Genomic DNA, 288,358 nt, shown 5'->3' with positions numbered 1-288,358 from the left:
TAATGCCATCAAACATGTTACCACCACATCTTACTATCCGCAGCCAGAACCTAAAGGCAGCCTTAATTATTTATCATGCCAATGTGCAGAACAAGTGGAATTTGTCACTGCCATGGTTCAATCTTGCTTTTACCACTGCTCAGCATGAGTCTTCCGGCGCGACCCCCGACCTCCCTCTTGCTTGCTTACCCAATTAATACTCCCCTAGCCAGTCTGTGGAATATCAAGGACCTCTTACCACCAAATTTGGATCCGCATCAAATTAAGTGCAATTGGGAGAACGCTAGGCGCAGTATTGAGCGAGCACACCTCTGGCAAGCTCAGCGCTATAGCCGTGGTAGGGTGCCGGTCCAAATAAAGGTAGGGGATCAGGTTTTTGTATGTAACTTTAACGCCCATGTGACCAGGGGAGCACCTAGTGTCGGTAAGTTAGCCCCCCATTTTATTGGCCCATGCCAGGTCCGTCAGCCACTGGGTCCAGTCAACTTCCTGGTTTAAAACCTTGCTAACCATAGGTTCATTCGGGTGCGTGTTAGTCAAACTAAAGCCTAAGTTGCCATGCTGCCATCTTTTGCTATTCACTCCCCCCACCCCTCTATCTCGAAACGAAGAGGTTGAGCTGCGCTCTCTTTCCTCTGGCGCATCGCCAGAGGGGTCACGGTGCTTAGCGTGCGATTGCTGGCAGCTTTCGGAGAGAGAGGACATACTAGCGTATGGGCAGTTGGTGGTAGGTGGCCCACGTGGACGGCCGCCTTTCGCGAGTGGGACTCTATCGTACAATAAGCTGTTTGTAGGTGGGAAACCAGTCGTCATCGCGGTTTGTGTTGCGACTCATCCAGAATGGTGTTGAGGTGATGTGCCTGGAGGCATGATGTTCTGCCGTTTGTATTATCGAGTTCCTGGCTTCTTGTGGTAAGATTCCTCTCTCCTTATGTATTGTGCCCCCTCCCCCCACCCCACATCCCAAAGAGAACGTTGTGGTTTAAACTGCTGCCGTTCATCTGTGGAACTGTGGCCATTGGTATTCGAAGCTGCCTCACGCAGACTACACTCATGGTTGCTGTAATGTGCCGGTTGTTCGCTATTTATTTTGCTGCTAGCAAGGCTATGCCGGCGAGATTACCTCCTTGACGGTTTGAATCTGCCTGTGGTCACGTATGTGTGTTCACCGTTAAATGGTATATTGTAAACTTGATCTGCAAGTTCGCATCTTGCGCATTCATGTCGTGGCTTGCTGGTAGTGTTCCCCGAATTTTCCTGATGTTGTTAACGTCCACTGTTGAATGACAATTTGTTTAACTACAATCAAATAAACACCCTTAGCTGCTTACAGGCGTTGACATACGTCAACGGGGATAGATGAAAATGTGTGCCCCGACCGGGACCCGAACCCGGGATCTCCTGCTTACATGACAGACGCTCTATCCATCTGAGCCACCGAGAACACAGAGGATAGCTCGACTGCAGGGATTTATCTCTGGCACGCCTCCCGCGAAACCCACATTCTCAACTGTTTGGGCATTCGCACAGAAGAAGAAGATGGTCAAGTGGCCAGACATGTCCGAAAGAACAGATACCATCTTAGTAAATATATAGTTAAGGCTCACCGGCCACTTGACCATCTTCTTCTTCTGTGCGAATGCCCATACAGTGCCCGAACTCTTACGGGAATCGGCAACGCGTAGTGCGGGACAATAGATTGAGAATGTGAGTTTCGCGGGAGGCGCGCCAGAGATAAATCCTTGCAGTCGATCTATCCTCTGTGTTCTCGGTGGCTCAGATGGATAGAGCGTCTGTCATGTAAGCAGGAGATCCCGGGTTCGAGACCCGGTCGGGGCACACATTTTCATCTGTCCCCGTTGACGTATGTCAACGCCTGTAAGCAGCTAAGGGTGTTCATTTGATTGTAATTTCATTCTGAGCTGCTTAGTCACCGATGGTATCTGTTCTTTCGGACATGTGCGAAAGAACAGATACCATCTTAGTAAATAAATTTGTTTAACGGCAAGCAGCAAGGAGAGCCTTTTGACAGAACGCTGTTGAGTGTTCAGTGAGTGCACAGTTGAAATTACTGTTGTAAGCAAATACGTCGTTGCTCTGTGATTTTTAATAACTCGGCAAGATTACTACCTTTCGACAGAGCGCCATTGATATTTCCTGTTGTTATTGACGTGCACCGTCGAATGACAATTTTTTTTTAACGGCAAGCTACAAGAAGAGCCTTTCGAAGGAATGCCGTTTAGTGTTCAATCAGTGTACAGTTGAAAATACTGTTACTACCAAATGTTTTACAGCCACTAGCAGCTGTACTCTGCGCATGTGACTTGGTTGATTACATAGTTTTAGTTTTTTTAATACGTTGCTGTTTAAGCCCTTTTTATGTATGTGTATGCTGGGTCGTAGCAGGTCTGGCGTCTAAGTATTACTGATGTCAGTAACACCTGCTAATTGTTGCTTCAACGATTATCTTGTTGTAGTCCTTTATTTATGTCTGTTAATATTTAAAAGGTAAAATAATTCTGGACATTTAATAGTCTTACCCGCAACAAGTTTACCTGGTAACTTACGGCTATCATATGTAGTATTCTGGGCTTGTTGCTTGGTTGATTACATTTTCCTAGTTTTATGTTCATAAGTTCTGTTTAAATACTGTGTGTGTGTGTGTGTTTGCTCGTAACAGGTCTGAGAACTAACCTATCATTATTGAGCATTGTGCCCTGGTTGTTGGTTTGATTGCCTAGTGACCATAATTTTGGTATATCCAATTATACAGGGTGTTACAAAAAGGTACGGCCAAACTTTCAGGAAACATTCCTCACACACGAAGAAAGAAAATATGTTATGTGGACATGTGTCCGGAAACGCTTACTTTCCATGTTAGAGCTCATTTTATTACTTCTCTTCAAATCACATTAATCGTGGAATGGAAACACACAGCAACAGAACGTACCAGCGTGACTTCAAACACTTTGTTACAGGAAATGTTCAAAATGTCCTCCGTTAGCGAGGATACATGCATCCACCCTCCGTCGCATGGAATCCCTGATGCACTGATGCAGCCCTGGAGAATGGAGTATTGTATCACAGCCGTCCACAATACGAGCACCCAGTTGCGTAGACAAGAGCTTTCAAATGCCCCCATAAATGAAAGTGAAGAGGGTTGAGGTCAGGAGAGCGTGGAGGCCATGGAATTGGCCCGCCTCTACCAATCCATCGGTCACCGAATCTGTTGTTGAGAAGTGTACGAACATTTCGACTGAAATATGCAGGAGCTCCATCGTGCATGAACCACATGTTGTATCGTACTTGTAAAGGCACATGTTCTAGCAGCACAGGTAGAGTATCCCGTATGAAATCATGATAACGTGCTCCATTGAGCGTAGGTGGAAGAACATGGGGCCCAATCGAGACATCACCAACAATGCCTGCCCAAACGTTAACAGAAAATCTGTGTTGATGACGTGATTGCACAATTGCGTGCGGATTCTCGTCAGCCCACACATGTTGATTGTGAAAATTTACAATTTGATCACGTTGGAATGAAGCCTCATCCGTAAAGAGAACATTTGCACTGAAATGAGGATTGAGACATTGTTGGATGAACCATTCGCAGAAGTGTACCCGTGGAGGCCAATCAGCTGCTGATAGTGCCTGCACACGCTGTACATGGTACGGAAACAACTGGTTCTCCCGTAGTACTCTCCATACAGTGACGTGGTCAACGTTACCATGTACAGCAGCAACGTCTCTGACGCTGACATTAGGGTTATCGTCAACTGCACGAAGAATTGCCTCATCCATTGCAGGTGTCCTCGTCGTTCTAGGTCTTCCCCAGTCGCGAGTCATAGGCTGGAATGTTCCGTGCTCCCTAAGACGCCGATCAATTGCTTCGAATGTCTTCCTGTCGGGACACCTTCGTTCTGGAAATCTGTCTCGATACAAACGTACCGCGCCACGGCTATTGCCCCGTGCTAATCCATACGTCAAATGGGCATCTGCCAACTCCGCATTTGTAAACATTGCACTGACTGCAAAACCACGTTCGTGATGAACACTAACCTGTTGATGCTACGTACTGATGTGCTCTAGTACTGTAGAGCAATGAGTCGCATGTCAACACAAGCACCGAAGTCAACATTACCTTCCTTCAATTGGGCCAACTGGCGGTGAATCGAGGAAGTACAGTACATACTGACGAAACTAAAATGAGCTCTAACATGGAAATTAAGCGTTTCCGGACACATGTCCACATACCATCTTTTCTTTATTTGTGTGTGAGGAATGTTTCCTGAAAGTTTGGCCGTACCTTTTTGTAACACCCTGTATACATTCTTCTGACTTAAGTTTTGGAAAGACAAGAATCGTCTGTATTTATGATCATTGCAGGGCCGACATTGGTTTCCGATGTTCCGCACCCAACCGTGATCTTGTATCCTGTATCTTGGAGTTGTCTATTCTGAGGCGCGCCACTCGCTCGCTATCTCTCTCGGAGCCTGTATTGCTCGAGTCCCCGGAACTTGGCCTAGCCCTCCCTCTCTCACTCCTACTTAACGATAAATCCAGAATTGAGTAGAACCATATCACCTTGTACCTCTGAAAAGTTCCGATTTTAATGCCTATTGATGAAATGGGGATTTGCATAATTTTTCCCGCCATTTTATAGTCAGTGCTTCTTGTGCCCCCATAACTACTTTGATTTAAATACACTGAAGTATACTAACAAATGTTCAGGGTAAACTATTGTACCGCAGGTGGCTGTGATTTTATTGACATTTATTCTGTTGGGATGGAGACTTGCAAAATATTCCCGCCACATGATAGTGAATGTTCTTGCACTCCCAGCTCAGTAACATGGTATTGTTTCGGAATGCAGGATTAAACCAAAACTGCCAGTCAGGGCCAAGTGCACCACTTGCTGCCCCCTCTACGACGCACGTTTTAATAAAGTTTGAAATAATTGGGCAGATACGCTTCCACCCTGATCGAGTCCACTTGTAGCGTCTTTTGCTGATCTTGTTTCTCCGTGGCCTATAGTAATTAAATTTAATAGCAATAGAAGGCACGGCTTTAGGTACAAGCGTGTGCCTGCATAAAATTCCACTGAAGCCAGGTCTTCGCTACCCTCTCCCTTTCCATAATTACGTGGTGAAAGTTAAGTCGTGTTTATTAGAGGGACCATTTGTCATGATGTATAACATGTTGCTATTGCTGAGGATGGGCAGTAACTAGTTCCAATAGATACATGGCTAATTGTTCAAATGCTACAGGTAGTCAATAAATATCAATTAATCGAGATCCTCTACTGATTATTTCCTCCGTTTATCAATAACAGCTTAAAGAATACGTAAAACCTCCCTAGAAAATGGAAAGTAGTAAGTGATAAACTATCCCTTAGAGATGACAGGCAAATTCCAACAAATTAGTCCCTACCTTAGTCACATGCTGAGTCAACAAATAAATATAACTAAAGCTCTATACTTCCTATTAAGCCCTGCATAGCTGCCTTCTGTAGTGGTTATAAAGATTGCGTTATCCGTTGCTGTCAAATTTTTACAGGTACGTTAAATCCACACACTAAAGATTACTAATACCCCAGCAGTACTTGCAGGGGCCTGTAATTTAGTGGAGCACACGACGTTTGTAAACCAATATTACAGACGATACCCTGCAGAAGCATTAGGACATGATAATCGGCTGTAAACATCCTACCCAGTTGAATTTTATCAGTACAGTCGGTAGGCAGGTTACGTTGCACTTTTAGTTGAAACTGCTAATTCAACCCAAATATCTAAGCTCCTTGGATGTAAGGCCATAGGTGACTACCCAATCCGGTCTGAGTTGCATAAATCCCGTAACTTAAGTAACGTTGGCGTTACCTGCTCTAATATAATGAAGACGGACCCTGCAGAGTTACGTGAAGAATGGAAAAAATATGGACGTCACTGAAGTGTAGAGCTAAATGAGGAGAGTCAATGGCAAACTGGAACAATCGGCGACACTTACTCTAACGTTTAGTACTCCGGAATTACCTGAACATATCCTTGCAGGCAGTATCCATAGTAAGGATCGCACATTTTTTCCTATCCTAATGCAGTGCTACAGTTGTCAAAGATTTGGCCATACCGCTATTGGATGTAATGGCAGGGCTACGTGTGGCCATTGTGGAGGCTCACCTCACGAATGAGGCAATTCTAGAGCACTTCCTTCGAAATGTGTAAACTGCTCTGGGCATCACCCAATGTAGAGCAGAGTGTTTGAGGCTTACAACGAGAAAAGGAAAATTCAGGAGTTGAAAGTAAAGAAACACATACCCTATGGTGAAGCTATAAAAGCTTTCAAAGGTACGTAACCTCTAGTTTTCCCTATTTCTTTTGCGCCAGCCCTTAATACGCTGTCGCTAAGTGTGATGGCTCCACACACTCAGACCACAGCTTCAAGTATGAGCACTTGCACTTGTCGGTGTACCTGTGAGGGAAACGCTCCACTCGAAGCTGAAGTCGTTTGGAAACTGTCAGCAATGGGATTACCACCTAAGCCACATACCATTAACCACCATAAGAAAAACGTCCTTCGAAAAGTAGTTCCTAGTCCAAGAAAGCGGTAGTTAAACCTTCAGATAGGCGATCTCTCTCCCTCTCTGATTGGTACTATGCTCTGGATGGTATGGACTTCCAATTGCAGGAACAGGAGAGCCGGGAACCGGCTAACATTCCTCCTGACCTCCCTGGTAAATGACTGCTTTGGAGTGAGAAAGAAAAGACCAACCTTTGTAAAAAATGGCCCCCACATGTATTGCAGTAGAATTTAAATGTATATCACTCACATTTGGAAGAATTACAGTTCCTACTCCAGGAGAAACCGTTCTGCATCTACTTACAAAAAACCCATCTTAAAGTCACCAACACACACACACATTACAGGGTTACCACCAGTACAGCAAGGATGATACTACAGGAGATAGGCCATGCAAGCAATTGCCGTGGAAGTTCTTGCACACTTTAATATCACAGTGTGTTCTTTACACCTTCTGCCTAATGATGCGTTGGATGCAGATGCACCAGCAGAACTCTTCCGGGCACTCCCATGCCCATACCTCCTTGTGGAGGACTTCAGTGCACACAATGTGCTGTGGGGCTTGGCTACCACTTGCTGCAGGGGTCGGATGATCAGGCGAATCGTCAATTCTGAGAATATCTGCCTTCTGAACATGGGTCATATGACACATGTTTCCACAGCTATAGGGACGTTTTCAGCTATTGACCTTTGCCTTTGTACCGGAGCTCTTCCAGATTCAGTTCTGTGGGAAGTGGCTCCAGATTTCCTTTCTAGTAACCACTTCCCAATGCGGATCCGTCTGCCAACTAGGACGCTGGCTGACAGGAGACCATGTAGATGGATGATACAAAGGGAGAAATGGTTGCAGTATAGTCGAAAGACTATTTTTGAACAAAAGGATTGTGCACAAGAGACAATGGTCCATATCACTCGTGAGATCCAAGGAGCTGCTGCAGAGTCCATCCCCCAGTAGTAACCACCCCAGACAGTGGCCTGTACTTTGGCCGATTGACAACTGTTGACTGTCAATCAGGGCCAGATGAACAGCTCTGCAGAACTTCAAGCACCGTCCAGCTACAGAAAACCTGCATGTATTCAGATATGCGAGAGCACATCCGAGGCGAGTATTAAAAGAATGGAAGAAGGCTTCCTGGAGAGAATTTATGACTACCATTAATCGGTCCACCTCCACTGCACAAGTTTGGGATTCAATAAGATGGATTTCAGGTGGGCCAGTACACGTCCCCTTACAGCCTTGTTAAGTAATGGGGTCTTTGTGAACACGCCAGAAGACATGGCTCAGGTTTTAGCTGAACACTTCTTTTAATATCACTTTGTCATCCAGACAAGCTCCTGTTTTTCATTTGTTTGATAGGACTGCAGAGATGAGGACACTCAATTTCTTATCGCATAATGAGGAAGTCTACAACCGTCCATTCTCCAAGTGGGAACTGGAATCCGCTTTGTCTGTAGTCAGAGACACTGCTCCAGACCTGATGAGATCCATTATGCCATGCTTCGTCATCTGGGCCCTGAATTGAAAGGACAGCTCCTTTCTTGTTTTAATCAGATCTAGTTTGATGGACAGTACCCCACGACTTGGAAGAAAGCTATATTAATTCAATTCTGGAAGCCAGGCAAGGAGAGTAGTGCCCCTAACAGTTACCAGAGTGCAGCCTTTATCAGTTGTATGAGTAAGACTCTTGAACGCATTGTCAACTACTGCCTTGTCTGACTGCTCGATTCCCAACTCACCTGAGGCACTCCGAGTGCGGTTTCAGGCGATACCGTCCCACACTTTACAACTTAATTCTACTGGAGACGGCGACACAGGAGTCCTCATGCCGGAACCATTTGGTTTTTGTGTGTTTTTTTTTAACACGAAAAGCACATGACACTACTTGGAGGTACAACATCCTTCACCAACTTCATGAATGGGGAGTATGTGGACACACGCCACTTCTTCTCCAATCTTTTCTTGAGAACGGGCGTTTTCAATATCCCATTAATTATGCCTTGTCTGACTGCTATGTTCAAGAGAATGGGGTCTCCCAAGGCAGTGTCCTCAGTGTCACATTGTTTGCCATCGCTATCAATGACATTATCTCTACAGTCAGAAGCCCTGTCAAATGATCTTTGTTTGCTACTGTTCCTTGGATCTTAAAATGTCGGCGAGGCAGCTACAGCTGACCATTAGGAGTCTGGAAACCTGAGTCAGGACAACTGGTCTTGATTCTCACCTGAGAAGACTGCATCTGTCAATTTTAACAGTGCTCATCGAAAATTTAACCAACCAGTGCTCGCAATGGGGGACAATATTTTACGTTTTCAAGGAACTATGCGCTTTTTGGGTTTATTATTTGACTCCAAATTGTCTAGGCTCCCACACCTGAAGGACCCATGAACAAAGCAGCGTGGTCTACAGATCAGACTGTCCTTTCTACCTCAAGATGTTAGATTGTGTCCACCATAAGGCCATTCGGTTATCGACTGAAGCGTTTTGGACCAGCCCAGTCCCGAGTCTGTGTGCAGAGGCTAGTGAACCACCACTCTGGATTTGGCGACGTATCCTTTTGGCTCGACAGGCGCTGAAAATCTCTGCATCACCTCAGTCATTGACTATTAGTTTAGTGGCCCAGCCCACCTTTGAATGGCTATTCAGGAATTGGCCCCATGCGACCAAGTCATTTGCGATATGTGCTACATACTGTCTCATGGATCTGAATCTATCAGGCATCAAAATACAGAGCCAGGGATCGAACACATTGCTGCCTTAGTGTCCCCAGAGGCCTAATGTGATTTTAAGCTTGACACAGTACAAGAAAACTTGTACACCAAATTATGTTTCACAACTGTGTTCTCGTCCATTTTAAGTTCATACCACGTTTGATTGTTGTTTACACAAACGGATCCCAGCAAGAGAATATCCTCAGTTGTTCTGTTTTCCCTGATATGGTTTATAAGTACATCTTCCAGAACAATTTACAAATTACGATACAGAATTATATGGCATTCTGATGTCATTGGAAAGAGTTCACAGATATCATCGTACAAGGTTTCTTGTCTGTTCAAACTCGCGTAGAGCACTTCAAGCACTTCACCAAATGTATCCAGTAGACCAGCTGAGTCAGCTCATCCACGAGTCCTTACAGCAGCTCCAACACCGTGCCAAGGAGGTGACCTTTCGCTGGGTACCTGGTCACAATGGATACAGAACAACGACATGGTCGACAAAGCGGCCAACGAAGCATGTCAGGATGATGCTGTCCACCAATGTCCCATCCCGTTGCACATCATCATCTCATTTTCTGACAGACGCATCATGTGTCAGTGGGAGAGTGCACGGTTGTAGGTGACAGAAAACAAACTGAGGTCGCTAAAACTGAACACAAAAGCACAGCGGACTATGTCAGCCTCACCACTGGAAGGAGGTTCTGAGTAGCAGACTGTGCATCAGACATAGTTCTTTAACACATGGCTTCCTCCTACAGCAGGAGGATCCACCACTCTGTGAACTATGTGGCATGCTGCTTTCAGTTCAGCATATTGTGGCTATGTGTGTCCTATATACTGATATTAGGGCAGCCCTCAGTCTCGATGGAGATTTGCCCACCGTCCTTGCAGGTACTGATTCCAGTGTTACAAAGGCGGTGAAATTTTGTCAACTGTCAGGCCTCGCTCCTCAGTTAGTGGGGATGGGAGACAAACTTTAATAAATTATTAACTGCTCCACATGTGAGGCAGCCTTCGTCCCCACCCATGAGATTCCCATGCTGACTTTTCGTCAGGGTGCTGATGACCATGATGTCGTGCGCCCCTCACCTCAAATAATCATCATCATCTTTATGGTGTCCATATACACCGACTGGTCAAGGTAACGTAATATATGTGACCTGATGGCGTGTGTGAAGGAAGTGCTGACCATAATGTGTCGAACACTTATGTGCTGTCATTCTGTCTTGACCAGAACCTAAAGTAATTTCATTAGATACCAAAACTGAGTAATGTTAAAGCCACTAAATATTGTCTCCAGAACAGTACATGTAAAAGCTAGAAAGCTTTTATCGTAGCTGGATGTTTCAGTTTTTATATCGAAGCACCTATCTGGACGAAACAAAAGAGTCGTTCCATAGAACTCGCCTTCAGATATGATCGAAGTACCAGATAAGAGCCGTGCAGGATTAGCCGAGCAGTCTAAGGCCCTGCAGTCATGGACTGTACGGCTAGTCCCAGCGGAGGTTCGAGTCCTCCCTCGGGCATGGGTGTGTGTGTTTGTCCTTAGGATAATTTAGGTTAAGTAGTGTGTAAGCTTAGGGACTGATGACCTTAGCAGTTAAGTCCCATAAGATTTCACAGACATTTGAACATTTTTGAACCAGATATGATTCCTTACAAAAATGTAGTGTATTAATGAGAAAGTACGCAGTAATTCTACCGTAACAGATGTATTCGCCCTGGATGGGCGAATGTAAGATAAAATACATATACCGTTCGCGCCAATTCCTAGTACAGTCTGCTAGTATAGTCTACAGGATGTCTCAAAAGCTACGGCACATCAAAGTGATATAACTAGACTTGTAATTAACCTGAAAAAAAAAACCTAAAGTTAGTCTGACACAATTCTACGTGAGGTAATGAATAAATGTTCTGCCTCTTCAGATGACAAGAGCAACGTGCCTGGAAAAAAGTCTTTCTTTTTTGTTGCAGGGTTGTGTAGGACCACCACAAACGAATCGCAGAATGGTTGGCGCCTCGGTTTATTGCAACACAGTCAGACACCAAAAACGAGAGATACTTCGGGACTCGACACGGGAAACCACCAGCTTCTCATTTGTCCATAAGAGAATGGCGCGGTAACTCCAAGTAATGAGCGAGAGTGCATTTCAACCACCATGTAAGCAATCCAAGGAGAAGTGACGAAAATACAGAGAGAATTCGGCAGGGTTTTCCATCCTTCCCAACATAACTCTGTTCTTAAGGCATCAAAAGAACCGCGAATCGCTGATGCGGCAGTGCACCGATATTTCAAATATTTTAAATATTAGGTTCCACGCCAAAAACGGATTCACTCTTATTTCGCTGACGAACTCTTGCATGTACATTTGTTTTACCGTTTTCATTTACTTCATGCAACCGCCATTACTCGCGGGAGAGTTAAAACTGCCAACTTTCCGCGGCGCTAGCAGCGACAATAAGACGCTGAGACAGCGACAAAGCTCTGTTGGGCTGGAGGAGGCGCAGAATGAAGCGAAAAATCAACTCGGCTTGTGCATTACTACCATCTGAATTTGATTAATGTCTAAAATGTGCTCACTATCAGTACCTGCCATTATGAAAATATGATGCTGATTTCGTCATTTTGTACATCGCGTGCTGGCTTCCCAGTGACGTGGTGGAATATAAGTGTACGAGCGGGTTTGGAGTCATTCAGTGATATCTGTGTATCGTACGTAAAAATTGAATAATTTAGGCAATGCTGTTTGAGCGAGGTTTGCCGTCCACCGAGGTTACACAGAGTGCGGGAGAGAGTTTGGCACTGAAGCGTAGGATGGAGAGACAGTACGAAACATGGCAGTATAGCAACAAAGGTTCGCAACTGCGCATTTTCGGCGCTAAAGGAACGTAATCGAAATCTGACATGTGGACGTTTTTACTCAAAATAAAAGGTAATTCACAGGAAATGTATATGCACACACAGTCTTTGCATCAACCAGTCTTCACAATGAGGAAAAGATTGACTTAAAACATCACATCCCCATGTATTTTCTTAGCTGACGTACCACATCGCACTTCTTTAGAAATGAAAAGAATCACATGATCGTGTTCCACGTCTTAGAAGGGTCAAAGTAAATAACTAGTGAGCCACCACTTAATTAACGGGAGTATCTCGTAGAAAAAGTTGAAACTTACCACGGTTTTCATGCTGCCATAGCGCCGTAAACACTCAACTGCGAGCACTATTTCCTGTACTCTATTCCCTTCGACTGGCGCTGTATTTCTGTCCTAACCTTTTGGTCAAATTGTTTTCTCGCACTGTGTTTACGACAGACGTGACGCGACCAACCGATGGCCGAATACACTCAATCTTTGGAAGAAAGTGCTAAGAAACGGGACTTTGCGATGTCGGATATTTAAACGCGCCGGAAAGCACACTTTACAAGAGGATATAAAAATGACAACTTTTCGTTTTACATTGTCATTAAAAACTTGCGGTATTATTTTAATATGTGGCAGGAATGTGAAGCAGACTACGGCAGAATTCCCAGATGGAAGACGCTACAGAAGTATTAGCGTGTCACCAACAGAGCACACGCGATCCGCTGGTCGAGTCGGAAACAGTGCCAAAAAATAAAATGATAATTAATACAAACCCTCAGCTGCCGACAGGTACTGTTGATATACAGCGATGGTGGCAGCTGAAAACGTGTGCCCCGACCGGGACTCGAACCCAGGATCTCCTGCGTATATGGCAGATGCTCTATCCATCTGAGCCACCGAGGACTGACGACAGCGCCACTGGCTTGGTTCAAATGGTTCTCAGCTCTATGGGACTCAACATCTGTGGTCATAAGTCCCCTAGAACTTAGAACTACTTAAACCTAACTAACCTAAGGACATCACGCACATCCATGCCCGAGGCAGGATTCGAACCTGCGACCGTAGCAGTCGCGCGGTTCCTGACTGAGCGCCTAGAGACAGCGCCACTGTCCACAGCTTATATTCCTAATGTTCCAAATAGATATTTGCCCATTCACTCATTACGCGCGCCAGACTAAGCTGACGAGTCCCGTAAGAGTTCGGGCAAACTGTGCACATTCGCACAGAAGAAGGTAAAGGGCCGGGTAGCCATTAACTATATGAAGATAGTGGCTGTTCTCGAAAGAACAGATACCACTGATGACCGTGCAGCTTCTCTAGAAGCTTCTCACGGGAAGCGTGTTCTTTCGAGAACAGATACTATCTTCATATAGCCAAAAAATAAGTTCTGCACTGTCAGTTTTGTGCTTGTAAGCCATAGAGTAAAAGACAATCGGACAGATAAAAATGGAAAAAACAGTTCGCTTGGCAAGAAAATGTCTCAGAGCACTCAGTGTATTATTGCAGTAAGAAGAATATGAGGTCGGGCTCACTCGATTACAAAAAAAAATGGCTCTGAGCACTATGGGACTCAACATCTGAGATCATCAGCCCCCTGGAACTTAGAACTACTTAAACCTAACTAACCTAAGGACATCACACACATCCATGCCCGAGGCAGGATTCGAACCTGCGACATTAGCGGTCACGCAGTTCCAAACTAAAGCGCCTAGAACCGCAAGGCCACACCGGCCGGCTCACTCGATTACAGAGGGAGCATATGTGTCACTGCAGAATCGTGTATGAGTGGCGAGTGGTCGGTATTATGACGTCACCACTGTGCATCGGCAACAGACGACAGCTGTGATGATTCGTTGATGAACTACGGTCGGAAAGATGCATCTGTGACACTCACTAAGCTCCTGATTAGATTCCAAAGTGGTGTCAAGTGGAAACGCTGTCTAACTGTATAGGAACGTGAAATCACGCACATCCCAAATGTCATATGACTACGTATAAATTATTTACACTTGCAATGAGTCAGCTGTAGCAATTTGCAGGGATACGGGACGCAGTGACCACACAGGCTGAGTCGTGGGTGAGGCAGGTGGGGGACTGGCAGGGTGGGGGGAGTCTGCTCCCCACTCACTCCTGCGTTCGATGCCAGAGTATTGCTGACGTGTGTGTGGGACCCGTACCAGACGGGAGCGTACTGCACTTGTACAGAGAAGGGCAGCACTAACTGTCGCAGGCCTGTTTAGTTTACGGAATAGGGTGAAGCAGACCGAGGAACATCTGGACTGGCAAGTTCTGGTACAGCTGTGGAGAGCAGACGGCGCACCTGACAATGCGACATAAAACAGTAACAACTTGCCCTCTTCCATTGTCGCCACGACAGTTGCAACTCTCTTCTAATATGTGGCGAGAATCTGTAAAGAACCACAGCGCCATTTTGCAATGGAAGATGCCATAATAAAGAAAACGTGACAAGCATCAGCTTGAAGAAACATGAATAAGGCTATAGAAAAAGAATACATACACCACAGTGTTCTAAAAGAAGGGCTACATGTCCACCTTTGAGTGTTTTTCAAGTGTATTAAAGCTAGAGCCAGACGAAAAGTACACTCTTTAAGTTCATTAACTTCCTAAAACGACGGATCTTTTCGAGTGCTAAATGTATTTTCTTAGTAAGGCCAATAACAGAGCGAGCTCTGTCGTTTAGAACACAAGTAAACTTTCATGAGTAACTCGATGCTAGTTTAACAGCGATGAGCTTTCAATGCCGTTAATGATACATTTGCTTACCGACGCCCAGAAGCACATGTGACAACAGTGGAGGTATCGCAATATTTAAATATGCTTAGATCGAGTAACGCTAAAAACCAGTAATAAATTTAAATATTCGCTGTAGCGTTTTAGGCAAAATTAGTTACTTTACATGTATTCACGTAAAACTAAAAGACGTCAGTTTTGTCTAAAGACAGGCTGTAGAGATAAGAATGTACAGCAGTAACTTACGTTTTGTTTTTGCCTTAGCGTTGAGAGAAAACAGAGGATTTCCAAGACATGGAAGGTAGGAGACGAGATACTGGCAGAAGTAAACCTGTGAGACCGGGTGTGAGTCGTGGTTCGGTAGCTCAGATGGTAGAGCATTTGCCCGCGAAAGGCAAAGGTCCCGAGTTCGAGTCTCGGTCGGGCACACGGTTTTAATCTGCCAGGAAGTTTCTTTCCAAGACTTGTTTACATTTGAAGCACGAGGGAAGCAGCGTCGCAGACATGGACACCTTCTTTCGCAGCACGGCTGTAGTCAGCTGGTCCAGAAAGAGCCGGTGGAGGAATTCGTTTGAATCTTAATTTGTTACTCGAATTCAGCGCGATAAGAATGTCGAGAGCATGTGTGACAAAAATGTCGCTGCGAGACACGCCGTCCCGAGTTGTAACGGAATGTTCGGCCCACACCTGTTTTCGCGGCATTTTGTAAATTGTTAGTTTACGTTTTTCTGAATAACTGAAAACCTGTGAACTGAGGAGAAATTTAATTACCATGAGTCGACGCAACATTTAGCTTCGGAGAGTGATCGACTATGGGAAATACTGTCGCTTATATCATTTTTCAGTGACGAATACGGTACCTACTTTCTGTCGGGATGTACGACGACTTTTGCGATTCGCTTTATCACGTCTGCGTACGAGTTTTAGCCGATGTCGCACGACAGTAAGTCGTTATCACTGCACGTGAAGAAACCGATGGTCGACCGTCACATGACGTGTGTGAATGCACACGTGATAACTATGTAGCCAGAAGGTGACATTTTTTATGTCTCTGCCGTCGTTATAGCGACAGTTATTGAACTGTTTTTATACGTGGAGAGACTGCATACATAATGAATGTAGGAAAGTGCAAGTGTTATGCAAACACGACGCCACAAGCGGTTAGCGGAAGCTAGTATCGTTTTCCAGTAAAGAATACGATACGTAATTTCATTTGGAAAAAAGATGACTTTTGCGAGTTTGCCTGTGAAGAGACAACTCCAAATCTGGCTTTATACAAAGCTTAATCACAGTTAACGTGTGGCCCACCGACGTAATTTATTATTCACAAGTTTACTCGCTTATTACCGTGCTAAATGTAAAGTCTGACTGCTGTCTGCACATTTATTATCATTTTCTCCCGTTTTCACTTACATCAGAAAAGAGCCATTACCCTAGAGAGAATTAAACTGCCGACATTCCGGAGCGCTAGCAGGGACAACGACAAAGCTCTGTAGGCTGCAAGAGACGGAGAAATAACGGAAAGATAAATTCTACGTTACTGCGACCTGAAGGTGCGATTACATGTGCTCCGACTGCATACAGTGCCATTATGCGAAAGCGAACATGATTTTACGATCCCGTGTAATCCGTGCTTTCGTTCGAGAAGTATCGGAAGATAGGTCGCGACCTGTTTGGAAGTCACAAAACTATGTAAGTGTAACATATGTGAAAAACTGGAAGAATTTAAACAGTGCTGCTTGAGCGAGGTTTGCCATCGAGTACCGGTAAAGACGCCTGACATGACGTGACAAGTGTGCTAACCGCATTCGAGTTCAGTGCTTATTCATCGATAAAATCAAATGTGCTTCAAAACAGCAAAACGATGGACTGCTATGGTATCGATTCTTACTTTTAAAATACAGAAGGAAATCCGGCATCTGAAACAGCACTTGGAGAATCGATATGAAAGTTTGATTAACTTGTACTCATGGTATTCTATATTTATAAATGTGTACAAAAAGCTATTGAATTCCTATTTCCATTACTTTATACAATGTCGTTCATGGCTGTGTGACAGAATGGTGTCCAGTACATGTACTATTCCGTTTTTGAACTATTTATTCCTTTCTTGCATCTTGCTGCTTTATAATTGTTGAGCACTGCAAGTCGCACACTGCCATCTGCCGGCCAACGGCTACACTGCGTCCTCCGTAACTCCTTTCGCAGTTCACGTCTTCCGAACACTATGCGCCAATCGAATATGTCTTTTCACATCGCTAGTTCGGCGCGAATCACGTATTTTCATGAAACAAAACAGAACACTCGTACATTGATATCTGTTCTTGTGGGCGAGGACGGAAAGCCATAGCCTATTGGCATGAAACATAGTAAAATAAAATATCTGCGAACGGTCAAGACTGCCACGTCAGAGAGACAGGTAGCTGCGATTTCAAATCCGCCTCCACACAGCACCAGAGGGTATCGTATAACGCAGTCAGGCGGCGTGTAGTAAACATTAGATTGCATTCGTTATCGAGCGAAATACGTACCACAAACATAAGTATATCTTTGATTTACTTGTGAAAAGAATGGAAATAAATAAATCCTTTTTTTCGTCTGTGTTTCCAACACTAAACGCAATATTTTGGTCTCAGAAGAAAAATAAATGATCTGAATCTTCTTGTTCGACCCCACTCCCAACGAGGTGTAACTTTCAGCAACTTAAAATAATACATTGTACTATTTTTGTATTTAGTACTTCTGAAAACAAAGCACCAATCATGGCATGGGGTAACAAACGTGTGCAGGGAGGAGACCCCCCCCCTCCCTCCCAAGAGGGATCATTGCCGATAAAATTTTATTAAATAAATGTTTCCATTCATAATGTACGGCCGTACTGTGGTGAAAGGTGCTGGTCGGAAGACCGTGGTCGGCACATTCCTGCCACGTGCTCCTCGGTCAGGCTCTAGTCCCTCGGTTTGGTTGCGCTGACGAGGGTACGCTACTAGCAAGGCGCGTTGGCGGAATCAACCCTCCAATCAGAGACTAGTCGTGTGATCACGTGGGGACGCGGCCGGGAGCGGCGAGGGCGGCTCGGAAACAGCTCCGCGCCCTCCTAGCTTCAGACCTCGGCCCCGAGTAGTCGCCCCTCTAGCCTCTGCCTCTCTGATGAGCAGACCGCAACCCCCCTCTTGCGGCTGCTCAGCCCTACGTAGGCACCAATGTATCATCGTTACTGGAATAAACTGGGTCCATTCCACTTCATTACTTTTCATTTTACAACGCCCTCCGCTCCTGACCTCTATCTTGACGAACAGTAATATTTAATTGTAGTTACACTGGTAAATATGTTCCTGGCTTTCAATTTTATTGTGAGTCTTGTATGAATTGATGATCTGAAGTCAACTTTTGAGGTGTTTAACTGTCAGTGCAATTTAGCAATCTGTGCAAAATAATTTTCCCTCTGAAATCCACATCTGCAGAAAACAATGGCGAAAGGATCGCTGGGAACAACGCACCCTGTGCTATTCTGGGAATCATTGGAACATCTCTCTCGGTGCTGAACCACACCACAGCTCTGCATCATCGTGTATGGGACCAGCATGAGTGCGCCTTGGAGTTCTGGGACGTCAGTATACCACTCAAAGAACTGTAACTGTATACACTAAAATACACCAATCTTTCACCTGGAGCGGTGTGAGAGGGATGGCTGATGTTGAATTGCCTCTGCTAGTGGCTCACGGCGGCAGCTGTGGCTTTAGCAGCTTCGGCGTCAGGTGTCAAGTGATGGGATGTGTTTTTCTTTGTCTGAACTATATTCCATCGATTTCACCATCCAATAGGGTGCTGGGAAACAAACAAAAACTGCCCCATACATGTGAAAAATAACGATGTAATTAATTTGCATAATTTTTTTTATATCGATGTTGTGTTAGCGGTACAGTAGTTAATGGGAGTGAGTGCGTGTGTGGGTGACAAGGAGCAGAACAGCAGGTTATGTGCAGTACACTAAGTTAATCTGAATAACTTTTATGTAAAATTCAGTACAATAGTTTTAGGGGGTGGATGACAAAGGAGAATGCTTCAGAAATGACGTTGAAAAGCATGTGAAATTCGAAATGTGAACCAGAAAATAGTGAGGGGACATAAGTGATTACTTACTTTGGTATCAAAGGCGGTACAATAGTTTAAGGAAATAGGGGTGACATGAACAACCAATTAACTGAACAATAGATTAAGTGCCGACAAGGGTCCCAACATTAGGTTAAGACACCCAGTGTACAGTGCCAAACATTAGGTTATGCAGCATGTTTGGCCCATGTAATTGCTTCATGCAAGACCTACATGTTTCCAAACAGCAGAGAATGATGAGCAAGAGAAATGCAGCCCCCCCAAAACTGATTTTTTTTTATAAATAAACAATGTACCCTTGAATTTCCTGTTATGAGATCCTTCCTCTCCACAAATTTCCATATATTCCATACAATGCTTTGAATCCCCTAAATTGTTTCAATAAACATTATTCCACACAATATCTAAATTGTTTGAACAATATTCCATACACTGCAATCGAATACCCTTCAAATGATCGCTCACCTGAGTCTTTTTCCCGCCAGTTCTTAGAAATATGTAGCGGTCAGATGACTTTGGTTAGTGGAGGTGCCATTTTTCCCGCCATTTTCTTAGGTTAGTAGGAGGATGCATTGTCCTGATGGAATTTGAACTTACCTCAAGGTTGGCATTGCACGGGGGTGTGGCACTTTCCCACCAGCGAGGTTAATTAATTGAAAAATTTATTTAAGTAGTCAACCTGACCTATCTTCCTGTCATTTTCTTAGGTTAGTAGAGGTTCCATTGTCCTGATGGAATTTGAACTTCCTGCCAGGGGGCATGGCAGGGGATTGTGGTCCTTTCAAACAAGAGAGGTTAATTAATTGAACAATTTAATTAAGTAGTCAATGTGACCTATCTTCCCATCATTTTCTTAGGTTACTAGAGGTGTGATTGTTCTGATGAAATTTGAACTTCCTGTCAGGGGGTTGTGGCAGGGGGGTTTGGCACTTTCCCACCAGAGATAGCAATTGTTGATCAATTTAATTAAGTAGTCAATCAAATTGATAGGAGTGAGAGGGGGATCTATTCCAATAACTAACACCAGAAAGTGTACCTGTAGCAGCGATGGGGGTGTGGGTTGAGAGAGGGGGGGGGGGCAATAGATTAAGTGCCTGTCAAGCAAAAGGAAATGGGGGTGACATGGAAAAGCACTTAACAGAACAATAGGTTAAGTAACTGTCAATCAAAGGAGAACAATAGGTTTGCCCCTGAGTGCATACCTACCCCTGTTGTTGGCAATCCACTCTAACAAAATGCACCAGCATCTCATTCCTGAGGGGGTCTCGAGTTGGAGGGAGTGTGGGGGGGGGGGGACAATGGGTTATGTGTAGCAACATGGAGTACCACTTAACAAAACAATAGGCTAAGGACCTGTCAGTCAAAGGAGAATAATAGGTTTGCCCCTGAGTGCATACCTGCCCCTGATGTAGGCAATCTGCACTAACAAAATGCGCCAGAATGCACCTTGTCCCCTATACTGTCTCCCTAAATAAAGAGACTTATTTCCGACAGTATACAGTAGGGGGCTTCAGTTACTGTAATTATTGTACTATTTGAAATAACAACTCACACGACCTTTCTGTTAATAAAACAATACTGTATTTTTCTAAACGGTGCACATATGAAATACACACTCCTCACTTATTCATAGCGACCCCAAAATGGCGATCTACAATTACTCGCTAAAAAATTGGCGTGCTTCTCACTCTTTCACTAGCTGAGCGCGAATCCCTCCTTCCTCCTACTGGTACCAGAAAAAATCCTCTGTTTATTAACAACTGAAAGTCAAAAAATACATGACGGTAGGCATAGGCTCTATGATGGGCTACCGCTTCATCTTGTCTCTTTGCCTTTAAAGAAGACGAAAACATAAAGGAAATGCAAAAGGTTTAACACACCCCCTATTCACCTGAACTCCGACAATAATCACAGATTTCAGCCTTCAGTCTAGATATTTCAGCATAATTGTGAAGGAGAACCATCACGCCATCCGCATATGCACAAACAGTTATATTTCCGCCAGAAAGCGTCCAACCTGTAGCCTGGGATGCTAGCATCTGAAGTAGGGGCTCCAGAGACAACACAAACAAAGTTATTGACAGCAGGCTTCCTTGAGGCACTCCCCTACAGATATTTATCGGGGGCATCAGTTGGCCATTAACAACCACCGGAGCCGAAATACCTATAAAGAGATTTGAGAGCACTCGCCATGTGTCAACAGTAAAACCAAATGCCTCCAGAATCCGAAGGAAAAAGTCGTGGTTAACATGATCAAAAGCCTTATCGCAGTCTAGAAAAGCAAGGGCATCAGGTATGGACGTTACAGCAGCAACCGAAACCACGTCATGACACTCGACTACAGGGGTAAGAACAGTACGACGAGGTACTCAGCTTTGATGTTTTGCAACAATCGTCTCCATCAGCGCCGACATCCTACTATTAACTGCCCTCCTCACTGTCTTATAATCAAAGTTTAATGAAGTAATTGTGTAAAAGCTATCAAGGGCAGCCGATCCAGGGCGTTTCGGGATTAAAACAATTTTTCCCACTTTGAACAAAGTCGGCACTACTCTACACTTTAACACTTCATTCAAAAGGGACGTAAAGGCAGGGCCCGACAACGGCCAAAATCACAGGTAAAATTCCTTGGGAAGTCCATCTACACCCAGTATGAAACGTCTTCTTTGGAAAATAATGTACACTCCTGGAAATTGAAATAAGAACACCGTGAATTCATTGTCCCAGGAAGGGGAAACTTTATTGACACATTCCGGGGGTCAGATACATCACATGATCACACTGACAGAACCACAGGCACATAGACACAGGCAACAGAGCATGCACAATGTCGGCACTAGTACAGTGTATATCCACCTTTCGCAGCAATGCAGGCTGCTATTCTCCCATGGAGACGATCGTAGAGATGCTGGATGTAGTCCTGTGGAACGGCTTGCCATGCCATTTCCACCTGGCGCCTCAGTTGGACCAGCGTTCGTGCTGGACGTTCAGACCGCGTGAGACGACGCTTCATCCAGTCCCAAACATGCTCAATGGGGGACAGATCCGGAGATCTTGCTGGCCAGGGTAGTTGACTTACACCTTCTAGAGCACGTTGGGTGGCACGGGATACATGCGGACGTGCATTGTCCTGTTGGAACAGCAAGTTCCCTTGCCGGTCTAGGAATGGTAGAACGATGGGTTCGATGACGGTTTGGATGTACCGTGCACTATTCAGTGTCCCCTCGACGATCACCAGTGGTGTACGGCCAGTGTAGGAGATCGCTCCCCACACCATGATGCCGGTGTTGGCCCTGTGTGCCTCGGTCGTATGCAGTCCTGATTGTGGCGCTCACCTGCACGGCGCCAAACACGCATACGACCATCATTGGCACCAAGGCAGAAGCGACTCTCATCGCTGAAGACGACACGTCTCCATTCGCCCCTCCATTCACGCCTGTCGCGACACCACTGGAGGCGGGCTGCACGATGTTGGGGCGTGAGCGGAAGACGGCCTAACGGTGTGCGGGACCGTAGCCCAGCTTCATGGAGACGGTTGCGAATGGTCCTCGCCGATACCCCAGGAGCAACAGTGTCCCTAATTTGCTGGGAAGTGGCGGTGCGGTCCCCTACAGCACTGCGTAGGATCCTACGGTCTTGGCGTGCATCCGTGCGTCGCTGCGGTCCGGTCCCAGGTCGACGGGCACGTGCACCTTCCGCCGACCACTGGCGACAACATCGATGTACTGTGGAGACCTCAAGCCCCACGTGTTGAGCAATTCGGCGGTACGTCCACCCGGCCTCCCGCATGCCCACTATACGCCCTCGCTCAAAGTCCGTCAACTGCACATACGGTTCACGTCCACGCTGTCGCGGCATGCTACCAGTGTTAAAGACTGCGATGGAGCTCCGTATGCCACGACAAACTGGCTGACACTGACGGCGGCGGTGCACAAATGCTGCGCAGCTAGCGCCATTCGACGGCCAACACCGCGGTTCCTAGTGTGTCCGCTGTGCCGTGCGTGTGATCATTGCTTGTACAGCCCTCTCGCATGTCCGGAGCAAGTATGGTGGGTCTGACACACCGGTGTCAATGTGTTCTTTTTTCCATTTCCAGGAGTGTATTACTGTGCTGGTAAACCTCTACGTTATTTGATTTTCAAACAGCTGAGCAAAACTGTACGTACTCAGACTTTTCTCTCTTTACTTATTCTGATCAATACTAAACTGCCACACAATTTTTTTTTTTTTTTTTGGCGCAACGCATTCTGACTTTCAATAATCCCTACAAAAGAATGGCCCTGACTAACAATAACCTATACCTTTCATGAATCACTTACCTCAAAAAAATCTTCGGTACCCAAACTACTGCAATAGAGCGTGCGCCAATACTGCCAGATAAATTAAAGATTCTAACTACTGAAGGCACTAACTACTGATAGGCATAGTTAGCAAGTGAAAGATTTTGATGGAGAACAAACAATGTATTCACCTTCATAGTGTTCAAAAGTCATACTATATATATCAGTTCATGACATCCAGTCTTACAAATTTCCTTTTTCTGACGGACACACATCCAGATCGTCCGCTCTCAAAACTCTGCCATCTCTCTCCCCACATTCACCACTGCTGGCGGCTCACCTCAAACTGTGCAACGCTATGCGCTGTCCACATCCAACTGCCCAACACTACACTAGCGAATATTCCAACAATGCCAACCAGCCACAGACTGCACACAGCACAGTCAGTGATTTTCATACAGAGCGCTACGTGGCGTTACCGACATAAAAACCTAAACAGCCTAGTTACACCAGGGACTTTTGAGAAGGCGATCCCGCAACAAGTTTGTAAAAGTCCTCAAGCTGAAAGGCAGCTAAGGGCATTGCGTTATGTTCAGGTGTAATTGTCGTATCCAAGATGGTAACTAGTGGGTCGTAAAGACTTCACTGGACTCATCAATGTCGTAGATGTGTACATGGTACTTGTCTAAGATACGCACTATATCGGCTTGCGCCTTTACCATCATGAGAGAATGAATACAAGAGCGTCGGCGACGGGTGTGATGCCGAAGCAAATGATATAAGGAAGGCAGTTCCTCCGTCACCAATGAACGCGTCTTCGATCGGATTTTCAAACCTTCCATTTGTATTCTCTTCAAGGTCAACAATTTTGCCATTACTCGCCTAATATCCGCAATTCGCAGAGGTTAGTGATCCGAAGCAGCATAAAGCTCACACGGCATGGAATAGTAATATTCGTAAATTCTCCGAAAGTCTCTCGCTTTGGCAACACAGAAAAGTATCACAGTTTGCCTGAGTCTCGGTTTTGCCAGCTGTGTCCACCAGTCAACAGTGGAAGAGTACTTCCCAGTGGACCACAGAGTACGCTCCCACACGGCTCACATCACGTCATCGAGAGAGGGGTCAGCTAGGCGAGTGACGTTTAACATCCACGAAGGGCAAAACAATTTGACTGGTTGCCGTTCAAGACTGAGAGTCCTTGGCAGAGCACAGTGCACCGGAAAAGGAAGGTGGGATGGCTACAACATTAATAATTCTATATCTCAGGCACTCCGATAAGTAAAATCTATCTAAGCTGCTACTAGAGGTCGCAGTAAAGTGGATAAATTTAACTAACGTCTGGTATTTACATATCCAGACTTCTTTCAGGTGCAAGGAGCGGACCAATTCATGTAATTCACGAGAGAAATTAAAATTTGAAGATTGATCGGTAGGGCGCAACACGCAGTTAAAATCACCACCCGACAGAATACCAGCACGACTCTTACGCAACAAATAAAGAATTTCCTCTTTGTAGAAACGCGGACGATCTACTATGAGACCAGTGCCAGAAGAGGCATATAAAAGAACCAAGGTAAGAGAACCTATGCCCCTGCCATAATCTATAACATTTCCATTTCAGCAATAGAAATGCCTTCGCGAAAGAATAAGGCAGTTCAGGTAGAAAATTTGGGTGCTACATTTAAGATTACGCGAAAACCGGATAAGGAGAAATGTCTAAATATCACATCCGACTATGTCCGTACATGTATCATAAATGAACTGACGCAGCGAAGCCAATCGCAGTTATGATTCCACACAATTAACATTTAAGGAAATGAACGTGTAGGCTTGGGTTATTGATCACAACTATACGGGGATATCGAGCAGAATTAGGCAGCGTGAGGGTCCATTGCGGAGTCTGTAGATGAATCGGACATCGCCGGGGACTAGAATCCCCGTCACTGCAATCTTTTTTCTTAGATTTCTTAAGTGCCACCGCACGGTCTGGTTGTGTACGCTGTTTCTGTCAGCTATGTGGCATGGCAGCCTCTGCAGACGGAGGTGTGGGAGGGGTCATAGGCACAGCTTCCTGACCTTCAGAGCAAGGGACACGTAATGCAGATCCAGTCACGAAGGCGCAAGCATTCTGTGGAACTGCCAATGCAACAGGTGATACTTGGCCGCAAATCTTATTCTCCTCGGGAGTTGGTGTAGGCGGCAAATTCGTGAAACCGTCGGCGGCTGGAGACGAAGGAGCAGGAGGACACTGCACCCTCTCAGACTGTAACGGAGGACACAAAGACAAAGGGGGGGGGGGAGGAGGGTGCGCTCTTTCTCAGCAACTCAGAAGGAGGGCAGTTGGAGATAACTTCTTCGCCACTCAACGTACCACGGGTGGGAGGTATCTTAATACCGAGAGACCAGGGGAGATAATCGATGCGGAGGAGGTTGGGGCAGATGAAGGCGCAGCCAAATTCTCACCATCTTGAATCTGACGTCTTGTTGCAACATGCAGAAAATATTAAAAATTTCTAAAAGCATACATGTCCAATACTACTAGACTTTGTATTGAAACTTCCCAGCAGATAAAACTGTGTGCCGGACCGAGACTCGAACTCGGGCCCTTTGCCTTTCGCGGGAAAATGCTCTACCGTCTGAGCTTACCCAAGAACTACTCAACACCCCCCCCCCCCCTCCCCACAGCTTTACTTCCGTCAGTAGCTCATGTCCTAACTTCCAAACTTCACAGGAGCTCTCCCGCGCACCTTGCAAGACTACCGCTTCTGGAAGAAATAACATCGCAGAGACATGGCAGCCGCAGCTTGGGGGATGTTTTCAGAATGAAAGTTTCACTCTGCAGCGGAGTGTGCGCTGATACGAAACTTCCTGGCAGATGAAAACTGTGTGCCGAGCCGAAATTCTTCGAAGTACTTGGGTCCAATTAGTATATTGCTCCTCAAAGGCTATTGGTAGAGATTTTTCTGAAATTTAGTCACGAGCGTTCTCGAAACATGTCACAGGCAAAGTGGTGATTCGTATTCACTTCTCCGTCCTCTAACAACGTGCTCTACTCGCAAACGGTCTGTTGTTCCGTACCCTATCTTGATGTCAGCCTGTTGCACTGCCCAATTTAAATGTGATGTGTTTTCTGTGCGATTATTGATAATTTCAGTGAATGTTATACATTATAGAAAACAGACAGGCATATGCAAAGCGTATTGTGTCTTCTCCGTCTGTTTTCTCGTGGAGTAGGATAACGATAGCGTTGTAGCGAATACTTCGCGACGGTTGAGAATCTGTTCCAGACCTCGGCGCGAACCCGCCTTTTGCATCCAGGCGCCTTAGTCGTTTATTCTCTTTACTCTTTTCTTGTTGTTTTAAATTACAGAAGAGTTTATTGTATGTTACTGTCCCCCAACAGCTGCTTACAGGAAGACGGTCCCGTCTGGCACATCAAAGGAGCTGAAGACCGTGCGTGGTGGTTGAGAAGACTGACGTTGCAGGCAGAGAATAGCGCCGTGTCCTGCTGGAACATGGCGTGGGACCGACATAGGGTACTCTTCATTTATACTGCACACTGCAATATTGCCATAGAAAACACGAGAGGTTATTACAGTTTATCGTCCCTACAGCATAGCACTCAAATTTGGTCTTGTATATCTAGCGAAAGATGCTTAGGATCCCACATGAAGGTTGAGAACAGTAACATTGTAAGCAACCACTGGTGCATTGTGCAGCTTGAAAATCAAGGGCTTCTTGACGTTGCGGGAACTGAAGCAGTATGGTCTTTATGTGTGCTCAACAGTTGAATGTTCACCCCACAAATGGGAAATGATATTTCAGTTTCCTGTCGCTCACAGTATATTATCACTTACTTATTTATAAGTATTGACTTATTTATATATCAGATTCTCTGTGACTATGTCAGCCAGAGATACATTTTCTTGGAACCAATCAGTCCGTAGTTTACCGAATTCTGATTACATAGTATAAACAAAGAATTGAGCACCGGTAATCACAACAACATGAAAAAGAGCATAAATATATAACGCATTAGAGAGAATAGTTATCACCTACTGTCAGGAAAATCTGCACAGAGTAGGTGAAGAGTGCCACAAGGAAACCCTCCCAGTTGCGTTTGACTTCCAGGATTTTATCACTCATTTATCTCAGTTGTGCTGGAAGCCTGTAGAGTATCAACAATGCTGAATATTGCATATCATCTACACTTTCCTTAAGGCCAGCATCACTGCATGCAAGCTACTACCTGTACAGTCATGCTCAAAAGTATCCCAACGACCTGAATTGCATTTCACCTGATTTGCATGCAACCCGCATAACGCAGCTGTCTAGCAGGTCCTCTAATCGCTGCTCAGTACAGTCGTTTGACTATTGAAAATGGTTCCAACAAGTCACCACTAGAAACCACTGCTCTGTATCGCAATCTCTCAAGATGTAAAGTAATACCAAGGTACTGCAAATATCAGGGAACACCTTATCACAGATAATACTGTCCTTGAGGCTTGTAAGCTCACATTTATTACAATAAATGACGTACCTGAAATGTTACCACTCTCATTATTACGTCAGATAGGTAATGCACGTAGTAAGTTCGTTGTATTCATGATTTCCTCTTCAAAGTAAAATACCGTACTTATTATTTAACACAAAAAGGCATTAAAAATGTAAGCTATTCACGAGCAGCTAGTTGAGAATATGTATGAACATTAAATGACACGACGAACCGTCTCGTTCTGCATATGGATTCAAACTCAGGTCATGCAGACTAAGCAAAGATTTCGTGACTGACAGAAACTAACCGTCATTCCTGACTAGGCATATAGAGAGTAATATACCTCGATTTTAGACAGTATCAGTTACCAAATATCAACTTTAAATTACATAACGTAAACATTTTTAACGGACGCTAATTCCTATCGAACATCTATTGTCCATGTTAACGAACTACGAGAGATGTTACATATTACTTCTTCACACGTAACTTACTTACTTGAAATGCTGTGAGGTAAAGATTTGTGTTGGACAGGGATTCGAACCCAGAACCTAATCGGATTGGTATTGAAGCTTAATCAATTGTGACATATCGGATTTTCTCGGCAGTAGCTAGATGTTTTAACTGAAATGACGAGACGAAACATTAATTTCTTCCTACCCAGGTCTCCAACTTGGCACCTATCGCTGTTATATTCTAGAGAAAACGAACGTTAAATATGGGTTTGTTACACCAGTGCTGACTGGGAATCGAACCCCACACATATCGTTGTTGACTACAACAAAGAGACGCAAGCAACCGAATTTTTCTCCACCAACAGCTCGGAATAACATCCTTGAAATTACAGTGATCTCGAAAATAGTTCTGTGTCTCACTGGGAGTCAAAACCGTCAGATATCGTTAGTGTTGACAACGAATGAAAATACATTAAAAATCAAAATTATTATACGCCAGCAGATAGGTATTCTCATGCTAGAGCTTGATAATACATAATGAAAACTTCAGTGCCGGACCAGGATTCGAACCGATTAACGCACAATATGTGGAGATGTTGAGGAATCTGCTGTTTTGAACAAACAACAAATTGTAGTCGAGCTGTGTTGCCACAAAGGGATCAAATTCAGCATTAAGGGCTGTCTGAGTTGCATTCCCAGTTGAGAACCAATTTTATCGACATACAGAAGCTCAAATAAAAAATGGAATAAGTGTCCTGTGACCCTACATGGCGTTTGTTTCGTCACTAGAAATAAATAACTAGTATAAGAAAAGATACTGGTGATAGAGTTTCTACATGTCGCCACTGCTGACTTTATTGTGGTTCAACCTAACTTCTACTTGATAGAGAAGGAATAACGTGTTTAATGTGAATTTCAGACCACAAAGGCATTATACCTTCTTCTGGCGTTGCCAGAAGAGAATAAATTCTGTCTCTCCCTATCAAAAACCATCAGCAGAAATTGGAATCGAACCCAGACCATAACTGTATGAAACTGTCATCAATCCAAGATACCACCAAATCCTCTTCTCTGTGACTCATTTTTATATTGTGACGCCGTTGCGCCACACTGGATGAGAATTCTACAGGCTCCCTGTAGTGGTTTGCAACATGTTCAGTACATTCCTTTACTCTACTGCGCTATCTGTTTGTTGAAAACATCGTGCAGTGCATAAGAAAAGCTGTAACTATTTGTCTCTCAGAAGTCTAGATCTGGCCGTATGCATTATCTCACAGCACTGTAGAATGCAGAAGTTCTGGAGGAATTGTTGTTGACTCCTGGAGTTGGTGTAGGTACGTGTCAGCTAGTAGTGTAACAGTAGGCGTGATGCACTGTAGATAGGATGTCCCGAGTTCGAGTACATTCACTTTCACATTTTTGTTAAACGCAATTCTCCTGTCTGCTGAAGTTATCAATCTAACAGAACTTTGAACATAATTCCATTCACTTCTCAACCGATAATAGTCGCATGTGGAAAAAAGATTAACTTCTGCTATATTATGTTCTTTTCAGGTTTAATAGACGGCCCGTCAGCAGATGCATCTCGAAACTTTTGTATTATGTATGGAGAGAGCGCATCGTGCCAAAATACGTCAGAAAAGTATTTTCTACATTAACTGTCGTGTGGTAGTGGCATTTTATTCTCCTTCAAACCTTTTTTGACAGCTTTAACTCGGAACAAGATTTCTACATGCATGTAATCAATAAACTACATGCAAATTGTCAGACTGCTAAAGATAACATCAGAGAATTCACATATACCGTTGATGACTAATTTCTCTCTCATGTTTACTATTGTTTTAACAACACTAAAAGAAACCTTACGAAAATTGTGCACTGTATTATAAGAAATGAAATAAAACTACCCACGATAACCTTACAACGAAAGTCTGCTTTAATAAAACTGAATCTGTTCACAAATGTGCCTCTGTCGGCATGTATTAGTAAAATACTACTCACTTAGATTTCGATTGGGTCTGTGTTTAATTGGTATGCTGCGTCATACTCGAGAGGTATGCAAATGTGGCATTTCGTAAATAAAGTGATGTGTTCCCAGAAACCCAAAATTTGCATGTCAGCAGCGGAAAGAGGCGTTACCTGTTGTGCACCATTGTAAGTTTTTCACTATTGCACTATGAGCCGAAAGTATTTTCTTGCAATTTCCTTATCAAAGTTTGATCTGAATGCTTGTAGCTCTTTCACAGAAGGGAATAAAACGTTACATTCATTGACACTGAATCTGCGACCCTAACAGACGCTTTTTACAGGTCAGCATGTTACCACAGAGCTACCAAAGAGGAATGTGTCTTGCTTTCCTCTTAGGAGGACAATGGTGGCTAGAACTCGTAAACCGCTATTTAAATGACGAGATTAGTTGCGATATCCACGTTCAACGACTTTCTTGGGCTGTAAACCGTAAATTTACAATCTTTTGTTACACCAGAAGCGACAATAACTCAGATTATTCAATGGAAATGACAGGAAAAATCAAGTGAGATTTGAGGCTTAATTCCGTGCATACCAGAAAGTAGCTCGTGTATCACAGAGTTGCCAAACATACCTTGCCTTGTTGCCAAATCTCAGTTACAGTACCAGCAGGAAGAAGACGAACCAATGTGATCCTACAGTGGGCTGGGAAGTGACCATAGCTGGCGTCTCAAAGACGCGTCTGCTGTGGCCTGGAATACGTAATGCGTCTGATTCGCATTTCTGTAACTAGGTATAGGGACTGGAGCGCAGTTACTAATAATACTCAGAACTAACTGCAAACTAAGCATCATGAATCAGTAACCTCTTTCGTAACTGTACTCAAAACTAAGAAACTCATTCACGGACGTCTTCGCGCCTTGCCGATAGTCGAGCACACCAAATAAATAAAAATAAAAAAGGAATGTATGTGTGTGTGAGAGAGAGAGAGAGAGACAGATAGAGAGAGAGAGACAGATAGAGAGAGAGAGAGAGAGAGAGAGAGAGGGAGAGAGAGAGAGAAATAAAACGGAATGCGAGAGAAGGTAAAAAACTGTTGTAAAGAAATTGAATACTGGTGTGTAAAGAAGTCTTTCATTAAAATGACACGTTCCACATCATTGCGAAATGTCGTATTCATGATCTATGGAACAAGTATTGGCTAAATGGTTCAAATGGCTCTGAGCACTATGAGACTTAACTTCTGAGGTCATCAGTCCCCTAGAACTTAGAACTACTTAAACCTAACTAACCTACGGACATCACACACATCCATGCCCGAGGCAGGATTCGAACCTGCGACCGTAGCAGTAGCGCAGTTCCGGACTGAAGCGCCTAGAACCGCACGGCCACGCGGCCGGCGAACAAGTATTAATCTAATCTAATTATATCATATCATATTGCTGACTAGCCGTGAAGAGTCATGAATTACCGAAATTTTCGCGAGTATCAGTAACCAAATCCAAACTTGGAAGTAAAAGACGGCAGTTTTTGTAATAAACCGGTACTCCTATCAAGACCCTATAATCCCTGATAACTAACCACGAAAGATGTCTGATATACCTCCATTCAGAAGTAACAAAGTGTGTATGCATTTAAAAAGAAGCGCATGATGGGAAATTCTGTGACGGAGATATGAACCCAACACGTAATCGGACTGTTAACTATTTAAAATAAAATGTTTACATATCGGTTTTTCTTACCAGCTGCTAAGTGTTTGTATCTAAAATGAGGATACAAATTTTTGTGCCTGAGCGACAATCGAACCACACTCCTATCGTTCTTTTTTATCGTCCACGAATATAGCTTAAGTATCAATTTCTTACTCACCATTAGTAAGATGTTTGCGTGTTGGGGCAGAAATTGTTGGCAACACATGAACAGACATTAAAAACGCACGGTAATTTTCACTAGCAGGCCGGTGTGCACGTGATAGGCCTTGAAATGAAATTTTGAATATTTTTGTACTGGATCAGGATTTGGACCCACATACTTACCTTTGGGAGAGACCTAGTGAAGATTGCAGTCTTGGGAAAAGGAACGAAATGATTGAACTTCACTGTTTCGAGAGGTTCATATCCTCGAAAGAGAAGTTACGAATTCGAATCACAGTCCAGCACCAAATTTTTCTACGTCTCTAATTCAATCAAGTGCAAGTAAAATAAGAGCCCTGTTCCCTTAAACGCCTATCGGTTCACCAAATAAAATAAAATTTCCTAGTGTAAGTAAGTTTACTGACGACAGTATTTCTGTTTACCATGACATCCGTCTAAGTCATTTCCCAACGTAAACCAGCTCTGCCCAGTTGGTAATGAAGGAACGTGATGTTTAATGCGGATTCTGGATTATAACGTCTTTCTCTTGAGGTTACCAGAGGTTAAGTAAATCTGTTTGTGCCTCTTAGAAGTAAATGCCTGAACCCACGCATTGAATCTGTGATAGTTCGTTCCACCAGACCATTGAGGCCACATTTCTCAGCCCAAGGAGTGTGCTGTAACGAATGATGTGCTTAGCTTACAAAATTAGTCACGGTGGAAAAAATGCGAGTCTATTAAATGTATAAGTAGAAGTAAGCTTCTGACACGGAGATTATGCTATTCTCATGTCAGCAGGATGTAAAGACTCTTCTAGGCCTCATAACCACGATATGAAGCCATTTTGAAATTTTCACTGATTCAGCAAATTTCTTAGTTCGAGAAAATCCACTGTGAAGTGTGAGGTTACCGGATAATTCGATTATTACCGTCATTATTAATATTATTTTCTTTATAACGCTGCTGGAACACATGTGCTTGAAGATAATTTAATAGCGTTTGGTCATTATAGAAGTAGTTGCCCAAGAACAGGTTCGTTCCCTGTCTACGGAATCCTTTTCATGTTATTATCAAACATCAGCAATTACTCGTAGATTACATTAAAACTAAACTAATTGTTGAAGACGTTATTTGTTAACAAAAACGTGCTGCCTTTCTTCATTTACTTGACCCTAGAAATGGCTTTCGAATACTGCCAAACGAAAAGCCGAGGGATCTTACTGCCTTCTAATATACGTCGATCTCAGTTCCTCCATATGATTTGGTCGACGTGACCTGTTTCAAGTTGTGTATGACAGAGAATGCTTTAGAAAATCAATTGTTTTCCTTTGCAATGAACAGAAAGATTTTCATTCTAAGCTATCCAAGTTCAAAATTTTCGCAATATTAGTTGAAATTTAATATTCACTTCTATAATGTAGGAAAGTATTTCTCAGTTGAAAAACCCGCGTCCGACTCATTGACCTTACACTTAGTCGCTGACCATAAATTCTAGCTCATAGTGACACCAGTTTAAGTAACCTAATGTAGCGAAGACTGTTTGCCAGTGGTATTTCTCACCGGGAAATACGCAGTTAACCCATTGGGTTCCATACGTACACTGTAACAGTAATTTCTATGTGTATGCAATGCATACGGATTGTAGAATTTAGTGGTGCTGTCTCTCCCACGTATGTACACAATATGCCTGACCTAAACGGGCCCTTCATCATTACAGGCCCTGGGTAGTGCAACATCATACTGACAACAGTAATGTGCTTATACTGACAATCTCACTGTTCGTTTTACCTGATTTTGTAATCATTTAAATAAAACAACATGACATTCCAGTGGGAGACATTTTGTCCCCATTTTCTTTCTGTGAAATTTGTCAGTAAGCTTTTTGCCTTCCAACCAGCGAAATGCGGCAGAGTACGGCCGGTAAACGATTCACAAACCACAATTTAGTGCTGTTAAGACGATTTCTTTAAACATTGTCATAGCTGAAGAAATTTAGTTTTTTCTTAAAATCGTTTTATGCAGCAGCAACGTTCAAAGATATCTCAAATAGGAAAAGCTCTTTATCGGGGTACGAAGCTTGTAAAACAAACTTCCCACTGTTTTGTCAGGTTGATCTTTTCGTCTGACAGCACTGCGTAAGTATTTTGTCCAAGAGGTATCACAAGTAGTGCTCCTGTAGCTGTGGGAATCATTGGTTGAAAACGAGTTTAACACCAATGGGTACAGTACTGCAAAATATTCAAAATGATTATCAACCTAAGGTTGATTTCATTCACAAACTGAGGTGTATTTATAATAATGAAGCTAGACTGTGTATCCTTGTGTTCCTTGAGTGGGCATTGGAAGGCATTTACACACACGTATACAATACTATGAATACTTCAAACGCTATAGTTAACGTTGCTCTCAAAAACTAATTTTGTTTTTTTAATTCTTCTGGGTCTTCAGAGTTGAATATGTGTTGTATATACAGTCTTAGACAAAAACAATGGATCGCCGAGTAGTTCACGTAAGGTGGACAATACAGTCGTGCTCCCATCAGAATTCTATGTCCGGGAATATGCTCGATCTGGAAACATTGTAGACTGTGCCACTTCCTGGAGGAAGTCTTGACTGCAGTCTGAGTACATCATTCTTGACTGTGACTTTAGTCTTGAGGTAAAACGTGAGATTAGCTAATATGACGTCCTACAACCGAAAGTACACGTCGACAAAATTTTTACCGCCCCTTTCCCCTTGGTGCTGAAGCTATGAGTGTAATTTAAGCGAATCTACAATGTATTTCGGTTTCTGTCACATTGGTAATAACAGTTTGGTTCAACAATATTTTAGCGAGAGATTTCTTGGCCGACGATCAGCCTCTGAACGCCGCATGCGACTGAGTTCTCTGGGACCCGTTTGCTGCCTACAGGCGAGGGCTGAGGCACTGCGCTGCCTCTCCTTTTGCCCACAACGTCTGCTCCACTCTTCACTCTCGACAGTGTAAAATGCTTTAATATGGTTGAGTGGTGACGCATAAAATCTGTCTACGATTTGTGTTTCACGCTCGATAGCAACGAAGGCACAAAACCATTTTTATTTAATGATTATTTTATTACACTAATATGAATACATCAATGTGGCACAGAATTAATTTCATTGTTTGTGATCCAGTGTGCTATAATTAAAGCATCACTTCCTGTTCTTTTTCCTTTCACAGGAGATTCTTCAAATAATTTATTTTTGTCATGGATTCATATGTGTTAGTCAAGTCACAGAGAGTAAATGCAATGTAACATGTTTGGATTCTCTCTTTGATTCCCCTATGGTAAATGGATGCGAAACATTGTGTCAGTAACTTTCAGAACCTGTTCTATAGCTACTCAGGCAAATCACTTGTTTTGAGGTCCATACATTAATTAATGGAGAAGTGAACGCTGTTCAAAAGTGATATTTAAAATATTCGATGGGATTTAAGGCGACAAAATTGCCCATATTTGAAGCTACCCAGAGGAAAAAGTAAGTTGCTAGAGCCGCTGTTAACAAATGTCTGCAGAGAGTTCCTAATTACTACTGTGGAAATTTAACATAGAGGCCCTATAGGAATCAAGAGGTTTATTTACTTCATACTTATCAGGAAATTTGACATAGAGGCCCTATAGTAATCAAGAGGTTTATTTACTTCATACTTATCATCCTGGCATGTGAGTCTTAAGTGAAGAACAATATTGAAATTCGTATTGTTGACGGTCGATTCGAATTTCTTCAGAGACGCTTGTATTGTGAAGCAGCTTGGCAGTCAAAAAGCCGAGGTCTATGACCATTAACACAGCTTACTGAGTCGAGCTACCCAGAGGACTTGTTGTGTAAAGGTTTTCTTCCGATTTCGTTACATAATTTTTTCTGGAAATTCGCAGCTGTATAAAATAAATCAGAAAAAAAAAGCTCACACACGGTGGCCCCTACCACGGTTAGAACTGACGACTCATTGAGAAGTTGCGACACGAGACACGGGCGGTACCATGGGTCTACGAACACACTGCTGCCAGAATGCCATTCTCATCATGGTATTGGGCGCTCAGCCTCATAATGCATCGTGAAAGATAATAAAAGTTGTCACTTATGTGAAGAATAGCATTTCTTTAGCCAAAAAATTGAATTTTTTGTCTCAGTGTCTTAATTTACGTGAGGATTACGTAGCACTAGTCATTCAAATGGAAAGGGAATATGAAGTGAATTTAGTGTGTCAATTCAGTACCATACACTGAAGTGATTTCAGTGTCACAGTGTTGCCAAATGTTTCTGACGATGTTGCCAATTCTCAGCTGTGCTAGAAACAGCTCTGTAGCGGTAATCCTGTGTTCGTGTCATAGGAGGATACGGAGAGGAGGCACGGGTTTTGGTTAATATGCAGTGTTTTCTCCTACCAATTGTGTCAAACATTCAGGTGTATAATCTTCCATCACGATTACAGATTCCTAGCAAATATATACGAATAAAACACTTACCTTGTTACTTTGTGACAAAAGTTTATTTCAGTACAATAAAAAGTCATTGGGAATCAACTTTGCCCACCTGTCATGAAAAGTAAGATAACAAACACTTAGCACCTCGAAATCGATTGCATCTATGTGCAGTCTTGTGATCATACAAGTAGAATTTCATGAATTGCACTGGAATGTAGAAAGATGTCGGTGCAAATGGAAGCTATAAGAAACACAGTTAACTAACTATTCTGTGCCACGTAATAATCAATTCATTTGAAAATTCAGAAGAGAAGAAATTAAAAATTATGCCAATTAAAAGAGAAACTAAAGTGCAGATGAGAGCACTGTGCAGATCTGCGCTTTTTCATCTTCAGATCTACACAAATAATGTATACTAACCAGAGTACTCATTCCTTTCGTAATATTTCCCTCTTGTTTAGTCTTCTAATGATGAACTGGATGCACACCCATGAGTCTCATTGTTTCTTTGTATCCTATCTTTGCGTGTTATTGCTCAGTGTTCAAAAAGCAAAATATTATGCCTCCTCTCACGAGGTATTAGAATGAGGTCGCAAGAACGCTAACGAATTATAATCTAAATACACTGAGACGCCAATTTGTCTGCTGTCATGGTGTTAAGTCGACAGAAATAGTTGGGTATTATTGCCTGCATCACCGGCATCCCATTGTCGTCTTCCCTTACTAAGATTTTCATATTACCCTGAAGACAAGATACCGAGATAAATGTGTATATTCTCCGTGACGAAACATCCCACATTCCATTCATCCTGATCCATTCGTTACGTGCATCGGCAGCAATGAGTGATTGGGAAGCTGTTGTGAGGTGACAAATAACAATAACAATGGTAGTAATAACAAATCAGTAATCGAAGATGTTTACTGCATTACAGACAATTGTTAACGATTAACAAAATAACCAAGAAAGGCTGGGTGTTTAATTGGCGCACTGCATAGGTGTACTTACCACTTTGTTACTGAATTCTGTTCTGGTTGTTTGCAGAGAGAAAAGAAAGAACCCTGTAGCCATACATATCGCTAGTGCAACGAGATAATGCCTATCAACTATCCTTGCTTTACATCACGAGACGAACATGGCGTCACCGAGCTGATATTTGAAATACATTTCTGTTTTCTCTGTGTCTCCCTCTCTCTTTTTACTTTTATTTTTATTTTTTAAGGAAAGCATCGAGAAGCGCGAGTAATAAGCAAGTAGGTATATAATCTATTTACAGTTATTTTCATTGGGATACGTAATGCAAAAATACACCTTCTAAGTGTATTATTGCGTAATTCCAATTATTGACAGTCTGTTCGTGAGCTTTCTCGCATTCAGTGGGGTGAAACCTATCACAGAACCAAGCAAAGCAAAAATTTTTATTGTCCCATGTGCAACACACAAACGAAATCTCGCTGCACTGACATGTTGCCCGATATATTGCCCGGAAAACATATCTGATTCATGTTGCTAAAAGCAGCTCTATCAGATATCAATTTGGATGCGTGCCAAGTGTATAAAAGTACATCTTGAAATACACAAAAGGCACATACAGGTATTCGACTGAAACATAGCCAAGACTGTAAATGGGGTCGACAGCATCGTCGTCTACCACCTTGACAACTCGAACGGTGACAGTGCTCGGCCGGTTACTTACATTTACTGGAATCAAAGCTACATCATGAAAACATAAAAACGTTAATAACCTGAAGACCATTAACTTTGGAACCCATAGTGAAGTAAAGCCGTCATCAGTCGGAAGATTGGTTTGAACACCACAGTGCTTTAATAGGCTTGTTGGAGGTGGTATGCCGTTGCTTTCCTCCAACCATTGAGTTGACTTACCTAGCAAGTTAATAGGGGAACCTACAGTTTAACGTGGCTATCGTACCACAGCGCAACTCGGCATTTTTCATATCAACAAACACTGCCCGAGGGGAAATAAGTGTAAAATGACATAAAGATGGTGGGACTGACCAGAGATCGAACCCAAGATCTTTATATTCATAGTCTTGCTCTTTACCACTTTGCCACCTTGTATCCACTACTGTGGCTTCTTCCTGGCATTAAAATTAAAAATCTCTCGCTTGTGCCTGCGTTAGCGGTTGCGTTTCCCTGCACCAAAGTAAAGAGAACTTAATTGAATGTAGTGCCAATGTTTAAAGAAATCGTCTTAACGGCACTAAATCTTGGTTTGTGAATCGTTTACCGGCCGAATTCTGCCGCATATCTCTGGTTGGAAGGCAAAAAGCTTACTGACAAATTTCACAGAAGGAAGAGAAGGACGAAATGTCTCCCGCTGGAAGGTCATGTTGCTTTATTTAAATGATTACAAAATCAGGTAAAACGAACAGTGAGGTTGTCAGTATAAGCACATTACTATTGTCAGTATGATGTTGCACTGCCCACGGCCAGTAATGATAAAGGGCCCGTTTAGGGGCACAATGGTCTGGTGGAACGAACTGTCACCGGTGCAATGCGTGGGTTCAGGTATTTACTTTTAAGAGGCACAAACAGATTTACTTTACCTCTGTGAACCTCAAGAGAAAGACGTTGTAATCCAGAATCCGCATTAAACATCGCGTTCCTTCATTACCAAATGGGCAGAGCCAGTTTACGTTGGGAAATGACATAGGTGGAAGTCATGGTAAACAGAAGTACTGTCGCCAGTAAACTAACTTAGAAAATTTCATTTTATTTGATGAACCGCTAGCCGTTTAAAGGAACACGGCTCTTATTTTACTTGTACTTGATTGAGCTACAGACGTTGAAAAATTTGGTGCTGGAGTGCGATTCGAATTCGTATCTCCTCTTTCGAGGATCTGAATCTCTCGGAATAGTACAATCATTTCGTTCCTTTTCCCAAGACTGCAGTCTTCTCTAGGTCTCCTCCGAAGATAATTATGTGGGTCCGAATCCTGATCCAGTAAAAAAATATTCATAATTTCATTTCAAGCCCTATCACGTGCACACCAGCCTGCTAGTGAAAATTAATGTGCGTTTTTAATGTCTGTTCATGTGTTGCCAACAATCGCAATAGGTGTCGTTATTTCTGGTCAAACACGCAACCATCTTACTGTTGGTGAGTAAGCAATTGATACTTAAGCTATTTTCGTGGATGATAAGGAAGGACGGTAGTTACTTCCTGGTGTGCATGGAATTAAACCTCAGAGTTCGCTTGATTTTTCCTGTCATTTCCATTGAATAATCTGAGTTATTATCGCTTGAGGTGTAACAAAAGATTGTAAATTTACAGTGTTCAGCCCAGGAAAGTCGTTTCACGTGGAAATCACAACTAATCTCGTCCTTTAAATAGCAGTTTACGAGTTCTATGCACTATTGGTCTCGTAAGAGGAAGCCATGACTTATACCTTTTCGGTAGGGAAATGTCCTGAGATGCGAAAAAGCGTCTGCATGGGCTTGTGGTTCCAGTCTCGCTATCCCTTGTGTGAAAGAGCTACAAGCAGTCAGATCAAACATCAATAAGGAAATTGCAAGAAAATACTTTCGGCTCATAGTGCAATGGTAAAACACTTACAATGTTACACAACAAGTAACGCCTCTTTCCGCTGCTGACATGCAAATTTTGGGTTTCTGGGAACACATCACTTTATTTACGAAATGCCACATTTGCATAACTCTCGAGTATGACGCAGCATACCAATTAAACACAGACCCAATCGAAATCTAAGTGAGTAGTATTTTACTAGTACGTGCCGACAGAGGCACATTTGTGAACAGATTCTGTTTTATTAAAGCAGACTTTCGTTGTAAGGTTATCATGGGTAGTTTTATTTCATTTCTTATAATACAGTGCACACTTTTCGTAAGGTTTCTTATAGTGTTGTTAAAACAATAGTAAACATGAGAGAGAAATTAGTCATCAACGGTATATGTGAATTCTCTGATGTTATCTTTAGCAGTCTGACAATTTGCATGTAGTTTATTGATTACATGCATGTAGAAAACTTGTTCTGAGTTAAAGCTGTCAAACAAGGTTTGAAGAAGAATAAAATGCCACTACCACACGACAGTTAATGTAGAAAATACTTTTCTGACGTATTTTGGCACGACACGCTCTCTCCATACATAATACAAAAGTTTCGATATGCATCTGCTGACTGGCCGTCTTTTAAACCTGAAAAGAACACAATATCGCAGAAGTTAGCCTTCATTCTCCATGGATTATTTTGGGTTGAGAAGTGAAGGGAATTATGTTCAAAGTTCCATTAGATTGATAACTTCATCTGACAGCAGAAATGCATCTTGAAAAATGTAGCAGTGAATGTACTCAAACTCGCGACATCTTATCTACAGGGCATGACGCTTACTGTTACGCCAGTAGCTGACGCTTAGCTACAGCAGCTCAAGAAGTCAACAACAATTCCTCTAGAACTTCCACATTCCACAGTGCTGTGAGATAATGTACATGGCCGGATCTAGACTTCTGAAAGACAGCATTTCTTTTGCACTTCACGACGTTTTCAACAAACAACTAGCGCAATAGAGTAGCTCAAGTGGAAAGGAACACTTCCTGTTTAAATTTCTGCATCCTACACTGTTGGCAGTTCTGTGTAGGTGGCAGTTACGTGATTTTATTTTGGGTGACTACAAAAGAGAGTCGAATGTATGCACTGGGTAGCCAAGGCAGTTAGTTCATGGCGATTCAGTCAACCAAGTAAATGAATGTACTGAACATGCTGCAAACCACTACAGGGAACCTGTGTGTCAGAACTCTCATCCAGTGTGCCGAAACGGCATTATGAGAGAAAAATGAAGCACAGAGAATGGGCTTTGGAGGTCTGTTGGATTGATGATGGGTTCATATACTTTTGGTCTGGGCTCGATTCCAATTTCTGCCGATGATTTTTGATAGGGAGAGACAGATTCTATTCGCTTTTGGCTACGCCAAGTGAAGAAGGTATAATGGCATTGTGGTCTGAAATTCACATTAAACACGATATTCCTTCTCTATCAAGTAGACGTTAAGTTGAACCACAATAAAGTCAGCAGTGGCGACATGTAGAAACTCTGTCGCCAGTAACCTTTCTTATACTAGTTATTTATTTCTAATGACGAAACAAACGCTATGTAGGGTCACAAGACACTTATTCCATCTTTTATTTGAGCTTCCGTATGTCGATAAAATTGGTTCCGGACTGGGAATGCAACTCAGACCGCCCTTAACGCGGAGTTTGAACCCTTCGTGCCAATGCAGCTCGACTACAATTTGTTGTTTGTTCAAAACAGCAGATTCCTCAACATCTCTACATATTGTGTGTTAATCGGTATGAATCCTGGTCCGGTACTGAAGTTTTCATTATGTATTATCAAGCTCTAGCATGAGAGTGCCTATCTGCTGGTGGATAATAATTTTCATTTTTAATGTATTTTCATTCGTTGTCAACACTAACGATATCTGACGGTTTTGACACCCAGTGAGACACAGAACTATTTTCGAGGTCACTGTAAGTTCAAGGATGTTATTCGAGTTGTTGGTGGAGAAAAATTCGGTAGCTTGCGTCTCTTTGTTGTAGTCAACAACGATATATGTGGGGTTCGATTCCCAGTCAGCCCTGAACTCTTCGTCATTTAAGCTCTACTTCAAACATGCTCACATGTCGCTGCTCGAGTAACAAACCCATATTTAACGTTCGTTTTCTCTAGAAAATAACAGCGATAGGTACCGGGCTGGAGACCTGGGTAGGAAAAAATTAATGTTTCGTCTCGTCATTTCATTTGAAACATTTAGCTACTGCCGAGAAAATCCGATATGTCACAGGGATTAAGCTTCAATCCCAATCGGATTAGGTTCTGAGTTCGAATCCCTGTGCAACACAAAGCTTTACCTCACGGCATTTCAAGGAAGTTACGTGTGAAGAAGCAATATGTAACATCTCTCGTAGTTCGTTAACATGGACAATAGATGCTCGATGGGAATTAGCGTCCGTTAAAAATGTTTACGTTATGTAATTTAAAGTTGATATTTGCTAACTCATACTGTCTAAAATCGAGGTATATTACTCTCTATATGCCTAGTCAGGAATGACGGTTAGTTTCTGTCAGTAACGAAATCTTTGCTTAGTCTGCATGACCTGAGTTTGAATCCATATGCAGAACGAGACGGTTCGTCGTGTCATTTAATGTTCATACATATTCTCAACTAGCTGCTCGTGAATAGCTTACATTTTTAATGCCTTTTTGTGTTAAATAATAAGTACGGTATTTTACTTTGAAGAGGAAATCATGAATACAACGAACTTACTACGTGCATTACCTACCTGACGTAATAATGAGAGTGGTAACATTTCAGGTATGTCATTTATTGTAATAAATGTGAGCTTACAACCCTTAAGGACAGTCTTATCTGTGATAAGGTGTTCCCTGATATTTGCAGTATCTTGTTATTACTTTACATCTTGAGTTATTGCGATACAGAGCAGTGTTTTCTATTTGTGACATGCTGGAACCATTTTCAATAGTCAAACGACTGTACCGAGGAGCGATTAGAGGACCTGCTAGACAGCTGCGTTATGCGGGTTGCATGAGAATAAGGCGCAATGCAATTCAGGTCGTTCGGATACTTTTGATCATGACTGTACATAACATTTGTACCCTGTTCTTGAGTTTATCTATGTAGTTAAATGACATCAATGTAACATATGTCGCTTTTTTCGTCTATCTAGCACCTGTATCCCGTACTTCAGTTGACCTATGTACGTATGTCGGTCTTTTCGCCTTCAGTAGTCCCTGTATAGAGCTGAAAATATCGTTGTGATACTAGTACTAGGTAAGGGAACAAGAGCAACGACCACAAAATATGAATCCATACTTAACGCAGAGCAATGTAATACAACAAATAAATACATCAAAATAGACAAATTCAGTACAAAATTAAAATAAAAAACTAAACATACAATACGTAAACTCCTCAGCGAAAAACCGAAGCTCGCCTTGAAAGATGTCAAGAAAAATCATATACCCAAATACAAAAGAATCATAATATCACCAAAAAACAGACATACACACATGCATACACACATACATTCAAATATATAAACCCAAAAATTCACATCACACATGCAGACACACATACATTCAAATATATAAACCCAAAAATTCACATCAACGAAATGAAGCAAAATAATAAAAAAAATCTACAGAAGAAAAAGACCTAAGAAAATGAAGAACGATGGATCAATCCCAAAGAATCCAAATCAATATTTTAACCATCCCCATCACACCAAACCTTTTCCCTAATTATCAGTTACATTCCCTAACCGCCATCCCAACCTGAAATTAGCGAACGAATATTGGACGATACATTTGCCCAACACGTTCAAGGAAACACTTAAATGTGCAAATTGTATCGGGTACACTACACTTCCATGAAAATTCATCTAAATGGCTCTGTAGTGTCGAAATGAGTCGTGTCCCCCTCCCTACAACAGATTTTATGGCTGACCAGTAACCTTCTATACCATTGGTACAACCATCAATTGATGTCTGGCCGCTGTGGCCGAGCTGTTCTAGGCGCTTCAGTCCGCAACCGTGCTGCTGCTATGGTCACAGGTTCGAATCCTGCCTCGGGCATGGATGAGTGTGATGTCCTTAGCTTAGTTACGTTTAAGTAGTTCTACGTTCTAGGGGACTGAGGACCTCAGATGTTAAGTCCCATAGTGCTTAGAGCCATTTGAACCATTTTCAACTAATTGATGAAGATCTGAATTCAATATTATGATTCACGACAGGATGCTGAAACACCCTATTCCCCATATCCCTACATGAAAAAAAGAAAAACATCGGAAATAACTACAGAACCCTTTGCAACATGATCCTCAATTAATTTCACCAACACTTTCTTCGTTAGATTAGGAACTACTTTAACAACTACATGTTCACATTGTGGACCTGAAATTAGAGCCCCCCAAACCCATAACCCCACCGCCGGTCGTCCCCTGCTGTACTTGGTTTTGCCAAAATGAGACTCATCGATTTCGACTGTATCATCCCCACGTCTCCGCCCCCCAAAGGCCACCTATACATTATATATTCCCAAAAACTTCGCTACGAAACGAATACCAGTCTGAAAATGTACGCTCACTCACACGACTCACACGACAGTCACACAGGATACCTCAAACACCAGCAGTATGTAGGTTTTATTATATCCCTGAAGGCCAGCTTCGATTTCTCAAGTCCGCCGCTCGTGGTCTCGCGGTAGCGTTCTCGCTTCCCGAGCACGGGGTCCCGGGTTCGATTCCCGGCGGGGTCAGGGATTTTCACCTGCCTCGAGATGACTGGGTGTTTGTGTTGTCCTCATCATTTCATCATCATCCAAGAAAGTGGCGAAATTGGACTGAGCAAAGGTTGGGACATTGTACGGACGCTGATAACCACGCAGTTGAGCGCCCCACAAACCAAACATCATCATCATCATCATCATCGATTTCTCAAACCACGCTCATCGTTTAACTGAGCGCCATAGTCGGTCCTTGCTAAACCTCCGCATGAATAAATCGTGAGTCCGACGAGCAGACGCATATGTTCGCCGCACTCACGACATCGAACGTAATCAGCAAGAAGACCAGACATTTGCAAAATTCGAATGGTTGCCATCATATCTACGCCCAAAGCCTGCTTTAAGTCTTCCATATTCGTGGGAATAGATAAATCCACAATTACAAACGAAAATGAAGAACTAAACATTCTTCTAAATGAAAAGCTATTCTTCCAAATTGTCTCAAACTTACTAAGAACGAAATTGAATACCGAAAGAGTAGGAAAGAACCAATTATTTAAACAAATGCAAAGGAAAAAAACTCTTACCCAATATCTAGCGCTGTCTTTTAAAAACACATTGATTCATTTCAGTTTACAATGACGGCGCTTGTACACAGTAGACAACCGATTTATTATCCATGGCTCGAAAGTAAAGACATTAATATCTATGGGCAAGCTATGATGTCAGTTGCCGAAGTCGACGGGTTGTGTCCCGTTCGTCAGTGGAACCCCTACTGTTTAATTAAACAGTTTACTGACTCACCGATTCGCGGAAAACCCCGCCAGACAGCTCGCCTCGTGCGGAACGTCGCCGGAACTGGGACGCTTCGTTCCCTGCAGCCGTTTCCGTAGTAACGGCTCCTCCCCTCAACAATGTGCCTCGGCGCGTTCTCTCCAGAGCTGGTGAGCTGGAGGACGCTTCACAGACTCCAGGCCCGCCGCTGGCGTCGGAACGCGTCCCGGCTGCGTCTGCACATTGCGTGTCACAATGAGGTGCGTGACGGAGGATGCTTTCTACTGAACCCTGCATTACGGCTACTTTCCTTTACTGTTTTAAGAGGGAGAGCGCTATAAAATATAAAGGATACACTTTACGTCTGACATCAGCGATCCTCTGCACATACGAAACGCAGCAGTAGTATTGAGTCTAGCTGGGAAGCTGACACACCCAGTCCCCATAAAAGCACGTTGAAGCGGAAGTGTACCCCACCTCGCACCGTATTTAATGTCCACACAGGTTGCTAATCGCAGATGGAGTTTTAAAGTGAATGTTGGCCTACTGCTGATTTATCTGCCACCATTAGAAGCACTTCTCTGTGCTGACAACCTTACAGCGAAAATGGCCTATCAGCTGGACAGGGATCCAATAAAATGGGTTGCACTAGTATACTATGGGGCCTGCAGCCCACTTTGGTTACATTGTACATTCAGGCCCGCTCTTTTTGTTTCTGGGCGGGTGGTGGGAAACAATTTCACGAGCACACGGTACAACACAACACCCGCGTCGGCAATGAAAAAGGCAAGCCGCTGTGTACCTGGTATGTTGTAAGCTGCGAAGTGTGGCTTGAGCTGAGCGATGTATTTTGGCCAGCGTTCCACGTCAGGATTGAAGGCACGAAATGGCGGCGCCGTCGATAGAGGCGGCGGCGTCGGAGGCACCGAAGTAGCTGCAGTTTGTAGCGAGACCAGTCCACTTACGGCAGCAAGCAGCTGCGTCATTTGCTGAGCCTGAAAACGTACAAGATCGGACAGCGAAGCCCGTTCCTGTGGCGAAACCACGGTTTACACAAATGAAAGGCTTATCCTGAGGCTAGCACGAAAAGAAAGCAGTACCGAGCAAAGAAAGTAAATGTTAGGCGAAACCTCGTCGCCAGCTTTTGTATCCTGCCTGGAAGGCGGCGCGTGGGTAGGAGCAGTAAAAGGCAAAACACGTCGGTACTGCTTGTCAAATATAAATCACCTTTACTCTAGCAAGACGAATACATAACTTTGCAATGTGGTGCGAAGTGTCCCGGCCGTCTGCTTTCCATCAAATGGGCAGAATGTGGAGCGGAGCTCGTAGATCTGCACAGCTCCGACTAGAGGGCGCTGTCGTCGGTGTCAGTCGTAGTGCCAACCTAATAACTCTAATACGCGCTGGCATCGTTGCTATCGATACCACAAAAAGATCGGGCCTGAATGTACAATGTAACCAAAGTGGGCTGCAGGCCCCACAGCTATACTAGTGCAACCCATTTTATTGGATCCCTATACAGCTGATAGGCCATTTTCGCTGTAAGGTTGTCAGCACAGAGAGGTGCTTCTAATGGTGGCAGATAAATCAGCAGTAGGCCAACATTCACTTTAAAACTCCATCTGCGATTAGCAACCTGTGTGTGGACATTAAATACGGTGCGAGGTGGGGTACACTTCCGCTTCAACGTGCTTTTATGGGGACTGGGTGTGTCAGCTTCCCAGCTAGACTCAATACTACTGCTGCGTTTCGTATGTGCAGAGGATCGCTGATGTCAGACGTAAAGTGTATCCTGTATATTTTATAGCGCTCTCCCTCTTAAAACAGTAAAGGAAAGTAGCCGTAATGCAGGGTTCAGTAGAAAGCATCCTCCGTCACGCACCTCATTGTGACACGCAGTGTGCAGACGCAGACGGGACGCGTTCCGACGCCAGCGGCGGGCCTGGAGTCTGTGAAGCGTCCAGCTCACCAGCTCAAGAGAGAACGCGCCGAGGCACATTGTTGAGGGGAGGAGCCGTTACTACGGAAACGGCTGCGGGGAACGAAGCGTCCCAGTTCCGGCGACGTTCCGCACGAGGCGAGCTGTCTGGCGGGGTTTTCCGCGAATCGGTGAGTCAGTAAACTGTTTAATTAAACAGTAGGGGGTCCACTGACGAACGGGACACAACCCGTCGACTTCGACAACTGACATCATAGCTTGCTCATAGATATTAATGTCTTTACTTTCGAGCCGTGGGTAATAAATCGGTTGTCTACTGTGTACAAGCGCCGTCATTGTAAACTGAATCAATGTGTTTTGAAAAGACAGCGCTAGACATTGGGTAAGAGTTTTTTTCCTTTGCATTTGTTTAAATAATTGGTTCTTTCCTACTCTTTCGGTATTCAATTTCGTTCTTAGTAAGTTTGAGACAATTTGGAAGAATAGATTTTCATTTAGAAGTATGATGAGGCGACCGATGCTTTGAGCTCCCACTTCCGTGACAGTGTCAATGAGGTGGCTGCACGCTACAAATTCTTTCGCCTCCGGCGTGGCCCTACTCAGTCGAATAAATCTTGATTAGCCGACCTTCAGGGACTAACTTCTGATTGCGACTTTAATTGCTCATGTGGACGCTCATATACGGATGTAATGATTACAGACGCTATAGCGCAGAATGTGCCGGATCACCGCATCCGCGAACAAATCCTCAGATTTTACCCTCTAACGGTAAGGTTGGGGTTGGATCTGACCCTAGTGAGTCTGTTTTGTTTGTAACTCCCCACTCCCTTTCCTGAGAGCGCTGTGGTTCCAGCTACCCTACCAGCCAGTCGTCCCGAGAACGCCGAGGCGGCCACGTCAATCTGGTGAGTGACGTGCAGCTACCCTCTCTGTCCGAAACCTACATTACCCGCGCTCGCGTTGGATCCGACCCCACCTTACTGTTTACGTCACGAAACTTCACCTTACCGTTAGAGGGTTAAAAACCCGTCTTTGCAGGAAGTAGAGGACTTCCTAGACAGACAAGATACTTTAGACATGGCTACTTCCGCGTTCGACGTGACCCCGGGTCTGTGTACTGTTAGCGTGCCACAACACGAGCCGTCCAAGCCAGCCACGCCGCGTAGCTCGCGCGCTCGTAAACACGTTTCAAACCAGGCACCCTCTAAGAAACTTAAATCATGTGCGAACTGCTTTCGTGCCCACCCACGGGACAATTGCCCATCCCGTCAAGCACAGTGTTATTTTTGTAGTAAGAAAGGACATGTGCAAGCTGTGTGTAGTAAGAGAAATTCTTAGCCACAACTTGTCTCGCGTTCGCGGAACTCGCGTGGGTGTCACCGCAACGGCAACCACCATGATCATGATTCACATCAGCCTATGGACGTTAATGCCATTTATTCAAAGCCTTCTCCTTCATGTGCTTCGAAAGTTCGTCGTGTGAATCAAGTTTTGTCAGACACTTCCTCTCTCATTCAGCTCGATGTGAGGAAACTTTTTGTTACTTTGACCATTTGTGGACGTTCTGTTCGCTTGTAGCTGGACACTGGTGCGTAAGTTTCCTTACTGAACAAATCTACGTATGACTTGCTTGGTTCGCCCCCGCTTCGTCGTTTGCATTCGACGCTGACTGCATTTACTGGACAGGAATTCTCAGTGCTCGGCGTGTGTAGTTTGCAAACCACGTATGGTACAACGACACGTACAGTGTCTTTCCATGTGCTCCGCTCTAGTGATGCTAAGAACATTTTTGGCGCCGGCCGCGGTGGTCTAGCGGTTGTAGGCGCTCAGTCCGGAACCGCGCGACTGCTACGGTCGCAGGTTCGAATCCTGCCTCGGGCATGGATGTGTGTGATGTCCTTAGGTTAGTAAGGTTTAAGTAGTTCTAAGTTCTAGGGGACTAATGACCTCAGAAGTTGAGTCCCATAGTGCTCAGAGCCATTTGAACCATTTGAACATTTTTGGCATGGACGCATTTGAACTTTTTGGTCTCACAATTCAGGACAATGTACTATGCAACCACGCTAGTGACCATGCAGACAGTGTTGCCGCACTATGCGATGATTTTGCTGAACTCTTTTTTTGATGGCCTTGGTTGTGCCACAGACATTGCAGCGCATGTTGCAGTTAAAGACAGTGCCACGCCTATTTTCCGGCGCGCACGCGCGGTACCGCACGCCCTGCGCGACGCCGTAGCTGCTAAACTTACGCATTTGCAAGACAGCGGTGTCATTGAACCTGTTTCTGTTTCGCCATAGGCCTCGCCTATAGTGTGTGTGAAGACACCAAACGGTCGACTCCGTATTTGTGCTGACTTTAGGTCTACAGCAAATCCCCAGACAGTGGTAGTAGCTACATTTCCCTTACCGCGTCCTGAAGACATTTTTGATAAGCTTGGTGCGGGAAAATTCTTTTCCACGATTGACTTGCGGGACGCATACTTTCAGATTCCGCTCGACGAACAGTCGCAGCGCTATTTTGTGATCAACACCCACCTTGGACTGTTCAAGTTTCGCCGCCTTCCGCTCGGTTGTGCTTCGGCTCCTGATATTGTTCAGTCTTACTTGCAGCAGTTGTGTGCCACCGTCCCTGGTTGTTGCAATTATCTGGACGATGTAGTTGTATCAGGTCGCACCCCTGACGAACATTTGCAGAATTTGCGTTCCTTATTTACTGTACTTTTGCAGGCAGGACTCAAGTGTAACAGAGACAAGTACAAATTTTTTCATACTGAGATTCAGTATACAGGACATATGATTAACGGCCAGGGTATCCACCCCTCGCCGTCATATGTCAGCGCGATTAGAGACTTGCCAGCGCCCAAGAACTTGTTGGGCAAAATTACATATTATGTTCGGTTTATACCAAATGCAGCGCAGATTGTAGAGCCTTTGCATCGCCTTCAGCGTAAGAACGTTCCTTTCGTTTGGTCTTCGGATTGTGACGCTGTTATCCACAAGCTCAAATCTGCTTCGTCGAGTGATCGCTGTTTGATTCCTTTCGATCCCTCCAAACCACTTGTTTTGGCTGTCGATGCATCTTCTCACGGCATCGGCGCGGTTCTCTCGCACCGCATTGATTCTGTCGATCGCCCCATCGCTTTTGCGTCTAACTTCCTCAGTTCTGCTCAGCAAAACTATTCTCAAATCGAGACAGACTTTAGCTATTGTATATGGAGTAACAAAGTTTCATTATTTTTTGTAGGGTTGCAAGTTCTATTTGGTCACCGAGCGTAAGACTTTGACGTCGTTGTTTCACCAGTCAAATCCAGTTCTAGCCCGTGCTGCAGAAAAGTTGCAACATTGGTCTTTGGTTTTGTCTAATTACAATTACGAAATTTTGTTTCTGCCTACGGCCCAGCATGGCAATGCTGATGCTTTGTCTCATCTACCTATCAGTCCTGACGAAGTGTTTGATTCTTCCAAATTGTCATGCATGTTTATTGATTCGCAAGATAAGGTTAGCTGGTGGTTTTCCAGTGGATTTTCGTCGCATTGCTTCCGCGACGGCCGCCGATGCTTGTTTGCAGATTGTTTTACGGTTCCTTCGTACTCAATGGCCTCCGTCTGCTATGCAGATTAGTGATCCCCTTGTTCGACGTTACTTTGTGCAGTGGTGTTATTTTGTTATGAACTGACAATTATCAGTCTCGTGTGGTTGTACCTCGCTCTTTGCAGTCGTAAATCCTCCTCTTACTGCATGCTGGTCATTGGGGGTATAGTGCGGACGAAGCAATTAGCGCGTCGTCACTGCACTTGGGTCGTTATTGATAAACAAATTGAGAATTTGCTTGCTAACTGTCGCTCTTGCACGGAGCATCATATTGCTCCCCGCCAGCGCTTCTTTGCGTGGCCGACTCCTACTTCGCCTTGGCAGCGCGTTCATATTCATTTTGCGGGACCATTCTGGGACACCCGCTGGTTGATAGTTATTGATGCGTGCAGCAACTTCCCTTTTGTTGTACCTATGTCTTCTACTACATCTACCAGTACTATTCGGGCTTTAACGTCTAGTTTTTGCATTGAGGGCGTTCCGGAAGTTGTTGTCTCTGACAATGGCCACCAATTCGTGTCCTCAGAGTTTGAAGCGTTCTGTGTTGCTAGTGGCATTCGCCATCTGACCTCAGCCCCGTTCCACCCCCCAGTTGAACGGTGAGGCTGAACACTTAGTGCGTACGTTTAAGTCGCAGATGATCAAGTTGCGCGCCAAACACTCTTGCGAGCACGCACTCTGGACGTTCCTTGCTTTCCATCACTCTCAGCCGCACGGCGCCCATTCCCCAGCAGAATTGCTACACAACCGCGCACATCGGTCGTTCCTGCAGCTATTGCACCCCCCGCTGCTCGCTCCCGCTGCTTCGCCTCGTTCTGGCTTGGCGCTGCATGATTTGGTGTCCTATCGAGTTTTCTCTGGCAGGCAGCGCCAGGAGCAGGGGCGCATTCTTCGCCGGCTCGGCCGCGCCTTATTTGTCATTTCTGGTCCCTCCAGCACTGTCAAGCCACACCAGAACCAGATCCGTTTGTGTCGTCCTCGGTTTTCTGCCGCTGGTTGTTTTCCGGCAGAATTGGAGGAGGTATAGGAAGATGCAAGTATCATTTTTCCCGCACGATGTTAGAGAGTGGAACTGTACAGAAATAGGCTGGAGATGGTTCGATGCACCCTCTGCCAGGCACTTTAAAGTCAGTTACGGAGTAGTCATGTGTTGTCTCCCTACACCCTTTATCGTGGTTAGCACCTGTTGGTGGTGCAAGGACTGGTCTGATGGAACTTTCCTCGCTGGTATGTCCTCTTCATCGCTGTACATCCATTGCCACGATATGCATTGCAAACTTCCTACGGTAATCGAGCGTTGGTCCCCGTCTACAGTTCTATCTTCCAGTAATTTACTCATTAGAAGGTCTACGATTCCTGGATGTCACCTCTCAAAGCCGGCCGGAGTGGCCGTGCGGTTCTAGGCACTGCAGTCTGGAGCAGAGCGACCGCTACGGTCGCAGGTTCGAATCCTGCCTCGGGCATGGATGTGTGTGGTGTCCTTAGGTTAGTTAGGTTTAATTAGTTCTAAGTTCTAGGCGACTGATGACCTTAGAAGTTAAGTCGCATAGTGCGCAGAGCCATTAGCCACCTCTCAAACCAACCCTTCTGCTGGACAAGATACCGCGTAATTTTCTATTTTTCCCATGTCGATGCAGTACCTCCACATTAGTCACTGGATCTACGGTTTAAGTGTTCAACAGTATTCTGTAGCGCCACTTCTTAAAAGCTTCTGTTCCCTTCTTGCCTGAACTGATGTTCATTCAACATAAGGCAAATAGCTTCAGAAAAAATTTCAAAATTTCTATTTACATTCAATGTTAGTGCATCTCTCTTTCTCAGAAACACTTCTTTTTCAGAATCTCATTTCTAGCTATTGCTTTTTTATTTTATAGCCCTTTGTTCCGTTCATCGTCAGTTATTCTCTTGCCCATAGAGCAAAACTCATCCCTGACATATCTGAAATGTTACCACTCTCATTATTACGTCAGATAGGCTCTGAGCACTATGGGACTTAACTTCTGAGGTCATCAGTCCCCTAAACATAGAACTACTTAAACCTAACTAACCTAAGGACATCACACACATCCATGCCCGAGGCATATGTAGGGTAACAGGACACTTATTCCACCTTTTATTTCAGCTTCTGTACGTCGATAAAATTGGTTCTGAACTAACAATGCAACTCAGACCGCCCTTAACGCGTAATTTGAGCCCTTCGTGACAATACAGCTCGACTACAATTTGTTGTTTGTTCAAAACAGCAGATTCCTCAACATCTCCACATATTACGCGTGAATGGGTTTGAATCCTGGTCCGGTACTGAAGTTTTCATTATCAAGCACTAGCATGAGAACACCTATCTGCGGGTGGATAATAATTCTGATTTTTAATGTATTTTCTTTCGTTGTTAATACTAACGATATTTGACGTTTTTGACGCCCAGTGAGACACAGAACTATTTGTGAGATCACTGTAAGTTCAAGGGTGTTATTCCGAGCTGCTGGTGGAGAAAAATTCGGTAGCTGACGTCTCTTTGTGTGCAGTCAACAACGATATGTGTGGGGTTCGATTCCCAGTCAGCACTGAACTCTTCGTAATATTATTTCTAGTTCAAAGATGCTCACATGTCACTGCTGGTGTAACAAACCCATATTTAACGTTCGTTTTCTCTAGACTATAACAGCGATAGGTGCAGGTTGGAGTCCTGGGAAGGAAAAAAATTAATGTTTCGTCTCGTCATTTCAGTTAAAATACCTAGCTACTGTCGAGAAAATCCGATATGTCACAGTTTATTGTGCTTCGATAACAATCCAATTAGGTTCTGGGTTCGAATCCTTGTCCAACACAAAGCTTTACCTCACGGCATTTCAAGGGAGTTACTTGTGAAGAAGCAATATTTAACATATCTCGTAGTTCGTTAACAAGGACAATAGATACTGGGTAGGAATTTGCGTCCGTTAAAAATGTTTACGTTTTGTAATTTAAAGTTGATATTTGCTAACTGATACTGTCTAAAATCGAGGTATATCACTCTCTGTACGCCTAGCCAGGAATGACTGTTAGTTTCTGTCAGTCACGAAGTCTTTGTTTAGTCTGCATCACCTGGGTTTGAATCCATATGCAGAACGAGACGGTTCGTCGTGTCATTTGAAGTTCATACATATTCTCAACTAGCTGCTCGTGAATAACTTAAATTTTTAATGTAATTTTGTGTTAAATAATACGGTATGTTACTTTGAAGAGGAAATCATGGATGCGACGAACTTAATACGTGCAATACCTATCTGACGTAATAATGAGAGTGGTAACATTTCAGGTAGGTCATTTACTGTAATAAATGTGAGCTTACAACCCTTAAGGACAGTCTTATCTGTGGTAAGGTGTTCCCTGATATTTGCAGTACCTTGTTATTACTTTACATCTTGAGTTATTGCGATACAGAGCAGTGTTTTCTATTTGTGACATGCTGGAACCATTTTCAATAGTCAAACGGCTGTACCGAGGAGCGATTAGAGGACCTGCTAGACAGGTACGATATGTGGGTTCCATGCGAATCAGGCGAAATGCAATTCAGGTCGTTCGAATACTTTTGAGCACGACTGTACCTATTAGCTTTTCTTTGCTATTTGGGGAGTAAAATAACTGATGATGGTCGAAGTAGAGAGGATATAAAATGTAGACTGGCAATGGCAAGGAAATCGTTTCTGGAGAAGAGAAATTTGTTAACATCGAGTATAGATTTAAGTGTCAGGAAGTCGTTTCTGAAAGTATTTGTATGGAGTGTAGCCATGTATGGAAGTGAAACATGGATGGTAACTAGTTTGGACAAGAAGAGAATAGAAGCTTTCGAAATGTGGTGCTACAGAAGAATGCTGAAGATAAGGTGGGTAGATCACGTAACTAATGAGGAGGTATTGAATAGGATTGGGGAGAAGAGAAGTTTGTGGCACAACTTGACTAGAAGAAGGGATCGGTTGGTAGGACATGTTTTGAGGCATCAAGGGATCACAAATTTAGCATTGGAGGGCAGCGTGGAGGGTAAAAATCGTAGAGGGAGACCAAGAGATGAATACACTAAGCAGATTCAGAAGGATGTAGGTTGCAGTAGGTACTGGGAGATGAAGAAGCTTGCACAGGATAGAGTAGCATGGAGAGCTGCATCAAACCAGTCTCAGGACTGAAGACCACAACAACAACAGGTTTAATCCTGATTCGCAGGGCAATTTGCAACACATTGTTCATTATTTCCGGTCCCGTAGATTACGAACGACTATACAAAGAGTGTGACTAAAATATTGGTCAAAGGTTTTGCTTCGGAAGAGAGTTTTTCTTCGGTCAGTACCATACTACTCTTGTAACGTCCCCTTGGAAAAATTATGAATGTGCTAGTAAACGTTTACGTTATTTGATACAAAGACAGCTGAGTAAAACTGAACGTACTCAGACATTTCTCTCTTTACTTATTCTGATCATCACTAAACTGACACACAATATTTTTTAGCGCAACGCAATCTGACTTTCAATAATCCCTACAAAAGAATGGCCCTGACTTACAATAACCTAGACCTTCTATGAATCACTTACCTCACAAAAATCTTCGTTACTCGAACTACTGTAATACAGCGAGCGTCAATACTGCCAGCTAAATAAGAGTCTAACTACTGAAGGCACTAACTACGGATAGGCATACCGTATTTACTCGAATCTAAGCCGCACTTTTTTTCCGGTTTTTGTAATCCAAAAAACCGCCTGCGGCTTAGAATCGAGTGCAAAGCAAGCGGAAGTTCTGAAAAATGTTGGTAGGTGCCGCTACAGCTAACTTCTGCTGTCGAATATACACTCCTGGAAATGGAAAAAAGAACACATTGACACCGGTGTGTCAGACCCACCATACTTGCTCCGGACACTGCGAGAGGGCTGTACAAGCAATGATCACACGCACGGCGCAGCGGACACACTAGGAACCGCGGTGTTGGCCGTCGAATGGCGCTAGCTGCGCAGCATTTGTGCACCGCCGCCGTCAGTGTCAGCCAGATTGCCGTGGCATACGGAGCTCCATCGCAGTCTTTAACACTGGTAGCATGCCGCGACAGCGTGGACGTGAACCGTATGTGCAGTTGACGGACATTGAGCGAGGGCGTATAGTGGGCATGCGGGAGGCCGGGTGGACGTACCGCCGAATTGCTCAACACGTAGGGTGTGAGGTCTCCACAGTACATCGATGTTGTCGCCAGTGGTCGGCGGAAGGTGCACGTGCCCGTCGACCTGGGACCGGACCGCAGTGACGCACGGATGCACGCCAAGACCGTAGGATCCTACGCAGTGCTGTAGGGGACCGCACCGCCACTTCCCAGCAAATTAGGGACACTGTTGCTCCTGGGGTATCGGCGAGGACCATTCGCAACCGTCTCCATGAAGCTGGGCTACGGTCCCGCACACCGTTAGGCCGTCTTCCGCTCACGCCCCAACATCGTGCAGCCCGCCTCCAGTGGTGTCGCGACAGGCGTGAATGGAGGGGCGAATGGAGACGTGTCGTCTTCAGCGATGAGAGTCGCTTCTGCCTTGGTGCCAATGATGGTCGTATGCGTGTTTGGCGCCGTGCAGGTGAGCGCCACAATCAGGACTGCATACGACCGAGGCACACAGGGCCAACACCGGCATCATGGTGTGGGGAGCGATCTCCTACACTGGCCGTACACCACTGGTGATCGTCGAGGGGACACTGAATAGTGCACGGTACATCCAAACCGTCATCGAACCCATCGTTCTACCATTCCTAGACCGGCAAGGGAACTTGCTGTTCCAACAGGACAATGCACGTCCGCATGTATCCCGTGCCACCCAACGTGCTCTAGAAGGTGTAAGTCAACTACCCTGGCCAGCAAGATCTCCGGATCTGTCCCCCATTGAGCATGTTTGGGACTGGATGAAGCGTCGTCTCACGCGGTCTGAACGTCCAGCACGAACGCTGGTCCAACTGAGGCGCCAGGTGGAAATGGCATGGCAAGCCGTTCCACAGGACTACATCCAGCATCTCTACGATCGTCTCCATGGGAGAATAGCAGCCTGCATTGCTGCGAAAGGTGGATATACACTGTACTAGTGCCGACATTGTGCATGCTCTGTTGCCTGTGTCTATGTGCCTGTGGTTCTGTCAGTGTGATCATGTGATGTATCTGACCCCAGGAATGTTTCAATAAAGTTTCCCCTTCCTGGGACAATGAATTCACGGTGTTCTTATTTCAATTTCCAGGAGTGTATGTAGCGCTACACAGGCATGCTTTGTAGGCACAAAGATAAATACTGGCGCCAAAACATCTGCGTCAGTAAATAAATTTAAAAAAAAAAGAAAGGTGGAAGACGAGTTTTTTTTTTCTCTGCCCCGAGTTTCGACCACTGCATTTTCATACATTATCCAATGAAGTAAATACAAATTCCATATTGTTCATCTTCGAATGTAGCAGAATTTCAATGTACTACGAAAATCCGACTGGCAAGGCTGTTTAGGATGTTTGTCAATATGGCCAACTCTACGTTCTGAATTTTTTCCTACCTGTGAGAAGAGATGGTTGCTAATAGGAACCTGATGAAATGTGAATCACATGCAGTATTCTCTTCACCATAAGAATAATACGAATATAAACATTTTGCCATGTATTCTTTCGTGTTTGCTGCTATCTCACTTAAATCCTGTCTGCCTAATAAACTACGAAACTAGAGTGAGACAACCGCAAACGCGGAAGGATATACGTATCGTGTCATGTTTATATTCGTATTACTCTTATGCCTAATAGTGATACACTCAGAAATGAAGCACGGCAACTGTCTAGATTTTTAAATCTAAGATGACTCTAATTTCTGTGCAGAATTTGATGTACTAAAGAAGCGGCCGCAAAGATTTTCAAACGGAGAAAAATTTTCGCCTAACTCTCGTTCAGATGATGTTCTATCATACGCAGTCTATTATTTGCAAAGAAAACGGCACTTATCAGATCAAAGCAAAATAAGCAATCGATTCAAACCAGACGGAGCACGTGGAAAAGGAAGGGTAATCATATAAATACGGACGGAGCGCCTGACTCACAGCAATGGCTATTTGGTAAAGCTTACGACTCGAACGAAACTACTGTCGCTGTATCGTCATTCATTCGACGTAAATTGTGTCTCATATTCCAATGGACCAACTTTGTTTCGATTTGGAGGTGCGGTCTAAAACTTTTCTCTCCTCTTGAATTTCGAGTCGCAAATTTCAGGTGCGGCTTAGATTCGGGAAATTATTTTTTCCTTTATTTCGAGTCTCATTTTTCAGGTGCGGCTTAGATTCGAGTGCGGCTTAGATTCGAGTAAATACGGTAGTTAGCAAATGAAAGATTCTGATAGACAACAAACAATGTATTTACCTTAATAGTGTTCAAAAGTCATCATATATATATATATATATATATATATATATATATATATATATATATATATATATATATATATATCAATTCATGACATCCATCTTTACAAATATCCTTTTTCTGGTGGACACACGTCCAGATCGTCCGCTTATAGCAACCTCTCAAAACTATGGCATTTCTCTCCCCACAGCCACCCCTGCTGGCGGCTCACCTCCAACTGCGCAACGCTACGCGCTTTTCACATCTAACTGCGCAACACTACACATGCGAATATTCCAACAATGAGTCCAACCCGCCACAGACTGCACACAGCATAGAGAGTGATTTTCATACAGAGCGCTACGTGGCGTTACCAACATAAAAACCTAAACAGCCTACTTACACTCTGTGTTCTTCACAAGTACAGTGCAATGTGCTTTCGGACATGCATGGATATATGCACGCATGCATGTCCGCGGAAACACTGCTTCGTATTTCTGAACAACACAGAAACTGCAGCATCGCATTTATCTGTCGACACTGGGCAAGCGACTCTCAATTAACATATCTCCCCTGTACGGGAATATACATACTGTATCTGTCTATTTTATGTGTTTGTGTTGTAAAGATTGTTATCGGGTCTGTCCTTATGGCCGCCATTTGTGTTGTGTGTAAATGTGTGACTGGTGGTAACATTTATGGTTCAGGTTTCACCATTCAAATTTAATGTGTGTAATCTATCGCCAAGAAGTGTACGTAGGGCATAAGTGTGTAATAAAATTTGATTGCAAGCTTGCTGCAGCATAAACACAGTATGGTAGCAGTGGATGGATTACAATGTTTCGGATCAATCTTTGAGATAAATAATCTTGTAATGTAATTCAAGAATTCAGGGCTCCTCATTCGTCGCTCATCTGATTGCGCTCTCAGCCTATAAATGTTGGCCGGGGAGTCTAGATACGCATGGCAATGTTGGTCTATTGAATTTCCAGTTAAAACGTGACTGTGAATTTTATATTTCTGTTAGTTATATGGGGGCTCATATTCTACAGAGGCAGCGTCCCACTGCCACACTTTTCCTAATGTGAAGAGGGGTGGCCTAGCGGTTCTAGGCGCTACAGTCTGGAATCGCGCTGCCGCTACGGTCGCAGGTTCGAATCCTGCCTCGGGCATGGATGTGTGTGATGTCCTTAGGTTAATTAGTTTTAAGTAGTTCTAAGTTATAGGGGACTGATGACCTCAGAAGTTAAGTCCCATAGTGCTCAGAGCCATTTGAACCATACTGGAAGCGTGTGCGCCTGCACGTATAGCGATTTATTTGCCAGTATGTTGAGCCTTGTATTTTGTCGTCAAGGTATCGGTTGAGTTAGCCAGTCTTTGTTGTATTCTCGTCATCGCCCATTAGGTATATTAATTCACTGTTTATCAAATCTTTTGACATTATTGGTCTCGTTTCAAATTAGAAAAAAGAAAACGGCTGGAAATACTGTTTTATTGATTTTTGAATAGAAAAGGTGTTATGGAATTTTTAAAAAAAGTAAAAGTGGTAGACCACTTAGCTACGAACCGTAGGCTCACAGGATCTAATCCTGCTTGGGTAATTTTTTTTCCAATCTGTTGAAAAAAAAAAAGTAAGCAGTTGGTGCTAAATCCCTTAGTTTATTAAGCACTTTCAAACTTCCCATAATAAGATTACAAAAAAGTGGGTTAGTGTCTTTTATTAGTAATAAAAACGTCCTGGGGCGCTGGTTCTAACCTCGGCTCTGCTTAATTTTTGAATAAAAATCAACAGCAATGGCAGCTGAAGACTTCCGGCATAAGAAATCAAGTCAGCCTCGTTTCGCCAATGGCCTTGTCAAAGACGGAAGACGGTGGACAGGCGATGGTGGTTCAGGACCCTCTCTTATCCTAGGGGTGGGAAACTGCCCCTATAAGACGGAAGAATTAGTAGTTATCAAGCATTAGGATGTAGAAAGTAATGAAAACCACTGCATTAACGGCACATAATGTGTATCCACAGGACATGGGGCGTGTAACTGAAAAAGTTTCATGACTGTCACTGCATTGGCAAAAGATTTCAAACTAATCCCACATTCGGATATCCTGTAGGTGACTGTCGAGGGTGAGGAGACCATGAGAAAGAGACTGATTATCCAGTAAAAGGGTAACATTTTACGAGTCGGTGCGTTGAACGTCAGAAGACTCAAAAATGAAATCCTAAGGCTAAGTCCAGATGTAGTGAGGGCCAGTGAAGTGACGTAGAGCCTGGACATCTGACACTCAGCCATTATTTGGCCATTTGCCAGCACCGTCTCGCTTCAAGTCCAGAAAAAGTTTTGTAAGGGTCTATGTAAAGAACAACAACACAAACCAAAGGCTAGGCACGTGGAGAAAGAGAGTAGAGACTGCTCCTCTAGGCTGGAGACAACCAAAAGAAGAACTACCTCCTGGTGATAAAGAGAGCTGGTGTGCCTGGGAGTCCCTCAACAGATTACTAACTGGTGTTGGGCGGTGAAAAGAAACTCTTGAAAAATGGGGAATAGGAACGCCGTGTTGGTCTGTCTCGTGCATAGGCGCCCCTTCCACGCTGCTGCAGCTGCTGTATGGCTGTCTGCATCACTGAGGCACGCACGCCACCCCACAACGGCGAGGATCTTCTCGCTAAACAATGGAGGTGGAGTCGGGATGGAGTAATTTAGTTTACATTGTCCAATATTTTAGTTAGAGCATAAACGACATGAGGGTATCACAGATTCTCTGTATTCTCCGTTGCACTGATAATCGCCAGGTAAAATTTGCTACTCTGATATGTATATGTCTACTTAATCGTATTAATCTTCTCCTTATATGCTTATAAAAAATTTATAAATTAGTTAGGTATATATGTAGATACACAGTTAAAACTTAATGAAGCCGTTACCAGTGGGTGTAGCTATTCGAAACAGAGGAAATTTGTAGGCATTTTGCGTGAAGCCCATGGTGACACGCGCAACATGGAAGCGACAAACCGTGTCACGCCAAAAATTTAGGTCTCGATGTCAGAGAGCGCAGTGCCGCCATAGCAAGGACGACGGCTTCAACGTTTTGGAAGATGCTGATTCAAAAGTGTGCAGCGCCTTCCGTTTCACTGTTCTTGCTAACGATGAAAATTCTGAATTTTATTTTTCGTTTTCTGTACTGCTTATCGACGTACCGGTAACCGTCGACTGCATTACGTACCACCACTACAATGATTCTGGGTTGGCCTGAACGGTGGGCCCCGCACTGTGTGGACTCTGCCCGTGTTGTTACGACGCCCACAGCCGGGATGTCGGAAGCGGGAAGCGGTTCAGACCACAAACGGGAGATTAGCTGACCGCTGACCGCTAACCGCATGCTGTCACAGCGAGGACATGACGCACTTCCCACACACACACACACACACACACACACACACACACACACGTAAACGCCTGGAGTATTGCTGACGCACATCCACAATGGTCCACTTACGCAAATACGACCTGGAGGCGAGAAATCGCGATCCTGCAATAGTAGCTTCCCACTAATCGACAGATTTGTGCCAAACATGTTAATAAGAGACGGCACTATTGTCCCTTGCAGAAGAAAAGAAAAAAAAAGGCATGGGAAATTTAATACTACGCAATATCAGCAAGATTGGTGATTTTTATAGAAACACAAAATATTGCGCGGACTTCAATGCGGCGTGCTTTTAATAGTTTTCACAACGGATCTCTTGTCTTCACATCTGCAGAAAGCCCACCATTGTAAACACGTTGTCAACACAGGTCGCTCAATCCTTTTGACGAGGCTTGTAACTGGCAGGGTTAAAAACGAACTAATAGATGTCCACCATTTAAAATAAAAATTTGTTGAAGCTACGTTACAACACAATAATGGTCATCACATTCTAAAACAGCTTTTCTGCTTAAAGGAACGAATAATTTGGAGGAGTGAAAGTTGTATTGTGTCACAAATTAGCAAATCAGTCATCGACACCGTACTCGTCTGTACTGTAAACGTATATGTAAGCTTACAACCAGTGGTCTTGCTAAGAAAACACAGTGGGCATCTGCTATTCTTTGTTTCAGCTGATACAGGATCAGTGATTTAACAAGTAACTGTGTTCACTATACTGCGTATCGTGCTGTGGTCGGTATTAGTTCTCATCAAGCAACACTTCTAGCGAGCGTAGTACTGCATTACGTTCACTAATAGGACCACAGACACAAGTTTACGGAACAATCTAGTGAACAAATCGTCGACCTGGATGTAGCATTTCGGCGTACACCACTATTGGTAGCTGCTGTTAAACCTTGTGTTATTCACGTCCCTCCGGTTTACACACGCGAGCGAACCAACATTGATCACAGTGTATGAAGCTCTACAGTACGCCGTCCTACGTGAAAAGCTTCCGACAGCAAGTCTGCGTTAACTGAGGCGGGCGGGCAGCCGCGGTGCCACAGCGCAGCGCTCGGCCCCCGGCCGCCCCCACACCAGACGCGGCGCCGGCCTCTGCCGCCGCCGTGTGGGGGCGGAGCGGCGGCCCGGCGCTCACCGCTCTGCCACTGGGGGGCCGCGGCAGCTCGCAGGGCGGCCGCGCCTGCCGTCCAGCTGCTCCAGCAGCCGCGGCTGCCCTGACTCCAGCTTCTGCCGCTGTAACAGACACACACTCACACTGGCAACTCGTCTGATAACTCGGTACCAATATCCAGCAACAGTAGCTCAATTTCTTCACTAATATAGTAACGATACGAGGTGAAAATAATAGTGCATTTACGGTTGAAGCCCCTCTTGGTACTACATATCTCAATAGCTATCATATCCCAGGGCTGTATTCACCATCTGTACGATTGACTGGATGCCAGAGTCTGTATGTGTTATCATTTGACGTACTCCACATGCAGTGTTGCAACAATAAATCTTGAGTGAGCTATCAACCTCCAAAAGCACTTACTTTTTTTCCGGCAGTGTATTAGCAACCGTGAGTCGCAACATTTGCAGACAATAATCCTATACTGTGAGATCATCAGAGTACATCTTCTACCTCTAGTCCACGTTCACCATACACATAAAATCACGAGTAACTTCTACTTAAAATAGATAACTTTTCCGGCCGTTGTGGCCAAGCGGTTCTACGCGCTTCAGTCCGGAACTGCGCTACCGCTACAGTCGCAGGTTCGAATCCTGCCTCGGGCATGGATGTGTGTGATGTCCTTAGGTTAGTTAGGTTTAAGTAGTTCTAAGTTCTAGGGGACTGATGACTTCAGATGTTAAGTCCCATAGTGCTCAGAGGCATTTGCGCCATTTTTTGTATGTGTTATCATTTGGCGTACTCCACATGCAGTGTTGCAACAATAAATCTTGAGTGAGCTATCAACCTCCAAAAGCACTTACTTTTTTTCCGGCAGTGTATTAGCAACCGTGAGTCGCAACATTTGCAGACAATAATCCTATACTGTGAGATCATCAGAGTACATCTTCTACCTCTAGTCCACGTTCACCATACACATAAAATCACGAGTAACTTCTACTTAAAATAGATAACTTTTCCGGCCGTTGTGGCCAAGCGGTTCTACGCGCTTCAGTCCGGAACTGCGCTACCGCTACAGTCGCAGGTTCGAATCCTGCCTCGGGCATGGATGTGTGTGATGTCCTTAGGTTAGTTAGGTTTAAGTAGTTCTAAGTTCTAGGGGACTGATGACTTCAGATGTTAAGTCCCATAGTGCTCAGAGGCATTTGCGCCATTTTTTGTATGAGTTATCAATTGACGTACTCCACATGCAGTGTTGCAACAATAAATCTTGAGTGAGCTATCAACCTCCAAAAGCACTTACTTTTTTTCCGGCAGTGTATTAGCAACCGTGAGTCGCAACATTTGCAGACAATAATCCTATACTGTGAGATCATCAGAGTACATCTTCTACCTCTAGTCCACGTTCACCATACACATAAAATCACGAGTAACTTCTACTTAAAATAGATAACTTTTCCGGCCGTTGTGGCCAAGCGGTTCTACGCGCTTCAGTCCGGAACTGCGCTACCGCTACAGTCGCAGGTTCGAATCCTGCCTCGGGCATGGATGTGTGTGATGTCCTTAGGTTAGTTAGGTTTAAGTAGTTCTAAGTTCTAGGGGACTGATGACTTCAGATGTTAAGTCCCATAGTGCTCAGAGGCATTTGCGCCATTTTTTGTATGTGTTATCATTTGGCGTACTCCACATGCAGTGTTGCAACAATAAATCTTGAGTGAGCTATCAACCTCCAAAAGCACTTACTTTTTTTCCGGCAGTGTATTAGCAACCGTGAGTCGCAACATTTGCAGACAATAATCCTATACTGTGAGATCATCAGAGTACATCTTCTACCTCTAGTCCACGTTCACCATACACATAAAATCACGAGTAACTTCTACTTAAAATAGATAACTTTTCCGGCCGTTGTGGCCAAGCGGTTCTACGCGCTTCAGTCCGGAACTGCGCTACCGCTACAGTCGCAGGTTCGAATCCTGCCTCGGGCATGGATGTGTGTGATGTCCTTAGGTTAGTTAGGTTTAAGTAGTTCTAAGTTCTAGGGGACTGATGACTTCAGATGTTAAGTCCCATAGTGCTCAGAGGCATTTGCGCCATTTTTTGTATGTGTTATCATTTGGCGTACTCCACATGCAGTGTTGCAACAATAAATCTTGAGTGAGCTATCAACCTCCAAAAGCACTTACTTTTTTTCCGGCAGTGTATTAGCAACCGTGAGTCGCAACATTTGCAGACAATAATCCTATACTGTGAGATCATCAGAGTACATCTTCTACCTCTAGTCCACGTTCACCATACACATAAAATCACGAGTAACTTCTACTTAAAATAGATAACTTTTCCGGCCGTTGTGGCCAAGCGGTTCTACGCGCTTCAGTCCGGAACTGCGCTACCGCTACAGTCGCAGGTTCGAATCCTGCCTCGGGCATGGATGTGTGTGATGTCCTTAGGTTAGTTAGGTTTAAGTAGTTCTAAGTTCTAGGGGACTGATGACTTCAGATGTTAAGTCCCATAGTGCTCAGAGGCATTTGCGCCATTTTTTGTATGAGTTATCAATTGACGTACTCCACATGCAGTGTTGCAACAATAAATCTTGAGTGAGCTATCAACCTCCAAAAGCACTTACTTTTTTTCCGGCAGTGTATTAGCAACCGTGAGTCGCAACATTTGCAGACAATAATCCTATACTGTGAGATCATCAGAGTACATCTTCTACCTCTAGTCCACGTTCACCATACACATAAAATCACGAGTAACTTCTACTTAAAATAGATAACTTTTCCGGCCGTTGTGGCCAAGCGGTTCTACGCGCTTCAGTCCGGAACTGCGCTACCGCTACAGTCGCAGGTTCGAATCCTGCCTCGGGCATGGATGTGTGTGATGTCCTTAGGTTAGTTAGGTTTAAGTAGTTCTAAGTTCTAGGGGACTGATGACTTCAGATGTTAAGTCCCATAGTGCTCAGAGGCATTTGCGCCATTTTTTGTATGTGTTATCATTTGGCGTACTCCACATGCAGTGTTGCAACAATAAATCTTGAGTGAGCTATCAACCTCCAAAAGCACTTACTTTTTTTCCGGCAGTGTATTAGCAACCGTGAGTCGCAACATTTGCAGACAATAATCCTATACTGTGAGATCATCAGAGTACATCTTCTACCTCTAGTCCACGTTCACCATACACATAAAATCACGAGTAACTTCTACTTAAAATAGATAACTTTTCCGGCCGTTGTGGCCAAGCGGTTCTACGGGCTTCAGTCCGGAACTGCGCTACCGCTACAGTCGCAGGTTCGAATCCTGCCTCGGGCATGGATGTGTGTGATGTCCTTAGGTTAGTTAGGTTTAAGTAGTTCTAAGTTCTAGGGGACTGATGACTTCAGATGTTAAGTCCCATAGTGCTCAGAGGCATTTGCGCCATTTTTTGTATGTGTTATCATTTGGCGTACTCCACATGCAGTGTTGCAACAATAAATCTTGAGTGAGCTATCAACCTCCAAAAGCACTTACTTTTTTTCCGGCAGTGTATTAGCAACCGTGAGTCGCAACATTTGCAGACAATAATCCTATACTGTGAGATCATCAGAGTACATCTTCTACCTCTAGTCCACGTTCACCATACACATAAAATCACGAGTAACTTCTACTTAAAATAGATAACTTTTCCGGCCGTTGTGGCCAAGCGGTTCTACGCGCTTCAGTCCGGAACTGCGCTACCGCTACAGTCGCAGGTTCGAATCCTGCCTCGGGCATGGATGTGTGTGATGTCCTTAGGTTAGTTAGGTTTAAGTAGTTCTAAGTTCTAGGGGACTGATGACTTCAGATGTTAAGTCCCATAGTGCTCAGAGGCATTTGCGCCATTTTTTGTATGTGTTATCATTTGGCGTACTCCACATGCAGTGTTGCAACAATAAATCTTGAGTGAGCTATCAACCTCCAAAAGCACTTACTTTTTTTCCGACAGTGTATTAGCAACCGTGAGTCGCAACATTTGCAGACAATAATCCTATACTGTGAGATCATCAGAGTACATCTTCTACCTCTAGTCCACGTTCACCATACACATAAAATCACGAGTAACTTCTACTTAAAATAGATAACTTTTCCGGCCGTTGTGGCCAAGCGGTTCTACGCGCTTCAGTCCGGAACTGCGCTACCGCTACAGTCGCAGGTTCGAATCCTGCCTCGGGCATGGATGTGTGTGATGTCCTTAGGTTAGTTAGGTTTAAGTAGTTCTAAGTTCTAGGGGACTGATGACCTCAGATGTTAAGTCCCATAGTGCTCAGAGGCATTTGCGCCATTTTTTGAAGATAACTTTACATGGAAATGTCCGTGGAAGCCTTGTAGGCTTGTTCTAGTTGTAATCCTGATCTGGAGACACTGATTTGCAACCCATAGAGGGTGTGGGGTTACAATCTCTGACGTCTAGTTTATAATCAATATGCATTAAGGGAGAGTAATTTGAAAATGCCGGCCGCGGTAGCCGTGCGGTTGTAGGCGCTCCAGTCCGGAGCCGCGCTGCTGCTACGGTCGCAGGTTCGAATCCTGCCTCGGGCATGGGTGTGTGTGATGTCCTTAGGTTAGTTAGGTTTAAGTAGTTCTAAGTTCTAGGGGACTGATGACCTCAGATGTTAAGTCCCATAGTGCTCAGAGGCATTTGCGCCATTTTTTGAAGATAACTTTACATGGAAATGTCCGTGGAAGCCTTGTAGGCTTGTTCTAGTTGTAATCCTGATCTGGAGACACTGATTTGCAACCCATAGAGGGTGTGGGGTTACAATCTCTGACGTCTAGTTTATAATCAATATGCATTAAGGGAGAGTAATTTGAAAATGCCGGCCGCGGTAGCCGTGCGGTTGTAGGCGCTCCAGTCCGGAGCCGCGCTGCTGCTACGGTCGCAGGTTCGAATCCTGCCTCGGGCATGGGTGTGTGTGATGTCCTTAGGTTAGTTAGGTTTAAGTAGTTCTAAGTTCTAGGGGACTGATGACCACAGCAGTTGAGTCCCATAGTGCTCAGAGCTATTTGAACCAGTTTTTTTAATTTGAAAATGGCAATTCAGATTTGCCGAAACTAATCACTGTACAACCAATTGCGATGTCGGCAAATAAAGTTTTTGTTTCAGAAGACTTTACCATTTGAAGTTACAGAGCGTCTTCTACAAGACTGTCTCTGTGCCAGTTGCAGGGAAGTCAAAAAGGAATTTGCTACTTTACAATGATATAGAAAATTATTGAGATAACTTCTAGAATCGGTAGATGTATGATTCTGGAGGAACCAACCTCAGGTACATCACTCCATCAGTACCCCATTCCGCCACCAGGAGCGCCAGCGTTGTGCTTTCACTGGTGTCGAGTGTGCTCGCTGTAGGTTTTGGTTCCATGAAGCGAACGCTGCAAAAACTGTTAGGTGAGTCTACGCTGCTGTTGCACAAGTTACGCCCTATTTGCCGCAACGAATGTGGGAAGAAATTGACTACCAGTGAGATGTTTTCCGCATCATAAATGGTAGTCAAATCAAAAACAAAATTACACTTTTATCTGAAACTTGAGGTTCTTTGCTACAAAATGACACATCAGTCGATTCTGTAGTTTTCTCAGTATATCTCTGTATCATTCTAAAGCTACTAGTTCCATTTTAGCACACCCTGTATGTTTGGTATCATCAGTGTGCAATTTTCAGGATCATTACTGTTGACGAAAGAAAAGCTCTGCTCAAACGTAACGTCTTTGAACCTTAGCCGTAGTCACACTCTTTGCTTCGTTTACATCCTGAGGAACAAGTGGGAGTTGTTGGCTGTGACAAAGTTTGTGTAATGCTGTGTGATCAATCCAACTGGAAAACAGGGACTACGTCGTCCAGTTTGGCTTGTGAGCAATGGGTAAACTGGTGGATGTTAATTACTGCAAGTAATACCATCAAGCTGACCTTGCAGGGTAAAAAATTCTGGATACCTCGCCACATTCTGTGCTTTTTTTCTATCGTCTTTTCTGTCTTCCCACGAGTACATTTAAAGATTATAACAGTTATGTGAGGGATGACTGGTGTCGTGACATTCGAGGCGTGAAATATCTCATGTGATAAACTTATTAGTTTATGGGAGGCACTGCCCAGGGCAGTCGGGCTCCAGGACATGATCTGAGACCACCTTCCTCAGTAGCGCCGATGAGGGGACAACGGCTACTCATACCTACTTTGCTTTTTTTCTCTTCTCAAAAATTAAAAATTTAATAATTTTCCTTTTCGAAATTGCACATATTATAATTTCATGAAGTAATTGACTACAGCTGTATCTTATACAAAAAAGGACAGAAGACCTCCACGCGGCAGTGCACGGGCAACGGTGGCCGTGACGTCACCTGCGCAGCCAGCCATCACTGTGAGGCGGGGGCTGTTGGTATCGGCTGAGTCCACTCAGTGGAGCACTAAGATCCGCAAAAAATTATCAGATGGCAGACGCTGGCTGTCCAAATGTAGCCTCGGAAAAAAAAAGAAAATGTAGCCTTTGCTGGTGTCACAGATGGTTAACTCGCACCAGTTTCCCAGAACGTTTACCACGACGCCGTAGCCCTGGCGGCTATCTCGACAGTGAGCGCTCAGCCACTCGCACCGCGGTCTCCACTACCTGAGAGAACAGCGCCGGCCGCCACCGAGAGTCGTCGTGAGCCTCCAGGTACCCACTTTGCCGCCGACTACGTAGTTTCACGCGGCTGGACAGACAAGTCGTTGTACTGCATTTGCGGCATTCTTAGTGGTCACGGATAGCGAGCTGTCAGTAGTTCACACCAATCAGAAGCCCGTGAGTCGACCGTCTGACACCAATTAGCTTTTCAGATGCCTTTTACAGAACATCCAGCAAGCAACTAGATCCATCGGACTTTCTTGATTGTAACTACCTCCGCGATTTTCAATGGCCTATTTCTAGACATAGATTATAAATGAGACATAAACACAGAGCTACCTTTGGCGCCAAAAGTTATATAACTTCTTCTGGTAGTCCATGAGGACCTTGGGCTGTGTGTCAAACAGGACTATTTCAGGGTTTGGAGACAACCTTATGAATCCATGTACTCTGCATGTCAGCAGGGGACGGTTCAATGAGCTAGAGGCTCTGTAATGGTATGTGAGGTTGGAGTGATATGGGACCTCTGATACGTCTAAATACAACTCTGATGGGTGACATGTGCGTAAGCATCCTATGTGATCACCTGCATCCATTCTTGTAAATTGTGCAGTCCGATGCAATTGGGCAATTCTAGCAGGACAATGCGACACCCCACACGTCCGGAATGGTTACAGAGTGGCTCCACGAATATTGTTCTGAATTTAAACACTACCGCTGGCGACCAAACTGCGCAGATGTCAACATTATGGAGCATATCTGGGACGCCTTGCAACACGCTGTTCAGAAGAGATCTCCTCCCCATCCGACTCTGACGGATTTATGGGCAGTCCTGCAAGATTGATGGTGCCAGTTCCCTCCAGCACTACTTCAGACATTAATCCAGTGCGTGCCACATCGTGCTGTAGCAATTCTTCGTGCAGCTCTTCTACGCAATATTAGGCAAATGTACCAGTTTCTTTGCCTCTTCAGTGTATATATGTGTGCATATGTCTATGAATGGTTCTTTTTTCGCCTACTGCTGGTATTCCAACAATATTATTTTCACATAAAGATAGCAAACAGAAAAGAAAAAATGGTTGACAGGGAAAACAGAGTCCTTATCAGTTTTTAATTTGTACATGGAATTAAATGCAAATTTGGTAGAAAATTAAATGGAAGAAAACAGATTGTTTCTTAGTTTGAAAATGTACATGGAATTAAATGTGAAATATTATATGTGATTAAGTGGTATATGAAATGTGCATAGTAAAAAGTACAAATCAATCATTTTTTTACAAAAAAGTTTCTTAACTAAAAAACAATTAGTTATTGTTTTGTTATATCATTGTTATTTCGGAGAGAAGAATGTAATCCCTACAAACGACTAGCCAGATGTAAATGATGAAAAAGGAGGATCTCCTTAAATCAATATTGTAAGATGTGGCTAGTTATTTACTGTGTGGTGCGTTACACATGTATTTTCTTCAAGAATAGACGCCTTTATCTATCAGCATAAAGTGTGTTCAATAGCAAACGTCAGGGTAAAAAAATAAGAATTAATAATATCATCTGCAGTCATAGCAGCTTCATGACACATTACCACACAGTTACAGTAACTATATATATTTCATCGTAACATTAAAGTGCTGACTGCTGCTGGCCACGTGCTCTGACGTGACACCTCCCTGGCTGCTCTCCTGTGTGCACCACGAGCTGTGGCGCCAGCACTACCGTGGAGGCACAGGCTGGGTGGGGAGCTGGCTGCGCCCCCCCCCCCCCCCCCCTGCAGGTCTCCTCCTGGTTCAAATGGCTCTCAGCACTATGGGACTTAACTTCTGTGGTCATCAGTCCCCTAGAACTTAGAACTACTTAAACCTAACTAACCTAAGGACATCACACACATCCATGCCCGAGGCTGGATTCGAACCTGCGACCGTAGCAGTCCCGCGGTTCCGGACTGCGCGCCCAGAACCACTAGACCACCGCGGCCGGCGTCTCCTCTTGCTCGCCGCCACCAGTGGCAGGTGGGGCCCGCGGCGGCAGCTCTGCGCCGGTCTGCTGGAGTGCGGCCTCCCCACAGAGGCGTCTCGCGCCCTGACAACGAGCACAGTGCTGGAGACTTTCCAGTAAGCACTGACTCTTCGCACGTTTATGTCCAATTGAGTGGTGTGGGGATTGTGATGCAGTGGGACAGAAAGAACAATCTATTTCGTATTTTTTTTATTGACATATGTACATTTTATACTCATTGTGTGGAGGAATGTCTTCCGAGAAGTTGCTTTATATGAGTCTTAAATTCGGTTTTGCATATTATTCAGTCCTGCAAGTCCATCAATATTTATATGAGTATCTATACCATCGCTGAATTCTGCTACAGTGCCCTTGATACTAATAGTCTCTCCTGGCAGTGTGACAGTACATGCATTTTACACTGCCCCTCTTACATACAGATGCCTGTATGTAGTCTGTCTGCAGCACGCGCTAACACACAGCATATATAATCCAAATTCTGCACACTCTAATGATTTATTTAAGTGCTTGTGTCCCCTGAAGTTAATTCACTCATAGCTCCCCTGTATATATATATATATATATATATATATATACTGTAGAAACCCCCCTCCCACGCAATTTAATGTCAGCTGGTGATCGTAATGCGCTACACTCTGTTGTCATCTACTTCTTTGTATACTCCCTCATGCTACACAGATAGTCCTGTGCTATCAAAAACACGTCGAAAGTTTTCTACTTCTACAGCCATCCTAAAGTCACTGTCGGGTTCTGGACCTACATTCACACATTTAGATAGACTAACAGTCAAATTATATGTGTTGGTCAAAAGCGGTACATTTCTGCAACTTAACTGAGACATCGCGACTTGAGGAAGCTCTGATGTATGTGTGAAACAGTAGAAAGACTGAAGGTCTGGTAAATCTGGAAGGTAGTCTGTGGCTTGCTGCTGCGTTCCAGCTGGAGTTCGTTGCCCTGCTGAAAAACACATAGGTATAACGGAATATATTTGGTTTTTGGCCCATCCTTCTGCCAGCGCTTTGTATACAGACCTGGAATGATCCTTATTGGGTGAGAGCAGTGTGGGGGAGAGGAATGTAGGGGGATTGGAGTGGGGAGGGAAGGGTGAGTGGACGGGAGGGCGACATAAGCAATTATGTTGGCTGTGATATGACACCGGAAGAAAAGTACTGAGAGATCCTGAGGCAGCGATTTGGCTCACAACCCACTGTGATCCCGTGCTGTAGTGACTCACTGCAGTCTGTTAACGAATGAACGAGCGTACTGTATAGGTTTCTAGATATGTGAGTGGTACGAAAACTTCTTAATAACAGAATCCCTTACATTGTACTCGGGAGCGAATGTTCATGAGAGGCAAAGGTATCGCCAGCAGTACCCCAGAACATAATGACAGACACGATGAGCAGATGGTGCTGTAGTGTACGGGGAGGTGTAATTGTTGAATCACTGTAGGAGGGTACAAGATGACTTAAGCAAAATTTCCAGTTGGTAAGTTGAATGGTGGTTAGCTCTAAATGTGGAAATATTCGAATACAGCATTATCAGTGCGCTGCTTGACACACTCACGTCGATGAAATATCTACGTGTAACGCTGCAAAGCGATCTGAAATGAAATGAGCATGTAAGGGTGCAGCAGAGAAGGTGAATGCTTGACTTCGAATGGGAGAATTTTAAAAAAGAACGGTTCATCAGTAGAAGACAGAATATAGGACACTTGTACAACCCATTCTTGACTGTTGTTGGATTGTTTTGGATCCACATTACGAGACAAAAACCGACCTGATACTGTCAACGACTACTGGAATATGCTGAAAGAAGGAGTCATTAAAGCAGGACAGCAAGATGCAATAAAGATTTACCGAAGGTTAAGTAATGAACTGCGAAGAGAAACAGAGCAGGCTAGGAAAAATTGGCTAAAAGAGGAATGTGATGCAATTGAAGAACTGAACAGGAAGGGAAGATAGGGCTTACTATGCAACAGAGTAAAGACTATGACATGGAATCAAAACAGGAAGTGCTCCTATGGAAATTTTGAGTAAAGACGAAGAGGTAGTGTACAAAGATCGTGACGATGTCCTCCAGTGATAGCAAGAATATCTAAAAAGCTATACGACACAGATCGCAAACCAGAATCTCTGGAACTTGAATTACTCAATAGTGTGAGTGATGACGAGAAAGGACCAACCATCATAATGGAAGAGGTAAAATCTGCCATAGTTGCAATGAAAAATGGCAAATCAGTAGGTGCAGATACGATACCGGGATAAATATTAAAATTCTTGAACCAAGATGGAATAAGAGAAATATTGAGGTTATGTAATATAATATATCGCTGTGGTGAATGGCCTGAGAACTTCCTGACAATAGTAATGATTCCATTGCCGAAAAAACAAGGAACCAAGAAATGCAGCGAGCACAGGACAATCAGCCTAATTTCACATGCAGCCAAAGTGATGTTAAGAATAATTAATAAGAGACTTGAAAAAGTAATGGAGGAGAATCTTGGCGAGGAGCAATTTGGCTTCAGACGGAATACGGGCACTAGAGATGCAATAGGGCTCCTACGAATCGTGGGAGAAAGGTTTATTGAAAAAGGAAGAGACCTCTATATGTGCTTCATCGATGTAGAAAAGGCATTTGACAATGTGGCTTGGGACAAGCCTATAATGAGGGAAAAGAGAGTGGACTGGAAAAGCACAAGACTTGTAAACTCATTATACCTGAATCAAAGAGCCTCATTAAAGAGAGGGGAGAAAGCACAAACTCGATTGGACTAGGAAAAGGAGTAAGACGAGGATGCTGTCTATCACCTACCCTTTTCAACCTGTACTTGGAAAATATGCACTTTAGATGACAAAGGAGTAGAAACTGGAGGAAAAAGAGTAGAGTGTTTGAGGTTTGCTTCTAGCCACAGGGGAAAAAGAATTACAGGATTTAGTGGGCACCATTGAAGCTAACGGAAAAAATTATGGAGTTAAAATTAACACAAAGAAACAAAAGTATTGGCATTAGGAGCTAATAAAGAAATAAAAATTATGCTGAATGGAGAAATATTACAACAGGTGCAAAATTTTAGGTATCTTGGAAGCAGGATAGACACCAGCTGGAAGTACAGAATAGAAATTAAAACAAGGATAGCAATGGTAATAGGGGCATTTTATAAGAAATGGAGAATTTTCTGCAGCAGTCTGGATAGAGAAGTAAGGAAAAGACTCATAAAATGTTTTGTATGGAGTGTTCTTCTGTATGGCCCTGAAACATGGACTTTGAGGAAGAAAGATAAAGAAAGGCTGGAGGCTTTTGAGATGTGAACATGTCGGAGTATGGAAAGAATAAGGTGGACACCCAGAGTAAAAAATGAAGAGATACTGAGAAGAGTGGGAGAGAAAAGTCAGTTACTAGATGTAATAAAAAGAAGAAAAAGAAATTCGATTGGACAAATATTAATAAAGAATGACGGACTGATAAAAACAGTTTTAGAAGGCTTTGTAGAAGGGAAAAGGAAGCGAGGAAGGAGGAGATTTCAGATACTGGATGACGTGATGGACGGTACAACATACAGCAGCCTTAAGAAGGAAGCAATGGATCGCAGAAAATGGAGAAGCAAAGGACCTGCTAATATAGCAGAAAACTGATGATGATGGAGGCATAAAGAGAGTCGCTTTTCTCTCGCTGTATTTATGAGCGTAACAGGAAAGAAAATGACTAGTGAGGGTGCAAGGCAACTTCCGCCACGCGCCATATTGTGACTTATGGCGTATGCTTGGAGATGTAGACGTACATCTACATCTGCAGCAGTACTCCACATGCCATATGACGGTGTGTGGCGGAGGGTGCTTCTAGCACCACCAAGTGATAGTCTCATTAGTGGACTTGTCGCATCGTCTAGGTGTTCTGCAAACAAAACACAGTCTTTGGCTCGTCTTCCCTACAGAATTTTCTATTTGATAGTTCCTATTTAAGTTGGCCCTAATCGTAACCTCTTGGCATTTAGCTGAAATGGCACCCTTTGGATTTGTGTGACTCATCGAGTAAAACAAATTCAAAGGATTCCTTCTAGTTCTCCTGTGGATGACGTAACACTTTTCATTATTTAGAATCAACCGCCACTTTACGTACCGCATCGATACTTTCTCAAAAATCATTTTGCAGTGGGTTTTGGTCTTCTGATGACTTTACTAGGTCGTAAAAGACTGCATCATCGGCAAGCAATGGCTGTTCAGATTGCCTCCTAAATCGTTTTTATAGATTAGGAACAGCAGGACGCCTACAACACTTCCTTGCGTAAGGCCAGATATCGCTTTTGTTTTACTCGACGACATTTGTGAGTTGCTACTAGGCAAACAGGAGTACCGCTGTGATCCGGATGGAAGAAGCCACACTTCCTGTGGTTTGGCCGTCCTGCGGCAGACTTCCGCTGCGCTTGTCCTCATATCGAGCCCGCGCTCCCTGCTGGCGCGCACTGCTTCTGTCTGCTCGCCAGTGTCGACAGCAGACAATGCAGCCGGCGGTGGTCGTAGCCTCCCTCGCGGCTCTGTTGGCATCAGACGGGACGGTGCTGGACTGCGTCTGCACCCACCTCCGCAACATCACTGTCTCTGGCAGCATCTGGGGAGCGAGTGCCGGAGAACGCTACATCTGGTTGCACTACTGTGAATATCCCGGTAAGTGCTTTCTCGTGCAGCACAGATTGGCAAGACGTTATGTACAGTGCAGTTTTCACACACCGACAGGCGGCTTGGCTTACACATGCTGTTATCAAAGATTATACGTTTTCTCCTTGTCAGTTTATTAGGAGCAAACTGCATTTCGTTCTCAACATTTTCGTTCAATGAACTTTGTAGCATCCTATTGCGAGTGAGAAGATACGAATATGCACAACACGATACACCAGACCAGAGCAGACTGCAGACTAGCAACAACTTACTGCTACAGCTACACAGTTCCTACTGCAGTCAACACTGCTCTCTGGTCTGAGATTCTCTTATACCTTGCATATCGCAGGCAGCGCATGAGCAATACATCGAAATTACATCTGCTCGGACGTCTTACAACTTCACAAAATGGACATTGTCGACATTCAAGAAATGTTCGAAACAAACCATTAACTTGGACCATGAAAACCGAATAAATGGCTCGTCTCAATGATCAAAAACGTTAGCACCATCAAGATCAAAAGCGAGCTGCTTGGGAGTTACAAACCGTGTAAAACGTTCAGCGAGGTGTCCACTCTTAAGGAATGCATATAGAAATCACATTGGTGTAACAGGGTGACGGGAACTGATGGAATGTGATGGCGTGCAATCGAATGCGAAACAGCCTGTCGTGGAGCTAATCGTAAAACTGGCTGTCCTTTAAGGAGTTGCTGCAGATAGTGCGGTAATATGTTTAATACGCACAGAAAAGAGAAACATCTGGAGGCTGAATTCATTTGGTGGTTCCAAGTGGTATGAAATGCAATGTCTGACACTTTCAAATGGTTCAAATGGCTCTGACCACTATGGGACTTAACTTGTGAGGTCATCAGTCCCCTAGAATTTAGAACTACTTAAACCTAACTAACCTAAGTACATCACACACATCCATGCCCAAGGCAGGATTCGAGCCTTCGACCGTAGCGGTCGCGCAGCTCCAGATCGTAGCGCCTAGAACCGCTCGGACACTCCAGCCGACTCTGACACTTTCCAGAAGCGATAGTTTGTTCTTTAGAAGTATGTTTCTTATACGCAGACTAGGAATCAAACAAAACCAACTTATTCAGACGAGCTATTGGCCAAAAGCAGTGTTCATACCATAGCTATAGTTCTCTCACACCCGTTCTTCACCTCTTGCTTGCTGTGATATAAATATTCCCTACTGCCCTTGCCAAAATCACACACACGAGAAAGAATCAAAGGGCGCAGAGCAATAAATAGCGTTCCAGCCAATTTACCATCCGGTTAATCAGTCGGCATAACTGTATACCAATGCGTCAAGGAACTGATATCAGATGATCTTGATAGATCTCTCTTGGTACCTCAAATTCCCAGGGTCCCTTTCACGTACGTTTCCTCTTCAAATGCCGATTGGCTGCAGTTGAAAACAAATTCCTAACTGAACAATGGGATAAGTTTGTGTACCTCCTCTACAAATTTTTGGGCCGACTACGTAGTTTGCTGTGCATCGTCAAGTTGACGCTTTGTTTGAAATTTTAATATCTCACGTCTTCCACTTCTGTAACACTGTTTGACGTTATGGAAGCACCCACTGCTTCTCTTGAAATGAATATAATGTACTTCGCGCGCAATTTGATGTAGACAACGTAGTGGGTCAATAGCTTGTACATCCCGCAAATTGTATCGAGCATCCTTGAAATGTGCAAACACCAGTTTTTGTGATAAGTGCGCTTTGTCCTGCATTAAATGTCCGTAGTTTTTCTTACGCACTAACGGTCATTTCTGCAGACTTGTTCAAAATGTTCGTAATTGTTGTTTTGTTATGCTGTGTGCCACTTTCCATGTACGTAATTATGTTTAGCACCCACTGCTTGGACAACGGTTGTCCTTCACTACATTTCACTGGAGACGGTAATTGCTGCTCCCTCTCTGACAACAACGATGATCTCCACCACACCTGTTTCAGTACCACTTTCTACTGCCGTGCACGTACCGCCATCACTGCACTCCTCTCGTGCATTGTTCGCACGGCACCAAGCATTCCACTGACTCATCTTGCAGAAAGGCTAATCTTTCATCTGCGACTTCTTTCTCTCTCAGCGAAATTTCTTGGGTTCCTTTCTGACGAAATCTCAACTTCGGCTACTGTTATTGCAGACATAATGGAATGCTGGCTTTGTTTATCGTTGCCATCGCTCTGCTCTGTATCACCACCAGTAGCACTGTGGCACTGTCGTGAGTTACTCGTCGACCAAGCAGTCCAACTGCGCCACATAGCTTCGTGCTGTCCACACAGCATTTGATACCTCCAGTCGCGCCCCCTGTTGGCATTTGCAGCCAGTGTTGGGTTAGCGTGGTAGGCAATGTGTGGGGCGTCCAGTGCCGTTAGATCTGACATGCCATTACATGTCCAGCTTGTATCTTTACCCTTAGCAAACAGAAAACATGGAAAACAAAATGGGTTATTGGTAAGAGTGAAGCAGGAAATCGAAATGTTCCTTTTACATACATTTACATTAAAAGAGCTTCAGGATGCCTTACCTCGGCTTGTTCGCGCTTGCCTTAATTCGACCTGAGGCAGTGGCCTCTGTATTTCATAGTTCCCTTCGAAGCTTTAAGGTGTGTCATCTAGAGAAATGTATTAACGAAATTTCATTACTCTACAGTAATTTTGTGTGTGTGTGTGTGTGTGTGTGTGTGTGTGTGTGAGTGTGTGTGTGTTGCGATTTTTTTCCGCCAGTGTATTACTGGCGAGCTTTCCCATCGCTCCTCTCTGCTCGAGGAAAGCCCATAAACTTAGTCGCGGAGGTTCAGAGGACAAAGTGAACCTTAACAGTCCTCAAGTAATGCTTTCAGACATACGCTTGGTATCTGAACAACTTAAAAGTTAATCAAACGATAAAAACTGAAGATGCAGATAAAACGATCTCATACGGAGGCAGAATCGAAGGGCGATTATTTAGTTACATACATTTGTAATTTGCACAACCAGCTATTTTCCGGGGCTTATAGGGTTTCCGGGCCTGTAGAGGTTCCAGGCTGTGGCTGGAGAACGGCCGGAGAACGCGGGTGGCCCTCCGGCGCGAGCCCCCCAGTGCGGGGGTGCGGGCCGTGGGGAGCCGCCCTGCCTGCTGCCGGCCACGCAGGCCGGGGGGTGCGTGGAGGGGGCGCGCCAGCCGGCCGTAGCTCGCTCAGTGATATTAGGAGCAGTTTCTTTTCGTTACAGAGTTTGTCAGGGAAAGTTCCTCGGTCACTAGCCGTAACTGTGGTATTATTCCAGTACGGGAAGCTTCAAGTATCGCTACACAGTTGACGGGGACAGGCATCCGCGAGAATATACGAGAAACACATTGCAGGTTACGGAGCGCGGCACTGGAGTCAGTGGTTCCTCAGACACGACGAGGCTGAGGTCTCCGTGTTGGGTCAGGAGCGTGAACTTTCCCCTGTACGAGTTAATTACGTTTTTGGTATCAGGTGTGTATTACTCGAACGTTCACAGTGGTTAATTACAACAGACGTGCGGTAATGGCATCCCGATTCTTCGCTTAATAGTAGTAGCTCTCCGCAGTCCCATCAGAAGCGACTATGTTTACAGGCCGCTAGCCACATCGACTCCGAGGGACGTCATCAGAATTACCAGTCTCACTGGGCAGGTACGAAACTTTTAGAATGCTTTCTGGCGAGGTGACATCATCTGGGCTCCCTCACCGAAGCCGATCTGTCGGGTGTAGCAGCGCGTGCTAAATCCTTACAGAGACATTATGCTGTCTTCTTTCCCTTTGCTTCATTTTGCAGTCTAACTAACTGCGGGTTTTTTCACGCATTTGCTCAAAAAAAAAAACTTTTGTCGCCCTCGTCCTTCATTGTTTCATCCTTCCTCAGGGAATGAGCAGGCAGAATATCTTTTGTGCGTCCAGAGACTTTCCCGTAAACTTTCTGGCACATGAAAACTGATCAGCACTTTTTAGTGCAGAGCCAGTCTCTGACACTCAGTGCCTTCATTGCTGCTTCACTTGTGGCAAGGAACGGTTTGTCAACCGCACTAGCACATCGGACGACAATTTCAGTTCGATTATTTCTAAAATGATCTCAATTTTTGATGAGTACTTCGCTATTACATTTGTTTCCTCTCTGCTCCGTAATCGCTGAACGTTCCCACACAAGCTAAAAGGAACAGAAGTGCATGTACTGCCTCGGACGTGTACAGAGCAATGAATCGCAACGCTTCTGCTACTTACCTAATGAGATACCCTGGGTAAACACGGCCACAACTAAGGGTAAAATACTGCTCAGAGCCGTATCACAGCGATTAGAGCAAAAAAAGAGTGGTACGCCGATTACATCAATGAGAATTCCTGCTTTGTGGATGCAGTTGTTGTAACTCTGACGCAATGCTTGGCAGGTAGACTGTGACGAGACAGGCTAAGTGTGTGGCGCTCCAGGAGATGACAGCACAGAATGCCTTGAGTCACGGCCCAGCCTGGACTGGAGCTCTGGAGTCAACTGGAGAGGCTCCCGCCGGCTGCTGCTGCAGCGAGGGGCGACGCCTGGAGTGGCCTGGAGCCTGCAGTCCAGCTGCCTCTCGGCCAGCCTGGAGTCTCCTGTCCAGCGCCGCACTGCCAGCTCCGACACCAACGTAAAACTGTCCCTGCCCTGGCTGCTGCTTTCATCTATTAGTTTCCCCTATTTGGGGAAGTGTGAGGGAGAGTTTGTAGCCTTTAGGCTTTTACTCCCCTGTGTACGTGTGTGTGTGATTTTTCTCTAGTTTTTTGGTGTCTGTGATATGTGATGATTGGTGTGAATGTGTCTGGTACTTGCCTGAGGTAGGCGAGATGATTGGTGTTATGTGGGGAGGATCAGGATTGTTGTTGTTGTGGTCTTCAGTCCTGAGACTGGTTTTATGCAGCTCTCCATGCTACTCTATCCTGTGCAAGCTTCTTCATCTCTCAATACGTACTGCAGCCTACATGCTTCTGAATCTGTTTAGTGTACTCATCTCTTGGTCTCCCTCTACGATTTTTACCCTCCACGCTGCCCTCCAATACTAAATTGGTGATCCCTTGATGCCTCAGAACATGTCCTACCAACCGATCCCTTCTGCTGGTAAAGTTGTGCCACAAACTTCTCTTCTCCCCAATCCTATTCAATACTTCCTCATTAGTTATGTGATCTACCCATCTAATCTTCAGCATTCTTCTGTAGCACCACATTTCGAAAGCTTCTATTCTCTTCTTGTCCAAACTATTTATCGTCCATGTTTCACTTCCATACATGGCTCCACTCCATACAAATACTTTCAGAAACGACTTCCCGACACTTAAATCTAGGGATTGGTTATTGGGATTTTCTCTTCGACTTAATCGTCGAAGATCGTCATGGGGCGCTTGTGTTTATCGCGGGACATGTCATACCGACCTAGGGAGTGGATGAGTGCGTTTCCGGATCTGGAAGATCCCTCATAGAAGGCCCTTGCCAGATCCTGGAAACGCTCTCTCAGGAGTGGAATTTCAGCTGCGGCGTGCAGGTCGTCTGTGGGGAATCCAAGAGGCAGATGCAGTGCCCTTCTGAGGGCGCGGTTCTGCAGCCTCTGGAGTTTGTCCAGGTGCTGCTTTGCCGCGTATCCCCAGACAGGGCACGCATATTCCATCGCTGGCCGGATCAGGGCCTGGTATACATTTACTGCTACTGGGCAGGGAAGGGAGCTGGTTGTGTTCAGGATAGGGTATAGCATGGACATTCTGGCGCAGACCTTCCTGTGGACCTCGTTTATGTGGCCTCTGGCGTTCTCCGAAGATTTAGGAGCACAGGTCCATATGTATTATTCCCAATCTCGCCAATCAAATCATTTAACGATAAGTGTATTTTTGACTTGAATAATACTGTCTGCGCGTAGCTAGTAACATCCCACGTTCCCATTGTAGCCGTGCAGAGCAGCATGGCTGACGTGTGGCCTCGAATTATTTTCTGGAAAGGATATCGAAAATGTTGCAAGCGAACTGTCTCAAAGACTCAGAAATGTAACAGCTGCGACCCATGTAACCAATTACGTGTTGTATACCAAGTGGCTCCCCGTGAGATGGGCGAGAATGAGAACGAAGAATGCAACGTGCCACCCTCCACTCTGCTCGGGTCCTCGATGCACGGATCGTCCATTGTGATGCTGTGATCAGAACGAAGGCTCGTCTGGAATGACGGCACAGTGTTGAGTGTCCAGTGTTGTGGTGTCGACGGAGCTCTGCCCGCTTCCTCGTCAAGGGGAGCCGCAGCAGTGGCCGCCGTGCTGACCGTCAGCTGACTTGCTGGCCATTTGGTTGCAAAAGTGTGCAGTACACCTCGCGCCATGTCGAGTACCGTTGGCCGCTGCTTTATTACTGTTTCACTTTCAGTGGCTGTTAGTACTGGTGTGGATAGCAGTAGTCGATGGAAGCTCGTGTGAGGAGTCAGCGTGCTGACCTCGAGGTGAGTGAGCCGTGTTTTGCAGAATGGTTCCCGGTGGCCGTAGCGTGCGGGCCCCCAGAGCATCATCCGTCCGCCGCAGACTCACCTGTGGAGCGCCTGTCGGCCCGCATCTGGGACTACGGACTGCCGCCGCCGCCGCCCGCAGGTGGGTGGCGGCAGGGAGGGGGAGGGCGGTGCGCCGGCGCCCTGGCCGAGCTCCGCCGCCTCGCGTGGGAGGAAGCCTGGCAGCTCGTCGAGGAGCTCGACTGCCGGATCGCCGGCGACTGCATCGACTCCTGCTCTGTGCCGAGGTACGTACGCCACTCGACGCCATATCTGCTAACCGTACAACTAATCCTGTTTCCCTGCCCCTAAATTTATTCTCAGTGCTATCACCTACATTTCATATTTTCCGAGGCTAACCCTCTGGCAATAAGTGCTCATTAGTGAGACTCAAGGAGGCAGCTCGCTAATACCTTTTGCCTCCGCCTCTTCTGTTGACACTTTCCACCGATTAGTCAATGTGCCTTGAGTCAAATGTCTCTCTTCGTTCGCCGTCTCCGCATATCGTTACAGGAGACAGTAAATGCTCTGATGATGACAGTCAGACATGGAAAGCGGTAATTACTAATAAAACACTTTGCGGTCGTGACTGATCGCCTTACTAATATTGAATTTATATTCCTATTTCCCAACCATATTATCAAAAATCAATAAAAGTAGTGTCACGAGACGACAACAGCTATAGCTTCATCTCGTTGTTAGTTGTGAATAAGTTCAAAAATGAACAATAAACACTAACAGTGGCTAAATTAATTATTTTTTAGAAAGAAGTAATTATAGATTGGCGACTCCATGGCGTGTTGTGTGCACCACGACCAAATAGTGGATAGAATAGGAAAGAAAATCAGCATTGGCCGTATTTTGTTGTTTTATTGTCAGCATAATCGATTTTCGGTCATTTAATGACAATCCTCAGTGCTAGAAGCTAAAAATTTCCACATAACGATCAGAGACTATAAAACCGAAAATCACAACTACATCTGCGTATGAACATAACAGTTGGTAGGAACATACCTGTAATATACAATTAAAATTGGTAGGCACTGGTATCAAGTTATAACCACAAGCTTAGAGCAATCATATAAACCGAGGCCGCTGTTTACATGCATCTGTACAGCAGACCTCGGTTTGACAGGGCTTGGAACGCCCTCTACGTGACATGTGTCACGTGAAGAATTAATATTGCTGGTTTTGGAAGATATTAACACAAAATACTTCTTGTGCATTTGTGACTCATGAAGTAATTCAAATTTAAAATGTACGTAAAAAACATAGCAGACGAAGGTGGCAAGAAACTTCTAAAATACACTGGTGTATTATTTTTTTTAAAAAAAAACCAACTTAGAAAACATAAGACAGATCGATAATAAGTTGTCAGAGTGCAGGACAAGTAAAAGATAAAGAAAAGGAAAGAGATTAATACATGAATAACATGAAATGAGGTATAACACAGTTTTTTAAAAGACATATTACCCACCATCTGATGTGGGAAGTTAGAACTACAACGTTCGTGATTTACGTAAACCGTTACGTTAAGACTAAGGAGTCAAATATATTTTTAAAAAAACAGTAATAGTACGAAAATGCCATTATGTAATAATTAAACTGCCGTGAAACACAATATTCATTATAAAAAAGTTTTGAAGGTGTAGACAAACAATTTTGCTATCGTGAAACATCCTGGCAGATTAAAACTGTGTGCCGGACTGAGACTCGAAATCGGGACCTTTGCCTTTCGCGGGCAAGTGCTCTAAGAACTGAGCTACCCAAGCACGAGTCACGCCCCGTCCTCACAGCTTTACTTCTGCCAGTACCTCGTCTCCTACCTTCCCAACTGTACAGAAGCTCTCCTACGAACCTTACAGAACTAGCACTCCTGTAAGAAAGGATATTGCAGAGACATGGCTTAGGCACAGCCTGGGGAATGTTTCCAGAATGAGATTCTTTCAGGAGTGATAGTTCTGCAATGTTCGCAGGAGAGCTTCTGTAAAGTTGGGAAGGTAGGAGACGAGGTACTGGCAGAAGTAAAGCTGTGAGGAGTGGGCGTGAGTCGCGCTTGGTTAGCTCAGTTGGTAGAGCACTTGCCCGCGAAAGCCAAAGGTCCCAAGTTCGAGTCTCGGTCTGGAACACAGTTTTAATATGCCAGGAAGTTTCATATCAGCGCACACTCCGCTGCAGAGTGAAAATCTCATTCTGGAATTTTGTTATCATATTTAACCGACATGATGATGTACATCTCGTTTGTCCCTTTGGACAAGCTAACATTATTATAAAAATGGTTATACGCTTCTGCATAAGCACTGGGTCAGAACCCATACATACATGACATCAAACATATACGGTTGCTTAATGTAAAACATAGCACCCACAATTTGGCGTGGGAAGTTAGAAGTACCTATATCGTTCTTGAGTTACGTAAAATTGTACGTTGAAACTGATGTGTGAAATATATAAGAAATAGTAATAGTATGAAAAACGCCACTAAGTAACAATTCAAATGCCATGAAACAATATTCATTACAGGAAAAAAAAAGGTTTTAGGATGCAGATTAACATTTTGTTATATTTAACGATGTGATGATGTACATATCATTTGTCCCATTTGGAAAAGCTAACATTTTTTATAGTACTGGTTGTACGCTTCCACATCAGCATTGGGTCAGAACCCATACATGCATTCACAGGTTGATAAAACAGTAATAAAATTGACAAGCAATCGGTTTTGAATACTAATAAAAATAATTTGATTTTACGTCCCCTTTTAATAACAATTTATACACGACTGTCCTTTAACCTGACACACAATATTTTTGCGCAACGCAATCTGACTTTCAAAAATCCCTACAAAAGAATGGCCCTGACAAACCTTAAACTATACCTTTCACAAATCACTAAATCACTTACCTCACAATAATCTTCGTTACTCCCACTACTGCAATACAGCGAGCGCCACTACTGCCAGCTAAATAAAAGATTCAAACTATGGAAGGCACTAACTACTGATAGGGATAGTTAGCAAATGAAAGATATTAATAGAGAACAAACAATGTATTTACCTTGATATCATCATATATAAATATAGCAGTTCATGACAAATTTCAAAACTCCGCCATCTCTCTCCCCACATCCACCACTGCTGGCGGCTCACCTCCAACTGCGCAACGCTACGCGCTGTTCGCAGCCAGCTGCCTAACACTACAATGGCGAGTATTACAACAATGCAAAGCAGCCACAGACTGCACACAGCACAGCCAGTGATTTTCATACAGAGGTGGCGTTACCAATAAAAAGACCTAAACAGCCTACTTACATAGCCCCCATGCTACACACAAAAAATTTTACAAATTTTTTTTGGGCGCTGGCCAATACATATTTGTTAAAATTTTTTCACAATTACAATAACAAAGAAATCAAATGCACACACTTATTGATACAATGTTGGTCAAAAGCTAAAATTTTCTCACAGTCCATAAAGACAGTCCTGATCATTCATCATAATAGTAATTACAGTTTTTTTTACAAAGTCTCATTAGTAAACGAAATTGCACACAGAAGTAGTGGATTTCCATGCAGTCTTGAAGAAGTCGTGTCCTTCCAACGGAAAGACAGTGCTGACTCTTGACATGCTGACAGGTAATGGGCCACAACAGAGCAAACCCACAAGTCATTCGAAGTGTTGAAGAATATTGGTACGTAGGTCATCACAGAGCAGACCCACTGTAGTCCTGGTAGAGATTACGGCATTGGTGGGCCACCAGAGGCGCAGACCCACTGCAGTCCATGTAGAAATAATGGTACTGGTGAGTCAGCAAAGACGCAGACCCACTGTAGTCCTTCTAGAGATAATGGTACTGGTGGGCCATCAAAGATGCAGACCCACTGTAGTCCTTGTAGAGATGGCCAGCAGCCATCTATTGTGACTGTGCAGGTGCACAATCACCATTGAAGAGTCTTGCGGCTAATATAGCAAGTCCTTAACCACCACTTGTGCACTCACAAAGTTTTTGGAATTGTCCTAAGAACCAACAATGCTGTTATCCAGTCCCTTGCTGAATTATTAACACACGTGCAAACACTATCAGTCCCTACTTCTCACATATTGTCCATATACTATGACCAACAGAAACGTGTGCAGTGAAATGTAACTTACAAGTTACTTAATTTCATGAACTGGTGTCAATTACAATTTTATAACATAAGAATACAATTACAATGGTACAAAATACATCATTAAAGAACATAACAATACAGATAACATTTGTAATACAGGCTTTACAAAAGAATCGAAATAACATATACATCAGTGTTACAGGAATTATGACATAAGTAAACACATAAAAGATCAGAATAATTATTGAAACATCAACTTCACACATGAGCATTAAAACAAAATAGAATAAATAATGTCTAAACATATTTACAAAGTAAATAACATATTATTAATGCCAATTGTATTTGAGGATAACAGTATTCCTCATCATAGTGAATGTAACTTAATATTAGAAGAGAAAAAAGTTCTATGAAACATTACACAGAGACAGGAAGAAAACAAATACACAAGGGTACACAAACACATAGTGGGATAACACAAAAGGAAAGGATAGGGTTAGTTTTCAGTGTAACTTTTGGTACTGCAGTATTTTGCGAACAAAACCTTTTTTGTTCTTGGAGATCTCCCTTCGTTCATCATTATTCCCAAAAAGTCTTATCTGTACCTCTTTTCTGTATTCCAACCATATTTCTTTCAAAATAAATATGGCTCATTGTACAATACTCATTTAGGCCCAAATCGTTTTCATATAACTTTCAAAGCATTCTTTCCCTATTCTCCATAGTTAGGTTCTTATATAGTCTACCCCCTCTTAAGCTAACTTAAATCTACTGAGCTCAGATGCTAAACTAAGGGACGAGGCAATGCAGCAGCAGAAAACAAGTAACACAAACATCAATGACAAAAAATACAAAAGGCGAAGCAAGCAGCATAAATTACAACTAATATAAGGCAATGAGCAGCAAACAAGAAAAATAAATGCGTAGTAAAACTGGCTTAACAGCGTAATACAAAGTCAAATTCAGTAACATTATGCCTGGCAAACAGCAGCAGAAAATTAAATAACTTCTACCTAAACATGACATAGCTAAAGCAGAAAAATTTTACAGTAAAGACAACAATGCAGACAAGGGAAATGTATATTCACATCTTAATATCTATGTAATTAAAGTGGTGCACCACAAGAACTTATTGTAAAAAAAATATTACCATGTACTTGAAAAGAATATTATGTATGCAGTTACTGTTACTAGTCCCTTCTTATTGTTCTTTCCTTTCCAAGTGCTCCTTTTTTTTGAAGAATGTGGATCACAAAATTATTATTTAATACATCTGTTGACAGAAAGTGTTCACATTAGCAATTGCATTTAATTTTATTTTATGAAACCAATGCTGCAAGACAGCTGGAAACCAGATATCAAATGAAATAAGCAACTACGCAAACCAAAGCATAAAAACATCATTCAACAGCTATGTGGCATTTCATAACTTAGTAAAAAAAATCTCTCATCTAGAAAGACAGTAGTCATAGTCAGGGGTGTAGACAAACTATTTCTTGTCATTTCATTAGGCATTTCAGTAAATATCAGAAAGTACGATATGTTTCCAAGTAATTAACGTGTCGTATTTGCGATGCTTTCTACAAAGGAACGTCAATAGCGAGGATAATGGCCTCCCTTTTTTTTTACCTGTGCCGCTGGAAGGCACACGCTAATGGCTTTTTTTTTTTTTTTCGGGCGGCTGTCGCCCATCTGGGTGCCCGCGACGCATTACGTGCAGGTGGTCACTTAACTTTCGTACGGAAATATTTACGACAGCAGTTTCCGCTACAGTGGCAGTCTCATATAAAAAAATTTCACAGTTCGAGAATTTGCGTTGCAAATCTGTAGAAACAAAATCCTATGAATATAACAGTGTCCAAAAAATTTTCGCCGGCATTGTGATACATTCACGCATTTACACACATTTCACAACTCTTAAAGTACGATTCTTGGTTTCCAACAACCTTTTTCACAAATCAGAGTCCCTAAATCACTATTCATTACTCCTTACCTTATTACACATATATATATCGTCGACACAATCAAATTCCTCATACAGCATCAGCTTATTGATCATAAACGTACCTCAACAGCATAAAACATATCGTCGTCGTAAAAATAACATCATAATACCTCAATCAACTCTCAAAATCGTCGTAGCTTTCTGCAATAATTTCAAAACCTAAAAAATTCTCTGCTCATTTAAATAGTGTCATCTACCTCAAACGAACTTTAAAAATCATGATCCCATACCAAATACCTCATTCAAAGCTCTCATAATATCACAATGGTTCCGAAAAAATGTGAACAGTTCACAAAGTACAGACAAAATACAAGTGTGAAGTTATCCAACGGTATAATTACGTAAACATCTGTCACTGATGTAGTAAAAAGGTTTGTCTCTCTCAGTTAAATGATCAGATAGCTGTGTAATTTGTGTGTTAGAGAAATATGGTACCGATGTGTAAAGTTGTATAAGCAAATACCATATTAGCTAGGGTTCCTTGTGGTTGCCACACACATGGTACACAAAGTAAGCGTGTACCCCCCTGAGGATTAATGTAATTATACCCTCAGGTGTTACAGATTACAGCAATGGAATGAAATGTATCACGGAAAACTTTCTTTGTAATTCAAAAATCTTGAAAAATAAATGGTTTAAGTACAAAATTGATCACTCAAATGCGTGTACTGTAGCGCTAAACTGTGCGTCTTGTCGCAACATAATCTCTGTGGAAGTGTCGTAGTTATCGTCCTCCGAAAGCTAAGTTCTGCAGAAGTCAATGTACTTACCTCATGATAAACAAAAGTGAAATGCTTTGCGAATAGATATCTTAGTTATTACGCTTATTGCTGTGATGAAGAAAGTACTGTACTGTAACGTATTGTTGTGCCACGAAAAAAGCTGTCTCATTGTTGCTATACCACAAAAGTTACTACTAAAACATGTTTTTCTTTCCAAAAGAATTCAGAAAACTGTGCAGATATAAAACAGATACAGCGCAAAAGCAACATTGTAAATTGTCACTCATTAGTAGCGTCGTGATAAAATCGTGTAGCTGTCACCTAAACTAACCTCTGTGTCATCTGGTATCTCACAGAAAGTACTTTAACTTCAGAATGTATTTTCAAATAAACCAAAATGTTGCATTAAAATCTCATTAGCAGTACTGGTAAATGTTCTAAATATGTGAGCCTTATAGTCGTTACGTAATCGTGCAACTAACAAGCAAGAATGTACAAATACAACACTGTGTCGTCTGTTCACTATAACAATGCATTCGTAATTTCTGTTTAAAAATGTTCCCTAGGTTCTAGACTGGATATTTAACTTCAAAACATTGTTGCATGTTAACAGTTTCTTAAGTCTGACAAAGCTTACTAGCAATGTAAAGTGAAAAGTTATATGGCAAAGACAAAGTTAAGAAGCAGATTATCTCTCAATAAACGGTTTTATTTGTGAAGTGTGGTGAAATCCTTTACTCTTCATAGTACTCAGAGCTTGAACTTGAATGCAATTGTCATGCGGTGTACGTCGGTAAAGAATACTGGAATTTTTCTCAAGGTTAGCGTCTATGTTATTTTTCTCGGAGCCAGCCGGCGCACGTGGCAGCCTTCGGTGCAAGTCATTGTCTGTCTCTTTGTTGGCGCGCGCCGTTATTGGGATTAGGAGACCGAACTTCTGCAAATTCACCTTGACGAGAAGGCCCTGCGCTGTTTGAAGCTTGCCAGTTCTGATGCAATTCAGGTCTGTCGGTATGTCGGTAGATTTCATAATTTCTTCCTTGTCCGTCACGTGGTGGAGAATTTCTCCCTGAATCGTAACTGCGCGCTGGACCGTTGCGTCTAAAGTTATTCTGTCTCTCGTAATAATAATTGTTTTGGTTCCCATATTGTCTGTTTCTCTGATTGTCTCTGTGATAGTCATTACCGCGGAGAGGTGATCTTTCCCTGTAATTATTACTACTCTGCCAACGGTTGTTGTACGGGTGGTGTCTGTTTCGGTCACGATTTGTGTTGTGAGAATAGCCTTGTCGCGTCCAGTTATTATTTCTTTCATCGCGGAATTGCGACGGATGTGATCTGTAATTGTTGTGCTCCTGCGTTCCGCGATTGTCAGTGTCAATTTCCAGTTCTTGTAACAGTCCCTGAAAAGCTTCAATGTCGTCTTTGCAACGTCCTGCCAAAATAATATGTCGTAAATGTTCAGGTAATTTGATTAAGCAAATGCGGATGAGTTCTGAGGGGCTGTATGGGTTTGACAGGTACTGATTCTTGTGCAACATGTCTTCAAAATATTTCACAAGACTGGAAAATTCAGATTGTTCGAAATGTTTCATCATTATGATGCTATGTTTTACTCGGTCTTGTGTAGCTTGAGACCAATATGCTGAGTGGAAGGCATGGTAAAATTCTCCTTCACTGTGACAATCGTGAATGACCGATCGCATTCTTACAGCTGGTTCATTCTCTAAGTAGCCACACATAAATTCTAATCTGTGTTCTAACGACCAGTTGGGAGGAAAACAATGAGAGAATTGATGGAGCCACGCTTGTGGATGAATGTCGTTGCCAGAATTCTTAAACGTTTTGAATTTACGTGTAGTAATGAACAGCTTATAGTCAAAATCATCATGTCGGCGAGTCGCATATCGGTCATTGTTACGTCGTTTCGGCGGTTCCATTTCAAAATTCGGTGCACCTTGCCAATTTCTTTCATAATTTCCGAAATGCGCTGTGTTATTATTTTGTGGTTGTTCCGTATTTCTATGTCCCTCTTCCCGTGTCGGAGCGCGAGTGTCCTCTGAAATACGTAATTCTTGTATTACCTGTGTCAGCTGATCTTTTACTTCCCGGATTTCTCTTTGGTGTTGATTCAGATTTTGTTTCAGTTTCCTAATTTGTTCGCTCTCTTCTGTGTCATTAAAGACTACCGGTTTTGTGTCGTTCAGATTATCATCTACCTTCGTAGATAAGTTAGTGAACTGATCCGAAAGTTCGGCTACTTTCTCCGATAGTGTACTTATTTCCTTAGTGTATTTTTCTGAACCAAGTTTCAGAGTATCTACTGTGTCCTTTGAGTTTTCTTGAGTTTTTGCAAGTTGCGTAACCGAATCGGTAGATGCAACTGAGTCAAATTTAGCTTGCAAGGTCTCATGATTTTCATGAACAATGGTTTGCAGTTCTTTTATGGCTGCTTCGTGATTCTGTAATGCATTTTCATGACGCGAAAAAATAGGTTGGAAATGCTCACAAATTTGTGTTTTTACGTCATTACAGACTTTTTGACATTTCGATTGAATGTGATGTAACTCAGTAGTTAAATCTTCACGTGTTTGTTCAAGAGTTTGTTTCAATGAGTCTAACTTTTGAAGATTTTGTTCCATTGTGTCTAACTGTTGCTGTGTTTGTCTCTGGTATTGTTCCATTGTGTCTAACTTTTGTAGCTTTTGCTGTGTTTGACTCTGATTTTGTTCCATTTGTTTCTGATTTTGTTCAAGCGTTGTGTCTAACTTTTGTAGCCTTTGTCCCATTTGTTGCATTAACTGTAATAACAATGCACTGGTGTCTGAAACACGTTCCTCAGTGCTTTTCGGCAGTGAAGTTGCACCGGCAACATTCACATTTTGACAAGCAGAAAATGTGTCTTGACTTATTTGAGAAAACGGTGAGGACCCAAATCCTGAATCCACAGCATTTGCGAGATTGTTTCCTGTCATTTCGGATTCCTGAGGCGAGCTGTCGCCGACCGATCGATCGATAATGCTTCCCTGTTCTCTAATTGTTTCACTGCCTACACCATTGTTTGCCGCCCGCTCCATTTCCCTATGCACAATTACCAAATTACTACTTTGAACATTAGTTAATTCATTACTCGGTGGCGCTAACACACTGCTTTCGTCTTTACTGTCATTTCTCAGTTTACTTTGGAGCCTAGTATTACGTTTTTCACACGCCATTATTGTCACAGTATTTCACACGACAACACAGAAAAACACAATTTGAAGAGCAAAAATAAGAGAACACATTAACATAACACTGAAAATAATATCTAGTTAATTGCGGCTGCGAAATACTTGGTGCAAATCTACATGCATGCCACAACTGTTTTACTGTACAACAATGAAAGACTACAACTACAATGGAAATTCTCTCTATAATTACGCGCTGGCAATAAACAAAAGCTACACTAATTACACAAACTACAAGAAAAAAAATCAGAAGATTCCAGTGAGGTATCCTCGGCTAAGGGTCGACATATGAAACGTCCCCTTTTAATAACAATTTATACACGACAGTCCTTTAACCTGACACACAATATTTTTGCGCAACGCAATCTGACTTTCAAAAATCCCTACAAAAGAATGGCCCTGACAAACCTTAAACTATACCTTTCACAAATCACTAAATCACTTATCTCACAATAATCTTCGTTACTCCCACTACTGCAATACAGCGAGCGCCACTAAAGCCAGCTAAATAAAAGATTCAAACTATGGAAGGCACTAACTACTGATAGGGATAGTTAGCAAATGAAAGATATTAATAGAGAACAAACAATGTATTTACCTTGATATCATCATATATAAATATAGCAGTTCATGACAAATTTCAAAACTCCGCCATCTCTCTCCCCACATCCACCACTGCTGGCGGCTCACCTCCAACTGCGCAACGCTACGCGCTGTTCGCAGCCAGCTGCCTAACACTACAATGGCGAGTATTACAACAATGCAAAGCAGCCACAGACTGCACACAGCACAGCCAGTGATTTTCATACAGAGGTGGCGTTACCAATAAAAAAACCTAAACAGCCTACTTACACCTATAATTCTAATTGTGTTATTGAAATAAATTTAAAATAGAAGGTGTGAACAAGTAGTATACATCATAGATCGAGAATCCATCATGAGTGACAAATGCACAAGAAGTATTTTGTGTTAATATCTTCAAAAACCAGCAATATTAACTCTTCACGTGATACATGTCACATAGAGGGCGTTCCAAGCCCTGTCAAACCGAGGTCTGCTGTACAGATGCATGTAAACAGCGGCCTCAGTTTATGTGATCGCTCTAAGCTTGTGGTTATAGCTTGATACCAGTGCCTACCAATTTTAATTATATATTACAGCTGTGTTCCTACCAACTGTTATGTTCATACGCAGATGTAGTTGTGATTTTCGGTTTTATACCCTCTGATCGTTATGTGGAAATTTTTAACTTCCAGCACTGAGGATGGTCACTAAGTGAACGAAAATCGATTTTGCTGACAACAAAACAACAAAACAGTAGTAATTATAGAGTCAACACCCTGCACCATAAGATAATAGTAATGCTCCACATCATCTGCTATACATTAAAATCTCTAACATGGCAGCAGTCAACAACAGTAAAATTATGGAAGCCATAGGAATCATACAGCCAACCAGTGCCACATCAGAAGTTTATTCAAACTTTTACCATGGTTTACTGTTCATTAAGCCACGTGGCTATACCTTAGCATTTAAGTGGATCATTTCAATGTTGACAGAACCTAATGAGCTGGTTTCTCTTTTCACACAATAACTTAGCACGTGTTATTACTTATTCCAAAGAAGACGGGTTTATATCTGTTGGAACCTAGGTAAGCATTCGAATAACCTTTTGACGTACAACTAGCTGGTTGCATGATTACCATTCTTTCCATACATCATTGGCCTCGGAAGCTTCGGCAACTCGGCGCGGAAGAAAGTCCCGAAAGTTTCTTCAGATACGCAGCATCCACCCAAGGCCTCCCACTGATGATAAGATCCCGTAGAGCTACCAGTCAGCGGGGATGTTGGCTGCCGTGCCCCAGCTGCTGTTCCAGACACTACCATACAACGGTTGTCTAGCGGTCGTCTCGAGATGCTGTAGGGCACCTGAGTGTTCGTGAAACCAGGAGTGTATACACGCAGCCCTGAGAACACGACTGTCTCATCTTCTACAACGCAAGTGTCCAGAGAATATTGATCAGGAAGGTATAGAAAATAGGGCAACACTTTGTCACCGAGAATGTTGAAACAAACGTGCTGGTTAAGGTTCACATTAACCTTAATGACTTAATCCAAGTCATGGTGACAGAAACACCCCCATAATGCCATGGAACCACCACTGCCCTGAACTACATCCTCTACACACTGTATCTTAACCTCCTCAATAAGACGTCGGTCCAACCGACACCTCGATAATTTTAGAACAGGTGAAATCGCGCGACTCATGTAACGCATCTCCACCCAGCCACTATCAAATGGTTCAAATGGCTCTGAGCACTATGGGACTTAACATCTGAGGTTATCAGTCCCCTAGAACTTAGAACTACTTAAACCTAACTAACCTAAGGACACCGCACACATCCATGCCCGAGGCAGGATTCGAACCTGCGACCGTAGCGGTCGCGCGGTTCCACACTGAAGCGGCTAGAACCGCTCGGCCACTCCAGCCGGCCAAGTGGTTCACCATTCCTTGCTGATACTTGAACAGTCCGCGTTGATACACCTGTAGATCGTGTTACTTTACTCGTGGTGTGGTCGTGGACATATAGAAACGCAAAAACTCCTTCCTGCCACTCCTCGACATCGCCACGTCGACCCAGGTGACCGCGCTGACTCCACGCAAGCGACTGGCACGTACACACTGCGATCGTCACCTCACCGTCACCGCTGACGTCAGAGGTGGAGGGTCACGTGACCGCCTGGTGCCTCCCCTGCACCACAGCGTCCAGCACTCCAAAGCGACCCCTGTGCTCAGTGAAGTGCAGGCATATCATTTCGTCTGAGGAGATTATTTCAGGCTTTCCAGAAGATCTGGGTTTTGTACACTTTTGGCCTACACCTAATTCGACTATGATAAGCATCACGTTGGAAATAACTTTGTAGTTGGCGACCAGAAGCACACTTCGTTCGTTTTTAGTTTCACTCATAAATGATGTATCATTATCGGTGGACTAATTTCTTTCTACAAAAGACGTGTCGTTTCACGATCACCACACACGTGTTGTTATTACTGTTAGAGACCTACTTGTACTGTTCACTGAATATATAGAAATTTCAAATCTTAGTTCTTCATTTGGACATAATGCCCTTTTAATATCATAAAGGAAAACTTCTCTGATGTTCTGCAACTGTTATTTACATAATCACAAACTAGGAGTCAGGTTCTTATGCTATGATCAATATGTTGTGATTAAAGTCGTAACTGCTGCACAAGACCGGGAAAATGTTTCCGTTGTGATATTATTGTCACGCTCTGTCAAGCATCGAACGATAATTAATTTACTTAGTATCATTTTCTGTAAAATGCGGTTATGTCTCCGACATATTAAGAAGTGAAATACATCTCAACATACCCACGTCTTATTAAGCTAGTTGATGAGGTTGATGAAACATTGACCTGTCACATTGGAAAGTGTAATTAGATTAGGAAGTAAGACACTAAAGCAATGGATGAGTTGTTCTATTCGAGCAGCAATATAGCTTTTGATAGCCGAAATAGACAGGATATAAAATACAGACTGGCTACAGGTAAAAAAGAAGCTCTGGAAAGAAGGAATTTTTTATTGTTTTACATAAATTTGACTGTAAGAAATTCCTTTCTCAAGGTATTTGCCTCGAATGTAGTCTTGTATCGAAGTGAAACATGGAAGATCACCAGTTGACACAAGAAGAGAATAGGGATACTGCAATGTAGTACTAGAGCAAACTGTTGAAGAACAGGTGTCTAGATGATTTACTTAATGAGGAGATACTGAATCGAATTATAGACAGTAAGAGATATGCCACAACTTGACTAAAAGAAGGGATCAGTTGACAGGACACCTCCTGAGGCGTCAGGGAATCGACCGTTTGGTGATGGAGAAAAAGTTTGGGGAGTAAAAATTGTAGAGGAACAAGTGATGAGTATAGAAAACAGATTCAAATGAATCCAGGTTGCAGCAGTTATTTGGAAGTGAAGGGGCTCGCACAGCAGAGTGTAGCATGGAGAGCAGCGTCAGACCAGTCTTCGAGCTAACGATGACGACAACAAATAGCTACAAATATTGTATTGATAACGGTAATAAAGTTATTTCACATTAACGTATTTCAGTAATGGGATGGACGAAAATCTTGCTGACAGATGGAAACTGCGTGTCAGGCTGGGACTCAAACCCAGTCCTCCTCCTTTTGCGGACATTGATCTCACCAACTGAAGTATCGAGATGTGAACAACAAAACGGGAATTGGGGATCCGCCTTGATGCAAAACACTTTTGTTGTTTATTTATTTAGTCCCCAAACTAGTTTCAGCGACAAATATCGCCATCATCACTGGGTTTAAATCTAAAACATACAGAAAACAGCATGGTTATAACACGCTGTGAAACGTTATTAGTGTACTGTTTGTTTTTTAAATAGTATTTTGTGTGTGCACTTTCATAATATTTATTATACATTACAGCATGGTTTTAAGATTGTTGTCGTTGTTTGTGGCATATTTTGTGTTTCTCTGTTGCCGTTTTTCTCGGGATACATAATGTCAACTGCAGCTTCTAGTATGACAAAAAGAAATTAGGTTAAATATATTTGAATCTTTTTCTTTCAATTTTAATCTGATAATTATAGTTTCATACTAGAATGTCGTGTTCCCAGTTTGGCACAGCTTTGCCACAGGAAACACGAAAGCGGTCGAAGACGTCCGTCTTCTGGTCGGCTCCTGATCGTTGTCAGAAGGAGGTTACTTTTTTTTATGCAAAGGCTTCTATTATTTGGAAAAGAACAACCCGGATTTCTTTATGTAATCAGTATGAAATTTATAATCACCTAAGGGAACTTTAACAACGAACAATAAAAAAAATTGCATTTGCAAATGAAATCATTAATAAATGTGGCAGCCATGAGTTGTATAGAAGACATGGAGCGGCCTTCTGTACACGACCAGGATGCCGCAGTATTCTCTGCTGTAGTAAAGGCTGTTTGACATTTATAAAAATAATATGTCATGGAGGTGAAAAGAAATAAAGGAAAAGAATAGAATAAGGAATCTGGTAAACACTAAATATATTCAAACAATTCTCACAAGCAAGTTAGGGCTTATTTATAAACAGTATAACTTACATAAGTACTTTTCTAACTGTATGGTGCGATCAGATTTCAGCCTGTCCTGTGCTAGCTCCTTGGTTCACGTTTTTGTCACAAATTACAGTCATTACTTTTCTTCTTCGTTAAAGACAATTCTTGCACTGTTCAACACCTTCATAACAATAACTTGCCGATTTATAGTTTCGAACATAAATTACTTGAATTTTATTAATTAATAATGTTGTCTGCACGCTGGCAAGACCGCTCACTTTTATAGCTTAGTCGACCTTCTTTACGTTTTCACATTACAAGCAGAAGTACATTAAAATCTGAAGATCTACAAAGGTTTTTACTGTCATCTTTTATTTAGATCGAAGCGGAACGTTAGTTCAGCTTCTGTTAAAATGTTTCTTTGACTGCGCAATCGATGTATTAGCGTCCGTGCTAGATGCGCATCTTTACAGTTACGTAAATTATATAAAACAAATGTCTTTCAAAGAATAGGTCTCATCTCATAAGTTGATCATTTAATATACAGATAGGTGAATGCCTTTCCAAGGGTACTCACAGCTTTCATACTACGGAAATCCCAATAATATTACATCGCTTCCCGCGTGAGGAGTAATGAGTCTGAAAGATCGTTACGACTCACGCGCAGTCGTAATATTATTGGATTCACGTACCTAGTGAATGAAGTATTTAAGGATCTCTCCACGTAAGGAGCAAAACAAACACAACATAAGGCATATAGAATTATATACGTTTCACACTAAGTCGTCAAAGCTACTCACAGTTGCTTGATCATTAACAAACTTGGTTGTGGCATGATGCCATCGTAAGTGTTCAAGGATTTAATATACGTTCCTTTTTTGCGTGTTCTCAAGAATTACTCTCACTCAATCAATAGAAACATTGAAATACTAACATAGATACAAGTACGAATCAAATACACATACAGATACATATATACATAAATATTCACAAGAAGAAAAAAATTCAATTACAGTATTTGTGCATTTCCGCCAATTTCGAACAGAACATAAAACTTTTATCAGTCTTTCTCGTAGCGATGTCACTCTTCACTTTGTAGTTGGGAGTATTTCTCATGAACTCGGGTGATTTTCACCGGGGAATGCTTTCATCACCTTTCACTTTTCACTGCACTAAAACTGGGGATCACCTTTTCACATTCTGGTGGAAAGCACTGGGAATTTCACTATGTGAAGTGGGAAGTAACATTTCTTGACTCGACGATCCATCGGGTCATGTCGGGAAACAGGAAAGTTGATGACTGGTTCGATGACGAATGAGTCAGTTTGGTGGCTGTCTTAATCTCATTCCAATTCATGTTTCAGCACATGAAAATACAGAAACAAATCTGTATTAGGACTTGCTCATTTACTAGCATCTTAATCTAAGGGAATATAGAGTAAGACTTTAAGACAATAAAAATTACTACATAGACTATGTACATATACATTATATATTATTCATGTTTTGTGTCTAGGTTTTATATTCTTTCGTTAGCAAATATTAGCAAAACACGTTTCGTCTTGTACAGGTCTTTCTTAAACAATATATTTAGCAATATTGCCGTAGCAATTTTCATAGTTAAGGAAAAGTCATCATTAGTGTCCTTTTCATGTAAATATAGTAAAATCGTGCGTAGTTTATCAGTGTTTGATTTTTTTTTATGTCCATTTTCGTTTCAAATCTGGAGCACGCTCGCGCCCGTTATGGAAAGGAATGCTTATTGTTGATTGCCGATTTACAGTTTCGAACACAAATTACTTGAATTTTATTAATTAATAATGTTGTCTGCACGCTGGCAAGACCGCTCACTTTTATAGCTTAGTCGACCTTCTTTACGTTTTCACATTACAAGCAGAAGTACGATAAAATCTGAAGATCTACAAAAGTTTTCACTGTCATCTTTTATTTAGATCGAAGCGGAACGTTCAGTTCTACTCCTGTTAAAATGTTTCTTTGACTGCGCAATCGATGTATTAGCGTCCGCGCTAGATGCGCATCTTTACAGTTACGTAAATTATATAAAACAAATGTCTTTCAAAGAATAGGTCTCATCTCATAAGTTGATCATTTAATGTACAGATAGGTGAATGCCTTTCCAAGGGTACTCACAGCTTTCATACGACGGGAAGCCCAATAATATTACAAGCTGTGTGGGCGGTTGTCAGTAAGCAAATACGAAAACGTGAACTTACGTATGTCAGCGTTATGCAGTTGGGATTGTAGTAATGTTGTGGATACAGTTTTGGTGTATAGTAAGTTGTCACTTAGTTTCTCGTGTACTCATGTTCGCTGGACGACTTGCAGCTGCTTTTATTCACAGAAAAACATAACTTTCTGACTTCGTTCATAACGCAAAACATTACGCCATCTTGCCGTTAGCGTGTGTCGCAAGAAATGTATCGCATGTTGCGAGAAGGCTAACAAAATGGTAACGAAAGTCCTGAATGTCTCTGTGTGTGATGGGCGAGTGGTTCTTTAGCGTGTGTGTGCTTTCTTTTATGTGTCCTAGGTCTGTTCTCACAAAGCAGGAAAGGGTGTGCTTTTGCAGAGGGTCGTGTTTTCGTTTATTACGTTTTTCCCTTCGACTATATCCTTTTTTATGTAATAATTTTCTTCAGTTGTTGTTGGTATAAACAGAAAAATTTCTGGAAGAGAACAAAATAACCAAGATAACCAGTGATCCAACACAAAGATATCAAATGAACCTAAAGACTCTCTTAAAAAGCATCACACGCATCCCTACACAGAACCACACAAAAAGAAAGACACAAAAGAATCCTAAAGCTTTACTCTCTCTTACCCCGGTCAGACCAGTGGTGGACTTCAGAGAGACACATGTACACATTTCTAGAGAAAACATACACATACACGAACAACAGAAGCCTTAGAAACGGCAGGACACATAATAGAGAAAATTAAGAACATCAACATCCTGCCAACAGCAAAACTGGGTATCTTCTGACAATACATCCATGTGCACACACATACCCACAGAAGAAACTATGAACATTATGTAACAACAGCTAAAATAAAGAAATTCCCAGACATACAAATAAATAAAACCTCATCCATTCTTAGGTTAATCACTCGACAAAACTGCTTCACTTTCTACAACAACTTCTATTCGCAAAAAGAGGGGCTAGCCTTGGGCTCCCTCATCAGTGGAACATTTTTCAGCATTTTCTTGGCTCATATAGAGAAAACAATATTCAACATCATTTTAAAACCAGAAGGATACAAAATAATTGACTGGTATCGATACGAGGTTGACATAATTGTCTTATAGGTGAAACACAAAACAGACAGATGAGCTACACAGTAACATAGATACAGTACACCCACAAATCCACTTCACAAGGGAAAGAGAAGAAAATAATAAACGAAATTTCGCGGATCTTACAACTGCAAGAAACAAGCACCAACATTAGTTTTCCATCTTAAGAAAACCCACATCCACGACCACTGTTGTCCATAGCTCATCCAACCACCTGACACTATGTAAAAATGCCAGTTTCGGACACATACTCCACAGAATAAACAGAACACGTCTTAAACTGGAAGACAAAGCACAGAAACTAAATATAATCAAACAAATTGCTGTAAAAAATGACTACAAAACAGACCTCATAAAGAAGCTAAACAGCAAGGTAAAAATGAAACATAAAAATAGTGGACTCCCACTCAAGAGCACAAGGAAAGGATCTGAAAACCCACAGGCAAAACACACAGACAACACAGCAGACCACACCACATCGGGAAACGGAAACAAAGGGTACACACTAACATACAGTAATAAAATATCACACAGAATTGGAAACTTCTTGGAAAAGCAAGGGATCCTAATAACATTCAAAACAAACAACACAGTTCAAAAAAGGCTAAGCCAGACAAAAGAATCTCAGAAAAATTCAGCAACGATTGAATATACCAGCTCACATGTAACTCCTGTCATGCCCAATCCACAGGACAAACAAGCAAAAATTTCTGAACGAGGTACACAAGGCACATGACAGCCTTAAAATGTGGCAGCACACATTCCACTTTCGCAGAACAGCTAATGAACAAAAACTATAACTCCATTAATATCTAAAGTGATCTACATATAACAGAGAGCACATACACGCGAAAGAACCACTCCCCGATCACGCATAAAGACATAAATGAAAAACAGATGTCGTCAGAACTTCCACTACAATTTTCATAGCCTTTTTGCAACATGCGATACATCTCTCGCGACACATGCTAACGGCAAGATGGCGTAATGTTCTGGAATTTGAACGAAGTGCGAAAGTTATTTTTTTCTGTGTATAAAAGTAGCTGCAAGTCGTCCAGCGAACATGACTTCACGAGAAACTAAGTAACAACTCAGTATACACCAAAACTGTATCCACAACACTACTACAATCCCAATTGCATAACACCGGCATACGTAAGTTCACTTTTTTGTATTTGTTTACTAACAGCCGCCCACACAGTTGCAGATGACATGATGTATTCCGAGACAAACGGCAACAGAGAAACACAGAAAATATGCCGCAAACAGCGGCAACAATCTTAAAACCATGCTGTACTGTATAATAAAAGAGATATTATGATAATACTAACAGAAAACAATATTTATAAAACAAACAGGACACATGTAATCACGTTTTGCAGTGTTTTATAACTACGCTATTTTTGCATGTTTTAGATTTAAGGAACCCATTGCTGATGGCGATATTTGTCGCTGAAAATATTTTGTGGAATAAATAAATAAACAAGAAAAGCGTTTTGCATGAAACAGGACCCAAGATTCCCATTTCGATTTTTTTTTTTTTTTGTGTGAACACGGAGCAAGTGGAAGAGCTCCAGATAAAATTATTGTATCGAGACATGACTCACGAATTATACTCGCAGGTTCAATTGTGACATTATCTTTTCTCTGGTACCTCATTCTCGAAATGGTAAGATGTGGCCCATGGCATTTTGGTATGTATGTTCCTGTCATTTCTTCCGAATGATTTGGGTAAATAGTAGAAAGCCTAAGTCACAATAGAGGGAGCAGGTATCATTGTTTGACAAAGAGTTTACAAGTTTTTCAATGAATTTTATTGAAGTAGACATGAGGCACTCAGGTATCTGAAAGAAATGACACATTGTTAGGAGAAATCTTTTAGCTTGGGTTTGTAGTGTCTAGGTTCGACTCTACCAGACCTCAGTTCCTTCTTTTGTCGTGCATACTGTGAATGCCTGCTACTATTCCTTTCAAACAAGTGCATGTTGGCATCCAAAAATCTCATAATAAATGAAATGTGCTGTCATGTCAGTACGAGGATGTCGCTCTCTTTAAATGAAAGTGTACTTGATATATGTGAACTACACCACAAACTGTATGGACAGGTCGCTTTTGGCCTAAAACATCATTCGCTACTTATATGAATTCTTTTGTAACATTATCTCACATGCTGTTATGGTGAATAGCTGTTATGGCGAATAGCGTTCCGTGAAGCGCTGGCACTGTGGACAGTCCTTTAACCGCCGGCCGGTGTGGCCGTGCGGTTCTAGGCGCTTCAGTTTGGAACCGCGTGACCGCTACGGTCGCAGGTTCGAATCCTGCCTCAGACATGGATGTGTGTGATGTCCTTAGGTTAGTTAGGTTTACGTAGTTCTAAGTTCTAGGGGACTGATGACCGCAGATGTTAAGTCCCATAGTGCTCAGAGCCATTTGAACCATTCAGTCCTTTAACCAGCAATGCAGCTTTATGTGGCATTTCGATATATGCCTCTGATGAGAGATTACAATCTAAGTTCAGTCACAAAAACTCGCTGTGTTCTGATAGCACCATCACTGTAAGATTCTAATGCCAGCAACGACTGGTTTGTTCATGAATGAATGCACAGAGTGTTATTCTAATCAAGTGCCATCCTATTAGCTATAAACCAAAACTTACTTCTCTCCAGAACATGATTAACTGTGTCATTCAGTTCCTAATTTCATTGCATAACCATAGTGTTAGTGCAATTCCAACACTGTGTTGCTATCAGAGTCAGCAACTCAATATACTTGTTTTTTTAGTAATTAGCATTGTCATCAGAGTTGCAAATAATGTTTTTATTAGTGCCTAGTTTAAACAGTTTTATTCATTGACAAACCAGTAACTGCATTTGTAATGTTTCACTGCACATAATATATTTGGTTTATAACCGACCAACATAAAAATCTTATTTGACCGTATTGTAATCCTCTTGACACATTCAAAATTCGATATGCTTTTCCAGTTGATTATACATAACAATGTGACAGTTCTGTCCATGATCATGAGACAACATCTACCAAGGAAAAAAATTGTACAACAAATTTTCTAAGAGGACTAAAGAGACTAATAAAGGAAATTGTTTACAGGGACAGTTAATAACCAACTGTATTTCTTAGACAGTTCTAATCCTTAAATAACACAGAAGTTAATAACTAGCTGTATTTCTTAGCCAGTTGAATTTCTTAGATAACACAGAGTAGAGGTTTGGTAAACAATGTCAGACAAGTAAATAATAGTAAAACACCTCTGTCATTTCCAACTCACATTCGCACGATGTTTTCTTTTTATTGAATTTACCAACATCTTTCTGACCGCAACTTCTCCTGCATTGTCCAGTAATGAGAGCTCAATTTTTCAGGCAACCTAATGAAAAAAGTGAAACCCAACAATAACGATATGACCCTACCCTCTGCTGATGGTGTGCATGTAGCGGGTGTAGAGTGTGAACTGGTTGGTGTTAATAAATGAGTGAACAGTGTAGTGCTAGATTTTTATGTGATGAAGTAACGTCATTGAATGATAACATGCATCAAGCAGTACTGTGCGTTAGGAAAAAATGGAACGATGTTGCGATATTCCATCACTCAGGCCTTGTATTTAGGATGATGCTGGCTGTAAATCCCACCAGATGTCCTGATTATGTTACTTCGTAATTACCCTAAGTTACTTCAAGCAAACGCCCAAATGATTGCTTCTATGACTTCACAGCCGAGTGTCTGCCCCATCCTTGCCAAACTAGACTTGTACGTGTCCAGATGTCTGTACATACGAGTCATGTTTTCAGTTGACAACCTGTAAAGCAACCACATGTCCCGTTTTCTTGAAAGATGGATCCTCGGCTGGATAAAATTGTACTACACCTGCGACATGATCCGGGTTGAGGGCGGTTGAGACGGGCTGAAAGTGTCAACACGTCTTGACGGGAACCCCCTCCACAGTCGTCACGTGAGCTCTCGAGGCCTGTGGCGGTACAGGCCCGAGAAGCGACGGCTCGGCCAACCTGTGGACAGCACGCCGAGGGTCACTGACAGGCGCGTCCCAGGGCGGCTGTTGGGCTCCTGCTGTACATGTAGGACGTTAATGATGTAGCAGACATAGTCGGCAGTCGCCGCAGATTTTGTGCACATGGTGTAGTTGTCTGTAATAAAGTATACATGGGCAGGGGAGGGAGGAAAACGTTGTTGGATTCTGCTTGCGACGACAACGTACAGGAGTTCGAGCAGTCAGGGCTTGTAAGGGTGCATACAGGGCTGCCGTTAAACGACATAACAGGAAATTTGGTAAAATAAGGAGAGTATATTTCAGTATAAAGTGTGGAAGCTGCGCGCCTAGAGTCGGAAGTTGCCAGGTTTATGCCAGTCTATGAGGTCGAACAACTAATGGAAGTGGGCAACGGAAGGGGAGGCGATTCATGTTAACTGATGTTGGTGGCCGGTCACAGAACAGAGAGCCAGACGCTCTGCCTCCAGAGAAAGACGTCTGCTCTGCTCCAGGTCTGGATCACGAGAGAGAGAAGCAACTGTGTTCTGCACTGCAGAGTGCTCCAGCGTCCACACACGTGACCTGTATCCCACGCACGCTATTGGCTAAAACCGATGACGTGAATTCACTAACAGCTTCAGTGCAGCGCTCAGGTGCCACTTCTCAGCAGCCTTAACCGGACAGAACTGCCACGGTCGTGGAAGGCAGGCAACTCGAGTCACGTAGCCACAGCGTAAGTTGCTCTGGCTGAAAACTTGTAAAGTTTTCGCTGGGCCTTTGAAGTAAATTCTTTAAACTAATTCCCTAAAATATTCCTTTACTAGCTACCACCACGTCCGAAAGTACTACCCCAAAGCAGAAGCACCACGTATACCTAATCACATGTGGATAAGATTTTAATCTTCGAGTTGAACAGGGTCAGTTATCACAAATTTCTTTCGATCTGCACAGTGAGCTGTCCTACGCATTTTCGAGGACTACTTGGAACTTTTCACATGTAAGCCCTGTTTCCCCATGCCTTTTGCTAAAAAAAGCTGTGGCATGAGCTGCAACTTAATGTAGTAGAGGTGTTTTATTGTTCTCGTCCACATGTCACACGCCGTCTTCTTTTGTTGGTGGCAGGTTACCAGTTGTTTCAACCAAAGTATCTTAGAATTTCTCTAGGAAAGTTGATACGTCGCCAGGAAGTGAAGTAACGTTATCTCTTTTTACTAGCTGACGCTTCGTAAGGGAGACTGCTAAATCTCCCAAGAAAATACTCCTCTTCCTTTTTGGATTTACCACATTTGCATGGAAAATTATTTTAGCTCTTATTCCCGCTATATCCGTTGGTGAATAGCATACGACCAATGGTCATCTTGTTGTCACCCGCCCTATGGAATACGCACCTCCCAGCTGATCGACTATGTAGACTCCTCTCTTTGTTACTTTGAAATCCTTGCCTTGTTGCAGAAAGTTTATCATTTATTCTCCTTCCTTGCCTTGAGCCTTTGTCGTCAAAACGGATGCAAAGTAAAATAAACAGGAGTCTTCTGTAGCTCATCACAACTCTCGTAATCTCCATACCTTCGCCACCTGCTCTCGACACTTTGGCCATATTAGTATGGCTTGCTTGCGTAGACTTAAAGAGATAAAGCAATCCCAGTAATGCCATTATTTCACATTTCGTAGTTCTTTTTCAGCATCCCTTTCTCTCGAATACTGCACGCTTTCTTTCTTAGATTGAGTACATAAATTTGTGTACTTACTATTTCCTCAATCATTTTCGGGATAAGTACTGTCCATTTCACTTGTGACCTTCCTTTAAGCCTCAGGAAGTATTTTTACAACATTCTTTCTTTTTTGTTTTCGGTGTCAGATTAGCGCATAAGTCATTCCATTTTTATGTTTCTCCCTCCCAGTAAAAATATAAACAGTGGAGAGCGACTTTTCACGGTCATCGTCTGAATTGTGTTCTTGTTCAGGATCGGAATCGCTGTCACTTCGTGTGGTAAGTTCCTCCTCTTCCTCAGCGACGTCGCCATTTTCGTTGCCCGGTTCGGTGTCGAACCCTGGATCCTCGTCGAGAGGCCACACAGGCTCCTCATTGTCAGTCAGCTTTGGTGTGGCCTGTGGAGGGTGACAGGGGCCCGCTAATGGACAAAAGGTAGCGAGAGGAGAGTGCAAGGAATATCACTTACATGACTGGGTGCGCTGCGTACCTTGTATTCTAAGATGGTGTAAGGCGGCTGTAATTTCGCACCATACAAGCACTCATCCACATACTTTGCCGTGATCTACAACAACAATTAGGTATCATTTTACAGGTTGTACATCGTATATATGAATATTTAAAGCAGTTTGATATTGTCACGTACACCTTGTAAATAATTGTTAACGCTTATTGCATGAAAGGTGACGGAGTGTCTTTATTATATAAATGGGGTAATGAATGATTGTCTATATTAGTAGAGGTTGGAACGACAGTGGAGATGTAATGGCAGGCGAAACTCAAGCCCTAGGTGGAAGGCCGACACGGGTGTGGTGGTCCAGCTCCACACAGGAAGTGCCGAGACGGACAGTCTGGACGCCTGAGAGCGAGGACATAATACAGGGGCGGCCGGCCGCTATTGTAGTAGAGCCGGAAGGATAATTGGATAATACTTCCGAACTCTGCAAAACTTGGACGCAGCTGAGAGGAACGAAGAAGTGTCGCCTCGGAAACCACGCAGGCGGGGTTATTTCCAAGGATTTTTACTTAGAAGCGTACCATTGTACGAGTATAGGTATTTTCTTTCAAACTTTGCGCGATAGACGACAAAAGACTAATTGTTGGTCGGCGTTCAGAAGAATCTATAGAGAGGGAGAATATTCCGTGGTTACGAGAATATGATTCGCCTTCTGTGTTACGGGGGTGGGGAGCCGAACTTTGCTGGGAAGCCAGCAGTGGAGAGAAGTGCTCTTCCGTGTTGAGCCCCCGTGAGTAACGGTCGCTCGCTATGAGCTTTTGTTGGTAGAGACGGACTTGCTGTCTTTGCTATGAGTTTATAGTTGGAACAGTTACGAACTGTACTGTTGCGAACCTATACGATTCTGGACTTCACCTCCAGGTTGGAAGTCATCGCCGAGTACGCAGCGTTCAGCAACTGAGAACTTCTGCCTATACTTACGTTGAGACGTTATCTGAACTCCGTCCCTGTGGCTGGGAGTTCACGTTTCTCGCCTGTAGAACACAGAGGAGAAGACAGTATTAGAGTCTATTAGTCAGAGCACCGCCTTCTGCCGTCCTCGTGTTTGGAAGAGTTCACTTTGTGGCTGGAGCTCCTTCCATCGCCGCAGACGAGTACGAGAACCAGCTTGCCGACGCACCAGACGCAGTACATACGGTGATGTCGCTAATCGCTTCGGTTTATTAGGGCTATAAAGCTACACAGTTGTGATCACGTTACTTTATTTCCATTGAGGTTCAACACCACCGTAGATCATCTTTATAAGTAGTGTTTTCTAGTGTTTGGTGCGTAGATGATGTCAATCATTTCGTGTTATTTAAGTTAGATCTCATTGCCATAAAAAAAGGGGCAGAGTGGCCAATTGGTCTGCAGTTTTAGTTAGGAAATATAGACAATTGTACTTAAAGGGTTGTTTTTAACCTATAAGAAAAATATATTGAGCAACAACGTTTATCATTTAGTAGTATTAATTACCGTCAGCATTCATTCATGTTTAGATGGTAATTTATATAGAAAAGAGAATTAAGAGATCCTAACATTTGCTTCAGGGGGTAGTCAGACACCGCCAAATCAGCATTTTATCGTTTATTATTTTCCGTTGCGCAAATTCATTTTACACCCGCCTGGAGTAGCATCTTGGAATGGCACACGCGTTGTTTATTTTACGTTACAGCTGCTCACTTGGACGATTAACACAACTTACCACTGAGTTAGCTGAAGCAATAATGAAGGTATCGGTACGATCCGTAATTTTGTAACAACAATTAAACGTTTTATTTATTATGCTGAGAATTGCACAAGACAGTGCTATTAGCGGTTGGGGCACTTTATACATGGACGCGCCCACTCGAGCGTTAAACTGCTGTAAAGGCTGGGAACTTCCTTTAATTGTTTGTAAATGTAAAATTGTGCACCTCAAAAAACGCAGCTAATAGTTATCCTAGGATTACCATACCAGTGAGTCATATTTGGAATCAGTCAATTCACAGAAACACGTGGTGTATGCAATACAGAAACTTCTACTGACAATCTCATGAGGTAGAGGCCAAATATTTCGTGAAAGCCTACCTGCAAATAAATATTATTTGAAAACATTCTTCCTACAGCAAGGCACAATTTCTTGTTTTTAACCCACACATGTTTCGGCGAAGTTTTACCATCATCAGAGTTCTCCTTCATTTTTCTGCCAAACAAAGAGTATATTGTTACACGGGAAAACGTATAATTTTAGAATTGTGACATTTATATTCGAAACGTTCTCGGAAAATGAATACCTTAATTAAACATGCTGTTGTTGATGTCCCTGTCTGCTATTTCCAGTTCGGGTGGTATCTCGGTGTCGCAGATGACGTGTAGCGACATGAACAACGGTATGTGCTACTATGGTATAGATGTCTGTTATAACGTTTTGAGCAAAAATAGCACATTCCCAAAAATATGCGTATCCCAAACCGATATTTTACTCTTTAGTCTGCAGAAGAATAAAGAAAACACACAGATGACACTGAAATATCGGCAGAATACGTATCGGTAAAAAGAGAAGAAACCGTGTTTGTTCATGGTTGAATCTTATCAAATTTTTGTTGTTAAATCAAAGACGAGATAAGAAAACCTGAGATTTCATGAAGACAAATCACTTCAAGATGAATACCTACTCCCAGCGTATCAAGATGCTGTATTAAACGAAGAATCTGAGAATACAAATCGGACGCCTGGCTGTCGCTCTCGTAGGGACAGCAAAGACGAGATGACACTAATTACAGCGCGCACAGATGCGAACTGGGCAGGGAGACAGCCCGGTATGTGCTATTGCAGGAAATACCCTCTGCCACGCTCTTCACAGGGGTTTGTGGAGTATCGAAGTGGAAGTAGATTTAGACACTACCAACATGTTATTTTTACAGCCTCATAACTGAATATTTGCTTTCGTATAGGAAAAAATCTATTTGCTAGGTTACTGATATAACGAGTACAGCGACAGTGTATGATTTAGAAAAATACACTGTCCCACATGATATATGATCTCAACCACATCCTTATTTATCGCATAATTACTGCTTCAATTTCCATACCATTTGCATCCCTCAGCTTTACGTTCAGTTGCTCACATTAAAAATGGTGTTACAAGCAACCTGAGTAGGTGAGGCACAGGAGTTTGAGTTTTTCTTCGACGTTCAAGAATTTATTGTTTAAACTTTCCCGTATCCCATTAATGTTAATAACGTCTCCACACTACCACATTCAGTGAAATGATAATCGAAGATTTCCGCTGCTAGCCTGGAACTGTCCTCGTTATATACCAGCTTATTTTGATGTTATATGAGATTTGTACATACTACTCGCATAACTGATGCTCTCAGCTCGTTTAATGACATTTCTCAAGATATTACAGTGTTTTCTGTAATGTCTTTAGCGAATGGCTCTTGATACTGCTGTATTCCTTGATAATATTTCTGCTTTTAATGTGTGTTATTCTGATGCGTTGCTGGCTGTTTGTCACTTGTAAAAATGGTCTTTTTACCTTAGTGAACATCTTTTTCCTGGAAAATATGAAACGGACACATGTGAAGTATTACATCTTATATCCAATCTCTGTCCCCTGATCACCTGTGGCCACTGATGACGCCTTAGGCGCTGACTGAATGACTTCGCCGCAGCTGGGCGGATGCTCCAAACCACGGCTGGCCGCGGCTGCCAGACGCCACGCGTGCAGCGTGTGTTGTGTGGGCCGCAGCACAGGGCGGCACGGGCCCGGCCCAAGTCTGCCGCTCGGCTCCGCTCGGTCCTCCTCGGAGGCGCCCGGGAGAGCGCGGCGCTTCATTCGGCGTCGCCGTGTGGCGTCTTTCGGCCGGCACAAGTCTCTTGAGTTCGGCAGAATCGCGCCGTCAGCGGTGTTTACCCTTCGCTGTTCGGCCGCGGTATGGTGGAGGTTCACTTGTCTGGTGATTGTTTGCACGAAGGAGGCAGTCAAGCGATCTACCGTCGGAATTCTTTAAAGTGAATGGCAGTGGCAGAAGAGAGCGAAGAGTATTCTCAATTCGCACACGTTACAGGTAGTGCATATCTGCTATGAAACGACATTAGATGTACATGTACATGTACATGGATACTATGCAGATCACACTTAAGTGCCTGGTGGAGGATTCATCGGACCACCTTCAGTGACGTATTAGTGGTTTCTTCATTCAGCTCTGCCTTTCTTCTGTTGTGACGTGATATTTGTGAGTGTTTCGTATCGAGCAACTTAACCTCTTGCCTGTGTTTACATTCCGCGCTGACCAGTTGCAGCTGTAGCGGCGCATCGAAAGCTAAGTACTAATTAATTGTTTGTGCATAGTGATTTATTTAGGAACTTTAGTAGTCTTCAACCGGTGTTCGTGGTGTTTTCTGGTGAAATAATTTCAGAAGAACCTTTTGGGAACTGTTTACAGCTCGTTACTGTGTGATTAGACGTTTGATTCTCTTTCTGTATTAGTCTTTTGTTATATTCACATTTGTTGTTTATTAATACTGTTAATAATAGTAGTTACTTCCCTTGTAGAGTAAGTTTGTGATTATTGTAGTCAGGTTTTTAGCATCTTCTTATTGTAGTAGCGGAACTTAGAAAAAGTAAAATTTTACCATGAGTGAGAAGTGTGGGCTTTGCCGTAGGTTCGTGAGTAGTGGATTGCGGTGTGACACTTGTTCGAAGTATTTTCACTGGGGGGAATGCAGTGGGGAAGCCAGTGGGCATTTTGGTGAGATCCTCTCCTGGAACTGCAGGTTATGTAGCAAGAGTAAACTGATAGAGGAGCAGGAGCGTAAGATCTGTGCCCTTCAGGTGCAGTTGAAAAACGCACAGGAGGAGCTAGATAGGATGAGGAGGGAGAAGGGGGTTGGGGAATGGGAGCTGGCTGTTGGCAAGAGATCTGCTAGGAGAAGAAGATTTTCAGATAGTTTTACTATTGGTGTTTACAATAGATATGACCAACTGTCAGAGTCTAGTGGAGAGGAATCTCTAGTAGCTGTAGATGTAGGAAGTATGCAGCAGACCTCAGTAGTTACTGTGCCTAGAACAGTTGCAAAGTCGAAGAGGAAGAAGAAGGTTCTGCTGTTAGGTAGTTCACATGGCAGAGGTGTAGGCCAGCAGTTGCAGGAAGTGCTGGGAAGTGAGTACCAGGTCACCAGCATTGTGAAGCCTAATGCAGGGTTGGCTCAGGTGACTGTTAACATAGGGGGGTTATGTAGGGATTTTACTAAAGAGGATCAGGTAGTGATTGTGGGTGGGGCTGGTAATAGTATTGGTAGGGATGGGGAGTATAACATAGATGGTGACCTGGAAAAGATAGCCACTCAGACTGGCAACACGAATGTGCATTTCGTGGAACTGTTTCAGCGTCACGATCGGCCTCATCTTAATACAGCCGTCAGGCGTAATAACATGAGACTTGGGGGTGCGCTGATGACAGAAAGCATGGGTCACATTTCAGTGGTGTCGGTGGAGTCTATCAGCAGGACGGGTTTCACTAGACACGGCCTGCACCTCAACAGGTATGGGAAGGGGAGGTTGGCAAAGCTTATAGGTGACAGCATAGGTGGGGTTGGTGGGATCACTCATGGGAAAATTCCTGCAGTAGTGTGTGTTAGAGCTGCACCTTTTTTAGATTGAAGTCAGCTGATAGGTATTCTTGCTTAAGGGAAGTCTCTCTAACAAGGGAATCACTTTTGACAAAGCTTAGGTATCCGAGTAATGAGGGAATTAGTATATTTAATCAAAATATACAAGGTATTAGGGATAAAGTTAGTGAACTGCTTATAGATGTTGACTCTGAAATTATTGGTATATCTGAACACTTCTTAAATAAGGAGATAATTCAGAGGCTTCCTTTACCAGGATACAGGTTGGCTGGCTGCTTTTCGAGGAGCTCTTTGCGGTGTGGGGGAGTAGCCATGTATGTGAAAAACGGCATCGCATTTGAGTCAATTGATGTTTCAAAGTACTGCACTGAAAAGGTGTTTGAATGTTGTGCAGGTGTGGTTAAATTTAACGGAGTTAAACTTGTAACTGTTGTTATTTATAGATCCCCAGACTCCGATTTCACAGCATTTTTGCTAAAGCTAGAGGAGGTTCTTGGTTCACTTTATAGGAAATACAAAAAGTTAGTTATATGTGGTGACTTCAATATTAATTGTATAAGTGATTGTGCAAGGAAGAGGATGCTGGTAGACCTCTTTAATTCATATAATCTTATGCAAACCGTATTCTTTCCAACGAGAGTGCAAGGGAACAGTAGAACAACCATAGACAACATTTTTGTTCATTCCTCATTACTAGAAGGGCATTCTGTTAGAAAAAAGGTGAATGGCCTTTCAGATCATGATGCGCAAATTTTAACTTTAAAAGATTTTTATGCTGCAACTCGTGTTAAATATAGTCATCAGCTGTTCAGGAAAGTTGATCCGGTTGCTGTAGAGACCTTTGTAAACCTTATAAAGGAACAAGAGTGGCAAGATGTTCATAGCGCTGAGACAGTAAACGATAAATATAATGCTTTTCTAAAGACCTTTCTCATGCTCTTTGAAAGTTGCTTTCCGTTACAACGTTTAAAACAGGGTACTAGCACAAACAGGCAGCCTGGGTGGCTGACTAGAGGGATAAGAATATCTTGTAGAACAAAGTGGCAATTATATCAAAACGTTAGAAACAGTCAAAATCTAAATGCAGCAGCCCATTACAAACAGTATTGTAAGGTGCTTAAAAATGTTATTAGGAAGGCAAAAAGTATGTGGTATGCAGATAGAATAGCTAAGTCTCAGGATAAAATTAAAACCATATGGTCAGTCGTAAAGGAAGTTGCTGGTCTGCAGAGACAGGTCGAGGATATAGAATCAGTGCGTAGTGGGAATGTCCGTGTTACTGATAAGTCGCATATATGTACAGTATTTAATAATCACTTTCTGAATATAGCAGGTGAACTAAATAGAAACCTAATTCCAACAGGGAATCATATAGCGCTCTTAGACAAAAGTGTTCCGAGACTGTTACCTGAAATGCTCCTCCATGATACTGACAAGAGGGAGATTGAGTTAATAATTAAATCACTAAAGACCAAGAACTCTCATGGATATGACGGGGTATCTAGCAGAATACTGAAGTATTGTTCTATGTATGTTAGCCCAGTACTTAGCCATATCTGTAACTTTTCCTTTAGGAGTGGTCGGTTTCCTGATCGATTAAAATACTCGGTAGTGAAGCCACTTTATAAAAAGGGAGACATTGATAATGTTGACAATTTTAGACCTATTTCTATGCCATCGGTGTTTGCTAAAGTTATCGAGAAGGTTGTATATACAAGGTTACTGGAGCATTTAAATTCACATAATTTGCTGTCAAATGTTCAGTTTGGTTTTAGAAATGGTTTAACAACTGAAAATGCTATATTCTCTTTTCTCTGTGAGGTTTTCGACGGATTAAATAAAAGGTTGCGAACGCTAGGTGTTTTCTTTGATTTAACGAAGGCTTTTGACTGTGTTGATCACAAAATATTACTGCAGAAGTTGGACCATTATGGAGTAAGGGGAGTAGCTTACAATTGGTTCGCCTCTTACTTTAAGAACAGAAAGCAGAGGGTAATTCTCCGCAATATTGAGAGTGGTAGTGATGTTCAGTCCCAATGGGGCACTGTTAAGTGGGGCGTTCCCCAAGGGTCGGTGCTGGGGCCACTGCTGTTTCTTATTTATATAAATGATATGCCTTCTAGTATTACAGGTGATTCAAAAATATTTCTGTTTGCTGATGACACCAGCTTGATAGTGAAGGATCTTGTGTGTAATATTGAAACAGTAACAAATAATTTAGTTCATGAAATAAGTTCGTGGCTTGTGGAAAATAATTTGATGCTAAATCACAGTAAGACTCAGGTTTTACAGTTTCTAACTCACAATTCAACAAGAACTGACATTTTAATCAGACAGAATGGGCATGTTATAAGCGAGACGGAACAGTTCAAGTTCCTAGGCGTACGGATAGATAGTAAGCTGTTGTGGAAAGCCCATGTTCAGGATCTTGTTCAGAAACTAAATGCTGCTTTATTTACCATTAGAACAGTATCTGAAATAAGTGACACTTCAACACGAAAAGTAGTCTACTTCGCATATTTTCATACGCTTATGTCGTATGGTATTATTTTTTGGGGTAATTCTTCTGATTCGAAAAGGGTATTTTTGGCTCGAAAATGGGCTGTTCGAGCTATATGTGGTGTAAGTTCGAGAACCTCTTGTCGACCCCTATTCAATAGTCTGGGAATTCTGACATTGCCCTCACAGTATATATTTTCTTTAATGTCGTTTGTTGTTAGCAATATTAGCCTATTCCCAAGAGTTAGCAGCTTTCACTCAGTTAATACTAGGCAGAAATCAAATCTGCATGTAGAATGCAGTTCCTTGACTCTTGTGCAGAAAGGAGTGCAGTATTCTGCTGCATCCATTTTCAATAAGCTACCACAAGAACTCAAAAATCTTAGCAGTAGCCCAAACTCTTTTAAGTCTAAACTGAAGAGTTTCCTCATGGCTCACTCCTTCTATTCTGTCGAGGAGCTCCTGGAAGAGCTAAAAAATTAAGCAAATTCCAGTGTTACATTGTTGATTGTCTTCATTTAAACTTATGACTTGTCACCTGAATATATATTTTTTTCTATATTTCATTTTATCTGTTTCTAATATCGTGTTATAATTTCATGTATTGACTCGTTCCATGACCATGGAGATTTCTCCTTAATTTGGTCCCACGGAACAATAAATAAATAAATAAAATAAATAAATAAAACACGCTCTATTATTCCAATCCCGAAAAACGCGCGAAAAAAACGAATACCTATACCTTTCCGTGCTAGCTCCGATTACCTTTATTTAATTATGATGTATGATGCTGGTTTCTCCCTAAGTGTTTCTGCGTTAGCAAAATATTTTCGTACTCGAAGGAGAAAGCTGGTGACTGAAATTTCGTGAGATGATTCTGCCGCAACAAAAGCTGCCTTTTTTATGTCCACCCCAAATTCTGTATCTTGTCAGTAACACTGTTTCCCCTGTTTCTCGGTAATACAGAACGTGCAGCCCTTCTTTGAACTTTCTAAATGTACTCCATTAATCCTATCTGGTAAGGATCCCACACTGTGCAGCAGTACTGCAAAAGAGGACAGACAAGCGTAACGTAGGCAGTCTCTTTAGTAGATCTGTTACATTTTCTAAGTATTCTTCCAATGAATCGCAGCCTTTGGTGTGCCTCCCCCACAACATTTTGTGTCTTCTTTCCAATTTAATTTGTTCGTAATCATAATTAATAGGTTTCAGTTGAATTTAGGGGCTTTGGATTTGACTGATTTATCGTGTAACCGAAGTTTCATGGATTTCTTCTAGCACTCTTGTGAATAACTTCACACTTTCCAATATTTAGAGCCATTGTCAGTTTTCGCAACATACAGATATATTTTCCATATCCATTTGCATTTTTTTTATCTTTTGATGAGATTACTAGCTGAGTTTACCACAGCATCATGTGCAAACAACCTAAGACGGCTGCTCAGATTGTCTCCTAAATTATTTATGTAGATCTGCAACAGTAGTGGGCCTATAACACTACATTGTGGGACACCAGAAATCACTTGTGTGTTACTCGATGACTTTCCGTAAGTTACTACGAACAGTGACCTCTCTGATAGGAAATGGCGAATCCAGTCATATAACTGCGACGATATTCCATAAGCTCGCAATTTGACTACCAGCCGATTGTGTGGTACAGTGTCAAAAACACTTCCAGAAATCCAGAAATACGGAATCAATCTGAAATCCTTCGCCAATAGCACTCAACACTTAGTGCAAGTAAAGAGCTAGTTGTGTTTCACATGAACGATGCTTTCTAAATCCGTGTTTACTGTGTGTCAATAGACCGCTTTCTTCGAGGTAGTTCATAGTGTTCGAACTGAATATATGTTCCAAAATCCTGCTGGACATCGACGTTAATGATATGGGCCTTTAATTTAGTGGATTATTCCTACTACCTTTCTTGAATATTGGTGTGACCTATGCAACTTTCTAGTCTATGGTTACGGATCTTTCGTCCAGCGAACTGTTGTATATAGTTGTTAAGTATGGAGCCCCTGCAGTAGCATACTCCGAAAGGAACCTAACTGGTATACAATCTAGACCGGAAGACGTGCTGTTATTAAGTGATTTAAGTTGCTTCACTACTCCGAGGATATCTACCTCTAAATTACTCATGTTGAGAACTGTTCTTGACTCAAATGCTGGAATATCTACTTCGGCGTCGTTGTACCATGCAGAAATATTTTAAAGATTTATTTGGCAATGAGAAACACAAATGTCGACAGATGGTATTCATTGTTTTGTACATTAGAAAGCACTTTGTGGTAAATTTGCAGGCCTGGAGCACGTGAAAGAATTGATAGTGCAAATACTAAAATTTCTGAAGTCATACGCATTTTTTCATTTTCATTTGCAACAGTTTTCAGTCTAACTCAACAATGACTATGGAGACTATGGTAGTGCAAAGTACGTAAGTTAAGCCAAGGGTCATGCCAGGAACGATTTTTCTATTTAACACTTCCTACAGTTTAATTTTTTGAAGGAAAAAGGAGTGCAGGAACAAAAATTAAAACATATGGAATCGAGTGCAGATTTCATATTTTAAGAGGACTTGACTGCACACTGTCCATAGTAAGGCATTGCAAAGTAACTTTTTCCTGATCTGGTGGGCATGCATTTAAAAAGGAAATCGCGTTTCTGGAAGGGACACATTCTGACACAGACAGTCCAGTTCCCAAAGATCACTGGCGTTAAAAAAAATGCGACGTTTGAAAAATACTTTCTGGCCTAGGAAGAATCACAAGGGTAGTTTTATAAAGATTTTGAGATGTTGAAAAGTTTGTTTACATTAGCGTTTAGTTACGTATTAATACAGGTTACGAAACATCAGTGTTCTTGTGCAAAGTTATTCTCCGCTTCTGAGTAAATTTTTCTATGAATACATATCTAATAAATGTGGTGGCTGCCGTAGAAACCTGGAGGGAGTGTAAACATTGTAGGTTGTGGTTTCATTGGGATGAATATAGCGACGAGGAATCGGGGATAGATAATGAGGCTCCTCCATGGAAATGTAGATTATGTAGAAAGGACAGAAAAATCGCTGAACGGGGGCCAAAAATTTGTGCCCTTATGGCTGAATTGGAATATGCGGTTTAGGAATTATGTAGGCTAAGGGAAGAAAACAGATGGGGGGGTGGGAAAAAGTCGAACCAAAGGATGAAAAAGAAAAACCTTTCGAAATTCAGTTAGTAAACCAATTTGGCTTGCTATCTGAAGTAGTGGAGAAAGGTCCTCATCCAGATGTAGTTGAATGTAGGTTGAAGCAGAACATTCGCTTAAAGAAAAAAGACAGGTCGGGATCAAATCAGAATAGCAAAAAAAGAATACTGCTTCTAGGCAGCAGTCATGGGAGGGGTGTAGGCCAGGAGTTTCAGAAGGAATTAGTTGCTGTAGTGTTATCAAGTGGAGGAAAGATAAGGAAAAAATTATTTTGTTGAAAATGTAATAAAATATTTTGGTGGGTAACTTGGCAACAGAAACACGGATTGATTGTACTTTTGTAATAACTCACGGTAATCATTAAATACCTGATTGCATTATTTTGAACAATACCAGCAGATTAATTTACTTGAGAATGGTAAGAAACAAGAAAAATCATTTCCGTGCGGTTTCGTGGTCACGAGGTAGTCATACCCGGATCGACACTAAGGGACCAAAAGATTTATTGACTTCGAAATAAAAGCATCACTACACAATTAAGAAACGAATTGATTCAGAAATGATAGGAAAACGATAATGTTCTTCCTGCCTCATGCTGCGTTCGGTCCATCAGCGTGATGGTAGTTTCTGGAGATACAAAATTATTAACATTCAGGTAACGAGAAGATGGAGTTACTTAAGGATAATTTGTTAAAATAAGCACACTTATCTCTGAGACACTTTTTTTTAATGCTGCGTACCTTTTTATATTAAATTACAATGGATGGCGCATATGAACAAATGCTTTACAGGTAACAGTCAATATTCAATCTTAATGTCCTCTTGATGATGTCTGTTTCTAATCAGTTACATGAAACTACATGTACTCTGATTGGGAAACAACAATTAGCACATTTACAGAGAATTTTTCACAAATTATAAAATGCCGATTGCGGAATAGGAACAGTAAAAGGTGAAGCGGTCAAGGCCTCATTTGTCTTGAAACAACAGAATTCATTTTTTATCATTAATCGATACATGTACATAGAGATTTACAGCCACTGCGCAGGAGCAGCAAAGATAAATAATAATAGATTTAGTTGCTGCTATGCGATGGTTCATTTCTTTTACATTACAATTGTTCGATAACTTCAGGCCATCAGCCGTTTACTATTGAGCGTATATTAATGTTTGTGAGGCGAAAATTACTAATATTACAGTGCAGTGTACCAGGTCACAAGTTCAGTGAAACCAAGTGCTAGTCTTAGCCAGGTGTCTGAAAACTTAGGTGAGCAATGGAGGGACTTTGAGAAGAGGGATCAGGTAATTATATTTGGGGGAGCAGGAAACAACCTAGGGTATGAATCCAAGGTGTACTATTGGGAGTAACCTGTATAAAATAGGAGCAAGAACTGGCCACACAAATGTCGTTCCTGGTGATACTATTGGTAGGTGGGGATACACTACGCAAAATGGGGTGTAGAACACCATAGACGAACTGGTGTGCTGTAAGGGTGCGACAGATGGCAACCAGAGAGGTCCTGCTGCGAAAACAAATGACACCCCTGAGCATCACTCAGGGTTGTCAGAACATATGATGGACCACAGTAAGGTTGCTATCCCATGACCATCTGGGTCGTCTCCAGACGCGACTTTGGCCAGGAATCTCATTGATTGGAACAGTATTCTGCGATGAGCCCCACTTCTAATTGAGCCCCAATGTCCAGCAAAGACGTGTCTGGAGACGCCTTGGAAACTGAGGGGGTACCACCCTGACTGTTGCCCGCCATAAGGCCCAGGAACCAGGAGTGATGGTCTGGTGTGCCATTCACTTTCAGGGCAGGACCTCTTTAGTAGTCACCCATACAGCAGAGCGATACGTCGACGATATTCCATTTCCAGTTTTGTTGCCCTTCATGGGAAGCCATACTGGCCTTACATTTCAGCAAAGTAATTTCTCGCCCATACTCGGCGAGAGTTTCTCCTTTTTGTCTTCGTCCTCGCCAAATCTTTCCCCAACTGAGAACGTTTGGGGCATACTGGGCAGGGTGCTCCAACCATCTCGGGATTTTCATGATCTAACCTGCCAGTTGGACATAATTTCGAACGATATCCCTCAGGTGGACATTCAACAGCTCTGCCAATAAATGCGGAGGCGAATAACTGCTTGCAGAAGGACCAGAGGTGGACCAAAGCGTTACTGACTTTGCTCGGTTTGTGAGGCTCTTTCTCTAGTATAAATCATCCAGTTTTCTGAAACTGTATTCATTTGTTTGTCTGCTTGTGCACATCACGTCCACCAATTTCCGTCACTTTCCGATAATTCTTTTATGGTGCGTCATTTTCATTTTTTTTCTAGTCATAGAATGAATTTTGTCTAAAGACAACTATTATCGATTTAAATATTCTTTCACATTGACTCATTTTCAATAGCACAACAAACTCTTTAAAAAAGCTGGTAGCGTGATCACGGGAAACACACTCAACACAGTTACCACGGAGTTTTATATGTAAAACTGGAAGGAACAGCTGATCAGCCTACCAAGAAAAATGACTATCGTTGGTTTTGTTATATTGATGACACTCATACTTTATTATATAGCCTTATGGACAAAGAGAAGTCAGAATTTCTAAACTTTCCAAATGATGTTAGTTATAAGATAAAATCCAGTATAGAAGAAGAGAAAGAAGTTTAAACATTTTAGAATGTACAGCTACTTAGAAAATCCACAGATGTTAGGCACAGAAGGTCTGCAAAAACCTCACTCACACATATGGATACATTCACAAAAATTCCAGTCACTGTCCCAAACTGAAATAAGTGATGAGAACATTGGTGGCTTAAATAATCTGTAACCACAGTAGTTGGTGGAACACAATGGCCATTTAAGCACTACTTTCAGAAGAAATGATTAATCTGAGAAAGAGATAAATAGGGCAATATCTCCTAAAAGGTATGGAGCTACTCGTGAAGAAGAACCAAAGATTTACTCCCATTCGTAAAAGCCGTCACCTTTCACATGATCAGAGCACGAAGAATACATAGTATTGATGCAGTGTTTATACTAGCAACAAAGAAGCTTGAATGTTTTGAACACTGTAAAGTAGCACTTGCCACAGGAGGAGTATATAAAATGTCTTGCCCACACGGACAAGCACACATGTGAAAGTACAAACGGAAGTATTAATTTCTTGCGTAAGGAACGGAAAAGCAGTTGTCATCTGTCAAAAAGAAATAAATCGGCAGTTGCAGAATATCCACAGGGGCCAGGGAAGCTAAAAATTCGTCTCTGCGATGCAGAATCAATATTACAGTACTTGAAATTACAGAGAGGACATATAAATTGCAAAGCATGAAGCAACTTTAACGGAAAAAAGAAAGACTGAAATTAGACGAGTTGCTGGCCTTTGCGCTGAATACAGAGGCCAGCGCCAAGTGTTCCCCTGCACAAGCTCGACAACACACGCACTCGTGCCTCTGCGCTCTTAAGCAGCTGTTTGATGACATCACAGCCCGGCTGTTGCGTGGTTGCGTACAAACAGTTCAGCTTGTTGAGTTTATAGAACTTTCAAACTGCTGCCTGGCCCTTTATAGCCTCTGAACATATCTCCAGCATTTGGGGAGGAAACGTTAGAGATCTTTCCTGCTTTCTTTCTTTCCTGCTTTCTTTCTTTCCAGCTTTCTTTCTTCCTGCTTTCTTTCTTTCCTGCTTTCTTTCTTTCTTTCTTTCTTTTTTTTTGTGTTATCAGTCTTTGGTTTGATGCAGTCTGCCACGAATTCCTCTCCTATGCCCACCTCTTCATCTCAGAGTAGCGTTTGCGACCTACGTCCTCAATTATTTGCTGGAGGTATTCTCCAATCTAGTAACATGAAAGTCATTCCCTGATGTCCTAACAGATGTTCTATCATCGTGTCCCTTCTCCTTGTCAGTGTTTCCCACATATTCCTTTCCTCTTCTATTCTGTGCAGAACCTTCTCATTCCTTACTTTGTAAGTTCACCTAATTTTCAGCATTCGTCTGTAACCCATCATTTCAAATGCTTCGATTCTCTTCTGTTCCGGTTTTCCCACAGTCAATGTTTCACTACCATTCAATGCTCTGCTCCAGACTCAAATTCTCAGAAAATTCTTCGTCAAATTAAGGGATATGTTCCATACTAGTAGACTTCTCTTGGTCAGGAATGCCTTCTTTGCCAGTGCTAATCTGCTTTTGATGTCCTCCTTGCTTCATCTGTCATTGGTTATTTACCACCTAGGTAGTAGAATGCCTTAATTTCATCTACTTCGTGACCATTAATCCTGATGTTATGTTTCTCTCTGTTCTCATTTCTGCTACTTCCTTCCGTCTTTCTTCGATTTACTCTCAATGCATATTCTGTAACCATTAAGTAGTCCATTCCATTCAGTCCATCATGTAATTCTTCTTCGCTTTCACTCAGGATAGCAATGTCATCAGCGAATCGTATCATTGATACCCTTCATCTTGAATTTTAATCCCCCTCCTGAACCTTTCTTCTATTTCCATCATTGCTTCTTCGATGTACATATTGAAAGTAAGGGTGAAAGACTACATCCCTGCCTTACATCCCTTTTAATCTGAGCACTTCATTCTTGGTCGTCCACTCTTGTTATTCCCTCTTGGCTCTTGTACGTATTGTGTATTACCCGTCTCTCCATATAGCTTACCCCTGTTTTTCTCAGAATTTCTAAAACCTTGCACTATTTTACATTGCTGAACGACTTTTCCAGGTCAACAAATCCTATAGACGGGACTGTATTGTTCTTTAGTCTTGCTTCTATTACCAACAGCAACGTCAGAAATGCCGCTGTGATGCATTTACCTTTCGTAAAGCCAAATTGATAGTCATCTAGCACATCCTCAATTTTCTTTTCCATTCTTCTGTAGATTATTTTTGTCAGCAATTTGGATGCATGAGCTGTTAAGCAGACTGGTCGATAATTGTCGCACTTGTCAGCTCTTGCAGTCTTAGGATTTAAGTGGATGGTATTTTTCCGAAAGCCAGATGGTATGTCGACAGACTCATACATTCTACACACCAACGTGAATAGTCGCTTTGTTGCCACTTCCCCCAACGGTTTTAGAAATTCTGATGGAAAGTTATCTATCCCTTCTGCCATATTTGATCTTAAGTCCTCCAAAGCTCTTTTAAATTCTGATTCTATTCCTGGATCTCCCATCTCTTCTAAATCAACTCTTTTTTCTTCTTCTATCACATAAGACAAATCTTCCCTCCTCATAGAGGCCTTCAAGGTTGTCTTTCCAAATATCCACTTCCTCCTCTGTATTTAACAGTAAAATTCCAACTGCACTCTTAATGTTACCACCCTTGCTAATAATTTCACTCAAGGTTGCTTTGACTTTCTTACATGCTGACTCAGTCCTTCCAACAATCATTTCTTTTTAGATTTCTTCTCATTTTTCAGGCAGCCATTTCATCTTAGCTTCCCTACACATCCTGTCTATTTCGTCACTCAGTGACTTGTATTTCTTTATTCCTGAATTTGCTTGAACATTTTTGAACTTCCTTCTTTCATCATGGGTAATAAAAGAAATACTTCAGTTATTTCTTTTATTACCCATGGTTTCTTTGCAGTTACTTTCTTTGTACCTATGTTTTTCTTTGCAACTTCTGTGATTGTCCTTTTCAGAGATATCCATTCCTCTTCAACTGTACTGCCTACTAGGCTATTACTTATTGCTGTATCCACAACCTTACAGATCTTCAGGAGTATCTCGTCATTCCTTAGTTCTTCTGTATCTGACATCTTTAGGTATCGATTCTTCCAGACTAATCTCTTAAACTTCAAACTACTCTTTATCATTACTACATTGTGATCTGAGTCTATATCTGCTCCTGGGTATGCCTTACGATCCAGTATATGATTTCGGAATCTCTCTCTGACCATCATGTAAACTAACTGTACTCTCCTCATATCACCCAGCATTTTCCAATTATATATCCTCCTCTTGTGATTAAGAGTATTCGCTATTACTAGCATAACTGAGGTAGTCTTTCTCCTATCTCATTCCTTATCCCAAGCTCATATTCTCCAGTAACCATTTCTTCCACTCCTTCCCCTACAACTACATTCCAGTCCCCTGTGACTATTACAGTTTCATCTACCTTTACGTACTGTATTACCCTTTCAATATATTCATTTACTTTCTCTATCTCTTCATCATCAGCTTCCGATATCGACATGTATATCTGATCTATCGATGTCGGTGTTGGTTTTTTATTGATTGTGATAAGCATAACTCTATCACTGAACTGTTCACTGTAACACACTCCCCATTCATAATGAATCCTACTCCCGTTACACTATTTTCTGCTACTGTTGATATTACCCTATACTCATCTAACGAGAAATTCTGGTCTTCCTTCCATTTCTCTTCACTGACCCCTACTGTATCGAAATTGAGCATCTGAATTTCCCTTTTCAGATTTTCTAGCTGCCCTACCACATTCAATCTTCTGACATTCCACACCCTGACACAAAGAACATTATCCTTTCGTTTATTATTCAACCTTTTTCTAAAGGTTACCTACCCCTTGGCAGTCCCCTCCCAGAGATTTGAATGGTGGACTACTCTGGAAACTTTTCCCAATGGGGGGGATGATCATGACACCTTTCCAATTACAGGCCACGTGCCCTGTGGATACAAGTTATGTGTATTTAATGCATTGTTTTCCATTGTCTTCTGCATCCTCATGCCGTTGATCATTGCTGATTGTTCCGCCTGTTAGGGGCTCTTTCCCACTCCAAGGGCAAGAGAGGGTGATTCTTATGCTAGAAGTCTTCGGCCACCAGCAGCTACACCAGTGTCGGATACCCATCCACAATAGCAGCCCAAAATATGAACGCCCTGTCCCCAGCTGAACCCATGGACAGAAGCCTGCACCAGTTGCTGGTCACCTACACAGTCTTGTATGACGATCCCCAGGCGTCATTCGAAACCTGTACTCACCGGTGAACAGAAACCACTCCACTGGCCCAGGTTCCGTTCCATGTGACCCTCCAGCCAATCTCTTTGCACTCCAAGGTCCTAGGTAGTTTTTTATTGTTGTTCGTAGTGACTCCTAGGGATCTTATTAATCGAGTGAAAATGGCTACTTACTGATTGTGTCGACAAGCCTCCAAGTTGACACCAAGCGGAGTGAGTACTTTTACAAATAGAGACTCCAGCAAACCAGAAGTGAAACAGAGCTCACAGAGTTCTATTTCCATGATAAAGAGGCACACAGGCAGTCATATGTGCCCCTGAATGGGACCAAAATTTCCTGCAGCTACGTCCTTAGATACCTAGGTGTCTCCCTCTGCCTGTCACTGTCATTTATGCAGAACTGCGCAAACCTGTGAAAGTCGTTTGGTCATATTCTATATCAACTGTACCACATTTCTGGAAACAAGTGGGGAGGAAATGCAGACGAACAAAACAACGCTGCAATTTCTCTTGGATATAGAGCTGTTGCATATAGTGCTAAGGCGTGGGAGAACAGCGCTCATGCAGTTAAGACAGAAGGGGCCATGTTGACTATTTATGGCATTACTACAACAGATCCCAGTCAGTGGTTGCTTCCTAAGACAGAGTAAAATAAGAATTCAGTCCTAAATAGTGGAATCCACCAACTGAATAAGGTTGCACAGTATGGTCTCTGTTGTCAGGAAAGCTCAAGATTCAACCTCATCCCAATGGCGCAAGGGAGACATGACTACGTCTTGAAAAGTGGGTTTAATAGTGGAAGTGCTACCTGTGACTATGGTGCCAAGAAGCAGACAGGGAGACATGTTGTGGGGGAGTGCCCACTCCACGTTTTTAAAGGGGGTTGGACGTGCTTGGTTCAAATGGTTCAAATGGCTCTGAGCACTATGGGACTTAACATGTTAGGTCATCAGTCCCCTAGAACTTAGAACTACTTAAACCTAACTAACCTAAGCACATCACACACATCCATGCCCAAGGCAGGATTCTAACCTGCGACCGTAGCAGTCACGTGGTTCCGGACTGAAGCGCCTAGAACCGCACGGCCACTGCGGCCGGCCTGTCGTACTTGTCCAGTCATAGTTCTGGCTGCCTGTTTGTATGTGAATTCTTGTATTTCAACAGAAACGATCAGTTCACCAGAATATATTATTAGACTCGCATACCAGTCATAATTTACGCCAGAATACCTGTCTGACTCCTTGATTAATCTCTAATGGGCTGGCGACCTCTATGAATGGGAAACGTAAAAGCTGGAGAAGGGTCACGTTGAGTTTAGTTTTCACTATTCTATTCAATAAAACACAGTCAAGTTTCAGAATATCATTTGTTACATCAGCTGACTCCATTTTATTTTGAAAGGTTGAACAACATGGAATGGGACATGACAACGCTGCAAATGGATGATCTGAGACCTATGCTGTCTCAGTCACTCCAAGCTGTTCGGCGCATCACAAGAGCCACGGTCGGCAGGATGAGATGTGAGAGCTGGCGTCTACCTGATTCTGAGTGGATGTATAAAACTGGTGAGTATCTTATTTGGAAGTGTGTTATTGTTAAATAAAGCGTAATGAGCTCATTTAGGTAGTCTATAAAAAATCTCGTCTAGGTTAATGAACACATGATGATGGAGTTGTGGCTGAGTAGAAAATTCTGTTGTAAGTAAAGTACATAGAGATAAAAACATTAGAACTAAATAATAATCACAGTTATTTGCTCAGTACCAATTGCATCTAACAAGGGAAAATTATCAACTTGGTCTCATATAAAAAAAACCACACACACTTGCAAATAATCAGCCCCAACTATAGATCTCGCTTAGAGATTCGGGCCATAATTCTGACAGTATGCAGTTATGACCCTCTGAACACATAACATTCTAACGCATGTGTATCACTTGTTTCTCACTCACTCCAGCCCACTGTGGCCACCCACACATGACGGAGTGCGAACTTCTGTATGGTACAGAAAGTAAGGGGTTCCTGTTTGTAATGTTGATAAACCAACACACGATAGTGTGGCACCTGCAGTAACAGTACACAATGATGGGCAAATTGCAATGTTTAAACGTCAAAGCTCGAGTGAGTTGTGACCTGTTGGCATGGTTACATGTGGCTATTCGACTAACTCTTACACGAGGCAAACGAAGGTCTGAGTGTTTCTTTCCGCTATTATTTGTACCTTGAGATATAGTTGGAGCAATCATAGAGAAGATCCAGTAAATGGAGAGAAGAACAGTTGAGTGAAGTTAGATTCTTGTTAATTCAGATGGCATGTGGTGTCAGGGTAATGTATTAAACCTCAGCGATAACTTCCGAATGATTTTATGGTTTCCAACTACAGTGCCGCCATTCCCCCCGGGTTTCACAATGCTGACGACGCCACCTCAGCGACCCAGTGCAATGCTCTGCTAATGTGTCGGCCTCGTACAGCAGCAGTGATATGACGACTCAGGACTGCGCCAGCAGCTGATTCAACAGCCTCCATCATGTGCTGCCTCAGCACTGCCCACTGACCAATGCAGGATGGCCGGCACCATGTTTCCTCGCCAGCGTGGTTTGGGTCATGTTTTGGGAGCCAAGATGACTGCCTGTGGTAGTGAGCCAAAGAGTGGCCCGCCGCTGGCTGGCTGACTGCCTGGCTATGGACTCTGCGTCAGCCTCAGAGGGTCGAACCAACAACCCGCCATCGACTGGGATGCTGGCGCCTCATCTGTTGCTGCGTGTAGCCTAGTCGTGTGACATGCCCCACCATCCAAGAGAGCTACCACACTTGAATGCTTTGTTAGTGAAATGGCACCTATTTACATGTGGCTGTGTGCCTCTGTTTTGCTAAACGTACCGTTTCGCGTCACGTACTCATAACACGCTAGCTTGGCCATGGGCCCCTTCTGCCTGTGATTTGCGCCATGCAAAACCGCTACATATACTCTTTCAGCAATTTGACGGCCCTGTGGCCTCTATTCTACTTCGCAACTGTTGGTATGCATACCTCACTGCAATCTGGTCTGCACCTGGCTGTAACCTGTGCTCAGAATATTGCACAAAACTAACTTTCCCTATTCCAAACGGTTGTGCCTCTACATAATGAAAGGATGACAATGATCATGCTACCCTCTCACCTCAGTCACTTTCATCCAACAACTTCATTGGTACATTGGGACAGAGACGTAAAATCACGAACTGACTGATTAAGGGGCTTGCTTTGAAGATGTAATATTGTCAAAAACCACTCTGCCTCTGTCCATCACAGAGAAGTGTGTGTGTTTTATATATAACTCCGGCGGAATGTTAATACTAGAATATTGCTAAACAGTGTCGGCCATACATGTGCATGGTATTGAGATACTATCTGCTCATATGGTTTAACTGTTTTTCGTGTTGAATAACATGTGTTCTACTTGTAGGACAAAGTTTCGAAATACATGGGGCAGACGTGATAGGCTTCACTCACTTCTTACTTCACTTTCAACATCAAGTGGGTATGAGGGCTCTGGATGCCACTCCCCCCCCCCCCTGTACAGGACTCTGCACTCGTGCATTAGGCAGTTGCAGTAGGGTGCAGCCAGTGACAGGCAACCTGCATGTGCAAAAGTTTAAAAGCTATGCATTCAAGAAATCTAAGATTAATATTATCATAATTATGACCATTTTTTAAAGAGGGGGTGGGTGATCGGTTTTTTAGGGTTGAGATATTGCAAGTCTACCATTTTATCCTTAAAACAGAAGGTCAAGTTGGTTATGTTTACTTACAAGGTTACAAGTAATAAACATGAAGGTTGAGGACAGATTTCAGTCGATGTCAGATAAGGAGAGATTATGCTAACACAGCAGTAGAGCACACCGCCTCTAGCCTTGACAAGGGCCTGAGTTCACCGACAGAGAGACTCTCCAAGTCTCTCCAGTTGCGTCGTGTTCAGCTGACGTTATCAAACAGATCCCGTAGAGCCGCCAGATCGCAGGGACGTTGAGACCGCCGCTTTCCTCACTCTGTTGTGAGACATTTCCTGTGAGTCTGAGATCGGATGGTTTAGCGGGTATGTCGGGATGCGATAGGACGCCTCAGTAGTCGTCAAGCCAGGAGCGCGTCCACGCAGATCTGTGAACACGGCTGCTGTCTTGAGAGAGTCCACAGGATACTCAGAATAAAGCTACGCCACAGGTCCGGAATTAAAAGGTCACTATATGATGTGATGCGATCGAGACTGTACTTACACAAGACGTCAGCACAAATGTCTGACTCGTGACATTGCTCTTGTGATAAAAGCGAGAATGCAGGAAGGTGCTGCCATTTTCTTCAGAACTTCTTAGAGTTTTGAGGCCATCTGGTGCTGCGAGTGGCCCACTGACACACATACGCTCCAGAGGGTATGGGGGCCCACTACACGATGCCAACCCCAGCAGAACAGACACTATGAGTCGCAAGGAAAGGTAGAGCCGGTGGCCTTAGAAATAGTTTAAAGTGGATAACAAGCACTTTACATTTTCACGCTTTTATTTCACCTGATCAAATTAAGGCATTCGCGCACTCTCTTATATATAACCTGACATCTGAGTGAGTCAACATTACAACATGCATAGTACACGAGCAGCACACAGTAGTGATAATTATACTACTATACAAGAACAATGCAGACAGATATGAACACGCATTTCTCTGGATGGGACATGCACAACTGTTGATATTCGTCACCAGTGATAAAATCAACTGCAGTTGTAAAATTTGGCAACTCTAGCTGGTTTTATCATTGATGACATAAATTAATGTAAATTCCATATGTTATAGTTTGTATCGGAATACACGTAATACAATAATTGTAGCTTTGCATCTTTAAGTTGACATAGATGTACAACAGCGTAAAACATCGATTTTTGGAGCAACTGTTTCAAACTGTGGATGCATTACTCTTACATGTTTGTTCGCCTTTCTATTAACGAATTATATAATGATAAAAATATCAAAATTTTACGGACTGCAATTTCATAACATTATGGCTGCAGTACGAACATTCATGGTCGCCTTGTAGCGGAGTGGAAGAGAGGGGAGTCTTTTTCTCTCTCTCTCTGTCTCTGTCGCTAATTTTTGTAACTCGCAACAGTCGCTAGCTATCGAAAACTCTTGCTACCCCACAGCAGGTATGCTTAGAAAAGGGTCGAGGCACAGGAAAGTTTCAGCCTTAGGTTATGTCCAGGTCAGACAGTAATTCTACCAAGGGTCAGATATAACGTCAGATGTCCATTGAATAGCGATGAATTATGGACTGAAGATGAAGGGAATGGTCTGGAAGAATTAATATGGAAAGGAGTGGCACACTGAAGTACAAGAAAATCATGAAATGCATCTGAATTTCCTTTAATCTGTAGATACAACGGTGATTAATACCATATAGGTAGGAATAGACACCTATGAAAAGGCCATCACAGAAATTGGACAAACAAAGATAGATATAAGGCGTTTACTGAAAAGAAACCTTGAGAAACAGAAAAAACACTTCAGTTGAAGTGTGAAGAAGAAATGACAGTGGCAATGGAAAATACTGAAGATCCCATGTAAGCGTCATAGATTGACACAGATTTGGGACGCAGAAGCGATAGATAACATACCTTCGCAGTTTAAGAAATCATTGGCGCAAGTGTCAACCAAGAACCATACAAGTTGGCGTCTAGACTACATGAGAATGACGGTACACTGTTAGACTGAATCCTGTAGTCAAGAGCAGATACTTGCGACGCCTATCACACAATTAGCATAACACCTCGTCTATGGAATTTGTCGACAGGGATAATGCACTATGTGTCAAAAATACCTGGGCATCTGGCTGCAAATGACTTCAAAGTTCGTGGCGCCCTCCATCAGTAATGCTGGAATTCAGTATGGTGCTGGCCCACTCTTAGCTTCGATGACAGCTTCCACTCTTGCAGGCATACGTTCAGTCAGGCGCTGGAAAGTTTCTCAGCGAACGGCAGCCTATTCTTCACGGAGTGCTCCACTAAGGAGAGGTATCGACGTCGGTCGCTGAGGCCTGGCACGAAGTCGGCGTTCCAAAACATACCAAAGGTGTTCTATAGTATTCAGGTGCTGCATTATGAACTGGTGTTCGATCGTATTGAAAGACGCGATCGCTATCTCCGAATTGCACTTCAACAGTGGAACACAATATGGTGCTTGAAACATCAATATAGACCTGTGCTGTGATAGTGCCATGCGAAACAACAACGGTTGCAAGCCCCTTCCATGAAAAACACTACCACACCATAACAAAACCGCCTCCGAATTTTACTATTGGTACTACACACGCTGGGAGATAACGTTCACCAGGCATTCGCCATACCTGTACCCCGCTATCGGATTGCCACATTGTTTACCGTGATTCGTCACTCCACACAACGTTTTTCCCTTGTTCATTCGTCCAATGTTTACGCTCCTTACACCAAGCGAGGCGTCGTTTCTCATTTACTGGCGTGATTTGTGGCCTATAAGCAGCTGCTCGACCGTGAAATCCAAGTTTTTTCACCTTCCGGCTATCATGGTACTTCCAGGGGATCATGAGGCATTTTTGGAATTCCTGTGTGATGGTTTGGATAGATGTCTGCGTGTAACACATTACGACCCTCTTCAAATATCGGCGGTCACTGTCAGCCAACAGACGAAGTCGGCCTGTACGCTTTTGTGCTGTACGTGTCCCCTCACGTTTCCACTATCGCATCGGAAACAGTGGGCCTACGGATGTTTAGGAGTGTGGAAATCTCGGATAGAGACGTATGACACAAGTGAGACCCAATCACCTGACCACGTTTGAAGTCTGTGAGTTCCGCAGAGCGCCCCATTCTGCTCTCTCACGATATCTAATGACTATTGAGGTCGCTTATATGGAGTACATGGCAATAGTTGGCAGCACAATGCACCTAATATGAAAAACGTATGTTTTTGAGGGTGTCCGGATACTTTTCATCACATAGTGTATATACAGAGTAATAGAAAAGAAAATAGAGGATATGACAGATGAGGATCATTTTGGCTGTCGGAAGGGTAACACTACAAGATAGCAGCACGTCTGACGTTGTAATTGATGAGGGAAGCAAAACTAGAAAATAAAATGGACACATTCATAGGACCTGTAGACCTAGAAAAATCATCTGGAAACGTAAAATTGTACAAAATGTTCAAAATACTGAGAAAAGTAAGAGTAAAATGCAGCGAAGGACGAGTAATATGTAATAAGTACAAGAACCAAGAGGGAACGGTAAGAATGCAAGATGAAGAACAAAATGCTGTCCCATCTTCATACCAACGCGTTCTGTATGTTCCATTGTTCAATGTTCTGCTGAGAACCTTATCATTTCTTGTCTTATCAGTCCATCTAATTTTTAACATTCTTCTGTAACACCACATCTCAAATGCTTCGATTTTCTTCTGTTCCGATTTTCCCAATGTCCTTGATTAACTTTCATACAGTCCTGCTCTCCAAACTTACATGTTCAGTTATTCGTCCTCAAACAAAGACCGGCATTTGATATTAGGTGAATTATTTTGGCAGGAATGTCCTCTTTGAAAATTCTTGTCTACTTTTTAAGTCCTATTTAATTTGTCCATTATGAGGCACTTTGTGCTTAAGGTAGCAGAATTATTTTAGTTCGTATAGACCTTCGTCTACAATTTTGATGTTGTTGTTGTTGTTGTGATCTTCAGTCCTGAGACTGGTTTGATGCAGCTCTCCATGCTACTCCATCCTGTGCAAGCTTCTTCATATCCCAGTACCTACTGCAGCCTACATCCTTCTGAATCTGCTTAGTGTATTCATCTCTTGGTCTCCCTCTACAATTTTTACCCTCCACGCTGCCCTCCAATACTAAATTGGTGGTCCCTCGATGTCTCAGAACATGTCCTACCAACCGTTCCCTTCTTCTAGTCAAGTTGTGCCACAAGCTCCTCTTCTCCCCAATTCTATTCAATACCTTCTCATTAGTTATGTGATCTACTCATCTGATCTTCAGCATTCTTCTGTAGCACCCCATTTCGAAAGCTTCTATTCTCTTATTGTCTAAACTATTTATCGTCCATGTTTCACTTCCATACAAATACTTTCAGAAACGACTTCCTGACATTTAAATCTAAACTCGATGTTAACAAGTTTTTCTTCTTCAGAAACGCTTTCCTTGCCATTGCCATTCTACATTTGATATCCTCTCTACTTCGACCATCATCTGTTATTTTGCTCCCCAAATAGCAAAACTCCTTTACTACTTTAAGTGTCTCATTTCCTAATCTAATTCCCTCAGCATCACCCAACTTAATTCGACTACATTCCATTATCCTCATTTTGCTTTTGTTGATGTTCATCTTATACCCTCCTTTCAAGACACTGTCCATTCCGTTCAGCTGCTCTTGCAAGTCCTTTGCTGTCTCTGACAGAATTACAATGTCATCAGCGAACCTCAAAGTATTTATTTCTTCTCCATGGATTTTATTACGTACTCCGAACTTTTCTTTTGTTTCCTTTATTGCTTGCTCAATATACAGATTGAATAACATCGGGGACAGGCTACAACCCTGTCTCACTCCCTTCCCAACCACTGTTTCCCTTTCATTCCCCTCGACTCTTATAACTACCATCTGCTTTCTGTACAAATTGTAAATAGCAATTCGCTCGCTGTATTTTACCCCTGCCACCTTCAGAATTTGAAAGAGAGTATTCCAATCAACATTGTCAAAAGCTTTCTCTAAGTCTACAAATGCTAGAAACGTAAGTTTGCCTTTCCTTAATCTTCCTTCTAAGAAAAGTCGTAGGGTCAGTATTGCCTCACGTGTTCCAACATTTCTATGGAATCTCAACTGATCTTCCTCAAGGTCGGCTTCTGTCTGTGTTTCCATTCGTCTATAGGGAATTCGCGTTAGTGTTTTGCAGCTGCGACTTATTAAACTGATAGTTCGGTAATTTTCTCATCTGTCAACACCTGCTTTCTTTGGGATTGGAATTATTATATTCTTCGTGAAGTCTGAGGGTATTTCGCCTGTCTCATACATCTTGCTCACCAGATGGTAGAGTTTTGTCAGCACTGGCTCTCCAAAGGCTGTCAGTAGTTCTAATGGAATGTTGTCTACTGTGGGGGCCTTGTTTTGACTCAGGACTTTCAGTGCTCTGTCAAACTCTTTACGCAGTATCATATCTCCCATTTCATCTTCATCTACATCCTCTTCCATTTACATAATATTGTCCTCAAGTACATCGTCCTTGTATAGACCCTCTATATACTCCTTCCACCTTTCTGCTTTCCCTTCTTTGCTTAGCATTGGGTTTCCATCACAGCTCTTGATATTCATGCAAGTGGTTCTTCTTTCTCCAATGGTCTCATTAATTTTCCTGTAGGCAGTATCTACCTTACCCCTAGTGGGATAAGCCTCTACATCCTTACATTTGTCCTCTAGCCATTCCTGCTTAGCCATTTTCCACTTCCTGTCGATCTAATTTTTGAGACGTTTGTATTCCTTTTTGCCTGCTTCATTTACAGCATTTTTATATTTTCTCCATTCATCAATTAAATTCAATATTTCTTCTGTTACTCAAGGGTTTCTACTAGCCCTCGTCTTTTTACCTATTTGATCCTCTGCTGCCTTCACTATTCCATCCCTCAAAGCTACCCATTCTTCTTCTAGTGTATTTCTTTCCCCCATTCCTGTCAATAGTCCCTTATGCTCTCCCCGAAACTCTGTACAACCTCTGGTTTAGTCAGTTTATCCAGGTCCCATCTCCTTAAATTCCCACCTTTTTGCAATTTCCTCAGTTTTAATCTACAGTTCATAACCAATAGATTGTGGCCAGAGTCCACATCTGCCCCTGGAAATGTCTTACAATTTAAAACCTGGTTCCCAAATCTCTGTCTTACCATTGTATAATCTATCTGATACCTATTAGTATCTCCAGTGTTCTTCCATGTATACAACCTTCTTTCATGATTCTTGAACCAAGCGTTAGCTTTGATTAAGTTATGCTCTGTGCAAAATTCAACCAGGCAGCTTCCTCTTTCATTTCTTAGCCCGAGTCCATTTTCACCTACTATGTTTCCTTCTCTCCCATTTCCTACTCTCGAATTCCAGTCACCCATGACTATGAAATTTTCGTCCCCCTTCACTACCCAAATAATTTCTTTTATCTACTCATACATTTCATCAATTTCTTCGTCATCTGCAGAGCTAGTTGGCTGTAGTAGACGTGGGCTTTGTGTCTATCTTGGCCACAATAATGCGTTCACTATGCTGTTTCTGTAGCTTAGCCGTACTCCTACTTTATTATTCATTATTAAACCTACTCCTGGATTACCCCTATTTGATTTTGTATTTATAACCCTGTATTCACCTGACCAAAAGTCTTGTTCCTCCTGCCACCGAACTTCACTAATTCCCACTATATGTAAGTTTAACCTATCTATTTCCCTTTTTAAATTTTCTAACCTACCTGCCCGATTAAGGGATCTGACATTCCACGCTCTGATCTGTAGAACGCCAGTATTCTTTCTCCTGATAACGACGTCCTCAGGAGTAGTCCCCGCTCAGAGCTCCGAATGGCGGACCATTTTACCTCCAGAATATTTTACCCAAGAGGACGCCATCATCATTTAGTCATACAGTAAAGCTGCATGCCCTCGGGAAAAATTACGGCTGTAGTTTCCCCTTGCTTTCAGCCGTTCACAGTACCAGCACAGCAAGGCCGTTTTGGTTAGTGTTACAAGGCCAGATCAGTCAATCATCCAGACTGTTGCCCCTGCAACTACTGAAAAGGCTGCTGCCCCTCTTCAGGAAACACAAGTTTGTCCGGCCTCTCAACAGATACCCCTCTGTTGTGGTTGCACCTACGGTACGGCTGATGTTAAGTTTGACACTAATTTCATTTCTGCTACACTTCATTAATTTAGTCTTTCTTTGGTTTTGTGCAGATGTTCTCACACTTACCTGCCCTTGGAAGCATCAGAACTGTGTGGATGACATTTTCCTGAGATTCTGATTGTATTTTTCCAGTGTCATATAGTCTACAAACCAATTGGGATAATAGTTTCGTTTCCTAATCCCTCAACAATTTTGGAAATTCCGAAGGACTGTTCCGTATGCCTTCCACATGATTTGGTCACAAGTCTTTCTGACCACTGTTTGTTTATATGGGATGGGGAGGCAGCCATTTCGACGACTGCTGGTTGCTGTGACCTCCTACCAGGTCACCTGGGAACAAAGCAGCGTGGAACTGGCTGCCACAGGCAAAAGCGACACCCAACTCTGAACACCACAGAACGCCACTCTGTGTCCCAGCTGACTCTGCCTCTACATTACGCAGCCTGTGCTATAGTGTCAGTAGTAAACGACACATGGCAACCACAAATCTCAATCCAGATTCCATCAGTCTGTCTGTGATGGTTGGTGATCTCACCACTCTGTTGTCTCGAACCCTACTTGTCGCTCCATGTTCTGCTGCCATTGCCCCACAGCCAAATGTCAGTGTAATGTGTCAGTACGATGCTCCCAAGTCCCTCATGTCGAAGATCAGACCTTTTACAAAGTGAGTAAGATGCCCATTCATTGAACGTACATGTTCTTTGGACATTTCTTTTGTGATCTGCCCATGAATAATTCCAGTAGCTTTAGACACAAACAATAACCATTGTGTACGCACATCATTCTCCATCTGTAGGTATATCTTTTCAGTACTGAAAGTAAGCTCGCATCCGGACTAAATTCGAAATCATCGCACATGCATAAATGTTATGCAGTATGATTTTCTAAATGGCAACATAGTAATAAATAGAAAAGCAAAATAGATAGTAACATTGCTGTTCTACTAGAAAATATTGCTTATCGACTACAATATATTGTTGCCAGATTCATGAATTTTGTAAAGAAAACTATTTACGAGGATATTCTAATTTATGTAAAGCTGATTTAATTAGATTTATTATTATAATACAAATATTGTTAAAAATAATGTCTAAAATAAGTGAAAGTCATAAAAATTATTTAACTGAAGTAAGTAAAAATTATAAATATATTTATTTATATACCTGAAGAAGTAAATGCAAATCAAACAAGTATTGTTAGAAATAATAAAGCTGTATGTAGTGAAAATCTTTGGAAAAAGTTACCATTTTATGATATTTATGACGTTTTTCTAACTACATAAGATAATCCATTAAAAGGTATATTTCCATTTTCTACAAATATATTTGCAAAACCAAAAGATAGAAAAACAATTAATGATTGCTTAGTTGAAAAGGCATTTGGAAACAGATTACAAAATATAAAATTAGCAAATAATGTAGATGTAGTACATCCTAATAATTTCTTAAATGCAGTAAAAACAAAAAATTGTAAGATTGTTAAAGACTGTTTGAAAGTTCATCATGGTGCAAAAATAAATTTTAATTTATATTGTGAATATGAACTACAAACAAATGAAATAAATGAAAAATTTCAAGAATTTTGACAACAAACACCAAACTATAGTATTTTAACAGAAAAAGTTTTTAATAAAAAATTCAAATATAGTAAAGATCATATTTTTGAAAAAAATATCTAATTTTCAAGCACAAGGATCTGGAGGGTTATTAAATAGAATTATTGGTTTAGAACTAGCAATTAACAAATATGTGCCTCTAAGAGGATCATCTTATATTGATTTACCTGAAGTAATAAAAAAACAAAAAGCTTGTTTTAATGGGAAAAATAATGATCAAAAATATTTTCTGTGGCCTATAAAATCAGCTTTGTTTCTTGTAGATGAAAATGCTGAAAGAATAATAAAATTTAAAGATATTCGACTTGATCTTGATAAAAAACTTGAAAATATTGAATTTTCTGTACTAGTTGATCATATTCCAAAAACAGAAAAAATAATTAATGTACCTATTAATGGTTATTCATTTGATAATGAAGTTGAAAGTTGTCAAGTGTATCCATTAAACATAACAAAAGCTAAAAAGGAAAAACATGTAAATCTACTTTATTTTTAGAATGGTAATAATTCACATAATTCTTATTTAAAATTTTATTTAGACTTGTATCAAGTCCAATGACTAAACATTCCGAAGTAAAATCTATTTGTGAATTATGTTTACTACATTTTAATAGTTAAGAAAAACTAGATGAACATACAAAAAATTGTTTAACTAATAAACCTATAGCAGTTGAAATGCCAGGTGAAGGAGAATCAGTAAATTTTAAAAATTATCAATTTACACAAAAAGTTCCATTTGTCATTTATGCTCATTTTGAAAGTTTACTTTTAAAAATGGATAATTACGAACCAAATCCCGAAACACCATGTACAATGAAATATCAAAAACAGGAAACAAGTGGATGTTATTATATTAAATATGTGTATAGAAGTTATAAAGACCCTGTATTTTATAGAGGACCAAATTGTCATAAAAAATTTATGGAATGTATAAAACATGAAGTTGAAGAAATCGGAAGGATTCAATCTTAAATTGAAGAAATGCCACCACTTTCTTGATGAATACTAAATACATCTTAAATCTACAATTTGTACAGTTTGTAAATGTCCTTATACAAAATAAATTAAAAATTCGTCGTCATGATCATTTAACTGGAAACTTTATTGCTCCATTACATAATATGTGTAATTTAAAACTAAAACAACCTAATTTTGTACCTATTTATTTTCATACTTTATCTGGATATGACTCTCATATTTTTGTAAAAGAACTTGGTTAAGATGATAAAGAAATAGAATTAATACCAAATAATGAAAACCAATACCTTAATTTTAGTAAATATACGAAACAATAAAAAAATGAGATTTGTTTATACATTTAGATGTATGTCGTCTTCACTTAATAAGAAAAATCAATTTAAAAATATTAAAAAGTATTTTTCTCCAGAATTATGTAATTTAATAATTAGAAAATGTGTTTATCAATATGATTACATAGATTCTTGAAAAATTGAAGAAATGCAATCACCAACAAAAGAAAATTTTTATAGTGAATTAAATGATTGTGACCTAAGTTATGAAGATCATGAACATGAAAAATTAGTCTGGGAAAAATATAATATAAAAAATCTTAGTGAATTTCATGATTTATATCTTAAAACTGATGTAGTATTGTTAAGACATGTTTTCCAAAATTTTAGAAAAACATGAATACAAACATATAATCTAGATCCTTCGTGTGGTTTTACAGTACCAGGTTTATCTTGGGATGCAATGTTAAAAATTACTTATCAAAATCTTGAATTATTACATGATTATGATATGCTTCGAATGCTTGAAAAAGGAATAAGAGGTGGAATTTAACAATGCTGTAAAATATACGTAAAAGCAAATAATAAATATTTAAAAGATTTTAATAATAAAGAAATATCAAATTATATAATGTATCTAGATGCAAATAATTTATATGATTATGCTGTGAATCAGTATTTACCATATGGTGGATTTAAATGGGATTAACCAAATAATTTTAATTGTATGAGAAAAAGTGAAATGTCAAACAATAGTGTAGATGGATATATATTTGCAGTAGATTTAGAATATCCAAAAGAATTACATGGTTACATACAGATTTACTGCTAGCTCCTGAATCAAAACTTATTCCAGGTACAAATGAAAGTAAACTAATAACTGCTTTAGATAAAAAGTGTAATTATGTAGTTGTTGTTGTTGTTGTGGTCTTCAGTCCTGAGACTGGTTTGATGCAGCTCTCCATGCTACTCTATACTGTGCAAGCTTCTTCTTCTCCCAGTACCTACTGCAACCTACATCCTTCTGAATCTGCTTAGTGTATTCATCTCTTGGTCTCCCTCTACGATTTTTACCCTCCACGCTGCCCTCCAATGCTAAATTTGTGATCCCTTGATGCCTCAAAACATGTCCTACCAACCGATCCCTTCTTCTAGTCAAGTTGTGCCACAAACTTCTCTTCTCCCCAATCCTATTCAATACCTCCTCATTAGTTACGTGATCTACCCACCTTATCTTCAGCATTCTCCTGTAAATTATGTAGTACATTATCGAAATCTTAAACAATATTTATCTTTAGGAATGAAAGTTACAAAAATACATAAAATTTTAAAATTTAAACAATCTGATTCATTAATGATGTATATAGATCTAAACACACAGTTAAGAACTAAAGCTAAAAATGATTTTGAAAAAGATATCTAAAAATTAATGAATAATTCTGTATTTGGTAAAACAATGGAGAATATAAGAAATAGATAAGATACAAAATTAGTTTCAAATAGTAAAGTATGTGATAAATATGTAGCTAAACCAAACTTTGAATATAGAACTATATTTGATGAAAATCTTGCTGCTATTCACATGAATAAAACTAAAATAATATTTAATAAACCTATTTATGTTGGATTAAGTATACTTGATTTATCTAACGAATTAATGTATGATTTTCATTACAGAATTATGAAACCTAAATATGGAGAAAATATTGAATTACATTATCAAGATACAGATACTTATATTTATAATATTGAAACTGAAGATTTCTATGAAGTTATGAAATCAATGATTCATTATTTTGATACAGGTGATTATCCAACAGATAATTTATATAATATTCCACAAGTAAAGAAGAAAGTTGTCAGTAAAATGAAAGATGAATGTAATGGAAAAATAGTGGAAGCGTTTTGTGGCTTAAGAGCAAAGATGTATGCTTATAAAGTTGGTGACAAAGTAGAAAAGTAATTTAAAAGAATTAAAAAATGTGTTGTTAAAAACAGAATGAGTTCAGAAGATTATAAAGATTGTTCATTCAAGAATAAAGAACAATATAGAAAATTTAATATAATTAAAAGTGAAAAACATGAAATATATACAATTGAAGTGAACAAAAAAGCACTAACTCCTCATGATAATAAAAGATATGTTTTAGAAAATAGAATAGATACATTACCATACAGTCATTACTCATTACTGAAAATGTAATAAAAATTATTATATATCAATCTGATAAAATTTATTCTATATAAATGGAGACTACTTTAATCAAGAAGCTAAATAATTTAAATATTTCTAAAGAAATTAGAAAAGTAAATGAGCTACAGATAATTGTATTATATAATATTACACACTGTGAATATTTAAATACTAGATTTGGAGAACAACATTGTCTAGAACTTAATAATGATTTTAAAGTTATTTTACCAATTAGATTTTCTAAATTAATTACGATTTTGATTTTGATATAATTAAAAGAGGACAAATAAAATTAAAATATAAAGGAATGGAGGAACTAAAAAAAATAAATAATGAATTTCATGATATAGATTACTCAATGTAAAAAATTTACTTCTGTTAACTAATACATTTTCTTATGTTGACAATGTAAAATAATTTTATATACTTATTCTTTAATATAATTTTAACAAACACGTTTTTCACGAAAGACAAAAATAGGACAACTTTTGGGACTAAGAAAAAGTCGTTAAAATGATTTTTATATACTTACTCTAGTATAATCTTAAAAAACATGTTTTTCACAAAAGTCGAAAATAGGACAGTTTTTTGGGGCTAAGGAAAAGTTGTAAAAAAAAAGCTTTTTTAAAATTTGGTTTTTAAAATAATACTTAATTCTCTAATTACATTACATTCACCTATAGGAAATATATGTACAATAAATAATTTTTATTATAGTTATTATTATATTATATTATAAATTATATTATAATATATTATATTATTATTAGGTGAAAGGGATAGAAGATAGAAAATGTATGTTCTGGATAACTAGGGCAATTTTATGAGTGTCAACAAACGATATTTTTATTTTCATAAATGTGAGGTACTGAGCCAGAACATACATTTTTTTATCTACTATGTACCTCAACTTTGTATCGGTATGTTGAGTCTTCTATCTCTGAGAGTACATCAGCATTAAATGAGCGTAAGGATCATAGAAATGGCATAAGGTAGATTGTTACCAATGATAATGTAATTAACATAAATCTTATCAAATCAGTGTTCATGTACACTGTATATGTGGCAACTTAGGTGGTTAGTGGGGGAATACAAGTCGTTCTTCCTTATCTCTCATCAGTAATTGTACATCAGTAAACGTTTTATATTAGAGTATCTTAATATCAGGTTTACATTCATGAACAGAATTTGCCATTCTGTATTACGATACAGTCATATGACATAAGGGAATAAAATAAGAAATTTGTTTATTATGATGGGGAATAATAGCATGTACGGTATCTGCCGTCAATGACTTACAATAGTTTAGATGCTCATAAAAATGTGGCATTAATAATGATATGTATTCATTTTAGCAGATTAACATCACACAGACATAAATCTCATTCACACAACTGTCGTAAATCAATTGATCCACACAACAAATAAAAAAAAAGAAGTATAATAAACTGAGATAAAAATGTATGATGGGATACTTTCCACAAATTACAGAACATTATGTGTATACCACCTAACTGTAAAATGTTCAATTAATATGTAATATACCATACTAGTACAAATGTAGTCATAGATTTTCATGGTCCTTAGAACGCTTAGGGGAAGAAGGGCTATTTCAGCTGCACTTGCAAAATGCCTCATACAGTTTCTTGCAGAACTACTAAAATATATTACTTATGTTAAAACAAGAGCATCCTAAATATAAAAACACGTATGAGTGGACATGATTCTTCCTCGTTTTCATACAAATCATACAAATCATTGGAAACGTCATAAGGACTACTCATATTATGAAACCAGCATAGACACGATTCTGTGCAAATCATTATGTCATATGCATGTCAGTAAGTCAAAGTAAAATAGGCAAACTACACGTCCTCATTTACGTTACCTTCTGTTATTGGCACATAAAACTGATTGTAAATGCAGGTTCCAATCCTGCCTCGGGCATGGATGTGTGTGATGTCCTTAGGTTACTTAGGATTAAGTAGTTCTAAGTTCTATGGGACTGATGACCTCATATGTTAAGTCCTATAGTGCTCAGAGCCATTTGAACCATTTGACTGTAAATTATCTCAAGATCTCTTATTCCTTAACTCCGTCTTATTGCTGAGCAAGTCACGTGGTTGATTTTTGAAGCTGTTGTATATTTGCGTTTCTTCTGGCAGGTTGATATCTCTACCCTTAGGCAACGTATGAAGAATTTTTATGACTGAATCTACGTCAGGTTGTTGTACTCCTCTCGCTCTGGCTGTTGTGCTCTTTAAATTTGTCGCTGGAATATGAGCCTTGTAACATCTGGTCGAGGTGTCCATGCTGTAACTCTTACAATTACTGGTAGTGTACATTGATCTAGTTTCAAAATGTGAATGCTACTTGCATACACTTTGTGAGGGCAGAGAGTGAAAGCTGCGCTTATACAGAAATCTGATCCACTGGCTTGTTCACTAGTTTTCCAGGAACGCCTCTCCAGCTACTGGCGAGACATGGCGCAGCTGCTCTCGCTCAGTGCGACGCACTACTCACAGCTGTTGGTTCCCCTCGCATTCGAAGATATGGTAAGTGGACTTTTCTCCTCCTCTTACAAACTGCCCTATATGTATAGGGGGTGAGAATATGATACACACCGAGTGGTCAGTTCTTGGAGTGTGTTTCCCAGTATTGCTGGTTCACACACCAGCTATCTTTGGTTCTCCTGTCCTAATACTAACCATCTGGAAGAAGTCTGAACCAACCTCTACTTCTGTGAGCCTTTTGGGGCTATGATACAGGGAGGCCAATATCAGAATGGTTAGAGATAGAGAAGAAAATAGTGTGTATCTATCTTTTTTCGTATTTGCTCGCTACTTCCTTAACAGATTCAGATAACTTTGCATCAGATCCTGCTTTACAAGCTGAAGCCTGTGAGCTTCACATTTAGTGGAGACTGGTCTAGAGTCTCTGTCTGGCATTTCATGTCACCATCAGCATCTTCGCTTCCTCAGAATCTCTACTCCTAATGGAAGGAGGAAGGTAGGGGTCTCAGATCACATAGCCTGCTAATTGCAAAGTTTAATAAGAAAGCAGGTAAATAAAGTTTTACACACTGATATGGATGCTGTCGTGGAGAATATCATAAGGATACTTAGCCAAGGGTCGACAGCAGGTGACACAAAAATCATAGCATAAGTAGACGATGTGATTTTATAGAAAGAGGATGAGCAGAAATAGCAAGAACATTAGTTTATTAGTCTACAAACGCTGGAACATAACTATATCTTTCTCATCCACAGTGATACAACTCATAATTCGAAGCGCATTTATTTCAGAGAAGCCAAAATTCGATGATGTTGGTTCACTACTAGTCTGTAAGTACCCTAGGGTCAGATATAATTTATGGCACAGTAACAATTGGGGTTCATAAGAAATGAGTAAGTTGACATCTGGTCCTATAAAATTACTTGTGCTCAACATGGAGGATCGTCGAATTCACGTCTCCTAATTAACCTGTATACATACCACATAATTTATACAGTTCGATACAACTGTGCGAACTCTTCCCACCCTAACATTCACTTTTCCATTTCCCGCGACTCCATGACCAGACGATAACGCATCTGACACTTGTGACTCGACACCAGTAGTGGCCCCGTGTGCTCACCACTGCCAGCACTGTCCATGTGACACGACAATGCCCCAGCCGCCACAACCACAGAGGACGGGCAACAATAACGAAAACCTGCATTTGAGGTCCACCAGTTAGCGCGTGTTACGCCAGCGAGTGGCTTTGTTAAAGGCACTGTGCCATTACAGTCACAAGAAGAATATTTAATGAATAATTTAATAGGCCAACGAAAATCTGTGCCAGACTAACCTGAAACCGGATGCTGCTTTCTGAGAGCATTCATCTTAGTCGTTAGTCTTTCTGCACGTGTCTCCTGGCATAACTAAAACCTTTATCGAGTCTGAAGTCTATGATTTATGAACACTACTAGCAGTGATTTTCCCACTAACGAGAATAATAGCTATGTGGTCTTTACACTTAGGATGTCCACGGAGCATTCAGACCGTTTGATTCCGACAGTAGTATACAAGGAAAGCAAAATGACTTAGTATGATCTGTGTCTTAGTGTAACTTTTTGTGGCGCATGTAGCAACGTGCAAATCCCTCAAGTCTTGTGTGACGCTCATCATGGGTCCTTTGAGAAGAGAATTAGGGACTCCTGTTTCAGTGAATTGATAATACTGTGGGTAGATTAAATCTTTTCTCTATAAATATTATGGGTGTTTGCTGGATGGTAATGTCAAAGACTGATACTTGTGGGTCCCGTATTTAAGACTGGTTTCTGCTGACATCGTATCATGTCCTGTCATTGCATCTTCTTTTCGTTACCATCACCCATGCATTCAATGTCAGGAAAGGCTATTTACCTTATACATATCCAATATTGTGTAGATTTAGTACGTCACAGCTTGCGAGAATGTTTAAAGGACGACTTCTTCATTACCTTTGTGGTGCAGCTTACGCTTCGTTGATCATATACTGCACCTGTTTAGGAAAAATGTAATTATGAAACGTCATTCCGCAAAATCAATGTTTTACAGAAAGTTTCGATTTAAAAACACACTTTGCTTTCTAAATGAAACTTAAGTTTTCAGATAGCTGTAGCAGTCTTGAGGTACGCGTATTCCAGATAATTCCACTCGTAGTTCTTCACTACAGCCCTGCAGAGAGGTATGGCAGGGCGTGTTGTGGCGCAGATAAGGATGCAATCTACGATTTCGACCCTACAATAAGGTAAAATAATCTTATGAACGTAAATCAAGGTAGAGTATACAGCTGACTGTCTTACTGGACCCCCCCCCCCTTTCCTGCATCTCAGAAAAGTGACTCAGTATGGCCACTCTGGTATCGACTCACCCCAATGATGTCGCGACAGTTCTCCCTCAATTTTGGACATTGCTCTTCTCGTCAACACGACGTCGAACTCCTAATAACTCTGCACAGAAGAAGAAGAAGAAAGAGACGCACTTGATAAGTATCTAATGAAGGAGAAATAAAAAACCGTATTCGATCACTGATAAGAATAATAATAAATGTACTTAAATCTGTTGTTGTGTTCATTACTGTAATACATTTCCAGCAACTCATCATCAACTGGCATGTTTGTCATTAAGGGCATATCCAGCATGGGCACTAGTGGAGGTGTAAGAGGTCGGCAGGTGAATGTGCCTGAGAGAAGACTGACAAACTCAAACTACAACACAGATGCTGATGCACCAGCAGCTGGTGGTTGTGTCAGAACACCGATATTCTCATAGAGCACATCTACAAACAAGAGCATCTCAAAAATAACAACAAAAAATTTAACACTGTAGAATACTCACGTATCTGCCTCTCAAAGATCGAAGTCCCTAGGGATCATCATAATCGTCATCATCATCATAATCGTCATCATCATCATAATCGTCATCATCATTATCAGCTGCTGGTTTCAGCTCCCACAGCGAGTCATGGCTGATTGCGTCTGGAATAGAAGAAGTAGAAGCCATAAGAATCACTTATAAACAAAAACACTATAGAAAATATGTATATTTACTTTCATCCTCTGCCAAGCTGATCATGGTGAATGACATGACACGATCGTCGGTAAATAGTGACAACAGTGTGGCGTCATCATTGTTATCCAATGTGGGTGGGCGCTTACCGCAGTCACCATCATCGGCACGGTTACCGCAAGAGCGCTTCACTCCGGCCTCAGTGCTGCCTGGCAGTCGGAGGCAGAGTAAGACTCATGTGGCCCTCCGCAGGGCAGTTCACAGACCTCTTCAGCCACGTAGCGTGCGCTGATGAAGAATTCAAGTCGCAGTTCATCACGCGCCTTCTCTCACCACTAACATTACTTACACATAGTACCTTGCGACAGGTCCCAGCGTGTTCGTACATGTTTGAACATGCCTCTCTCAACCTGCTACTACTCTCATTACTTGCAAAGCATGGGTGCAAAGCAGCACAAACTGGTTTATTTCTCGGAAGAAGAAGAATTTCACATATTAAACGAGTAGGATTATGCTATGACAGAAATGCTCGAAATGGAATACGCTGGCTGCCAGCAGCTGCTGATCGGCTACGTTTTGAGTGGCACATTGCAGACACCTGGAAAATCATCTCGACAATTCCCGAAAAAGAGATCCTGAGAAATCAGTACCCAGAACACGCCTGGGCATTGAGTCACACAGAACTTGGATGGCGTGTACCGGTACAGCTGCCCATGCAGCTTCAACACGATACCACAGTTCATCAAGGGTAGTGACTGGCGTATTGTGACAAGCCAGTTGCTCGGCCACAATTGACCAGACGTTTTCAGTTGGTGAAAGATCTGGAGAATGTGCTGGCCAGGGCAGCTGTAGAACATTTTCTGTATCCAGAACTGCCGGTACAGGACCTTCAACATGCGGTGGTGCATTATCCTGCTGAAATGTAGGGTTTCGCAGAGATCGAATGAAGGGTAGAGCCACAGGTCGTAACACATCTGAAATGTAACGTCCGCTGTTCAAAGTGCCGTCAATGCGAACAAGAGGTGACCGAGACGTGTAACCAATGGCACCCCATACCATTACGCCGTGTGATACGCCAGTATGGCGATGACGAATACACGCTTCCAATGTGCGTTCACCGCGATGCCGCCAAACACGGATGCGACCATCATGATGCTGCAAACAGAACCTGGATTCATCCGAAAAAATGACATTTTGCCATTCGTGCACCTAGGTTCGTCATTGAGTACACCACCGCAGGCGCTCCTGTCTGTGATGCAGCGTCAAGGGTAACCGCAGCCACGGTCTCCGAGCTGATAGTCCATGCTGCTGCAAACGTCGTCGAACTGTTCGTGCAGATGGTTGTGGTCTTGCAAATGCCCCCATCTGTTGACTTAGGGATCGAGACGTGGCTGCACGATCCGTTACAGCCATGCGGATAAGATGCATGTCATCTCGACTGCAAGTGATATGAGGCCGTTGGAATCCAAAAAGGCGTTCCGTATTACCCTCCTGAACCCACAGATTCCATATTCTGCTAAAGTCATTGGATTTCGACCAACACGAGCAGCAATATCGCGATACGATAAACCGCAATCGCAATAGGCTACCGACGTGCTGAAACCACACAATTCTGTGGACAGGAAACGGTACATTCTCCAAGCAATGTGGTAGCATATCTCACAGAAACACCAGGTTATGTGGACAAATCAGATAGAGAGGCAGCAAATAAGGTCCTACTGAGTGATCTTGGATAATGCCCTAAAATACCTTGACAAATAATCTTTGCTGTTGGCCAACGATATGTGTGGCGTGGGGATTGTCCTCATTCCAGATCTGGCTGTTTGGCTGTTGAAGACACCATCACGGATGAATGAGGCATCATCCACAAACAATACAAACTGTATGAAGTTTGCCTGTGCCGCGCTGTGGCCGATAATAGATTGACACAAGCAGATGTAGAGTTCAAAGTCCTTTTGTCCCAGTGCTTGCACATTCCACCTTTGCTTATTCACTGTGCACTGAACACAGCAACACACCCTACAATGAACACGTCACAAGCTATCTGATGCAATGGACCACTGACAGCAGAGATAGTGGTGTGCTTCTAGCACAGGTTAATGCGCGAGTGAGATGCTTGAGAGCTATGAGCCTAGTTGTGTACAGCAGGTCTGTTTGGTGGTCAGGGGTGTACACTGTTTATCAGTTGCTACTGTTCAACTGCACAACGGACACTCGAGATCTTTGCAAGAGTACAAAGAACTGCTGGCATCATTGCAACACATGCATTGAGTCTGACAGTCGTTGCTTGGACCAATTACTATGAGCTCCATTGTTGTTAAGAGGTGATTGCTCTGTATGTCCTTAACACAATAAATATGCATTTTCGAGCATTGGTTCCCTAACTCAATATAATCTGTTGTGGAACCCCTGTCACCTGTTTCAGTACGTCCCAAAAGGATTGGTACACCACGTATTGAGAACAGGAGTAGTTCTGTCACTGTTCCTTCGACCACTACTGATGTAGTGATGAACACTCGCATTCCAGGACAACATACTGGGTGATGCTAAGGTAGATAAAAAAAAAAAAAAAAAAAAAAGGAAAACAGAATGGGTAAGTGCGAGAGGGACTCACGCACTAAGGGTTCTGTACAAATCCCCCATCCTGGGAATCGAGAATACCAACGAGTTTTGACAGTTATCGAGAATCTGTATCGATACTGGCGAGATATTGGTCCCAGGAATACCAAGATCGGTTCAGAATATCCACATTAGCTCCTCAGCCTACAAAAACAAACAAGAATAAGCGAGCAGGGGAATTCAGTTTATGTATGTAGGGAGAGAAGATTTAATAAGACATTTCTGTTTATCTACTAAAAAATGACTACAACACAAATTTCATGTTTGGATGCAGTAATGTTCTTATGTTATGCTTATATCAGATGATGAATGCAATGTATGTCCAAATAGCAAAGGATATTTTTATGTGATGTAATTACAACTTAACAAGTTTGAGATTTTTTCTTCATTTTTTCCTTCACTTGTAGCAGAAAACTTAGTTGTTGCCAAATCTCATGATTCTAAGTCAATGAGGAGCACCCTATAGGTTTCAATGAGTGAGTTTCCGAGTATCAAAATATGTAACGTAAATGGCCATATCGTTTGATTGCATTGACTTAGAAGCTTACAATTTGTACAACGCCAAGGGAGCAAAGACCTTAATATGTGACATAAATTTGAATTTCGTACCCGAAACTGGTCCAGGAAAAATGATCTTGACACTCCGACAGACAACTAGACAGACTGATAAGAACATGAAAAAGAAGTACTTTTTCGTGTTATATAATTAGAGATTAATAATTTTCGGATTCTTTTCCTTTACTTACGCTGTGAAACCTTGCTTCTTGCCGAATTTCACTATCGTGGATCAACGGAAAGCACCTTCCAGGGTTCGACGAGTGAGTTCTCGAGTATTAATAAATGTGACTCAAATGGCCGCATCTATAAGGGTTCCATTTCTACAGACTGAGACATGGAACCTTAATCATTCCACAGTATTCTCTTTCCATCCACCGGAATTGTTTCGAGACATCTTCTCTGATTTGGTTTATCTGTTAATGTCAGCAAGAGCAACTGGGACAGGCTCATTTTTTCCCCTCTGAAACTTGCAAAGTCAATAAACCGTGCTACATTCCTTCAAATCTGCAATATTCGAGACGTGTTCAGATATAGACGGCATCGGGTTAGATGACGAGCAAGAAACTGAAAATTTTCGGCAAAAGCGAGCAGCCAGGCAATGGACAAACGCTACAAAATTTTGAGTGAAACTGACATTTCATGTGTGCACCATTAATTCAGACAATTTTTCTGATATGGAGCGGCTGATGCCTATAACTGCGATTGTAAAAGGTCGCAACATGTGTTCAGGTTTCTCACAGCGTTGGTAACGAGTAAGATTTTTACGGATTTGTCAACAATCTGGCCATTCTATTTTCGAAAATCGTTCCAATGTTAGAATTGAATCTCATCAGAGTCCCAGTCACGCCATGTGGCTCCACATGTGGGAACTCGACGCTGCTGGCAGCCTCAGAACGTTTCAGTCGGACTTGCCGTCACAAGAGTTTGCTTTCATACATTCAGACGTTTGTAATGTCCCAACTACCAAGAAATATCTCCAGCTCTCTTAGATTCACAAATGTGTGTATTTAATAAAACACCACTAGGCATCTGCTGTGCATTAATGTTTTAGTACCTGTACAAAACTGAATGTACTACACTCTTGCACTGGCAGTAATTTCAGTGTTATGTACTAGTGGTACATGTAACTGTAAATTAAGACAGGCTGCTACTCGTGAATGTCATGCAAGTAATTTGAAATATTTTCTGTGTGTCTCAGGGTAACCACACGAGTAGTCAGCAACTCCACGGTTGGATCAAGGACGTGGAACGTGTGAAAGACATGCTGCACACGAAATTAATCGGATTGGTACACGACGCGCAATACGTCAGCAAACAGGTAGGAAGAAGACAAGGACAGGCCGGGACGCTTGATATTCAGGTATGAACCAGTGCACACTCACATCTTTGTTGTACTCACTAAGATTTATTAAGAGTTTATTTCACTTTTAACCATGGAAGTATTCATTACTGATATAGAAAATAATGGGAACATTTAATTCAGAATGGTAGGAGATGGTGACGGAAACTCATTTACAGTTTTTTGATTGTTTAGCCTTCCATTTTTTTATTCGTATTTTGTCTAAAAATGTGCCAAGTATTAAACAGCAGACGAGCGGAGAAAACCAACACAATGGACGGTGTTACTGATTTGACTAGAGAAAGTATTGACGGTTGCAAATACATCCGAAGTTTTCATAATTCGTGGAAATAGTGATGTGGAACCTGACACGAAAACTGAGCGTGTCCCCACATTATGTGGGAAGAAAAAAAAGTCATCTCCAGGACAAATTACGCTAATACCGTGTAGTAGCGGCTCTAGCCCATATATTGGCATCCAGTCGGCGAGGCTACAATTCATGTTCATCTCAATATACGAAGGAAAAATCTAAGTAGTGATGAGGGAAGACGGGAAGACGCCAGAAGAGGGGAGAAAGCGCACATATTTTGTCCTGTGGCCGGTGTCTTTAAATAAGTTCGTAGCACAGGGACTAAATACTGGAAGTTGTGAGTGAGAGGAAAGCGGAGTTGTCTCTCGAGTGGTTGACATGTGGGGCCGTGGAAGGGAGAGGTGTAGGAAATATGCTGGCAGTATGGAGGGCGACAAGGTGGTTCCCTATGTGGGAATGGGTGAGCTCCCAGTAGGTCTTGTGGTGGTGTTCTCCGATTCCTTTAGGTGGCTTATTGTGGCGTAGTTATGGAAGTGGAAAACGTGGATAGGATGGACAGTTAGAATCTGTCGTAATTGCTATCAATTGTCGGTTGTCCGTTGTGCATTCGAACAGTAGCAGCTGATAAACAGTGTAAACTCCTGACCACCAAACAGACCTACTGTACACAATTACAGTTACACCCGAAGAGGTTGGTACTAGAGTCACTTTGGAGAATTATGTGTCTGGGAAGTGGACTAGGTCTTTTCAAACGAAGGTGATCAACTGACATCCCCAGTTAAGTTCATCATGGTAACTGATGTGGTATACGGGTGTGGAGAGGCAGTGGTCAGTGTGAGCAAGGAACTTGTGTGGTGTAGGGTGGCTTGAACAGAGAAAGGCAGTAGCTGAGGTGTCTGTTAGGGTGGTAAAATACATACTCCGGATAAAGTGTTATGTAGGATTATTTGCAGCCAACTGGGGCTGTTTTTGAGGAACCCTATTCTTACTCCACATTGGTTATGGTGTGGGGATTTTTGGTTCGCTACTCCACGACTGTCATCGGCATTGTGAGTTGGTTACTGATTCACTACATATGGAGACCTGCAGATATTGGGATGCGATAAAAGTGCAGATATTATGTCAGGCAGTGAGCATGAAGGTACGAGTGGTAGGGGAGGCTCTGGCTCTGAGCACTATGGGACTTAACATCTGTGGTCATCAGTCCCCTAGAACTTAGGACTACTTAAACATAACTAACCTAAGGACATCACACACATCCATGCCCGAGGCAGGATTCGAACCTGCGACCGTTGCGGTCGCGCGGTTCCAGACTGTAGCGCCTAGAACCGCTTGGCCACCCCGGCCGGCCGGTTGGGTAGGTGGATTGAAAAGTGTAGATGAGTATATTGTAAGACAGGGTTGTACTACACGAAGAAAGCTGCAATTCAGGTTGCACAGTACTTGTGGAGTTCGAATGGGGTGTTTTAGGCTAGGCAGTAGTTTGAGTTACTCTCATGAACACTCGTCAGTTGGTACAGATATAGGGAAATCAGACCGCTTTCAGAGTAAGAGTTCTACTGCAAAAATTGTATCATTAAAGTGTAACTTCGTAGAAAAGCTCCCGAATTTACTGCCATCCAGGAAAGCTCTCACGCTCAAATTATTCTAGGAACCGAGAGCTGGCTGAAATCTGAAGTGGAAAGCTCTGAGATATTTAGCGAGTCGTGGAACGTGTATTGGAGTCACAGATTAGACGCCAAAGGAGAGGGTGTGTTCATTGCAGTAGACAAAAACATTGTCCATATTGAGGTCGAAGTTGAGTGTGTCAGTGAAGTCATCTAGTCGCTTATTACATCTATAGGTGAAACCAAGTTAATTGTTGATTGTTTTTACTAGACACCCGTGGCCGAGCGGTTCTAGGCGCTACAGTCTGGAATCGCGCGACCGCTACTGTCCCAGGTTCGAATACTGCCTCGGGCACGGATGTGTGTGATGTCCTTAGGTTGGTTAGGTTTAAGTAGTTCTAGGGGACTGATGACCTCAGATGTTAAGTCCCACAGTGCTCAGAGCCATTTGAACCATTTGAGTGCCAGTCTGGCACACAGTTTTAATCTGCCAGGAAGTCTCTAGTCCACTGCTGAGTGGAAATCCAGTCTGGATACTTTTACATTCTTGCATAAACCATACATGCTTGGTTTTTAACTTTTAACCTCGCGGCTTTTGTGTTACAGGCGGCCGCTGTTGAGTGAACGCCTACTGCGCTATCAGCCGTGGAACCTCTCCTTTCCCGACGACTTCAGTGCGCTGTGCGAGGAGCGGCAGCCAGAGCTGTCGCAGGTGTTCAACCTAGCTGCCTCACTGTACGCCGCCTATCGCGTCTACTGGTACGCTGCCGCTGAGTACATCGATTTATTATACGAAGATGAATTCAAGACTGTAGGTAAGTTTAATACCGGGACCCGCCCACTTCACGGTTATGCGCTGAAGACTGTCCAGTTATTTGAGGAATGAGGTTCAAATACCCTTCTGAATATCTAGTTTTAGATCTTACGTGATTATACTTGCTACGCAAGATAATCACTGGTGCTCTTTCAAAAGTCAGTTTTTCGACTGCTTGACAACTCTCAATCTGGACCTGTTAAAACCTAACTACTCTATTTAGATGTATTATTGACTCTTTTATTATAAGGGAGTAAAAAAGACTACATACACAAAATTTTCGAGTGTTTAGAGAAGATTAAAAAAAAAAAAACAATTTATATGTGACACAAATTTCACAGGTGCACCCTCTACCTGCTAGTGGTCCGTGAAGGTTCCTACGCTAGTGATGTACAGAGACTGTGTGATGTTTTAGAGACATTACTCAAGTGCCAGCTGGGTGCTAATGATTGCATAAGACACTCGAAACATGTGGGTATTCCACAAATAATGGTTGTAGCCTCAGCCTAACAGGCAACCGGCTCACCTGGGGTGTCTGCCAGTGCCTGGTACACCGAACAACTCGTCTCCCTCCAGCAGGAGCCCCGCAACATCTCTAAAAAAATGCCCATCCAACAGCACTTTGAACACCGTCTCTGAACATCAGTGGAGGTAAGACCTTCATACATCTGCGACATTTGCTTTGTATACAAAAGTGTCCCTTTTTATCTTCTACAAACACTCTAAAATTCTGTACATGTAGTTTTTATCAGACCCAGTCTAAGGCTTGTTTCAAAAATGGCGATTGGAATCTGTAACATAATGGCTACAGACAAACTAATTTTTTGTCAATACTGTAACTGGTGTAGTGTTCTAAATTTCTCATGTATTATAATGGTATGATACTGTTCGTATTTACTAATTTTCTTTGATGAATAATATTTCGACTTGTAATTGAACAGTTAATTGGACAAGATGTATTGTTAATGTTATTCTTACATATGTTGACATCTTGGGTTGTCGGGTGTTCTACCGGATATCAGCGTCGTACTTGCACGATATTTCGGTCACGTAGCTCGTAACCTTCATCAGGTGCGACCTGAGACTGCTCCTCGAGTGGACCTGGTCCAGTATTTATGCCTATGGCCTTCCCCCTCCACCAACGGCTGCAGGCGCTTCCTCCGTGGTCCGCGCCCAGTCCCTGCGACCTGCTGGAGCGTTGCTGCTCCGTTTTCCGTCCGCTGCGGTTCTAGGTGTTCCCTCTGCGGTCCGCGCCCACCAAACCCGCTCCTGGGGGTTTCATCTACGGTCTGGGGTACCAAGCGTACCCCCTGCGGTCCGCGCCCGCTCACCACGACCTGTTGGAGCGTTGCCGCTCCGTTTTTCGTCCGCTGCGGCTCTGGATGTTCCCTCTGCGGTCCGCGCCCACCAGTCGCACTTCTGGGTGTTCCGCTGTATCCAACGCCTCATAAATCGAGGATGGTCGGGGGCCGCAAGGCCTTATTGTTACCGACCATGCCCTCCAAAGCCAACGATTATTTTTGTTAATAAAAAATGAATCACTGAGAATAACAAACCAAACCACACAAAAAGACACGTAGATTCGGCGAAGCCGAAGGAACTGTTAAAACACCACGTGACACAAAAAAAAAGAAAAAAAAAATCTTCGGTCTGGTGCGCCTGGCAGTCCGTCAGGGGCTCGTTTTCCATATCCATGTCTCTGGTTCTTCTGTTTGTGTAGTGTTGCAGCTGGCCCCGTTGCTCCTTTAACAATTCCAGAGCCGGATCCCAGGCTCTGTTTAGCTGGTACCCTGTGTCACGTTTCATAAGATCGTCAGCCATTTTAATTTCTATCGATTCTCTTATAACACTGTCCCAAAATCTGGGTGTTTGTGCTAGAATCTTGGTATCCTCATACTTCATGGCATGATCTAGTTCTAGACAGTGTTCAGCAATGGCTGACTTAGTCACCTGTCTTAATCTAGTGTGCCTCTGATGTTCTTTGCACCTGATCTCCACAGTTCTTGTCGTCTGGCCAATGTAGGACATGCCACATTGACAAGGTATATTGTAAATCCCTGGTTTTCGTAACCCCAGGTCGTCTTTGACACTCCCCAGCAGTCCCCCGATCTTGTTGGATGGACAGAAAACACACTTGATATTGTGTTTACGGAGGATCCTACTGATTCTGGCAGAAATAGAGCCAGCATAGGGCAGATATGCCACCTTCTTTGCTTCATCTTGCTCTTCTTCAGGAGCCTGTGGTATAGTGGCTGGTTGGAGTGCCCTCTCAATTTGTCTGTCCGTGTATCCATTCTTGGAGAAAACTGTTTTGAGACGTTCTGTCTCTATAGGTAGATTCTCTTGGTCTGACAGGGCATGTGCTCTGTGTACCAAAGTCTTCAGAACCCCATTCTTCTGTGCAAGGTGGTGACAGCTGCTGGTCTGCAGATATAAATCAGTGTGTGTTGGTTTTCGGGACACGCTGTGGCCAATTGATCCATCTGCTTTCCTCTGGACTAGTACATCCAGAAATGGCAGCTGGCCATTCTTCTCCAGTTCCATGGTGAACTTCATATTAGGGTAGCATGAGTTAAGATGTTCAAGAAACTCATTGAGCCTGTCCATCCCATGTGGCCAGATCACGAAGGTGTCATCCACATACCTAAAGAAGCATGTGGGTTTAAATGTGGCTGTCTCCAATGCCCTCTCCTCAAAACTCTCCATAAACATGTTGGCAACCACAGGGGACAGTGGGCTGTCCATAGCTACACCTTCAGTTTCCTCGTAATATTGGTTTCTGTACAGGAAATACGTGGATGTCAGTGTATGACTGAACAGGTCCAACAGAGCACCGTCAAATTTCTCTGCAATCAGTTCTAGTGAGTCCTTCAGTGGGACCCTGGTGAACAGCGATACCACATCAAAACTAACCATGATGTCCGAATCTGTGATGTGCAGTTGCTTGAGGCGTTGCAGGAAATCTTCTGAGTTGCGGATGTGGTGAATACATTTCCCCACATATGGAGACAGGAGACCTTTCAAGTACTTGGCTGTTGTGTACGTAGGTGCCCCAATATTACTGACAATTGGACGTAGGGGCACGCCCTCCTTGTGTATTTTAGGCAGACCATACAGTCTAGGTGGCACTGGCGCTTTTTCCCGTAGTTGTCTTATGATCTTATCGGGCATCGCTGTTTCCTTCAAGAGAGCATTAGTCTTCTTGCCCACCTTGTCCGTGGGGTCACACTCCAGAATTCTGTATGCAGGGTCCTCCAGAAGTTGGCATACTTTCTCATCATAATCCACCCGCTGCAAGATGACAGTGGAGTTCCCTTTGTCTGCTGGCAGTACCACAATGCTGTTGTCTTCCCGGAGTTTCTTGAGTGCAAGCCTCTCCTCGGTTGTGATGTTCGATTTCGGCGGCCTGGCCTTGGTGAGGGCCCTGCAGGTCTCTCGGCGGACTTCCTCTGCCACATTAGGTGGAAGTGTGGCTGCAACTTGCTCTACTGCACTGACGAAACCTGAAATGGGTACGTTTCTAGGGGTCGTAGCAAAGTTGAGACCCTTGCTGAGTACCTTTAAGGTTGTATCATCAAACTGTATGCCACTCAGATTCGTCACAGTGCGTGTCTCTTCCATCTGCTGTGCTTTCTTACTCATGCGGTCAAACTTTGCAGATTGGCAAGATGAGGCATTCCTTCTAGCACACTCAGCTAGAGACCAGGAGGCACGGTCTACCCAATCCCAATCTTCTCTTGTTGAGGAGGCTGCCATGTACAGATGAATGTGTAACAGCTCCCTGGCCACAACATATCTCGAATCCTCTCTCTCACCAGTGCCATGCTGGCTCAGCGTTTTATCTTGTTCGCCGCTCTGGAGTTGATGTGATGTTTAATTCTGGCGAATACTGGTACCACTTTTCCATCTCGACACCTCAGCAAAAAACTGGGAGAACTCAGCATCTTCCCTTTCTTCTGCCGTAGCTTGTCCAGCTTCTTGATACATCTCCTCCCCGTAGAGACTTTTGATGTAACTCTTCAGGCTTTCCCAGCGATCTAATGACATCTTGGATTGTCAGGTGTTCTGCCGGATATCAGCGTCGTACTTGCACGATATTTCGGTCACGTAGCTCGTAACCTTCATCAGGTGCGACCTGAGACTGCTCCTCGAGTGGACCTGGTCCAGTATTTATGCCTATGGCCTTCCCCCTCCACCAACGGCTGCAGGCGCTTCCTCTGTGGTCCGCGCCCAGTCCCTGCGACCTGCTGGAGCGTTGCTGCTCCGTTTTCCGTCCGCTGCGGTTCTAGGTGTTCCCTCTGCGGTCCGCGCCCACCAAACCCGCTCCTGGGGGTTTCATCTACGGTCTGGGGTACCAAGCGTACCCCCTACGGTCCGCGCCCGCTCACCACGACCTGTTGGAGCGTTGCCGCTCCGTTTTTCGTCCGCTGCGGCTCTGGATGTTCCCTCTGCGGTCCGCGCCCACCAGTCGCACTTCTGGGTGTTCCGCTGTATCCAACGCCTCATAAATCGAGGATGGTCGGGGGCCGCAAGGCCTTATTGTTACCGACCATGCCCTCCAAAGCCAACGATTATTTTTGTTAATAAAAAATGAATCACTGAGAATAACAAACCAAACCACACACAAAGACACGTAGATTCGGCGAAGCCGAAGGAACTGTTAAAACACCACGTGACACAAAAAAAAAAAGAAAAAAAAATCTTCGGTCTGGTGCGCCTGGCAGTCCGTCAGGGGCTCGTTTTCCATATCCATGTCTCTGGTTCTTCTGTTTGTGTAGTGTTGCAGCTGGCCCCGTTGCTCCTTTAACAATTCCAGAGCCGGATCCCAGGCTCTGTTTAGCTGGTACCCTGTGTCACGGTTCATAAGATCGTCAGCCATTTTAATTTCTATCGATTCTCTTATAACACTGTCCCAAAATCTGGGTGTTTGTGCTAGAATCTTGGTATCCTCATACTTCATGGCATGATCTAGTTCTAGACAGTGTTCAGCAATGGCTGACTTAGTCACCTGTCTTAATCTAGTGTGCCTCTGATGTTCTTTGCACTTGAACTCCACAGTTCTTGTCGTCTGGCCAATGTAGGACATGCCACATTGACAAGGTATATTGTAAATCCCTGGTTTTCGTAACCCCAGGTCGTCTTTGACACTCCCCAGCAGTCCCCCGATCTTGTTGGATGGACAGAAAACACACTTGATATTGTGTTTACGGAGGATCCTACTGATTCTGGCAGAAATAGAGCCAGCATAGGGCAGATATGCCACCTTCTTTGCTTCATCTTGCTCTTCTTCAGGAACCTGTGGTATAGTGGCTGGTTGGAGTGCCCTCTCAATTTGTCTGTCCGTGTATCCATTCTTGGAGAAAACTGTTTTGAGACGTTCTGTCTCTATAGGTAGATTCTCTTGGTCTGACAGGGCATGTGCTCTGTGTACCAAAGTCTTCAGAACCCCATTCTTCTGTGCAAGGTGGTGACAGCTGCTGGTCTGCAGATATAAATCAGTGTGTGTTGGTTTTCGGGACACGCTGTGGCCAATTGATCCATCTGCTTTCCTCTGGACTAGTACATCCAGAAATGGCAGCTGGCCATTCTTCTCCAGTTCCATGGTGAACTTCATATTAGGGTAGCATGAGTTAAGATGTTCAAGAAACTCATTGAGCCTGTCCATCCCATGTGGCCAGATCACGAAGGTGTCATCCACATACCTAAAGAAGCATGTGGGTTTAAATGTGGCTGTCTCCAATGCCCTCTCCTCAAAACTCTCCATAAACATGTTGGCAACCACAGGGGACAGTGGGCTGTCCATAGCTACACCTTCAGTTTCCTCGTAATATTGGTTTCTGTACAGGAAATACGTGGATGTCAGTGTATGACTGAACAGGTCCAACAGAGCACCGTCAAATTTCTCTGCAATCAGTTCTAGTGAGTCCTTCAGTGGGACCCTGGTGAACAGCGATACCACATCAAAACTAACCATGATGTCCGAATCTGTGATGTGCAGTTGCTTGAGGCGTTGCAGGAAATCTTCTGAGTTGCGGATGTGGTGAATACATTTCCCCACATATGGAGACAGGAGACCTTTCAAGTACTTGGCTGTTGTGTACGTAGGTGCCCCAATATTACTGACAATTGGACGTAGGGGCACGCCCTCCTTGTGTATTTTAGGCAGACCATACAGTCTAGGTGGCACTGGCGCTTTTTCCCGTAGTTGTCTTATGATCTTATCGGGCATCGCTGTTTCCTTCAAGAGAGCATTAGTCTTCTTGCCCACCTTGTCCGTGGGGTCACACTCCAGAATTCTGTATGCAGGGTCCTCCAGAAGTTGGCGTACTTTCTCATCATAATCCACCCACTGCAAGATGACAGTGAAGTTCCCTTTGTCTGCTGGCAGTACCACAATGCTGTTGTCTTCCCGGAGTTTCTTGAGTGCAAGCCTCTCCTCGGTTGTGATGTTCGATTTCGGCGGCCTGGCCTTGGTGAGGGCCCTGCAGGTCTCTCGGCGGACTTCCTCTGCCACATTAGGTGGAAGTGTGGCTGCAACTTGCTCTACTGCACTGACGAAACCTGAAATGGGTACGTTTCTAGGGGTCGTAGCAAAGTTGAGACCCTTGCTGAGTACCTTTAAGGTTGTATCATCAAACTGTATGCCACTCAGATTCGTCACAGTGCGTGTCTCTTCCATCTGCTGTGCTTTCTTACTCATGCGGTCAAACTTTGCAGATTGGCAAGATGAGGCATTCCTTCTAGCACACTCAGCTAGAGACCAGGAGGCACGGTCTACCCAATCCCAATCTTCTCTTGTTGAGGAGGCTGCCATGTACAGATGAATGTGTAACAGCTCCCTGGCCACAACATATCTCGAATCCTCTCTCTCACCAGTGCCATGCTGGCTCAGCGTTTTATCTTGTTCGCCGCTCTGGAGTTGATGTGATGTTTAATTCTGGCGAATACTGGTACCACTTTTCCATCTCGACACCTCAGCAAAAAACTGGGAGAACTCAGCATCTTCCCTTTCTTCTGCCGTAGCTTGTCCAGCTTCTTGATACATCTCCTCCCCGTAGAGACTTTTGATGTAACTCTTCAGGCTTTCCCAGCGATCTAATGACATCTTGGATTGTCAGGTGTTCTGCCGGATATCAGCGTCGTACTTGAACGACATTTCGGTCACGAAGCTCGTAACCTTCATCAGGTGCGACCTGAGACTGATCCTCGAGTGGACCTGGTCCAGTATTTACGCCTATGGCCTTCCCCCTCCACCAACGGCTGCAGGAGCTTCCTCTGTGGTCCGCGCCCATTCCCTGCGACCTGCTGGAGCGTTGCTGCTCCGTTTTCCGTCCGCTGCTGCTCTAGGTGTTCTCTCTGCAGGTTTGGTGGGCGCGGACCGCAGCCTGAAGAGTTACTTACATATGTTAATACTAGGTCTGAGAAAACTCTGTACGAATGTGTAATCGTGATGGAGAGTAGTTTTAAAAAGTTCCTCTTAAAGTGCTACACACCAGCGAGATAGTCGGGCGCGAGTCGCCGGACTGTGCGCTACAGTGGGCACTCACGGCGGGAACCGGGAAGGAGGTGGGTCGGCGCAGTGGTCGCCCTCGCAGCGGCGGCGGTGTGGGGGGGGGGGGGGGTGAGTGCAGTGCATGCTGCCGACTTGACTGCTCGCCTGCCTGGGGAAGGGGAGGGGGGGGGTGGATGGAGCTGGCATGGGCAAAGTCAGTCAGATGGATGTGGGGGTGTGAGGAGGCAGGGGTTGGCACACACTCAACGAATCTGACTATGTGGTTTCGTCAATCCAACATTCTGCTGATGTGCCCTCCCCGAACTGGTCCCACTACAATGATAAGATTTGAATTGTAAACTTGGTCACTCATCTCGTTCACAAAGGCTGAAACATATATACAGGCTGGTCCATTGATCGTGACCAGGCCAAATACCTCACGGAATAAGCATCAAACGAAAAAACTACTAAAAAATAAACTTGTCTAGCTTGAAGGGGGAAACCGGATGGCGCTATGGTTGGCCCGCTAGATGGCACTGCCATAGGTCAAACGGATATCAACTGTGTTTTTTAAAATAGGAACCCCCATTTTTTATAACATATTCGTGTAGTACGTCAAGAAATATGAATGTTTTAGTTGGACCACTTTTTTCGCTTTGTGATAGATGCCACTGTAATAGTCGCAAACATATGGCTCACAATTTTAGACGAACAGTTCGTAACAGGTAGGTTTTTTTAAATTAAAATACAGAACGTAGGTACGTTTGAATATTTTATTTCGGTTTTTCCAATGTGATACATGTGAACTTATCATTTCCAAGAACGCATGCTGTTACAGTGTGATTACCCGTAAATACCACATTAATGCAATAAATGGTCTACATGGTGTCTGTCAACCTCAATGCATTTGGTAATACGTGTAACGACATTCCTCTCAACAGTGAGTAGTTCGCCTTCCGTAATGTTCGCACATGCATTGACAATGCGCTGACGTCTGTTGTCAGACATATTCGGTGGATCACGATAGCAAATATCCTTCAACTTTCCCCACAGAAAGAAATCCGGGGACGTCAGATCCAGTGAACGTGAGGGCCGTGGTATGGTGCTTCAACGACCAATCCACCTGTCATGAAATATGCTATTCCAAACCGCTTGAACCACACGCGAGCTATGTGCTGGACACCCATCATGTTGGAAGTACATCGCCATTCTGTCATGCAGTGAAACATCTTGTAGTAACATTGGTAGAACATTAAGTAGGAAATCTGCATACATTGCACCATTTAGATTGCCGCCGATAAAATGGGGGCCAATTATCCTTCCTCCCATAATGCCGCACCATACATTAACCCACCAAATACAAAGCATTATTCACTACACTAAACTTACCATCCTCGTCCCAACAACTGCATGCATTGCATCCCCACCATGAAAAATATCGAGTTCAGAACCACAGTTTTCCACACCATTAGTCGAACTCACTGTCATCATCCCAACAGTTTCTTGTGTCGCATCCCTAACATGAGAGACATTCAGTTTAGAACCACTGTTCTCCACAACATTCAGTCTCTTTGAACGTCCACATAGAGTCCAATAAATAATGATAACATCCCCATTCACCTTTCATTTTAACATATAAGTCACCTATTCCAAAAACGAATCCTACTTTATCTTCAGCCACCCCAAAACATCAGCTTAAAACCTATACCTAACCTTATTTCTCCACATAACACATCAACACAAAGCAATAGCGTACCATTCCATTCACACGTCTGTTCCATCAGCTCCAGCGAGATCATCATCACTCACATGTTATCTCAATGCTACAACTATACCTTAATGAAAATTGCTACAATCACATAACACAATCCCATTGTCACTCTACACTCTACAAAGCACAGGTAATTGCTACAACATACCATCAAATGATGTTGCAAATGGGTGCTTGTGAGGTATCTTGATACCAGCCTCTCATTCTACAGACCAAAAAATCTCTGGCATTGGTAACACACATAAAGAAAACCACTACCACATTTTGCATAATATGAACAATGCATTGAAAAGGATTCATTCTGTTCATTATCCTCTCGTCCATAACAACCACATGTTGCGAAACAACCTCAACAAGCCAGACTCAGTGCCTCATATCTTAAAGATATCTTCATTGATCCTCATTGTTCCTAATGACTGTTCGACAATTCGGTACATACAGTGTCGCACAAATACGACGACCACATCTTTTGATCGCAGTTTAAAGTACCTGTCCATAACACCACAAAGCGAATTAAATATATCATTTACAACACAAGACTAAAACGACACATTCCAGAAAATGCTGCTGAGACGCTGCTCATAACTCCATTACTTTCAACCATTTTAAAAATCTCTTATTTCCTACTAGCTCTAGTAAAGTTGTGTGATGTCATTCTGAATGCAAGTTTCTATCCCTATGACTTAAGGGTAGCGTCTCTGAATACTTAGCAAATCGTCCTGGGATACAAATTCAAACTCTGCTACTGCTTAAATTTAGAAAATAATCATCAGTAAATCAGTAATGGTTCAGGGGCGGACAGAGTTTCAGGACGCTCTTTTGCCCTTGGCATGGGTAACTGCTCCTAAAAGCCTAAGGGTCAGCAGTGTTCAAAGGCAGAAGGTAACGGGAACCACTGATCTGTATCCACAGGGCATGTGGCCTGTAATTGAAAAGTATTATGATGACCCCTCCATTGGCGAAATATTCCAGACTAGTCCCCCATTCGGAACTGTGGGAGGAAATTGCCAAAGGGCAGGTGTCCCATTGAAGTATGTTTGCTATATAACTCCTTGTCCTACACATCACGCTTCTTTTGTCACTGTAAATCTTACTCAACAGCATATCTTCATCTGCTTCAATAACTTCACCTCATGGTGTAGCCTCTGCTACATCAAAATCAATTATGTTAAAAACCCAGGGAATTATTACAATAAATACCACCAATCATTTCTATCTCCTTAACTTCCACCATGGCATACATAAACATGGTTGTGTGGTGGCACTCGCATCGGAGGTAAGATGGTTCCAATCCAGGTGATGGAAGAAATTTCCGTCCCTAGTATTTCATCTACATCTACATCTACGTGATTACTCTGCTGTTCACAATAAAGTGGCGGGCAGAGGGTTCAATGAACCACCTTCAAGCTGTCTCTCTACCGTTCCACTCTTAACGGCAGGCGGGAAAAATGAGCACTTAAATTTTCCTGTGCGAGCCCTGATTTCTCTTATTTTATCGTGGTGATCATTTCTCCCTATACAGGTGGGTGCCATCAAAGTGTTTTCGCAATCGGAGAAGAAAACTGATGATTGAAATTTCATGAGCAAATCCCGTCGCAACGAAATACTCCTTTGTTTTAATGATTGCCACTCCAAATCACGTATCGTGTCTGTGACACTATATCCCCTATTTCGCGATAATAGAAAACGAGCTGTCCTTCTTCGAACTTTTTCCATGTCATCCCTCAGTCCCACCTGATGCGGATCCCACACCACACAGCAGTACTCAAGAATACCGCGGACAAGCGTTGTGTAAGCAGTCTCTTTAGTAGACCTGTTGCACCCTCTAAGTGTTATGCCAATGAATCGCTGTCTTTGGTTGGCTCTACCCACAATATTATCTATGTAATCGTTCCAATTTAGGTTATTTGTAATTGTAATCCCTAGGTATTTAGCTGAATTTACAGCCTTCAGATTTGTGTGAGTTATCGCGTAATATACATTTAGCTGATTTCTTTTAGTACTCGTGTGAATAAATTCACACTTTTCTTTATTCAGGGTCAATTGACACTTTTCGCACTATACAGGTATCTTATCTAATTCGTTTTGCAAGTCGTTTTGATCATCTGATAACTTTACAAGATGGTAAATGACAGCATCATCTGCAAACAGTCTAAGACGGCTACTCAGATTGTCTCCTAAGTCGTTAATATAGATCAGGAACAGTAGAGGACCTATAACCCTTCCTTGGGGAACGCCGGATGTTACTTCTGTTTTACTCGATGACTTTCCGTCTTTTACTACGAACTGTGACCTTTCTGAGAGGAAATCACGAATCCAGTCGCAAAACTGAGGCGATACTCCGTAGGCACGCAGTTTGGTTAGAAAACGCTTGTGAGGAACGGTGTCGAAGGCCTTCTGGAAATCTAAAAATATGGAATTAATTTGACATCCCCTGTAGATAGCATTCATTATTTCATGAGTATAAAGAGCTAGTTGTGTTTCACAAGAACGACATTTTCTGTATCCGTGCTATGTTTCAATAAATCGTTTTCTTCGAGGTACTTCATAATGTTCGAATACAGTATATGTTCCAAAACCCTACTGCAAATCAACGTTAGTGATATAGGCGTGTAATTCAGCGGATTACGCCTACTTCCCTTTTTGGATATTGATGTGACTTGAGCAATTTTCCAGTCTTTAGGTACGGATCTTTCTGTGAGAGAGTGGTTGTATATAATTGCTAAATATGGAGCTATTTTATCAGCATACTCTGAGAGGAACTTGACTGGTATACAATCTGGATCGGAGGCCTCGCCTTTATTAAGTGATTTAAGCTGCTTTGTTATACCGAGGATATCTATTTCTATGTTTCTCATCTTGGCAGTTGTTCGTGATTGTAATTCAGGAATATTTACTTCGTCTTCTTTGGTGAAAGAGTTTCGGAAAACCGTGCTTAATAACTCTGCTTTAGTGGAACTGTCAATCAGTGACTTCACCGTTGTTATCGCGCAGTGAAGGTACTGATTGCGTCTTACCAGTGGTGTGCTTTATGTATGACCAGAATCTCTATGGGTTTTCTGCCAGATTTCGAGACAGAATTTCGTTGTGGAAATTATTAAATGCATCTCGCACTGAAGTACGCGCTATATTTCAAACTTCGGTAAAACTTTGCACGTCTTGAAGATTTTGCGTTCTTTTAAATTTGGCATGCTTTTTTCGTTACTTCTGCAACGACGATCAAACCCGTATTGTGTACCATGGGGGATCAGTACCATCACTTATTAAATATGTGGTTTATATCTCTCAATTCCTGTCGATACTATCACTTTGAAAACATTCCATGACTTTTCTACACTTACATGATCAGATCTGAAGGAGTGAAGCCTGTCTGTTAAAAATGCGTTAAGAGCATTTTTATCAGCTTTTTCAAATAGATATACTTTGCGTTTCTTTTTGATGGTTGTAGGTGTTGCTGAAAGGTCAAGTATGCTGTCGCAACCATTTACGCTTCGAGTGGGCTGAAGAACCAATTGTTCAAAATAATTTTCTGAGAAGGCATTCAGTACAATTTCGGATGACGTTTTATGCCTGCCGCCGGCTTTAATCGTATAATTTTTCCAGCTTATCGAGGGTAGATTGATGTCACCACAGACTATAACTGTATGAGCGGAGTACTTGTTTGAAATGAGACTCACATTTTCTTTGAACTGTTCAGCAACTATATTTTCTGAGTTGGGGGGTCGGTAAAACGATCCAATTAATAGTTTAATCTGATTGTCAAGTATAACCTCTACCACACTATTTCACATGAGCTATCTACTTCAATTGCGCTACAAGGCCAACTACCTCTGACAACAATAAATACTCCACCACCAACTGTATTCAATCTACCTTTGCCGAACATTGTTAGATCATTTGAAAAAAAATCGGCTGAACTTATTTCCGGTTCTCTGTACCTACAACTATTTGAGCTTCAGTGCTTCTATTAGGGCTTGGAGCTGTGGTTCCTTCCCCAACACAGCTACGACAATTTACAACTACAATACCAATCGTTTCTACACCTACCTTACTGTGTTTTACCTGCTCACTTTTAGATGGATGCCCCTTCCGTGGTTCCCTGAGACATTCTAATCTAAAAAAACCGCCCAGTCTCTTCCACACAGTCCCCGCTAGCCGTGTAGCCACCTCCTGTGTTTAGTGAACTCGTGACCTATTAAGCGGAACCCGGAAACCCACCACCCAATGGCGCAAGTCAAGGAATGCGCAGCCTACACAGTCACAGAACCACCTGAGCCTCTGAGTCAGACCCTCCACTCGGCTCTGTACCAAAGGACCACAGTCGGTTCTATCGACGATGCTGCAGATGGTGAGCTCATCCTTAATCTCGGAAGCAAGACTGGCAGACTTTACCATTTCAGCTAGCTGCCCGAAACCAGACAGAATCTGCTCCAATCCAAAGCGACACACGTCATTGCTACCGACATGAGCCATCACCTGCAGTTGGCAGCACCCTGTACTCTCCATGGCATCCGGAAGCACCCTTTCCACATCCTAAATGAATCCACCCCAGAATTCACACACACAAAGTGCACACTGGCTTCCTTCCCCTCCTTGGCAGCCATGTTTCTAAGGGGCCCCATTACTCGCCTAACGTTGGAGACCCCAACTACCAGAAAACCCACCCTCTGTGAATGCCCAGACATGGTCAGCCACAGATAACACCCGAAACCTGCTCGTCAAATGAACCGGGGAGCCCTACGATCGGCCCCTCAGAATGTTTTTCGCTGCCTGCCAGACTTTGGAATGATCTTCCACTCGACCATGGGTGAGGGGTCAACCTCAGTGCAGGCAGTACCCAGGGTGGTCACAGCAGTGGACTGATCAGAGGACACGTAGGATGTGCTCGACATCCCTCACATCCCCGTGTTCAGTCCCCCACAGTGGCGCCCCTTGGCAGCATGGAAGCCAATGCAGCCTGGAGTTGTGAGCAAAGGGTCGCCAACTCAACTCGCATCTGTACACAACAGTCACAGTTCCTATCCATTACTGCAGTGACTCCTGTTTGAAGCTCGTAAAAATATGCAACAGCCAGACGGTGTACTCGCCTTATTAGCAGAGGGAAATCGAAGTGCTCTCTCACTGACAGTCTAACTGACACTCAGCTGTTCTAACCAAAAAAACAAAAGCCTGTACGAAACAAGGGTCGATAGCAACGGCGGTACTGTACACTACACTGTTATTGAAATAAAAGGCTGCACTTTGTAAGCACTCGAACACACAAGAAATTACAAAAACAAACTAGTAACTCCACAGATAACTGAAAATAAGTCGCTCCTGTTTGAAGCTCGTAAAAAATATGTAACAAGCGGATGGTGCACTTGCCTTATTAGTAGCAGGAACTCAGGGGCGCTCTCGCTGACGGTCTAGCACCAGTAATGGGAGGGGGGATGGAAGCATAAAGTTTCACATCACTGGGCCTTGCGTCAGTGTTCTACATTAAATTACCTCTCCTCAGTGTATCATGACATGTGGGCCTGAGACACTGTTGAAGGTGATACCTGTGGTGTCGACGATAATCGCCTGCAGCTAATCGTCAATCGATCATCACAGAGATGCTGTACGCCTAAGCAGCATCACCAAGTACCAGTGAGAAAGAAACAGTAAGCCACTCCTCCTGTAGTTTTGAGGCACCACACACGACAAGTTTTTCCAGCTCTGCCAGCGCCTGGTACGAGTTCTGTCAGAGCAGCCTGAGTTCTGTCTATGAGAGTATCAACAGTTCCATGATGATAGCAGTGTTGGTGTAACGTCACTCAGGCAAGCCTAGACCAGGCATTCATGTACAGAGAGTCGAGGCCCAACAATAGACACATACTTGTCACAGCTGCAGTAAACGTTCAGTGTTCATCATCTGCAGACTTGTGCTGTAATGCCGCTCAGTGTTTTCAGCAGCTCCTATATATTTGAACCCCAGTTAATACCACACATGCTCATACAGCCACAACCACAAGGAGATAAAGATAAGTGTATTACTTTCCAAACAATAAGGCGTTCTGTTCATTGACTGTTTCATTTATCTACTTGTAAATTTATTAAAAGCATACACAACAACATGCGTGTCAGATGTGGATATTAAGCTATTAACGCATCCACACCTATACTAAACAGATAAATTAGAGTCACAGTTCTCTCACAATACGAGAACAGTGCCCAATTACGTGGAGGAAGATAAGCGTTTACAGTAAGGCGGCGGACCTGCTGCTCCAGTTCTCTTTGCTGACATGGGCAGAGGACTCTCACTTTCTTTCTCATATCTTGGAATAATCATGCATCCCCAGCCTACAACAAACTCAAATCAAGAAAACAGCAAACTCGACAATGTGGGGATTCCATCATTCAACCATCCTCTGTTCTTGGAAAAACCCACTGGTTGAGGCAATGCTGTGGTAAGCTGGTGTCTCCAAACTTGATTTTCGACCAAGTTTAGTTTCTCTGTGATGTCCCTCCACAGCTTAAGGTGAATGATACGACGATTCCTTTGGATGGACACAGCTGTCCTGCTTCCCCATTCTTCCCAATTCTGGGTTATGCTCTGTCTCTAATACCTGTTTCATCAACAGGATGTTAACCCCTAACTTGTTTCTTGCTTCGTCTTTCCAAAAGCCTTAACTGCCCCAGTGTTACTTCCACCAATAGAGCTTCGATCTCAGCACTCTATAAATTTTACCATTCCTTAGAGTCTTAGAACACCTTTGCATTCTGTATCATCTTTTGCGTCTCACACGCAACCTCTACCAGCTGATTAGATTGCCCTCTCTTCTGAAGTTCCTCAAACTTTGTCACAAATTGTATACGTTCCATAAACTTGGGGATCAAAAGCAGATTGTTCTCGCCTATCCTCTGCACACTTAGGCTTCTGCTGCGCCTATACCAACGTGTCATACCTACCCTCCATTTGCCCCCCCCCCCTTCTGTATCCTATTCCAGCGAAACGTCAACTGGCTGTTTCTTCCTGTACCAGAACAGTATGTAGACAATTACTCATCCAACCAGGTATAATACTAGCGTCTATCTCTCTTCAATATGTAGATCTTCCCGCTTCCAACCTCCTGACCACCGTAATCTCTGCCTCACACCTCACTCTACCCACATCAACTTCTCAATCATACTTCCCAGCCCACTCCAACACCTTGAAATATATACACCCTTTCTGACCTACACCAGCTTCATGCTGTATTGCTCTCATAGTAGTTATTGGGAATTGACTCCCCAATGACTTGCCAGATGCACTAGCTTTATCCTCAGCACAGCACCATCATCAACTTCAATGTACGTGCTTTTTTAGAGACGCTATGCCTTTTTTTTAACATATCATTTTATTCATTCTAACCGTAAAAACTATACAGGCATTTCTAACCTGGGTAGGCTGAAGAGCAGCAACGTGTCTGCAGCTTGCCCACCACCCAATCATGTGGTGGGAGTGAAGTAAGTAAAAAAAAAGTTGTGTCTACATCAAAGTCGTAAATTACGCCTTTCACAGAATCTGCCTGTGTATAAGACTCTTTCGGAACTTATTCGTCTTACTGGGTCTACATTTGCGCTCAACATGCCAATGAACTATATACATTGGTTGATGTATAGCGTATCAGTATCATTCTTCTTTGATTTGTACTCTGAACATGAATAGTGCTCGAGGAAAACAACTATCAGGACTTCTCAGATTGCAGTCGATAAAGCTGTCCTCAAGCTGAGGCCTGGTTTGGTCACCACAGTGCTTTGCGAGCCATTGTTCTACTGCAGGTTGTGGTCACTCGCCGTCTTCCTACTTTTGAACTAAGCATCCCAGTTAATAATTGTGGGACACAGTTGATTATTGGGTCTCCGAACAATTCTGCAGTTCCAACATTTTCGATTTCGATAAAGCAGTGTCAGAGGTGAAAGAAGTGATAAGTGACTGAAGATATCTCGAGAGCAATGCCTGAATCCCAAGTCTCTGGAGTTGTTATCCCACATTCATCCACTCAGGAGCCGAGGCATATACGTCCCAATTGCGTTTATTGCTGCATTATTATCATCACACAAGAGACGAGTGAGACGATGTAATTACATTTTTCTGGGTGTCTTTGAATTTATGCTAACAGAATATTAAGAGTAACCGTTCATTCTGGTAAAGGTACTCCCTAAATCGTCAGCTACTTTATTTTGTAGGGCTTTTCCTCGACATTCTCGCGTTAGCGAAACGAACTGGTGACAAATCTGCTCCATCACTTTTCTTTACGCTGCGTGATGGGGTCACTAAGTTCACGGAGGAAAGCGAAATATCAGAAAGACGAGAATTCAGCCTGTATCCTCTTCCTTTGTACAGCATGCCCATAGAGTTATGTCAAAAGAGTATGTTCTATATTGACGTACTTAGATATAAAAAATACGTATCCAGCCGATCGGTATATGGACGGTCACACCTGACACAGAGATCTATGTGTCTCGCTGTCCCCTTTGCTTTATTGTGGATCGTCCTTGTAATTCTGCTTAGAAAGACTTCCTCAACACTTGCGTCAATTTTCCATTGATCTCTTAACGTTGAGCTACATGGGACTTGATTAATCATCATACTGAGTTACTGGCGTGGTAAGATCTGAAATCTGTCATGCCCATTTCCAAGGGTTGTTGAGGTGGTAATATTGGGATATAGTGGTCACCTGTTTAATGTGCTTCAAATATTGCAGAACAGCACACAATCCGAGGTCAAATTGTTGATTAAGGAACCCACACCCCTCAGTAACAAAACGTGACCCAAGCTCCTTCCTGCTACAACCACACACGATCTGTGACTGCATTGTCATGGAGCTGAGGTACCGGGCTTTTCCGTTGCACAGAGAAATGAAAGTTCCCATTCATGTAAGCTTCAAAAGAATGCGGTCCTAACAGGTATTGTAATCACACCATGGCCCACATAAGATGAGGTGGGTTCCTTACCAATTCTTGCTGATAATGAGTATTTCCCTTAGACAAGAAAACAATATTTTTCCTGAGCAAACAGTGGTATATGGCACATTTATCAGTAAGCAACACTCTTGAGCGAGGCATGGCAGAAGTTGTCACAACGAAGTACCGTAGGCTACAAATTGTTACTCCATATCTTTGTCAGATAATTCCGTAACAAACACCACCCTAAATCCTTTCGTATTCAAATTTTTTCAGTGTGGTTGTGCATTGTTCAGCAAGATGCCTGAAGTCGAACTACTCTTTTGCAAACGTATTTCATTGGAGACTGCTCATCCGATTAAGAGACATGACACATGTTTCCTCTCACTTTTTATTGCTTCAAATACGTGACCTGTCTTTGAGACAGCCTGAAAATACAGGACATTTATCTCAATCAGGAGGGGCTGCTTTACGAGGTGGACCGTGGCAAACGGTCTCATCATGCCTTTCATAGTTTTTACTAATGCAGGTGTTCATGCACCCACAACTCCGCCACTAATGTCTCCTTTACAATATAACTGCTGCTCCATGGATTCGGAACTCAAAGACTGCAGCGCTGAAACAAAAATATAATTCTGATAACATTGTTTTTTTGGCCATCTTCAAAGCAGGAATATCAATAAAACCTATTTACTTCCTCATTTTTATTAAGAGCGTTAGAAGGACTATTTGGACACCCTGTAGATGAAATAGACTTGCATACTTAACAATGATGTCTATTTTTGTCAATACTCTTAACTTGTGTTGGCTTGTCGCCTTACATAGTTCTGGGTAAATGCTCCAGGATAATGTAGGAAAACAACGCCCAATTTCATCATCCAGATAAGGCCCTGGATTCAGCTACCTGCAGTGTATGGGCACCACTTACTTGCTGTCATTTTTTTTTTTTCCAGACGAGGAGTGGCAGCTGGAGGACAGAAGCAGCGCTACACTCTCCGTGGACACTGACTGCGTGCAGCTGTTGGCGAACGCCCTGGACCACCCCACGTGTCCGCTGGAAGACCTGCCTCTGGAAGCGGTTAAGCAGCGCGAGCAGTGCCGTGTGCAGCTGTGGGACGACGTGGTGCAGAGGTCGCCCCTCATACCCGTCACCAGCTACCTGGCCTACACGCAGAGGGTGAACGTCAACCTCTGTCTGCTGGCCTGGATGGCAGTCAACTCGTACAGCATTTGTCAGGGCGTCCCATTTAGTATTATACAGTCCGTGAGTGATGCTCGTTGCTATTTCGATAGACCTGACGATCAATCGTGTCAGCAATCGAACGCTACAGATGCCATCTGCTCTGTTTCCAGAGCTATTCTGTTGCTGAGGTGCCGCGATTTTTCCTTCTTTAAGCATTGCCATAATTGTACGCTCATTTATTTCCAATTTCTATCGAGCGATCGTACTAGCAGCATGCTGCATCAAAAGCTAACAGAAGAAACACTGAACTACAAAAACAGTTTAAATAACGCTACCTTAAAATACAAGGATTTCGAAATCGACAGCTTGAAGCCTTTAGAAATCTCATTTATAATGGTAAATATTATTTTCCGTTTTTCCTCCTTCAGTATTTTTCTCAAGTAACTGTCTTGACAGTAGTCTGCATTAAAGCCAGCAATAAAAATTGAATCTACCTGATATGACAATATTAAACGTCATTAAATGTGAGCCCGCATCTCGTGGTCGTGCGGTAGCGTTCTCGCTTCCCACGCCCGGGTTCCCGGGTTCGATTCCCGGCGGGGTCAGGGATTTTCTCTGCCTCGTGATGGCTGGGTGTTGTGTGCTGTCCTTAGGTTAGTTAGGTTTAAGTAGTTCTAAGTTCTAGGGGACTTATGACCACAGCAGTTGAGTCCCATAGTGCTCAGAGCCATTAAATGTGATGTAGTACAGCCAGTACTTCTCTTTCCTTATGTCTTCTTCATTTATAACTGCATGCTTGCTTGCAAGTGGTAACCTCCATCTACACATTCTAACGCACTGAGATTACTTACTAGAATTGTTGGGAAACGCTTTGTGTACATATCTGGACATAACGCCTCATCTTAGACAGCGTATTTACTTTCGTGTTTTGTTTTCGAGTGGACGTGGTTGTTTAGTTAGGTTTTCTTGACGCTGTCGTCTTGTTCTTCTAGTTGTCGTAAGGTCCTTCGTTGATCGTGTTCGTCCTCTCCCGTTGTGTTGTCGTTCGCGGGCCGCTCCGCGGGTCCCGCCGCATTTTCCGTCACTTCAACCCCGCGACTGTTCCGGTCGCCGTTACAACATTTTGAGGACGAGGTAAAAGGTGGTCGTTGTTGGTATGGAAGCGAAGTTGGTCTGTCTGCTGGAGCAACAGCAGCAGCTCATGCACCAGCAGCAGCTCCAGTTAGACATCTTACAAAAGTCGCTGCAGTTGCTAACGGACATAGTCGATGCCCGGGATGCATTACCACGACAGCTTCAGAGTCTTTGGGTGTCCGATGCTTTCCCACGTCCGCCGTCGTTTCCACCCTTTAATGACGCTAACGAGGACTGGGAAACCTACTTACATCGGCTGAAACAACATGTCACGGCTTTTCAAGTCATGGAAGACTCCTTGGAACGGTCGTTGTTTTTGTCTTGGGCCTCCCCGGATCTTTCTTCTCCGCAAGTTGGCACCGTTGTCGGATCCTGTGGCTCTCTCTTTCCAGGAGAGCTGCCTTTTGCTGACAAACTATTATTCCCAGTGCTACCATGTGGTCGCCTCTCGGCTGGAGTTCCACCAGTACCAGAAACAGCCTGGTCAATCGTATCGTTCGTGGCTCATGGACTTGCAGGGTCTCAGCCATCGATGCGATTTTGTATGCAACAATCATCAGTGTAAGGCTTCGTATGCAGATTCCCTGATCTGGGATGTTTTGGTTCAGCTGGCTCCCGATCCTGAGGTCCGTACTGCGGCGTTGAAACTGAACAACCCCTCCTGGAAAGTGATTCTCCGCATTGCCCACTCCTTTGAAATTGCTCAAGCAGCTAACGAGCGTCTTATGGCGCGACCGCAGGTGACGGCGATCTTGGCGTCACGACGGGTTTCGCCCTTGCAAAGTTGACGTGGCCCGGCCGACAGAGGCCAGCGCCGTCGTAACTCCTCGTTGTCCGACGTCTCTATGGCATCGGCACCTTCGGTTGCCCCTCGTCGCCGGTCGAATGGCCCACTTCCATCATGCCCACAGTGCTTTACTGCACATTCGCAGGCTAATTGTCCCCACCGCTGGAAAAAGTGCGCGCTGTGTAACAAGGAGGGCCACATCTGATCGGTTTGTCGTAGTCGCTTTAACTAGCTCCAATTCTGTCCTTCCAGGGCCTCAAGATACAGTCCATGCTCTGCAATCAGTCGTCCCACAGGATGACCCATCAGTGTGGAAGAATAACCTCACGCTCCGCATTTTCGCGAAGGATGCCAGTTTTCAGCTCGACACTGGGGCCACCATCTCCCTGATTACTGTGGTGACATATACCCAGTTGGGATATCCTGCGTTGTCGCCTCCCTCTCGCCCTCGCCATTTGGCCGCCTACAGAGACAGTTTCATTCCCGGTCGTGGGCAGTTCGTTGTCCAGGCGACGTACAAGCGTGTTCCCCGGCTCCTTACCCTCTTTGTCGTCGACCATCTGTCGGCTACGAATATGTTTGGCCTGGATGCGTTTCAACTGTTTGGCTTTTCAATTTCCGACGAAGTTAAGGTCGTATCCACAGCTGTTCCCTTTCAGGACTTGGACGATCTGTGCTCCGCTTTTGTGTCGTTGTTTGCACCGGATCTCGGATTTGCTTCCAGCTTTCAGGCGCACATCACCCTAGGGCTGGATGCACAGCCTCGCTTTTTCCAAGCCCAGCCCCTTCCGGCCTGCAGTCAAGCTGGAACTTGATCGGCTCCAAGCCACTGGCATGCTGGAGCCTGAAACTTACAGTGCATGGGCGACACCACTGGTGGTCATATGGAAACCCAATGGGTCCCCTTGGCTGTGTGGGGACTTTGGCGCTACAGTCAATGCTCAGTCCCTCATTGACACTTACCCCATTCCCTGACAGTAAGACCTTCTTGCCAAGCTTGCCAGGGGAGAGTATTTTTCCAAGATCGACCTGGCCGAGGCATACCAGCAGTTGCCCTTGGATACCGAATCTCAGAACATTATGGTTATCAACACACCTTTCTGATTGTATAAGTACAAGCGCCTTCCCATTGGTGTCTCTTTGGCGCCGACCATTTTCCAGCGATTCCTGGAATAGCTTACACAACCTATCCCTGCCTGTGTCAATTATCTGGATGACATCTTGGTCACCAGGCGTCCCGCATATCATATACTGAAAATTCATGATCTATTAAGATAAAGTCTCAAAAATCAACAATTATTCTCTCTATAACATTTGCAAAACCTCAGCACCTTACTTCAAACTCTGCAGTCTCCTGGTTTATGCTGCGGGCTGGACAAGTGTTGATTTTTTTCAACCGGAAGTGGAATACTTAGGCCACTGGCTTAGCTAAGATGGCATTCACCCTTCAGGTCGTAATGTCGTGGCCATTGAGGACCTTCCTCATCCCAAAGACTTACCTGAACTCCAGGTGTTTTTGGCCAAGGTTACTTATTACTTGAAGAATTTGCCCCAGGTTGCCTCCGTTGCTCAACCCCTCAATCACTTGCATGTACCTTTTGATTGGACTCCTGCCTGTGACCAGGTTTTCCTCCATTTAAAGGTAATGCAAAAGTCCGCCCCTTGTCTTACTCCCTTTTCTCCAGACTGCCACTAGGTTGTGGCAGCTGATGTGTCGGCATACGGCAAGGGCCATCCTTGCGCACTGGGATGCTGATGGCTCCGAACAGCCCATAGCTTATGCCTCTAAGACGTTGACCCCAGCACAACGGAACTACTCCCAGATTGAAAAGGAGGCTCTGGCAATAGTGTTCGCTGTCCAAAAATTTCACACCTATCTCTTTGGGGCAAAGTTCACCCTCCTGACAGACCATAAACCCTTGGTTAGACTTTTCGGACCCCACTCTCACCTTCCAGAGCAGACGGCTCAACGTCTCCAGTACTGGGCATTTTTTTACATAATTACGCTTACACCACCCGGTATAAGCCCACCACCCACCATGCTAACGCTGACGCTTTGTCACATCTCCCAGCCGGCCCCGATCCTGCCTTTGACCAACAGGAGGTCCTCTGCTGTCACATTGATTCCGCCTGCCAGGATGCCCTGGACGGTCTGCCTCTTAGGGCTGCTCACATTGCTGCTGCTACCCGCTGGCGACCCTGTCTTGTGACAGGTTCTCAACTACATGGTCGACTGGTGGCCATCCTCCGTTACTCGTTGGACGCAGTCTGATTTCAGCCCGTGGCGCCACCTGTCCCACAGGCTCTCCATGGTCGATGATGTCCTTCTATTGACCACGGAGTCGGATGCCCATTGGGTGGTCATCCCTCCAGAATTATGGCTTCGGGTGCTTGGTTTGTTACACCGCGGGCACTGGGGTCCTGTATGAAAGTCTTGGCTCGCCGGCATGTGTATTGGTCTGGCATCGATGGCGATATTGAGCGCATGGTCCAAGGGTGCACAGTCTGTGCACATCACCAGGCGAGTCCTCCTCAGTCATATGCACCCTGGGATCACATTCATATCGATTTTGCGGGCCCGTTTTTGGGGTTGATGTGGTTACTCATCATTGATGCCTACTCCAAATACCCATATGTGGTCCGAATGGCATCCAACACCACAGAGGCTACATTCACGGCCCTGGCCCAAGTGTCTGCCACGCACATTGGTCTCCGATAATGGTCCCCAATTCACGGCGCCCTCCCCCAAGACTTCTGTTGGACCAACAGTATCACACATATCTGTAGCCCCCCATTCCACCCTTCGTCCAATGGCGCAGCGGAGAATCATGTCCACACTTTTAAACAACTGTTGACTAAGGCGGTCAACACATCTCCGACCACGTCGGCCCTCACCCTGTTTTTGAGCATCTATAGAACTACGCCAATTGATGGACACTGGCAGAGCTCCTTAATGGGCGACAGCCGTGGACCCTGCTCCATTTGCTGATGCCCTCCTTCTCTTGTCCCCACTCCTGGCCCTTGCAGCGGTATGATCCCGGCATGGCAATATGGGCCCACGAGTATGGGTGCAAGGTGGGTTGGACTCGCGCCACGGTCGTCGTGGCCCATGGGTGGCGGGTGACGTCGGTGCGGACGTCGAAAGGGTTGCAGCGCCGCCATCATAATCAGCTCTGCCGGTGTGCCCCCACAGGACTCGCGCTGCCGCCTCTTTTCCTACCTCCTTCTGGTAGAGACGTGATCCTCGAGTCACCATCCCTGTCCCCAGTTGCCATCTCCCTGAGGGCCTCCGGGTGGATTGGTGGCTCCCTCCCCCACCCTGGACTCTGGATCGGCTGTCATGGATACCTCGGGCATCCCTTCCTCCCTTCCAATAGCGGTTGATGAGCCTGGCTCCCTTCCCACTGCCACACACCTTGGCACTGTCCTGGGCGTTTCCTCCCCTACTCGAAAGTTTACTGTGGCACATGTTCATAGGAAGTTTTTTTATCCCTTTTCCGCTGGGGTTCTGTCTTTGCAGTTGGTCTGTTTTTTTAATGTACAATGTATAATATATGTATATAACATATGTTGTCTCAAACAAGGAAATTTTCTATATGTGCGTGAAAGTTGTACTTTTATGTGATTTGAAATTTAAGTACCATGAGAAGAGACAGTCAGATCCTTACAAAATCAAAAGATAATCCAATGGAAGCAGTATGTGGATGAACGTGTAAATGGGTTTGTTGAGCTTATTAGTGGTTCGATTCCATAGAGTGGCTCAAACTGGTATGGTAACAAAGTAATAAATAACTTCTTGTGTGAAATGTGGCTTGAAGTGAACGCAAAGTGTCGAATGACAGAGTTATATGAGATTAGAGTTATTGCGTTTCTGAGACGATTACTCCAGGCAAGTCAATTACTTTGAACCGAACCACCACTGTCACTTAGCTAATATCATCAAGTAACAACTCGCCTAAAACACCCTCACTCATTGCTCTGCAATGTTCGCAGAGAACGACAGGAAAGTCCTTGAGCGGTAATCGATGCGCGCAAACGAGAACGCGTTCTGAAAGTCCAGAACTCTGGTGTGGTAACCGCGTCACGACACAAAACTCCGCTCCAGAGAAGCCGCGATCCGCCACGTCAGCCACACGGGTGCCGACGGCCAACTTGTCGACTTCCCGAGCTCCGAGCCTCTCCACGAAATCATTCTACACGAGGGCCTCTCAGCCAGTCTAGACCAGGAGAGAACTGGAAGCCCCACCCCTGGCCACTCCCTGCTGCTGCTTACAGCCGCCTCTGTCACGTTCTGATCTTCAAAAAGGCGAACCAGCTAGCAGACACGGGTGCTCAGGAAATCACCTGTTAGAACGCATTCACTCGTGGCGTATCAAACATTAACTTCTGGAACCAATATACCTATTAAGGCCTTTCCTCTGATATATCTGGAGACAAGCATTCTCGCAGCCGAAAATGCTTGAACTGTTGTTACATGTACGTAGTTGTTCGACATCATGCGTGTCACTCAGACAGAACTGCTGCCAACTACATCGTACGTAACTCGTTCCATTGCCGTAAAATGCGGCACCGTTCGTGCATTGCCAGAGCCCTTCTGATTTGGGGTCAGCAGTCTGCACAGCCGCCACACTCGGCGACAGGCAGGGATGGACGACCAACCCGCATCTGGCAGAACTCAGGCTGAGTGCGAGGGTTTGCAAGTAGGCCGTGGGGAGTATGGCTCGTCCTGTTTCCGATATGCAACAACTTTCCACAAACCAAACAGAAGCAAAGAACTCCGTCTGCACCAGATCTGCAAAAACGCAAAACTACGCGAACTAGCCGAGAACTCCGACAAGAAATGCGAACTAAACAGCCAAAGCAGCCACAAACACGACACTCGAATAACAAAAAGTTCACACTCATTCATCTACAACCTGTCAACAACTTTTAAACAAACCACGTTCCACTACATTAACCTCCTACTCTCACAAAGAACAGGGTTTACAACCGGTTAGATGCAGCTGGAATTCCAGCACATCTAACACACCTTATGCCAGTTTAACAAACGTTAAAATAATCAAAGAAACCGCAACATCGCTGTAACGTGCACTAAAACAGTTGCCGTCCACCAAGTCGTTCACCAAAAATTCCGAAAAAACTTTGCCACCATCACAGCACACCGATTTCGAAACCCGAGAAAAGACCTACTTACTAATCTGAGGCAACCATAACAACAATCACACAGCACGCCAAACAGCAAGAAAAAGAGAAACCACACGGAGTCACGCTCACCATTGTGACAACCGAGGTTTACTGTGATATAACAAACGAAAAAACTGAAGAGAACCTAGAAGTACCGGGAGACTAAATCTAAACTCCGTGCTATCATTTCAGACATCAGTCCAAGATCTATTAAGAAATTCGAGTCACGTACAGTCAGAACAGCCAACTTGCTCACCATTTCAGAACGCACTGTACACCTCACAAGGTTAAACCCTCCTAATCACTACCTCCTCAATAACAGCAAGGTCCAAGTTGCAACACTTTCCAATACGTCACAAAAAAAAAAAACAGCCGTAATAAACCGAAATGTGGAAAATGAAGTCGCCCACATCGAATTTTTAATTGCAAGTTATACCCGAAAAAAGAAGCACCAAAATTCAGCAGAGGCTACACTGATAACTTTAATAACGATGAGAGTTGCAAAGAAGGACCAAAAAAGCCTTTCTCAATAACGAAACTAGGAATGTTAAGTGGATTGACGAAACCACTATAATCTTTGACCCAGAGCATGAGGAACCAATCAAACGGAAAACTTCCTCTGAGCCTTCACTAGAGCCCTCCTCAACGTTATATCTGAAAGGAGGCAAAGAATAACAACAGTTTCTAAAAAGTTCCTACGACGTTCTTTGGCGAACAAGGATCCACATCTATATCGCCAAACCGACGGACCTATCCTTGCATGAGACACCAGAAAACACGATTCAACTGTCACATTCAAGCCTAGGAAAGATATTGCCATTGTCTGCTTTGTGAATGCATTTGGTTTCTGTGCGGAAAACAAACCGCTTGAACACTTAGTAAGAGAAAAAGAAGATAGCATTATAGTCGTAGCACATACCTGATTCCCAGGCAAAGAAATCAATCTACATAGCTACTTCTGTCACCGACTTGACGAAACCAAACCAGGCTATGGTAGAAGTTGAAATAGATGCGTTGCAGTGTTTCATATTAAACACCTAGCTGCAATACAATTCAACCTGCAGCAAAATCTAAACATTCACCACGCGATCGAATTAAAAATTAGAGTGCAGTATATATGTACCGCGTATCGAGGAACTGCCAATTGACCTCATTATTTATATACCCTCACTCGCCCAAGCTAAAGTCACGGGAGACTCAGTGATGATGATATGACGATATTTGCTGACAGAATCGAACAATAAAAATGGTAAACTTCTTGTAGCCAGTTTGAATCTCACCGGACTCAGAAATGACTCGCCCCCAGCTACTATCAATCACTATGGCACTTCTATCTTAGATCACATAATATGTACTCCATAAGTACCAAGATGCTGAAGCGAGACTGAATTTGGTGACAGCATAGCTATTGAGTACCTGCCATTTGTCATATGAACTTCAGCTATTATCCACAAAAAAGAGGAAAAAATTAAAGAATCATAGACTCACGAAATCGGATCATCGAAAAATTTAGATTGAGAGGGTTCAGCACAAAACCTAACTGATCAACTATTGAATCCACTTATTATAACAATTACAACAACAAATAGTGGAAGCAATATAACATGGTATAGCTGGAAACAGCCCTAAGAAGAAAAAACATAACACAGAGAAACACACCTTACATGCATAATAAACAAAATTAAATAAAAAGAAAATTTTGCAGACAATACAGCGTTAACCAAACAGAGGTGCTAAGATCGGCTTGAATAGTCTCAATGACCTAATAAGAAGAGAAACCCACCAAGTGATGGGCGAGGAAATCACAAGACTTAGGCCCCATAATGCCAGTCGTTTTTGGGAAAAAATTCAAACGAGCTATAGCGTACCATTACCGACCACCACAAGAAAGTTCCTCAAAGAGCTAGAAAAAAAGAGTCACGATCATCCATAGTATTCAAAATTCGACAAAACTCACGAAGAAACGGCACTCCAAAACCGAGTGCAACCGCTTAAAATCCGCTACTTCGTAAGATTAAGGAATCTAAAGTAGAAGAAAAGCAGCTGAGGAACTAGAGGCATTGGAAGATAACTAAATGGTTCAAATGGCTCTGAGCACTATGGGACTCAACTGCTGAGGTCATTAGTCCCCTAGAACTTAGAACTAGTTAAACCTAACTAACCTAAGGACATCACAAACATCCATGCCCGAGGCAGGATTCGAACCTGCGACCGTAGCGGTCTCGCGGTTCCAGACTGCAGCGCCTTTAACCGCACGACCACTTCGGCCGGCGGAAGATAACTACGTAAGTCGCACCTTTCACAAGACACCTGCCTCAAACACATTAAAAAGTTTCTTCATCCCAGCCAAGAAATTGAAAACAGTATCTCTAAAATAGAAGCAACCCAAATGAAGGTGATTCCAAATCTGATAGACCAAAAAACAACCTCAACTCATAGATTACCGTGCTCTTAGGGAAAACTTTCGAGACAGACTAAAAAAATTCAAGGAATAAAGCAACATAATCCCACAAGAACAGGCCAGATTCAGCGGCAGCCACAGCACAGGTAACCCGGTCTAGGACTGAGCAGCAAAGCGACACAGGCTCAACGCAGCAAGGCAGAAGCAACGGCAGCACGCTTCCTGGTGGACGGCGAACGCGCGTTCCATTGGTTGTGGCATGCTGGGCTGCTCTTTGAAACGTTAATTTTGAACTTCCCATGCCAAACCGTGCAGTTTCATAAAAATGTTGTTGGAAACATGTAAGTATAAGCGCTGCTTGGCGATTATCATTCGATAAGTACTACGCCAGCTGCAGCGACGCCACGTGGAACAGCCACATCTCCACTGCTACACACAGACGACACAGCTGACATCGCTAAATCTCGGTCGAGGAATGAAAGAACAGCCCTGTACACAGACGACACTGCATACTGGTGTCACGGCCCAACATGCGGCAGAATTAACGAACAAGTCAGCCCCTTCACAAACAAGCAGGAATCTTCGCTAAGCAAGTCGATTTTAAGAGACAACCCCACAAAAAGTCAGTTAACATTGTTCTAGCACCGACACCATATTAATTTGCAAGCACAGAAGCCAAACATGCTATACATTGTACTCTCTGTCCAAGATCACTCTACAAACCCATGTAAAACCCTTGGAATTCACTTAGACGAACTATTAAATGGGGTGTTCAACCAGTGTCATTGTTTACAAATCAAATACTTGTTCACCCAGAACTTGAATATGCAATGTAGGCATGGCTAATGACATGCAATCAACCTAAGAACATCATATCTAACAACAAGATGGTCCTATGAGTAACTTAAAATCTAGCATATGACTTTCCCAGTGCCTCTCTAACGACACACTCAAGTCAAAAAAGGAAAAGACGCTAATATAGTGTCAATTGATTACAATACACTAGATCAACGGAATCTATCCTTCAGCACCAACCTGGGACCTTCAACCACCCATATTTTAAATACATTGGTATTCCCCACACACCATCCTTGAAGTTACATCAGACATATTCTGCCAGTTATAAACAATGAAGAAATACACCAACTGGGAAATAAGGCGTTATAACACAGGAAGATGTTGTTGTGGTCTTCAGTGTGAAGGCTGGTTTTAAACACAGCTCTCCATTCTACTATATCCTTTGCAAGCCTCTTCATCTCCAAATAACTACTGCACCCTACGTCCTTCTGAATCTGCTTACTGTATGCACCACTTTATCTTCATCTACGATTTTTAACCTCACCCATACTAAATTGGTTATCTCTTGACGTTTCAGAACGTGTCCTACCAACCGATCCCTCCATTTAGTCAAGTTGTACCACAGATTTCTTGTCCCTTGAATTCTACTCAGTATATCCTCACTAGTTACGTGATCCACTCATCTAATCTTCAGCATTCTTCTGTAGCACTTCATCTCGAAAACTGCTATTCTCTTTTTGTCTAAACCGGTTATCATCCATGTTTCACTTCCATACATGGCTACAGTCCATAAAAATAGCTTCAGAAAATACTTCCAAAGACTTAATTCTATATTTGTAGTTAACAATTTTTTCTTTTTCAGAAATACTTTTCTTGCTGTTGCCAGTCTACTTTTTATATCCTCTCTACTTTGGCCACAACCAGCTATTTCGTTGCCCAAACAGCAAAATTCATCTACTACTTTCAGTGCTCCATTGCCTAATCTAATTCCCTTAACATCATCTGATTTACTTCGATTACATTCCATCATCCTCGTTTTGCTTTTGTTGATTTTCATCTTATATCCTCCTTTAAAGACACTGTCCATTCCGTTCAACTGTTCTTCCAAGGCCTTTACTGTATCTCACAGAATTACAATTCATCAGAAAACGTCAAAGCTTTCATTTCTTCTTCCTGAAATTTAACTACAACTTCAAATTATCTTTCATGCGCCTCGACACTTATAACTGCCCCCTGGTTTCTGTACAAGTTGTAAATCACCTTTTGTTGCCTTTATTTTATCCCTACTACCGTCAGAATTTCACAAATTGTGTTCGATTCATCATGGTGGAAAACTTTATCTAACTCTACAAATGCTATAAATGTAAGTTTTAACCCATCTTCTAAGATAAATTGTATGTTTAGTACTCCCTCGCGTGTTCCTAAATGTTTATGGAATCCAAATTGAACTTTCCTGACGTCGCTCTCTACCAATTTTCTGATTCTTCTGTAAAGAATTTCTGTTAGTCCCTTGCAACCATGACTTATTAAACTTACAGTTCAGTAATTTTCACACCTGTCAGCAACTGCCTTCTTTGGAATTGATATTATTACATTCTTGTTAAAGACTAAGGGCATTGCGCCTTTCTCATATGTCTAATACACACATGGAAGAGTTTTGTTGTGCCTGGCTCTCCCAAGGCTATCCATAGTTCTGACAGAATATTGGTTCTTCCCAGGGCCTTGTTCGGACTTTGTTGTTTCAGACCACTGTAAAAATTCTTCTCGCAGTATTACATCTCCTATCTCATCTACATTTATGTACACTTCCCTTTCTGTTATATGTGATATAACTGATATAACTACATTAAAATTCCGTAGGCTTCACCGATACCACCTAATAGCATATCTTGTCTGAACGTATAGGGAAAATCAAAACACAGACTTTCGTTAAAAATAAACACAGTAGACCAGCTTGAAACCCGAAATTAATTTAATGAAGAGAGACTCTCTCTCGTTACTTATATAAAAAATGGGTATAAGCAGAAATTAGGAAGTGTAGCTGCCTTTTCGGGCCTATCAGCTGCTTACGACACTGCTTGTTGAGAAGGAAATCTTTAGGAATTCACTATTGTTATCTCATGTCGTAAATTTAAGAACTTACTTTATAACATGTTAAGCAGTACATAATTTCATATTTACTCTGACAAAGACAGATGCATGGTACTTAAACTGAATTATTATTTACTTCAAGTGCCTGTGCTGGGATCACATCTTTCTGGTCTATACACTCATAGCTTAACAGAACGTCTTCAAGAATATTGATTTGTGCTGATGACATTAGTTTGGCTGCCCAGAGCCACAACGTTTCTGATGATGAAACCTCTTTATCCACTGATTTGGAAGTCTTTGACGTATACCTCAGGAAATGGTGGCTCCACCTAAATCCACAGAAAACAGTTATATCTGCATTAAATCTATGCACAAGACAGTCAGATTACATACCAGACGTCAGATTCAGAGGCCAATACCTCTAGGCAGAACTATTAATTTAAAAGTAGCATCTTTCAGTTGTAGCAGCTGAAGACAAAACGAGAAGCAAGTCCTAAAAAATTTGGTGGTACCTTATGGTGAGCTAATGCTCGTGTTTTAAGATCCACAGCTTTAACCTTATTATATATAGGTGATCTGTTACTGAAGATTATTGTTCGACCAGGATCAATAGTGCTCACACTAAGAAGATAGATGTGCAACTCAATCAGGCATTACGAGATGTATTCATAGTACAAACACTCTAAGACTTCCTGTTCTCAGCATCACCCCACCTCCAGCTGTAAGAAGATCAGCTCTCCTAAAGGTCTGGAAGAACATTCACAGGAATTCTCAGCTACCCATTCATCGTGATATTGCACTGCACAGCAAAAAAACCTTGTTGTGTCTTCTTTCATTGTCAATCATTCATGGAAATTTCAGTAAGAGCAATCATCAGTAGTCAACAAACATCTAGTCAAGGACCCTTTCATGCAGATCGACGAATTCGATCTTCCAAGACGTCAGTAGAGGATCATGAAATGGATTAGCACTAGACAATGCCGATGTTTATCTAAAAAAGTAGGGAGTCAGTGTTCTTTTACAGACAATTCAATGTCACTTTCTAAATATTCCATTTGCCTTAGCCTCAATATTATCATAACAACAAAAAGGTCGCATTTTACAACACCCTCTGTGGCTGGTGCATGCCCTGCCCCCTGTCATGGCATCACATGATGATCCAATTGTGCTAATCCAGAGATCCCTTCATCCTCAAGAAGATTCTATTATCGCCATGTTTAATCATCAGGATATGTATGTTAACAGCATATGGTTCCAAACATGCAAATGTAAGATTAGTATATCTGTGAATGTGAAATTATAGTAGAAACTGAGAATGTTCGTCATAATGCTAAAACATAATTTACAGAGTTGAAGTAGGGAGAACAATGTAACCGATGAAGCGCACTGAGAAGTCGATGACAATAGACTATGTTCCATCTCAAATTCCTCCTGACATGAACATCTGTAGAAATAAGGCAACCATCATCAGCCTGTATGATAATCCTGTATTGAAGTTCTCATCATCATCACAGGACTTCACAATGTATTTATTTAAAACTTTGAAGTGTTATGAAATTGTATTGGCAATAAAGTGCAGTATCGATTGCAACAGCAAAGTCGGTGGCAACGATATGTGAAAGGGTTATTTAACGATGTTATTATAAGTTATGTACATGAAATGTACCCTACAAAATCATTTAGACCAATGCATAAGTGTATGTATGCTGTCAGTACCAAAGTCTCCTACCACAACTCCTATAAATATTAAATCTGTAGAACTTGGTTTACAGATGGAGAACTGAAATAAATCTTTCATCCTGTTGGTTTGAACACAACGCAAGCAGCATTTATAGGGTATAAAAATGCTATTTCAATAATACTGTAAAGATGTAAAGCAGAACGAATAATAAGAAATGTGTCAAAAACATATTTTTTTTATTTCCTGTATGTAGAAACGTTAATAAAAATAATTATTTACAATATATACTTGTTTTTTTTTTTTTTTTTTTTGCAACAGAAGCATTGGGAAACAAATATTATTCAAGATACTTGCAGATGTGATAAACAGGTCATACTATTCTGCAAAAACTCAAACATACATACATAAATATACTCACACTGAGTGAATAGTTAGAGTATGCCAGAGAGTCAACAAGTTTCGACAATATAAACACACATTTAAAACAGCATGAAAAGGGTTCAAGTTACTTGCAAATACCAAGACACTTAAAGCAGAGATATGAGCAACTAAAGAGGGTATTGACTTTGCGAATGAAGGTTCATTAATACTACTTTCAGGCTTTTGAGAGGAGAACATCAGGCATTGGATGCTGAAAAGGTTTACAAATCTGACCTGCCTGTAAATACATTCCTGAAAATTCATGTTTAAATGCGATGTCGCACGAGATATATATTTAAAGAATAAGCTGCTACATACAATTTCTGTTTTTATTTTTTTCCTGCAGTTTGTGCTGGATACAAAATGTTAGAGACTCCATCTAATGTATCTCCCTGTAACTGGTCAAACATTGCATATGCTTGGGGTGAATGTTGTTGACCAAGAGAGTCAACTTGCAACTTCTGTGGAGAATAAATAATCTTACAACTACATTTCAAAAAAGGTGATGGGGATATGCTATAAATGTGATACATGCACATTGCAGAGCAACATCTCTGTGTGTAAACTCGTTACATCAACATAGGCAAGGAGGTGGCCATGGTGGGGGCAGCAGCGTTATGTCAGTGGGAAGTACGCTGCTATTCTCACTCCAATGCCTACGTCACATAGCAGTGGCAGAAGCAGCATGACATCACCCCAACCTGGATGTTCACTCTGGGAAACACACCCACCTCTCATCCATACTGGAGGCTCACAGTCGGTGCAAACGATGCGACGGCGGTAGAGTTCCATCAGTGGTGAGTACGGAAGTACCAGCAGCAGTTCTAGTAATAAAGACCAGTTGCTTGCGATCAGTCAGACCGCAAACCTAAATTATTCAGTGATTTGGTATTCTATTAGAAACAGAATTGCACAAGCTCGTATTAAGAGTGCTGTTGGATATCTGGAACGCCCCCCCCTCCCCCCTTATATTTCTGGTGCATGTAAACCTATTTGGAGGCCAAGGATGTCTAAAATTTAAAGAACTCTCAGTATTCTTCAATTAAGTTGAAGCAATGCTATGCTATGCTATGAGTTTGCAATTTCTACACATCACATTGTGACTGAGATGGCAATCATACATCTGTAGAGCAGAATAAATGTAGTATTGCAAAGCACCTCGCTCACTGAATGGTAAGAGAAGTATGTCTATGAGCGCTGACAAACAAGGTTATCAGAATTTGGAGAAAGAGGCTCTGGAAAGTATAAAGTAACATGCTGTTCTTGGACGTTTTTGCAAACATCCATTATCAGCGTAATGAGAGTGCTTCATACATAAAACTTCCAGGAGATACTGTGTCAAAACATATGGCTATTAAAGTAATAAATAAAGATGAATTCTGTTTTGCATAGTGTGGGCTGTGAGAATAATTTGGAGACCATCTGGAGTGTTCTGGTAAATATGGCATGTAAAAAGTTCCCGGTCATTATTAACATGAAAGCATTGGTTATCCAATGAAAATTCAGGACATTGATAAATTTGAAGAGCGGAATATGCATATCTCTATTCATGTATACAACTTGGATGCATGCAAGAATAGTGATGGTGAGATTGCTCATAAAGTTGTTGGCTCCCTGCATTTTTCAGAATTTGCCAGGCAGCGTGAAAACATACAGATTTGCCGATCATTTCTGATGAAAACAATACAAAGCAGCATTACTGTTTCATAAAAAACCTGTTATCACATCTTATTTCATCACAGCTGAATAAATGTCATGGTGTACAGACCCATACAGTAGATATTTCAGTACATTTGACAAGAGCGAAAATTTTTCTGAGCAGTAGCACGACAGTTCTATAAAAACTCCCCATTGAATAGACAGGTGATGATAAATACACAGAATTTAAAAATTTTCTCCTCAAACAGCGGCTACCATTCACTGTCTACTCAGACTTGGAATTTGTACTCACACCTGTAGTGCAATCTGAAGAAGATCCCAATATTTCATAAACTGCTATCACAGAACAACATGTACTCTTTGCAGTGGCATAGAAAGCCATATGTTCATACGATCCATCTCTTCACCACATCGAATTGTACATTGGTACAGGTCCTGAAAGATGGTTGCTCTCTGAGCTGGAAGAACTTGCAGTGAGACTGATGATATTTGTAATACCTTTGTTCATATACTCGAAACACCTGAAAGTCATTCATTATATGAGAATGGATTTGCAGTCAACTATAAGATAAAACAACTGAAAAAGTTGTTAGGGATCACTGTTATTTAATTATTAAATTGTGTGGTGCAGCACACAACTCGTGTAATTTGAGTTATAAACTTCCCTGGCACATATAAATTGAGCAGATAACATGTTCATTTCCTCACTGAACACTTGAGTGAATTACGTTTGCCTGATTATTCGGTTAATGTTATAGCCAAGAACCTAAAAAGTGCATTTCATTTTCAGAGAGTATAACGGGAAATATCACATTATGGACAGCATAGTTATCTGACATACTTATGACATACATCTCAGGACGCAATCCCAGCACCCAAGGAGCAGCATAATTGTCTGATAATTCACAGGCCAACGATCGAATAACTCTTTTGCTGAAAATATCTCATTCTTATGTTTTTAGGGAGGGAAATCACATTTTACAGCTAAATTTATAAAATTAAGCGATTTTTAAAGAATTTAACAGCTTTTATATAGTTAAAATAATTTAAAAACGAGGTGTAATGAATATAGATGACGTTGGTAGCACTGCTGAAAAACATTTGCTGGCAAAAAAGGCCGATTCTATTTTTTGTTAACAGATGGAGTCTTGTTTACGGTCAACCTAACGTCACTTTCCCCTTTCCTGTACATGTGCTAAGTACACTGTCTAATCGTGGTTGTAAAAACTCTGCTGACAGTTTTTGTTATATTTGTGGTGAATTTGGGATTAAAAAACACCAAAAAAACATTACAGACTTAGTGAAAAAGGTTTGTCTGTCGTACTTTGGATGTAAACTTGGTGATCAAAAAAATGTTAGGCGCCACATAAGGTATGTTATGTGTATGTTGAAGATCTGAGAAAATTGTCCAAAAAGGAAAAAGAAGCCTTTAGATTTGCTGTTCCTATGATATGGACAGAGCCAAGAAATCATTCCAATGATTGCTACTTTAGCACTGTTGGTATTACAGGTCATAATTCGAAAAAATGAAGGTAATAAGCTACCCTAACCTTCCGTCTGCCATCCAACCAGTAGGGCATGGTGTACTTTTGCCAGTTCCTGGACCACCAGGTGATTTAAACTCTATGATGTGTGTGATGTCCTTAGGTTAGTTAGGTTTAAGTAGTTCTTAGTTCTAGGGGACTGATGACCTCAGATGTTAAGTTCCTTAGTGCTCAGAGCCATTTGAACCATTTTTGAAGTAGGTTTAAATGCTAAGCATAATAAGAACAGTAAAATGTTAGGATGCCAAGTAATTATGTCTTATTTCATCAATCGCAAAATTAGAAAAGACGATTTCTAGAGCCAGTCTACCGTTAATAATTAAAACTAGTTTCCTGGTCATTATTCATTAGTTCGCAAACACCTCCAAAGTCTCAAAAATGCTTCACACGATATTAGAATCAACATGAAATCGCACAAATATATTTTCCGAGACAACTGCAACAGTCTACTCTGTGTTTATGCGGACTTGCACTTGACACACCAGTTCACGTGTTGCTGCTTTCGAAACCGATCGTCGACTAGTCGAGAGATATCTTAACAGTTTGCCCCATCCTTTCCATCAATAACTGAAATTTATAATTATCATTTTCTGATGAACAGAGTGATATTGAAATTATTATTAACAAGTGTTCTATACAAGTAACGTCATGAGCACGGCTGGAGTTGTATATTAAAATTCAAACAGTAAATATAAATGATGAAAGACCCGCTTCTCGGCGCCCAGCGTGGTGGCTGAGCCCCCCCCCCTCCCCCCCGCCCCACTGCCCTCTGTCCCTCTGCTCCAGTAGGCCACTACACGGCTGTCGCTCGCCCGGCCCTCCCCACTAGTGATGGGGAGCTCGTGAATGAGTCGTTCAAATGAACGCTTCACTCCAGTGAAGTGTGAACTAACCACTCAATTTCAATGAACTGGTACTTCAAACTCTTCACAGATAGCACACTCCACACTTTTTTCTAGTTCACTCACTCTCTCCCCCTCACCCACTACATCGGCGCTACGTCACTCATCCTCCCTTCACTTCAGTCCTCCCTCTACTGCCTGTCGACGAATCGCGCGGTGTCTGTGGGGAACGATAGGTTTACGATGGTTGTGGAGGTGAGGGGCGAGAGGAAAGCAGCGTCAGTTGCTTCCTGCAGTGCTGACATCATTACCCGTGACTACTTGTGCAGTTAAACTTCGCGTCTACGGGTAGCCTACCGTTGGCAGCGCTTGCAGACAAATGAATATTAAAGATACAAACGAAGAGGCTGGCTGTGTGAGCACGCACAGCCAACATGAAAATAAAAGGTTTGTTAATAACACTGAAAGAGGGATTTTACCTCAAATCGTACCAATGACTACAGGTGACAGTTTACGTTTTGAATTTGGAGGGTTATTATTCTCAACAAAATAAAATCTACAGGAAAACTTCTGAATAATTACTTAACGTAGGTATATAGACTTTGTGACAGTGGTAAACATACTCATTCCATTTTGGATTAAATTTAAAAGGAACATAAAATTGGATTGCATTTCGTTGGTAGCCCTAGTTTTCATTCCATGAATACAACAAATAATGTTTCATTTGTCAGATAAAGACTTTTTTGGGCGCTTCATGAGAAAATGTCGAGCAAGATTATATGTAATACCTTCTTTATATGTGACAGGCTTCTCTGTTTATATTTCCTTTGTCCCCTTCGACCATGCTCTAAGTTAACTCAGACGCTGTAAGAGCGTAAAACGTTGCGTGCACGTTACTGCATAGTTCGGCCATCTGTTGGTAAAATTATGAACTATTACGAAGCTTTATTGTAAGGGCGAGACGAAGCGAGCGTAGCCGCGGATGAGCGGCGAACTGGGCAACTTCGCCAGGCTTCCGTACTTCACGAATGAACTACTTCATTTGAACGCTTCACGGCAGAGAGTGAAATGAATGAAGTAGTTCACGGGAATGAACGACTTCGACCCATCTCTACTCCCCACGCTATGCGACCATTTGGCGCGTTGTCTGATGGGTCTGCCTGGTGACCCTACCAACTCGCTAGCCTCCCGTAGCAAAATCCTCCTATACCTCGCAGTAAAACATAGCAACAAAAATGTAATACTTAAACGCTGGCAGGGAAGCGACGTAAACGTCACACGAAGCTTTCTACTACATCATTTACATTCTACTATATTAATACACAATTAGTTCGATGTTGAAAACTTAATTAGCTCTCCTCCACTTTCATTTATTTCTGTTTCGTTAAATCTTTACTTGAGGTTTGGATAACGGAATCAGCAGTTTGTCCCTTGAGATTTCCGACGAGGAGAACTTTCCCTGTTCAGGGAACAGTCTCAATTAAAAAAAGAAAAAAAAGGCTCTGAGCATTATGGGAATTAACATCTGAGGTCATCAGTCGCCTAGAACTTAGAAGTACTTAAACCTAACTAACCTAAGGACATCACACATCCATGCCCGAGGTAAGATTCGAACCTGCGACCGTAGCGGTGGCGCGGTTCTAGACTGAAGCGCCTATAACCGCTGGGCCACACCGGCCGGCTTAGCTAGCTCCACGAACCTTGTCTCTTATTTACGTCTTCCCACATCATCTGCACATACAGATTTATTTTCCTTTATTGTCATCTTGGTTATCCTTTTATTGACACAGTTGACGCCAGTAAAGTTATTATTAAATTTCTTGTGAATTAGAATTCCCACTCCTGCATGTGCTGTTAGATGTTTGTCAGCACCGGGGTAGAATAGTGTGTGTAACTTCCTCTTACGGTTGAGCCTTTCCCGTTTCTTTTCATCTCGGTCAGTGAGCACACGCTTATTTTATGTTCTTCCATTTCCACAACAATTTCCTGCCCTTTATTATTCCATGAAGGTATGTTCTATGTAGCACCGCCTGAGTATTTTATTTCACGATTTTTAATCCTTTTCTGAGACAAGGCCGTCATGATTTTATCCATCCTGTTTTCAGGCTTACTTTTAGGGATGGGAAAAACCGATCAGTTAAACCCGATGCCGTTATTTGAGACCTGAATAACCAGTATTTTTCGGTATATGTCTGGTCTCGGTAATCACAGGAGCTTTTTATTTTTTATTAATGATCGACCAAAATAAATGAAATATAGATTACCCTTAGCAGCAGTGATAGAGTTTTTTCGGTTTTAAACAAACCTTTTTTTTAAAAAAAAGAAATAAGTTTTAATTGAAAAACTGGCACTGGTATGGAATATTGCGCTATTGTAGAAAACCGGAAAAACGATCAGTACTATTTTATTAACAATGCCGACAGAAAGGAGCAGCAAACGCATGGCATAAGGACTGGTACGGCGTCGCTGAGACGGTGCTGCCCCTGTTGCCCTGTGTCGCGGCCTGAGGCACGCGGTGTGCGTGCAGTGAGCAGGACTTCAGCCACACGCGGTCTGTACGGCAGTTCCTCGCTGCCGTCCGCGGACATCCGCTGTAGCGCAGAATGGCGTCGACGCTAGTCTGGAGATATTTTTACGAGGTGACGTACAGATGAAGTGCAATGCTTCATTTGCTTTAAAACATCAATGATTTGTCTGCCACTTCTATGAAATAATAAAAGAGGAAGGAAATTATGGTAACAGTAATAAATTAATAACACAGCGACAGTTCATCCATGGTACAGAATAAAAACAGAGAGTAGCTAATCTGCTACCCGTGTCTACATAACATGCCTTCATCTACTTGTAGCCCTCGAAAACAGACGGATTAGCACAAAAAAAGAACAGAGTACTTCGACCTCAGTTTTCATCCTTTAGCATTGACTACTCATGACGCCAGAATAATGGTATGATCCCCGATTACAACTCGATTTTTGAGCAGTTTCAAAAAATTGGAATAAACAATAGAACACTCCCGACTTTTTTTTTTTTTTTTTTTTTTTTGTAGGATTCAAGCGCTTCTCACTTTTCGAGAAAAGCAGCGAACGGTGGACGGATGTTTTCTTTTATTTGTCTATTTCATTTAATGTTTTGATTCTATATATCTTCAAATTGAGACGGTCAAAAGTTTTAAATATTTGGTCAATTCTTACGTTCATTACAGGATAAAAATAAGAATTACAATCGAATTACTTCAGAAATCGGTTACTTAGAGCATTTTTAACAATCAGGTTAAACAGACGTGGAAAAACAAAAACGAAATAACCGAAAACAGTCTGTTCCAGCGACAACCACCACCCCTACTTCTCATACACGTTCTAAGCTTTTGTCGGTCACATAATTTTGAGTTCGGTTAATCTAGGAACTCTTTCCCATTCAGACTGAAAGTTGTGCACGGTACACATCAGTAACACGTATTTCAGTTTAATTTGTTTTACCATTCTACTACGCACATAATTTTGTTTTTCCTCGACTGGAATGTCATCTACGTCACTTGTGTCTAAATTTTCACCTACGGGCACGGCGGCATCGTTGTTGCTTTGTGACACCTCGCAAGTGCGCTCATGTGTTCTAGGCACTCGATGAGGAACTGTGCATTTTTTGTCTGATAACTGCCATGGTGACTAGAACGAAAATACCATGACATCAATAAACTACACAGTTCCAGAATGAGATTTTCACTCTGCAGCGGAGTGTGCGCTGATATGAAACTTCCTGGCAGATTAAAACTGTGTACCCGACTGAAACTCGAACTCGGGACCTTTGCCTTTCGCGGGCAAGTGCTCTACCGTCTGAGCTACCGAAGCACGACTCACGCTCGGTCCTCACGAGAGACGAGATACTGGCAGAAGTAAAGCTGTGAGGGCCGAGCGTGAGTCGTGCTTCGGTAGCTCAGACGGTAGAGCACTTGCCCGCGAAAGGCAAAGGTCCCGAGTTCGAGTCTCAGTCGGGCACACAGTTTTAACCTGCCAGGAAGTTTCAACTACACAGTTGTCTTAATACTGGGTTATATGCTCAAAACAAGCCGAGTAGTTACTCCAAGGCATCTTGAGAAAGAGGCACAATAAAATACAGTGCAAACCTTTCTCATTCAAGAGTTAATTCTGATTATTAATTGGTGTGGTTGTTGCCAGAACCGTTACTATTTTTTAGGTACCTCTTTCCGAGATTTTTAAATTCGCAAACAGCCTAATAACGTTCGTGTGTAGCTGCAGAACATCATTGTGTTTTCGTTTAGCACCTTGACATCTTACAACTGTCGTGTTCCTCCGGGTGATTAACTTAAACTACGGCTATAAAACACGCAGTTGACACGGTAGAGTCTTGAACTACGTGTTCTCCTACTGCGTACTTAACTGCTGCCGAAACACTGCGATTAAAAAGTGCTTAAGCGGGACCAACTTTCGTTTCATCGCAATGCCCTGGTCTTCTTAGATATTTCTCGTAGGTTCCAAGCAATGATCAGTTTATTTATCTTTTGTCGAAATGATACAGCTTTACCAAAGGATGAGTGGGGACAGCTGGATGTGCAACTTGTGGTCTTCAACTACTTGTTTGGGAAGATTAATGTGGTCGGAAATTGTTAAATGGTTTCCAACATTCATCGGAGAAAGTGCTACATCAGGCGTGAAATACAATTCTCAGAACCATCTTTATGATTCACCTCAAAATTAAAATAGGTATTAAAATGTAACAAGATACCCAATTTAAAGCACTTATGTAAATGTATAACGAAAAAAGTAAACTTAAGGAGACAGTATTAAGTGAAGACAACAAGAACGCATTAAAAAAAAAAAAAAGAAGAAAAGGCTAGTGTAACTGAGTATCCGTCTTGCGAATAGTGCAGTGGCGGTGCAGCACGCTAATAACTACACTACACGTGTTCACACATTGTGAGTTTCATGTAAGTGAACACACTGCACTGCACATAGAGAGAAATGTTTATTTCTTTTATATGGTCCAGCAGACTCATCATCATCATCATCATCATCATTTAAGACTGATTATGCCTTTCAGCGTTCAGTCTGGAGCATTGCCCCCTTATAAAATTCCTCCACGATCCCCTATTCAGTGCTAACATTGGTGCCTCTTCTGATGTTAAACCTATTACTTCAAAATCATTCTTAACCGAATCCAGGTACCTTCTCCTTGGTGTGCCCTGACTCCTCCTACCCTCTACTGCTGAACCCATGAGTCTCTTGGGCAACCTTGCTTCTCCCATACGTGTAACATGACCCCACCACCTAAGCCTGTTCGCCCTGACTGCTACATCTATAGAGTTCATTCCCAGTTTTTCTTTGATTTCCTCATTGTGGACACCCTCCTGCCATTGTTCCCATCTACTAGTACCTGCAGATTTGTACGGTTAACTATCTTTCCTCTAAATTCGATGCAGCCATCGTTTCCATCTTTTGCCAGTCCTTCCGCCTTTGGAAAGAACTGCCACCACCCTCTGCTTTCGAACAGCAGTTTCCTGCACAACACTGCAGCATTCTTCACTACAAAACAGTTGTCATGTTTTGTCAGGCTCTTAAATTTGTATAAATGAATCTGTATGCTTCACACACCCCTATATACTAAGATACCGGCTAATCTACATATTCACTCACTTACTCTCAGGTCCAGAATGGATGCCTTGTACCACCTGATATCAAGCTGATCAGTGGCAGCACTTAACTGTCTGTTATCCACACATGAAAGGTTGTCGCAACCTTCTTTGTTCCTACCAGCTCATCCAGTTCCCGCAACTTTTCTCTTGCTAGAGCATCTTCGGATGCGATACATCAACCGCAAAACCCATTCTCGGCACACGATTTTACATCCATTAATAACCCATCCTCGTATCCTGCTGCGCCACTAGACCCATGTTACACCTTCCATGCAACTCCATGCCTTACCCACCCTCTCCAGCCGGAATTACAATGGAATTCGTCTGGAGATATACCCCGCTTCCAACCCTCACCACAATGCTGCACCTCACACCATCCTCCTTATTTTCTCCTTCCCCCTTCACCCACACTGCTGACTTCTAGTCGCTACATGCGGTTCTGCAGGGCCACTTAGTCGTACTGATAAGCGCACCCTCTTCATGACAGTTATTTCATGTGTCATCTGGCATCACTGTTACACTGTGGCATCATTCACCTTCATCAGTGCTTGTTATCCATGACAGTACGCCAACATGTAGCAGCACTCACAAACTAGGGATGATCGTCAACCACCTATCTTAATTATAAACATCGACGTTTAGTGGGAATACATCAATGCCTTTACATCGCTGTTAAGTTTGGTTTGGTTGGGGGAAGAGACCAAACAGCGAGGTCATCGGTCTCATCGGATTAGGTAATAACGGGGATGGAAGCCGGCCGTGCCCTTTCAAAGGAACCATCCCGGCATTTGCCTGGAGCGGTTTAGGGAAATCACGGAAAACCTAAATCAGGATGGCCGGACGCGGGATTGAACCGCCGTCCTCCCGAATGCGAGTCCAGTGTGCTAACTACTCGCTGTTAAGTCCTATAAAACATCGACACATTGATGGTATGAGAATACGGTAGTATTGGAACATCGATACCTCCACACTCAATTTGTCGGCCTAATGAAACGTGGGTACACTCTGGGAAGCGAAGCCACATTACTTCTTGTTACTTCTTTAGATTACTTGGATTGGCAGAGACTAAATATTTACTTTTTTTCAGTAAATTAAATTATTTAAAGCAGTTTTTAATTAGTTTCCTTTCTCAGATGGTAAATAATTACAGCTAATGATTTATTTTTAATTTACAACCATTTGAAGACGAAAATGACACACGATAAATAAACCCATAGCAACCGAGACACCAACATGAAAATCAAAAATTTAGTAAACTTATGCACAAGCCTAATAACTAAATCCCATAGTGTGGAATAATTAGCAAATACGTTATTGAAGACCAGCGAACATTGGAATTCTGAAATCAGTATAATTCTCCCAGTTGTCAATGTCAATGGCGTCAACATCGCAAAAGCAGTAGATATTGCTTTCAGTATAAATCGCCATATAGGCTTTGGTGCGACAAGACTCAGTTGATAAAACGTCTAATTTGCTTCACGCAGTAGCAGCAGTTAAAAGAATAGTAACATGGTTCAAACAATGTATTACCGCTAATGACGTGTTGAGGTAGGAATCCGATTTGAAGTTTATTGACGATGTTCCCACACTTCGGAATTCAACATTTCATATGACTGAAAGATTTTTCCCATGGGCAGGAAGTAATTTGTGTCCACCTTTTGAAAATATCATAATCTAATCTGGCACTTTATATTTTAAAATTTTGAAAAAATCGTATTTATTGCTTTTGTTGGTTTCTTGTATCAAATTCCGAAACCGTTTTAAATTTTTCAGTGAAATGTAATCCAGCAATTTGTCTTACTAGTTAATGTGACTTTTTGCAACAAATGTCTTATTCATATTTCCAAATTCAGAAATCTTCTTACACATCTGCATAACTGTAAGAAGTCTGTTTTGAACGAAAATTAATAATTAACAAAATTTTAAATTTTTAGAATCTTTTCTGATGACTGTAACGTACCCCACCACTTGACGTAAGCGTTATGAAAAATGCGTTCATGTTGCTAAGTAATTTTGTTGTTGTTGTGTTGTTGTTGGTGAACATAAAGTGCCCCCCCCCCCCCCCCCGTCCATTGCAACCATGGTTTTACGGGTTATGGAAAACGCTTTGTTAATGCTAGGTTTAAAACTGCCACCTGACATCAACAACATTATTAGTTGCCACACCAGTGCACCAGAAATGTTAAATGCAAAACAAACAATGTATTTAACCGAAGTGTACGACATATTATGACCAATTGAGATAAGGACTCGTAAAATCAGTGGAAAAAGATTTATAATCTGTAGTAAAGTAATACCACTTACCAGATTACTTACTATAAAAGTACCTGGCTTTCAACCGAAAAACACAATGGCAGAGAGTTTTAAAAATAACGTAACTGCCGAAATTATAAAACGATTACTACATACGGAAAATGTTAATATCCTTGCTGTTGCCAGTCTCTCGGCTCCTCAGTTCAAGAATACACATTGTCGAGATGCACTTGCCGCTGTAAGTACCATTAAGAGTGCCAAGGAGGTGATTTCAGAAATTGTGCTGCGTGAACAAACTGAAAACGAACGGTTGCCGAGAATTCCACAACACACGCAAAAGCCACAGACACAGAAAGTGATAACTATAAACTTGTTACTGAGAAGAATGATGTTCGGGCGAACAGTGTGAAACCAATATACCTACGGAAGTAAGTTATTATTTAAAAAGGCCTGTAGCTGATTTAAAGCAGGATCCATTACTTTTTGGGGAAGTCCTACGACTGAACTCTGCAAAGTTACAGAAAGTCACTATCAAACACTTGCAGTGCACGGTGAAGTGCACAGTTACAGAACAACAAGTCCCTTACTACTCATACGATTGCACTACCGTCCAAGCACCGCCGGTAGTGTTAACACGATTCGAATCCATCAGAAATTGCGTACAATGGAGCAGCTGCGGATATACAGCATTCGCGACGAATCAATAGAACGAGTATGAAACATTCTCGGCTAAAGCATTGCAAATCTGTGTTCACTTATATCAGCACCATTAAAGAACAAGAAATGTGCAGATGTTGCTGTGCACTAACTTGATTTACTGTTCCACAGAAACGAATGCAACCGATCGACTGCTACCGAGCGAGGGCTACACAGCTGTGGCTTGGCGTCGCCAACAGAAGGCTTTCAGGCCGCCTTCGGCAGCGTGGTTACAGCCTCTTCAGTGGCGAGCTACCGCGTCCGTACGCAGCTGAACCTTTTCCCGCCTGTGGTATGATGTACGATACACGCTTGCCACAGCTCATGTGATCGTCCCTCTTCCGAGAACCATGAGGTGGCAGCACGGAATGTAAGCTTCAGTTAGTGCAACTGCACAGCCTGTCCCTCTGAAAAGAAAGTAACGACATCTTTTTTCTAATTATAACCGATTTCGCTGCTCCTTGCACAAATACACTGAAGAGCCAGAGAAACTGGTACACCTGCCTAATATCGTGCAGAGCCCAGCGAGCATGCAGAAGTGCCGCAACACGATGTGGCATGGACTCGATAAATGTCCGAAATAATGCTGGAGGAAATTGACACCATGAATCCTGCACGGCTGTCCATAAATCCGTAAGACTATGAGCGGCTGGAGATCCTTCTGAACAGCACGTTGCAAGTCATCCCAGATATGCTCAATAATGTTCACGTCTGGGGAGTTAGGCGGCCAGCGGAAGTGTTTAAACTCAGAATTGTAGCAATTCTGGACGTGTGGGGTGACGCATTGTCCTGCTGGAATTGCCCAAGTGCGTCGGAATGCTCAACGGACATAAATGGATGTAGGTGACGACACAGGATGCTTACGTACGTGTCACCTATCAGGGTCGTATCTAGACGAATCAGGGTCCCATAACACTCCAACTGCACACACCCCACACCACTACAAAGCCTCCACCAGCATGAACAGTCTCCCGATGCCGTGCAGGGCCGTAGATTCATCAGGTTGTCTCAGATTCACGCCCTCACGCTCAGCATTGAAATCTGCTGCAGTTTGAGGAGGTGTCGCACTTCTGTCGCGTTGAACGATTTTCAGTCGTCATTGGTTCCACCCATTCTTACAGGCTCTCTTTCCGGCAACAGCGATGTCGGAAATTTTATGTTTTACCAGATTTCTGATATTCACTCCTGAAATGTTCGTACGGGAAAATCCCCACTTCATCGCTACCCCAGAGCTGCTGCGTCCCATCCATCCATGGCTCGTGTGTAACACCACTTCCAAACTCGCTTAAATCTTGATAACCAACCATTGCAGCAGCAGTAATCGATCTAACAACTGCGCCAGACGCTTGTTGTGTGTGTGTGTGTGTGTGTGTGTCATGGCTGAGTTGTTCTTCCCTTACTAGCAACAGCGTTTGATTTTTTTCACTTTGAGCAAATAATGGTAGTCTCCAGTCAAAAAAAAAGGATCCATTTTTGCTGGTGAAATCGCGTTTTGCAGTGGAGTACCAGGTGGCAAAGAGTCTATTCTGCCATCTGTCGGTGGCAGTTCTTACTATGGGGTGCAGACCGTTAGCCGAGGCTAGGGAGCCCGTATACAGAGAGAGTGACCATAGGTGAAGTTGCCCGTCATTGGTTCATTAGCTTTGGCGCCATTTTTCTGCCAAACGTCTCTCGCGCTTCCTATTTTCGCCGTGCTTTTGAGTTGAATTGTAGTTCAGAGGACTTTTGGAACCGATTAAAAGGTATTTGAATTATTGGGAGACTTGTTACGCGTTGTGCAGGCATGTTCGATTTAGTTGTATATCGTTTTTAGTACGTAATTAGCGTTTGCGTGCATACTGGTAGCATCAGAAGCTTTTCTGAAGCCAATATCTGACAGTCCTTGTTGGAAACGGGAAGTTCCTGTAATTGTTGTGCCATGCTCATTCGACTTTATAGCGTCAAACTTTATTTCGTCCCGAATCAGAACACTCGGCATTATTTTGGTTTCAGTATTATTGCCTGACTGTTGACGCACGCAAGTTGTAAGCATGTTTTCCGCAGTTGTCGTGGTTGCTGAAACATTATTCGTAGTAAATAATTGTAGGTACTCTTGACGACAGTTTTTAATAGGCCTACTTACCGTGGGGTAAAAGGGATACGGTAGTTTTCTTGTTATATTTGGTCGTTATTACGGTAGCCTACATTTAACATTACCTGATTTTTGTAATCTATTTCGTTTGTTATGTACGAGAGGTATTCAATATATATGAAAGAAAGTCGTAAGCAGTGACATGCAAAAAGTTTGAAGACGTGACAAGCAGTACTAATACGTCTCACACATTTTGCATGTCACAAGTAAACAACTGCTTACGACTTTCATTCATCTGACGTAATACAGGTACGTTAAATCTTTAGCGTTATGCACTTCCGATACAAAACAAATGCTATACACTATATTTTTTTATTTACGTTACTTTCATTGCAATATGTCTAGTAAAAGAACTTGAAAGGAGATAAATGTAAGTAACGAATAATTTTTACAGCCACTGTATCAAATTTTCCTGTACTGTACGTAGTAGGCTACTATGAGTATATTATAGCTGTAAAGAAAGGCATTTAACGAATGATTTCACCATATCGTCTTGTGCTTTTGATTCAGTGAGTGTGTACTCCACTACTCCGCTACTGGCCATTCAAAAGTCCCGCCCGCAGTTTGGCAGAAAAATGGCCGCCGTATCGTCCCGTTGGCTTCTCTCTCCCTATACAGGCTCTCTCGCCGAGGCCAACAGCTGCTGCCATCTCTCATCGCCCCCGCATACTATGTGGAGCGGGCAGTGTGTGATCCGTCATTACCTCCTGCAGCTTTCTGCACTCTTGGTTCTGCAGAGTGAAACACAACAGAATGGACAAACAACGAAGAGAAGAGGGGCGTGCGTGATGCAGCTCACCCAGTTTCCATTTCTTGTCAGAAAAATTGAAAAATTAAGGAAATGATTTATTTAACACGTTTTAAAACGGACTAAAAAGTATAAAATAACTTCCCTTAGCCGCATATACGTTCCTGAATTTTCTGAAAATGTCCACCAGTGATTTTTTAATAACTGCGACAATACGTGTAAAATTTAAAAAGAAAAATGTGGGGTGACAGCAGCAATTGATGCGTGAATAGTTTACTTAACTAATGAGAACTGCAAATGATGTGTACAAACAGTAAAGAAAGGAGTCTTCCTCCTAATTTTAAGATAATAGCTGTGTGATATGTGTACCAGGTTTGGTTGAAATTGGTCCAGTGGTTTAGGAGATGTGGAATGTACATATATATATTTTATAATATGTATGGATTAATAATTCATGGCTAATAATAATTTATGAGGACCAATTCTTTATAATACATCATATCAAACTACAGTAGTAGCTCCATCAACAATAGAAATAGTTTTTGTTTCGCTTGCAATTGTTTTAGGAAATTTATTACACATTTTGTTTTTTATTTGCACGAATGATACTTAATTTTTCAGTTATGTAGCGCATTCAAGTAATACTTTTCAGTAACGCTTCCTTTTTTATTAGACATATCTTACAGCTTAAAAAGGTCCATAAATACATCCATTTGCAAAGAAGTAGTTTTCAGTAGGAGGGAATGGAGGCGGCGCAGCTTTGGCAGTTCAGCCAAGGGCACAGACAGGATCAGTTTCGTTCCATTCTGTGGGACAGCGACTGAGGAGGGATTTGCAGGCGATGGCAGTGATTTCTGTTGAGTGATGACGAGGTGTGTGTTCCATGTTAGTATTCTGTCGGGGTTTAGTCCTAAACATTGGTGGGTTGGTTGCAGATGGAAGCCGGACCACTCAGCCACGCAGCCTGCAGAGCTGTGGCGCTGCGTGGAGCGCCGGCAGCGGTGGGGCCGCGGCGCGGTTCCACGCTGTGCGAATTACGGGGGTCAGAGTTCTGAGAGTCCGGAACCTGACGACGTCGCCCTCTACGTCGAAACTTTCGTCGAGTAACGATCGCGTAGGGCTGATTATTGTGCTGCCATCTCGTGGCAATAGCTTGCAACAGGGAATTAGTTGCGTAACGCGCCGTTAGATGTCACTACCAGCCGCAGCCGACTTAATTTCGTTTTTTTCTACTTTTACAGGAAAATACCTCAACCAACTGAAGTTTTCGCAGTAGCGTCGATTACTTGCTCTTCTTTTTATTGGTACACCTGATATATGTGACTCTAATACTTAAATATTTTTCGTGGGCATGCTTCTTGCTCAGTCAAACGGTTTACAACGTGTGTTATATTACTCGCAGCTGGTGGTTGAGCATGATATATTGTATGTTACTTATGATTACTGAAATTTTTGTAGGCAGTACATCGCGTGTGCGATGGTGGCTGTCATGATACAGTACGGAAATGAGTGATAAATAGAGATGGGTCAAAGCAGTGATTCTGGAGTAACCGTTATCACAGTTCCAATTATTCTTTGATAATCTTTATTTTTAACGGTTATTAATTACTGTGAACTTATTTTTCGCTAGCGTATACCGAATACTCCGATGTGGATGCAGTTAAATACCGACATAGTTGGAATCCTTCAGTTTAGTTATCAGTATAAGTGCGAGTAGTGTGGAATGGCAGGAATGTCGTATGAATCGTGTCATAACCTTAGCTAATTAACTCCGGGTACATTTTAGTTGATGTTAGAACGATTATTAGTGTTTCATATTATATGTTTGTAGGTTATCGCTCGCTATTGGAAATATTATCTCCGCAGCTGCAACAGAAAGTACGCGGATCTTCGCCACAGCACTGTTTAAGTAAAATGTTAACAACCTGCGTTTTTATGTATGAAGTAATATGTAAACTGAAAACTGTAGGTTAAATTCGAAGCTTAATTTCTTGTTCTGCTCACTTAATATAATAAGTGTACAGCCTTGTAATACAACAAAAAATAACGTAATGTGACAGATTCGTTTACTCCTGTCTTGTACAAGATAGGCCTATTGGGGAAAGTGTGAGTACGCTAATCCAAGGTTTATGTGAGATTTGCACGATTTCTCCAGCTACAGCATGTCTATAACATATGAAGACATGCAGATCGAAAAGGTTGACAGTGTTACATTTCTGGGACTACAACTCGATAATAAATTCAGTTGAGAAGGGCATACCACAGAATTGATGGAGCGCCCAAACAAGTCTGTATTTACAGTGAGAATGATGTTAGATGTAGGAGACATAAATATAGAAAAGCTTACATATTTTCACTCTATTATTTCATACGGCAGCATATTCTGTGGTAACTCATCAAACGCAGCAAAAGTTTTTCGCTTGTAAAAGCGTGTAATAAAAATCATTTGTGGTATAAATTCAAGAAAAACATGTAGGAACCTGCTCAAGGAACTTTGTATTCTAACCACTGCTTCCTAGTATATTTATTCGTTAATGAAATTTGTTACAAGTATTTCCAACTAATAGCTCAATATATAATATCAGTACTAGAAATAGGAACAGCAATCCACATAAAGACCTAAAATCACTTACCTTGGTCCAAAAGGAGTCCAATATTCAGGAACATGCAATTTCAATAAACTGCCAGCCAGTCAGCAACCATTAAAAACTTGGTTTCAGATAAAGCACGGTTTGCAGTGTGTTTGACTTTTTGATACTGAAGTGTCTGATTCCACCTGTCTGCTTTGACCCAGGACGTCAACAATATGCCGGAAAAGCCTATTTTAAGTGTGTCTATGACGTCACTACTTACACATGGCAACAAACACGAAGATACATATAAATAATACAATAATATCTTCCACCAAAAATACAATAAAAGCAATGGGACAACTGCAGGAAGTCGGGGGTTTTAGGGTGAGGATAAGCTAGTAAAAAAACACACCATGATCCCAAAACACAAAATGAAGAACAAAAAGAAAAAAATAGAGCACCAAGAAAATCTGCAGGACCCGGAAACTTCCCTTGAACAATATAGGTCAACCATAGGAGACCATACCAAAACACCAGTACCCACAACTAAAAGTACGAAAATTGGAATCGGACATTTCCCTTGACCTACATAGGTCAACCTCAAATGACGATACCAAAACATCAACACGTACAACTATGAAAATGGGAATCGGTCATTTCCGGTGACCTATATAGGTCCACCACAAATACTGATGCCAAAAAACCAACACCTACAACTGCGAAAAATAAAACCACAATCCCAAAAATCCACAAATCAAACATCTCTACATAAATTAAATCACATTCAATACTCCATAAATTCTCAAAACATCACAACTAAAAAGAACATTAATTACCACCACCAGCAAATTCCGGCACTGCCTCCCCCCCCCCCCCCCTCCACACACACAAACACACACACTCATGTCAAAGCAGACGGGTGGAATCGGACGCTTCCATTGATCCCTCCGTCTACTCTGTAGATTAATATCGTAACAGAGACTGATAGACCAGCTTAGGTAAAAATTCTGCTATATTTCAGTTTTGACAGCACTTGGTCGCAACAGTCAAGATCGGGTATTCTGTGTATGATAAATTTATTAAAAGTGTGTAAATGTGTTTTATTCTGACAGTGTATCAATTCTGTAAATATTAGCAATTACTGTAATATATTCACATATTTTGACAATCTCCTGACAAATGATGAGGATAATAATTATTATATTCAACTGTCTTAAGTTATACTTTCTGACATGTTATTTGTCATTCGCGATGGCCAGCGGCTAGTTCCAAAGAAGTACGTACACATTTGTTCGCTCCCGTAACTGTCGTCTCTGGAAATATCACTGGGGTCTTAGACTGGAGTCACTGTGTCAGGGACACAGACACACAGTTATTCCGTTACCAACTTCCAGGTTACCTGTAATGGTAGCCCGATAACTGCCAGTGAACGAGAGCTGTGAGCCAATAACAATAACTGCCAGAGGTAAATATTTTTTTTTCCCTTTATTGTTATTTTCATACCTAAACAATCAGGTAGCCTGTCAGCGGCATACTACGCCGCTCTTCAGCCATAGTGTTGACAATAACAGAACACAGAATGGAGAATCAGAATGAACATAGTGACGGGCAAAAAATAGTGGTCAGAGATACACAAAAAACACGAAACCGTTCACACTCGACGATAACGACACACGGTGCACATAACACTGATGAATCCGACAGCGCAAGTGAACATAGAAGCGTGACGGCGGACACTAAAAACACAAACGACGTCACACACACGTGAAACTGATGGCTATGATCTCCGGCACGCAGAAGTCCACAGATCGTATACGAGTCCAGGGACCTGCCAAGGGGGAGGAAAGGCGAGTGGGAGGGAGACGGGTGAGCAAGATTGCCAATGGCGGAGGAGACGGAGGAAAAACGGAGGAAGGACTGGAGGGGTAGCCTGGGGGGGGGGAGTGGGGAGAAATGGAGGAGGGTGGGAAGGGGGGAGAGAAGGGAGGGAGGGTGCCAAAAGGAGCAGACACAGGAAGAGGGAGGAAGGATCAAAGTTGGTAGGAGGAGTAGATGGAGGGGAGGAGGACATCATCAGGGAGGGGGAGCTGGCGGAAGCCACCTTGGGAGAGGGTATGGAGGGTGGAGAGATGGAGACTGGGTGGGAGGGTGGGATGTGGGAATACAGGCGCGGCAGCGGGCGGGGGCGGGAGAGGATGGGTGAGACAAGCAGGTGGGGAGGATCAAGTTTACGGGAGGTATACAGGATCCGAATCCTTTCAAGGAAAAGGAGGTGGTGAGGGAACGGAATGAGGTCGTACAGGATCCACGTGGGGGAGGGGAGACGGATGCAATAGGCGAGGTGGAGAGCATGGCGTTCAAGGATCTGAAGGGACTTATAAAAGGTAGGGAGGGGGGAGATCCAGGCTGGATGGGCATAACAAAGGATAGGGCGGATGAGGGATTTATAGGTGTGGAGTATGGTGGAGGGATCCAGACTCCACGTACGGCCGGAAAGGAGCTTGAGGAGACGGAGTCGGGAGCGTGCCTTGGCTTGGATTGTCCGGAGATGGGGGGTCCAGGATAGGCGACGGTCGAGGGTGACGCCAAGATACTTAAGGGTGGGAGTGTGGGCGATAGGACGGCCATATATGGTGAGATAGAAATCAAGGAGGCGGAAGGAAGGGGTGGTTTTGCCTACAATGATCGCCTGGGTTTTGGAGGGATTGACCTGAGCAACCACTGGTTGCACCAAGCGGTGAACCGGTCAAGATGGGATTGGAGAAGGTGTTGGGATCGCTGCAGGGTGGGGGCAAGGAGGTAAATATAGGTCTCTGACAGTTATTTCCATAGTCGCTCGAATTCCTTATGGTAACTCTCTTTATACTACCCGTCCAAGCTAAATTGACATATAAGGCGGTGGCTCAAGGGAACGCCTGTACTTGTTAATGGCTATAATGCAGCTCCTGTCAGCCACCACTCTGACATTAACTTTATTTGTTTGTGCTAAAAGTAACGAAGGCGCACGAGATAGTACACAGTTCTTATCAACAGATGCCGCGCAGTCTCACAGTTATTCCCATGGCCTATAGAACGCCTTCCAAATGGTCTATCCCTTTCCTTCGTTCGTAGGCAGATCTTCGATGAGGTGACAGGAAAGCGTAGTATGATCTTCGGTCAACAGATGGCGCGAGGCACTGTTGACACTAGACAGTAATTGGAATAACTGCCTGTATCAGAGGAACGGTTATCGCAGTAACCGTTACTTCTCAGTAACCGGTTATTTCTATCAGTTACGTTATTTTTTGCCACATCTTGTGAGGACCCCATATAGGTTCGTGATTAGGATTGAAAATATGGTTAAGGACACGAATTTAGGTTTATGTGATTATTATTGAAGTAACACACAAATGCCGGCCGGTGTGGCTGAGCGGTTCTAGGCGCTTCAGTCTGGAACCGCTCGACCGCTACGGTCGCAGGTTCGAATCCTGCCTCGGGCATGGATGTGTGTGATGTCCTTAGGTTAGTTAGGTTTAAGTAGTTCTACGTTCTAGGGGACTGATGACCATAGATGTTAAGTCCCATAGTGCTCATTTGAACCATTTTTTTTTTTGTTAAGTCCCATAGTGCTCAGAGCCATTTGAACCAACACACAAATTAACTGGTCCATGCCCATATACATTACTTAACTGAATGTATGAAGTTTGTGAAGCAGCGGCGAAGGTTGGTGGCAGGCGACATGGGGGCTAACTGTACGAACTGTACGCCTCTTGATGTACGAATGCCCTATAAAATCTCTTCTTAGCGTCGGATTTTCAACATATCAGAGGCATTCCATTATCCAGTGAATACCAAATAATAGCCAGATCCACATCTGAGGCAAATCCTTTATAATGCAGCTTCCAACTGCCTCTCTTAGCACCGTCGAAGTGTACTGTGCTAAGGCTAGCCACGTACTGCGTGTCGTTCACACAAAGGAGCCGCTCAGTTCGACCGCCAAACCCACCTTTTACATCGCACCATGCCACTTTCGTTGTGGAGGGACTTCCCTACAGCGTTTACATGTTACAAATACAATTTCCCCAAGCATGAACAAGCTTTTAACAAATATTTTCTTTTCATGAACATATCCATATTATAAAAATTTATCATTTCAACATATTCTTTTGCTTTTTTCATATATACATTACAAAACCCTAATTTTGTCACCATAGAGGAAGGAGTTTAAACAACACAGAATACACACTTCATAAATTGCAAATACACAGTTACATAAAATAAATCTACTCCTAATCGATGTTAAGTGTCACAGGCTGCTGTTACAGCCTTAGGCAGACAGTTGTTTACTGATCATCTTGAGGTGCAGTTCTTCTTGTTGTCTCCGTGCTTGCTAAGAAAATGGGATGAGAAGTTCCGCCTTGAGGACAACAATATAATGTAAGGTATGTTACTTTTCGCCAATTAAGTTATAAATGCAACTTTTACATAATGTTGTAAACGACGAAAATGTTAATATGTTAACAACAAATTTACAGTTAAAAATAAAAATAGAACCCACTGATGATAGCACAAAAGTGCTGAAACATGTATGGGTGAAACAAAAGAAAAAAGGTGTCTTGCATAAGGCGGAACTTCTCATCCCAGTTGTTTACTGACTTCGTTAGTACTGTTACTACTATATGTTAATTTTCACTGCTGGCAACATCATCGAACTAGCAGTTGTCGCATGCTAGCTGTACTGTACGCATGTTTTACTGCAAATGAACCATGTAAACATGAAAGCCCCTAGAATGCGATTTCACGAAATGTCGCTTCCGTGTGTCATTTCTACCATTGTACCTGATCGGTGCGCAGGACGGAGGGTGGTAGTTCTTGAGTTTTCGACGTTTAGATATTGGAGATTTTAACGCGTGATAGAGAATGTAACATCAGTGTTACGAATGCGAAAGCTTCTGCTTCCATTTTCCACTCTTAACAGATAAAGACACAGATATTTTTTTCTTTGTGCACATCTATGGCAAAGTACCTTTCGAATTATATGAACATCGTTGTCCTCCTTGTACAATTACTATTAAAAAGAAGTACTTCAGTTTTCGAGTTCACGTGTTAATATTATCTGTTATAGAATAGATCCTACCAGGCTTTGTCTTTTATCCTCTCTTATCCTCACTATTTCGTCTCTTAAAGCTGCCCATTCACCTTCTGCTGTATTCCTTTTCCCTGTTCTAGTCAACCGTTGTCTGACGCTCCCTTGAAGTTCTCAACAGGCTCTGGTTCGTTTAACTTATCCAGGTCCCATCTCCTTAAATTCCTACCATTTTCCAATTTCTCCAGTTTTAATCTACAGTTCATAACCAATCAATTGTGGTCAGATTCCACATCTGCCCATTGAAATGTCTTAAAATTTAAAATCTGGTTGTTAAATATCTGTCTTACGTTTATATAATCAATCCTAAACCATCCGGTGTCTCCAGGTGTCTTCCATGTGTACAATCGTCTTTCATGATTCTTAAACCAAGTGTTAGCTATAATTAAATTATGCTCTGTGCAAAACTCTACCAGGCGGCTTCCTCTTTAATTCTTTGCCCCCAGTACATATTCACCCACTATTTTTCATTCTCTTCCTTTTCCCCCTATGGTACTGAATTCCACTCCACCGTCACAATTAAAGTTTCGACTCCTTTAACTATCTGAATAATTTCTTTTACCTCATCATACATTTCTTCAGTTTCATCACCTACAGAGCTAGTCTGTGATAGGCTGTGACTCCGCATCTATCTTGGCTACAATAATGCGCTCACTATGTTTTCAATAGTAGCTTGCCCACATTCATATTTTCTTATTCATTATACACCAACTCCTGCATTACCTCTATTTGAGCTTCTCACACCACTGAATTTCACGAAAGCCCACTATATCTAACTTTAAACTATCAATTTACCGTTCTAAATTTTCTAACCTACGTGCCCAATTAAGGGACTAGCATTCCACACTCTGATCCATGGAATACCACTTTTGTTTAAGTAGTCACCAAGCCAGAGATCCGAATGGTGGACTATTTTACCTTCGGAATATTTTATCCAAGAGGGCGCCATCATCATTTAACCATGCAGTAGAGCTGCATGCACTCAGGAAAAATTACGGCTATGGTTCCCCCTTGCTGCCAGCCATTCGCAAGGCGGTTGATGTTACAAGGCCACATCAGTCAATCGTCCAGACTACTGAAAAGCCCGCTGCCCCTCTTCAGGAACCACAGGGTGGCCTCTCAATATATACCCCTCCGTTGTGGCTGTACCTACGATAGAGCTATCTGTACCACTGAGGCACATAATCTACATCAGCAACGGCAAGGTACATGGTTCATTAAAAACTAAAAAACAAAAACAAAATTTGTTAATTGTTGCTGAACTATGTTAACAACATACTCTTTGAAGAGCTACTGATGTGTAAGTATGGTCTATAAGCGGGAAACGCCTTTTAGCCCACTCTTAGCAAAATAAACGCACTTTCAATAATGTGTGCGACCGACTTCATGACCCCCACAAAAAGTTTAAAAATGCAAATTTAGCTCATTGCTACTTTTTAAAGAAATGTTGATGTGTTAAGTCATATCCCGATCGTGGAAATATTGAATACGACAGTCAGTGGGAAAAGTGACATCTGAAAAAGAGACTAAAATTTTTGGTTCAATTATAACCAACAAATTTGAGGTATATATGGAATTTTTATAGAAGAATTCATTAAAACGGTAAATAATAATTTTACAAATTATAAAATATAAAATATCTGACTAGACTACAGTATTCTCAAGAGGTGGGTATAAAATAAGCCCCGCACTCATCTTGGTAGGAGCAAGTGCAACAGAAATTGTATGGACAAGTGAAGAACTGAGTGGCTGTCAAGAACGTTACTTTCAAGCTCGAGGATGTATGGAAGATGGCTGAGGAAAAATTTTCCTCTGTGAGTGAGCTAAAATGGCAAGCAGTTTGAAGTCATATGGAAGATGTCGGAAAGAAAAGTAAAATGAAAATGAGTGTATGGCTTCAGTGGCCCAGAGTTCCCAGGTAGGAAGTTCGTCTGCCAAGTGCAAGTCTTACTGAGTACGACGCAACATGGGGCGACTTGCGCGTCGACAATGGGGATGAAATGATGTTGAGGGCAGCAGAACACCCAGTCCCTGTGGGGAGAAAATCTCCCACCCCAGCCGGGAATCGAAGCCGCGCACCCCGTGCGTGGTATTCCAACACGCTGACAATTCAGCCATTGGGGCGGACTGAAAAGAAAGGTACTAAGCATGAATAATTAACAGACGAAATAGGAGAAATTGTTATTGATTTTTATGCTAGCGAGTCCAGCGACACCAATGACGAGAATGGATTTCGATCCTTATTTTTTGACGGCAGCGATTCAATGAAAGCCAGTAAATAATGCTCTACATGTTTTTCATGTAATCAGTGTCGCTTGTGCGAGGCTATAAACTACATTTTCTCCCTTTTTTAGTCTGACGAGAGTTCCTTCTTGCCGTGTGTGCTTGGAGTGTTATTTTCCTTTTATTGATCCGTTGTTTAGGTGATGATGTTTTAGTTTCAGTCTCTAGTCAGACATTACAGACTTTGAAAATTTGTACCCTCACGTTCAGAAAAAACGGAGCACCTTCAACGACTAGAGACAGAACGCCCACACTCACGGAACATGTACATTAATATGTTCTGCAGAAATGATTAGCATTTCAGTGACTTCGGTTCAGCATGTTTCCTGTTGCCCATTAGGCACAAGGTCCGCCATAGACTCTGATAACTTGTTCCATGTGTTATGGCATCAATGCGTGTAAGGCGCCAATGGCGTACTGTGGTACAGCCACCCACGGTGCATTCACCTCATCCAATAGTTCACCTGTGGTGGTCGGCACTGGGTCACAGCACTGCCCCACATCCCCCACATTTTCCATTGGTGACAAGTCTGGTTATCTGGCGTGCCAGGGCAAAAGCCTGACATCCTGTCACACCGATAAGGCATGTGTTCATGTAGCAACATGTGGTCATGCATTGTAGTGCTGGGAAATGGCGTCCGAGGTGTTGTGCGGAAAGGGTATGGCTACAGGTCGCAGGATGTCATTCACGTGAGTCACAATGGTCACAGTGCCCTGGACAGGCACCAACTGTGATCTGTGGTTGTAGCCAACAACACCCAACAGCACCAAACAGCACCCAACAGCATAAAGCCTCAAACTGGTGCTGTACGTCTTGTGCAAATGCAGTCACTGTGATGCCGCTCCTCCAGTCTGCGACAAACTAAAAAGTTACCTTTATTTTCAAAGACACAGAACCTGGATTCCCCCAAAAACACTATCTCATACCATCCCTGTCCCCAGTCACGTCGTTCCATACACCATTGCCGTCTGACATGTTTCTACACATTCGTCAAAGATAGGTCGACAAGTGGACGACGAACACGTAATCCATGCCGTAATAAACGGCGACGGACTGCCACCCCTGATAGCGTACGACGTGTTCCACAGTTGCGCCAGACCCGAGGAGGACGCAGATCTGTCCTACAATTCCATTCGGATGAAATGTCGATCTTCTCGAGAGGTTGGTGTGGGTGGTGCGTCCTGACCCATCTCGTCGTGTTCTTCGGCCTTCCGTGAACCATTCTGCACCCACCCGCTACACTGCCGAAACGCTTCGTCCCACGGGAGCAGCAATTTCCTGGATGGATGCATCACATTGTCTCAAGACAGTAATGCGCCCTATTTGAAGCTCATTGATTTGACAGTACGGTTCACGGATACATCTCAGAGGAATCCTGCACGTTTGCTCAGGTCACTCTGATCCATTACCTTCGGTTTATAACAACAAAGAGAGCCGCAGGTGCGTTTTACTGGTCGGTGATATTGCACCGCTATATCGATGTTGACGCGCGGGCCGACATGGTTCAAATGCTAATCATTTTTGCAGAAAATACGAATGTGAATGTCCTGTGAATACGAACGTTCTATCTCCAGTCGTTCAAGGTGTTCTGTCTTTTCTGAACGGAGTGTATACTTGGCGAAGTATTGCTCGTATGGACATAATGTGTTAGTATGATCATCTGCAGACTCGGTTGCTGTAGCTTAGGAGTTGAGCGAGGTTACTGTGTGAGGACTTGAGCCGTAGAACTTACCTCGGCTATCGCGCTTTGCTCGTCCGCAAGGTAGCCACCACCCTTACCTTAAGTAATTCCGTACGCACTTCAGAGCTGACGGGCCACTGATTAACGTACGCGGTGATGGCGCCCGATAGTGATCAAAATGGTTGCTATAGGATCTACATCAGGTGAATTTAGTCACCAAGACATCAACATCAGTTCACTACAATGCTCCTCAAACCACTATAGCACGGTTATGGCACTGAGACATGGACAGTTACACTGCTGAAAGATGACATCGCAGTCGGGGAAGACATTGAGCGAGAAGGGATGCAGGTGGTTCGCAGCTGTCAGCGAGTCTTCGATTACTGGTCCCATGCATGCGCAGGAGAATGTCTCTCACGGTATAATGTGCTGCTCCCACGAGCCTGCAGGTTTCGAGGCGCCGTTCGCTTCGATGACGGCGTTTGTGTACACGACGAGCGACCTAGTGTAGCAAAAACGTGATTCGCTCACAGCAGTTTCCACTGATCGACGATCGAATCCAGATGGCCCCATGCCTACTGCGACCGTAATTGACGATGACGTTGGGTAAAAATGTGTGGTGTGCTGCAGAATTTCATGTTCGACAATGTCGGATGAACAGTGTGCTCCGAAACACTTGTCTGTACACCAGCTTCGTGCTCTATCGGTAGAGATGCCAAAGATCGCCATCTGTCCTACTTTACAGAACAGACAAGCCTCCAAACAAAAATGGTTCAAATGGCTCTGAGCACTATGGGACTTAACATCTGTGGTCATCAGTCCCCTAGAACTTAGAACTACTTATACCAAACTAACCTAAGGACATCACACACATCCATGCCCGAGGCAGGATTCGAACCTGCGACCGTAGCAGTCGTGCGGTTCCGGACTGAGCGCCTAGAACCGCTAGATCACCGCGGCCGGCAAGCCTCCAAACCCCACACTGTGTGAAGAGTCGTGGTCGTCCACCTATATACCGCCTAGTGGTAGTTTCACTGTCCTTCTACCTTTCCTCACGACAGTAGCATGTGAACATTCGACCAGCTTCGCCGCTTTCGAGATACTTGTTCACAATCTCTGTTAATTGTCAAAGCCGCTTATCTCAATGGGTTTCTCCATTTGCAGCCCATGTCTTCGCTAGGGTGATACCCTGTCCATTTCTGCTCTGCTTACATACTCTTGCTATCGCGTAACGTGCCCGCAAGGCCACAAGGCGGCCTCCAACATCACAGTGGGCAGCGGTCATAGTGTTTTGGCCCATCACCATACAGAGATATTAAGTAGATTTTACCACATATGATACGGCTGGGCGAAGATGTGCGTTACTATCTATGCAATCTTTGATCTCTCTCTTTCCAAAGACAGTGACGATATCAGTGAAGTTTGATCCAGTTGACAGCAGGAAGACATTTTTTTTTTCTAATCATCTCTGGCAGTACCTCATATTCGCCATTACGAGCGATGTAATGAATACGAATATAATTTAATGTACTCAACATTAGATGTCACAGGATTTGTCGCACATATCGTTGCGAGTCTACATTCTGAATGCTCAAAGGATAAGAAACGAGCCATAAGGCAATTTGAAAGCCATTTTTGTGACGTCAGCCTATTATTAAGGAAAATGTATTTTATGTTAACAGAGGGTTATCCACAGAGGAGACATACATAAGTATCATTGTTTTAGTATTCCTGGTCCTAAGAAGCAGACTTCACGGTACATGACTACCTAACATTATATGGGAAAAACGAGTTGAAGAAAATAAGTACATAAAACTACAGTAAAAAATACAAAACAAAAGAACAGAAAATTATTTTCTTTTTAAGCGAATGTTATGAACAGTGATAGCGGTAGTGCCACGAGGGTGGCCAAAGCTGGTTTCATACACAGTTTTAAGAAGTACAAACAATTGAAACATTTGTGAGACGACAATTTGAACATAATATATGTAAATGTAACCAATACACGTTTCCAGATCTGTTTTTTGATGTCAATAAAGGAAGGGAATGATTGACTCTCAACGTTACGAGGAGGTAACTGGCACGGTGTGATTCGTGACGGAACTAGAAAAACGATTTCGGCTCCACCCAGGTAAGCCATACGTATCCCTGGCGGAAATACTTGGCTAGCCTACTGGTAATACATTATATACTGAAACCCTCTTCATGAATCTGTCTATCAGAGAGAACAATATTAACATTTCTGCGGCAGTTCCTGAGATTAGTCTTGACGTACAGACAGAAAAAAAAATGTGATTGTCGTCTTTGAATACATAATCTGAAGCGTTAGCCTCATTTTGTACTAGATGTATTTCTGTATCTGATTTCACATAAGAACAGAGTATTCACACTATTCTATTATTCTTTTGTGCGAGAGAATTAGTCAGTTTTCAGTGTAAAACGTTATTTTTCATTACATAAAATAATGTTTTGACTGCTCATTATGGGGAATCAGGCGATCATTTCCTTGAACATAAGTTTCTGAATAATAGGTTATGCTTTCACGGTATTCTGTAAGTAACTTTACTGTTACTGAACTCAGAAACTGGAACTCCTGTGTTAGCTTTATACAGGGTCTTTCGAAATTATTCATTCTAATTAATACAGGCGACAGAAAACATCAAAACAAACACACTGCCAGAAAAACTTACAACATCCAAAGATAATAAACTGAAATTAATGAAATTTCGTCTAGTTGACATATTTATGTGGATAACATTGAAAAACCACTGCAAATGAGAAATGTTGGTACACTAATAACCGGCGTAACCTCCAGAATGCTAAATGCAACGTGCAGACGTGCTGGCATTGTGTAGTACAGGTGCCAGATGCCAATTTGCGGGAAGGAGTTCCATGCCTGCTGCACTTGGGCGGTCAACATAGGGACGGTCGGTGCTGTTTCTGGATGACGCTGGAGTTGTCGTCCGATCATGCCCCACATGTGTTCCATTGCAGACAGATCTGATGATCGAGCAGGGCCGGGGGCAAGTCGACACTCTGTGCAGCATGCTGGGGTAAAACAGCGACATGTGGACTAGCGTTATCCTGTTGGAAAACACCCCCTAAAATGGTGTCGAATCACCAGATTGATGTACAGATTTGCTATCGGGTTGCGTGGGACAACCACGAGAGTGCTCATACGAGATTACACACCAGACCGTAAATCCATATGTAGGCCGAGTGTGTCTAGCACGTAGACAAGTTCGTTGCAGGCCCTGACCTGCTCTTCCAACTAACATGCGGCCATCACTGCTATCGAGACAGAACCAGCTTTCATCACAGAGCACAACAGACATCCACCCTGTCCTAAAATCAGCTTTCACTTGACACCGCTGAAGTCACATATGGCGGTGGTTTCGAGTCAGTGGAATGCACGCCACAGGACCTCTGGCTCGGAGCAGTCCTTGAAGTAACCGATTTGTAACAGTTCGTTGTGTCCCTGTGGTGCCAACTGCTGCTAAGACTGCTGCTGCTGTTGCAGTACGATGTGCCAGAGCCATACGCTTAACGCGATGCTCTTCCCTCTCAGTGGTGCCATGACGCCATCTGGAGCTTGGTCTTCTAGCGACCCTACATTCTTGCCACCAACGCTGCTAGCAATCATCTGCAGTGGCTACATTCCTGCTAAGTCTCTCCGCAGTATCACAGAAGGAGCATCCAGCTTCTTCCAGCCCTGTTATGCGACCTCGTTCAAACTCATTGAGGGGTTGATAATGATTTCGTTATCGTCTTAAAGGCATTCTTGACTGGAATCAGCTCACCACGTCCAGTATCAAAGGTCACTAACGCTCTCAAAACTTACAGCGAGTATGTAAAGCAAAACTGATATGCATGCTCATAGTAGTGCCACTAGGGCCACTCTTACTGGCGCGAAATTTGAATATACCTCATCTTTCAGACGTAGAAACACGTCCAACAACTTTCGTTTATGTGGCACAACTCCTTCTCGATGTTATCCTTTGTTTACGTCAGTGTATATTTCGATAAGGAACGTATTGTATCTGAAGTTATCTTGCACTGTTACCGAACGTTTTGTTAGTTGTGGTGACGTAATCTGCTGTGTCAATGTCGCTGAGTGGGAAAGTCAAAGTTGTTTCAATAACCTCAATTACAATCTTTGGAACATGTGGATTCACTAGGTAGTTGACTAAGAGCTCATCAACAGCTATGTGGTGTTAATACGTTGACCCGCATTCTTGGTGATAGGTAGATCGAACCATACATTCTCCCATTTCACCCTAAACGGATGGAGATATCCCATTTTCGTGAAAAAGGTGTGGCCACAATTGCTTGGAGGATGTACCTTTGAATGTTAGATTAAAGATGTGTCAGCCCATTTCCGCATCCCTGTGAGGAATCGTCTGGGAGCCACCTTCGAGAATCCATGGATTGACTCAGGAGGTCCTGTGGCCTGGCCTCCCAGGTCACCTGAGCTCACGTGTCTCGATTCCTTCCTGTGTGGACACAGGAAGCACCTGGTGTTGCAAAACCTCGTCACTAGGACTGCTGTCACTGCAGACACCGTTGTGGATGTGCCAGGCACCTTCATATGGAGACGACACTCTGTGATGTGATGTTGTACTGCGCCCTCACAGGCCAACGATTGAGCAGTCGAGCAGTTCCTGTCAGTGCCACTGCTCTAAACAGCTTGCTAAACTATCGTCTGTGTAAATCATCCCTAGCATCATAAACTGCCATCAGGGATGATCTGTACCATAACTAAATGTATTTGTTTTGATGTTCTCTTCCTATCGTTATAATACGAACTTTACAATAAAGTTACCGTTGTTTCTATTTATCTCCAAAGAATAATCACTTGTGCTGAAATTCTCATTGTTCTACGCTTCTCTTCAAAAGTATAGTAGGATTGTGTAGAGTAAAAGTGGAGGGGGAAGAAAAGAACGGGACTATATGTGGAATCATTGGAGATGAGTGAAAATGGGTGTCAGACTGGGATTCGAACCTGAAATCTCCTGCATACGAGGCATTTGCGTTAACCACTGCGTCTTCCACACATAGTGTTCATCGAACTTGTTCGGATTATCCCGAAACCCCTCCTGGCCAGCCCACATTCCCAGCCTGCGCCACCGATCGGCAGTCACCGTCCATACTCGCTACGATGAGATTTCGGTGGGGCATCGAATGAAATTGTGCGTGTGCACTGGAGGTGGTGGGTTCATGACCCATCGAGGCGAATCAGTTTTGTGAACACGTAGTGTTCATTCTTTTGAACACGTCCGAAAGAACAGACATCACACGTTCATATAATACAGTAGAATGTTTTCCACACTAGACTGCAATACCCTCTGCTATTTCCCTCCAGAGCACATTGCAAATTTCATTCAGCTGAGGACGAGAAGGTGATAACAGATGCATCTTAAATGGCGCTTTCAGTTTAGCCAAAGTTTTGTTTTCCTTAGGCCACGAAACAGTCTACATCTACATCTAGATTTCTCGTGAACACATTCTGTAACCAGAATAGGTAGCTGGTGTTTAAAGTCTTTGAGTCACCTCTCTGTGAAGCACTGTTCTGGTGGCGTGTTTCACCTCTGACGAGTTTAACACGCTTTTGATCAATCAGAGTAGTGGGCAGTTTAGTTGCGTCATGCAGCTGAGCGAGTTTAAAATCATACTCTGCTCCGGGTGGCAAGCCAGGATAATTGAAGCAGTTTACTTTACCCATTGCCTTATTGAAAGACATGTGTAGAACATTTGTGTTTCCGTGAATGATTTGATGTGTATTGGAGATTCCCACAGGCTTATGTTCACTCTTTGATCAATTTGAAAGTACTGCATGGTAACGAATCAGTAACACTGTTACTCATTTCTGCTCTTCTAACTCATGTACTTAATTTTCATACCTAATTGTGTCCCACACTTTATATGATACCATCTCGAGCACAAACGTTGATGACCTTTTCTTTGTCGATTCAGCCGACTGAAACAGTATATACAATGAAGTAGCTCAGTTGTGTGCAGTTTCCCTACTTTTGTTTGTAATTAAATTCTGCATTCATAATTTTTAAGTTGTGAAAGGTAATTTTAGATGCTGGATACAGAATGCAGAACACCTGTGACAGATTTTTATAGTGTATGTTTTCAAGTACCCTCAAAATAACGTGCAGGGAACATGATGCCATCCAGTTTCCGCAACAGTACACGCAGGTCTTGTCCTTCAACCTCCATTATTTGTCATTTGCCTTGGTGAGGTGTTACCTATAACGAAACATTTTCAGATTAAGGTTTTGTTATTACATTCAGAGGTAATCATCCCTCTGCACTGTCTGTGGCTACAAGTTGACCACTTCTGCACTCTGAAATTTGAATTGTTTTATGTGAGTGATTTTCACACTGTTTGACGTTCAGTTCTAACACCTGTGCTCACCATTTACCAGATGTATGGTCTGTTGTAACTGCGTTATACTGTGATTACTTCTTTTTCTTAATTCAGAAGTCTGATTATTGTTCAAATGGCTCTGAGCACTATGGGACTTAACATCTGAGGTCATCAGTCCCCTAGAACTTAGAACTACTTAACTCTAACTAACCTAAGGACATCACACACATCCATGCCTGAGGCAGGATTCGAACCTGCGACCGTAGCGGTCGCGCGGTTCCAGACTGAAGCGCCTAGAACCGCTCGACCACACTGGCCGGCAAGTCTGATTACGTTACAAAATTGGTTACTGGGTCATGAACGTTTATATACTAAATCATAGTACGAACAAATCATGTCCTAGTTTACTACGTACGTTAGTAGTCCAGTTCTTAACTCAATAGGCAAATTACGAAATATTGGGGTCTGATAAGTTGTAGGGAAATGAAATGCAACGACCGCAAAGTCTCTGTTGTACGAAAGCAGGTCGGTGGCAGACATGTTTAATGTGTAAAATAACAGGTATATGCGAACAGTCTACAATGGAGGCACCTGTACGATACATCCTAGAATATTAATAAAGTGTGTGGTGCCCTATAGAATACGACTAACAGGGGACAGTGAACGGATAGAAAGAAAGGGTGCACGAATCGCCACGTGTTTGTTCGATGCATGCGAGAGAGTCACGAAGGTGGTGAAAGAACTGCACTGGGAGGCGCTTCAAGAAGGATGCATACTACACCATGGAAACGCATTTAGTAACTTTCTCGAACTAATTTTAAGTGATGAACCTAGGAATATATTCGAGCAGTCTATGGAACGGAAAAGGCCCTATTAACTGGTAGAAAAGGACCGACATTCCGCCGTGCACTTAGCACTGGTTTGTAGGGTACTGATGTGGAGGCAGATGTGGTCAGCAACCCTCTCCCACTCACTTCACAACCACTGCCGCCTGACTTTTGTACAAGTTGTAAACGGCCTCTCCGCCTCCTTATTTCACCCCTGCTGCTCTCAGCACTTTACAGCGTATTGCAGGTCAATACTGTCAAAAACTTTCACTTACAAAGAGAGGTCCCCAACGCTGGAATCGATTTTTTGGAGTCATCAATGACGACAAACGAAGGTCAGTAGAGATTCGTGCGTTTGTGGAAAGATCTATGTGCGAAGCATACAACACCTACCAACGTCATACCTGATCTGGCCGAGAACCCGACAAAATTCTGCTCGTATATGAAATTACTAAGCGTGTATAAGGCTTTCATTTAGTCCGTTGTTGACCAAACTCGTGTCGCAACTGCAGATAGCAAAACGAAAGCCGAAGTTTTAAATTTCATCTTCCAGATATAGTTCACAGAGGAGAATCGTACAAACGTACCATCATATGACCATCGAACAGGCTCGCATATGGGCGACATAGTAATAAGCATAGCTGACGTAGAGAAACAACTGAAAGACTTGAAAGCAATTAAATCACAAGGTCCGGATGGAATCGCATTTCGGCTTTACAAAGACTACTCTACGGATGGGTCCGTTACCTAGCTTGCATTTATCGTGAATGTCTAGCCCAGCGCAAAGTAGCAAGCGAGTGGAGAAATCAGCAGGTGACTCTGGTGTGTAAGGGTAAAAAGAACGGACCAGCAGAACTACAGACTAATATCCCTAACTTCTCTTCGCTGCAGAATCCTTGAGTATATTCACAGTAGGAATATAATAAAGTTTCTTGAGACCGAGAAGCTTATGTTCATGAATCAGCGTGGTTTCAGGAAGTATCACTCTTCCGAATCTCAGCTTGCCCTTTTCTTACATGTTACACTGAGAACTATGGATGAAGGGTAACAGGTGCGTTCGATATTTCTAGATTTTCGGAAAGCATTTGACATGCTGCCCCATTGCAGGCTGTTAATGAAGGTGTGAGCATGTGGAATAAGTTTACAAAAAAGTGGGGGCTCGAAGACTTCTTAAGTAATAGAGCCCAGTATGATGTTCTCGACGGTGAGTGTTCATCGGATACACGTGTGTCCAGGGGAAGTGTGGTAGGACCGTTGTTGCTCTCTGTATACGTAAGTCATATGGATGACAGCGTGGGCAGCAATCTGTGGTTGTTTGCTGAAGATGCCATGGGATACGATAAGGCGTCTAAGTTGAGTCACTGTAGAAAGGTACAAGAGGACTTTGACAAAATTTCCAGCAGGTGTGATGAATGGCAGCTAGACCTAAATATGGAATAGTAGAATTTAATGCGGATGGGTAGGAAGCTCAAACCTGTAATGTTCGGATACAGTATTACTAGTATCCTCAGAATGAGATTTTCACTCTGCAGCTGAGTGTGCGCTGATATGAAACTTCCTGGCAGATTAAAACTGTGTGTCGGACCGAGACTCGAACTCGGGACCTTTGCCTTTCGCAGGCAAGTGCTCTACCAACTAAGCTACCCAAACACGACTCACTTCCCCTCCTCACAGCTTTACTTCATCCAGTACCTCGTCTCGTACCTTCCAAACTTTACAGAAGCTCTCCTGCGAACCTTGAAGAACTAGCACTCCTGAAAGAAAGGAGTGCTAGTGTCCTGCTTGACACAGTACAAGTCGTTTAAATATCTGGGTGTAACGTTGTAAAGCAATGAGAGGGAATGAGCATGTGAGAACTATGACAGGGAAGGCGAATGGTCTACTTCTATTGGATTAGAACAATTTTAGGAAAGAGTGGTTCACTTATAAAGGAAACCACATATAGGATGCTGGTGAGACCATATAGGATGCTGGTGCGACCTATCCTTGACACTGAAGGAAGACAAGGAAGCAATTCAGAGGTGGGCTGCTAGATCAGTTACTGGTATGTTCGAGCAACACATACGTGTTACTGAGACGCTTCGGCAACTCAAGTGTAAATCCCTGAAGGGAATTCGACTTTCTTTTCGAGAAACACTATTGGGAGAATTTAGTGAACCGGCATTTGAAGCTGACTACCGAACGATTCTACTGCTGGCAACATACATCGTGCGTAAGGACCACTAAGATAAGAGACGAGAAATTAGGGCTCATACGGAGGCATATAGACAGTCGTTTTTCCGTCGCACTCTTTGCGAGTGGAACAGGAAAGGAAATGACAAGTAGTGGTGCAGGGTACCCTCCACCACGCGCCGTAGTGTAGCTTGCGGAATATCTATGTAGATGTAGATCAATACGGCAATGTAGGTTAAGATCCCACATATCAATCTCTGCCGCCATTCACCCTGATGGGCTCCAGTTCGCGGGTAATCGAAGATAAAGGTTCGGAATTTCGCGTGAAAGTCTTTAACTTTTGAAAAAAGGTACACACAATAGACTGGTTTAGCAGCGCAACTGTTAAGGCACAGGCCTTGTGTGCCAAAGGCTATGGGGTCGAATGTTGTTGGACAATGTAAAATTTTCATTTTTCGTTCTTTATCGAAATGATTTTAATCATTTTTATTGAATTTTTATTGAATTTTTATTGAATTAATACGTTTAGTATTTCTTTATTTCTGTTCCTTTGTCACAGCATTTAAATAAACACGTTAACTTTTTAAAATCGTGTCATTGTTTCATGCTTTTTCCCATGAGATCTTTGTGCCTGTGAATTCAGTTATTTTTATTCATGTATCATAATATTTAAACATTTGAAACTGACGATGTATTCGGTAAAACACAAAGACCAAATACTCTGTTTACTTTGATTGTGCAGTTGCGTGAGAAACGTATTTTTCGTTATAAGATGTACATTTTTTGTCAACGGCCGTGCAGCAGTGGCAGCACCCGTTCAGGTCAGATCACCGACCTTAAGCGCTGTCGGGCTGGGCTAGAACTTGGATGGTTGACCATCCGGTGTGCGAGCACTGTTCGCAAGTGGGGCACACTCAGCCCTTGTGAGCCAAACTGAGCAGCTACTTGATCGAGAAGTAGCGGCTCCCGTTCCGTAAACTGACATACGGCCGGGAGAGCGGTGTGCTGACCACATGCTCCTCCATATCCGCATCCAGTGACACCTGTGGGCTGAGGATGACACGGCGGCCGGTCGGCACCGTTGGGTATTGATGGCCAGTTCGGGCGGAGTTCATTTTCTTGTATATTTTTTGGATGGTTAACGTCATAAAACATACAAAACATTAATTGTTGCACGATGGACAAAATACAGCACATGAATATTTCATCGAAAAAAGGGATTATAAATAAAACGAAATTTTAGCAAAATGAGGAACTTAAATAATGACTGCAATAACATGGACAAATACAAAGGATGGGAAAATGGAACAAATTAATTCAAAGTTACTACATATCAATAATTAAAACCACGTGCACAGAGATTTCAAGTGGAGAAAGCATTATAGGAACAAAAAAAATAAAAAATAGAAAAAAATTAAAAAAGAGAAATTTGAAGAAAAAATATTGACTAAAATAATGTGACAAGGGAATAGACATAAAAAATACATTCAACCTGAGCGCCTGTCAAGATGTGAGTGCAGGAGCTCTTGCACATGAGTCCTGTACTGTGACCGGTACGCTGCGCAATCAGTCTACTACAAGTACCTCTGTATATGGACTACGTTCTGCAGCAGCCGCAAAATCCAAAGTTTCCTAGGCTAGGCACTCTGCGGGCATGTATCAGGAGGAATGTGAGTGTAGACAAGTCTACATAGGAAAAACTGGCGGGCTAGTAACAATCCACATACACGAGTAGGAGCCCACATCCCACTTTGGTAGCTTAACAGTCTGCAGTGGCCCAGAATCAGACAGACTTCGGTACGGAAACAAAACTTAGAGAAAGCTCTGTACTGGCCAAGCATTCGGGGATGGTGAAACGCGAGATGAGGGAAGCGGCGGAAATGTTGAAACACTTCCCTAGCACCTGCTGCTACTCTCGCGTGGAGTGTATGGTCCGCACAGTTATTTTTTTGTATTTTTCTCCTTTAATCGAATTTTTGTGTTGTTCGAAGATTACAACAGTTCCTAAGCTTTTCTCGCCAATTGAGGCCATAGAAGCATGATTTTTCCGAATGTACTTCTTACCAAAAAGCGATTCCGGTAGCTGGAATCCAGGGTTTTTGTTAATCATGCCTTTTGGGTTCTTGTGGTGTATTTCCACAGAAACTTTCATTGACTGACACACATTTTTTTGTATCTACCTGAGAAGTTAAATATAAATTTTCATAGATTTAGCCTTAAAATTTTGTTCATATAACAAAATACTTTTATAAAATTTTCATCCCTCATTTCACTCCCTTAGGGGCTTAATTAAAAAAAAAAAAAGTGAAACAACTGTTTTTTTAATTTCTAACAGAGAAGCCAAATACAAATTTTTACAGATTTAGTTTTGACAATACTCTAACAATAAAATACTTCCATAAAGACTTTATACGCTATTTCACACTGGAGTTAAATTTCCTAGAAAACATTGAAAGACGTGGCTAACGATTCAAATACCAGTTTTCAATTATGTCCCTTTAAATATCGCTTAGTAGTTCCTTGATAATTTTTTTATGTTTTATTTCCAGTTGAGCCTCTACGGACTGCGTGGTAACGTTCAACTTCATTTTAGTGTCCAGGTCTTGTTCCTGTTCCATCTTTGACTTCCTACCAGTATCTTCTCAGCCCACCAAAAAGTGCCTGTTTATGCTCTTCTGACAGAGGTCCTCTCCGTCTTTGGACGTTGATGCCATTTTAAAACCTTGGTAGTTGTTCAGCAACCTTCTAAATTTGTTCCTGTCAGGAATTGCTCTCTCTGAGATACCAATCTGCCTAGGGTCTTTTTATTTATTTCATTTTATTTATTATGTATTTTATTTCTTATTTTATTTATTTTTATATTTCTTTATTTTAAAAAATTTCACACGATATTTTATCTCCTTAGTAGTTGAATTTCAAAAAATTCTGAAACATATTTTTTTTTATTTGTAACTGAGAAACCAAATGCTTATTTTCGTAGATCTATCTTCAAAATTGCATTAACCCTAGCATTACCAACGTATTTTTTGTTACATGTAATACCAACGGGGGGGCCTCAAAGGCCCATAAAGAATACCACAATTTATTTTATCATAAATCAAGTTTATTTACTTCTGATACCTCTAATAACAATTCAAAATGCTTAGACATTGTTTTTGTATACTGGATAATAAAAGATGTTATTATAATAGGAATAAAATGAACAAATCACGAGATTCAGTTTATATATTTTTTGGAATAATGTTTCAAAATAGTGTTTTCTTATAAAAACGACTTTTTTAATTCGATACACTACATGAAGCAAACAAAATTTACTGTCTCATTCTGCAACGCATTTTTCACACAACACTGTCTTCCTGCAGCGTTTCCCACAGACGTGTTTGTGGCACTGAGAGCAGGTAACAGTTGACTTTCCCAGCTTGTTGTACTTGATCTTTTTAGATGCAGCTTCTTGGCAGCATAGGTGGCACCGTCCACGTGTTCCTGGTTCTGCTGTTGAGGATGATGGTTCTACAGAGCAGCTGAGCTTCCGTTGTGTGATGCTTTCCATTGCCATTATTACTGGCTTCTGAAGTCCATACAAATTTTGTGCCCGTTTATCTACTTGAGATCTTATTAGTTCGAGACCTAAGTTAGTGATAAAAACTCTTCTGCGGTTTAGCAAATTCTTTTTCCAATTCGGAAAGTTGAGGAGGAAGAGTGAATATGCATTTATTGCTGCTATGTCAATGAGTGTGTAGAAGAGGGACAAAGGCCATCTTCTTGTTCCTCTCTTTGTGCTGTAGTGTCTTGCCATCTGGTCTATGGTGTCCACGCCTCCATTTGTAGAATTATAAAAAAGATTTATGTTAGTCCTTTTTGAGTCTTCATTCAACACCCCTTCTGAGTGATAAGTTGAAAGCATCAACAGCAGTCGTTTTGGCTTCTCGCGGACTAGCGTTGATGCAAGAGTAACTGGTGGCCTCTGTGTCTGAGGGTCAGTATAAGCAAAGATGGAAGAGTGTAAACTGCGGCCAGTTGTAGTCTTCAGCTCTTCAGGTATGTGTCGTCTGTTAGACTGTAGGGTGCCAACAAGTGTGAGGTGAAAATCATTCCATAGAGTCTCAGCAAGCTCCACTGAAGTATAGTACCGATCTGTGGTAACATTACGGCCTGATTTTTCAATAGGTTTTATTAGTCTCTTTACAATTTCCATCGGTCCATTTGAATGCTGTGTATTTCCTGACTTGCCTGTATAGATGTCCATGCTGATCACATATCTAGTCTCAGAATCAGACAGCATTCGAATTAGAATGCCGTATTTTCCAGGTTTTTCTTTTAGAAACACCTTGAATGGACAGCGACCACGGAACAAAGACAACATCTCATCCACTGTTGTATGTAGACCAGGAATGAAATACAATGGAAGTGAAGAATTGAAGCTTTCAAAAATTTCCCTCATTGGAGCAAACTTGTCAGTCTGGCGACGAATTTCTCTTGTGTTCTTATCATGAAACCTCAATATTTTAGTCAATTCGAAAAATCGGGTCCGACTCATTGATCCATAGTACACTTGTCGGCCCTGAAGCAAAGACCATAAATCTTGGACAGGTATCTTATTGTCATGATTTGAACCCATGATTAGCAAGAGTCCTATATAACAAAATAACTCATCTTCATCTGTGTGCTGAATACGTAGTCGAGAAGCCTCTTCATTTGAGTGTAGTTTTATTAGATTCATAATTTGAGGTGTAAAAAAGAGCTCTATAGCCTCTTTCGGAGACGCAATTCTTCCTTGTTGTCCTAGCCCCATTCTTTCTCGCACTATATTTTGTACAGAACGCCGATATTGTCGAGATGGCTTCGTAATATACTCTCGTCCACTTTTTGCAATGAATTTATCACATTCCGTATCATTATCATCTGGTGGATTGGCTTCAACCTCATCTTCATTCTCAGACGATGAATCAGTTCTAATTTCTTCCACCATCATCCACTTCACTTTCCTCTAAATCTGATTCGTTCAAAACTTCTTCTAGCACTCTTTCAATGGAACTACCACGTAAACGATGTCTACTCATGTTGCTGGTTCAACAGCAGCAGAAACACTGAAAATAACAATGGTCCGCTTCATAATAATATGTCTGAAGGCAACAATGCCAAAATTCGTTTCATGGTAAGAATTTGAAACGAGAGACTCAACCTCGTAAATCTTTCCTTGCTATTACCAACGGGTGGGCTTCTAAGGCCCACAGAGAATTAAATCAAGTAAATGAATTTTAATTACATTTTTATTCCGAAATTCTGTAATGACTCAATAGTACATTCAATAACGAACAATTACCTTTGCTTTCAAGTTCATATATCAAAGGGTGTGGATACAACATAGAAAAACTGGGTCAGTGGGCCTACGAGGCCCCCCCTTTGGTAATGCTAGGGTTAATAGGTACATATTTTCAGAAAGTCTTTCATCCTCTACTTCATCCCTCAAGAGTGGAATTTCGAACAATCCCTTCTTAAAGGGTGCCTACAGTATGGGATTCACACCCTCTCCTAAATTTCAGGTTTCTACCCTTAGTGGATTGGGCTGGCCGACGAAGCGTCAGTGAATCAGTCAGTTTGAACATTGCCCATCATATACAGAGATTCTGACAACACGAATAAAGAGGATGGCAGCCGTCAGAGCTGTACGCAATAGGAGAAAGCCACTCCCTCCACTGCAGTAGCCTGCTACAAGGTCGTTGGCACTCCTTCCGCCTCAAGAGGCGAGTTGTATCGACAGTTTGTAAAATTGTGACGCAATGCCATTGTCAGTGGGCAGTCATAACAAAACGCAACTGACTCTGCAGTGATAGTTTTCTACAACATGACATACCACAGTACCCGGAAAACTTAATGCCAGACGACTCTGCCCATGGAAGCCTACGCAGTAATATCCTGTTATTTGTTTGCTATCACACTTTATTACCGTGACACGACGAATATCCTGGTAAAGACAATGCCCTGATGTAAACATTTACTACTACTAAGTTAGTTTCTCTGTTTTACGACAAGGAACCACCGCTGTACCGCCTCATTTTCAACGTTCAAAATGAGTCTCCATAATAACATAGGCATAATTGGTTAAAAAAAAAGAATTACACATATTATCAACAACAAAAAATCTTCTTTGCTGAAACTAGATCAGAAAATCCAGTGCATACGTGTATAAACATGTTCTACAGTTCATAGTTCAAACATGTTCATCTCAAGTCGAAACAGAAATAAGACGATACACTGAAATGTAACAGAGCCCTTACATAAGTTGCAGTCTGTAAACTACTATAACCAATAAGCAGAACAGTCTATTATGTAGCAAATGGAAAAGTCGTAATGATAGTGGAGTTTGCAACTTGCAGATTAATTCTTGGTAATATGCAAAAAGCCTCAAAGCACCTGTCATTAAAGGAGCCCATCACGTTAACTAGGGAAGTAATTATCGACAATGTGGTAATTTTTGTGTTACTGGTATGGTCATTGAAGAAAATGGTGTATAAGAAGCCAAAGGTTTCAAGAATGAAGCTCTATCTATTTAATTATTTTTAATGGTGTTATGGGTATACATTTGGTTGTATGGCACTAATGGTGCAACTAGTTCAGGAGCAATACCCAAAGAAGATGAAAATAATTCTCTTGGAGTTCCAAAATGATCACACTGTGGAGAAACTCAAGCTTTCAGAGATTTGCGTCATCCTCACCGTCAGAAGAGTGTGGTGATGAAATTGTAGAAATATGTGAAAGCTCAAATTTCTACTTAAAAATCACTTTACTTCTAGACTGACAGCATTTTATATACTTAAGTATGATAGCAAAAATAGAGACATAACTGGCATCATTTCGTTACTGCTGATTTCCACAGCTGTGTACTGTATTCCTCTAAACGCCACTGTGGAATGTATGACTGAGGGTAGCGCCAGATCTAGTCGCACCTTCTCCACCTCACTTTGGAAATGGAGCGAGGGAAAGTACTTTCGTGGTACGCCTTACTGTGCCCTTTAATCTCTCTTACCTTCTTAAGGAGCCCACATGAGTTATACAATAGACGCTGCCCAACTATCTCACATGCTTCCTCCAATAACAGGTGACAAAATTTCCCCAACATGGTCTTAGAGTTCAAAAGAGTCCCACCTAAGTTCTTCGAGTATCCCTGTTGCACTTCTGTATGGGATTTGCTAGCCTCGTATGATTTCAGAACTTCTTTTGTATGGAATCATGCCTTCTGGATAAGGAGTCCAAAGACAGGAGCAGTACTCCAGAAATATTCGCTAGGACTATTACTTTATCAACTCACAACACACTCCTAGAACCGTCTCAGAAAATCGGAGTTTTCTGTTTAACTTTCACACTGCTGATATCCAGTGTTCGTCCCACTTCATATTACTAATCTTTTCAAACCCTTATATACAATTCACTACAGCCATAGTGACAAGCGACACTTTATGAATGGCGTGTAATCTTGGTTATGCCTTCTGTGGATGGTCCTTAATGAATCTGACAGACATGAAATGGTGTCATTAATTCCTTCAATACTTACTTACAGCGCTGATTATACAGGGTGGTCCATTGATAGTGACCGGGCCAAATATCTCACGAAATAAGCATCAAACGAAAAAACTACAAAGAACGAAACTTGTCTAGCTTGCAGGGGGAAACCAGATGGCGCTGTTTGGCCCACTAGATGGCGCTGCCATAGGTCAAACGGATATCAACTGCGTTTTTTAAATAGAAACCCCCATTTTTTTTATTACATATTCGTGTAGTACGTAAAGAAATATGAATGTTTTAGTTGGACCACTTTTTTCGCTTTGTGGTGCATGGCGCTGTAATAGTCACAAACACATGGATCACAATTTTAGACGAACAGTTGGTAACAGGTAGGTTTTTTAAATTAAAATACAGAACATAGGTACATTTGAACATTTTATTTCGGTTGTTCCAATGTGATACATGTACCTTTGTGAACTTGTCATTTCTGGGAACGCATGCTGTTGCAGCGTGATTAGCTGTAAATACAACATTAATCAATACACGCTCAAAATGGTTTCCGTCAACCTCATTGCATTTGGCAATACGTGTAACGACATTCCCTTTCAACAGCGAGTAGTTCGCCTTCCGTAATGTTCGCACAAGCATTGACAATGCGCTGACGCATGTCGTCAGGCGTTGTCGGTGGATCACGATAGCAAATATCCTTCAACTTTCCCCACAGAAAGAAGTCAGGGGACGTCAGATCCGGTGAACGTGCGGGCCATGGTATGGTGCTTCGACGACCAATCCACCTGTCATGAAATATGCTTCTATTCCAGTCTCGCATTGCTCGTGGAAAGAAAGACTGTCGGTATGCCTCTGTGTGGGCTCTCATCTCTCTGATTTTATCCTCATGGTCCCTTCGCGAGATATGCGTAGGAGGGAGCAATATACTGCTTGACTCCTCGGTGAAGGTATGTTCTCGAAACTTCAACAAAAACCCGTACCGGGCTATGTGCCGGACACCCATCACGTTGGAAGTACATCGCCATTCTGTCCTGCAGTGAAACATCTTGTAGTAACATTGGTAGAACATTACGTAGGAAATCAGCATACATTGCATCATTTAGATTGCCATCGATAAAATGGGTGCCAATTATCTTTCCTCCCATAATGCCGCACCATACATGAACCCGCCAAGGTCGCTGATGTCCCACTTGTCGCAGCCGTCGTGGATTTTCCGTTGCCCAATAGTGCATATTATGCCGGTTTACGTTACCGCTGTTGGTGAATGACATTTCTTCGCTAAATAGAATGCGTGCAAAAAATCTGCCATCGTCCCGTAGTTTCTCTTATGCCCAGTGGCAGAACTGTACACGATGTTCAACGTCGTCGTCGTACAATTCCTGGTGCATAGAAATATGGTACGGGTGCAATCGACGTTGATGTACACTCCTGGAAATGGAAAAAAGAACACATTGACACCGGTGTGTCAGACCCACCATACTTGCTCCGGACACTGCGAGAGGGCTGTACAAGCAATGATCACACGCACGGCACAGCGGACACACCAGGAACCGCGGTGTTGGCCGTGCAGTGCTAGCTGCGCAGCATTTGTGCACCGCCGCCGTCAGTGTCAGCCAGTTTGCCGTGGCATACGGAGCTCCATCGCAGTCTTTAACACTGGTAGCATGCCGCGACAGCGTGGACGTGAACCGTATGTGCAGTTGACGGACTTTGAGCGAGGGCGTATAGTGGGCATGCGGGAGGCCGGGTGGACGTACCGCCGAATTGCTCAACACGTGGGGCCTGAGGTCTCCACAGTACATCGATGTTGTCGCCAGTGGTCGCCGGAAGGTGCACGTGCCCGTCGACCTAGGACCGGACCGCAGCGACGCACGGATGCACGCCAAGACCGTAGGATCCTACACAGTGCCGTAGGGGACCGCACCGCCACTTCCCAGCAAATTAGGGACACTGTTGCTCCTGGGGTATCGGCGAGGACCATTCGCAACCGTCTCCATGAAGCTGGGCTACGGTCCCGCACACCGTTAGGCCGTCTTCCGCTCACGCCCCAACATCGTGCAGCCCGCCTCCAGTGGTGTCGCGACAGGCGTGAATGGAGGGACGAATGGAGACGTGTCGTCTTCAGCGATGAGAGTCGCTTCTGCCTTGGTGCCAATGATGGTTGTATGCGTGTTTGGCGCCGTGCAGGTGAGCGCCACAATCAGGACTGCATACGACCGAGGCACACAGGGCCAACACCCGGCATCATGGTGTGGGGAGCGATCTCCTACACTGGCCGTACACCACTGGTGATCGTCGAGGGGACACTGAATAGTGCACGGTACATCCAAACCATCATCGAACCCATCGTTCTACCATTCCTAGACCGGCAAGGGAACTTGCTGTTCCAACAGGACAATGCACGTCCGCATGTATCCCGTGCCACCCAACGTGCTCTAGAAGGTGTAAGTCAACTACCCTGGCCAGCAAGATCTCCGGATCTGTCCCCCATTGAGCATGTTTGGGACTGGATGAAGCGTCGTCTCACGCGGTCTGCACGTCCAGCACGAACGCTGGTCCGACTGAGGCGCCAGGTGGAAATGGCATGGCAAGCCGTTCCACAGGACTACATCCAGCATCTCTACGATCGTCTCCATGGGAGAATAGCAGCCTGCATTGCTGCGAAAGGTGGATATACACTGTACTAGTGCCGACATTGTGCATGCTCTGTTGCCTGTGTCTATGTGCCTGTGGTTCTGTCAGTGTGATCATGTGATGTATCTGACCCCAGGAATGTGTCAATAAAGTTTCCCCTTCCTGGGACAATGAATTCACGGTGTTCTTATTTCAATTTCCAGGAGTGTAGTATTCTCAACACCAACGTTTTTAAGATTCCCGATTCTCGCACAGTTTGTCTGCTACTGATGTGCGGATTATCCGCGACAGCAGCGAAAACACCTACTTGGGCATCAGCAATTGTTGCAGGTCGTAGTTGACGTTTCACTTGCGGCTGAACACTTCCTGTTTCCTTAAATAACGTAACTATCCGGCGAACGGTCCGGACACTTCGATGATGTCGTCCAGGATACCGAGCAGCATACATAGCACACGCCCGTTGGGCATTTTGATCACAATAGCCATACATCAACACGATATCGACCTTTTCCGCAATTGGTAAACGGTCCATTTTAACACAGGTAATGTATCACGAATCAAATACCGTCCGCACTAGCGGAATGTTACGTGATACCACGTACTTATACGTTTGTGACAATTACAGCGCCATCTGTCACAATGCGAAAAAAGTGGTCCAACTAAAACATTCATATTTCTTTACATACTACACGAATATATAATAAAAATGGGGGTTCCTATTTTAAACAAACGCAGTTAATATCCTTTTGACCCATGGCAGCGCCATCTAGCGGGCCAACCAAGCTAGACGAGTTTCGTTCTCTGTAGTTTTTTCGAGTGATGCTTATTTCTTGAGATATCTGGCTCGGTCACTATCAATGGATCACCCACACAAACTATCTGACAGTATTGCTGATTGCGCAGCATTCAGTTTTATGGTTCAAAATGGTTCAAACGGCTCTGAGAACTATGGGACATGACATCTGAGGTCATCAGCCCCTAGAACTTAGAACTGCTTAAACCTAAGTAACCTAAGGACATCACACACATCCATGCCCAAGGCAGGATTCGAACCTGCGACCGTAGCAGTCGCGCGGTTCCGGACTGAAGCGCCTGGAACCGCTCGGCCACAGCGGCCGACTCAGCTTTATGGAGAGGGACACTTCTCTTACCTCAAAATCCCGTCAGAGTGACTGATATATTTCATACTCTGACACAGCCAACAGTTGCATAGTTATTCTCTAGACCTCCTATATTACAACGTATGGAAAGAATTTGAAAACGAAATATTTCATATGTGTAAAACTGAAAGTGTGATTTGCCAAACGCTAAATGGTTTCCTTTTCGCGATGTATGAAATGCAGCGGAATTGTCAGACACTGTCAGACATTTACTGATTTCTAATCAGAATTATTATATATTGATGTCTGATCCGTATGTCTTTCGGGCTTGTGTAAAAGAACAGCCACCACATGTGTAATTTAAGCAAGGCTGGCCAATGATCTCTTCAGCAAATATGCACACCAGCCTCGAACTATTACGGGAATCGGCGAAACGTCGCGAGTAATAAGGATAATTGGTAAGGGCACTTGCAGCGGTGTACCGTAGGTTTCTAGAAGAGCGTAGCGTTCCAAAGGATTGGAAAAGGGCGCAGGTCATCCCTGTTTTCAAGAAGGGACGTCGAACGGATGTGCAGAACTATAGACCTATATCTCTAACGTTGATCAGTTGTGGAATTTTGGTTCAAATGGTTCAAATGGCTCTGAGCACTATGGGACTTAACATCTGAGGTCATCAGTCCCCTAGAACTTAGAACTACTTAAACCTAAGGACATCACACACATCCATGCCCGAGACAGGATTCGAACCTGCGACCGTAGCAGTGGCGCGGTTCCGGACTGAGGCGCCTAGAACCGCTCGGCCACCGTGTCCGGCTAGAATTGTGGAACACGTATTATGTTCGAGTATAATGACTTTTCTGGAGACTAGAAATCTACTCTGTAGGAATCATCATGGGTTTCGAAAAAGACGATCGTGTGAAGCCCAGTTCGCGCTATTCGTCCACGAGACTCAGAGGGCCATAGACACGGGTTCACAGGTAGATACCGTGTTTCTTGATTTCCGCAAGGCGTTCGATACAGTTCCCCACAGTCGTTTCATGAACAAAGTAAGAGCATGTGGACTATCAGACCAATTGTGTGATTGGATTGAAGAATTCCTAGATAAAAGAACGCAGCATGTCATTCTCAGTGGAGAGGAGTCTTCCGAAGTAAGAGTGATTTCAGGTGTGCCTTGTGGATAACATCGGAAGTTCACTGAGGCTTTTTGCGGATGATGCTGTGGTATATCGAGAGGTTGTAACAATGGAAAATTGTACTGAAATGCAGGAGGATCTGCAACGAATTGACGCATGGTGCAGGGAATGACAATTGAATCTCAATGTAGACAAGTGTAATGTGCTGCGAATACATAGAAAGAAATATCCTTTATCATTTAGCTACAATATAGCAGGTCAGCAACTGGAAGCTGTTAATTCTATAAATTATCTGGGAGTAGGCATTAGGAGTGATTTCAAATGGAATGATCATATAAAGTTGATCGTCGGTAAATCAGATGCCAGACTGTGATTCATTGGAAGAATCCTAAGGAAATGCAATCCGAAAACAAAGGAAGTAGGTTACAGTACACTTGTTCGCCCACTGCTTGAATATTGCTCAGCAGTGTGGGATCCGTACCAGATAGGGTTGATACACTCCTGGAAATTGAAATAAGAACACCGTGAATTCATTGTCCCAGGAAGGGGAAACTTTATTGACACATTCCTGGGGTCAGATACATCACATGATCACACTGACAGAACCACAGGCACATAGACACAGGCAACAGAGCATGTACAATGTCGGCACTAGTACAGTGTATATCCACCTTTCGCAGCAATGCAGGCTGCTATTCTCCCATGGAGACGATCGTAGAGATGCTGGATGTAGTCCTGTGGAACGGCTTGCCATGCCATTTCTACCTGGCGCCTCAGTTGGACCAGCGTTCGTGCTGGACGTGCAGACCGCGTGAGACGACGCTTCATCCAGTCCCAAACATGCTCAATGGGGGACAGATCCGGAGATCTTGCTGGCCAGGGTAGTTGACTTACACCTTCTAGAGCACGTTGGGTGGCACGGGATACATGCGGACGTGCATTGTCCTGTTGGAACAGCAAGTTCCCTTGCCGGTCTAGGAATGGTAGAACGATGGGTTCGATGACGGTTTGGATGTACCGTGCACTATTCAGTGTCCCCTCGACGATCACCAGTGGTGTACGGCCAGTGTAGGAGATCGCTCCCCACACCATGATGCCGGTGTTGGCCCTGTGTGCCTCGGTCGTATGCAGTCCTGATTGTGGCGCTCACCTGCACGGCGCCAAACACGCATACGACCATCATTGGCACCAAGGCAGAAGCGACTCTCATCGCTGAAGACGACACGTCTCCATTCGTCCCTCCATTCACGCCTGTCGCGACACTACTGGAGGCGGGCTGCACGATGTTGGGGCGTGAGCGGAAGACGGCCTAACGGTGTGCGGGACCGTAGCCCAGCTTCATGGAGACGGTTGCGAATGGTCCTCGCCGATACCCCAGGAGCAACAGTGTCCCTAATTTGCTGGGAAGTGGCGGTGCGGTCCCCTACGGCACTGCATAGGATCCTACGGTCTTGGCGTGCATCCGTGCGTCGCTGCGGTCCGGTCCCAGGTCGACGGGCACGTGCACCTTCCGCCGACCACTGGCGACAACATCGATGTACTGTGGAGACCTCACGCCCCACGTGTTGAGCAATTCGGCGGTACGTCCACCCGGCCTCCCGCATGCCCACTATACGCCCTCGCTCAAAATCCGTCAACTGCACATACGGTTCACGTCCACGCTGTCGCGGCATGCTACCAGTGTTAAAGACTGCGATGGAGCTCCGTATGCCACGGCAAACTGGCTGACACTGACGGCGGCGGTGCACAAATGCTGCGCAGCTAGCGCCATTCGACGGCCAACACCGCGGTTCCTGGTGTGCCCGCTGTGCCGTGCGTGTGATCATTGCTTGTACAGCCCTCTCGCAGTGTCCGGAGCAAGTATGGTGGGTCTGACACACCGGTGTCAATGTGTTCTTTTTTCCATTTCCAGGAGTGTAGAAGAGATAGAGAAGATCCAACGGAGAGCAGCGCGCTTCGTTACAGGATCACATAGTAATCGCGAAAGCGTTACAGAGATGATAGATAAACTCCAGTGGAAGACTTTGCAGGAGAGACGCTCAGTAGCTCGGTACGAGCTTTTGTTGAAGTTTGGAGAACATACGTTCAACGAGGAGTCAAGCGGTATATGGCTCCCTCCTACGTATATCTCCCGAAGAGATCATGAGGATAAAATCAGAGAGATTAGAGCCCACACAGAGACATACCGACAGTCTTTCTTTCCACGAGCAATACGAGCCTGGAATAGAAAGAAGAACCGATAGAGGTACTCAAAGTACCCTCCGCCACACACCGTCAGATAGCTTGCGGAGTATGGATGTAGATGTAGATGTAGTGTGTGGATGAGTAGAGAATTTCGATCTGACGGTAGTCTTTCCAGGGCAATGGCGTTGCCGCAGTGGATACACCGGTTCCCGTCAGATCACCGATCTTAAGCGCTGTGGGGCGTGACCGGCACTTGCTCGGTTCTTGGATGGGTGACCATCCGGGCCGCCATGCGCTGTGGCCATTTTTCGGGGTGCCCTCAGTCTCATCATGTCAGTTGAGGAGCTACTCGACCGAATAGTAGCGGCTCCGGTCAACGAAAACCATCGTGCCTGTTTGTCTTCTTCACATCTTTGGCGGATGGCTATTTAACTTCGGCGCGCACGCTCTGCTGAGGCTTGAGCTGGGTATCAGCTGTGTGAGAGACAGCGACGTGTGGCGCTGGCGAGTGGCCGAGTCGGTACGACGAAGGAGCGTGGGCAGCGGCTGCGGCGTGTTTCGCCGTTTGGATGCAGATCCGCTGCCGATGGTGATTGGGATTTCCTGGAGACTTCAAGGACAGATTTCCTTCGCGTCTGTTACATGTTGCTGGTGTCGTCGAATTGTTTCTTGGTGGGTTCTGTTCACATTAATTGAATACCCGAGTGCACTGAAAACTTTCTTGGTTGTTTCAGTTATTTTTCACTGTACTTGGTTTTGCGCCTGGTATGTTGATGGTATTTAAGGAAATGCTAGCTACGCACAACAAATAGACCTGAAGCCATGCTTAATGCATAGCTAGATGTCATGCAAAATAGCACGTAAGTATGTGGCTGACGTTCAAGAGTGGGCCGAAATAATTTTCCTGTTTCCTGTTCGTATGTTATTATTTTATTTCTTTGTCCTACAGAATTAGCTAATCAAATTTTAAGAGCCGTTACTGGGCAAGTGCTCATCTAGGTTAGTCAGACTTGGGTTTATTGGTGCCGTGTATAATTAAGGGTTTATTTATAACCAACTGGGAAATACGTTTGTCTATCTGATGCGCCAGAAAGCTTTCTGCCTCTGATGTGTTTATGTTTCACATAATTGGACGTGGTCGATGCGCGCAAACTCCGTGTAGCCCAAAGTTGAGTATAGCTCGATTTTACCTTCTCGTCCGTGAATATCCTCTACCTGGTGGCACCTTTCGGTCTGCTCGCGTCCATCACTAATTTTCCATGTGAAAATTGTAATGGCTCCATGTTAAGACTATTTAATATCCTATTATTATAGTCTGACCATGAAATGTATGTGAACCTCGTACCTGTGAGTAATACTAAAGAGGAGCTTAGTCGAGTGTATTAGTCTGATAATACTTTTAATTTGTTACACTTGATTAAAATCAGTCCATGTAAGCACCCTTAGAATTTGATATGGAAGCCAGTGCCTATGTAAGTCATGAAGCATTGAGTTATGTCAGTTAAATTTTATTAATGAGATTTTATGAGCATTGTTTTAATTAGTGAAAATGGTTTGAGTAAATTTTGATAAATCTGGGTCTGTGACATTTAAATGCGTTAATGTTCCTATCTGAGTATTGCTGCTAGTTCTGTAGGCCAGGTGCCTTTTATTATAATCGTGTTACTCTTGGTTTCATTAACAACATGTGTTTGTAATAAAGAAGTGTTTGGAAACTACAAACTTGTTATGTGTTTAATTTTGATGTGTCAAAAGGAACGATGCGTTAGTGATGCCATTTGTGGAACACATTTTGAGGACGATGAGGAGGTGATTCACACAGTGAAGCCCTGGCTCCGCCACCAGGACAAGGATTCGTCCCGAAAGGGCATGATCGCCCTTGTTTTGCGCTGGAGGAACGCCATGGAACGGGATGGAGATTACGTGGAAAAATAGGGTGTGTAATAAGACATCATTTTTTCGTGTGTGTAATTCTCATTGTGTTCAATAAAGAATTGTGGAAGAAAAAAATGTACATTATTTTCTGGCCAACCCTCATACTTGTCATTTACGTATCAAGTAAATCATGCATGCCCAGAATTCAGAACTGATTGTAAACGAACGTATGTATAAGCCAACTGTTATGTGTCACACCAAACGCGTGGCACAGTACATCCTTAGTGGTGTAATTTTTTCCATTGTGGCGTTCCTCCGTCAAATGAATGTGCAGTGTTCGTATCATATAAAACGGTAGTTAAAATAATTGAATAACAGTTATTGATTCACTCAAAACAAGGCCAGGATACCAGGATGTAAATTAGCAGACATATGCAGTTCGAAAGTAGATTGAGAATATGATGAAACCATAGCATCTGGACGGTCTCCTTCCAATGCTCTGCAGAAACGTCTGACGGTCTGTTTCAAGACTACAGACTCGCAGTTGACGACTTTGGGCCATCAGAGTGAAGGCTGCACAGAAACAGAGTTCTGTAACTGGCGTTTCGGGAGTCACCGACTGCATGAGGTGGCCTTTTGCTCTGGAGTTAGGCGCAGTCAGCAGTCCGCATTAGGCTTCCAACAGTTCGGCGTCCCTGCTGGATTATCTACCATACCTCGCACTTCTACACCGGGTTTATGCGGAAGCCGAGAGGACAGGCGAGGTCTTTGGCGAACTCGGGCCTGTTGCTGAGTGGGCCGAGCACACGGAAGCGATCCAGCGTGTGACCTCCAGAAGTAATCAACTGGCGCATGTGCTCTGTGCGGTACCTGTGAGTGGAACAAAGAGGGAACTGTCACTTATTTTCACTGCCTATTGTTTGCATCCTTCTAGTTAGGGCTACAGACTACCATTCATCAACTCAGAGAAGTGACTCCTGAAATACTGGAAAAAACTTATTAAAATAGGAATTTAATAATAACTTTTATAAGAATTACAGAATGAAGTTTACTTATTTACACTCTAAGACAAGAAAAGAGGCACTACGAAAGGATTACTTCTGTATGAGAAGGAAATTTGTAGATGTGGTGTATATGTAAAGACAAAGAAATGGTTGCAACTTTAGAAAAATTTGGCGTCTTATTCAAGGGAGAGAGTTTCACACATTGAGCAAGTCCGCATTGCACTTATTTACTTTTGGCCCTTATAAGAGCAGTTATTCGATTTGCCGTTGATTGACAGAGTCATTGGATGGCCTCCTGAAGGACATCGTGGCAAAGTCTGTCCAATTAGAGCGTTAGATCATCAAAATGCCCAGTTGGTTATATGGCCCTGTCCGTAATGCTCGAACCTCTGCTGATTGGACATGTATCTGACGACCTTGCTCGCCAAGAAAGCATTTAGCAAGCACGAAGACAGGCAGTAGAAACTCTTGCTCTGTGTGGGTGGACATTATCTTCCTGAAATGTAAGCCCAGGATGGCTTGCCATGAAGAACAACCAAACGGGGTGTAAAATATCGTCGACTTGCCACTGCGCTGTAAGCGTGCGGCAGATAACAAGCAAAGGGATCCTGCTAGGAAAAGAAATGTCACCTCAGACTGTCTCAACCGGATGTCAGGCTGTATGGTTGATGACATTCAGAGTGGCATCAAACCTCTGTGCAGGGCGTCTCCAGACACGTCTTCAGCATGTAATCTCAATGACTGCAGTAGAAATGTCTTCAGTCATGAGTTTTGCTTCGAAATGAGTCCCAATGGCCAGCGGGTTGCGTCTGGAGACGTCTCGGACAGCAGTGGGATACCAGCCTGAATGTCATCAATCATACAGCCTGACAACGAGGTCTGGGGTGCCATTTCTTTAAATAGCAGGATACCGTCGGATACCATCCGTCGACGTTTACAGCATCGTGGTATGTCGACGACATTTCATGCCCCATTTTCTGGCCTTTCCATGTAAGTGATCTTTGGCTTACATTTCAGCAAGATAACGCCTGCCCGCATACGGCGAATGTTTCTGCTTTTTGTCTTTGTGCTTGCCAACCCTAACGTGGCCAGTGAGGCGAACGCCCCAACTGAGAACGTTTGGACCATTATTTACAGAGCCCTCCAACCATCACGGCATCTTGACCATGTAACGCGTTAGCCGGACAGAATTCGGCACGATACTCTTCAGGATGACATGCAACAACTCTGTCCGTCAATGCCATGCTGAATAACATCCTGTATAAGGGCCAGCGATGGACGAGTGTATTATTGACTCTTTCTCTTGAACCTATCATCCAGTTTCTCTGAAATTGCAATATTTTTTTTAGTATACAAGAACACCACATCTGCCGATGACCATCTCATTCGGATAATTCGTTCGTAGTGCTTCGGTTTTATTTTATTTTATTTTTTTTTGCTTAGAATTTACAAATACTTTTTAAAACCCATTTACTCTGCATTGCAAGACAGCTAGTTCACTTGTCTACAAGCTTGCAGATGGCATACATACATCACACAAGCATAAATTAACACTGCTCATTCCCATGCATTCACAGAGAAAAAATTGCATATTTCACAAACATACATACACGCTGGTAAACATACATAAACACCACAAAACGTACATACCCACAGCACAGACACACATGTTGTTTGGGTGTTCAGTCTCAGGACAGATTTGCTGCAGCTCGCCACGGCACTGTGCCTGTGAAGCCTCTCCTCCCCTGCATAACTGCTGCAGCCTACACCCACCTGAGCCAGCTAACCATAGTCGATCCATGGTCTCATTCTTACCACCCACACTGTTACAACATTTGGAGTTATTCATAAGAACCTCTAACAGATGACTGTAGGAAAACTGAAAGACAGACGGTAAAATGACACATATTGGTGGATAGAGCAGTTTTTCGAAATTTTGACTGGTAGGAGGCACCGTGGCGTGCTTGCACTAGAGAACAGACATGTCAGAACATGTACACCAATGGTCCACTTCTTGCTATGGTACTGAATTATTCGGAACCTGCAGACAGGCAACACGACAAAGAAATTTCCAAAACAGGGTGCTGTCGCCCTTCCCATGAAATTCGTCTTAGCGGCTTCTCTAAATTTCAGGCTGATGCTGATATTTTCTGCATTCTAAATCGTGCCCTTACTGAGCACCTGTAGTGCATAAACACACCGTAACTGATACGTATCTATTTCCAGTAAATCTTGTGGTTTTCGTGCTGAAGTTTTCTAAAATGCGGGAACAACACACAAGGGGGTACTCGGAAAGTAAGATCCAATCAGCCGCGAAATGGTAACAACTGTGAACATAAAAAATGTTTTACTTGTAACAGTTAGCTACAAGTTCCAGCTACTTATGTACGTAGTCGCCCTCCGACTTCAACATTGCTGTAGCGTTGTACAGGCTCTTCAGTAGAAGGCAACCACCAGCGATTTCTGCCAATTGTCTGCGGTGGTCTATAGCTTACTGTCTGTGGCAAACTGTTGTCATCATAGCCAGCGGTTCATGTGAGCGAAGATGAAACTCAGAGGGAGCCAATTACGGGCTGTATTGTGGACGACCAAACACGTCCTACTCACTCTTTCCCGTTCCATTCACATATCAAATGTGGGAAGAATGACAGCTTAAATGGTTCTGTGCACACTGCAATTAATGTAATCTTGTCTCCCATGCACTTATGGGAGTGACACATTGGGGGGTTGAAATACACTGCCGGGAAAAAAAAAGGGCACCTGGAAAGACGACATCGATTTTCTTCTCATGACGGCATATGCCATACAGCCTATAGTAGAAACACTGATACAGGTTTCAACGTCATCTGCCGACAGATGGAGTAGTCGCTTAGCTACACAGCTCATCTGTGGCTACCCTGTAATAGGAAATGCTCACAGACAGAAGACTCACTGTAGTGCAGATGTGTGACGCAAACAGGCAGCCATGCCAGGCATATGAAAGCGTGCTCCCCACAGCCAGCTGAGCGAGTTTGAAAGGGGTCAAATGGTGGCCTTCCGAGTAGTGGGATGGTTCTATCAAAGAATTGCCACACAAGCTGGACGTGCTGCGTCAGTTGTGCAACAGTGTTGGTATCATTGGTCACGTGAACATTCTCAAACCCATAGGCGAGGCTCTGGATATCCGCACAGCAAAGACGTTGTATTCTAAGGGCAGCAATGGCAGATCTTACAGCTACCGCAACACAGATAAGAGGGCTTGTAAGCCGTGATGCGCAAGCACAAACATTTGGCAAACCAGTTATTAGCAGTGGGACTACACGTCTAGCCTGTCTTCCACTTATGCCACAGCACTGACATGCATGCCTCGACTGGTGCCGTCAGAGGATCACTTGGAAGATGGAATGGCGCGCCGCGGTCTTGAACGGTGAAAAGAGACTCTGCCAGCATGCAAGTGATGGTTTCTTCGCATGTACAATGTAAACGTGGTGAGTGCTGTCTCACAGTGTGCTTTCTTCCAAAATGGACATCTGCATTACCATTAATCTTACTCAGCCTACATAACATCTGCAAGCCTGACCTAGATGCTTCACCAGCTAATATGTGGAGAAGTTCTATGGCTACCTGGTGATTTCATCGACCCACGTGCAAGTCACTATGGATATCTCAAATGAATCACATTTCATTACTCACTTAACGAGAACGAATATCACAAACCCATCCTCGTCAGGCATCGCGCCATGGAGCTCCACAAATCTTTGTGCATTGAGATTTGCAATTCTGTGCACATACAATGTTAAACAGAGATGAGGTGAAACCTTCACCGACGCCTCTGTATACTGGAAGAATATTGGACATTCTCATTAATGGCAAGTCTAACACTGTCTTATTCGATAGAGTGAATCCAGCTTTCATTTAGCAAGGAAAATCACAACTAAATGCTCAAGGCGATCAGCTGCAGCCTAGACCTGAAATTCAGTAACTTCCACCAGAACTACCACTACCTCAACCACAATTTGTCATGTGTAGGATGTGTGTGATTGTTCTATATAAAACACTGTCTCGAGATACAGCATTATGTTTCACATCTGTTCTCATTGTACAAGAACTCAGCATATTTATTAAGTTCATAAGTCTCGAAACAGACTGTGACATATTTGTCATTTGTTAGTTTTTTGGCCTTCTGATAATTTTATTTAAGATCTGCTTGTATCTTTTAAAATAAACACCATATTCTGGAATAGTTGTGGTTTGCTTGCCTATATAATAGAGAGCTCCCATATCCTTTTAATTACATTGTAAATAAATGTATTTGTGTTATCTTTCCATTGAAGTTCTGAACAGTAATTATTAATGATTTAACATAATTTATAGTTTATTACTTATGCCACATGATTTCCAAAACCTGTTATGAAACCTTTTGTGCTATTTTTTGTGTAGTAAAGCGCTGGGAAGTTAAGGAACATACCAAGATATAAATATTTAATTGTTAACGAAAACATACACATACAAAAACATCAATCAGTATTTATAATGGAATAAATAGTCTGTTTATCGCATCCACTATGTTTTTCCTTCACATAACTAATAACATCATAAGCAACCGAATTTTCTCCGTCACTAGAGCTGTGTATTTCATTTAAAATGTTATTTAAAGAAAATTGCTTCATAAACTTATGTAGATGTCAGCTTTGTTCTGTTATTGTAAAACCTAAATAATTTTTCGCTTTCAGATGCCTCTTCCCACTGTAGAAGAAAACTCGACGGAAAAAATACCCAAATCGCCTTAGAAAATTTACAGTTTGTATGTTGGTAGAGCTATAGACTGTGTAAATATCGCTGACAGCTCTCTGTGGCCCCAGCAAGAGAGTCTGTGGTTGGACACACTAGCAGTTAGTGAGTGGATGGAGAAGTGTACGGACATATTTTTCTTCGTGGAGACTATGTTGGTACTACATGCATTGTAAAATGAGGATAAATTTTGGTAATGTTAGGGTAGTGGAATTATTGACCACTATATATTTTTTTGGAACTTATTTAAGGTAAAATTTTCTAAATACATTGTTTGGTCTACAACAAAATCTTTCTTTTGCTAACCAGAGGCCTCCTAGTAGTTAGAATCTGTAGTAGTTAGAATCTTTTTATTTAGAATCATTTTATTTAGCTGGCTCTAATTGCTCCTTACTGCAATTGCTGTAGTTCGTGTTATGAAGATTTTCTGTGAGGTAAGTGAGTTGCATAAAGAAATGGCGTTTGCGATTAAAATGAGTTTAGGCTACTAAAAGAGTTGGAGGTAATTTCATGTTTCTTTAATTTCATTTTTTTAAAATTTTATTATTGTTAGGGTTTCTTGCAATTTAGGGCCCTTCTTTTGTGTTAATTATTGGAAGTCATGTTGTCACTGTAGAGCAGTCAGATTGCGTTGGGCTCGTATATTGTGGGTGATAAACGAGTAGGTTAAGCTGGAGTTGTCTTTGTCATGGAAAATTCTGTAGGTGAATGTTTAAATAATAAATGTAATTAAAGACATAGTTTCAAGTCTACCAAGATAACAAAGCACAATACTAAAATTAAGCTTAAGATGAGACAAAAGCGCAAAATCCATGAATATTGACAAACTGAGTGTTGTGAAAATAGGTTACCTTCCGATGTTAGCAGCTATGCCACTGTCAAAACTTTAACCTCAGGAAATCACGACGTGACGTGACGTGAAATGACGTGACGGTTCATTAATGGCCTGTGTGAATGCTGCAATCTGAGACGCATTGTAGACATGACATGATAGCCAGTACGAATAACAAGACTGTTCTGACAGCCAAACATGGAAAGTGATGGTTACTGGTTATCACTGTTAGCATTCAACCGCGATTCTTATACATATATTTTAACAACGCGTTTCAAGAGACAATGCTCTCATCATCAGGATGTAAAGTCTATGTCATGAAATTAAACGGACTAACAAGACAAAATACCATCACAAATAGTTGGGAAGTCCATAGAGTAAAACAGAATTAAAAATATATTGGACTGTGGGTCCTCGTCTTACATTGAAGTTATTGACACAAGTCGATGGCCGTCCCATAGCTACCAAGTATACTGTCGCACAGTGCCGGCTCGGGAGATGTTGTGGACTGACGTGCCTAGGTGTTGTGGCGTGGTTACAGCCGTGTGCTTGACGGTAACGCTATGCTATTGGGCGCCTTATTTCCTTATTGCATTGGTCTGCCATCGTTAGCCTCTCGCAACTCCGTCAGTGACATGCTACAAGTTTAAAGTCGCATACCTACCCTAAAATAATTCAAAAAACCCGCTAAAAAATCTCATTTCTTTTAAATTATCTTGTGCATTTAGAATATTGCTTTGTTTCTTTTCATGGATAGCTATCTCGAATTCCTCTAGTAAATCAAGTTTCCTCCCTGTCTTTTCTACAAGCAATATTTCTTCGCTATATTCTATGCTCTTAAGGGGATGGCCTGTTTCATATATATGGTTCGCAACAGCTGATTTGTCATAATTTCCTAACCTGAACGCATCTTTATGTTCTTTATACCGGATCGCGAATGATCTTCCTGTCTGCCCTATATATTTTGCATCACAAGTTCTGCACTGAATCTTATAAACTCCCGATTTTTCAAACTTATTTCTCTTCTCGCCAATATCGTGCTTAAGGCTATACCTCACTAGGTTATTAGTCTTTTGTGAGACTGTTCCGTAGTGTGGCATCGTGATAATTTTCACTTTCTCTCCATCAGGTTTTTTCTTTTTGCGCTTATTACTTGTCCGTAACAGTTTTTTAACCATATCTATTCTGTAACCGTTATTCATCGCTATTCTCTTAACGGTATTAATTTCAGTCTCCCTATCTTTTTCGCTCATAGGTATATTGAGTGCCCTGTGCACGAGATTACGAAAAGCAGCTTCTTCATAGGCCTGCTGATGACATGAATGATTCGGGATCACGGCATCAGTCGTAGTTTGTTTTCTATAAACGGAGAACGCATGTTTGTTGCCCTGCTTTTTTATATTCAGGTCCAGGATCTGTAAACAATTGTCAGTTTCATACTCCACGGTAAATTCTATTTTATTATGTGCATCGTTGAACTTTTTTACTATTTCCTCAATGTCCTCATGGGAACCATCGACAAGTAACAGAGTGTCGTCAACATAACGTTTGTAATAAACAATTTTATCCATAATGTTATCGTCAGAATTTAGAACTTTATCTTCAAGGTCGTTGATAAAAATGTCCGCCATAGTTTCTGAAATACTGGATCCCATGGCTAACCCATCGTCCTGAATATAAAATTTGTTATTAAACGTAAAATAATTAAAACTTGTAATGAGCTGTAGGAGTTCAATAAATTCAATTGTCTCTTGCGTTTAAATTTTACATTATTTAAGGAAATTTCTCTTAACGATTTCTATAGTTTCGTTAACCGGAACACTGGAGTATAAGTTCTTAACATCCAACGAAGCCAAACGGGAAGTGTCAGTGACTGGCGTATCTTTAATTTCACTTATGATGGTCATACTACCACGCATCGAATAGTTATTTTTATACACGTAAGTCTTTTTCAGAATTTGGTTCAACAATTTCGTTATTTTATATGCTGGACTATTTCGACCGTTAACAATCGGACGAACCGGATGCAGATCTTTATGTATCTTCACCTGTGATCTTAATTTGGGGGCCGTTGAATTCATGATAACACATCTTCTTTTTTCGGCTTCTGTCAGCAGGAAGTGTGTGCGTTTAAGGTGCATAGTTTATGTGCTTGTGTGAGTTGTTAAAATTTTTAATTTAAAGTAATCTGGTGTGTTGCAGATTTGCACCAGTGTAGTCTTTCAGAAGTTGTTGTGAACAGTCGTGACTACGGCCGTGTCAAAAGGGGGCGGCAAGGTTCTCAGCCCGAAAGCTCATACAGTCAAAAATTTGATCTTTCTGCCTCTGAATAAATTGTAACTTGGTATTTAAAGGGTGCTTTCTGATTGTAATTTTAAATATGTTTCTAAAAAAAAAGGCTTTTAGGAATAAAATTTCCATTTGTTGAAAGAAATTTGATTTGTTTTCATCAGTTAGCCACTGGCAACTACTTTCACGCTCACATAGTGTGATTAAATGTGTTAATGTTCTTGATGAATCGCTAGGGAATAAAGTAAATTCTTAGGAAAAAGTTTTGAAAGTAAATTCACGGTTCATTACTCGTAGCAGAGCGTGGTTAGCGTTCTTGCTACTACTCTTTGAGTAACTGATGGAATTATAATTTTACTTATTTTATAATTTAGTAATCTTTCGCTTTGGCCAAGTGACTGTTTAGCAGCATGTTTCAGGTTCTCATGGCGGCCAGAGAATGTCCAGGATTCGGCCTGTTGCGCATTCGTAATATAAACAAACAAGGCACTGTTCCTGAGTTGCTTGAGGATTTAAAAGATGCCTTGCTCAATCCGGTCCAAATTTCACCGGAAGTTATTCGTTCCTTTCAGACAGCCATGGCAGCGGCGGCAGGAGAGGTCGGTGAGTTCCTACAAGATTTAGACTGGTTTCCTACATCTATACTCCGCGAGCCACTATCTGATCCCCCCTTCCCTGTTCCATTCACGAATTGTGCGTGGGAAGAACGACTGCTTGTAAGTCTCCGTATTTGCTCTAATTTCTCGGATCTTTTCGTTGTGATCATTACGCGAGATATATGTGGGCGGTAGTAATATGTTGCCCATCTCTTCCCGGAATGTGCTCTCTCGTAATTTCGATAATAAACCTCTCCGTATTGCGTAACGTCTTTCTTGAAGTGTCCGCCACTGGAGCTTGTTCAGCATCTCCGTAACGCTCTCGCGCTGACTAAATGTCCCCATGACGAATCGCGCTGCTTTTCGCTGGATCATGTCTATCTCTTCTATTAATCCAACCTGGTAAGGGTCCCATACTGATGAGCAATACTCAAGAATCGGACGAACAAGCGTTTTGTAAGCTACTTCTTTCGTCGATGAGTCACATTTTCTTAGAATTCTTCCTATGAATCTCAACCTGGCGCCTGCTTTTCCCACTATTTGTTTTATGTGATCATTCCACTTCAGATCGCTCCGGATAGTAACTCCTAAGTATTTTACGGTCGTTACCGCTTCCAATGATTTACCACCTATGGCATAATCGTACTGGAATGGATTTCTGCCCCTATGTATGCGCATTATATTACATTTATCTACGTTTAGGGAAAGCTGCCAGCTGTCGCACCATTCATTAATCCTCTGCAGGTCTTCCTGGAGTACGTACGAGTCTTCTGATGTTGCTACTTTCTTGTAGACAACCGTGTCATCTGCAAATAGCCTCACGGAGCTACCGATGTTGTCAACTAAGTCATTTATGTATATTGTAAACAATAAAGGTCCTATCACGCTTCCTTGCGGTACTCCCGAAATTACCTCTACATCTGCAGATTTTGAACCGTTAAGAATGACATGTTGTGTTCTTTCTTCTAGGAAATCCTGAATCCAATCACAAACCTGGTCCGATATTCCGTAAGCTCGTATTTTTTTCACTAAACGTAAGTGCGGAACCGTATCAAATGCCTTCCTGAAGTCCAGGAATACGGCATCAATCTGCTCGCCAGTGTCTACGGCACTGTGAATTTCTTGGGCAAATAGGGCGAGCTGAGTTTCACATGATCTCTGTTTGCGGAATCCATGTTGGTTATGATGAAGGAGATTTGTATTATCTAAGAACGTCATAATACGAGAACACAAAACATGTTCCATTATTCTACAACAGATTGACGTAAGCGAAATAGGCCTATAATTATTCGCATCTGATTTATGACCCTTCTTGAAAATGGGAACGACCTGCGCTTTCTTCCAGTCGCTAGGTACTTTACGTTCTTCCAGAGATCTACGATAAATTGCTGATAGAAAGGGGGCAAGTTCTTTAGCATAATCACTGTAGAATCTTAAGGGTATCTCGTCTGGTCCGGATGCTTTTCCGCTACTAAGTGATAGCAGTTGTTTTTCAATTCCGATATCGTTTATTTCAATATTTTCCATTTTGGCGTCCGTGCGACGGCTGAAGTCAGAGACCGTGTTACGATTTTCCGCAGTGAAACAGTTTCGGAACACTGAATTCAGTATTTCTGCCTTTCTTCGGTCGTCCTCTGTTTCGGTGCCATCGTGGTCAACGAGTGACTGAATAGGGGATTTAGATCCGCTTACCGATTTTACATATGACCAAAACTTTTTAGGGTTCTTGTTTAGATTGTTTGCCAATGTTTTATGTTCGAATTCGTTGAATGCTTCTCTCATTGCTCTCTTTACGCTCTTTTTCGCTTCGTTCAGCTTTTCCTTATCAGCTATGATTCGACTACTCTTAAACCTATGAAGCTTTCTTTGTTTCCGTAGTACCTTTCGTACATGATTGTTATACCACGGTGGATCTTTCCCCTCGCTTTGGACCTTAGTCGGTACGAACTTATCTAAGGCGTACTGGACGATGTTTCTGAATTTTTTCCATTTTTGTTCCACATCCTCTTCCTCAGAAATGAACGTTTGATGGTGGTCACTCAGATATTCTGCGATTTGTGCCCTATCACTCTTGTTAAGCAAATATATTTTCCTTCCTTTCTTGGCATTTCTTATTACACTTGTAGTCATTGATGCAACCACTGACTTATGATCACTGATACCCTCTTCTACATTCACGGAGTCGAAAAGTTCCGGTCTATTTGTTGCTATGAGGTCTAAAACGTTAGCTTCACGAGTTGGTTCTCTAACTATCTGCTCGAAGTAATTCTCGGACAAGGCAGTCAGGATAATGTCACAAGAGTCTCTGTCCCTGGCTCCAGTTCTGATTGTGTGACTATCCCATTCTATACCTGGTAGATTGAAGTCTCCCCCTATTACAATAGTATGATCACGAAACTTCTTCACGACGTTCTGCAGGTTCTCTCTGAGGCGCTCAACTACTACGGTTGCTGATGCAGGTGGTCTATAGAAGCATCCGACTATCATATCTGACCCACCTTTGATACTTAACTTGACCCAGATTATTTCACATTCGCATTCGCTAATAACTTCACTGGATAGTATTGAATTCTTTACTGCTATAAATACTCCTCCACCATTGGCGTTTATCCTATCCTTGCGGTATATATTCCATTCTGTGTCTAGGATTTCGTTACTGTTCACTTCCGGTTTTAACCAACTTTCCGTTCCTAATACTATATGCGCACTATTTCCTTCAATAAGAGATACTAATTCAGGAACCTTGCCCTGGATACTCCTGCAGTTTACCAATATTACGTTAACTTTTCCTGTTTTTGGTCTCTGAGGACGGACGTTCTTTATCAACGATGATGTGTTGATCAACCGAGTCGTCAGCAATTAGCTAGACCACTCGTGCATTTGGTGCATGTGTTTAACTGGGTCTCTTATTTAGAACAACTTGCTGTAAACGAGGCTGATGGTAAGGAAGTGGTTGCGTTGCACCAAAAGGTGGCTGCGTTGCAGATTAGGTGAACTGGGTTAGTGTAGCTCCGAAGAATCTAGTGGGCAGGTGCAAGTTGATCCGGCACGACCAGTAAGCGAACTAAATAACCTGAACCGCGAAATTGAATCTAGCGGAATTGAATCTAACTCGGTGTTTTTCGCAAAGCTACCTAACCCGATTGCACTTCTGTTAAAGGATATAGGAGAATTAAGTGTAGAATCGTTGGCGAAAATACAGGAAATTCTGTAGTTACTGGTTTATTTTGAGCAGCATTCCTGTGCTTTTCAAATATCTCACTCCACCCTGTTAGCTCTGCTATACCCGTTAGCAAAGGGGAAGTGTAACGAATTAATTTCTAGAGCTCTTTCGGAGGGGTTCTCGTTACAACTTAGGCAAGTAATTTGGAAGGTGCAGGCCGCTGTAACGGCACTTTGACTATCGCGCCTCCGCCAATACAAAGGTATGATTTACGATCGCGCATCCAGAAGAGCGCGGCACCAGCGACAGATTTTTATAAATAATTTTGATCTTTTTTTTACTTTTGCGTAGGTGTTTGTTTATAACAACTAATTGATTACTGTCTCTATGTCTCTTTCTTGTCTTCATACGAAAGACGTGTATTTTTCGGCGCTGTGTTAAATATGGTTTTAGGTGGAAATTAAAACTATATTACGAAACGAAGTTATTTCAATAGTGATTCGAAATGGTTATCGCCAAATTTATAAATTAATCCTGACAGTGACAACTTAAAGAAATTTTCAACAGACGGAGAACATTGAAAACAGGTCATACTACAAGAAAATTAAGAAGACAGCCATGAAGACTATATTATAATTAATACTACGTTTCTAACAGACTTATAAGGTACATTTCAACTTATTTCTCATGCTATTTCCTGACAGTCGCTTTTTGTAGTGTTGATGACCCGGTCTGCCATGCACGGTCAAATTACAGCATTATCTCAATCAATAATACGAAGTCCGCCTTATCCGTAACTTATTCCATCAAAATTCAAAACCCAATCAAATTTTCTATTTTATATTTTCACGGCAGAACAGCGAGGAAAAGAAACACTTCACCGTTAGTGAAGATTTGTCGATGTATGTGGAAAGGGTAAGGGCAGCTATGCAGGCCTTGCTAAGTGATTTATCAGAAGAACAATTAATTGCAGTAGTTTTGGAAGGCATGGCGGCTGCTGACAAAATAAATTTTATTTTCAAGTCACTCCCAAAGACCTGGGAAGAACTCTCTGTTGTTACGTCTGCATCTGTGCCAAAGTTAAGCTAGGACTTCCTCTGCTGAATTGCATTTTAACCTGGCCGCGCCAGAATCCAAAAGACTATACTGGCGGTGGATTGCCCACCTGGGCTAATACTGTGATTATCAAAATGCCCCATGATGATTGTACCTGGAATCAGGAGGGGTTGAGTAGACTCATTGAGTGAACTCAGAATGTTAAGACTAGAAGGGTTAGTTCCAGAATACGAATTTCAGCTGCACCACTGGTGAACAGACACTGACCATTTCACCACTTGCTACAAGACAGTTGCAAAGTGGCTTTAGTTTTGTTTTGCCTTGGTGTGGGACTGCTTATTTTGTATTCTCAGCTGAGGGAATGTATTCACTTCCACCACCTGTGACCTGTCCAATACCCTAGGCAAGGATGGCTTCTTAGACTTTTAGTTACAAATTCTAGAAGTCTGGAAATTATATTTTGCCGATATCACACGAGACTTCGATTTAAGGTCGACAGCAGTGGTATCGAGTATAGAATGAATGGACATCGGTATGAAAATATGGAATCATGTAAACTTTACACAACCGCAAAATGAAGTTGTAGGTTTGTCTTTTGTGTTTGAAGTGTAGTTTTGTTCTACTCAGATTTTGTGTTGCAAATGGTTAAAGTTCCTGTGAAGTCGGAGCATTGCTTGGGTGATGGCTAATATTTATGAAGCTCTTCAAAGTGTGTAACGAAATGAAATATGTAATTTTTTCCCATGGTTACTCAACAGACCAAATACTTTTTCATGATTTATTTTCAGGTGTGAATTTTGATGGCCAAGCTGTACAGTTTCTCTTTGAGTCTGAAGGTTTATCAAGCAATTGTACGTGTGATGCCATTGTAACACAAAAAGATGCATGCAGAGGCTGTTGCACTCATGGTTCAAAAGGGAATGCACAAATAATTTCAAGCAAAGATTAGTAGAGATTCGTGTGTCGGTGAAAACGTCTGTACATCAGGCTATATAACAGCTACCACCACCATACGTTACAAAAAGATGTGGCAGAGAATCTGAGTAAATCTCGTCGTATGTAAAATCGCTAAGCCGGTGTAAGGCCTCCATTTAATCCCTTGTTGACCAGTCTGGTTCGGCTATTGAAGGTATCAAAACAAGAGCCGAAGTTTTAAATGTCACATTCAAGAAATCGTTCACACAGGAGTATCATATAAACATTCTGTCATTTGACCAACAGACTGACTCCCATATGGGCTAACATAATAATAAGCATCCCTGGTGTAGAGAAACAGTTGAAAGATTTCAAAGCAAATAAATTGCCAGGTCCGGATGGAATCCTAGTTCGGTTTTACAAAGAATACTCTACAGCACTGGCCTCTTACCTAGCTGGCATTTATAGTGAATCTCTAACCCAGTACAAAGTTCCAGACGACTGCAAAAACCACAGGTGACTCCCATGTATAAGAAGGGTAAACGAACAGACCAATATTACAGACCAATATCCCTAACTTTAATTTGCTGTAGAATCCTTGAACATATTCTGTTTGAATATAATAAATTTTCTTGAGACTGAGAAGCTGATGTCCACAAATCAGCAAGGTTTTAGAAAGCACAGCTCGTGGGAAACTCATCTTCCCCTAATCTCACATGATACACTGTGAACTATAGATTAAGGGCAACAGGCTGATTCCATATTTCTAGATTTCTGGAAAACATTTGACACAGTGCCCCATTGAAGGCTGGTAATGAAGGTACGAGCATATGGAGTAAGTTAAGATATGTGAGGGGTTTGAAGACTTCTTAAGTAATAGAACCCAGTATGTTGTCCTTGACGGCGAGTGTTCATGGAGACAATGTTATCGTCAAGATTTCCTCAAGGAAGTGTGGTCGGACTGCTGTTCCTCTCTATTCATAAATGATTTTTTGGGCAGGGTGGGCATCAACTTAGTTGTTTCCTGATGAGCTGTGGTGTACGGTAAGATGTAAAAGCTGAGTGACTGTAAGAAGATACACGACGACCTACATAAAATTTCTACTTTATGTAATGAATAGCAGCTAGCTCTAAATGTGCAAAAATGTAAGTTAATGCAGATGGGTAGGAAGAACAAACCTGTAATGTTCAGATGCAGTAATAATAGTGTCCTGCTTGACACAGTGAAGTCATTTAAATGTGTGGGCATAATGTTGCAAAGCGATATGAAATAGAATAAACACATGAGAACTGTGGAAGGGAAGGCGAATTGTGGACTTCAGTTTATTGGGAGAATTTTAGAAAAGTGTGGCTCACATGTAAAGGAGACCGCATACAGGACACTGATGCGGCCTATTCTTGAGCACTGCTTGAGTGTTTAGGTTCAGTACCACGTTGGGTTGAAGGAGGACATCAAGGCAGTTCAGAGGCGAGCTGCTAGATTTGTTACCAGTAGGTTTGAACAACACACAAGTGTTACAGAGATGCTTTGAAAACCAGCATTTGAAGCTGACTGCTGAATGATTCTACTGCCGCCAACATACATTGTGCATAAGGGCTGCGAAGATAAGATATGAGAAATTCGAGGTCATACAAACAGTCGTTTTTCCTCACTCTATTTGCGAGTGGAACATGGGAGGAATGACCAGTAGTGGTACTTGATACTTTCCACCATGCACCATATCGTGGCTTGCAGAATATCTTTGTAGATGTAGAGAGAGGTGGCAGGTAGACAGGCTATGTGATGAATAATTGGTGGAACCTGTAGGGTGCAGCACTTACTGGAGGTGACGTGAGTTCATGTATTTGGACGGGGTGGCAAGACGGAGGAGTGGGAAACTGTTGGTTGGAGGGTGTGGGAGATTAAGGCCAAGACGATGATGAGAGCAAATGATGTGTTACAAGGATAACTCCCACCTTCGGAGTTAAGAGATGTCGGTTGCGGAGGGAAGGATGCAAATGGTCTGTGTTCTGAAGTCACCTTTGAAATTGAGCGTGTTGTACTCAGATGCATGTTGCGCCACTAGCTGGTCTGCTTTGCAGTTGGTCAAAGTTTGGCAGTGGCTGTACACTCTGGTGGACAACTGTTTGGTAATCATTCCTACATAAAAAGATATGTAGTGTTAGGGCAGAGTTATATAGGACATGGCTGCTTTCCCCAGTGGCCTGGCCTATGATATGGTAGGATAAGCTTCTCACAGGACTGGAGTAGGAAGTGATGGATAGATGGATTGGGCATGTCTTGCAGTTTGGTCTCCCACAGGGATAAGATTCATACGGGTGGACTAGGGTGTTGTGGACCACAAACACCACTTTCAGAGTGGTGGCAAGAATCTTAAGTAGAAAATCCCTCATTTCAGGCATGCTGGTAGATAATCAAAGCCCTGATGAGGAGTATGGTTCTGTCATTCCAGTACAGGGTGAGAAGCACTCCTCTGTAGCTGATTGTTGGGGGTGGTAGGAGGATTTCTTTTTTTTTTTTTTTTCGGAGGGGGGTTCATTGTGGGGATACGGCACAGGAAATTAGTATGTGGACTACGTTTGGGGAGTGGTGCCTGTCTGTGAATGTGAAGGCTTCATGAGACCTTCAGGAAATTGTGCAAGGGAGTTCGTGTCACTGCAGACATGTCATCCACGGGTGGTTAGGCTGTAGAGGGGGAGTTTTTTGATGTGGAAGGGATGGTAGCTGTAAAAATGCAGGTACTGTTGGTTAGTGAATTTATTGTGGATATAGGTGTGGATGAACCCATCAGAGATGAGTAGGTCAACATCAAGGAAGGTACCACGCTGGGTTGAGGTGGACCAAGTGAAGCAGATGAAAGAGAAGGTGTTGAGGTTGTGAAGGAACGAGGATAGGGTGTCATGGCCTGGAGTGTGGATCATGAATCTGGAGGAGATTAGGCATTGGGGCTTTTGGCAGGCTAGGAAGGTTTCCACTATATGGCCCATAACAGATTGGCACAGGACGGTACCATGCAGGTGCCCATGGTTGTGCCATGGGTTGTCCCATCAAGCGACTAGTAGTAGTTGCGAGTCAGGATATAATTGGTAAGGTGTGTAAGAAATGGGGTGGTGGGTTGGTAGTCTAAAGGATGGTGGGATATGTAGGCAGCATTAAATAGTGGCAAGGGCATGGGCACGAGGTATATTGGTGTATCTGGAGGTAGCATCAACAGTGAGGAGTATGGATCCCAGAGGAAAAGGAGTGGGGATGGTGGGGAGTTGGTGAAGGAAGGTTATTATCTTTGATGTTGGAGGCTAGTTTTTATGAAGCTGGTTGGAGATGTCACTCAACAAGAGAGAAAATTCTTTCAGTGGGATCAAGATAGCCTGCTACAATGGGATGTTCAGGAATGTTGGGCTTGTGGATTTTGAGGAGCATGTAGAAGATGGGTGTAGCTTAATCGCCCAATAAAATGTTGAAAGGCACGTATTGCAATACGACAGGTACTAATCAGAGCACACTAAGAGGAATATTGTACTTGTATTCCGATGTGAGCAGTTCAACATTGTATTGGAAAATTACGCATTTTAAATCATGACATTGGCACATTTGTGCCACTTTGTCAATAGAGGGTGTTCATATAGAATGAAATGAATGGCTTAATAAATGCACATAAAATAATAGCCAAAGTGATTTTGTATGGGATAAAGCATATATGGCACGAGACACTTAAATGTGACAAATTATGAGCATGCAGCATAAAAAAAGGAGCTTGGCTAACAGTTTTTATAAAGCCATAGCATACAGAAGTATCATACATTTATAACTATGAGCAAAATCAAAGACAAAAAAAAATTATTAATGATTTTAAGAATTTTTATGTCCATACAATTTAAGTGCAGCATGCTTTTGAACAATTACAAAACTTATTGCTTGTACCTACGATAATAGATAGTAAATGGCTTCTGTGGTATCCAGAGATGAAGTGAACCTTTTAGTTACACATCACTGTAAACCAGATCTAACCAAGAAGGGCAGATAAGTTGAATGTAATAAAGAAAATTAATACTTTGTAAGGAAAGATAGATTGCTGCTTACTATAAAGATAACACATTAGGTCATAGACTGCACAACATATTAGCTTTGTGTCACAGCGTTTATCAGAAATAGAAGCACAGACATGTTCTTTCTCACAAGTAAGCACACCTCATGCACACATGATCACTATCTCTGATGTCTCTGACCATTCTGGGCTGAGCTACATGAGATTGCAGTCATCTATGCGCGAGGTGTGCTTGCTTGTATGAATGAATGTGTGCGTGTTTTTTTTTTTCTTTTTCTAATGCAGGCTGTGTTCAAAAGCTAACCCGTAAGTGCATTTAAGTTGGGCCTGTTTCCAATATAATGTGCAATATTTATTGTAAGTAGCAAACTATATGTTTCTTACATGTTTGGTATTCCAATCTGGAGTTGCCATTGTTTGATTAGATTTCGCACTTTGTAAAGTAAATCCCTCAACTGCCACTAGAAGAATGTATAGGCTATCAGATGAAGATCTGCAAAAAGTCTCAGATTATATTGGAAAAGTGTGTTGTTGCATTGGTTATGTCATAAATTGCTTGAGAGGGCTACTTTACATAATTTAAAAGACAAGTGCAATGCATAATTTTAGATTCAGATGAGATTGTTAGATCACCATAGCATCTTTCTGTTGAAGACGAGTAAAACATTGCTCTGTGCAAGGCACTCAGGTAACACGTTGTTGAATAACACCAACATCATTGTTTCTGTAAAATGAAGGTTTACCTAAGTAAGTTATTTGTAGTCTTTTTGAGCGTGTGTAACTGTTATGGTGTATGTTAAAATATCTTCAGTCATCATGGGAAAGCCAGATGCATATTTAAATTAAAAATTCTAATAATGTAATAAATTGATTGTCATTAAATAAAAGCTAATGAGTTGAAACCTTCTTTAGTTTTTGGCATACTACAACACTATAAAGAGTTCAAAGCTGTACAGACGATACCCAAGGTGCAGCACTTACCAATAAATTAACATTTATTTTAATATGTTCCCACTGAAACACCATCATGAAATTTGACACACACATTTACAAATAGTGTTTGAGTAACATATATCAAATTTTGTAATTTTCAAAATTGAAAAATAATTTCATCTCGTAAAATTCAGCATTGTTATGAATATTGTCAATTAGCACACACACTCAAAACTTATAAGCAACCGAATAAAATGGTACAAATTTTAGGTGTGTAAATCAAATAGTTTCTGAGGTATATTTACTTTAAGGTTTCAAAACATACTAAAAATCATATAATTTTGGAAGCTTTAAAAACTAATAACTAAATAAAAAGTCCAAAAAAAAATTAAACTGGGATTTTTCATGCAAATGGCTATTACTATAAGCATACAAAAATTATAATAGTCTGAGGTATCAAGAACCAGATCACTGCTTGATTTCACGTGGACTAACCCTTTCCTGATAATATGCCCTGGCATGCATTCCTTGAGCAGTTGTGTCACAAAGTATCTCCAATGCCGTTTGTACTGGTTTCTTCTATTAATATGCTCTAGCATACATTCTGTAATACAGAAGTCAACACAAAATCTCATAAACTGTCTGATGACAATCTTTGGTGTCTTCCAGTTGTGTTCATTGTTTTCTGTTGTTGGTAATTGACCATGTCAGAGTGGTGAGACCTGCCTGCATTTAAATATGAAAACTGTTCATAGATTGGAATTTTGTTTCACGACAATCTATTAGACATTTTGGCAATTGATAACTCACGTAACTCACTTACCGGCCGTTATACACGCATTTCACTTAATCTACAAGTGTAATTTTTGGTAAGAGACGAGGATTAGCAGAAATATTTGCAAGAAAATGCTAGAAGTGTTAATTTGCAGTAAAATGTTGTGACAAAGTATACTTCTTGCCATTTGTAAATAGACTATTGTAGTGTTCGACTTTACATAGGGTGAATTCTTTGAGAACTGGGTGGAGCTATCAACTGCAAATTTATGTCACGTAATAATGTGTGTGGTTTCTTCATTGTGTACAAAATAAAAGCTACTAAATCACTGCAATTGGCAATTACAACGATTTCTATTAGATATTTTGGTATTCGATAACTCACTTATTGGCCATTGGTCAAAGTCATCATCCCCTCTTTACTACAGGTGGCTGGCATGTAAAAATGTGCCATGTGTAACAATTGTGTATTATGTACATGGAATAGCGCAGCACATTTAAGATGCAACAGAGGTTGCATTTTGGAGGCTTTTTGTGGCACTACAAATATAGAAAGGTGTTTTATAATCTGGAATGAAATAAAATGTTTTTTTTTCTTTTTTAGACAGCGATATGGAAATTACGTTCTTCAAAGTTAACTAGAATAGTTTACACTGACAGGTTTATATAATAAATGAAAACCAGGAAAGACAACAGCAATTTCACTGTCACCATTGATGTTAATTTTTTTCACTGAAAGGGAATTAGAGAACTGTTGTTTTTCAAAGAAAGGAAATTTGCACAATACAATTCATTTATGATGCAAAAGTGATATCTGTAGCTGAAATTGTATTGGAACCGAGTTTTGCACTAATAGTAGTGGAACATGTGTTACCTGTAGGTGAAGATTAGCATTTAAAAACAAAGCATCATTGGGGGCATGCTAGATGACTAAATGTTGCATCCAGGAAAAAGAATCTTAATAGGCGCACACAAGGCACAGAAGCAAAGACAAGACTGAAAGGTCTTTTGCAAGAATCACTAGCAGCTAATGCCCACAATATTTGATGACAGTGTAATATCCCTTTTTGTGCCACATCAAAGACTTTTGTCACAGATGAAAGACAAATATTTGATCAAATTTCTTTGTCAAAGAAATTTGCTAGTATAATACTGGCATTAATGTGAACAATTATGCAATTATGTTGTACCAGCTGTCTTACTGTTATGTTTAACAAACGCGTTTCCTCCAACTTGGCTAATAATGTTAGATTTGCACCCAGGCTGCAGATCCATTCAGAAACTTCTTCCATTTTTTGTGCCATGTTCGCTTCTTTTTACAATTTCTTAGGAGTTCCTGTTCACTTGTGATCTTATAACATTATTATCTGCTGTCATTTACCATGTGCTGTCACAAGTTGTATTCAGTTCACTTTTGAGCTATTAGGAGTTTGAGAGTTTAATGCTTCCTAGTCTAGAGGCGTATGTGCCGTAAGTTCCTGGGCTTCCCTTCCTCTTTGCCACTACCCAAAATTCCACTCCTATCTATTTTCTATCGTACTCCTTATTACTGTCCTACTCTTTATTAACCTTATCCATAGATTAAGCCTTATTTTCTGTTTGTGTGGCTGTAGTGGTTCGTGTTCTACCCTTCAAATTGGATGGTCTTTTTGGCCTTTCTGCAACTCATTTTTCTTTTGATGGACGTTTTCATTTCTTACAAAGATAATGAGTATTTGTATTATCTGTCTGATCAAGGAGATTATGATTTACAATTTCATTCCCAAGTGGTGTTTCATCTTCAACTGTTGACCCAGTATCACATTTCCAGTTATCATTATTCTCTGGTTCCCTATGAAATTTGGTAACCGATTACTCTGTGGTTTAGAATCCATGTTTTGGTCTTCGAATTTTCCCCTCCAAGAATATTGGATGTACCTTTCAGTCTTTACACTGTCAGCTGCGCAGCTTCTTTCTGTTTACACACAGTCTGTAGTGTCACTCACTTGCTGTTTTTGCAGTCCTCCTTCAGAAGGCCTGATTCTCCACAGAGGGGCAAACAGCAAACTATGTCTCTCAAAATTTTGCATTGCACACACAGTTCTGACATTCTGTAACTGCAAATCACAGTGATTGATTAAAAGCTAACATGCACCCTCTTCTTTGTAACTGTTTCTGAATTTATAATTTACACCAGCAGGTGATGCACTGTCTATTTTCCTCTCGGACCTGTTTTAAATCTAGTTTTTGTTTCACCCAACCATTTATAACATATTGACTAATTCATTGCACTTTCTTACAGAATTACCGTAAAGTCTTCTATTATCACTACAGGCCTCCATTTTCTTTGGTTCTCATTTTTTTTTTTTTTTTGTTTCCTCCCATATGTTGTGACCACTTGTTACTTTCCTCTTTTAATTCTGTTTGAGTTAAGAACACACTGTTGGGCATTTTCATTTCCTTAGTTCATCCTTTTCTTTCTTTCTATGGTGTAGCTCCATGACACAAGTCTATGAGCCTTTGCGTCCATCTTATCCTTAATTAATACCTCACTATCTCGAGTTACTTGTGCACTTTCAGCCTTTAATTTAAGTGGTTACATTACTGGTGATTAGTTGTGCTGCCTCCTTTCTGTTATCCTCCCTAAGTCTTGCAAGCAATATTACCCAGTATATATATATGCATTTTAAGTCTGTTTTTGTGCTGGTAATCCTTGTAGTAACCTGCAGTTTGTCTTCAAAGAATTTAATTAATGATTCAAGTTTGCTAGATGCATGATTAATTCCAAGAGCTCAGAATTTTTTTTGTATTTTTACTGAGCGTTTGCACCTCTCTCTCTCTCTCTCTCTCTCTCTCTCTCTGTCTCTCTCTCTCTCTCTCTCTCTCTCTCTGTGTGTGTGTGTGTGTGTGTGTGGTTTTTTTTAGTAGTAGAATTGTCTAACAGACTATGGAACGAGAAGATTAGAACAGAAAAAAGAAGGAAATGCTGTGTGGGTAAGTAATGAGGAAGGGGCATAGTTTATCTGACTTGGCTACACAGGAAAACTACTGTTCATATTGAACTGGTAAATGAAAATTTAAAAAGAAGGTGAGAACTATTATATCTTCTAGAATTGCAGGCTGACTGAATGGTTGCCTTTCTCATTCACATCATTGAATGCCACTGTAAAATAAATATATAAATAATCTGCGATGTAAAGTTAATAGACACAACAGTGGATAAATAAAACAAAGGAGTAATTAGGACTTTAAATCTGTCAGCATTCTGGGATGGGAATCGTGGATCTATAAGACACCTACAGTTCAGTAAGAAGAGAGAATTTCATAGTTAATTTTTATTTAAAATGTTATATTTATCATATGTGAAATAGCATTATATTCCCCACAGATGGAAATAAACATTAGTAAAATTATTAATAATTATTATTTTATACATTGGGCCACAGAGAGAAGAAACTAATCATACAAGCCAACACTGCACAGCACATAAAATAGTATGGCCCAGGTCTCTATGCTCATTATATCAGTCGAGATATTCAGATGAACTATCACTGACAACATTCATTGATTTCAATATTACATGTTTTGTGATTGGTTCTCCCTTTAGAAGTGCTGCATATACATCATTTACAGCCTGATATTCTGTTGAGGTATGAATAAACTGCATTTTTCTTTTTGACAGCTTTGTCATTTTTTGTCTTCAGTTGAACATATTGCAGAACTTCTTCTCTGAAAAGTAAGAAAATGAATATAACTTTTGTAACATAACAATATATTGCTTCATGTTTGTTTTATGCAGTATTTCAAAGATCAAGCTAAAAAAATTAAATTAAAGTTTCCTAAAATACAATACTTTATGTGAAGATATAGCAACAATTTTTTTACGATCCTTATACGACCATACCTCCCCAATAATAGATGAAAGATTCAGTAGCACACAAAAATCACAAAACACACTGTAAATGTGAAGGAACTTGGAAAGCTATTTTAATAACAATAAGTACTTGACAGGTTTGTACTTTTTCTCAATAGACTATACTAAAATAACTATAGATTACGGAACTCCATGTTAGCTCGATTCATTTTTTAATACATCACAAGTGCTGTTCTGCTATGGGCAGTCTTTCCTACAGTGTTAGAAATATATACAGCTGTTGATGTAAGGCTGAATCTCTACTGGAATGTTGTTACTCTGTAGCACAGTAAAATATGATAAATATATGAGATGTGATTGGAAAGTTTTAAGAATGGGCTTATAATTGTACAATGGTGGTACTTAGATGCTACTGTGATGCATCTCCTTCAAAGTCCCCTTTTGACTGAACAAACTGACTCCAATGGTGTTTCCACTTTTGGAAACATTCCTGGAGATTTTTTTCCTGAAGTCTGTTAAGGATACTCTCCATATTTTCCCAGATGTCTTCAATCGAGTGAAAATTTCAGTTTAGGAAACAGGTAGAAGTCTGCAGGGGCCAAATCGTGGTAATATAGCAGTTGTAGAAGCACAGGAATTTTGAATTTGGTCAAAAATTCAATGATGAAGGCACGATGCACTGAAGCATTGCCATGGTGTAACACCCAACACCTGTCTTTCCTCAATGCAGGCCTTTCCTTCTGCACCTTTCCACGCAAACGGTCAAGGACACATTTGTAGTATTCATTGTTAATTGTCTGTCCTCCAGGGGTAAATTCATGCTGCATAATACCGGCAGAATTGAAAAATATCACCAATATTGTCTTGACCGACTGCACTTTGGTTTCGGGATAGTATCCATATACCCACGATTTGTTACCTGTAATTACACTATTTAACAAATCTGCGTCATTTTTAGTCAAATTAATCAGTTCTTGGCACACTTCAAGTCGGTATTGTCTTTGGTTACTTGAACGCTTTTGGAATGAATTTTGCGGACACTTGACGCATGTTCAGATCTTCAGTTAAAATTGACTGAACTGCATAGAAACTTAAATTAAGTTCATCAGCCATCTCCCTAATGGTAAGTCTACGATCAGAACATACTAAGTCACGACTTTTCACATTTTCAATCGTTTTTGAGGTGTAAGACGGCTAGAACGTGGTTCATCTTCAAAATATTCGCGGCCATTTTTATATCTGATGAACCAGACAAAACATTTCACTGGCTCATACAATTATCTCCAAAAGTTGTTTTTAGTAGTTCGTAAGTCTCAGAAGCTGATTTCCCGGTTTTAAAACAAAATTTCACACAAACTTGTTGCTCCGTTTTTACATCCATTTTCACAGAGAGAGAATCCGGCAACGAGCCCAACATACCCGCACTCAACCAGCTGCCACAATTAACTGAATAAAGGAAACCCAGTTTCCTGTCAGAGGACGTTCAAGGAGAATGCAATGACTCACTCCAGACCCTCAGTGTACCTGGCTGCCAAACCAGTAAGCAGTAGTGGATCCATTCGTAAAACTTTCCAATCACACCTTGTACAAGTAATGATTTCACTTTCAAAATATACCCTCTTACCAACATCACTAAACAATAAAACATATGCTAATGGTTGCAGCATATCATTTACTATGACAATATCATTTGACAGAAGTATTCAAGGTATGAAATGAACTAAAAGGATTGCAAACACTGTTAGAGAAGAAACAAAAAAAATGGAAGTATTTGGAGTGTTGGGCCATTACTTACCTTTAGTAGGAGAAATTACAAGTATTGCAAAAGACATGAAAAACTAAAACAACCATTTCCATCTCAGTAATGCTTGGAGTTTTGCCCCCTCAAGTAAAGAACAAGCAAACAATTCAGTCTCCTTGTAATTTTAGTTTCCTCAAGTGATTTTTTTCATTTAATACCATGAGCTAAAATTTAACAGTGGATGAGGCATCCAAACGTAAATATTATGTCTTATTTCTATATTTTATTTAACATTATTTAAATTGCATACTTTATTTATTTTCATTTGAAAGTTTCTTTTATATTTCTTTATCAGCCTTTTATCTCTTCTGTCATCTCTGACACAATGCTTACTGATGTACAGTACCAGCTTTTCTCTCCTACACCCAGTCAACTTTTTCCTTTGTCTTTGCCATTCTTCTCATAAACCTTAGCTCCCTCTTAACTGGGGAATATCACTGCCTGAACTATTAATCAGCCCACGTGTCTCTTTTAGATTCTAACAAATTTAAATTTTAAGGTATTACAAATGTTTGGATGGAATTATCACTTTTATAGAGAACTTGAGATTTCTGAAATATGAAGAAGTTTCAAATCTCCTTACTAAAAGAAATAGGTATAGTGGGAAGGTTTAGGAGAAGGGTGAGGGAGGTAAGATGCAAATACAGCATCAAAACTTGTTCTGGTCAGGGTTAAACATTGTTATGTTAGAAGCAATTTCACATGAAATGATACAAATATTCATTTCATAAGCTGACATCACCCCCCACCCCACCCCCCTCCCCAGAACACACCTGTTTCATATTCTGCAAAAAACATCACAGTTGCATTTGATATAAAAAAAGAGGACACTTAATTGAGGAGCAAGATGTTTGTCCGTACATTAAAAAAGATAGATGAAACTCATTTTGTGGTATCAAAGAGTATATTTTGTTGTCAAATTCAACTGGAGACCAAAGAATAAAAGCAGCAGTGAACATGAAAGCAATAATGCAACTGGGTTCATTGTTTCAAAATAGTAGCTTCAGTTTCTTGTGGCATGAAATGTAAAACTGAAAGAGGAATGAGATAAGGAGATTCCATATTGCCCAAATTATTTTCTGCAGTTCTATAGGAACTTTCCATGTCCTTAACTTAGGAAAACAAAGAAGGAATTTCTGTTAATGGAACCTACATGACCTGCTTTCATTTTGCTGACAACATTGTACTGTTTGTAGTGAAGATGAACTTCGACAACTAATGGAAAAACTCAATACAGCAAGTTAGAAAGTAGGTCTCAATGTCAATCAAATTAAGAATAAAATAAGGCAAAACGAAATTTTATATGTTGACAATGAAGTCATAGAACCAATAAATAAGTTTTTGTATTCAGAGCAGTTGAAAACAATGACACAACAGACAACAAAAGAAATAAACAGGTGAGTAAAAATGTCTTCGTGAACTGATGGCAAACTACATAGGGTTTTCAAAACCAAGCTTATAGTCATTGTGTATAACGAGTTTTGGGTTATGGTGGTGGGACATGAACTTCTAATGGAAAACCATTCCAGGATTCAGGCTACTTCTGTGAGTAATGGAGAGATGCTTTTCAGAGATTGCAAGGAGGGAGTAAAATAAACAAATCAATAAGGGAGCAGATGGGAGCAGAATTCATAGTTACAACTGCAATGAAAATAAAATATGAGGGAGCACAGATGTAGCCAGGAGAATTGATGACAGACAGATAAAGTTCTCTACTAGGCTCCAAGAAATAAGGAAAAGTACCAATGATAACTTAAAGGAAAATGTGTAAATTACAAACGAAAATATGAAGGAGCAAAATATGGATGTGTATAACTGAAGATTAATGGATTGTAAAGCCTACAGGAGTTCTCTGCCCAGCTCCAAATGTCATACTGATGATGATGCTGCTGCTGCTGCTGATGATGATGATGATGGCGACAGTGAAGCCAATAATACTATCTTACCCAGCAATTTACAGTATTATAATACAAAATGTAAACCATCATCAACATGAATTTAGACTAAACCCTTCAAGAGATGAAGATTCACATCCTGCAAGTGATTTTTCACAATAACCTGCAAGTGATATTTCACAATAACCTGCAAGTGATTCTTCACAATAACCTGCAAGTGATTCTTCACAATAACCTGCAAGTGATTCTTCACAATAACCTGCAAGTGATTCTTCAAAATAACCTGCAAGTGATTCTTCACAATAACCTGCAAGTGATTCTTTACATAACCTGCAAGTGATTCAATTTAATGGGTCAAAATTGCCAGATTTCCAATAATTATGCACTCACTGTTATTTGAATAACCTGCTGCTTTAATGGCAGCATGAATTTTGATACAGAATTCAGTATAAGGACCGAGAAATACTTGCATCCTTTCCAGATTAGTCAATTTAATTAATTATTATTTCAAAACTGCAGTCACAATTTTTAGACATGGGAACAATTTGGCATCTGAATCGTGTCTGCTTATCCAATACAAAGTTCCTTGGACTGAGTTTCATGTTGTGTAAGAGAACTTTGCCATTAACTGAATGAGATGTGTTACAAATGACCATGAAATTTTGAGAGTTAAACAATGAAGACAGCAATTTAAAACAGTTATCTGTCATCTTCATTACTGTAGATTTTTTTATGCATAACATAATACAGTCAAAATAATTCAGTGAATGGTTGTGTATGTAGGAATTTGTAACACCGCACTGTTTTTCTTTGCATCCATGAATGACCTACACAAGATGGACAAAAAATAGTAACAACTGTTTGGTATTGTGGAGGACTACCTTTAGAATACAGTGCAGCCTGACTAACCCAAAACTGCAATTTGTGTAAAACATCTACATCTACATCTACATTTATACTCCGCAAGCCACCCAACGGTGTGTGGCGGAGGGCACTGAGAGACGATGAAGTATTGGAAGTACTGGAACACCATTTACTGTTTCGCAAACACAGATCACAGTGACTTTTCTAGCTGTATGAGGGAATCAGGACATGATCAAACTGGAAGTTGCAGTCCCTGCTGGGAACAATGGCAAGGAACATGGTTATCTAAACTGGTTTAATAGGGGGTGAATCCCAGTCACCATGCAAAACTGTGTCAGACATGGCTAATTCCTGTAATATATGGGCGAGAGCTGCAGATCCAAAAGACGAATACTGTGATGTCAGTGGGGAAGATCCAGTGGCAGACTAGACACTGTAACATAACAGGTGAAACTGTGCACCTGAAACAGTCATCCATAAATACATAATGCTATTAGCCTCTGCTTGGGAAATTGGTAATGACATTTCTTTTTCTATGTTTATTTAATAACAAATTTATGTATTAATAATTGCAGAAACATCTGAATAACATAATGAAAAACAGGCAAAAAAGAATAAAGTAGTTGTTTTGACAAGTGATTGCTGTTCCAGTTCATGGAATATATTAAAATAAATATAACTGAACTGTAATGAGAAAAAATAATAGTATGTGATAGAATAAGTGTGTACAGAACTGTGTAATGTATTTTGATTAAATATTTGTATAGTGTGAAAGGTTTCTAAACAAATTATGGTCAAGTATATGGATGTTATTTTCACTAGCGCAGTGCGTCATGTGACAAAATGCAGGACAGAGATGCAAGCCAGAGATCAAGGTATTTGGTGCATTGGGAGCTGTGCAGGTAATGTGGGCTAGAATGGCCAGGGGCCACACACGTTTTAATTCTGTTGTAGGATCATGTCTATATGATTGTTCAGAAGCTAATCTTCAGTTTATAAGTTTGTGAGTTATCAACATAGCGCAATTTACAGTGACAGTGATGTAGTGAACTGTTAATTTCCCCCAAGCACTATGCTAAAACTATTTTAGACTTGACTAGACCGTTGTGTGAAGGACCATCATTAATAGAAAAGAAATTTTCTATGAATAAAGCAACAATATAATTCTATCATGTGCTAAATATGCATATCCTCAATTTCTGATTTCATTGCTCATTTTGCTATTATATATTTGTATTTCACTGACAAACCTCATAGGTCACATTAATAATCATTAATCGCTTATGTAAGGGCATAAAGCAAACACTTAAAATGAAACCTCTGTGCAGACGAGTCGTTTAACAGGTTGTACATTCACCCTCTACTGGATTGCTGGTACCAGTAGTTACTGCTAACCAAAGGAATCATTGCAATTAGGTAGGCTCATCAGGGAATGGACTGTTTACTTTCCACTTAAAAAGTATTTTGGAATTGAGTGTCCCAGGAAGTGTATAGGTCTGAGAACAGTTAGTGTGGGGGCCCAGACCTACACACAGTGCACATCAGTAACAGTTTGGCACTGCAATCATTGAGCATATGTGAACATTAATACACCAGCATACAGCACCATAAGAGACTCTGCACAACACGCCTACTTCGTGCAACAATATTTTGTGGGACAGTCTGTTTCATCAATTTGAAATACTGATGGTCCATGTGAATTTCGCAGAGCTGCTGTGTTCGTGCTACCACCAGTCCACATGGCAGTTGTAGCAAGACACCGCTGACCATACCAGTACTGCTAATGTTTCTGTTCTTGCTTGCTGTGCGACACACATATGTGCTGCGACTGTCTCCACACCATTGCCCTGCCATCTCCACGATGCTTGCTTTCATATGTCACAATAATAGTCAATGTTGTAGAAGCCACAATTTGCATCAGTTGCATTATACATCTTGTGTTGCTAGTCGTCAGCTGTGACTGATGAGACGCAGAAACTTTCAAGTGATTGTGGATCAGAGGATATTAGGAGTGATTGTAGTAGCCTTGGTTTCCCAAAGGGGAGTGGTTGGGTGTGAGGAAAAGAACTCACCCAATTACTGAATGCAGTGGGTGAGAAATGACATGAAAGTTTAGATTCAGAATTGGAAAATATAAAATATGAACAAGATGCAAGCATAAAATCTGAAATTGGAGGTTTAAAAACTGAACTTGGAAATACTGTAAGTAATATACCAGCTGGGCAGGCAGATGTGGTGATAGGATGTCCCATGGAGGTTGATAGCATTATAGAGCCATTCAGTGGTAAAAACAGGTACCATGCAATAGATTTCTTGGCTACGTGCAAAGATAGCTTTATAACAGTGATGAGTGAGGAGGTAAAAGCAAAGTTTCTAAAGGGACAGCTGGAGGGACCAACTCAGATCTGGGCTAACCAACATGCTGAGGAATTTGTAGACTTTAAGGGATTTGAAGTAATGTTCTTGCATAAATGTTGGGGGTAGGCCAAGCAATTAAGGCTGAACAATTACTTCTTAAATGGCCCAAATTATAGAGATGGTAGAGATACTACAAGAGAATTCTATGTGAAGGAACCAATGGTGGATACAGAAAAACCTCAAGGAGGGGGCACATAGTAAAAAAACAATCAAGTCATATGCAAAGTTTAAGAAAGTTTTACTTAAACTAAATATACACATATACAAGACAATGCCATCTTACACTATAAAAAATTACAATTGTGGTTCTCTTCCTAAAATAATAATGATGATTAAATCTATGTGCCTACTCTTCCTGGCAAATTGGTTAATTCCATTGTCAATAGGACAATCAATGTCAGGGTGAGTGTTCAACAGAGCTAAGCTATTAAGCTGATCATCCTTCGCTGTCAACCTCAGCCATGTCTTTGTACACCGCAATGTTGAAAAACTTCTTTCCACTATAGCAACAGATGCAGGTAGTCAAGCAAATATTTTGTACAGCATGTGCAAAGTAGGATAGTCAGAGCTAGGACAGACAGACAACGCTTGCATAACAGAGTCACGATCATTAAGGGAATTTACGCTCATTTGCTTGTATTGAAGAATCTCTCTCATTATTCTCTTTTTAATCATAAAGAGTGAATCTTCTTCAAAGAATGGTAGTTTAGTTAAGCACTGATTCAGTTTGTGCCAGATCATTACCGTTATGTTTCAGTAGTCGTGAGGGCAAAGGTATACCGAATTTTAAATGATAAAGATTTTCTTCAGCAAAATGTTCTCTCATGTCAGCCATAACATGGTCCAATGTTGGGATAAAAACAGCTCTCTTCCAATATGTCATAGCATCATCATGATTGCAGTTTTCCCTGTGTCTTTTTCTGCCTGTAAGATGAGGAACACTCATCTCTACATCTAACTCTTCTGTAACTGCCTTCACCTCTTCAACAATACAAGCAAAGTGGCTATTAGCAATACCTCTCATGCCCCCCCCCCCCCCCCCCCTTCCGTATGTATCCATCACTGGAGGGAACTCTGCAAACTACTACATTTAGATAGAGCATTAGGGGCACTACCAGAAATATCAACACCAAAAAGAGGGCTGCCTGCCAGAAAACTTGCAATGGGATCTAACACACAGCCCTACTGATTCAGTGGAATAGTTTTTGAATTTTGTGGAGAACATGATCAGGCCACTGTGTTCTTAACCAAAACTGGTAGCACACAAGGAAGGTAGAAATCAGAATAAGGGTAACAATTATGGAAATAATTTCAATGGCAATGTGAACAGATGGTCAAGTACTAGGAATGGGCATAGTGACAATGACAGGAAATGGAGAAACAGGCAAGAGGGAGAAGAAAGAACCTATTTGTTCTTTGGAATGTGAATGAGTTGAGGCTGTATGCTGACAGGTGATATAGTAGTGATAAATGGGGACACTAGTGTTCAAGTATATTAGTTGTGTATGTGAAATTGATTAAGTATATTGAAGATTGTGTATACTAACCCATTGTTGTGTGTATACTTGTAAGAGATTTTGTAGGACTTAAGGTCTATGTTGGGTAAATGTAATTGTTGTTTTGGGGGTTAGTTAGTGAGCAATAATATTGGGGTGTAGGAAGAAAGCTTGTGGGGACAATAGGGTGTGTCTGAATATGGCAAGAAAAGTTGCATCTGGAGCTTGCAGCAGGTGCATGGGGGTGATGCCAGTTGTGAGCTGGCAAAAAAAGGACTCGGCAAGGGAAAATATCTGTAATTTGAAAAAATACTAGTGATATAATTGTAATTATACATCATATGCAATGAACTGTTACTTCGTGTCTGCTGGGTGGAATAGTACATAACTTACCTGTTTAAGAAAAATGTTTATGAATTATAAAGTCTATGATTGTGATCAGGTTCTGAGATTGATCCATAAGGAATCTGCATTCACTTGATATTTGTATGTGTATCAAGTTCTTTCACTTGTGATCTGATACAGTAAACACATGGTAAACCAGGGAGGGTTTCAATATCATGATCACTGGGAAGCCATAGGGTTAAGTTACGGGCAACTTTTGATTTTGGTCATTTGTTTGATGCTTGTCAGCACAATGGCTTCACTGAAGAGGAGTACATTGCATTGGTGGCTGCACTTTAATGTGAGAGAGGTGGTCTGCTGATGCAAGATGGAGCTAGGACTCAAGGAGGAGGTCCTTACTGTGGCACCAACTGGAAGACTGCAATGAGGGCATAACCAGTGGAGTGGTGTGTAATGACATGAAGAACTGAAGATAGACAATTCCATTTAAACTGATTTGATTGATATCCATAGAGACTAAAGATAACTTACAGTTTAAATGTATATTGCTTACACATCTCTTATTTCAATGCCAAATTTTTCGCCACGTGAAGTTGCTAGTCAGCTTTTGGCACAGTTTTATTTGTACTCACATTTGTTTCCTATTTATTTACACAGTAGTTAATGAAATATATTAAAATAAAAATAACTGCAATGAGAAAATGTAACAGTATGTGATGGAATAAGTGTGAACAGAGCTGTGTAATGTATTTCATTTAAGTACTTGCATAGTGTGAAAAATGTTTCTAAATGAATGATGGTCAAATATATGGATGTTAATTTGAATAGAGCAATGGGCCATGTGACAAAACACAGGACAGAGATGCAAGGAGAGATCATGGTATTTGGTGTGCACAGTTAATGTGGGCTAGAATGGCTAATTGCCAAACACATTTTAATACCACGGTATGCATGCACAGAAGATATATAAATCACTATTGGATCACAGCGGTTTCTTAAGGTCTCATATCTCCAATACCTATGTGGCCAACTATGCTGGTAAAGTTTGAGAATATGTGCACAGCTTTCCAGAATAAAGTATTTTGTTGGGCAAAACAGTGATGGAAAAATTCGTTGTACTTTTGCAGTTCAACAAAATTAATAAAATGTAATTTTCTTTTACACAAGAACAAGAACTTCATCTGGCTCAGGCATCTGAAATGGAAGGCTAAATGGGAGACAATCAAGAAAAAATGCCTGTGTATCAGTCAGTATCTACAGATTAAACATTCTGCCTTAATGTTGTTTAATGTAAGATCAATGTCATTTGTTAACCTGCATCATATACCTTATATGAAACAATAATATGGTAAAAGTGGTATTTGTGTTTACCTGTCAATTATGCTGCAGATCCAAAGAAACTGGTACACCTGCCTAATATCGTTTAGGGCCTCTGTGAGCATGCAGAAGTGACACAACATGACATGGCATGAACTCGACTATTATCTGAAGTAGTGCTGGAGGGTGCTGATACCATGAATCCTGAATGGCTGTCCATAAATCCGTAAGAGTATGAGAAGGTGGAGATCACTTCTGAGCAGCATGTTTCAAGGCATCCAAGATATACTCAATTATATTCATGTTTGGGAAGTTTGGTGGCTAGCGGAAGTGTTTAAATTCAGAAGAGTGTTCCTGAATCCACTCTGTAGCAATTCTGAACATGTGGGGTGTCGTACTTTCCTGCTGGAACTGCCCAAGTCCATCAGATTGCACAATGGACATGAATGGATGCAGATGATCAGACAGGATGCTTATGTATGTGTCACCTGTCAGAGTTGTATTTAGATGTATCAGTGGTCCCATATCACTCTTAACTGCACATGCCCCACACCATTACAGAGCCACCAGCTTTAATAATCCCCTGCTGACATGCAGGGTCCATGGATTCATGAGGTTGTCTCCATATCTGTAAATATCCTTACATTTGATACTACTCGAAAAGAGACTTGTGGGACAAGGCAACATGTTTCCAGTCATCAATGGTCCAATGCCTGTGTTGACGGGCCCTGGCGAAGCATAAAGCTTTGTGTCATCCAATCATCAAGGGGTACAAGAGTGGGCATTTGTCTCCGAACACCCATATTGATGGTGATTCACTGAAATGTTCACACTTTGACAGTTACTGATGGACCAGCATTGAAATCTGCAACAATTTGTAGAATGGTTGCACTTCTCTAATGCTGAACGATTCTCTTCAGTCATCATTGGTCCAGCTCTTGCAGGATCTTTTTCCACCTGAAGTGATGTTGGACATTTGATGTTTTACCGGATTACTGACATTCACTGTACACTAATGAAATGGTCGTGTGGGGAAAATCCCCACTTCATTGCTACTTTGGAGATGCTGTGTCCCATTGTTTGTATGCTAACTATAACACCACGCTCAAATTCACTTCAATCTTGATAACCTGCCATTGTAGCTGCAGTAAATTATCTAATAACTGCCCCAGACACTTGCTGTCTTATACAGGCATTGCCAACCACAGTGCTGTATTCTGCCTGTTTACATGTCTCTATATTTGAATACGCATGCCTATACCAGTTCCAACTACAGTTGAGAGAAACACAGTATATGACCAGAAAAAACACTATGGTTACCAGTTAGCAAACTGCAATCTATGGTACTGCTGTGACACCAGTAACATCAAGTGGCACTGACCAACCACAGCTTATTAGCTGTGGCTGTTTGTTTGTTAAATTTCTAAGTATATTGGATTTCACACATCTTGTAGGCACCTTACCTTCCATGTGACAGTAGAATGTTTTGGAAATCATATGACCATCCAAATGATTACAGATGTTCAATGTTTCAACATGGAAAGAAGTCTGGATTTTAAACTTCTGGGGCTTGAAATGTCAACAGCATCTACTGCAGAAACAATGAAAATGTATACTTATGGAGCACATATTTTCATTTCCTGGGAGCCCAGCACAGCTGAAATTTCTTCTTTGGATTAATCTATTTTGGTAACGGTAAATCTATCATGAAGGTACAGTTTACGGAGTTGCTATCATACTGTTTACATTCAAACTATTTTTCTAGATGACTTTTATGCTCAGGAGTCACTTTCACAGCAGTTATTGCCATATGAGAGGCGAAAAACCACTGCTTCAATTAGGAAATTTAGTAAGTGGTCCACTACTAGGTCGCCTGCCTCCATAGCATGGCTGACTGTCGACAAACTGCTTTTCTTTTTGTTGTTACTGTTGTTAGTTTCTGTGACACTGTTTAGTTGACTGAGGATGTTTATAGAGTCCTTAATGTTATATATTTGTTACGTCCATGTCTTTTATACTCACTGAAAGAATAAATTATAGATTTAAATTAGCTTTTGTATAATTGCATTGCAACAATTGGGTTTGTGAATATTGCAGCACAGAAGATAAAAGCAGCAGTAATTTAGTCACATGTTCATAATGTGTTGGGCAATCCCTAAATTGAAGCAGAGTTTATTAAATACATTAGGTATACTCACAATTCAAAAGTCCTTTCACAGTATTCTCATTCAAATTTCTCAGACTTTTCTTCTTAAGTGCATTTTAATGTCATTGCTTACAATATTTGCTTAATTTGTTCTGATAAAATTAATTTAAAACAGTGTGTCAATTTACAAGAACCTCCAAAAATGATTTCCTCTATTTGAAAGATTGACACAGTAAAATCTGTTGAGGAGAAATGTAAGTTCATGTCAAAAACCTGTATTTTTCCAATCTGTTGTTTGCTTTGTATTGGTAGAGTGAAAGACACATTCTATGAAATAACTAGCTTCCACTTAGCATAACTAGCATTATAATATTATTGTTTTCTCCGTTTCCAGGTGTGGGGTGGTTTTATAGATTCGAGTGGTGGTGTAAGTTTTAACATTGGAGAAGAAATGCCATGTTCAAAGCTAATTCCTGGAAGTTGTTTCAAGACACCTGAGACTTCCCCATCACACTCCATATTCCAGATAACAACATGTAATAGGTAAGATTTCTTTACTGCAGATTGATAGTTAAGCTAGCAGGTATAATGTGATCACAACTTCTATATAATGTATAGCTGATTATGTGCCAAGGTGAATTAAAAATAAACCTATCTAACTATTCTGTTACGGGTAGTAGTTTACAGTGAGAGTGGGACTTGTAAATTTGGTTGAACAAACTGGGAGGTTCGCCTCCATGATACCATGGATGCAAGGCTGTATTTGGTCTGTAACTTCGGAAGAAATGAGGAGGGAATGTGAATCACAGTTGTGCAGCATGCAGATGCAATATTTATTGATAACGGAAGTATTTAGCATAATAAAAAATTGTGGACATTGCTCAGACATCCAGAATCAGTGCCATTGAAGTTTCAAGTTAGTTTTTTTTGGCACGAAGAATTTCCTGAAGGATTAGATACTATGAAAAAAGGTCTCTACGGTGGCAGGTAATAGCCCCAACTGTGGAGAGAGTGAAAGAACCTTGGGGAGTAAACCTAGAATGGAAATCATGGGAACTCGGAGGCACTGAGGAGGCAGTGGTGTCACTAAGCTGTCCCTGTGCAGCACTGGAAACAAAGCCCAGGGAAAAATGCATAACTGGTAGGAACCAGCCTTGGATCTAGATGTCCAAGGACAGGATAATTTCTGGAACAGGTTGTAAAGCCAACTCCATGACATAGAGATGGTGATTGTAAAAACAAGTCAGCATCTGTACCATCCCAGAATTTCCATCAGTCCAGACAGCATTAAGGCATTGCAAAAGTTTACTAAAACAATCATCACTTAATGATATCAGAAATTCAGCAGAAAATATGTATTCCCATATTAGCAAATACCTAAAAATATGTAAAATCTTGCTCCCATCAACTGAAAACCATTTTCTTGACAAAGACCCTTCTTAATAACTAAAATGGCCACAGTCTGGATTTTTGAGTTTTTTTGTATATGACCCTACTATGATGGTACTGCTAATGGCTGGAACAATGTAAAAATATAACTATTACACAGCTCTACAAAATAAAATTTTTTTTTCGTTGCCAGGGAAGTTTTAACGAAAATGGGATATTGTTATGATACTCATTCCGAGTATATTTGTACTTTTTCGAAATTGGCTCTGGTTTTTGAGATATAGGTTATTTGTGGAAATGAGAGTTTCATGTGGATAATTTCGACTGCAGGGTCCATATATGGTGTAATGTATTTGCTACCTGTTTTTTAATTAGTGATATTGTACTATCTTTATTAAACAATTGTGCTCAGGGAGTGCATCTGTGTGGTTGAGGATTACATCATGCAAACATCACACTGTCAGCATGTGTTCAGTCCTGTTGTGCAGTGTGTGTGTTGAAGATATTGAGGGTTGTGCAGATTTGAATTCGGCGGTACTCGACATTCATTTGTTGTCCGAGGTAATCCCCGCAACAGCCGATAGGTAGCGTTCAGTGTAAACAAGAAAAATGGCGATGGTCGAAAGTCACACACATGTGCAGTGCAGCTTCAAAGAGATAGAACCTTTTCATCGTGACGTAGCAAATAAGAGGTGAGTATTCATTTCACACAAAACAATTAATGATGTTTGTTGGATGTGATTGACATTCAAATACAAGAAAGTTCTGCATAATATGTAGTATTTGTGCAATTTTGTTTTAGGAAAACATGAGTTCTTCACGCCATCTTTGCGTGAACCATCCAGATGAGTCCTGCTACATTTGTGGTGAATACGTTCTTCAAAAGAACAGGAAGAATATCACTCCTTTTGTGAAGGAAGCGTATCTGGCATATTTCGGAATTAAACTTGGAGATCAAGACAAGGCGTGGGCACCCTATAAAGTTTGTAAATGCTGTGTGGAGTGCTTATGGCAGTGGACAAAACGAAAAAGGAAAAGCTTAAACTTCGGAGTGCCTATGGTATGGCGAGAGCAGAAGAACCATACAGATGATTGCTATTTTTGCATTGTTAATGTGAAAGGTTTTAATAGGTTCAAAAAACGAAAGTGGGAATATCCCGATTTGGAGTCAGCAAGAAGACCGCTGGTGCACAGCAACGATGTTCCTGTACCAACCTTCACAACATTACCCACGCTAACATCATCAGATGACGATCTGCACGGTGAGGAATGTACAAGTAGTGGTTCGGAATACGAATGACGTGAGACACAACCCCAGCAGTTCGACCAGAAGGAGCTCAGTGACTTGATACGAGAACTCAATCTTTCAAAGCAAGCATCAGAACTCTTAGCATCCAGGCTTAAGGAAAAGAACTGTCTTCATCCAAGTGTTAAAATAACAGCTTACCGGACGAGAGAAGAAAACCTTCTTCCATACTTCAACCAAGAAGAGGTTATAGTGTATTGCAGCAATATACCTGGACTTTTACTTGAATTGGGGCTGCCGGAATATAGACCAGAGGACTGGCGTCTCTTCATAGACAGTTCCACTAGAAGTTTAAAATGTGTTCTCCTACACAATGGAAATCGTTACGCATCTATTCCAATTGCCCACTCAACAAAACTTCGTGAAGCATATGCTAACATCAAGATGGTTCTGCAGAAAATTCAGTATATGCAGCACCAGTGGTTGATTTGTGTTGATTTGAAAATGGTGAACTTCTTGCTTGGACAACAAAGTGGATACACAAAGCACCCATGTTTTATCTGCATGTGGGATAGTAGGGCAAAGCACGAACATTGGATGCAGAAAACATGGCCTCCAAGGGAACATATGGCTGTTGGTGAAGCAAACATCATTAATGAACCTCTGGTTAGTAGGGACAAGATTGTTCTTCCACCATTACATATTAAGTTAGGACTAATGAAGCAATTCACCAAGGCTTTAGACAGAAATGGTAATTGCTTCACATACATCTGCAATACGTTCCCTGGACTCAGTAGTGAAAAACTTAAGGCAGGAATATTTGATGATCCTCAAATTCGCAGGCTCATCAACGATACCAATTTAACAAGTGTCATGACTGTCACTGAAGCATCGGCCTGGAACAGTTTTGTCGCTGTTGTAAAATGTTTTTTGGGCAATCATAAAGCTCCCAGTTACGAGGAACTGGTCAAAAACATGCTCACTAACTTTCAAAACTTAGGAGCTAACATGAGCATAAAATTGCACTTCCTTCACAGCCACTTGGATCAATTTCCTCGTAATCTAGGTGATTTCAGTGAGGAACAAGGAGAGCGGTTCCATCAAAATATGAAAGGAATAGAGGAAAGATATAAAGGAAGATGGGACAGGCATATGATGGCAGATTATTGCTGGAATCTGCAACGTGATTGTTCTGAAGAGGCCTATAAAAGGAAAGCGTGCAGGAAGCGGTTCGTCATGGACGGAAAATGATATACTTATAGAGAAACTTTTCAATTATGTTTTATACGTGGACAAATGCCTATCAGGTTTTCATAGAAGCTATTTATAAAGATTATTTTCTTTTTTCATTGTAGTTTGTAGCGCTCGAGTTCAGTATTAGCAATTTTTTCCAATTTTTTGAATAAATCATGAATTATCTCAAAAACTAGAGCCAAACTGCATAAATGGTTGCTATATTCGTCCTCAGCACCACTAACCCATCCTAAAGCCACTCAAATATCCTTGGCAAGAAAATGAGTGTTGACCAGTGTTATACTTCTGAAGGACATGCAGCTCTAATGATGATTGCATCTTCAAGTGTAAAGTACTCCACAGATAAAGCAGTTCCCATTTGGATCTCTGAGTAAGAAATACTGTACTTAGGAGAATGTTTTCACCAGAAAAACAAATTTGGTATTCTATGTGTCAGTGTGTATATCATAGGAATTACGATGGTTGCCCAGAAACTAATACACAATTTTTTTTTTCACTGCCAAAAACAATGCTACAAATGCAAAACATTATGTATGTATTATTTGAAATCTCCCAAGTGGGTGTGCCAAGTTTCCGTCACTTTCACAGATTGTGTAACAAGAATTACTTGCTGGGTGTGGAGGATGAGGTCATCTACATCTACATCTAGATCCATACACCACAAGCCACCTGATGGTGTGTGGCGGAGGGTGCCTTGAGTACCTCTATCGGTTCTCCCTTCTATTCCAGTCTCGTATTGTTCGTGAAAAGAAGGATTGTCGCTATGCCTCTGTGTGGGCTCTAATCTCTCTGATTTTATCCTCATTGTCTCTTCACAAGATATACGTAGGAGGGAGCAATATACTGCTTGACACCTCGGTGAAGGTATGTTCTCGAAACTTCAACAAAAGCCCGTACTGAGCTACTGAGCATCTCTCCTGCAGAATCTTCCACTGGAGTTTATCTATCATCTCCGTAATGCTTTCACGATTACTAAATGTTCCTGTAACAAAGCGCACTGCTCTCTATTGGATCTTCTCTCTCTCTTCTGTCAACCCAATCTGGTACGGATCCCACACTGCTGAGCAGTATTCAACCAGTAGGCGAACAAGCATACTGTAACCTACTTTCTTTGTTTTCGGATTGCATTTCCTTAGGATTCTTCCAATGAATCTCAGTCTGGCATCTGCTTTACCGACAATCAACTTTATATGATCATTCCATTTTCAATCAGTAGGTGATTCAGCGGAGTTCCACAATTTACAGCAGTTGGGGAGACCATCCACGGCTGTCACACCTGACACATTTGACCTAGTCCCTTCACGCTTTGTAGCAGTTCCACCTGCTTTTTATTTCTTTGTTTGCTGGCCTCAGTGTCAATGTACTGCATTGCTACACTGGCTGAAAACTAGGGTTTGTAAGCTGGACACTGATTACTGTAAATAATGTAGCCAACTGGCGCACAGTTGCATTTCATAATACTTTAATTTCACTTTTCACAACCCCCTAATAATACACAGTTATATGTCCAGTGCACTGTTGTTATAACTTTTGATAAGCCTTATTAATAGTTAGCAGGCAAACCTCCACATACTGCTACAATAGTTTACTGTTGAACATCTACAAGCAGTAAAAACCTAACCACAAAGTTCACAGTTCTTGAAGAGGAGAAAGGTACATATAGAGCAGAAACTGTCATTGGTTTAACACATGGCCTATTGGTGTAACACTTATTTCACTCTTAAGTTGAGGCATTGTTGTCGTTCTAACCAACACAGGTTCCTCATCTGAAACTCAACTGTGGATGTACTGTCTCATGACCAAAAATTGGGCCCCTATATATCATCACAATAATAAGTGCTGAAACTACACATTGTTTGAAGTTACATTTATTGAAATTATAATAAAAACTTAACTCATTAACTTAAATGAATACATTAAAAACTTCCATCTTTCTTAACAGTTTCTTCTACTGCAAGAATTAGACCTAATTATTTGTTTAAATCGTGAAATTAACATATATAGTTACCTAAACAATACTTTGGACAAAACTGTTAATTACTTTGGATTTAATTAAGGGCTGGCTTTGCTAACATGTTTTCAAATATAGCCAGATACATACTTTAATGTCACAAGTATTTCATCTTCCAAATGTTTATAACTAGTATAGAATTTATATTTGTTTATATGTCAACAATACAATATAAGTTACGAAACAATTACTCATTTCACCCTATATTGAAAGATACTAACTAGGAATAGTTCAATTAAATTAGAAAATCAATTACATACATAAAATTAAGCATAAAATTATGTCTGGTGTTATATTCTGTCAAACTGATGGCCAACCTTTCTCTTGTATGAAAATGCAGATAATATTCACGTATGTTAATTGTAATTAGTTCAAAAATGAAAAAATAACGAATTTAAGTGGCAAATGGCAAAACAAGAGGGGAATTAAAAATATCCCAGCTTGCTTCGCCACAGCTCCACAAGAGGAGGTGAGAGAGAGCACCTCCATTTGTGTGTAGTGCCATGGACTTGTACTTAATGGTATAATTGGAGGAGCTGAGGAAAATTGCCAAATGCTGGAGCTGTTGTGCTGTCCTTTCCAGGAGCCAACAGCAGCGTCCAAAGAGTTCTGAATTGGAATTTCTCAATGGCAAAGATGATCGCCAAAGCTTCATTTTAGATTTGGAGTAGTTCTCTTGAGTGGGTGTCAGCATCTTGGTTCCATAGGCAAGTGGTTGCTCAGTACTGTCATTATTCCCATGCACCAGCAATGCGTTAATGACATAGAGAGATGCATCAACAGCTAAAACCAGTGGACTTGAGGGAGAATAGGACATAAGGCAAGGCACGGAATGCAGCATATGCTTTAGCTGTGTGAAAGTGTGTGATAATCAGCTGAGCTGTTCACCTGAACTGGACACCCCTCCTTTGCAATCGGAGGATGCATAATGTGGGCCACTTGTGGAAGGAACTTGATGATGATGATAATGATGATAATAATAAAAAAAAAAAAACCGTGGAGGCCGGGGAAAAGAATAGGCCTTCGGTATGTTCTGCCAGTCGTGAAAGGACCAAACCACTAATAGGGCTAACCCCCCTTTTAGTGTGATTAGTTGGTTCAGGACAGAACTAAAGAAGCCTCCGACAAGCGCCATCATGGTCAGGGACGACGCTTGAACCCTATGCCCGTCCACAATGGTAACGACACTGTTAGCCACCTGGAAAATGATTTGAATCCCAGTAGAGGTGTTTTGCAGGATATGCTTCCTGCAACCACCCTAGAAGGAAAACAAAGACAGAGGATGAGATTGTCTGATGAAGTTAACCGACACCTCATGTTCTGTTATTACCAAGCAACAAACCTAGGAACCAACACAACTGGATACAAATCACAAGTATACACAACATTTATTACCAGATACCCAGAATTATAACTTTTAACAGAACAACGACTAGCTGATCGGATCTGTGGAATAATCAAAAATAACAGGACACCCCAGTCGGAATTAGAAAACATCAACAACAAGCACAACAAATACTGGAACAAAATAATGTGCAATCAGAAGAAGAAGAAGAAGAAGAAGAAGAAAATACAGTAATGGACTGAAACATCCCAGAGCAAACAAACAAAGAACAACATGCATCGATTAAACAATCAGAGGAAAATGAAATCTTAAGACAGCCACCAGAACAAGCACAAATAGAACACAAAGTGACACACATGTTAGATGTAGAAGAAAACTTTGAGCTGACATATATAGAATACAAAGACACAAATACAGACATTAGACCATTCTTGCATAGACCACCAAATAACCCACAAGTCAAAACAACAATAAAAACTTTCAACACAATCATACACAACAAAATAAATGAAAATACAACTATGGAAGAGTTACAACTACTGGGTTATATAGGAGCACTCACTACACTAAATATACACACTAGGCAGAGATCAGAACCAACCAACACACAGAAGAAACCCACAAAACCAGCATGGCAACACAGGCTACAGATCAGAATAGAAAAACTGAGAAAAGACATCAGACAGCTAACACAATTTATAAGAAGTGAAATATCAGACAAAAAACGAAACTGGTTAGGTAAAATCTCCCAACAAGAAGCGATAGAGCAATTAGATGAAAAGATGCAGAAATTACAAGCATTGGCCAAACGACTTAGAAGATACAAAAAAAGTGAAAATAGAAGGAAACAAAACCAAACATTCAACACAAACCAAAAGAGATTTTACCAGGCAGTAGATAACACACACATTAAAATAGACAATCCACCAAACATAACAGACATGGAACACTTCTGGAGCAACATAACAGACATGCACGGTGGATACAAGCAGAAACAGACACATACAAGATGATACCACAAATGCCTGAAGTGATAATTTTGCAACTAAATTATTTAACAGTTACATTGCAGACCCATACACATTCTCTGATACACTTACACATGGAATAACCTATCTGAAACAAAAAGATCAAGCAGACACAGCAAACCCAGCAAAATATTGCCCCGCAACATGCCTACCAACAATATACAAAATATTAACTGCAGTCATTACACATAAATTAATGACACATACAACACAGAACAAAATTATAAATGAAGAACAAAAAGCCTGCTGCAAAGGAGCACGAGGATGTAAAGAGCAACTGATAATAGATACAGAGGTGACATATCAAGCTAAAACTAAACAAAGGTCGCTACACTGTGCATACATTGATTACCAAAAAGCTTTTGATAGTGTACCCCACTCATGGTTACTACAAATATTGGAAAGACGCAAAGTAGATCCTAAATTGATACAGTTGCTAAACATAGCAACGAAAAATTGGAAAACCATACTTAATATCCAAACAAATTCAAATAATATCACATCACAGCCAATACATATTAAGTGTGGAATATGCTAAGGAGACTCATTAAGTCCTTTCTGGTTCTGCCTTGCTCTGAACCCACTATCCAACATGCTAAATAATACAAATTATGGATATAATATTACTGGAACATACCAACCGAAAATCATACATTTGCTATACATGGATGATCTAAAACTACTGGCAGCAACAAATCAACAACTCAATCAATTACTAAAGATAACAGAAGTATTCGGCAATGATATAAATACGGCTTTTGGAACAGACAAATGTAAGAAAAATAGCATATTCATGGTAAAACACACTAAACAAGAATATTACATATTGGATAACCACAGGGACTGCATAGAAGTGATGGAAAAAACAGATGCCTATAAATATCTAGGATACAGACAAAAAATAGGAATAGATAATACAAATATCAAAGAAGAACTAAAAGAAAATTATAGACAAAGACTATCAAAAATACTGAAAACAGAATTGACAGCAAGAAACAAGACAAAAGCTATGAATACTTATGCTATACCAATATTGACCTACTCATTTGGAGTAGTGAAATGGAGTAACACAGACCTAGAAGCACTCAATACACTTACACGATCACAATGCCATAAATATAGAATACATCACATACATTCAGCAACAGAAAGATTCACATTAAGCAGAAAGTAAGGAGGAAGGGGATTTATTGTCTTGTGACAGCCAGAGCGAGAGCACCAGCAGCAGCGAGTACTGTTTGTATACGACCTTCCACTAAGGGAGGGATTCTATTTGTGTTTATCTGCTCTGCATAGTAACTAACAGTTCTTGATAAAACTTTACGAAGATTTCGTGTTAGATTTCTTAGTGTTTTCTTGATCGTTTAGAACAGAAAGCGCCCTAAAACCGTCTTTTGTTTGTTTCGCGGCCGTTAGCCACTAGTCACTTGAATCAGCAGTTGTCTTGTGACAGCCAGAGCGAGAGCACCAGCAGCAGCGAGTACTGTTTGTATAAAGCGTTTATTTTGCATTTTGTTTACGACCTTCCACTAAGGAAGGGATTCTATTTGTGTTTATCTGCTCTGCATAGTAACTAACAGTTCTTGATCGTTAGGAGAGAAATTTATTTTGTACTTATTTGCTGCACTTAGCTTTTAAATAGTTTTTCTGGGAAAACCTAGCGTAGTTTTCGCGTCTCGTATTTCAGTGAGTGTTTCTTGATTATCAGAGCAGCTCATCAGAAGATTATCTTGGGAATTTGTCACCGTATAGAGTAGGGTAAACATAGTCATGTGTAGGGACTGTGGTTGTTGTGAGCGGACGCAAGGAGAATTGGCCACTCTTCGGGGGCAGGTGGAGGCTCTGTCTGTTAGGCTCATCGAGCTCGAGGCGCAGGCGTCGGCTCGTAGTGGCGTTGGGGCAACTGTGGTGAGACCTATGCCTACTTCGGTGGCCTTGGAATCACATGGAACCCCTGATGTCGCTGCGTCTTCCGGCAGTGAGCATCTTACCGGTCAGCCATCACTCCAGGGTGAATGGCGGACAGTGGTGGGCTCGCGCGAGCCTGGCCGAAAGGCGAAGGTGGGATCTGGCCACGTGGCAGCTGCCTTACCCCTTTCCAACAGGTACGGGGTGCTTCCTAGTGGTGATGACATCGTTTCCGTGCCACCACAGGATGCCTCGCCTGTTGGGCCAGTGGCCGATTCTCCGGCAAGGTCCCGACAGTCACAGAGGGCGGGCCTATTAGTTATAGGGAGCTCCAACGTTAGGCGGGTTATGG

At 42.1% G+C, this 288,358-nt stretch overlaps 1 protein-coding gene across 1 annotated transcript; it reads left to right on the top strand.

Moving 5' to 3' along the window:
- The first annotated feature begins 76,098 nt into the window (after positions 1 to 76,098).
- Positions 76,099 to 204,943, top strand: LOC126212588 (uncharacterized). The gene is made up of 8 exons (XM_049940018.1): positions 76,099 to 76,283; positions 82,756 to 83,023; positions 127,108 to 127,271; positions 144,134 to 144,240; positions 146,356 to 146,459; positions 154,260 to 154,468; positions 173,591 to 174,008; positions 204,772 to 204,943. Exons 1-8 carry the CDS (start codon positions 76,118 to 76,120, stop codon positions 204,941 to 204,943), a joined length of 1,608 nt encoding a protein of 535 aa, XP_049795975.1. The 5' UTR covers positions 76,099 to 76,117.
- The last annotated feature ends 83,415 nt before the right edge of the window (positions 204,944 to 288,358 follow it).

The sequence above is a fragment of the Schistocerca nitens genome, chromosome 11 (assembly GCF_023898315.1).
Source record: "Schistocerca nitens isolate TAMUIC-IGC-003100 chromosome 11, iqSchNite1.1, whole genome shotgun sequence".
Taxonomy (NCBI): Eukaryota; Metazoa; Arthropoda; class Insecta; order Orthoptera; family Acrididae; genus Schistocerca; species Schistocerca nitens.
This window is presented reverse-complemented; position numbering and strand designations above follow the sequence as displayed.

Bases quoted from the DNA above. Each gene is read 5' to 3' on its own strand.
- LOC126212588 (XM_049940018.1), top strand. From the start codon at position 76,118: ATGCAGCCGGCGGTGGTCGTAGCCTCCCTCGCGGCTCTGTTGGCATCA. The intron at 144,241-146,355 runs GTAAGTGGACTT...CGCGTATTCCAG, and splicing joins CCCTCGCATTCGAAGATATG to ATAATTCCACTCGTAGTTCT. The intron at 146,460-154,259 runs GTAAAATAATCT...TTTGTGTTACAG, and splicing joins GATTTCGACCCTACAATAAG to GCGGCCGCTGTTGAGTGAAC.